The 288,358-nt window shown below is 44.7% G+C and overlaps 14 protein-coding genes across 39 annotated transcripts in view; 10 read left to right on the top strand and 4 right to left on the bottom strand.

Moving 5' to 3' along the window:
• The window catches only part of LOC110500852 (neuroligin-2-like), a 222,265-nt gene extending 165,500 nt beyond the window's left edge, over positions 1-56,765 (top strand). Inside the window, exons 5-9 of one of the 3 annotated variants that reach the window (XM_036957937.2) lie at positions 41,278-41,463; positions 47,951-48,216; positions 48,528-48,681; positions 49,327-49,693; positions 54,542-56,765. In XM_036957937.2, coding sequence (XP_036813832.1) covers positions 41,278-41,463; positions 47,951-48,216; positions 48,528-48,681; positions 49,327-49,693; positions 54,542-55,373 — 1,805 coding nt within the window. In that variant the 3' untranslated portion in view covers positions 55,374-56,765. Of the gene's footprint in view, positions 1-41,277; positions 41,479-45,013; positions 45,153-47,950; positions 48,217-48,527; positions 48,682-49,326; positions 49,694-54,541 lie in introns of those variants that run through there. The other 2 variants (XM_036957936.2, XM_090214613.1) reach the window with 2 other exon arrangements.
• An 8,553-nt stretch (positions 56,766-65,318) lies between these two features.
• On the top strand, positions 65,319-74,821 carry LOC110500526 (interferon-induced very large GTPase 1). Its single transcript, XM_021577933.3, has 7 exons — positions 65,319-65,636; positions 65,980-66,077; positions 67,393-67,484; positions 68,244-68,370; positions 68,732-68,989; positions 69,099-69,359; positions 69,460-74,821. The coding sequence occupies exons 1-7, from the start codon at positions 65,563-65,565 to the stop codon at positions 74,139-74,141; spliced, it is 5,592 nt and encodes a 1,863-aa protein (XP_021433608.3). The 5' UTR covers positions 65,319-65,562; the 3' UTR covers positions 74,142-74,821.
• Positions 74,822-81,242: 6,421 nt separating this feature from the next.
• Positions 81,243-107,088, bottom strand: LOC110500520 (perforin-1). 2 transcript variants are annotated; one of them, XM_021577926.3, is made up of 7 exons: positions 106,504-107,088; positions 85,172-85,539; positions 84,769-84,932; positions 83,348-83,537; positions 82,978-83,147; positions 82,417-82,840; positions 81,243-82,199 (listed from the first exon to the last, which is right to left on the bottom strand). In XM_021577926.3, exons 2-7 carry the CDS (start codon positions 85,433-85,435, stop codon positions 81,738-81,740), a joined length of 1,674 nt encoding a protein of 557 aa, XP_021433601.3. In that variant the 5' UTR covers positions 85,436-85,539; positions 106,504-107,088; the 3' UTR covers positions 81,243-81,737. The 2 variants fall into 2 exon arrangements, with proteins under 2 accessions (XP_021433601.3, XP_021433600.3); XM_021577925.3 differs by lacking the exon at positions 106,504-107,088 and adding an exon at positions 86,682-86,815.
• Positions 87,151-89,194, top strand: LOC149973226 (endonuclease domain-containing 1 protein-like). The gene is made up of 3 exons (XM_090214615.1): positions 87,151-87,614; positions 87,924-88,127; positions 88,434-89,194. Exons 1-3 carry the CDS (start codon positions 87,315-87,317, stop codon positions 88,836-88,838), a joined length of 909 nt encoding a protein of 302 aa, XP_090070741.1. The 5' UTR covers positions 87,151-87,314; the 3' UTR covers positions 88,839-89,194.
• Positions 89,283-91,167, top strand: LOC110500521 (endonuclease domain-containing 1 protein-like). The gene is made up of 2 exons (XM_021577928.3): positions 89,283-89,900; positions 90,441-91,167. Exons 1-2 carry the CDS (start codon positions 89,451-89,453, stop codon positions 91,020-91,022), a joined length of 1,032 nt encoding a protein of 343 aa, XP_021433603.3. The 5' UTR covers positions 89,283-89,450; the 3' UTR covers positions 91,023-91,167.
• Positions 92,033-94,392, top strand: LOC110500524 (endonuclease domain-containing 1 protein). The gene is made up of 4 exons (XM_036956513.2): positions 92,033-92,449; positions 92,924-93,124; positions 93,369-93,641; positions 93,919-94,392. The coding sequence occupies exons 1-4, from the start codon at positions 92,156-92,158 to the stop codon at positions 94,033-94,035; spliced, it is 885 nt and encodes a 294-aa protein (XP_036812408.2). The 5' UTR covers positions 92,033-92,155; the 3' UTR covers positions 94,036-94,392.
• Positions 98,790-101,735, top strand: si:dkey-85k7.10 (endonuclease domain-containing 1 protein). Its single transcript, XM_021577929.3, has 3 exons — positions 98,790-100,413; positions 100,867-101,073; positions 101,204-101,735. Exons 1-3 carry the CDS (start codon positions 100,087-100,089, stop codon positions 101,579-101,581), a joined length of 912 nt encoding a protein of 303 aa, XP_021433604.2. The 5' UTR covers positions 98,790-100,086; the 3' UTR covers positions 101,582-101,735.
• ufsp1 (UFM1-specific peptidase 1) lies at positions 104,752-106,269 on the bottom strand. Its single transcript, XM_021577931.3, has one exon. The coding sequence runs from the start codon at positions 105,884-105,886 to the stop codon at positions 105,119-105,121; it is 768 nt and encodes a 255-aa protein (XP_021433606.3). The 5' UTR covers positions 105,887-106,269; the 3' UTR covers positions 104,752-105,118.
• Positions 107,089-120,295: 13,207 nt separating the features above from the next.
• On the top strand, positions 120,296-131,382 carry epoa (erythropoietin a). Of its 2 annotated transcripts, none has more exons than XM_021577924.3 (5): positions 120,296-120,545; positions 128,521-128,651; positions 128,836-128,922; positions 129,094-129,258; positions 130,342-131,382. In XM_021577924.3, the coding sequence occupies exons 1-5, from the start codon at positions 120,530-120,532 to the stop codon at positions 130,495-130,497; spliced, it is 555 nt and encodes a 184-aa protein (XP_021433599.3). In that variant the 5' UTR covers positions 120,296-120,529; the 3' UTR covers positions 130,498-131,382. The 2 variants fall into 2 exon arrangements, with proteins under 2 accessions (XP_021433599.3, XP_021433597.3); XM_021577922.3 differs by having other exon boundaries at positions 120,508-121,016.
• Positions 131,383-132,562: 1,180 nt separating this feature from the next.
• On the bottom strand, positions 132,563-134,508 carry pop7 (POP7 homolog, ribonuclease P/MRP subunit). Of its 2 annotated transcripts, XM_036957935.2 has the most exons (2): positions 134,228-134,508; positions 132,563-133,859 (listed from the first exon to the last, which is right to left on the bottom strand). In XM_036957935.2, the coding sequence occupies exon 2, from the start codon at positions 133,839-133,841 to the stop codon at positions 133,434-133,436; it is 408 nt and encodes a 135-aa protein (XP_036813830.1). In that variant the 5' UTR covers positions 133,842-133,859; positions 134,228-134,508; the 3' UTR covers positions 132,563-133,433. The 2 variants fall into 2 exon arrangements, with proteins under 2 accessions (XP_036813830.1, XP_090070738.1); XM_090214612.1 differs by lacking the exon at positions 134,228-134,508 and having other exon boundaries at positions 132,563-133,901.
• A 335-nt stretch (positions 134,509-134,843) lies between these two features.
• Positions 134,844-181,604, top strand: LOC110500515 (GRB10-interacting GYF protein 1). Of its 17 annotated transcripts, none has more exons than XM_090214602.1 (27): positions 134,844-135,172; positions 141,423-141,982; positions 143,158-143,194; positions 143,741-143,804; positions 145,254-145,383; positions 149,893-149,988; positions 150,087-150,204; positions 150,608-150,719; positions 151,038-151,252; positions 151,339-151,553; positions 151,692-151,776; positions 151,940-152,161; positions 152,345-152,514; positions 152,714-152,873; positions 153,431-153,648; positions 154,393-154,502; positions 155,235-155,335; positions 155,480-155,553; positions 159,254-159,391; positions 159,623-159,820; positions 160,161-160,354; positions 160,689-160,855; positions 167,712-167,875; positions 170,991-171,038; positions 171,227-171,371; positions 171,662-175,571; positions 178,203-181,604. In XM_090214602.1, exons 4-26 carry the CDS (start codon positions 143,770-143,772, stop codon positions 171,727-171,729), a joined length of 3,183 nt encoding a protein of 1,060 aa, XP_090070728.1. In that variant the 5' UTR covers positions 134,844-135,172; positions 141,423-141,982; positions 143,158-143,194; positions 143,741-143,769; the 3' UTR covers positions 171,730-175,571; positions 178,203-181,604. The 17 variants fall into 17 exon arrangements, with proteins under 17 accessions (XP_090070728.1, XP_090070733.1, XP_090070726.1 ...); XM_090214607.1 differs by having other exon boundaries at positions 152,342-152,514; positions 153,431-153,597; XM_090214600.1 differs by having other exon boundaries at positions 152,342-152,514.
• Positions 181,605-181,961: 357 nt separating this feature from the next.
• On the bottom strand, positions 181,962-189,491 carry LOC110500517 (uncharacterized). The gene is made up of 2 exons (XM_021577920.3): positions 189,171-189,491; positions 181,962-184,891 (listed from the first exon to the last, which is right to left on the bottom strand). Exons 1-2 carry the CDS (start codon positions 189,337-189,339, stop codon positions 183,483-183,485), a joined length of 1,578 nt encoding a protein of 525 aa, XP_021433595.3. The 5' UTR covers positions 189,340-189,491; the 3' UTR covers positions 181,962-183,482.
• Positions 189,238-201,251, top strand: wrap53 (WD repeat containing, antisense to TP53). 5 transcript variants are annotated; one of them, XM_090214611.1, is made up of 11 exons: positions 189,238-189,732; positions 189,972-190,458; positions 190,685-190,883; positions 191,092-191,187; positions 191,287-191,395; positions 191,566-191,654; positions 197,803-198,026; positions 199,209-199,426; positions 199,858-199,961; positions 200,216-200,359; positions 200,545-201,251. In XM_090214611.1, the coding sequence occupies exons 2-11, from the start codon at positions 190,179-190,181 to the stop codon at positions 200,774-200,776; spliced, it is 1,695 nt and encodes a 564-aa protein (XP_090070737.1). In that variant the 5' UTR covers positions 189,238-189,732; positions 189,972-190,178; the 3' UTR covers positions 200,777-201,251. The 5 variants fall into 5 exon arrangements, 3 of the variants coding, with proteins under 3 accessions (XP_090070737.1, XP_036813829.2, XP_036813828.2); XR_016490324.1 differs by having other exon boundaries at positions 189,460-189,691; positions 197,010-198,026; XR_016490325.1 differs by having other exon boundaries at positions 189,460-189,732; positions 197,010-198,026.
• Positions 201,252-213,882: 12,631 nt separating this feature from the next.
• The window catches only part of LOC110500514 (ephrin-B3), a 108,592-nt gene continuing 34,116 nt past the window's right edge, over positions 213,883-288,358 (top strand). Inside the window, exons 1-2 of the mRNA XM_090214598.1 lie at positions 213,883-215,473; positions 260,587-260,882. Of these exons, the coding sequence (XP_090070724.1) occupies positions 215,325-215,473; positions 260,587-260,882 (445 nt within the window). The 5' untranslated portion in view covers positions 213,883-215,324. The remainder of the gene's footprint in view (positions 215,474-260,586; positions 260,883-288,358) is intronic.

Here is a 288,358-nt window from a genome sequence, read left to right as displayed (position 1 = left end):
TCCTTCCTCCCCCTCTCCTCTCGTCCATACTCTTCTCCTTCCTCCCCCACTCCTCTCGTCCACAATCATCTCCTTCCTTCCCCTCTCCTCTCGTCCACACTCTTCTCCTTCCTCCCCCACTCCTCTCGTCCACACTCTTCTCCTTTCTCCCCCACTCCTCTCGTCCACACTCTTCTCCTTCCTCCCCCTCTCCTCTCGTCCACACTCTTCTCCTTCCTCCCCCTCTCCTCTCGTCCACACTCTTCTCCTTCCTCCCCCTTTCCTCTCGTCCACACTCTTCTCCTTCCTCCCCCACTCCTCTCGTCCACACTCTTCTCCTTCCTCCCCCTCTCCTCTCGTCCACACTCTTCTCCTTCCTCCCCCTCTCCTAGCCTAGCCTAGCCTAGCCTAGCCTAACCTTCTCCTCCTATCAGCATGAGTGACCGAGCACTGGGGACGAAGAGGCTAGCGTACGCACGCACGCACGCACACACGCACACACACGTACCCATGCACGTTTGCGCCCACATAGACACACACACACGCATGCGATTTTCAATCTCTTTCACACACCCACGTGGAGACTGTTAAACAGACTCTACACACACACTCAAACACATACAAAACACATATTGCAAATGAGATTTAAATACAGACCCACGTGTGCAGGCCTCTACTCCCACTTTGACATGTAACCACACACACATACTTTATATTGCATACAGTACATTCATATTACTCACACGATGCACCACTACACCACATCTTATGTGTATTAGATTGCCCATCCCTCCGTGGCTAACCGCTCCACACACACACCGAATCGATGGTCCTTTCCTGTCTGTGTGTGTGGGGGGGGGGGGGGGGCGGTTCCCCTGATCCCTCCGACAAGCAAACACACACACCCAATGAGCTCCTTGTCTCTGGATCAATACCAGCGATGGAGCCCGGCCTGGCCCAGGCACATTGGAGGATGATGGGTGGAGGAAGGCATCTTTTAACCCCTGTTTCTGGCTCATGGTTTAGGCCCCTATGTTTACATGATATGTCTCTTGTCTTTACTGTGCGTCTGCTGTGCAGAGAGGGTACAAGGCCAATGAATACACAGCAGAAACCCCCTAACTTGTAAAGTTACTGGCTTATGCGCTAAGGCACACACGATGGTTGGATGGCTGAGGTGCAGGGAGAGAGGGATGGAGGGAGGAGAGAGAGAGAGGCGGACAGACAGAGCGAAGAAGAGTTGACGTGAGCGGAGGAGTCGACACATGACGGCGGGGCAGGGAGAGTGGGATGGTGCAGAGAGATGGAGGGAATGGTAGGGGGAGAGAGCGGGTTGATGGAGAGTGGACAGGACGGGTCAGGAGAGCGAGAGGGACACCAATCACAACCACCTGATTGCCTCTGGTGCCCCGGGGGAGACGATCGATCGGGGGAGGAGGGGGTGGGGGGGCAAGTCATCATCAAAGGAGGTGGGTTGACATACATCCTCACCTACCTAACACTGTCCCTCTTGTCGTTACCTAACACTGTCCCTCTTGTCGACACTTTACACCCCAAGTGTTGGGGGAGAGAGCTGAGACTAGTAGTACTGAAGTTGAAAGAGGAGTCCTGGTTAGGTTAACACCAGGTTGGTGTTTTGGCACAGGTAGACTGGGATCTTAGCATATAGGGTTTGACATCACCGTATGGTGCCTGATGGGGTAGTGGTATTTGTGGTGTGGGTTGATAGACAGTATGAATGAGTTGAAAGGTGTAAGGTAGTCTGTCCTCTAAAGACAGTAGATGTGAGGTTACGCTCCATAACTAGCCCCTATAGCAATACATGTCTACTGTCCTTGATCTGCTTTTGATCACATGGAACCTGGATTTTTGTATAACTACTAATTAGACTCTTATGAAAGCATGAAGATACAGAAACACAATCTGGCACACGTGAACATACCCAGGTAACACAAGTATTCCCTCTCTCTCGCTACCTCTCTCTCTCTCTCTCTCTCTCTCTCTCTCTCTCTCTCTCTATTTCTCTCTCTCTCTATTTCTCTCTCTCTCTCTCTACCTCTCTCTCTCGCTCTCGCACACACCCTCCAGTCATCCTGACCCCCTACTCCAGTACTCTCCAGTCATCCTGACCCCCTACTCCAGTACTCTCCAGTCATCCTGACCCCCTACTCCAGTACTCTCCAGTCATCCTGACCCCCTACTCCAGTACTCTCCAGTCATCCTGACCCCCCTACTCCAGACCCCCGCTATCCCAGTCTTAATGAATTATAATCACCACAGCGACGCAATCTGACAAGCACCCTCTCTATATGAGCCACATTCGCGTGAGGGGACCTGTACAGTGTTCTCAATGAATGTAGTCTCATCCCTTGTTCCCTTATTTTATCCCACTCGCTCTCTCCTTTATCCCACTCGCTCCGTCAGAGGGTCCACTTTTCAAGGTTGTTAATGAATAATGAATAGTTCATTTTGCAACTTGTGGTTATATCCCCTACATCCCTTCCAGTTCAACACATTATAATGTTTCAGGTTTCCCTACATACCAGTACATCTTCATTACATCTTCAATCTACCACAGGAGTGTGAAGGTTGCCTTTTAGTTTATGTGTGTGTGTGTGTGTGTGTGTGTGTGTGTGTGTGTGTGTGTGTGTGTGTGTGTGTGTGTGTGTGTGTGTGTGTGTGTGTGTGTGTGTGTGCATGTCTATGTTGTTCCCTTCTGTGCTGGTTGTTAGGACTCTGTTATGTTGGATGTTGACTGTCTGTGAGTAATAACAATGGGGGGGGGGGGTACCTAGTCAGTTGTACAACTGAATGTGTTCAACTGAAATGTGTCAACCGCACCAGAGAGGTGTGGGGAGCTGCCGTAATCAGCATCCACGTCTTCGGCGCCCAGGGAACAGTGGGATAACTGCCTTGCTCAGGGCCAGATTGACAGATTTTTACCTTGTCAGCTTGGGGATTCAATCCAGCAACCTTTCGGGCTCTGACCACTAGGCTACCTGGATGAGTGATGGAGTATGATTCATGCATCTCCAATGTAGAAAAACTGTTATTTTCTCCAGACTCTAGATTTTTCATCATTTCTTTATTTTTGGAGATGGGGGATTGTAGTGAAAAACATTTTCATTTTAGGAGAGAGGGTTGTGGTCAAGCAAGTACAATTTCTCCTTGATGTATTAGCAGGTGGTACCTTTAGCAGTGTGTGTGTGTGTGTGTGTGTGTGTGTGTGTGTGTGTGTGTGTGTGTGTGTGTGTGTGTGTGTGTGTGTGTGTGTGTGTGTGTGTGTGTGAACCTCATCAGCCAGTGTGTGCAGAATGCAGCCGTGCCGCTGAATGTTAATGAAAGGAGGGGCAGGGCCAAATGAAGGGCAAATAAAATGTCAACTCTTGTGTGCTCAGGAAGGTTAAGTGTTACCAGTGGAGGAAGAATGTGTGCCTTCATGCATCATACAATGTATGCAAGTCTCCTCTTCATTAGTGTGTGTTTGTCTAAATCCCCAATATTAATCGACCAACTATTAATCCCAGCCAATAACAGATGAGACGCATCGATAATCAATCGCAGGTCATGAGATGAAACACTCCCTGTGTTATTGTGTGACCTCTGGCGCATGTTAATGACCTCATCGAATGGATCGTATATCACAACAGTAAAAGACTGAGGTGACACTAAGGTGGCGCCTCCAATGGCACCCTATTCCCTATGAAGAGCACTACTTTTGACCAGGGCTCATAGGGCTCTGGTTAAAAGTAATGCACTATACACTCTTAGGAAAAAAAATGTTTTAAATGTGTTCCTAAAGGGGTCCAGGACCCAGAAGTCCAGGACCCAGTTGTACAGGGAGGGGTTCAGACCCAGGGCCCTATGGTGTTGAAGGCTGAGCTGTAGTAGATGAACAGTATTCTTATATAGGTATTCCTCTTGTCCAGGTGGGATAGGACAGTGTGTAGGGCGATGGCGATTGCCTCGTCCGTGGATCTGTTGGGGTGGTATGTTAATTGTAGTGGTTCTAGGGTGTTTGGCAAGGTGGAGGTGATACGATCCTTAACTAGCCTCTCAAAGCACTTCATGGTGACAGAAGTGAGTGGTATTAGGCGATAGTCATTTAGTTCAGTTACCTTCACTTTCTTGGGTAAAGAAACAGTGGTGGACATTTTGAAGCAGGTGGGGACAACAGACTGGGATATGAAGAGATGAATAGGTCTGTAAACACTCCAGTCAGCCGGTCTGGATGCAGTCTGGGCAAGGGTTAACACGCTTAAATGACTTACTCACATCGGCCACGGAGAACGAGAGCACACAGTCCTCGTGAGTGGCGGGAGACTGTGTCGGTGGCTCGATGTTGTTTTCCTCAAAGCGAGTGAAGAAGGTGTTTAGCTTGTCCGGGAGCGAGACGTCCGCGACGTCATCTGGCTTTCTTTTAGAATCCTTGATTGTCTGGAGTCCCTGACACATACCTCTTTTGTCATTCAGAATGACTGCCAGGGTTAGGAACACTGTGAGACTGCCTAAGACATTTCAACTTGAACAACCATTGCTGTAATTGGTGCAAAAAAAATGTTGCTAACTGATTCGATTACTTTAGATCTGTATTCATTTATCTTTGTGCAGCATAGGATTCATCAATCAATCAATGTACATGCAAAAACAAAGATATTAAGAACTATTCTAAAAAGTATACTTGCAGTAGAGCATGCTGGGAAATATGATCATGGTAATAATTATGGTACCAATATGCCTTTTTAGGGTACCACCACCTTATGGTGGGTACAAATATGTACTGTACCTTTCATCAGTACATAGCTTTTCTGCTGAGCAAAGGTACAAATCAGTACCATCAAGTTGAGGGTACACAATACGTTTGGAAACAGAAGTGTACTGTATGTTCTTCATACATTGAGAGTGTGATAATTGTACCTTTTTATATTCAAAATATTGGGTACAAAAATGTACCATCATACTCTTTATCCACACATGTACCCTAAAAGGTACGGACCAGTACCAAGTGGGATCACATGTGTACCTCTGAAGATACATTATGTGTATTTTGACATTTTGATACCCCAGGGAACAATGCCAAACCCTTATTCCTAAGAGTGTAAAGGGAATTGTGTATTTGAGACGCAGCCTAACAGCCATCTTTACAGTAAAGGGATAGACATGAATTAACACAGAGCAGTCAGAGCAGTCGGATCGGCTCATTAGACTTGCTAATTGATAAAGCCAATGTGTATGTAATACTAATGCAATACAAGGGGATCAGTCCTTATTTTGTGTGTGTGTGTGTGTGTGTGTGTGTGTGTGTGTGTGTGTGTGTGTGTGTGTGTGTGTGTGTGTGTGTGTGTGTGTGTGTGTGTGTGTGTGTGTGTGTGTGTGTGTGTGTGTGTGTGTGTGTGTGTGTGTGGATTTTTCTTCACGAGACCATACATATAAAAGAGGCTGGCTGTTTACAACCTGTTATGATGTCCCTAACCACAAGTGTCCTTGGGGTGTATCATGGGTTGATGTGTTGCTGGGGAAATATAACCCGTCTGGACACATATGAGCGAACATACATAAATCCACACACAAAAAATGCGTGTCCGGGCGTGTCCTTGGAACGGACACACACACTCTCACTTTTTAGCCTGTGAAACACGTCAAACAGCGGCGCAAGGGGGGAGCGCTAGTTGCCTAGGTCAGTGGCACGTAATAACAGACAAGTCTCAATAATAGATGTGATAATTGCCTTTGTCGACGTCTATGCACTCATACTAGTCAAAGTGTCGGAGTGTGTGTGTGTGTGTGTGTGTGGGTGGGTGGGTGGGTGGGTGGGTGGGTGGGTGTGTGAGGATGAGTGTGTGTGTGTGTGTGTGGGTGGGTGTGTGTGTGAGTATGAGTGTGTGTGTGAGTGGGTGGGTGGGTGGGTGTTAGGGAGCAGGCGATTGTCTGCACTTTTGTAGCTGGAGGACAATGTGTGAATGAAGTTGCCCCCACTCGAGAGAACAGAAAAGCAACAGCAGCAGCTAGCACAGTTAGCTAATGAGGGAAGGGGAAGACCTAAAGAATATGGAGGAGAGGAAGAAGGGCTTTTTGAAAAAAGTTTCAGAGGAGAGTGAAGTTTTTTTCCGACATCTCATTAAATGAGGTTATATAAGGGTCTTGGTGGAGCACAGAGGATGTGGCACTATTTAGATAACGCGCTATGTTGTTTTATGTCTTGACTAGTCAGTCTGTCATTTGCTTCTGATTGCTCTCAGCTTTCATACGTCAACAGGCCCTAACCATAGCCCTTTGGTATTAGGCCTAATTTCATTCTACACCTGTAATAAAAGGCGTTGCAAGTAAAGTATAGGCTTACATTTACGTTACCACTGGTTACAATATCTAACACCACAGCATTGTTGAATACTCGTTTCGGATTGGCTAGAAGCAGAGGTGTGGACTCGAGTCACAAATATGATGACTTGCAACTCGACTTTGACTTTAACACCAATGACTCGTGACTTGACTTGGACTTGAGCCTTTTGACTCGACCTGACTTGATACCCTCCCCAGGCCCAAATATTAAAAATGGTGCTATTTAAAACAGTGTGCAGTGCATCAACTCTTCATTTAACGGATTACAGTTTGAATCGGACAGCAGCCAATCAAATTGTGCCAGCTGAGAAAAAGTTGCACATGCAGAGGAACATCGACGGGTGAATTCAGATGGAGCCCTTGGAAAGATGATACCCAAAATGATTCCTTTCGGATATTGCATCTTTAAAATATGCAGGAAGAAAATGACAGATGGAGGCGCAACAACTTCCAACTTTGTTCGACATTTGAAGCTGCACAAAGAATAGTAAGTCGTGGCTCATATAGCCGACAGCCATATCACTCAGAACTTTGCTAGTGTAGCATGTTAACTAACGTAACGTTACATCAATGAGCCTCCACAATAATGTTATTTATACTGGTAAATCTGTGCTTTAGTACTGTTTTCTTTGACAACTGTGGGATAAACGCAGACATTCCATACATTACCTTGGAAAAATGAACTCCGCAAAGGGACTCTTCTCTGTCTCGTCCCGCTGCGTCGTCCATTATTTCCAAGGTAATGTACAGAATGTTGGCATTTATCTCTTACATATACCATGTGGGACACCATTGGAAAATTTTGAACAAAATCTGACAATCAATACTTTGACCAACCCCGGTCCTTAAAGCTAGAATCCTTAGTTGCAACATCCATTTAGGAATTAATGATATATACCCATTTTGATTATTGTAGAACTTATAAATGCCTCATGAGCTTAGTTCAACTGTCATCCCCCATCAGAAACCAAAATGTAAGCTTTTTTTACATTACATTTTAATCAATTTAACCTTTATTTAACTAGGCAAGTCAGTTAAGAACAAATTCTTATTTACAATGACGCCCTACATCTGCCAAACCCGGACGACACTGGCACAATTGTGCGCCGCCCTATGGGACTCCCAATCACAGCCGGTTGTGATACGGCCTGGATTTGAACCAGGGTGTCTGTAGTGACACCTCAAGCACTGAGATGCCGTGCCTTAGACCACTGCGCCAATCGGGAGCCTAGTGTTTTCTAAACAACATAAATGTAAACAAACACTGTATAGCCTCAAAACATGGTTAAACTATACAACTGATGCCATGGATGGTCAGTCCTTGCATCAATAACTCTTGTCTATGGATTTGAGAGTGGTTACATTTCTCCAGCTCCATCCCCTAGCTTTTTAGCTGAACAGGGGCGGGGAAAACACTTTATTATTGTTTCAATTAAGGGTTCTAGCTTTAAGGTAACTTCTTCTGTATGACAAGGAATAGCAGTGTTAGAGAAGGGATATTCAAATCTGGACCTCATTCTTCCCCTCATGGACTGATTTAGACTTAGGACCAGGTTGGCGCAATTAATTATCAGGTAGAACAGAAAAAACAGCAGTAGTCCACAAACCTCCAGGATCCGGTTTTCAATACCTCTGGTATAGAGTAGCGTTACACCTAAGGTGACTTAAGGTGGTAGCGTAATGTCTCATGTGTGACTTCCATTGTCAAAGTGATGTTTTGACAAACAGACCTGGCGTTTCCCTACGTAGTCAGGACTACTCTTCTGATAGGGACAGTCGACTTGCGGTGTGGCAGACGGCTGCGATTGCCTTTAGTGATGAGGAGTGTGTCAGGAGAATTGAAGTGGAGGGAAAGGAAAGTACAGTGTTCACCTCAACCCTGCTGATTATGCCTTTTTTCACCCTCTCCCTACTTCACATAAACTAGTGCCCTCCCTCCCTCAGGTAGTGTAGTCTAGTTATTCGCAGACAAAAGAGCATGCTAGTGTACATCCAAAATGGCACCCTATTTCCTAGCCCATTAGTTTTGACCAAAGCCCATCGCCCTATAGGGAACAGGGTGCCATTTCAGACACCCAGATTTTTAGAGCGGGAAACTTGGATTGGCAATTGGTACATGTCAATCAGGAAGAGGAACAAGTGGATTAATGAATCGATATTCAGAACAGTGCAGGAGCAGGGTTGAGGGGCAACTGTTATCAGCAATATTATTATGAATGATAAAAATCATAACGTGGAAGGATAATTATAAAAACCGTACCCACACATTCTTAGAAAAAAAGGTTCCAAAAGGGTTGTTTAGCTGTCCCCATAGGAGAACCCCCACACATACTTGTTTTGGGTTCCATGTAGAATCCTCTTTGGAAAGGGTTCTACATGGAACCTAAATGGGTTCTACCTGGAACCGGAAAGGTTATTCCAGGAAACAAAAAGGGTTCTTCAAAGGGTTCTCCTTTTGGGACAACCAAATAACCCTTTTTAGGTTATAGATAGCACCTTTTTTCTAAGAGTGTATACACACCCACCCCCCTTGTTCCCCCCGGTAGCAACCTGGTGATTCTGTAGGCGAACAGGCGAATGAACAGACAGCGATGAGCCGTGTACCCTGATGCTCGTCATGGTAACTGGCCGTCGTAGGATCCGTAGCTCGCGCTCTCTTACTCGGGGCGGAGGGGATCGGAGGCTTCTCTCGCTCATCCGAGGAGAGATGAATAATTAATGGTGGTTATAATTGTGGCAACGAGAGCAGCAGAGAAAGGAGAGCAGGAAACGGCGGTAATGAGAGAATGGAGAGAATGTGGAGGAGAAAAACAGGAGACTATAGTTAGTTAGTGCTGCTCTCTTTACTGCTGCTAGGTTGGAATGAACAGGAATGACACACACACACACATGAACGCGCAAACATACACACACACACAAGCACACACACACAGGATTATCATGACAAAAGCCTGGTGGAAATAATCATTAGTATTTCATTGTGTTTTGGTGATAATAACCCCCACACACACACAACAGAAGAGCAGAAACATTACAGCATTGCTGTCGCTGTTGTAAATGAGAACTTGTTCTCAACTGGCCTACCTGGTTAAAGGAAGTTGAGATACATCAAATAAAAATAATCCATAGTAAATCATATATCTTGTACCATTCTAATCCCTTGAAAATCACCTGTATGTCTCTTGTCGTAGCTCTCTGTCACACACCACACACACACTGCTGTACAATCCCTGAACATGTATGTAAATAACATGTATTTACCGAGGAAAGAAATACAGCAACGTAGAGGCACTTCAAGGAAAGGTTCACCCATTTTGAATGTTATATTGTTTTTGTGCATCTTTGAGTGATGTTCTATCGATTCCCTCATTTCATGTTTTAATGTGTATCTGAGTTATTGACGTTCAAGCAGGCAGAAATCCGGCCAGTATGACATAGCACAGTGATAAAGTCGCTCTCACTCCACTGGAAGTTAATAGAAATACGTCTTTTAGATCGCAAAAACGTTTATCATACATGTCAGATTTCAATACTGGCTGATGTCATAACTCGGGAGGATGTCTTTTCTCGAATGAGCCGTTGATCATATTTTTGCAATATTCCTACCTCGAGAAATGTGTAATTTAACGGAGGGTCTAGCACATTTTTCTTATTTGTCTGCCTCTTTAGTCCAGGGTGCATCGCATGGTGCCGTTGCCAGAGATATTATAGAAAGGAGATAGGAATCCACTATGAAGGAACATATAACGTCCCACCCATCAGACTGTCGACCAATTGCGTTCACGTTGTCATGCTGCGTCACGTGGTTGCTAAGCTAATCGTAACGCAATCAAATCTAATCAAATAAAATGCCAATGCAAATAGTCCAGGTGGCCATTTGATGAGTTGGGTGACTGGAGACTTTGACAATTTTTTGGGCCTTCCTCTGACACCGCCTAGTATATCGGTCCTGGATGTCAGGAAGCTTGGCCCCAGTGATGTACTGGGCTGTACACAATACCCGCTGTAGTGCCTTACGGTTGGATGCTGAGCAGTTGCCATACCAGGTGGTGATGCAACCGGTCAGGATGCTCTCGATGATGCAGCTGTAGAATTTTTTGAGGATCTGCGGACCCATGCCAAGTTTTTTCAGTCTCCTGAGGGGGAAAAGGTGTTGTCGTGCCCTCTTCACGACTGTCCATGATGGTTTGTTTGATATGAACACTAAGGTTCTTGAAGCTCTCACCCTGCTCTACTATAGCCCCCTCGATGTGAATGGGGGCGTGTTTGGCCCACCTTTTCCTGTAGTCCATGATCATCTCCTTTGTCTTACTCACGTTGAGGGAGAGGTTGTAGTCCTAGCACCACACTGCCAGGTCTCTGACCTCCTCCCTATAGGCTGTCTCATCGTTTTCGGTGATCAGGCCTACCACCGTTGTGTCGTCAAACTTAATGATGGTGATGGAGTCCTGCTTGCCCAAGCAGTCGTGGGTGAACAGGGAGTACATGAGGGGACTAAGCACGCACCCCTGAGCGGCCCTTGTGTCGGGGATCAGCGTAGCAGAAGTGTTGTTGCTTACCCTCAAAGTCCGTGTATATGTTGAGGAACGTGCCTATTTTCCTCAAAAGTATATAATTTCACAATTCCAGCTCATAGAGGGAGCATTGCATTGTGGATTTTGTAGTCGAATTGAGCTGCAACAAATTTCCACCACGATTTTCCATGTTGCTACCAACCTCATTATAAAGCCAAAATGAAACATTTGATCACAAAAATATTGTTCTCGCATATTAGTGTTATTTAACACTGTAAATTAAAGAAATTAGTGGTTTTGGGTGGATTTTTTCTCTAAGGAGACTACCCGACCCACCCGCCTTCTTCTTCCGGCAGTGTGTGTGTTTGCGTGCATGTGTGTTCACGTATGAGACTGTAGTCCCCTAACAAAAGCCTTTGTCGAGCCATTGTTCCTGGTAACGTGCACAGGGTCTGTGTTTCGGGTGATAAGAGGAGAGAGAATAGCACATTCCATTAAATAATATCCCTCGACCTGACACACACGCACACCCCTTATTAGCGTTTATCAATGTCTTGATGCTAGCACCACTGCCGACTGCCCTTATTTTCCACAATGTGTCCGAGACAGCAGGTTTTCTTGTATCAGGCAGTTAAGATGTGCTCAAGATTTGCTTATCACCAAGATGGGAGACGGGGAGAGAAAAGCAAGACAAGATTACCAGGGGGGGAGTGGAGAGAGAGATGGGGAGAGAGGGAGGAGAGAGTGGGGGACAGAGAGAGAGAAAGAGAGTGTGATAGGGAAAGAGAAAGAGTGTTTAATCTGCCTTTAATTATCAGCTGCTGTTAATGTGGTGACATCAGCAAGCTGGCAGAGGGAGGGAGATTTATCCAAAGATTGCCTAAACGCCAACACCCACATACGAAAGCACACACACACACACCCCCATTAAGCTTTCTCTCAGATGTAGGCGAAATACACAATACATACTCACCACCACTGATAAACACACACACGCAAAACACACACTCCGAAACACACACTACAGACACACTCCTCTTCCACTATTGTTTTTCCTCATTACCTATGTTAATCCATAATAGAATCAACATTCCAATAACCCCTTCAGTCATTTCGTCTACCCATCAATTATCGACCCTAATCTCCAACACACACACACACACACACACACACACACACACACGATCACGTATATCTGTGTAACACAATTGACAATGGACAAACCCTGGATCCATATGATATCCACTCCCAGCAACATTAATTATAGAGTATGAATTAGAGATAGCTGCCAGCTCATTGCCATGTCTAGTCCTGTCCTGTTAGTCAAAGCCCTAGTGCTGGGCTCAAGGAGCAATGCACACACACACACACACGGTTAGATGGTTAGAGCACTGGGATAAGGGCCTGGGGTTGACAGATCACACATCGTTCTGAGTGCCCCTCATCTCATGAATATGGTTATGTTGGTAAGCTTCGCCAATGGGCTGGATAAGGGGATGGGGAAGATATCTCTGAATAAATGCACCAAGAGTTATGACAAGGTATACAATAACATCATCGCAAACCCACTATGGCCATTAAATCCCCCACACCCATTCACACGATGTATGTACAGTATTTATTTGAAGAGCAGCTATAGGAAGGACAAGGATGTTCCTTGAAGAATAATAATGACAATAATCCTATACGTGTTTTGCAGAATGGTTCTAGCTAATCAGATGTGTGTGGTACCGTATTGTAGCTAGATGTATTGGTGTATTCTGTCTATTGTAGCTACAGTATATGTAGCATATGCTCTGTATTGTAGCTACAGTAGATGTAGCATATGCTCTGTATTGTAGCTACAGTAGATGTAGCATATGCTCTGTATTGTAGCTACAGTAGATGTAGCATATGCTGTGTATTGTAGCTACAGTAGATGTAGTGTATGCTGTCTAATATAACTAGATGTAGATGTAGCATATGCTGTGTATTGTTTCTACAGTAGATGTAGCATATGCTCTGTATTGTAGCTACAGTAGATGTAGCATATGCTGTGTATTGTTGTTACAGTAGATGTAGCATATGCTCTGTATTGTAGCTACAGTAGATGTAGCATATGCTGTGTATTGTAGCTACAGTAGATGTAGCATACGCTGTGTATTGTTGTTACAGTAGATGTAGCATATGCTCTGTATTGTAGCTACAGTAGATGTAGCATATGCTCTGTATTGTAGCTACAGTAGATGTAGCATATGCTCTGTATTGTAGCTACAGTAGATGTAGCATATGCTGTGTATTGTAGCTACAGTAGATGTAGCATATGCTGTGTATTGTTGTTACAGTAGATGTAGCATATGCTCTGTATTATAGCTACAGTAGATGTAGCATATGCTCTGTATTGTAGCTACAGTAGATGTAGCATATGCTCTGTATTGTAGCTACAGTAGATGTAGCATATGCTCTGTATTGTAGCTACAGTAGATGTAGCATAAGCTGTGTATTGTTGTTACAGTAGATGTAGCATATGCTCTGTATTGTAGCTACAGTAGATGTAGTGTGTGCTGTATGTTGTAGCTAGATGTAGCATATGCTGTCTATTGTAGCTACAGTAGATGTAGCATATGCTGTCAATTGTAGCTACACTAGAAGTAGTTCATAAGCTGTGTATTGTAGCTACAGTGGATGTAGCGTATGCTGTCTATTGTAGCTACAATAGACGTAATAGCTACAGTAGATGCACCTTATGCTGTGTATTGTTGCTACAGTATGTGTAGCATATGCTCTCTATTGTAGCTACATTAGATGTAGCGTATGCTGTCTATTGTAGCTACAGTATATGTAGCATATGCAGTCCATTATCGCTACAGTAGATGCAGCGTGTGCTGGCTATTGTAGCTACAGTAGATGTAGTGTGTGCTGTCTATTGTAGCTACAGTAAATGTAGCGTGTGCTGTCTATTGTAGATGTAGCGTGTGCTGTCTATTGTAGCTACAGTAGATGTAGCGTGTGCTGTCTATTGTAGCTACAGTAGATGTAGCGTGTGCTGTCTATTGCAGCTAGATGTAGCTCTCTCTCTCAAGCTCTCTCTCGCTCTCTCTCGCTCTCTCTCGCTCTCTCTCGCTCTCTCTCTCTCGCTCTCTCTCGCTCTCTCTCTCTGCAGAAGAGAAATCCAAGGTTTTTGGTCATCTAATATTTCAGTAGCAGGTTGACACAGTAGACCAGTAGAGTCGTTGCTGTATTAGTTAGCTCTGAGAATATCTAATTTTCCCCAAAAATTAAATCAGGCCCAGAATCTAACGAACAACTTATGATATGAGCATAAACCATAGATAAGGGATTGATTGGGGAAAAGAAGAGAGAAAGAGAGAAAAGAAGAGAGAGATAATTGTAGTTTTCTTAGCCTCACACACAGAAACACATTGATTGACTAACTGCACATTAGATACATTCACGTAATAGACTGGATCCAGTCAGTTTACCAGTGTTTTCCACAAGCACATGGAGAAGCCAGCCAAACAGTTGCCCTCCTGGTTAAGACATTTTTGCCGAACATGCTTTGTTTTGTGGCCTCTGGCACATTCTAATGCTAGATTGTATTTTCAACCAGCAACTATCAAAGAAATAACACTGATCCCATTTTTTCGCACTTTTACAGTCTTCGTTTCATCATCTGTTGTACAATATGATATAAAACACAGGACATTTTTTATTTTCACTGCACTGGGCCTTTAAGACATCATGTAAGAATCTGCTGGCTTCCATGGGCTTCAAGCATCCTTTTAAGAGTCATTTTCTCAGCTATCTGTAATACAGGTATGAATGAAGAATGAAGCAGGTTTTAATCATGGTCTTTGCTACACAGAAAGCAGCAGTTGACTACTCTGTTGTCAACACTTTGATTAAATCAGTAGGCCTAGATCAATATCTTTGAAAATACCTTATAAGGATCATTCGCTTTTAATACAATTGAAACTGATTTACACTATATATACATACACAAAAGTATGTGGACAGCCCTACAAATTAGTGGATTCGGCAATTTCAGCCACACCTGTTGCCGATAGGCGTATAAACTCCAGCACACAGCCATGCAATCTCAATAGACGAGAATGGCCTTACTGAAGAGCTCAGTGACTTTCAACGTGGCACCGTCATAGGATGCCACCTTTTCAACAAGTCAGTTTGTCAAATTTCTGCCCTGCTAGAGCTTCCCCGGTCAACTGTAAGTGCTGTTATTGTGATGTGGAAACGTCTAGGAGCAACAACGGCTCAGCCGGGAAGTGGTAGGACACACAAGCACATGGAACGGGACCGCCGAGTGCTGAATTTCCAAACTACCTCTAGAAGCAACGTCAGCACAAGAACTGTTTGTCGGGGCGACTTGTTGTATTGTTCTGTTGTTTGTCTAGATATGATTCTGGATAGATCCTCAACTAAAGCATCATTGACTAAGTCAGCCAAATGCACTCCATCATTTATGAAAGACTTAAATTTGAAAGACATATGGAGACAGCTCCACCCCCAAGATAGGGATAACTCATTCTACTTGTGCCCGCAACTCTCATATCCAGATTGGTTATTTTCTCCTATCAGCACAGGTAACCCATAGAGTTGTGGAAACTGAGTATCAGATCATTCTCCCCTCACACTTTCTGTTTGGATGCCAGATGAAGTTTAAAGGGACTTATACAGTCAATGGCACCTAAACTCAACTCTTTTGAAACAGGCAGAATTTTGTCAATTTATCAGAGACCAAATTATGTTTTTCTGTGAAACAAACTGTCCATCCTCTCCCAATAGTTTTGTACTCTGGGATACATTAAAGGCCTTTCTTAGAGGTCAAATCATTTCCTATACCAAAGGTCTTAAAAATAAATACACTGCTGAATTGAATGAATTCGAGAATGAAATCCTATTTCGTACAAAAAGAACACCAAAAATGTGTCTCTAAAGAAACACACCGCTCATTGGTGAATAAAAAACAAAACAATAATACCTTAAGTTCTTACAAAACTGAAAAGGCTATTCTTAGAACTAGGCAAAGATATTATGAGTTGGGGGAGAAAACACAACGTCTTGACCTGGCAGATGCTGAGAGATGCTGTTGAAACACAGAACAGTCAAGTGTCTCACAACCCGGAAGAGATTAATGATTAATTTAAACAATACTATTCTACGTTATACACTTCTGGTGGAGTGGAACCAGCAATGAGAGACACATTTCTGTCTACTATTGAACTGCCGCACCTCACACAGGAAGACCAAAATGAACTAGATCGGCCTTTTACAAAAACAGATATCAAAAAGGCACTCCTAGTATAGCAGCATCCTAGTATAGCAGCATCCTAGTATAGCAGTATCCTAGTATAGCAGTATCCTAGTATAGCAGTATCCTAGTATAGCAGTATCTCTAGACACTGAAAAGGCCTTTGATAGGCTGGAGTTGCCACACCTATTCAAGGTACTTGCTAAATTTAACCTTGGTCCTTCATTTGTCAACTGGGTTAAGACTTTATACTATAAACCGCAAGGCAAAATCACCGCTAATGGCAAGATGTCAGCCACATTCCAACTCTTTAGAGGTAGTAGACGGGGCTGTTCACTTTCCCCGCTCCTTTTTGTGCCATAGAACCGCTGGCGTAGGCCATGAGAACAGATCCTGGCATAAAGGGCTTTCAGGTGGGCCAGATAACGCATAAGATCTCATTGTTCGCAGACAGCATTATTTTGTTCCTCTCTGATCCCGACCGGATCCCTCTCAAAACTACAGGCGCTTTTGGGCACATACAGCTCTATGTCAGGTTGCGTAGTCAACATGGACAAAAGTGAAATACTTCCACTGACTCGCTTTGACTATAGCGTCTGTGAACGAACGGGTCGCCACAGGGGTTCAAATATCTAGGAATCACAGTTGATTATGACTTAAGATATTTGTACACGCTTAACTACTCTGTCTTGGTTCAGAAGGCGGTGGATGACTTGAATAGATGGATAGATCTGCCTCTCACATTATTTGGGAGAATTAGCTGTATTACGATGAACGTTCTGCCTAAAATTATGTGCCTGTTCCAATCTTTACCCATATCCCTACCCGAGAGTTTCTTTAAGTCCTTTAACATAAGAGAACTTGTATGGAACCGTAAAACCCCAAGGGTGAGCCTGGGCAAATTAACCTGGGATTATAGTCTAGGAGGTCTCCACCTACCAAATTTGAACACGTATTAGTGGGCAGCGCAAATGAGATTAATTTAATTCCTATTTGAAACTGAACCAGCCCCTTCTTGGAAATGTTTGCTCTTAATGAAGAGGTTGGGAGTAATATTATCTACAAATGGAACCCCAAGACAAGATCAACAAAAACAAGCAATCCTTGTACCATCAATTAGGTAAGATCTTGCTATGAAATTCATACGTTATTTGGTCTGAAACAAGACTTGTCACCCAAAACAGCCCTGTGGCAAAACAGACTCCTGCCAATGATCTTGGATGGCAACATTTTTCCACATTGGCATGAGAAGGGAACAACACATTTAGAACATTGTAATGTAGATGGGGTACTTATGTCATGTAGAACATTGTTATATAGATGGGGTACTTATGTCATTTAGAACATAGTTATATAGATGGGGTACTTATGTCATGTAGAACATTGTTATATAGATGGGGTACTTATGTCATGTAGAACATTGTTATATAGATGGGGTACTTATGTCATTTAGAACATAGTTATATAGATGGGGTACTTATGTCATTTAGAACATAGTTATATAGATGGGGTACTTATGTCATGTAGAACATTGTTATATAGATGGGGTACTTATGTCATTTGAGCAACTAAAAGAGAAGTACCAGTTATCCAATAACCATTTATTCTGTCATTTACAGTTAAGAAACTTTCTCAGAAGCACTCTTGAAGATATGATTTTACCAAACCTATCAACTATTGAACAACTACTCCATGACAACCACGACTCATATAGATTTATATCCACAGTGTACTCATTGCTAATACAATAATCCCCAAACCAGATATTCATAAGTCAATAGAGCGATGGGAATTCGATTTGAATAATACAATTGATGGGGGGCTATGGTCAGACCTGTGCCAAGATAGTGTGTCAGCAACCATCCACTCTAGATACATACTTCTACATTAGAACTTCCTCCACCAACTCCATCTGACACCTCCGAGGTTACATAGATATGACCCTGAAATATCAGAAGTGTGTTTTAAGACGTGGAACAACAGAAGGCACTTTTCTGCATTCTACTTGGCAGTGTACTAAATGACAAGCCTTCTGGCGTGATGTTTGTGATACTCTGACCTTTATTATGGAGATCCCCTTTCCTACTTGACCCTGAAATATGCATTCTGGGTAACTTCCCAAATGTGAATTTGAGGAATAACTTCAAAGTCAAATGTACGGAAATCGCCCTTGCCTCTGCAGGAAAATGTGTTGCGTTGACATGGAAATCAGATTCCCCTCTCCCAATTACAAGATGGCTCTCTCGAAATGAATAAGTGTATTCCTATGGAGAAGATGACCTCGGCTTTAAGAAATCAATTCAACTACTTTGTGAAAATATGGCAACCCAACTATGTGGAAAAAAACTTCTATTGAGGTTGTTGGACGTGAGCTTGTAGATCGAAGTAGATTGATGTAGCTATTGTCACTCAGTCATTTACTGTTTCCATTGCTTTGTGTATATGTTGGTATCTCTTGTCATTTGTCTTATTTAGTCAGTAGTATTATTACTAATAATGTGTCGCCAATCACTGCCCTGGGGCATTGGGATATTTTTTTTTAGACCAGAGGAAAGAGTGTCTCCTACTGACTCTCCAACACCACTTCCAGCAGCATCTGGTCTCCCATCCAGGGACTGACCAGCACCAACCCTGCTTAGCTTCAAAAGCAAGCCAGCAGTGGTATGCAGGGTGGTATGCTGCTGGCAAATAATTTTGGAATGAGATATTCGACAAGCAGGTGTCCACATACTTTTGGTCATGTAGTGTGTTTTATCAAATTTTGGACCAGAGTGAGGCTCGCTCCACTAGCCTACCTTAAGAGTTAATTCATGTGCCAGAAAACAATAGGCCAAGTGGATTTCGACTCATTGTTACCACATTATATGGGACATGCAAATTCATGCACTCCCTCCTTGTAAATAAATTAGACTGCAACCTCAGCGCACACAACACACACACCCAAGTACCGAGAGACTGTCAAACGAGCAGTGTTTCCCTGTCATCGCTGACTTTGTGACTGACAGGCGCCTGTCCTCCTATCAACAGATGGCTAGAAGATGCATCTCGTTCATTCTAGCGGGGGATAGCTCGGGAATACTTTTTTCTGACTAGCGAATTGAAAAGTAGCCTCGTTCATTTAAGTGGAAAAAGTACCCGGCTGAAAATTAGTGTGTAGTGGAAAACACTACCATACTTTACTAATCGGCTGTATAGCCGGCGCTAGTGGAAAACACTGCCATACTTTACTAATCGGCTGTATAGCCGGCGCTAGTGGAAAACACTGCCATACTTTACTAATCGGCTGTATAGCCGGCGCTAGTGGAAAACACTGCCATACTTTACTAATCGGCTGTATAGCCGGCGCTAGTGGAAAACACTGCCATACTTTACTAATCGGCTGTATAGCCGGCGCTAGTGTAAAACACTGCCATACTTTACTAATCGGCTGTATAGCCGGCGCTAGTGAAAAACACTGCCATACTTTACTAATCGTCTGTATAGCCGGCGCTAGTGTAAAACACTGCCATACTTTACTAATCGGCTGTATAGCCGGCGCTAGTGGAAAACACTACCATACTTTACTAATCGGCTGTATAGCCGGCGCTAGTGGAAAACACTACCATACTTTACTAATCGGCTGTATAGCCGGCGCTAGTGGAAAACACTGCCATACTTTACTAATCGGCTGTATAGCCGGCGCTAGTGTAAAACACTGCCATACTTTACTAATCGGCTGTATAGCCGGAGCTAGTGTTAAACACTGCCATACTTTACTAATCGGCTGTATAGCCGGCGCTAGTGGAAAACACTGCCATACTTTACTAATCGTCTGTATAGCCGGCGCTAGTGTAATACACTGCCATACTTTACTAATCGGCTGTATAGCCGGCGCTAGTGGAAAACACTGCCATACTTTACTAATCGGCTGTATAGCCAGCGCTAGTGTAAAACACTGCCATACTTTACTAATCGGCTGTATAGCCGGCGCTAGTGGAAAAAACTGCCATACTTTACTAATCGGCTGTATAGCCGGCGCTAGTGGAAAACACTACCATACTTTACTAATCGGCTGTATAGCCGGCGCTAGTGGAAAACACTACCATACTTTACTAATCGGCTGTATAGCCGGCGCTAGTGGAAAACACTGCCATACTTTACTAATCGGCTGTATAGCCGGCGCTAGTGGAAAACACTACCATACTTTACTAATCGGCTGTATAGCCGGCGCTAGTGGAAAACACTGCCATACTTTACTAATCGGCTGTATAGCCGGCGCTAGTGGAAAACACTACCATACTTTACTAATCGGCTGTATAGCCGGCGCTAGTGGAAAACACTGCCATACTTTACTAATCGGCTGTATAGCCGGAGCTAGTGTTAAACACTGCCATACTTTACTAATCGGCTGTATAGCCGGCGCTAGTGGAAAACACTGCCATACTTTACTAATCGGCTGTATAGCCGGCGCTAGTGGAAAACACTGCCATACTTTACTAATCGTCTGTATAGCCGGCGCTAGTGGAAAACACTGCCATACTTTACTAATCGGCTGTATAGCCGGCGCTAGTGGAAAACACTGCCATACTTTACTAATCGGCTGTATAGCCGGCGCTAGTGGAAAACACTGCCATACTTTACTAATCGTCTGTATAGCCGGCGCTAGTGGAAAACACTGCCATACTTTACTAATCGGCTGTATAGCCGGCGCTAGTGGAAAACACTGCCATACTTTACTAATCGGCTGTATAGCCGGCGCTAGTGGAAAACACTGCCATACTTTACTAATCGGCTGTATAGCCGGCGCTAGTGGAAAACACTGCCATACTTTACTAATAGGCTGTATAGCCGGCGCTAGTGGAAAACACTGCCATACTTTACTAATCGGCTGTATAGCCGGCGCTAGTGGAAAACACTGCCATACTTTACTAATCGGCTGTATAGCCGGCGCTAGTGGAAAAAACTGCCATACTTTACTAATCGGCTGTATAGCCGGCGCTAGTGGAAAACACTAACATACTTTACTAATCGGCTGTATAGCCGGCGCTAGTGGAAAACACTACCATACTTTACTAATCGGCTGTATAGCCGGCGCTAGTGGAAAACACTGCCATACTTTACTAATCGGCTGTATAGCCGGCGCTAGTGGAAAACACTACCATACTTTACTAATCGGCTGTATAGCCGGCGCTAGTGGAAAACACTGCCATACTTTACTAATCGGCTGTATAGCCGGCGCTAGTGGAAAACACTACCATACTTTACTAATCGGCTGTATAGCCGGCGCTAGTGGAAAACACTGCCATACTTTACTAATCGGCTGTATAGCCGGAGCTAGTGTTAAACACTGCCATACTTTACTAATCGGCTGTATAGCCGGCGCTAGTGGAAAACACTGCCATACTTTACTAATCGGCTGTATAGCCGGCGCTAGTGGAAAACACTGCCATACTTTACTAATCGTCTGTATAGCCGGCGCTAGTGTAAAACACTGCCATACTTTACTAATCGGCTGTATAGCCGGCGCTAGTGGAAAACACTGCCATACTTTACTAATCGGCTGTATAGCCGGCGCTAGTGGAAAACACTGCCATACTTTACTAATCGTCTGTATAGCCGGCGCTAGTGGAAAACACTGCCATACTTTACTAATCGGTTGTATAGCCGGCGCTAGTGGAAAACACTGCCATACTTTACTAATCGGCTGTATAGCCGGCGCTAGTGGAAAACACTGCCATACTTTACTAATCGGCTGTATAGCCGGCGCTAGTGGAAAACACTGCCATACTTTACTAATCGGCTGTATAGCCGGCGCTAGTGGAAAACACTGCCATACTTTACTAATCGGCTGTATAGCCGGCGCTAGTGGAAAACACTGCCATACTTTACTAATCGGCTGTATAGCCGGCGCTAGTGTAATACACTGCCATACTTTACTAATCGGCTGTATAGCCGGCGCTAGTGTAAAACACTGCCATACTTTACTAATAGGCTGTATAGCCGGCCCCCCCCCCCCCCCCCCCCCTCGCCTCTCTCTTTCTCTCTCTCTCTCTTTCACTCTCTCTCTTCTCCCTCTCTCTCTCTTTTCTCTCTTTCTCTCTCTCTCTCTCTCTCTCTCTTCTCTCTGTCTGTCTCCTTCTCTTTCGCTCTCTGTCTCTTTCTCTCTCTCTCTCTCTCTCTCTCTGTTTCTTTCCCTGTCTCTTACACTCTCTCTCACTCTCTCTCTCTCTCTCTCATTCTCTCTCTCTCTCTCTCTCTAGCTTTAGCTTCTGTCCACACAATGTCTCTCTTTATTCCTCTTTCTCTTTCTCAATTGTTCATTCCGTCTCTATTATTTTCACTCTCTTTCTCATTCCCTCTTCTCCTTTCTCTTTCTCATTCCCTCACTTCTCCTTTCTCTTTCTTTCTCTTTTTTCTCATCCCCTCTGTCTATTTCTCTCTTTCTCATTCCCCAACTCTTACTCGCCCATTCATTCTTCTACCCCTCTCCATACATCTCTCTCCGCCCCTTCATCCCTCTCTCTTTCTGCCAGTTCCCTCTCCGTTGCCTGGCCCTACTAACGCTTGTTGAATATTCATAGAGGTGCTGCCTAGCTGACAAACTGCAGGCCTCAGCGCTAACAGCTGCACACACGCCACACACACACACTCCGTGTAGAACACAGAGCTCCATCTGAACAATGCCCAGAGGTATGGGGGGAGACCCTAAATCAAATAAATGGGAGAAATACCAGAATTCCTGACAATTATAAGCAGAAAGAAACAGACAACCAACCCCCTCTGAAACCCACATACAGTACAGTACGCCCACTTACATATTCAGCCCACCTCATCCACGACCAACCCACATACAGTACAGTACGCCCACTTACATATTCAGCCCACCTCATCCACGACCAACCCACATACAGTACAGTACGCCCACTTACATATTCAGCCCACCTCATCCACGACCAACCCACATACAGTACAGTACGCCCACTTACATATTCAGCCCACCTCATCCACGACCAACCCACATACAGTACAGTACGCCCACTTACATATTCAGCCCACCTCATCCACGACCAACCCACATACAGTACAGTACGCCCACTTACATATTCAGCCCACCTCATCCACGACCAACCCACATACAGTACAGTACGCCCACTTACATATTCAGCCCACCTCATCCACGACCAACCCACATACAGTACAGTACGCCCACTTACATATTCAGCCCACCTCATCCACGACCAACCCACATACAGTACAGTACGCCCACTTACATATTCAGCCCACCTCATCCACGACCAACCCACATACAGTACAGTACGCCCACTTACATATTCAGCCCACCTCATCCACGACCAACCCACATACAGTACAGTACGCCCACTTACATATTCAGCCCACCTCATCCACGACCAACCCACATACAGTACAGTACGCCCACTTACATATTCAGCCCACCTCATCCACGACCAACCCACATACAGTACAGTACGCCCACTTACATATTCAGCCCACCTCATCCACGACCAACCCACATACAGTACAGTACGCCCACTTACATATTCAGCCCACCTTATGAGTGTGTGATGTGCGGCCCAAACAGGGCCATGGCACTGAGGTTTAATACCCTCCACAGACACAGACTCCCTTCATAGATGATAAGAAATATTCTTATATGAAAGGAGCTGAGAGATGGAGAGAGGGAGAAGGTGGAATAGAGAGAAGGAGAGAGAGAGGAGGAAGAGAGAGATGGTGGAAGTGTGAGATAATGAAGGAGACCAGTAGACCATGCTTCATCGAAAATAGAAGTGATGAGGGAGGAGAAGAACTGGAATGCTACAGTGATGATGGAATCAAGACTGCAAGGGAGAGTGAGAAAAATGGACAGAAAGATTGACAGACAGGTAGACAGAGATGATAAAAATAGAGAGAGAACCAGAGAGAGCTGTGGAGGAAGTCACAAATTGATTGAAAGGTGAGACAACAGATGGGCGGACAGACGGACGGACAGACACCAATATACAGACATACCAATATACAGACAGGCAGGCAGTCAGGCAGGCCAACAGACAGGCAGACAGACAGACCAATAGACAGACAGACAGACAGACCAAAATACTGTACCGACAGACAGACAGACAGACAGACAGACAGACAGACAGAGACAGACGGACAGGCAGGCAGGCAGGCAGACATACATACAGACCAACAGACAGACCAATATACAGGCAGACAGACAGACCAACAGACAGGACAGACATACATACAGACGAACAGAAGGAAAGACAGACAGACACAGTTTCTCCTCCACTTCATCTCCAGTTATATGGTAGTCGGTAGCTTTGGCTGGTTGCCAGGTAACAGAGGAGCACGCCGGCAGCCCCAGTTGCTGATAGAGGTGAGCTGACCCCCAGCCGCAAGGGAGTCTGGTTAGAAGCCCCAGTACCACAGCCCGTATCAGAAGTCAACCCAGCTACGTGTGTGTGTGTGTGTGTGTGTAGAGATGTGAAGACCTTCCCAAAAACCTTCTCAATTGAATGTTAACTACAAAGTAGCCTATGCCTACCTGGCAGAATAATACAGTGCCTTGCGAAAGTATTCGGCCCCCTTGAACTTTGCAACCTTTTGCCACATTTCAGGCTTCAAACATAAAGATATAAAACTGTATTTTTTTGTGAAGAATCAACAACAAGTGGGACACAATCATGAAGTGGAATAACATTTATTGGATATTTCAAACTTTTTTAACAAATCAAAAACTGAAGAATTGGGCGTGTTTGAAGCCTGAAATGTGGCAAAAGGTCGCAAAGTTCAAGGGGGCCGAATACTTTCGCAAGGCACTGTATCATGATTATTTGCATCAATCCAGTGGCCATTTGTTTTGCAAACTCTGCAATAACAGAAATGTCTCCAACCCCAAAAAACTATTGCTACATCCAAAAATCGAAATGTATTAGATTTTTCCCACACCTCAAATGGTTTCCTGGTGTGGTTTAAGAATTTTTGTGGACTTAAAACAACCAATTGTGTTGTTTATCAACAGCAACAAAAAGGTGTGATTTTGAGAGTGAAAACGGGGAAAAACTAAAACCTGAAAAAAAAACCCAGAGAAAATTTGGGAACAGAAAAAAAATGCCATCCCCACAATGAAGCATGATGGTGGCAGCATCATGCTGCGGGGAAGTCTTTCATCAGCAGAGACTGGGAAACTGGTCAGAATTGAAGGAATGATAGCTGCCGCTAAATACAAATAAATTCTTGAGGGGAACTTGTTTTAGTTTTCCAGAGATTTGAGACTGTGACGGAGGTTCACCTTCCAGCAGGACAATGACATTAAGCATACTGCTAAAGCAACACTTGAGTGGTTTAAGGAGAAACATTTAAATGTCTTGGAATGGCCTAGTCAAAGCCCAGACCTCAATCCAATTGAGAATCTGTGGTATGACTTAAAGATTGCTGTACACAAGCAGAACCCATCCAACTTCAAGGAGGTGGAACAGTTTTGCCTTGAAGAATGGGCAAAAATCCCAGTGGCTAGATGTGTCAAGCTTATAGAGACATACCACAAGAGACTTGAAGCTGTAATTGCTGAAAAAGGTGGCTCTACATGTCACGGTTTTCTGTATGTGAAGGAGAGTCGGACCAAAATGCGGCGTGTAGATTGCGATCCATGTTTATTTAAACTAACGTAAAACACGAATCGATACAAACACTACAAAACAATAAACGTAACGAAAACCGAAACAGCCTAATACTGGTGCACATACACACAGAACAAGGACATCAAGACACTAAGGACAATCACCCACAAACACACAGTGAAACCCAGGCTATCTAAATATGGTTCCCAATGACTAACACCTGCCTCTGATTGAGAACCATATCAGGCCAGACATAGAAATAGACAAACAAGACATCCAACATAGAATTCCCACCCAGCTCACGTCCTGACCAACACTAAAACAAGGAAAACACACACGAACGATGGTCAGAACGTGACAGTACCCCCCCTCCAAGGTGCGGATTCCGGACGCACAACCTAAACCTATAGGGGAGGGTGTGGGTGGGCATCTCTCCGCCGTGGCGGCTCTGGTGCTGGACGTGGACCCCACTCCATAATAGTCTTAGTCCACCTCCTTAGCGTCCCTAGATAGGTTACCCTCCTTAATGACAGCTCGGGACAGAGGGGCAGCTCGGGACAGAGGTAGCTCGGGACTGAGGGGTAGCTCAGCACTGAGAGGAAGCTCATCACTGAGAGGAAGCTCATCACTGAGAGGAAGCTCAGCACTGAGAGGAAGCCCAGCACTGAGAGGAAGCCCAGGCAGGTAGTTGGATCCAGCAGATCCTGGCTGACTGGCAGATCTGGAAGAGTCTGGTTGACTGGCAGATCTGGAAGAGTCTGGTTGACTGGCAGATCTGGAAGAGTCTGGTTGACTGGCAGATCTGGAAGAGTCTGGCTGACTGGCAGATCTGGAAGAGTCTGGCTGACTGGCAGATCTGGAAGAGTCTGGCTGACTGGCAGATGTGGAAGAGTCTGGCTGACTGGCAGTTCTGGCTGCTCCATGCTGACTGGCTGCTCTGGCTGCTCCATGCTGACTGGCTGCTCCATGCTGACTGGCAGCTCTGGTTGCTCCATGGTGACTGGCTGCTCCATGCTGACTGGCGGCCCCGGCTGCTCCATGCTGACTGGCGGCCCTGGCTGCTCCATGCTGACTGGCGGCCCTGGCTGCTCCATGCTGACTGGCGGCCCTGGCTGCTCCATGCTGACTGGCGGCCCTGGCTGCTCCATGCTGACTGGCGGCCCTGGCTGCTCCATGCTGACTGGCGGCCGGAGACACCGTGCGCAAGGCTGGTGCCATGTAAGCCGGCCCAAGGAGACGCACTGGGGACCAGATGCGTAGAGCCGGCTTCATGGCACTTGGCTCGACGCTCACTCTAGCCCGGCCGATACGCGGAGCTGGAATATACCGCACCGGGCTATGCACCCGCACTGGAGACACCGTGCGCACCACAGCATAACACGGTGCCTGCCCGGTCTCTCTAGCCCCCCGGTAAGCACAGGGAGTTGGCCCAGGTCTCCTACCTGGCGTAGCCATACTCCCTGTTAGCCCCCCCCCCCAATACATTTTTGGGGCTGACTCTCGGGCTTCCATCCGCTTCGCCGTGCTGCCTCCTCATACCTGCGCCTCTCAGCTTTCGCCGCCTCCAGTTCTTCTTTGGGGCGGCGATATTCTCCAGGCTGAGCCCAGGATCCTTCACCGTCCAGTTTGTCCTCCCATGTCCATTCCCTCTCTTGCTGCACCTTGGGGCGGCTACACTCCCCTGGTTTAGCCCAGGGTCCTCTCCCGTTGAGGATTTCCTCCCAAGTCCAGAAATTCTTGTCACGCTGCTCCTGCTGCTGTTGTTGCCTGTTACCACGCCGCTTGGTCCTGTTGAGGTGGGTGATTCTGTCACGGTTTTCTGTATGTGAAGGAGAGTCGGACCAAAATGCGGCGTGTAGATTGCGATCCATGTTTATTTAAACTAACGTAAAAAACATGGTTCCGAGACAATGACTAACACCTGCCTCTGATTGAGAACCATATCAGGCCAGACATAGAAATAGACAAACAAGACATCCAACATAGAATGCCCACCCAGCTCACGTCCTGACCAACACTAAAACAAGGAAAACACACACGAACGATGGTCAGAACGTGACACTACTAAGTATTGACTTAGAGTTACGTATGCTCAAGTGTTCTGCTTTTTTGTCTTATTTCTTGTTTGTTTCACAATAAAAATATTTTGCATCTTCAAAGTGGTAGGCAGGTTGTGTAAATCAAATGATTCAAACCACCAAAAAATCTATTTGAATTCCAGGTTGTAAGGCAACGAAAAAGGAAAACTGCCAAGGGGGATGAAGACTTACGCAAGCCACTGTATGTATTGGCAACCACTCTGCTCTCTTCTTATCTAGCCCTGTAAGTTGCTTAGCCAACACAGTAATAATGCAGACCTGGCCCAGCTCACACCTGCAGCCTAATACCTCACTAAGACACACACACACACACACACACACACACACACACACACACACACACACACACACACACACACACACACACACAGCATTCATCAAGACAGCACCATATGAACATTACACAGTTGGCAAGCATATCATAGCCTCTTGCTGTAGATCTCCACACTAAAACCTCATAAACCTGAACCAACAACTGAGAGGAACATTCAATTACATTTATTGTATTTCGTCTCCAACCAAAACAGCTTGTTCCTCCCTTGTCTGTCCGTCCGTCCGTCTGGCCATCTAGCTGTCTATCGTGTTAGCAGCAGTGTGTGTGTCAGGCAACAGGAATTAACAGGAAGTATTTTGTGATGCCTCAATGCTCATGTTTAAGAGAGCGTGGCGTGGATAAGGTTGCACTGATGAGCCATCACTCACAACACTCTGCTGGATGTGTGTGTGTGTATACTTGTGTAATAAGCCCTCCAGTCCTGCAGTCCACCTGTGTGTGTGTGTGTGTGTGTGTGTGTGTGTGCGTGTGTGTGTGTGCGTGTGTGTGTGTGTGTGTGTGTGTGTGTGTGTGTGTGTGTGTGTGTGTGTGTCATTAATCAGTGTATCATGGGCCCGCCAGCGTTTTAGGCCGCCCACTCTGTTACTACGCTGCCGCTACTTATTAATCAACCCATCAGACAGACGGTGGCACTGCTCTGCGCCTGCCAAATAGGGAGCAGCAGGCCTCTCTAAGATAACTCCAACACTAGACCACTGCCCTGCACCTGCCAAATAGGGAGCAGCAGGCCTCTCTAAGATAACTCCAACACTAGACCACTGCCCTGTACCTGCCAAATAACATTGTTGCACTGTGAGAAGGGGATAGCAGGAAGGCAAAATATAGCGCGCACACACACTTACACACACACACACACACACACACACATACACACACACGTGCGGGGAAATGGGGGAAACAAAGAGAGAATGGAAAACAAAGAGCATCCATCTTCCTTTGTGTAGAGAAGGATGAAATTACCCTTGACGCTGATCTAAGGTTGGTTTTGCATTTCTCCCCTCTAATGGTTAAGGTTAGGTTAGGGTTAGCGGATCTTAGATCTGTGCCACATCCTCTTCGATGGAAGCTAGTTGTGAGTCGTGGCCGAGGAAATATGAAAGGCTGACCCAGATTGATGATATAGAAAGAGAGTTGGGGCGTTAACACGCACACAGAGAGAAAGAGAGTTGGGTCGTCAACACACACAGAGAAAGAGAGTTTGGTCATTAACACACACACACGCACACAGAGATAGAGAAAGAGAGTTGGGTCGTTAACACACACACACAGAGAAAGAGAGTTGGGTCATTAACACACACACGCACATAGAGACAAAGTGAAAGAGAGTTGGGTTGTTAACACACACACAGAGAGAAAGAGAGTTGGGTCATTAACACACACACACACGCACACAGAGACAAAGAGAAAGAGAGTTGGGTCGTTAACACACACAGAGAGAAAGAGAGTTGGGTCATTAACACACGCACACAGAGAGAGAAAGAGAGTTGGGTCGTTAATACACACACAGAGAGAAAGAGAGATGGGTCGTTAATACACACAGAAAGAAAGAGAGTTTGTCATTAACACACACACGCACACAGAGACAAAGAGAAAGAGAGTTGGGTCGTTAATACACACACAGAGAGAAAGAGAGATGGGTCGTTAACACACACAGAAAGAAAGAGAGTTTGTCGTTAACACACACCGAGAGAAAAAGTTGGGTTGCTAACACACACAGAGAGAAAGAGAGTTTGTCGTTAACACACACCGAGAGAAAAAGTTAGGTCGCTAACACACACACACAGAGAAGTTGGGTCACTAACACACATAGAGAGAAAGAGAGTTGGGTCACTAACACACACACAGAGAAAGAGAGTAGGGTCACTAACACACACAGAGAGAAAGAGAGTTGGGTCACTAACACACACAGAGAGAAAGAGAGTTGGGTCACTAACACACACAGAGAGAAAGAGAGTTGGGTCACTAACACACACAGAGAGAAAGAGAGTTGGGTCACTAACACACACAGAGAGAAAGAGAGTTGGGTCACTAACACACACAGAGAGAAAGAGAGTTGGGTCACTAACACACACAGAGAGAAAGAGAGTTGGGTCACTAACACACAGAGAGAGAAAGAGAGTTGGGTCACTAACACACACAGAGAGAAAGAGAGTTGGGTCACTAACACACACAGAGAGAAAGAGAGTTGGGTCACTAACACACACAGAGAGAAAGAGAGTTGGGTCACTAACACACACAGAGAGAAAGAGAGTTGGGTCACTAACACACACAGAGAGAAAGAGAGTTGGGTCACTAACACACACAGAGAGAAAGAGAGTTGGGTCACTAACACACACAGAGAGAAAGAGAGTTGGGTCACTAACACACACAGAGAGAAAGAGAGTTGGGTCACTAACACACACAGAGAGAAAGAGAGTTGGGTCACTAACACACACAGAGAGAAAGAGAGTTGGGTCACTAACACACACAGAGAGAAAGAGAGTTGGGTCACTAACACACACAGAGAGAAAGAGAGTTGGGTCACTAACCCACACAGAGAGAAAGAGAGTTGGGTCACTAACACACAGAGAGAGAAAGAGAGTTGGGTCACTAACACACACAGAGAGAAAGAGAGTTGGGTCACTAACACACACAGAGAGAAAGAGAGTTGGGTCACTAACACACACAGAGAGAAAGAGAGTTGGGTCACTAACACACACAGAGAGAAAGAGAGTTGGGTCACTAACACACACAGAGAGAAAGAGAGTTGGGTCACTAACACACACAGAGAGAAAGAGAGTTGGGTCACTAACACACACAGAGAGAAAGAGAGTTGGTCAGAATGAATAGCTATTTATTTACCTTGTTCATTCATTCGTGTTACCAGATGAATTATGCATCAGGGTCATGAACAGCTCTTAGGGTATTGAACATTTCTCTCTCTCTTTCTCTCCCTTTAGCCATCTCTTTTATTTAACTCTTGGAAAGAGCACTCTGTTAATCTCTCTCTATTATAAAAAGTAGGGGATTACATTTCCTGGACAACAACAGGAGCGGAGAGAGAGAATGTGAGAGAGAAAGGGGGTAGAGAAGAGGGAGATGGACAGTTAGACTGCGAGAGAGGAGAAAGAGAGGGAGATACAGAGAGAGAGAGAGACATAAAGAGAAATCACTAGAGTGCTGTTGTCAGCTTCCACGAGGCTGGGGATCATCTGTCAGGGTACTGGACTGTACCGCTGTACAGCATAGTGTGTCGTCCCGGAGATACATACATACACGGTACATCCTGTCCCTCACACAGACACCTACACTCAGAAAAAAAGGTACCGAATTGTACTTAAAGGGGTTTAAATGCTGTCGCTGTAGTGGTAACCTGTAAGGTATGTACAAACAATTACTTGTCGGGATATAATTGCAACCTTGCAGTTCGTACCTTAAGAGCCAAAATGTACAGATTAGCATTTTTAGGGTACCGGCACAGTGACAAAGCCATTTGTAAGTGGCAAAAAATGTACCTCTTCTCTATACCAAGAGCCTCACTTGTACACACCATCCCACTTCTGACACCAATGTAGCAAATTCAAGGGGTGGCCCCGACCGTGCCTTGAACCTGGGTCCAGCAACTGTCAAGCCGAAACCTTAACCATTACACCAATAGGTCCATACCCCTGATCTATTTCACTCAGTGTTGTTTTAAGATCGCTGTACTATTAGTTACGGCTCTTTCTTGTCACCTGATCTTATGTAAGCCTTTAAAGATGTCAGAACTGGCAGTGGACATGCTCAAACTTCAATTAACATAACCGTATACTATTTAAACTGATGCAACACTTCCACTCACCGGTGGCCAAAAATAACTAACTGAAAGCCACACCATAACGAAGCCATGCCTCCAGTGATTGTACCTTTATATTCACAATTTTGGGTACAAAAATGTACCATCATACTCTTTATCCACACATGTACCCTAAAAGGTACCGAACAGTACCATGTGAGATCATATGTGTACCCCAAGGAACAATACCGTACCCTAAACAAAACCCTTTTTTCAGTCTACTCAACTAATGAGTGGCACAGCAGTCTAAGACCCTGCATCTCAGTGCAAGAGGCGTCACTAGAGTCCCTGGTTCAAATCCAGGCTGTATCACATCCGGCTGTGATTGGGAGTCCCGTAGGGTGGCGCACAATTGGCCCAGAGTCGTCTGGGTTTGGCTGGGGTCATTGTAAATAAGAATGTGTTCTTAACTGACTTGCCTGGTTAAAATGACATGTAAAAACAGAAGAGAGATAGAGGGAAGGATTAAGAAAGAGTTGGAATGACATTTTACCCACCCACACTACCCCCTATGTGAACTGTCATTAATACAGATATGCATGTTAAGTGCACACAAAGCATGCACCTTCCTCGCTGTGTGTAATTCATGTATGTGAAGTGACTCTCATCAGTAGACTGCAGTAGAGAGCTACGGAACAGCCAGTGGTGCGAGGAGGCAGTCATCCAGAAGTCAGATGTGTGTGTAGAAATGAGATAAGCCAACAATTCCCTTTGTCATTAGTTTCCTATCCTACCCACTCCTCACTGCACCGCTATCGATGCCAATGGGCCTTATCTGACAAACACTATTCAAATATTCACTGAGCTCTGCATAACTGCCACAGTCATCACTGAGATTAAATGCGTTTTATCATATCATTTGCATATTTTAATTACATTGACGGAGGGGGGGGGGGGAAGCGGAGATTTTTGCGTGTGTGTTTGAGATGAACATAGCAAGTCTAATTTCTCTCTGAGCTGGCTGAGCTGGAGAGGTTGTGTGCGTGTATGTGTGTTTATGTGAGTGTGTTTATGTGTGTGTGTGTGTGTGTGTGTGTGTGTGTGTGTGTGTGTGTGTGTGTGTGTGTGTGTGTGTGTGTGTGTGTGCGTGTGATATGGGGAATGTCGTGACTTCAGTGTGTGGTTCGTGTGTGAGTCTTGAGTGGTGGAGTGATGGTTGAGTTGGATTGACATCCTAACGGCATCATCCTCACATTATAACGATAGTTTCAAAACCAGAGAGTGGGCCACAACACAAGTTTACAGACGAGTCCAATATAATTGAACAAAGTTGCATATAGAATGAATCTGAATAGAATGCATCTGTGTAGTTTCCCTGTGATCAAGACGTGGCGCTGCTCACTATTCTATGTTATTTAAGGGTAGGACACACACACACACACACACACACACACACACACACACACACACATACACACACACACACACACACACACACACACACACACACACACACACACACACACCATTCGGTCTGTCAATATGCATGGTGCAGGCTTTCTGTGGGACGTTTTCAGTAGAACACCATTCTGTGGGACGTTTTCAGTAGAACACCATTCTGTGGGACGTTTTCAGTAGAACACCATTCTCCGGCAGGTAAACGCAGGGTATTTTCATGAATCATTATTGTTATTACATTTAAAAATGTATCGGTGCACAGCTGTTCCCGAGCGAGGGATAGAGGAGAGGGATAGAGGAGAGGGATAGAGGAGAGGGATGGAGGAGAGGGATGGACGACCGATTGCACTTAATTGGTCGCTCTTTTTCAGGTTAAATTTCTTTCTCTCCCCCTCATCACCTCTTTCCTTAATTAAGAGGTAGAGGAAGAGGGAGGGAACAAGAAGAGGTAGAGGAGGAGGGAGGGAACAAGAAGAGGTAGAGGAGAAGGGAGGGAACAAGAAGAGGTAGAGGAGGAGGGAGGGAACAAGAAGAGGTAGAGGAGAAGGGAGGGAACAAGAAGAGGTAGAGGAGGAGGGAGGGAACAAGAAGAGGTAGAGGAGAAGGGAGGGAACAAGAAGAGGTAGAAGAGGAGGGAGGGAACAAGAAGAGGTAGAGGAGGAGGGAGGGAACAAGAAGAGGTAGAGGAGGAGGGAGGGAACAAGAAGAGGTAGAGGAGGAGGGAGGGACTGTGGGAGAGTAACCATCTTGGGAACACACACTGCCTTGGATCAGTGTGTGTGATCAAACTTCTCCACAGTGAGGTATTGTTCCTCAGGCCTATAAAAGTGTTCACAAGACAACAAACTGGAATCGATGGACACACACCAGCACTCTATAAAAACTATTGTAACGCAGAGGTGAGACTCTCTGCGAATGGCTACACACACCTCTCACAGTCAGTTACTCACCTTTGACGGACAGTCTCCTTTCCTTCTCCTTTCTCTGCCCCCCCCCCCCCCCCTCCTCTCTGAGCAGAGAGTGTGTGTGCAAGAGTGTGTGTGTGCGTGGCAGCGTGTGCGCGTGTGTGTGACTCTCCTCCCAGGTCCCTGTGGCACAGTTGGAATCACCCTGATGAAAGCTGAGTGCAATCAATCCTCATTACAAACATGCTGAGATATACCGCACACACACACACACACATTAACAATTCATGCTTGTGGTAACATCCGCATATTTGTGCACATTAAGGAACAAAGAGGCACACACAGCCAATATGATAGCTAGGGGGAATGCTGCAGACAGAGAGCTGCAGGGAAGCTCTCTGTCACACAGTCATACTCAGCTGGGAGCTGGCCTGGTTTCTGTCTCACAAGCACATACTGTTCACACACAGCCATATGTCGCTGAAACATAACTCCGATAGAGATACCGAATGCAGGGGGTTTAACGAGAGCGGGAAAGTACAAACTGATCAAGAAACCGACAGAGAAAGTACTTTTTAAAGAGAAAGGGAAGTGTGGGCGAGTGGGTCGATATGACGAAAGTAAGAGAGGGAAACGAGGAAGGAGAGAGGCGGAAGCCTGCCTTTGGCGCCCACCATGGTTCTTCTCTTTTTGTCTGTTTGTTCAAATCCTTGTTTTTCAGGGGGAATAGACTGCTGCTGTTCTGAGTGGAGAGGGGGATCCTTATCTGTACCCCCCCCCTCTACACACAAACACACACACACCACTCAAACACGCGCACACTTTACATATACACACACACACGTCCTCCCTGCTGAGGGTCTCGCCCGGGGTGACAGCAACTGAATCACAAAATGGGAATAATTTAGAACCTCACATGGTGCGCAGGAATAATTGCAACGACAGAAATACTAACAACGAATGTATTTGAATACGATATTAGAATAGTTCCAACAACAAACGAGGGAGGGAGGAATGGAGGGAGGGAGAGGGAGAGAGAGAGAGAGAGAGGACAGAAGAGGGAACAAACTACACAAGGCCACAGACTAACCAATCGTTAAACTTTGAGTTGTGAAAATGCTTCCCCAATCAAAAGCCCTGGATTAACAGCGAGGTTGGTGCTAAACTAAAGAGCAGAGCTACCTCACACAGAGCTATCGCAGACAACCCTGAGACTGCGGCTGAGGACAGGAACAAGTACAAGTAGTCCCACTATGACCTCCACAGAGTCATCAAACAAGAATAAGGACAATATAGGGATAAGGTGAAATCGTATTACACAGGCGCCGATGTGGCCGGGGCTACAGTCCATTAGGGATTACAGAAGAAGACCCAGCCGTGATCTGCCCAACGATGCCACTGTACTAGATGAACTCAATGCATTTTATGGAAGCTTTGACAACAACAACATCGTGCCGGGTGTGAGGGCCTGTCACCGACCCAGAAGATTGGGTGATCTCGCTCTCTGAGGCCCACGTGAGAAAGGTCTTTATTCAGGACAACACCTGCAAGGCCAGACAGTATTCCAGGGCGCGTTCTCAGATTATGTGCAGAACAGCTGGCACACATATTCACAGTCATTTTCAACCTCTCCTTGTCCCAGTGTTTGTATACCGCCCCAACAGATCTATAGGTGATGCCATCTCAATTTCTCTCCACACTGCCATCACCCACTTAGAAAAGAGGAATACCTATGCTGTTCATTGACTACTTCTCAGCGTTCAACCCAATTGTCCCCTCCGAGCTCGTCACCAAGCTTAGAACTTTGGGTCTGAACACCTCCCTCTGCAACTGGATCCTGGACTTCCTGACGGGCTGACCCTAGGTGGTGAGGTTAGGCAACATCACCTCCGCCACGCTGACCCTCAACACAGGGATCCCACAGGTGTGTGTGCTTAGTCCCTTCCTGTACTCCCTGTTCACCGACAACTGTGCGGCCACTTACGACTCCCACACCGTCATCAAGTTTGCTGACAACACGACGGTGGTAGGCCCAATCATTGGCGACGGTGAGTCAGCCTACAGGGAGGAGGTCAGTAACCTGGCAGCGTCACTAGGACCAAGCACGCCCCCATCCACATAGACGGGGCTGCGGTAGAGCAGATTGAGAGCATCAAATTCCTCGGTGTCCAAATCACTAAAAACTTCAAATGGTCCAAACACACACGCACACTCATGAAGAAGACACGACAGCTCCTCTTCCCCCTCCGAAGGTTGAAAAAGTTTGTCATAGACCCTCAAATCCTCAAACTGTTCTAAAGCTGTACCACTGAGAGTGTTTTGACTGGCTGCATCACGTCCTGGTATGGCAACAGCACCGCCCTCGTTCGCATGGTGCTACAGATGGTGGCGTTCACAGCCCAGTTCAACACTGGGGCGGAGCTCCCGGCCATCCAGGACATCTATGTCAGGCGGTGTGGTAGGAAGACCCGGAAAATCGTTAAAGACTCCAACTACCCAAGTCAAAGACCATTCTCTCTGCTTCCGCACGGCAAGCACTAGTCTGGCACCAACAGGCTCTTGAACAGCTTCTATCCCCAAACAATAAGACAGATGAGTAGCTAACAAAATAGCTACATGGACTATTTGAGTTAACCTTGTATCGTTATTGACCTTTGCACTGTCTTTATGCTCACTCACACACACACACCATCATTTGCTCACACACACACATTACGCACATACATTTATACTGACTCTACACACACACACACACACACACACACACACACACACACACACACACACACACACACACACACACACACACACACACACACACACACACACACACACACACACTCACATACAATCATCATATACACTGCTGCTACTTTGTTTATCAAATATCCTGATGCCTAGTCACCTTACCCCTACACACATCTACCTCTATCGATCCAGTATCCCTGTAAATATGGTACTGGAACTGACCATGTATATACAATTAGTATGCTTCTTACTTATTATTTTCTGCATATTCATTTTTATTTTTATTTGTTATTTTTTTTCTAGTATAACATTTATATTAATTCATGCAGTTGGCTTTTGAGTTTGCAAGAAAGGCATTTCACAGTACTTGTCCATGTGACATTCAAAACTTGAAACTTGGTGTTCTTAGTGTAAGAGGTCTCTTCATCTCCCCTCTCTGTCTCTTTCCAATACTACTGTATGTGTAGTTGACCCTGTTAAATAGCTTGCCATTTACAGCTGCTGTAAGGAGTAGTGGCAGGAGAGACCGAATGAGACAGAATGACAGGTTGGGTCTCGCTGTGACAGCGGCGTAAGGCAGGAGAGTATCGTGTGGCAGTTGTAATGACGTATTTAGGCTGCGGTGTGGGGTTGGTAACAGGCTGACTGTTGGGGCCTTCCTGCCGGTCTTCCTGCCTGTCTTCCTTCCTGCCTGTCTTCCCGCCTGTCTTCCTTCCTGCCTGTCTTCCCGCCTGTCTTCCTTCCTGCCTGTCTTCCCGCCTGTCTTCCTTCCTGTCTGTCTTCCTAGTAGATGTCTGAATAAAGGAGAGGCAACTGAAAATAATCCTTACAAAGATCATGTTAAATAATGCACCCGCTTATATAGACCATCGCTTTCTGAAAATAAATCAAACACATTCCTTAACTGCATTAACCTGAGCACAGTAAATGGACTTCACTATGGAAAACAACATTAACTCTGTACAGTTCTTAGATGTACTTGTTACAAAGAAGGGACCATCTCTAAGTACTACAGTTACAGCTGATCGTTACCATTCTAAAAAATAGGTTTTTACCAGTCAGCCAACCTCATAGACCGCGTCGCGTCTGTGACACAGAGGAAGAATATGATAGACAATCGTACTCTCTCCTTGAGCGTTTCCGCTCGAGAGGATACCCCCGATACCTGGCAGGAAAAAGCTCCAAAACAAGTTAAAAGCTTTGAACAGGAGCCAGTTACTTCATAAATCCCAAGAAACCGTTTTCTGTACACTAGCGACTCACTTTCAATGACAGCCGTAATGGAATCAGGTCTTTTCCCAATAAGCACTGGCAAATACTGTCATCAGACTCGTCCTTTACATTCTGCCTTCTAGAGGCATCTTTATTCACCTTTAACGATCAAGAAATCTATGGAACGTATTAGTTCCATCAGATGTGGCCAGAGAGAGAAAGGAGGCCTTCCGAAAAGGATGTTCCCCTGTAGATCATGTACGCCCTCATAGGACCTATGAGAGGAAGTGATGTCTAACTTGCGCCTCTAAAGGCGCTATTTAGATGTTCTTGCCATTGGCTTCATATTGGATGAACATCCTTTGAAAGTCATTCTTGGGGACGATGAATCCGCTATCGGATGTCAACATATCACCTCGCCAGTTTGCGAGACATTTTATAGAGCGAATGAAAAGAGGTGATTGCGACAACAAATGACTCCAAAGAGATGTGTCAATGAAATTCCGTATCCCCACATGGTTTAAACGATGAACTGGATTCCCCCTCCTGCCTATAGGCCAAATGTAGACTGTTATACAAGAACACTGTCCGTATCAGATTTGACACATAATTTATGACTTCGCCCCACTTATTTATGAAGGGCCGGGCCTGATCAAATGAAATTGTATTTATTTTATTTGATGTCCTATGTGGTAAGTTATCTCATTAATTGATATAATGCATCCAAGTGAGTGGACACCTAAGGCAATTGATGTACAGGTAGACCAGAGAAGATTCATCCCTGATTGGCAGGTAAGTTGGCAACCCTGATTAGAAGCACCTGCTGCTCATCGGTTATTCGCCTGGGTTTCCTGCAAATGCTGTTTTGAATGAAAAAGATTTGTACCTACACACTGAAGTAGACCAAAAAGCCGAAACGCCTGTGTACGCTATCCCTGATGCAGTGAAAATAGGTCTTGTTTAAATGAAGTAAACTTCATTGTTTGAGTTATATTTATCTGAATTCATACCAACCAAACGTCCGGGAGAGTGTGATGGTCCTCTTTTGATTTGACACCTTGCTGCAAATGGAAGGATTGGAGAAGTGTGTAGTGTGCATGTGTGTGTTGATACATGTGTTTATTCCAACACTCCTACAAAGCCGTGTGTGTGTGTGTGTGTGTGTGTGTGTGTGTACTGTAGATGTGTGTGTAAATATTGGAAGCAGTATCCAGCATGATTATTCAGAGCCAGGCAGACACAGCTGTTCCCTTCACACACACACACACACACACACACACACACACACACACACACACACACACACACACACACTGCACCTATGGACACACACACAGGAGTCACACTGGCAGCCCTGGCATTACTGGCAGGCAACACCCTACAGAATGAATGCACACTGGGTATAGACAGGGCGAGGGTGATCCAACAGTCAGGGACACACTAAAGAGACAGGGGAAGCACGTACCCCCGTGCACACAGGCATGCGTGAGCACACACAAACACGCACATGCACCATCACCCTCACACACATACCAAACCAATGTATCACATGTGTGTGTGTCCATATGTTTATTCATTGTCCACCTGATTCAATAAGAGGCATGAAGGTGTGTGTTAAAGGGAGACAATCCCAGCGTGTGTGTGTTTATATGTGTGTGTGAATGTGTGTCTCTCTCGCTCTGTCTCTGTGTGTGTGTGTGTGTGAGAGAGAGAGAGAGAGAGTCTTCTCTGTAGTGTCAGCTCTTTGATCAGCCTCCCCCTGCTCGGGAACCAACCTCTGGTGTCTTGGAGGCAGATGAAACGCACACACATACACACACACACACACACACACACACGAAACCCTGTGCCTCTCTCTCTCTTTGTCTCTCTCTCTATCCGGGGCCGCCTCATAGCCACAGAACACCCACTATCAATCCTCTCTTCTCCCTTCCCCTTAACAAGCGCTCCTTACCCCAGCTATTTTAAAGGCTATTGATATGGAGCTGAGGCTTTCATCTGGTATTGCACCAGTTTATTTATTAACAGCCCTTGGTTTTATTTTATACCCCCATTTATCTAAATATGTGAGAGGATGGGTGACTGGAGAATACGTGGGTAAACCCTGAAGGGTGGTTGACAAGGGTAAGGGTATGTAAATATGTGAGAGGATAGGTGACTGGAGAATACGTGGGTAAACCCTGAAGGGTGGTTGACAAGGGTAAGGGTATGTAAATATATGAGAGGATAGGTGACTGGAGAATACGTGGGTAAACCCTGAAGGGTGGTTGACAAGGGTAACGGTATGTAAATATGTGAGAGGATAGGTGACTGGAGAATACGTGGGTAAACCCTGAAGGGTGGTTGACAAGGGTAACGGTTTGTAAATATTGGAGAGAGGGGAGTTTGGAGCTTTAAAAAGCCGGTGGTTCCTTTAGCTGCGTACCGTACCTAAACAGTGTCAGGAAAGTAATGACGGGCCAAGTCTTCATTCCGGGTTATTGTTGCTGACGTCCTCCCTTCCTCCTTCCCACTCTTTTCTGCTGTGTCTAGTGACCCAATTCGCTTCTATTCAAAAGCTGATTTACCGGCCAGACGGCAGAATATTTGACATTATTGTAAAAATAAACGTTCTATTGACACCTTAATATCTCCTCTCTCTCTCTTTCTCTCTCTCTCTCTCTCTCTCTCTCTCTCTTTCCCTACCTTCTGCCTTTCCTCGGTCCCTCTCTCTTCTCTCTACCTACTTCCCCTTTCCTTCCTCCTCCTGCTCTCCACCTCTCCCTCTCTCTTCTCTCTACCTACCTCCCATTTCCTTCCTCCTCCTGCTCTCCACCTCTCCCCCTCTCTTCTCTCTACCTACTTCCCATTTCCTTCCTCCTCCTGCTCTCCACCTCTCCCCCTCTCTTCTCTCTACCTACCTCCCATTTCCTTCCTCCTCCTGCTCTCCACCTCTCCCCCTCTCTTCTCTCTACCTACCTCCCCTTTCCGTCCTCCTCCTGCTCTCCACCTCTCCCTCTCTCTTCTCTCTACCTACTTCCCCTTTCCTTCCTCCTCCTGCTCTCCACCTCTCCCCCTCTCTTCTCTCCAGGCTTCCTGAGTACAGGCGACCAGTCAGCCAAGGGGAACTACGGTCTGTTGGACCAGATCCAGGCCCTGCGTTGGCTCAATGAGAACATTGGCCATTTTGGGGGCGACCCCGAGCGCATCACCATCTTCGGCTCCGGGGCGGGGGCGTCCTGCGTCAACCTGCTCATCCTCTCGCACCACTCCGAGGGTAAGGGGCACACTGGTGGGTCACATTCTTACTTGATTTGATTTGATTTACTTCTCAGTCTACTTAACCCTTGCCTGGTAGAATAAGGATCATTCAATGAACTGTGTGGTTACTTAAAAGGATAGGTTGGTTGAAAGTGAGTTCCCAAGGTACCATTAGTGTCACGCCCTGACCTTAAAGATCCTTTATTCTCTATTTTGGGTTAGGTCGGGGTGTGACTAGGGTGGGCATTCTAGTTTCTTTATTTCTATGTTGGCCTGGTATGGTTCCCAATCAGAGGCAGCTGTCTATCGTTGTCTCTGATTGGGGATCATATTTAAGCAGCCTTTTCCCAGCTGTTTGTTGTGGGATCTTGTTTTTGTGTAGTGCCTGTGAGCACTGCATTGACTTCACTCACATGTGGAACTCTACGTACGCTGCACCTTGGTCCATTTAACGATTGTGACAAACTGTGTCTCCTCATATATAATCAACTATACTACAATATAATTTCAGTATTCTTAACCTGGTAGAGTAAGAGAAAATGTACTATGTTGCTATTCACTGGAAGAGTAGAGGGTAGATTGGTCTGGTCATTCTATGGAAAAGTTAGGCGTATCCAATTGTCTTGTGGGTAGATTGTACCATCACTGAAAAGTAAATTACATTTTCATTCATACTCTCTGTCTACGTACCTGGTTGAATCATAGTAAATGTGAAATTGTGAGTGTACGATGTGGGTACTCACTCAAGAGGAGTAGGAGGGATAGACTGGTTCAAAGTGAGCTCAGACTGTGTGACACCTTATTCCACATAGAGTATCTGAGCAAAAAGTAGTGGACTACTTAAGGAATAGAGTGCAATTTGAGGGAGAGACTCAAAGTTTAAATTGGGAGCAATGTGGTCCAATGACCTGCAAGGAAACCTCGACACACACTCTCATGCTTTCATCACAGCTATTACACTACCAGGTATACTCTGATAGAGAGAGGGAGAGAGAGATAAAAGGAGAAGAGAGATAAAAGGTGAAGAGAGATAAAAGATGGAGCGAGGGAGAGAAAGAGAAAAGGAGAAGAGAGGGGGAGAGAGAGGGAGAGAGAGATAAAAGGAGAGAGGGAGAGAGATAAAAGGAGGAGAGAACGAGAGAGGCGGAGAGAGAGACAAATAAAAGGAGGAGAGAACGAGAGGGAGGGGGAGAGAAAAGGAGAGAATGAGAGAGATAAAAGGAGGAGAGAACGAGAGAGGCGGAGAGAGAGACAAATAAAAGGAGGAGAGAACGAGAGGGAGGGGGAGAGAAAAGGAGAGAACGAGAGAGATAAAAGGAGGAGAGAACGAGAGAGATAAAAGGAGGAGAGAACGAGAGAGGCGGAGAGAGAGACAAATAAAAGGAGGAGAGAACGAGAGGGAGGGGGAGAGAAAAGGAGAGAACGAGAGAGATAAAAGGAGGAGAGAACGAGAGAGGCGGAGAGAGAGACAAATAAAAGGAGGAGAGAACGAGAGGGAGGGGGAGAGAAAAGGAGAGAACGAGAGAGATAAAAGGGGGAGAGAACGAGAGGGACGGAGAGATAAAAGGAGGAGAGAATTAGAGAGACTAAGCGGGAGAGAGATAAAGGAGGAGAGAGAGGGAGAGAGATTAAAGGAGGAGATAATTAGAGAGACTAAGAGGGAGAGAGATAAAGGAGGAGAGAGGGAGAGAGGGAGAGAGATAAAAGGAGAGAACAAGAGAGGCGGAGAGAGAGGGAGAGAGATAAGAAGAGAGAACGAGAGAGACCGAGAGAGTTAAAAGCAGGAGAGAGAGATATGAGTGTGTATTGTGAGTGTTTCAATTATCACGCTGTGTGTCTCTGTGTTTGAAGATCAACCTGACCGCCATACAGTAATAACTCACATTTGTGTGTGTGTGTGTGTGTGTGTGTGTGTGTGTGTGTGTGTGTGTGTGTGTGTGTGTGTGAGCATGTGTGTGTGAGCATGTGTGTGTGAGCATGTGTGTGTGAGCATGTGTGTGCGTGTGAGTGCACACGTGTGTACATGCATGTTTTTCTGCGTGTGGGTGCATGCAGGTGTGTGTGTGTGTGCATGAGACTGTTAGTAAACAACCATGTACAGTATGCATGTTCTCTCCTCCCCTCACACCCTAACCTTCATGTTCTCTCCACCCCTCACACCCTAACCTTCATGTTCTCTCCTCCCCTCACACCCTAACCTTCATGTTCTCTCCTCCCCTCACACCCTAACCTTCATGTTCTCTCCACCCCTCACACCCTAACCTTCATGTTCTCTCCTCCCCTCACACCCTAACCTTCATGTTCTCTCCTCCCCTCACACCCTAACCTTCATGTTCTCTCCACCCCTCACACCCTAACCTTCATGTTCTCTCCACCCCTCACACCCTAACCTTCATGTTCTCTCCACCCCTCACACCCTAACCTTCATGTTCTCTCTTCCCCTCACACCCTAACCTTCATGTTCTCTCCACCGCTCACACCCTAACCTTCATGTTCTCTCCTCCCCTCACACCCTAACCTTCATGTTCTCTCCACCCCTCACACCCTAACCTTCATGTTCTCTCCACCCCTCACACCCTAACCTTCATGTTCTCTCCTCCCCTCACACCCTAACCTTCATGTTCTCTCCTCCCCTCACACCCTAACCTTCATGTTCCCTCCACCCCTCACACCCTAACCTTCATGTTCTCTCCTCCTCTCACACCCTAACCTTCATGTTCTCTCCTCCCCTCACACCCTAACCTTCATGTTCTCTTCACCCCTCACACCCTCACCTTCATGTTCTCTCCTCCCCTCACACCCTAACCTTCATGTTCTCTCCACCCCTCACACCCTAACCTTCATGTTCTCTCCTCCCCTCACACCCTAACCTTCATGTTCTCTCCACCCCTCACACCCTAACCTTCATGTTCTCTCCACCCCTCTCACCCTAACCTTCATGTTCTCTCCTCCCCTCACACCCTAACCTTCATGTTCTCTCCTCCCCTCACACCCTAACCTTCATGTTCTCTCCTCCCCTCACACCCTAACCTTCATGTTCTCTCCACCCCTCACACCCTCACCTTCATGTTCTCTCCTCCCCTCACACCCTAACCTTCATGTTCTCTCCACCCCTCACACCCTAACCTTCATGTTCTCTCCACCCCTCACACCCTAACCTTCATGTTCTCTCCTCCCCTCACACCCTAACCTTCATGTTCTCTCCACCCCTCACACCCTAACCTTCATGTTCTCTCCACCCCTCACACCCTAACCTTCATGTTCTCTCCTCCCCTCACACCCTAACCTTCATGTTCTCTCCACCCCTCACACCCTAACCTTCATGTTCTCTCCACCCCTCACACCCTTCATGTTCTCTCCACCCCTCACACCCTAACCTTCATGTTCTCTCCACCCCTCACACCCTAACCTTCATGTTCTCTCCACCCCTCACACCCTAACCTTCATGTTCTCTCCACCCCTCACACCCTTCATGTTCTCTCCACCCCTCACACCCTAACCTTCATGTTCTCTCCACCCCTCACACCCTAACCTTCATGTCCTCCGTCATATCTTGTCTTGCCATTGACTCGTCTCCTCTGCTGCCACTCACCAATACATTGCAACCTGACCTTTCTGCTGTCAAACCCATCTTCATCATCATCGTCATCTAACCCCAGCCCTCCAGACTCCTCCACCTGTCACTCAAAGCCCCCGGGCCGCCAGGTAAGGAACATTCCCGCTCCCCTCGAAGAACGGCAATCACGTCATCGCACCAGTCAGCAAATGAACTGTGCCATGATATACATGAGTTTAAGGAGGAGAGGTGAATGGGGGAGGTGGGGAGGGGAAGGGGAGATACAGATTGTTATGATGAGAGAGGCGGAGGGGGGAGTGAGGAGAGGTAGAGGAAGGGAATATGAGAGGGGGATAGAGTAAGGAAATACATTGATTGTTAGGATTTAGGATGAAATATATACAGTGCCTTCGGAAAGTATTCAGAACCCTTGACTTCTTCCACATTTTGTTGCATTCCTTATTCTGAAAAGGATTAAATTAAACATCCTTAGCAATCTACAGACAATACCCCATAACGACAAAGCGAAAACAGGTTTTTAGACATTTTTGCAAATTAATACAAAATGAAAAACAGACATACCTTATTTACATACATATTCAGACCCTTTTCTATGAGACTCGAATTTGAGCTCAGGTGCATCCTGTTTCCGTTGATCATCCTTGAGATGTTTATACAACTTTATTGTAGTCCACCTGTGGTAAATTAAATTGATTGGACATGATTTGGAAAGTCACATAGCTGTCTATATAAGGTCCCACAGTTGACAGTGCATGTCAGAGCAAAAACCAAACCATGAGGTCGAAGGAATTGTCCATAGAGCTCCGAGACAGGATTGTGTCGAGGCACAGATCTGGGGAAGGGTATCAAAAAATGTCTGCAGCATTGAAGGTCCCCAACAACACAGTGATCTCCATCATTCTTAAATAGAAGAAGTTTGGAAACACCAAGACTCTTCCTAGAGCTGGCCGCCCGGCCAAACTGAGCAATCGGGGGAGAAGGGTCTTGGTCTGGGAGGTGACCAAGAACCCGATGGTCACTCTGACAGAGCTCCAGAGTTCCCCTGTGGAGATGGGAGAACCTTCCAGAAGGACAACCATGCTGCACTCCACCAATCAGGCCTTTATGGTAGAGTGGCCAGATTGAAGCCACTCTTCAGTAAAAGGCACATGACAGCTCGCTTGGAGTTTGCCAAAAGGCACCTAAAGACTCTCAGATCATGACAAACAAGATTCTCTGGTCTGATGAAACCTAGATTGAACTCTTTGGCCTGAATTCCAAGTGTCACGTTTGGAGGAAACTTGGCACCATCATTACGGTGAAGCATGGGGGTGGCAGCATCATGCTGTGGGGATGTTTTTCAGCTGCAGGGACTGGGAGACTAGTCAGGATTGAGGCAAAGATGAATGGAGAAAACTATAGCGAGATCCTTGATGAAAACCTGCTCCAGAGCGCTCAGGACCTTGACTGGGGCAAAGGTTCACCTTCCAACAGGACAACGACCCTAAGCACAGAGCCAAGGCAACACAGGAGTGGCTTCGGGACAAGTCTCTGAATGTCCTTGAGTAGCCCAGCCAGAGCCTGGACTTGAACCCGATCGAACATCTCTGGAGAGACCTGAAAATAGCTGTGCAGCAACGCTCCCCATCCAACCTGACAGAGCTTGAGAGGAACTGTAGAGAAAATACAGGTGTGCCAAGCTTGTAGCGTCGTACCCAAGAAGACTCAAGGCTGTAATCACTGCCAAAGGTGCTTCAAGAAAGTACTGAGTGAAGGTTCTGAATACTTAAGTGAATGTGATATTTCATTTTTTTTTCATTTATAAATTAACAAACATTTATAAAAACCTGTTTTTGCTTTGTCATTATGAGGTATTGTGTGTAGATTGATGAGGGGGAAAAAACAACATTTTAGAATAAGGCTGTAACCTAAAATGTGGAAAAAGTCAAGGGGTCTGAATACTTTCCGAAGGCACTGCACGAGCCCTTTTGTCAATCGTATATCTCAGCCTTTTATCGCCCTCATTCTTTTTCTTACTCTATCACTTCTTACAAACTTTCTCACCCCACTCTTCAACTCCCTCTCCTTCTCTCCCCCCGCCCACCCTTTCTCTCTTCCTCTCTCGCTCTTTCTCTGTCTCTCTTTCTCTGTCTCTCTCTTCTATGAGGAGAAATGCTGAGGTAGCAGGTAGGGCTAGCTCGTGTCTGAGTCATACACTTCATAATAAACTCCCTGGGAAATAGAGGCTCTGCTCTGCGTCGGTGCTTAATAATTCACCAGGAATCTACAGAAGAGGAAAGGAGTGCGGAGGAAGAGAGCGAGACGAAGGAGGAACAGTAGGGAGGGATGAGAGCCCCCTCCTGTTACGAGGCACAGGACCGACGGAGAGAAATAGAAAAGAGAGAGAGCGAGAGAGAGAGAGAGAGAGAGAGAGAGAGAAATCTGTGGAAGATAGGAAGGAAAAGTCTCTTTTAGAAGCAGACTGTGTAGTCCCCCATCGATTTCCCAAGTCTGAGATTGTTGGAGTTAGAAGCACATGCCTTTCTCTCTGATTTGTTACAGTGAGTAAGATGTAGGGAAAAGCAAAGACAAATCTGTGGAGGGTAAAAGGAACAAACTTTCACAACCTAAGTATTCTCAATCCCTTCCCCAAGTCTGAACTTTTCAGATTGTTCAAAGAACAGTATTAACTTCTCTCTTCCCGGAGAGAAAGGAGGCAATGAGAGGATTCCACGTTAGACTATTGAGATGCACCCATGGCTGCTACTCTAGTGACCTAACATGTGTAGCACACTTTGACGAAACAAAGTGAATGTCCGCTCACCTTTTCCAGACGTATATAGGATATTTTTTTTGTCCAGATGATATTACGTTGGACGGTGATGAAACTGCCCCCTTACAGATGCAGTTGTATAACTTCTCCTTCCACTCTCTCTCTCTCCTCCAGGGTTGTTCCAGAGGGCCATAGCCCAGAGTGGCTCAGCCATCTCCAGCTGGTCGGTCAACTACCAGCCCCTCAAGTACACTAAGATCCTGGCCCGGAAAGTGGGCTGCAGCCACTCAGAGACGGCAGAATTAGTGGACTGCCTGAGGAAGAAGAACTTCAGGGAGCTGGTGGATCAGGACATTCAGCCGGCCCGCTACCACATCGCCTTCGGACCCGTAGTGGACGGAGACGTCGTGCCGGACGACCCTGAGATACTCATGCAGCAGGTGTGTGTGGGCGGGCGTGTATATTAGTCACAGCTCTCTGACTGCAGAGACAGAGGTACTTCATTGGTTGTGATGAAACCCCAAGCCGAGATTTACCAAGGGTAAAATGTAAAAAGATAAAGATTATGATAAGACATTACTGTAATGGTTCAGTGTAATTGAAGACAGTTTCATATTTGAGGCTTTTTGGTGTTTAATGCTCTTTTTAAGGTGCCCAAAGTGCTTCAAATTTTATGGGGCAGCACCACTCATCTCATCCACGTCTAATGCATTTATGGACCTAACGTGTCCTTCTCTTTTTCTGCCACTAGGGGGAGTTCCTGAACTATGACATCCTGATAGGAGTGAACCAGGGAGAGGGGCTCAAGTTTGTAGATGACAGTGAAGACAACGATGGGATCTCAGCTGCAGCGTTCGACTACACTATATCTAACTTTGTGGACAATCTCTACGGCTATCCTGAGGGTAAGGGTCTCTGTGTACCTACCTATTCATGTACCGCTTTTCAGAAAGTATTGTGTGACAATATGAGTCAATATGAGTCTTCTTGGGTAAGTCTCATCAGAGCTTTCCACACCTGTATTGCGCAATAGTTCCCCATTATTCTTTCTATTAGGTGCTGAGGATCATGGCTAGATAGCCATTTTCAAGTCTTGCCACAAATTTAAGTCAAAACTGTGTAACTTGGCCACTCAGGAACATTCACTGTCTTCTTGGTAAGCGACTCCAGTGTAGATTTGGCTTTGTGTTGTAGGTTGTTGTTCTGCTGAAAGGTGAATTCCTCTCCCAGTCTCTGGTGTAAAGCAGACTAAACTACGTTTTTCTCTGGAATCTTGTCTGTTCTTGTCAGGCATACCCATAACATGATGCTGCGCCACCATGCTTGAAAATAAGGAGGCAGTTAGTCAGTGTTGTATTGTTGGATTTGCACCAAAGTTCAAGGACGTGTAGACTTTCTATAGGCACTGTATATAACCACTAGAGAGGAACAGTGTTTCCCAAAGCCAAGTTAAGTGGTTTACTGTTTGGTAAAATATTCTATTCAAACTTCAATTCACTAACATTTGCCATTTTCTCTGACTCCTCCCTTACTTTTCTCCTCCCATCTAGGTAAGGACATCCTAAGGGAGACCATTAAGTTCATGTACACCGACTGGGCCGACCGTGACAACGGAGACATGAGGAGAAAAACCCTCCTCGCCTTATTCACGGACCACCAGTGGGTGGCGCCGGCGGTGGCCACGGCCAAACTGCACGCCGAGTTCCAGTCTCCCGTTTACTTTTACACCTTCTACCACCACTGTCAGACGGAGACGCGACCGGAGTGGGCAGACGCAGCCCACGGGGATGAGATCCCCTACGTGTTCGGGGTGCCCATGATCGGAGCCACCGACCTCTTCCCCTGCAACTTCTCTAAGAATGATGTCATGCTCAGTGCTGTAGTCATGACATATTGGACTAACTTCGCTAAGACGGGGTAGGTGGCTGATGGGTAGGTGTTAGGTGGGTAAATGGTAGGTGTGTAGGTGATAGGTGGTTGATGGGTAGGTGGTTGATGGGTAGGTGGTAGCTGAGTAGGTGGTAGCTGAGTAGGTGGTAGGTGGGTAGGTGGTTGAGTGGTAGGTGGGTAAGTGGAAGGTGGTTGGTGGGTAGGTGTTTGGTGGGAAGGTGATTGGTTTGGTAGGTGGGTAAGTGGTTGGTGGGACGGTGGATTGGTGGGACGGTGGTTGGTGGGACGGTGGTTGGTGGGACGGTGGTTGGTGGGACGGTGGTATGTGGGAAGGTGGTATGTGGGTAGGTGGTTGGTGGGAAGGTGGATAGGTGGTAGAGGGATAGGTTATTGGTTGGTGAGAAGGTGGGTAGGTGGTTGGTTGGTAAGTGGTTTGTGATAGGTGGTTTGTGTGACGGTGGTTGGTGGGAAAGTGGGTATGTGGAACAGTGGTTGGTGGGATAGTGGTAGGTGGGTAGGTGGTTGGTTGGTAAGTGGTTTGTGGGACGGTGGTTAGTGGGGCAGTGGTTGGTGGGTAGTGGTTGGTGGGAAGGTAGGTAGGTGGTTGGTTGGTAAGTGGTTTGTGGGACGGTGGTTGATGGGAAGCTGGGTAGATGGAATGTGGTTGGTGGGAAGGTGGTTGGTGAAATGGTGGTTGGTGGGTAGTGGTTGGTGGGAAGGTAGGTAGGTGGTTGGTTGGTAAGTGGTGGTTGATGGGAAGCTGGGTAGATGGAATGTGGTTGATGGGAAGGTGATTGGTTTGGTAGGTGGTTGGTTGGTAAGTGGTTTGTGGGATGGTGGTGTGTGGGACGGTGGTTGATGGGAAGCTGGGTAGATGGAAGGTGGTTGGTGAAACGGTGGTTGGTGGGTAGGAAGGACAGCGGTAGGTGGGACAGTGGTAGGTGGGACGGTGGTAGGTGGGTAGGTGGTTGGTTGGTATGTAGTTTGTGGGACGGTGGTTGGTGGGTCGGTGGTTGGTGGGAAGGTAGGTAGGTAGGTAGGTAGGTAGGTAGGTAGGTAGGTAGGTAGGTAGGTAGGTAGGTAGGTAGGTAGGTAGGTAGGTAGGTAGGTAGGTAGGTAGGTAGGTGGTTGGTGGGACAGTGGTAGGTGGGTAGGTTGTTGATGGGTAGGTGGTAGCTGAGTAGGTGGTTGTGGGTAGGTGGTTGGTGGTAGGTGGGTAGGTGGCTGGTGGTAGGTGGGTGGGTAAGTGGAAGGTGGTTGGTGGGTAGGTGGGAAGGTGATTGGTTTGGTAGGTGGTTGGTTGGTAAGTGGTTTGTGGGACGGTGGTTGGTGGGAACGTGGTTGGTGGGAAAGTGGGTAGGTGGTTGGTGGGAAAGTGGGAAGGTGGGTAGGTGTTTGGTTGGTAAGTGGTGTGTGGGACGGTGGGACGGTGGTTGATGGAAGGTGGTTGGTGGGTAGATGGTTGGTAGGACAGCGGTAGGTGGTGGGTAGGTGGTTGGTTGGTAGGACAGCAGTAGGTGGGACAATGGTAGGTGGGTAGGTGGTGGGTAGGTAGGTGGTTGGTGGGACAGTGGTATGTGTGTTCTCCCTCCTCTTGAGGACTATTTAATTTAGGGCTCTATTCAGCCCTTAGTGCTGAAGATCCACTTTATAGCGCGATTGACAGTTAATGGCACTGTTCCCGCTGTCGCTGTAGCTGCGTTCAGGGTAAACACTGTTTGTCGGTTCAATCGGAAATGACCTTACCATTTTTATGCAGATCTTCCGTGATACAGTACTTTGGCTATCCAGACCACCATGTCTATGATTTGCAGCCCTAAAAAGAGTATCATACTGTATGTAAAAAGCTAAATGAAATGTCTTCTGATTTTGAATGTATAAATAGTTTTAATGTTGGTTTGTATCAAATTCATCAGGTTGTTTAACAGTGAAGTATACACTGAGTATACCAAACATTAAGAGCACCCCCCTGAGTGTACCAAACATTAAAGCACCCCCCTTAGTGTACCAAACATTAAGAGCACCCCCCTGAGTGTACCAAACATTAAGAGCACCCCCCTGAGTATACCAAACATTAAGAGCACCCCCCCTGAGTGTACCAAACATTAAGAGCACCCCCCCTGAGTGTACCAAACATTAAAGCACCCCCCTTAGTGTACCAAACATTAAGAGCACCCCCCTGAGTATACCAAACATTAAGAGCACCCCCCTGAGTATACCAAACATTAAGAGCACCCCCCTGAGTATACCAAACATTAAGAGCACCCCCCTGAGTATACCAAACATTAAGAGCACCCCCCTGAGTATACCAAACATTAAGAGAACCCGCCTGAGTGTACCAAACATTAAGAGCACCCCCCTGAGTGTACCAAACATTAAGAAAACCCCCTGAGTGTACCAAACATTAAGAGCACCCCCCTGAGTATACCAAACATTAAGAGCACCCCCCTGAGTATACCAAACATTAAGAGCACCCCCCTGAGTATACCAAACATTAAGAGCGCCCCCCTGAGTATACCAAACATTAAGAGCACCCGCCTGAGTGTACCAAACATTAAGAGCACCCCCCTGAGTGTACCAAACATTAAGAGCACCCGCCTGAGTGTACCAAACATTAAGAGCACCCCCCTGAGTGTACCAAACATTAAGAGCACCCCCCTGAGTGTACCAAACATTAAGAGCACCCCCCTGAGTATACCAAACATTAAGAGCACCCGCCTGAGTGTACCAAACATTAGGAGCACCCCCCTGAGTATACCAAACATTAAGAGAACCCCCTGAGTGTACCAAACATTAAGAGCACCCCCCTGAGTGTACCAAACATTAAGAGCACCCCCCTGAGTGTACCAAACATTAAGAGCACCCCCCTGAGCGTACCAAACATTAAGAGCACCCCCCTGAGTGTACCAAACATTAAAGCACCCCCCTTAGTGTACCAAACATTAAGAGCACCCCCCTGAGTGTACCAAACATTAAGAAAACCCCCTGAGTGTACCAAACATTACGAGCACCCCCCTGAGTGTACCAAACATTAAGAGCACCCCCCTGAGTATACCAAACATTAAGAGCACCCGCCTGAGTGTACCAAACATTAGGAGCACCCCCCTGAGTATACCAAACATTAAGAGAACCCCCTGAGTGTACCAAACATTAAGAGCACCCCCCTGAGTGTACCAAACATTAAGAGCACCCCCCTGAGTGTACCAAACATTAAGAGCACCCCCCTGAGTGTACCAAACATTAAGAGCACCCCCCTGAGTGTACCAAACATTAAAGCACCCCCCTTAGTGTACCAAACATTAAGAGCACCCCCCCGAGTGTACCAAACATTAAGAGCACCCCCCTGAGTGTACCAAACATTAAGAAAACCCCCTGAGTGTACCAAACATTACGAGCACCCCCCTGAGTGTACCAAACATTAAGAGCACCCCCCTGAGTGTACCAAACATTAAGAGCACCCCCCCCCCCCCCCCGAGTGTACCAAACATTAAGAGCACACCCCTGAGTGTACCAAACATTAAGAGCACCCCCCTGAGTGTACCAAACATTAAGAGCACCCCCTGAGTATACCAAACATTAAGAGCACCCCCCTGAGTGTACCAAACATTAAGAGCACCCGCCTGAGTGTACCAAACATTAAGAGCACCCCCCTGAGTGTACCAAACATTAAGAGCACCCCCCTGAGCGTACCAAACATTAAGAGCACCCCCCTGAGTGTACCAAACATTAAAGCACCCCCCTTAGTGTACCAAACATTAAGAGCACCCCCCTGAGTGTACCAAACATTAAGAAAACCCCCTGAGTGTACCAAACATTACGAGCACCCCCCTGAGTGTACCAAACATTAAGAGCACCCCCCTGAGTATACCAAACATTAAGAGCACCCGCCTGAGTGTACCAAACATTAGGAGCACCCCCCTGAGTATACCAAACATTAAGAGAACCCCCTGAGTGTACCAAACATTAAGAGCACCCCCCTGAGTGTACCAAACATTAAGAGCACCCCCCTGAGTGTACCAAACATTAAGAGCACCCCCCTGAGTGTACCAAACATTAAGAGCACCCCCCTGAGTGTACCAAACATTAAAGCACCCCCCTTAGTGTACCAAACATTAAGAGCACCCCCCCGAGTGTACCAAACATTAAGAGCACCCCCCTGAGTGTACCAAACATTAAGAAAACCCCCTGAGTGTACCAAACATTACGAGCACCCCCCTGAGTGTACCAAACATTAAGAGCACCCCCCTGAGTGTACCAAACATTAAGAGCACCCCCCCCCCCCCCCCCGAGTGTACCAAACATTAAGAGCACACCCCTGAGTGTACCAAACATTAAGAGCACCCCCCTGAGTGTACCAAACATTAAGAGCACCCCCTGAGTATACCAAACATTAAGAGCACCCCCCTGAGTGTACCAAACATTAAAGCACCCCCCTTAGTGTACCAAACATTAAGAGCACCCCCCTGAGTGTACCAAACATTAAGAGCACCCCCCTGAGTGTACCAAACATTAAGAAAACCCCCTGAGTATACCAAACATTACGAGCACCCCCCTGAGTGTACCAAACATTAAGAGCACCCCCCTGAGTGTACCAAACATTAAGAGCACCCCCCTGAGTGTACCAAACATTAAGAGCACACCCCTGAGTGTACCAAACATTAAGAGCACCCCCCTGAGTGTACCAAACATTAAGAGCACCCCCCTGAGTGTAGCAAACATTAAGAGAACCCCCTGAGTATACCAAACATTAAGAGCACCCCCCTGAGTGTACCAAACATTAAGAGAACCCCCTGAGTATACCAAACATTAAGAACTTTGGAATATCTAAAGTTGATTGAAATCACCTGAGTGAGATTCATCCTCTTTCCCCTCCAGGGACCCCAATCTGCCAGTGCCTCAGGACACCAAGTTCATCCACACCAAGCCCAACCGCTTCGAGGAGGTCATCTGGACCAAGTTCAACTCCAAGGACAAGCAGTACCTCCACATCGGCCTGAAGCCCCGCGTCAGGGACAACTACCGAGCCAACAAGGTGGCCTTCTGGCTGGAGCTGGTCCCTCATTTACACTCCCTCCATGAAGTCCTGAACCCCACTACCACCAGGCTACCTCCAGGCAGCACTCGCCCCCCCGGGGGCCCCTGGAAGCCCAAACCCCGCACCACGGGCCACCCCTACCCCACCTTCCCCGACCCCGTGGAGCCCTACGGATCAGAGCGGCCCAGACTGGACCTCTTCCCCGGTGACACGCGGGATTATTCCACAGAGCTGTCGGTGACCGTGGCAGTGGGGGCGTCGCTGCTCTTCCTCAACATCCTGGCGTTTGCTGCGCTCTACTACAAGCGGGACAAGCGTCAGGAGATGCGGCGCCACCGGCTGTCTCCGCAGCGCCACGGCGGGCCTGCCAACGACCTGGCGCACAGCCAGGAGGAAGAGATCATGTCCCTGCAGATGAAGCACTCGGAGCACGACTCGCACCACGACATGGAGCCCCTCCGGCCCCACGACATCCTGCGGCCCTCCTGTCCGCCCGACTACACCCTGGCCCTGCGGAGGGCCCCGGACGACGTGCCCCTCATGACCCCCAACACCATCACCATGATCCCCAGCACCATCACCGGCATGCAGCCCCTCCACCCCTTCAACACCTACCCCAGCACCGGCCACAACAACACCCTGCCCCACCCCCACTCCACCACACGTGTATAGTAGAGCTACAGCTCCCCCTGGGGGACCGGAGGACCAGCTACACACTCTGGTTTATCACTATTGGATCGCTATGGATATCTCTCTCTCTCTCTCTCTCTCTCTCTCTCTCTTACTCTCTGTTTTTCCAACCGTCAGCCTGCTGCCCTGATGCTGTGTCTTTCCTACAGCGCAACCTTGCTGGGGTTAAGTGGAAGTGCAGCTGAACTGCAGGGGAAACAGGTGTTATTGAGGGTGTTGAGATATTTTGAGAGGGTCTCGTATTCTCTGATCCTGACAGCCCCCAAACCTGCCCACAGGATGATCCTCTGCCTCTAACTGTGCATTTCATTTAGTTGTTTTTTTTCATCCCATGTTTTCTCGGTTTCTGTCCTGTAATAGGGTTGGGGACAGAGGAGGCTGGTGGGGGGAGCTATAGGAGGACAGGGTCATTGTTATGGCTGGAATGGAATGAATGGAACAGAGTCAAATATGTGGTTTCCATATGCTTGATGTGTTTGACACCGTTACATTCATTCCACTCCAGACTTTACAATGAGCCCGTCCTATAGCTCCTCCCAGCAGCCTCCACTGGTTGGGGATCGTTTTTTTGGATTGTGAGGTAAAGCGTTTGGTTCCTTTTCCTTCTGTTATATTGGAAAACCTCTATCTCTCTACTCATCTCATCTGCTTACTTGAGTCTCTTCTCTTTTCCACATCCCTCTCTTTCCCTCCTCTGTAGTTCTAAAACAACCTTTTTTATACAAAGGAGTACAGTACATACAGTAAGTATATATCATGAAAATATTGGTATTCTGATATCGTCTTTCTACCAGCATTCTTGGTGCCAAGTACTGTGTTGTTTTCCCATAGGAGGGGAACTGAGAGAGAATCAAGAGTGTTGAGCTGTATCAAGATCAAGGCTACTTACTGTGTGTTCATGAAAAGTGCCAAACTGGCCTATCTTGTGCTTTTTTCGTTATCTTTTTTCAACGTTTGTTTGTTTGATTGATTGATTGATTGATTGATTGATTGTTGCTTTCGGTTCTTATTTTTTGTGGAAAGATTTTTAAATATATAGACATATATATATATAGTTATATATAAATGTGTACAAACAAGAAAATATCGAAATGGTTTTCTCAGTGGGGATCTATGCATGAATTATTTTTAAAAACAATGATGGGGAAAGGACACTGGATAGTCAATATTCACACACACACATCTCCTGTTTTAAACTCTTTCTATCTCAATTCCATATGCTTTTTCTTCATATTTTCTTTTCTGCAAGAAAAAAAAACCTGGTGGCACGTCATAAAACCCCTGCAGCGGTGCTTCTTTCATTCATGAACATTATCCTTTACAACAACGAAAAACCTGACTGGACCAAACATGAATAAAAACAATTCTTATACACATTGATTATACAACACATTGCTTATGTTGATCACCTCCCACCCTTATTGCTTACTGTCTACTATTGCACAACCGACTGCATGCTACCCCAAACAAATCAACTACCCTAGTAAATCAATTCAACCTTTATTTACACAACACATTTCATAAAAGTGTGTGCAAGACAACATTTCGATCACATAAAGACCCCTTTCTCTGTCTCGCATCCTCCTCCTGCTCTGCTATCATCCAGCCAGGGCCCCTGAGGGCCCCTCTTACGTAATGTGAGTTATTGGTGCCACTGCAGCAGCTCTGTATTTTTCTCGTAATAACCAGGCCATCCACTGAGCCTTGGGCCCCTGTCTCTCCGTGACTCATTATGGCAGGCGTAGAAGCCATAGACTGCCACTGAAATGGTATCCAGTTCCCTATGTAGTGCACTACTGTGGGCCAGTCAGGCCAAAAGTAGTGCACTATGTAGGGAATAGGATGCCATTTTGGACACAAACCTAGAGGTATTGGTGTCCATTATGCTCTGGCCAAAAAGGGAATAGGGTGTAGGGAATAGGGTGCCCTAGCGGTATTGAGGCTGCAGGTAGACCTATCGTTTATCAAGGTGAACCTGCCAGGGTTCTCAGTGGTCCTGGGTGGGAAGGTACATACATAAGTCTCGGGTCCTCGTATAACGTCACTTTTTCCTCATAATGTTACAACGAAGGAGAGAAAAGGGACAGTCCCTCCATCTCCCTCTTTCTTTTACACACTCTCCCCTTCTCTCCGCCCGTCTCCGCCTTCGATTTCTGGCCCGTACAAATGCTGTTTGATGAACGCCTGTGTGCGCGCGCGAGTGTCAGCTCAGCTTCCCAGGGCCAGGGGTAACTAGAGGGCAGAGAGAATGATGGAGGAAGATGGAATGTGTGTGAGGAAAGAGACAGGCAGGCATCTCGTATCAGAGGCGCCTCCCCGTGGTGCGAGACCCCCGTAACAACTGCTTACACACACACTCCTCCATTCTTCCTCTCACTCTACTTTCCCCGTCCCTTTCTCCTTTCCTCCACCAGTAAACACCCGTCTGATTCAGGACTGCTGCACATGCAATTTCAACTAACTCTCTTTGTGGAAAGTTGAGAGCAGAAATCGCCGGCGTTTCAACTAACTTCCCTGTGTGTCGTCGTTGAACCCTGCATCTCCTGACCCTTCCCCCCTGACACATGTCCCTGCTGACTCTGTTGCTCTCACGTCCCCTTCGCTCCACTGCTGTACATTGAACTCTAAGCACACGGAGGAAAGACTGGTGGTCTATCAGACAGGCCAGGGTCTGGGATAACAGAGCTGGGAAGAGGACTTGGGAGTAAGAGGTCCTTAGACCAAGGGACAATAAAGTGATCAGCTGTTTTTACTCTTTCCTTTTTTTTGAACAGGGAGGTGCACGTAAAAGTCAAGGGAAAGCCTGTTGACAACACCTCCGTCCGTAATGCTATGACATGGCCAGCAGAGGGGGCTGATGGGTGAATAGGATTAATCCAACTGAACTGTAGCGCTGTGTGTGAACCCACAGTGCGCTGTAGTATCCTCAGTTAGAAACCGCTAGCGACAGTGTTGTTTCTGCTTGTGTTTAGCTTTAGACGTTTCTTTGGTACCTATTTCATTACTGCTTGAAGGTGGGTGGGGGGGGGGGGGGGGGGTGAGAACACAGGTTGGTGTTGTCAGATACTCTGTGTTGGCCAACTGAGAGAGACAGTGTGTGGTGGGGAAACACAGGAGATGATCCGCTGTACAATATACTGTAACAAGGACCAGACTGGGGTTGTTTATGTGGAATCAGAGGGAGTCAGTGGACTTATATGCTGGAACTTTTCTCTCCGCTACAGAGATGGATTTACTATAAAATGTGCTATTGGACTAGAATATGAAACCTGGGAGAGAGCCCCAAAGCCTCCAAGTCATCATCACAGCCTTAAACAAAGGGGAAAGGGTGTGAGATGTGACCGGGACAGTGGACAGACTAGGGCACCGACATCTTATTTCAGGTGTGGGAATGATCAGATTCATCTGTCCTATCAAGTCTTTGTGCCATTAGATCCTGAACTTTTTTATCCTGTGAATAAGAGGGCAACGGGAGAGTCGCAGAGGAAACTAGTACTACTACAAATACAACACAACAAAACTTCAACCAATCGAAGAGTGACAGATGCGATTTCCTTTGTTTCCTGTTCTTTTCCTTGTCTATTTTATACGCTTACACACTAGAGGGCGCCATGGAGACACAATCGCCATAACAACCTACTGTTCCTCTGAACATTCTGAATGTGGAGGAATTCAGCGTTTTGCGACAGAGAGAGACGTCAAAAAAAGAGGAGCAAAACTGTACATTTTTAAGTGTAAGAACAAACAGTCAAAAATATTTGTAAATATTACGTTTCTTGTTTTGTTTTTTTCGAGTGAATGAATGAAATGACTTTGTGACGACAACAGAGACAACAGGTGCAAGTTGAAAAGGGGTCTCCAGCTAGTATTGTATGTTAACCGTACGCCATTTAAATGTATTCGCCACGGAACTTTTCCGAGAGATTCAGGAAAGTGGGATTCTCGTTCTGTCAGCTCTTTCCGTGCATGTCACTAACAAAGTTGTTCAGAAGTGGATAGACAATGGACATTCAGAACAAAGTCATCATGTGTTGTCTACGTAGCATCTTGACTACTCAACCTGTGTAAGCACTAAGCGAACACCGTAGCAGGGATACTGACCCATTCTCATTCTCTGCTGTTGGTTATAGGGTCTCTCCCACGTTCAAAATGGGCCCTGCATAACTGCAGGCCTGTATTAGCTGTGTACCACACCAGCCATACTGGATGATGATACAGCACATCTTAAAGGTGGAATCGGTCACTTCCACCACCCATGTGGCAACGACAAACATGGCCAAGAAGCAAAAAATGAAATCAAATGAATGCACCTTTAAAAACATCCTTGTGGCTTTTGGAATGTGTATATTCCCAACCCTGTTGACTCTCCCACCGTTGTGTAGCCCCGGAACCACAGGGAGACCGAGAAACGATGGCTTTTTGTAACCTAAGTTGCCTCTGATCTAGCCTATTCCCAGATCGGTTTGTGCCGTCTTGCCAACTCCTACGGTCATTGTCGCGACCAGGAGTTGACAAGACGGCACAAACAGATCTGGGACCAGGCTACGTCTTAGCCTTATCGGGAATCACGTACTGCGGGTGGGACACATGTCCCCCTGAATACACTGTGTTACGTACAATATGTGTCCTGTTCATGTAGGTTGTGCTACCTGTATACAGTGACCTCATCATAAGCTATCGGTACCGCTAAGCTTGCCTTCCAAGTGGAACGGTGAGGTGGGAATTGAGCTGCTTAGTGGGCAGATGGTTGAACTGCATGACAAGGCATGTACATAGGTACAGACCAGGAAGTGTGAGTGTGTACATGTGAGAGTATGTGTTAGGATAGCTCATTTGGTGTGTAAGCATAGGTGTGTACTCCATTTTGTTGTAGCATTAGTTAGGACTAATGCAGAGGGAGTTGATATCTATAGTGTTAGTTTAGTAGGACTTTAAAACGATTGACACGACCCCCCCAAAAAAATCCATATTGGATTTTAATGTATTATCTCCCGCACATAAAGAAAGTCATACTTTTTGGTGCAAAACCAATTTTGTTAAGTGTTCAATGATTAACACCATCTGTTGTTATGAAGCAGCTAACACTGTTTTATAGATTTGCCAGAGTGATGCTCTGTTAAACACCTGTTCTGAACTAAAGAGGTAGACCGTAACAATGTTTCATGTAGGTGAATTTCCTGCCTTGCTCGTGACCACATGTCATGGTTGACCTTCAAAACAGAGAAAGGTTCGTCTATGTTAAGGTCAAGGCACCTGAGAGACCAGTTGTACTGAAGCACATGACAAATAACCCTGGGAAACATTCTGAGCTGGGTGTCAGTTCGGGCCTGCATAGTCAAATTTGCACCTGTTGTCTTGTTTTTATTTTCTTTGTAGAATTCCGAAACCCAAGACTTGAGATGACGAAAACATGTTAATAATGGATTTTAAAAACATATTATAATTCTAAAAAAATGAAAGTAAAACTATATAAATAAGGTGATGATATTTGTTTACTTTAGAAGTTATGATACACTGTGTGCTGGGATTCTGATGTGGGGAACATTAAAGACATTCATAGCCAGACTGTCGACTACGCCTCTTCATTGGCCTACTGCACCCCGTTCCACTCCATTTAGAACACAGCGTTTTCCATTACAAACAATGTGATTATTGGAATACATCAGTGCAATACCAATACCTTGCCAATATGTTGCATCAAGAAACTGTTTTTATACTGCTTTGAGGTAATAAGACTAGTAAATATTCAGCTAATATTCATAAGTACGGTTTTCTTACAGAGAAGCAAACAGACAAGCAAACTTGAATAAGTTTCTTTTAATTTCTAACTTTTGTTGTGTTTTGTGTTTATGTACATTACAATGAGAGGGAACATTGCCCCTTTTGAAAAATGATGCTTTTCGACGCTTGACTGAATGACATCAGTATCAGTCATTTGGTATTAAAAACAAAGCGTGGTTTGATCCAACGTAACAAAATGACATTCAAATGAAATGTTAACCCTACTCACCACATGAGAGCCAAAACAAAATAAAAACAAATGTGTCAAGAAAACATTTATTTAAAAAATATGACCATTTGGATTCAACAAAATGAATAAGGCATGAATAAAATGCAGTAACTTTTAAACTTTGTTTATTTACAGAATTTGAATTATTGAACATTGAAAGCATTAAAAAAAATGATTTAGCATCAGACCCTAGTACCCTAGGTAGACTTATTCATGCTCAGTTCAAGGAATAAGTCTTCTGTAAATTGCTTTTAAGCAATGCAAATAACACCCACAATGCTGTTTGGCCAGTAGCTAAGGTCAAGTGCAAGTACCATTCCACAGAGTGCCTATTCTGCTTATAGTCTTGGGGCAGATTTCAAGGGCCCATATCTCGACTGTGAGGTCGCAGAGGAAACTAGTAGTTGTCAAAGTTGAATCCTGACAGCAGTTCCTTCAGGATAGAGTACTGGAAAAATCACAGAGAGCTGAATTGAAAGGCATTCTGTCCTGTCAGCATTTCATCAACAATTTCTGGACCCAGAGAGTTGGAGACAGGTTTCTACTTCAGGTCTGAGACAAGGTTGGTGAACTCTGCAGCTATCTTCTGGCACTGATCTTGTCCACTGAGTCTGCCAAGTACAGTATGTATGTGCATTTTTGATACTCACTCCCATTAATAAAGTAAAACCTTTATAATGATTATAGTATTACCATATTCATTGGATTGTACAACCCAGAATGAAGGGTTTGAAATTATGAAGTGTCTTCGGTTTTTTTCTGTGTTGATTTCCATTGGTTTAATAGGAGTATAGGATATGTTGATATAGAAGCTAAAATCTAAATGCTTACATTAAAATGTAAGGATTATTATCACACAAGTGAGGATGGAGGATGAGGATGGAATTTAATGGAATTTTAATGTTTGTGCTTTTCTTATAACTAATTTCTGTGTTCTATTCATGTGCTGACTGTACAAATCCTCACTATCAGTCACTGGAATTTGACAGTACGCCCAGGCCTCGTGAGGTATTTGTCTGTCACATGTTATGAACCAGTATTGGTCAGTCACATGAATGAAACAAAACGGTAAGGATTCATGAATTATGCTAAATCATGCAAATATAACTTGTCTGTGTATAGCTGTATATAAGACAACTGCTGGGACTGCCCCAGCAGAGCTTCTGACAGACGTTCACTATGGTGCATTAAGTTTGTTGGAACCTCTCCAGCACTCGGACAATAAACAATGCTTCATTTAAGATTGACTTTGAGTGTCCCTGTGTAAGAATTCCACGACAGCCTTTCAAATAATTTCCAATCAATTGAATTTACCACAGGTGGACTCCAATAAAGTTGTAGAAACATCTCAAGGATGATCAACGGAAACAGGATGCACCTGAGCTCAAGTCTCGAGTCTCATAGCAAAGGGTCTGAATACTTATGTAAATAAGGTATTTCTGTTTTTAATTTAATAAAATGTAAACCTGTTTTTGCTTTGTCATTATGCGGTATTGTGTGTAGATTGATGAGGGAAAACAATTTTATAAATTTTAGAATGAGGCTGTAATATAACAAAATGTGGAAAAACTCAAGGGGCCTGAATACTTTCCGAATGCACTGTAGCTGTCATCCAGCTGTGCCAGCCCTGACGGCTTCAGCCCTTCCGTGTCGATGATTACAACGAAGTTGCAGTTCTGTTTCTTTTTGAAGACGTCTTTGACACCTGCCACTACTGACTACAAACTGCCCTCCAAACATTGTGTTCAGTAGAGTGGACTTTCCCGTGCTCTGAACACCTAGAACGGTTACCACCGGGATCTTGCTCTTTGGTTGCACCAAGACATTGAGCTGATGCAGCACATCGCTCAGCCATCTCAGAGGTACAGTGCCTTGCGAAAGTATTCGGCCCCCTTGAACTTTGCGACCTTTTGCCACATTTCAGGCTTCAAACATAAAGATATAAAACTGTATTTTTTGGTGAAGAATCAACAACAAGTGGGACACAATCATGAAGTGGAACGACATTTATTGGATATTTCAAACTTTTTTAACAAATCAAAAACTGAAAAATTGGGCGTGCAAAATTATTCAGCCCCCTTAAGTTAATACTTTGTAGCGCCACCTTTTGCTGCGATTACAGCTGTAAGTCGCTTGGGGTATGTCTCTATCAGTTTTGCACATCGAGAGACTGACATTTTTTCCCATTCCTCCTTGCAAAACAGCTCGAGCTCAGTGAGGTTGGATGGAGAGCATTTGTGAACAGCAGTTTTCAGTTCTTTCCACAGATTCTCGATTGGATTCAGGTCTGGACTTTGACTTGGCCATTCTAACACCTGGATATGTTTATTTTTGAACCATTCCATTGTAGATTTTGCTTTATGTTTTGGATCATTGTCTTGTTGGAAGACAAATCTCCGTCCCAGTCTCAGGTCTTTTGCAGACTCCATCAGGTTTTCTTCCAGAATGGTCCTGTATTTGGCTCCATCCATCTTCCCATCAATTTTAACCATCTTCCCTGTCCCTGCTGAAGAAAAGCAGGCCCAAACCATGATGCTGCCACCACCATGTTTGACAGTGGGGATGGTGTGTTCAGGGTGATGAGCTGTGTTGCTTTTACGCCAAACATAACGTTTTGCATTGTTGCCAAAAAGTTCAATTTTGGTTTCATCTGACCAGAGCACCTTCTTCCACATGTTTGGTGTGTCTCCCAGGTGGCTTGTGGCTAACTTTAAACAACACTTTTTATGGATATCTTTATGAAATGGCTTTCTTCTTGCCACTCTTCCATAAAGGCCAGATTTGTGCAATATACGACTGATTGTTGTCCTATGGACAGAGTCTCCCACCTCAGCTGTAGATCTCTGCAGTTCATCCAGAGTGATCATGGGCCTCTTGGCTGCATCTCTGATCAGTCTTCTCCTTGTATGAGCTGAAAGTTTAGAGGGACGGCCAGGTCTTGGTAGATTTGCAGTGGTCTGATACTCCTTCCATTTCAATATTATCGCTTGCACAGTGCTCCTTGGGATGTTTAAAGATTGGGAAATCTTTTTGTATCCAAATCCGGCTTTAAACTTCTTCACAACAGTATCTCGGACCTGCCTGGTGTGTTCCTTGTTCTTCATGATGCTCTCTGCGCTTTTAACGGACCTCTGAGACTATCACAGTGCAGGTGCATTTATACGGAGACTTGATTACACACAGGTGGATTGTATTTATCATCATTAGTCATTTAGGTCAACATTGGATCATTCAGAGATCCTCACTGAACTTCTGGAGAGAGTTTGCTGCACTGAAAGTAAAGGGGCTGAATAATTTTGCACGCCCAATTTTTCAGTTTTTTATTTGTTAAAAAAGTTTGAAATATCCAATAAATGTCGTTCCACTTCATGATTGTGTCCCACTTGTTGTTGATTCTTCACAAAAAAATACAGTTTTATATCTTTATGTTCGAAGCCTGAAATGTGGCAAAAGGTCGCAAAGTTCAAGGGGGCCGAATAGTTTCGCAAGGCACTGTATAAGACTACTGAACAGCTAATCAAATGGCTACCAGGACTACTTGCGTTGACCCCTCCCTCCCCCATTTTTATGCTGCTGCTACTCTCTGTTTATTATCTATGCATAGTCACTTTACCTGTACCTACATATACATGTTACCTCAACTAACCTGTGCCCTCGCACATTGACTCTGTACCTGTACCCCTCTATATAGCCTTGTTACTGTTATTTTATTTTTGCTCTTTAATTATTTGTTATTTGTTATTTTTCTATTTTCTTCTTCTTCTTTTTTTTTTTACTTCAGTTTCTTTTAATAATACTTTCTTAACACTTATTTTTCTTAACTGCATTGTTGGTTTAGGGCTTGTAAGTAAGCATTTCACGGTAAGGTATTCGGCGCATGTAACAAATACAATTTGATTTGATTTTGAATCTATGCCACTGAAAACTTTTTCCAGTCTCCTCCTCCTCGACTGCCTCTCCCTCGACTAGGCTATTATTCCCTTACTTTCCCATTTCAAGGAAATGAAACTGAAAGATAAGCATAGATGGCCTGAACCAAATTACGATATAAAAAAAGATTTCACGTTAATTACATCCTAATAAAACGTAGGCTAATACAGTAAAGGTCTGAAAATGTTTCAAATATGATGGCATGAATGTTGTCATGCACGATAAAACAGGATGTCGTTCATGCACATGGTTCATCCCACTCGAACGTTTGATTATCCGACATTGAGCTGCGGAGTGATCAGGAGGTGAGTCGTGTATCATCAAACTTTGCTAATCAAACTCTTTAATGGTCTAAATCACATGGTAACGTTTTTAAAAATCTTTATTACAAAAATGGAATGTTATACAACACGTAAGCCTAAGAAATTGTACGTGTAATATCACAGTAACGGTAGCTGATTATGAACTAAGCTACTTGTAGACTAATATACTTTTTGTGAATGCAAACATGTGATATGTTTTTTTCAACATTCTCATGATCCGATTATACGGCATTCATCATTTTTTGTATTAATTATATGGGGTGCCTAAATCACTACAACATTTCACTTTACTGCTATGCACATTATTGATGTTTTTCTGTGGCAGACATTTTCGGAAAATGGAGTGTATTCGATGTCCCACGCTTTGTGAGGAGGGACAGCGGTTTTGCTTGAGATGTAAAGCAATCGTCGAGGAAGAGGGAGGTAGGTAGCCTCGGGACTTTTTATTTAAAGTCCTGAAGTCATATTTCGACTTTATTTTTCTCAGCTATTCTTAAAAATACACTACAAAATATAACACGCTATTAATAAAAACAAAACAATATATTCACAAGTACATTGAATACGTTTACAAATAAAATAAAATACTGCGGTCATTTTGGTATTCCTCCCCATTGAAAAAAATATTTGGGAAGGAGAGAAATGCATTTATTAACGTCTCCATTCGTTTTGTATATTCTGTTACAGACACCGTAATTTATTATTTTAAATTATGTGAACTAAACATAAACATACCTTAAAGTATAGATTTTCTGAAGTACTTAATGTTAAGTCCCCAATTCAACAAAGAAATACTAAAATACCATTATTCCTATGGAAGACCAATATGGCGACTGGTAGTTTCAAAGCCGCTATTTGGCCAATACATACCATTAGCAATCCAGGGTTTATATATACATCATTGCCAAAAAAAAATCCTTGCAAAGTGTATAGGCCCTGTCCACAGTTGCCCAGGGATTTTTATGTTCGGTAACTGATAAACTACACTGAGTGTACAAACATTAGGAGCACCTTATAGGACCACCAAGTAGCCTAGTGGTTAGAGCGTTGGGCCAGTAACCGAAAGGTTGCTGGATAGAATCCCTGAGCTGAGGCGCAGGCAAACCTATTCTAACCCTGTGTGGGGGGAAACTAATCTGACCTGGATCAGTGTCAAGGGATGGTCCTCTGTAGCTTAGTTCAGGGTTCCCAAACTTTTTCACTCAGGCCCCCCTTCCAGCATTGGGGAACATCCTGCGCACCCCCCCTGCACGCTGTGCGAGTGCCACGTCTATTTCTACGGGTACTAGCACTGTTCACGACACAAACTGTTAACACCCCTCTTGTTGGCAGAGAAAGGATTTTGCAGTTTTAAAGCTAATTTCCTGTACTTATACACAGTTTGTCATGGATTGCAGACATTGCCGTATTAAAGCTAATTCCTACAATTCTACACATTTTACCATTTGTTATGTGTGTTCATGTGATATTTGAGGGACTCAAACATTAGAACAAAATATATGGGCTAAACAACCTAGCTAAAGTGTGCCCCCCCCCCCCCCCCCCCCCCGGCAGCCAGGACCACTGTAAGTCGCTTTGGATAAATGCCATAATTATCAATATTACAGGTAGTGCTTTTTCTCTTTGGTGAGATATAATGGAAAATAATGCATCTGATAATGCTTCACCAACTTTTTGATGTGCTGCAACATGTATTTGATTGGCATTGTAACACTCTATTACCCCAAACGTATTTCAGAGCCATGCAGTCTAAAAGATGTGACCTTTGACCGGGTTAGGAGTGGGGCGACTGAAGACACCCCGCCAATGGATAGCTCCTCAGATGAAGAGGTAGGGTGTGCTGTTGCTCTTTCACACAGAGGTTTTTTGCAGATAGAAATGTGTTGCTGGCTTGCCTCTGAAGCTAAGCAGGGTTGGTCCTGTTCGGTCCCTGGATAGGAGACCAGCTGCTGCTGGAAGTTTTTTTGTGGGGTCAGTAGGAGGCACTCTTTCCTCTGGTCTAAATAATATCCCAATGCCCCAGAGAAGTGATTGGGGACATTGCCAAAATAATGGGTAACTGGGCATTTTTCTAAATGAATACCCGAAGCATGATGGGATGTTATTTGCGTAATTAACTCAGGAACCACACCTGCTTTTAATACACTTTGGCCGCGTTTAAACAAACAGGCAGCCCAATTATGATGTTTTTTTTTTGTGTCTTTTTCTCAATCAGATCTTCTCACATCAAATCTTCTTCAGAGTTGATCTGATTGGTCAAAAGACCAATTAGGGGAAAAAAGATCAGAATTGGGCTGCCTGCGTAAATGCATCCTTTGTATCCCTCATTTCCTTCTTTTTGTCAGTTACCTGTATATATGAATAGTTTATTTCCAAAATGCATATCTATTTTCAGAAATGTTGGTAAATTAGCTTTTATTGTTTAAAGAACGGTGTGTTTTTTTTCACCATCTAATCATGGCATGGGGTTGTTCAATGACAGCCATAACAATGTACACTCTTTTATCAAGTACTTTGCAGTTTGTTCTAAATTTTTATTCAATTTTTTTCATTCAATTGACTGTAGATGTTTTCCTTTTTGAATTGAAGGACTTTCAAGATGCAAGTGATCTATTCCTTGACTTATATCTTGGGAAAGATGAGGACACATCACAGAGAGTACAAGCTGACAGTCTGGAGGCAGAGCCATCTCAACAGATGGATGCTGCTGTAGCAGGTACTTCAATAATATAAGAGGAATTATACCGTATCTCAGAATTTTTGACAACCGTATGTATACTTTATAATTGAATAAAATCATTACCAGTTGCTTTCCATTCACAAACACTGCACGTATGCTTATTTGCATTGAACATTTAAGGAACGTTACTTTATTCGCTGTGAATGGCGATCAGCGCTGTTTAAAAATAATCTTTCACTCGTTTTTCACTTTTTATCACTATTTCACTACTGTTATTATTTTACTAATATTATTGTCATTATAATAGCATAACAACAGTAGGGATGATGCAGTATAATAGCATGTATTTATAAATGTTTCATGCCTTCATTCAAACATTTTTTGCTCTCTTCCACAGAGCTCTCCTCCCCCGGAGAGATAACAGTTCATTATGTTGGCAGTGACTCTGTTTCTCTGAGCTGGCGCCCTTCTGACCCAGCACGGAGGTACGAGTTGACCTACTCCTGCAACACCCAGAGAGAGATCCGTTCCATCCAAGGGTCCAACAGCGCTGATGTGGAAGGCCTTTTTCCAGGGACGGAGTACACATTCAGCGTCACATCGGTCACAGAAGATGGGAATATGAGCCCGGTGATCACAATGTCCATGTATACAAGTAAGTGCAATGATTCAAACATTTCCCCTTGCATTACAGGAAGAATTGTTTGACTTGTTTTCATTCTTCAAGTTGTAATTGAATTGGGCCCTTTTTGTCCTTTTTGTAGAACCTCTGCCACCTGAAAAAGTCAAGATTGACCAAGTCAGCAGTGAATCAGTGTCTCTGGGTTGGGACAAACCAATTGGTGTCACTGAGGCATGTCTCGTGACCTGTTCCTGTGATGGGGAGGAAGTCCAGAAGATAACAACGGAGTCCAACACCCTGACGTTCTCCAGTCTGAGTCCAGGTGTCAAGTACTCCTTTCACGTCTCTACGGTGCTGAAGAACGGGACCCAAAGCAAGTCGGTGGTGACATATGGCCGCACAAGTGAGTGTGTTGAAACGTGTGACGGGAGGATGTTTTACAATCGGTTGATTGACAACCAAGGAGGTCAGATCTGAAAACGTTATTTTCTTTCCCGACACAGAAACCCACCTGGAGAGTTTGCTGCTGGACCTGGGGTTGGAGCAACACTACACAGAGAAGCTCGACCTTAGCACCGTGCTGCAGATTGATGAGAAGACTGTCACCGATGAACCTGCTCAGACTCTCTCAGCCCTGCCATGGATTTTCCTAAAGAGGTTGATGATGGTGAATGTGACTGCTAGGAGTGTGAAATGTACCTCATTAGAAGGCGAGGCAAGTTGTGATGCTTCATTTTGCAACATAGATCTAGATCTGGAGAGTCTGGTTGATAACCTGGACTCTAGTAATGTTGTAAACCCCTTAGACATTGTGACTGCTCTCTTTCTGTGTTCCAATGGTTTTCTCCAGCAAGAGATGGTTTTGAAAATGTCAATGTGTCAGTTTTCAGTGCCCCTGCTTCTCCCCAATTGTGACACAGAAGAGTGTACGCTAATGCTCTGGGCCATGAGAGACATTGTCAAGAAGTTCAGACCGCATTCATTGGCAGATTCCAGAGGGTTTGTTGAAGACAGGATTGTTCTCTCTGACCTCCCTATGGTCTCTTTTGTCAGATTGGGCGAGTGCTCTCTGTCCAAGTCTCAGATTCTAAACAAGCTGCTGAGTAATCCTCAACAGTATCACGACACGTTTGTCCACCACGACATGGAATGTGGCGATAGCCCAAGGAGAATATCCAACGGATTGGTTGAGATAAGCTGGTACCTCCCAAGCGGGAAAAAAAACATTGATATTTTTGGTGAAGCTATTGCTGTATCCAATCTTAGAGGGGACATCAGTTCTTTTGAAACACAATATTCCTTTCTTTGCCAGACCTCTGCAGCAGTCTTTGTGTTCTTTGACAACCTGGACACCAAGTACAAGCTACTGACCAGCCAACACACCAAGGCTCAGCTGTTTCTAGTGGGTAACACACAGAGCAAGAGCTTCAGCATTGATGCTTTGAAGAGAACAGCAGCAGAGTTGAACTTGAAAAAAAGCAGCATCATCCTGAAGACCAAACAGATGAATGATGCAGACTTTGTGAAGAACCTGCGAAACACAGTTGGTGAGTTGATTAAGAATTCAAAGTCCAGAATGCCATTGGAGCAGATGGCTGAAGTGGCGCATGAGCTTGGAATACTGGTTGATGAGGACTACAAAGAATGTCAGAGTGCCAAGCTAAATGCTGTCGCAATCACGTCAAAGATTTATGACACACCACAGTATAAGGAAAGTCAGCTTCCCTTGCAAGGACAGATTTGGAAGGAGCTGGCACGTCTGGAGAAGGAGGAATGCAGACTGCGGAAAGCTGGGAACCAGAATCTAGAGATGTACAAAAGTGAACTCCAAACAGACAAGAGACAACTTAGGGAACAGCAAAGGAGATATGACATTTCAGAGGCAATGACCTGCTTCATAAATGCAATATCAAGCGCAGGGCTAGAAAGGACCTATTTCTTGAAATGGATGAGAATGAACCTGGACAATATGTCTCGTAAAAACCTTTCTGGCCTTAGAGAGCTGTACAAAGAAAAGTCTCAGAATTCATCTGAAAACAAAGATGAAATTGCAGACCTTGACAGACAGATTTCAAACAGTTCTTTGGGAACTGAGCATTTCCTACGTGAAATGGGTCAACTGTATGAATCTGCAGTCTTACTGGAAGAAGCTGAAGAGTCTAGGCAACAACTGAAGCACCTGCCCAGACTATGTGCTGAGTTGCTTCTGGATGGGTTTCCTCTGGAGCTTGTGGATGGAGACGCATCTAACATACCTCTGAGATGGGTGAGTGATGTGCTGCATCAACTCAATGTCTTGGTGCATCCGAAGAGCAAGATCCTGGTGGTAACTGTTCTAGGTGTTCAGAGCACGGGAAAGTCCACTCTACTGAACACAATGTTTGGAGTGCAGTTCGCAGTCAGTAGCGGCAGATGCACAAGAGGGGCCTTTATGCTGCTCATCAAAGTCAAAGACGACTTCAAAAAAGAGCTGAACTGCGACTTCTTAGTGATCATCGACACAGAAGGGCTGAAGTCGCCAGAGCTGGCACAGCATGATGACAGCTACGAGCATGACAACGAGCTAGCCACACTTGTTGTCGGCCTGAGTGATGTCACTATAATCAATATTGCCATGGAGAACTCGACCGAGATGAAGGACATCCTGCAGATCGTGGTCCACGCTTTTCTCCGGATGAAAGAGGTGGGAAAGAAACCCAAGTGTCAGTTTGTCCACCAGAACGTGGCAGATGTCTCGGCACATGATAAGAACATGAGAGACCGGAAAATGCTGCTGGAGCAGTTAAACGAGATGACCCAGGCAGCAGCCAGAATGGAAAACAAGGAGGAGAACAAGAGCTTCACTGATGTGATGGAGTACAACCCAGAGACTGGTAACTGGTACATTCCTGGACTTTGGCACGGCAACCCCCCAATGGCACCCGTCAACGCCGGTTACAGCGAGTCTGTATACGAGTTCAAAAAGAACATGATCGAGGTCTTCCAGAACTGTGAAGCCTCTGGGAACAACATCATGGACTTTCTGGAGTGGACAAAAAGCCTGTGGAATGCTGTGAAGTATGAAAACTTCATCTTCAGCTTCAGAAACAGCCTGGTGGCTGATGCCTACATGAAGCTGTGTGTTGAGTTCAGTAAGTGGGAATGGTCATTCAGAAAGCACATGCACACATGGATGACAAATGCTGAAACAAGGATTTCCAACTTCGGAACCATAGCAATGAAATATCAAACAGAAGACGTGAGGGATTTTCTCCATCATTTGAAAAGTGAAGCCTCAATAGAACTTGTCCAATGGGAGAAGAACCTTCTTGACAACCTGACCAAGTACTATGAACAGGCAGATGGTCATGTCTACTTGGTGGAGAGATACAGAGAGGATTTCTCAAACAGCATCAAAAGTCTAAAAAGGGAGATAGAAAACTCTGTTTTGAGTAAACTGGTCGCTGATGTTGAGATTCAACAAGGAATGAACAAGCTTGCCACAATCAAGAAGAACTACACCGCGGTGATGGAGGAAAAGGTGCTGAAGTTGGTTGAGAACTGCAGAAAGGACAAATGTCAGAGGCCAGATCAGGAGCTTGACAGAGAATTTGAAAAGGTGTGGGAGGAAACTGTGCAGGAGCTCTCTTTTACAGGATTGAAGAAAATAGACATTGTGAGCCATGTTTTAAGCCAGCTCCGGTCTAACATGATGCAGAAGGCAGTGAATGAAAAGTTGAACAATGTGAAACTTGAAGATCATGGAACAAAACCCTTCATAGTCTCTCCAGGGGGGTTCTTAAAGAAGTTAGTGAATAGCATTTACATGAATGAGAACACAAGAAAAACCCAGGCCATGGCAGACAACCTCATAGACAAATGCAATGAATTTGTGAGAGAGACTGTTCAAAATAAGACAAACTACCATGACACATACATTCAAGAGATCCTGCACATGATTGAAGAGAAGTTGGAAGCCAACAAAAATCTTGGGACAAGCAATAAATTTGAACTCTCCATTAAATTGTACGTTTGTGGGTTTGCATCCAGGGCTTTCCAAGCAATGCATGAACAGTTCATATGTGCAAACAATCCTCATTGGTGCCTTGAACAGTTCAAAGGTAAATACCTGGCAGACTTCAAAGACTTGTTCAGTGGACAAGATCAGTGTCAGAAGAAAGCTGCAGAGTTCACCAACCTGTGTCTCAGACCTGCAGTAGAAGCCTGTGTCACCAATTCTCTGGGTCTAGAAATTGTTGACGTAATGCTGACGGGGCAGAATGCCTTTCAATTCAGCTCTCGGACATTTTTCCAGTACTCTATCCTGAAGCAACTGCTGTCAGAATTCAACTTTGACAACTATGTGAGCTACATTTGTCACTATGAAGCTTTTGTCAAGAATTGGATTTTGAATGAAATCGTGAAACACTTTTCACAAGGGAACAAAATGTTTGAATTGGAGAAGTATCAACTCAATGGGATTATCAAAGTAATCAATGAGGCAATCTCAAAGGCACAGACTAATGAGAACGACAACATAAAGGAATTCCTTCAGGACATATGCAGGGAACTTGGAGAGAAGCTGGTCATTCCCCAAGATGCGTTGGAAGCCACTATGATCCTCAACAATTCCAAACAGGAACAGTTTTCCCACTGGCTCAAAACATCTGTGGTGGAGATGGAACAGTCTCTGACAGAAGAATTCCAAAAAGCAGAGGATGTGAAACAGAAATTGAAAAGACAGAAAATCAAGCCTCAGAACGAGCTGTTCACAAGAGTGTTTGGCTGCGGGAAGCAATGTCCATTCTGCGGGGCACCATGTGAGGCGGGAGGGGAGGCCCACAATGAGCACTGTGCCTCAATACACAGACCACAGGGACTTGGTCGGTTCAGGTTTAATGACTCAAGGAAACTCTGCACTGACATCTGCTCCTCTGCAGTGTTTAGTGAGGGTTCTTTCAAATGCTACGAGACAAATGAAGAATTTCAGCCTTTAAAAAAGTACAGAGACATTTTTCCCAACTGGCATATCCCGGCAGATCCCAGCATACAGGCCTCAGACTACTGGAAATATGTGATGGCAAAATTCAACAAGGAATTTGCCAAAGAGTATGTCTCACACCCTGGAGATATCCCCCCTTCCTGGAAACGGATCACAAAGGAACAGGCAGAAAACAGCCTTAGAGAGTCTTTTAACATTAATTGAGAGCCTCTTCATCATCTTGAAGAAGAGTGGCATCTTGAAGAGTAATGAAGTGTCAGGCCACAGTCAAACAAAATTGTTAGATGTAATAGTAAACAAAGAACATGACTTAATAATACAAGACATCAGCTTCATCACTAAGCAGAAGAGTCTGGTGGCTGGAATGATAAACTGTCATACACTTTGCCTCGTTTATTTTGCTGTCCCAGAAATAATCATTTATTTTTGCATATAATCAAAGTTTAGCAACCATTGACACTTAATGATGTGTTGATAGTTTTTTTTATGTATATTTTGAGAATCTGCATTGGAATAATGGTCATAATTCAAGAGATGTTTTCTTGTCACATTTAGTTTTTATTTGTGCTAGCATTCACTACATGTGTTGGTTGGTTCTTATGTGGTGAATGGGTTCATTTTGCTCTAACACTGGGTAAAGTCAAGCATTGTTCTGGCATTCTTTACTTACATTTATTCAGGAAAGTGTTGAAACCATTGAATTAGAAAATTACATTATTCTGAGACTAATACTTCTGAACTCTTCACTTTCCAAAGACACTTTGATATGAAATAATCTATTGTGTGTTTTTCTCCCATGTGAAATATCAGTAGCTATTTGTATAAGCTGAATATTGTTATTAGATTGTGTTTAATACTTATAAATCGGAAGACGTACACACACACAAGCATCCTGATGCTTCTTACTGCATAAGTATTTCACACCAATTGTATTCCATATCATTCATCACTTTCTTGTATATTATATCAATGGCAAATTATCTTAACAATGAGCCTTTGAGGTGCAGTCAACACTGGATATGAATGTCTTTAAACAAAGTAGGCTACACCAACTGAGGTAAATGCTTCTATGTAAACTTTTGTATTAAAGGGAAAATGGCTTGCTTTGAACACCCCCAAAAAAGCAGCATTCATTTTCAAGTGAGGATATACTGTAGCGTTAGATTTCCCTTCACTGGAACTAAGGGGCCTAGCCATTATTCCTCCTCCACCAAACTTTACAGTTGGCACTATGCATTGCAGCTTTATAACACTCCAGCCGACGCTTGGCATTGTGCATGGTGATCTTAGGCTTGTGTGCTGTAGCCAGCCAATTAATATAAGGCTATTTATATATTTATAATATGAATATGAATTCGGAAGGCAGAAATGATTAAATATTAAAGCATTAGCATTAAAGCATTAGACCTCTCACTAAAGGCATCAGTCATACAAACGTTATACTTAAATCCGAAATGGTTATCTAGTAAATTACTAAGAATGTCTCACCCCATGTTCAAGAATGGCCTTTTCACTTTATTCAGATTACAACCTCTCACTTTCAGTTATTTGCAGCATCATGTTGTTGTGGTGCTTTTGCTGCAGGAGGGACTGGTGCACTTCGCAAAATAGATGGCATCATGAGGTAGGAAAATTATGTGGATATATATTGAAGCAACATCTCAAGACATCAGTCAGGAAGTTAAACTTGGTCGCAAATGGGTCTTCCAAATGGACAATGACACCAAGCATACTCCCAAAGTTGTGGCAAAATGGCTTAAGGACAACAAAGTCAAGGTATTGGAGTGGCCGTCACAAAGCCCTGACCTCAATCCCATAGAAAATTTGTGGGCAGAACTGAAAAAACGTGTGCGAGCAAGAAGGCCTACAAACCTCAGTTACACCAGCTCTGTCAGGAGGAATGGGCCAAAATTCACCCAACTTACTGTGTGAAGCTTGTGGAAGGCTACCCGAAACATTTGACCCAAGTTGAACAATTTAAAGACAATGCTACCAAATACTAATTGAGTGTATGTAAACTTTTGACCCACTGGGAATGTGATGAAAGAAATTAAAACTGAAATAAATCACTCTATTATTCTGACATTTCACATTCTTAAAATAAAGTGGTGATCCTAACATACCTAAGACAGGGAATTTTTACTAGGATTAAATGTCAAGAATTGTGAAAAACTCAGTTTAAATGTATTTGGCTAAGGCGTATGTAAACTTCCGACTTCAACGATATACAGTGGGGCAAAAAAGTATTTAGTCAGCCACCAATTGTGCAAGTTCTCCCACTTAAAAAGATGAGAGGCCTGTAAGTTTCATCATAGGTACACTTCAACTATGACAGACAAAATGAGAGAAAAAAAATCCAGAAAATCACATTGTAGGATTTTTTATGAATTTATTTGCAAATTATGGTGGAAAATAGGTATTTGGTCACCTACAAACAAGCAAGATTTCTGGCTCTCACAGACCTGTAACTTATTCTTTACGAGGCCCCTCTGTCCTCCACTCGTTACTTGTATTAATGGCACCTGTTTAAAGACACCTGTCCACAACCTCAAACAGTCACACTCCAAACTCCACTATGGCCAAGACCAAAGAGCTGTCAAAGGACACCAGAAACAAAATTGTAGACCTGCACCAGGCTGGGAAGACTGAATCTGCAATAGGTAAGCAGCTTGGTTTGAAGAAATCAACTGAGGGAGCAATTATTAGGAAATGGAAGACATACAAGACCACTGATAATCTCCCTCGATCTGGGGCTCCACGCAAGATCTCAACCCGTGGGGTCAAAATTATCACAAGAACGGTGAGCAAAAATCCCAGAACCTCACGGGGGGACCTAGTGAATGACCTGCAGAGAGCTGGGACCAAAGTAACAAAGCCTACCATCAGTAACACACTACGCCGCCAGGGACTCAAATCCTGTAGTGCCAGACGTGTCCCCCTGCTTAAGCCAGTACATGTCCAGGCCCGTCTGATGTTTGCTAGAGAGCATTTGGATGATCCAGAAGAAGATTGGGAGAATGTCATATGGTCAGATGAAACCAAAGTAGAACTTTTTGGTAAAAACTCAACTCAAACTCAACTATTTGGAGGACAAAGAATGCTGAGTTGCATCCAAAGAACACCATACCTACTGTGAAGCATGGGGGTGGAAACATCATGCTTTGAGGCTGTTTTTCTGCAAAGGGACCTGGACGACTGATACATGTAAAGGAAAGAATGAATGGGGCCATGTATCGTGAGATTTTGAGTGAAAACCTCCTTCCATCAGCAAGGGCATTGAAGACGAAACGTGGCTGGGTCTTTCAGCATGAGAATGATCCCAAACACATCGCCCGAGCAATGAGGAGTGGCTTCGTAAGAAGCATTTCAAGGTCCTGGAGTGGCCTAGCCAGTCTCCAGATCCCAACCCCATAGAAAATCTTTGGAGGGAGTTGAAAGTCCGTGTTGCCCAGCAACAGCCCCAAAACATCACTGCTCTAGAGGAGATTCGCATGGAGAAAATGGACCAAAATAACAGCAACAGTGTGTGAACCTTGTGAAGACTTACAGAAAACATTTGAACTCTGTCATTGCCAACAAAGTATATAACAAAGTATTGAGATAAGCTTTTGTTATTGACCAAATACTTATTTTCCACCATAATTTGCAAATAAATTCATTTAAAAATCCTACAATGAGATTTTCTGGATTTTTTTTCTCATTTTGTCTGTCATAGTTGAAGTGTACCTATGATGAAAATTACAGGCCTCTCATCTTTTTAAGTGGGAGAACTTGCACAATTGGTGGCTGACTAAATACTTTTTTGCCCCACTGTATATACCCCACAAATGTATGGGGGGGATTAGAAATGATGCAGACAATTACATTGATAGAAGTGACAATCTATCCGCAATATTAAAGCTGATCCACCCCCTAGGATTTTTTTTTATTAATAAAAATGAAATAACATCAGATGAGTTAACGTTAGTACCCTAACCAATTCGCTTTAATATTAACTGCTTAACATCTAAACATTGCACTTGGGGAAAGATATCTTAAAATAGAATGAAAGGAACAGGCATTCTATTTTTGCTCTATTATAGTGGCCACTTAGTAGACATGGATCAAGTGCAACAAGGCTACATGTGTGCAAAAATAACGTTCACTGAGTAAAACATGTAATAATCCCCCCTCACTGACACACATACTGTCAAGTTCAACACAACAAAATCAATATCGTTGGGCTACCCCGCACATTATTACATTGTACACTTTCTGCCTGTGGACATTGTTATACAATGTGCCAGCATGATACCCTTTGTTGACATAATTGATTTCTTTCAGTCAGAGAGCACACCTGGCACACCCCTTTTTATCCACTGTATTGAAAGAGGGAATGTGTGTGGTGTTCCTTTCACCTCTATAGTGGCATCCAGCTTAAACTCACTTACACCTAATTCTCTCATAACCACATACTGTAGAGGGAAAACATTAGTTCACAGATAGTTTGTTAGCTAGTTAACTAGATAACATTTCACACAGATTTCCAGGGTCCAGTAAGCAACTAACACGTTATATCTTGAAGAACGGCAAGGAGTTAAAATTCTTCAGGATCGGTGGGTCCCCCACGGGACGGTTGAGCTAACGTAGGCTAATGCGATTAGCATGAGGTTGTAAGTAACAAGAAAGTTTCCCAGGACATAGACATATCTGATATTGGCAGAAAGTTTAAATTCTTGTTCATCTAACTGCACTGTAGCTATTACAGTGAAATAATACCATGCTATTGTTTGAGGAGAGTGCACAATTATGAACTTAAAGTTATTAATAAACCAATTAGGCACATTTGGGCAGTCGTGATACATTTTTAACAGATATGCAATAGTTCATTGGATCAGTCTAAAACTTTGCATATACAGCAGCAGTGCTGTTTTCTCCAGCATCTTCACAAGGTCTTTCGCTGCTGTTCCGGGATTGATTTGCACTTTTCGCACCAAAGTACGTTCATCTCTAGGAGACAGAACGCGTCTCCTTCCTGAGCAGTATGACGGCTGCGTGGTCCCATGGTGTTTATACTTGCATACTTTTGTTTGTACAAATGAACGTGGTATCTTCAGGCGTTTGGAAATTGCTCTCAATGATGAACCAGTCTTGTGGAGGTCTACAATTGTTTTTCTGTGGTCTTGGCTGATTTACTTTGATTTCCCATGATGTCAAGCAAAGAGGCACTGAGTTTGAAGGTAGGCCTTGAAATACATCCACAGGTACACCTCCAATTGGCTCAAATGATGTCAATTAGCCTTTCAGAAGCTTTTAAAGCCATGACATAATTTTCTGGAATTTTCCAAGCTGTTTAAAGGCACAGTCAATTTAGTGTATGTAAACTTCTGACCGACTGGAATTGTGATACATTGAATTTTAAGTGAAATAATCTGTCTGTAAATAATTGTTGGAAAAATGAATTGTGTCATGCACAAAGTAGATGCCGTAACCGACTTGCCAAAACTATAGTTTGTTAACAAGAAATTTGTGGAGTGGTTGGAAAACAAGTTTTAATGACTCCAACCTAAGTGTATGTACAGTGCCTTGCGAAAGTATTCGGCCCCCTTGAACTTTGCGACCTTTTGCCACATTTCAGGCTTCAAACATAAAGATATAAAACTGTATTTTTTGTGAAGAATCAACAACAAGTGGGACACAATCATGAAGTGGAACGACATTTATTGGATGTTTCAAACTTTTTTAACAAATCAAAAACTGAAAAATTGGGCGTGCAAAATTATTCAGCCCCTTTACTTTCATTGCAGCAAACTCTCTCCAGAAGTTCAGTGAGGATCTCTGAATGATCCAATGTTGACCTAAATGACTAATGATGATAAATACAATCCACCTGTGTGTAATCAAGTCTCCGTATAAATGCACCTGCACTGTGATAGTCTCAGAGGTCCGTTAAAAGCGCAGAGAGCATCATGAAGAACAAGGAACACACCAGGCAGGTCCGAGATACTGTTGTGAAGAAGTTTAAAGCCGGATTTGGATACAAAAAGATTTCCCAAGCTTTAAACATCCCAAGGAGCACTGTGCAAGCGATAATATTGAAATGGAAGGAGTATCAGACCACTGCAAATCTACCAAGACCTGGCCGTCCCTCTAAACTTTCAACTCATACAAGGAGAAGACTGATCAGAGATGCAGCCAAGAGGCCCATGATCACTCTGGATGAACTGCAGAGATCTACAGCTGAGGTGGGAGACTCTGTCCATAGGACAGTATATTGCACAAATCTGGAATTTATGGAAGAGTGGCAAGAAGAAAGCCATTTCTTAAAGATATCCATAAAAAGTGTCGTTTAAAGTTTGCCACAAGCCACCTGGGAGACACACCAAACATGTGGAAGAAGGTGCTCTGGTCAGATGAAACCAAAATTGAACTTTTTGGCAACAATGCAAAACGTTATGTTTGGCGTAAAAGCAACACAGCTGAACACACCATCCCCACTGTCAAACATGGTGGTGGCAGCATCATGGTTTGGGCCTGCTTTTCTTCAGCAGGGACAGGGAAGATGGTTAAAATTGATGGGAAGATGGATGGAGCCAAATACAGGACCATTCTGGAAGAAAACCTGATGGAGTCTGCAAAAGACCTGAGACTGGGACGGAGATTTGTCTTCCAACAAGACAATGATCCAAAACATAAAGCAAAATCTACAATGGAATGGTTCAAAAATAAACATATCCAGGTGTTAGAATGGCCAAGTCAAAGTCCAGACCTGAATCCAATCGAGAATCTGTGGAAAGAACTGAAAACTGCTGTTCACAAATGCTCTCCATCCAACCTCACTGAGCTCGAGCTGTTTTGCAAGGAGGAATGGGAAAAAATGTCAGTCTCTCGATGTGCAAAACTGATAGAGACATACCCCAAGCGACTTACAGCTGTAATCTCAGCAAAAGGTGGCGCTACAAAGTATTAACTTAAGGGGGCTGAATAATTTTGCACGCCCAATTTTTCAGTTTTTGATTTGTTAAAAAAGTTTGAAATATCCAATAAATGTCATTCCACTTCATGATTATGTCCCACTTGTTGTTGATTCTTCACAAAAAAATACAGTTATATATATATATGTTTGAAGCCTGAAATGTGGCAAAAGGTCGCAAAGTTCAAGGGGGCCGAATACTTTCGCAAGGCACTGTAAACATGTCAAATCAATTGAATTACCGCAGGTGGACTCCAAGTCGTAGAAACATCTCAAGGATGATCAATGGAAACAGGATGCAGCTGAGCAATTTTGAGTCTCATAGTAAAGGGTCTCAGTACTAATGTAAATACGGTGTTTCTGTTTTTTATTTAATACATTTGCAAACATTTCAAAAAACCTGTTTTTGCTTTGTCATTATGGGGTAGTGTGTGTAGATTGCTGAGATGTTTTTATTTAATACATTTTAGAATAACGTAACGTAACAACATTTGGAAAAAGTGGAAAGGTCTGAATACTTTACGAAGGCATGTATGTCAGTGTGTCATATGCATGTTGAACACACTATCTTTAAACTAGCCTAGTGGTTAGAGTGTTGGGCCAGTAACGAAAGGTTGCTGGATCGAATCCCAGAGCTGACAAGGTAAAAATCTGTCGTTCTGCCCCTGAACAAGATAGTCAACCCACTGTTCCCCGGTAGGCCGCCATTTTAAATAAGAATTTGTTCTTAACTGACTTGCCTAGTTAAATAAAGGTTACATTTATATTTTTTTAAAGAACAAGTGATTAGAAATGGTATGCATTAAGGTTAGATAGGCAGACTAAGGTTTACAGGGCATATATTTTGATCACGGCTCACTGAGGGCAGGGTGATCATTATCCCTCTGCTTCACCAAGAAGGTCAACGGGTCTCCTAGGGGCTGGCCCATCCGGATGTGAGCCAGCAGTTCCTGAGTCATGTTCAGGGCGTTGCGGGAGGTATAGAGGTAAGAGAGGTCAGAGTTCATCCCGGAAGGGGCGTACTCCCCACAGGTGTGGCCCCGAAGCCCTGGGGCGCAGTCGACCTTGTAGGAGTAGAACAGGCTGCCGTGACTCATGGGACACATATCGTCGTGAATCCCAGCTTTGACGGGCTGGACTTTGCATTCCCCCAGGAGTTCGTTCGACCAATTGTCTTCATCGTATACAGTGAACTTGAGCTCGCTGGCCAGGGAGAGCTTGACTGTCCCAAATTTGAAGACCTCCTTCCACATGGGGTTGTCGTTGTTATGGATCACCCTGGTCTGCTTGACGTCTTTTCCCATGAGCACCTTGACGAAGCAAACCAAATCAAACTTTATTGAAAGCTACAGTATGTGATTAGAAAAACGACAAAACGAGGTCCTCGTCACTTGTTTTAGTATGCAGCTCGGGTATGGGGCTAGGGAGATGTAACCCTTGTCAAATCCTAGACTGTAGCTTTAAAGTGCACTTGAAAACAAACTTCATAGTCGATTAAAATTCTAAAATAAAAGAGATGAATAATACCTTGACAAAGCCGTCGGTCTGGGAGGTGGTGTCTCCCCAGAGGTCCCTGGCTTTCTTCACGGTGACGGTAAGGTGAGCCAAGCCCTTCTCCTGCGGGCAGCATTGGCTGGTCATCTCCTTACTGGTCTGGCACACACACTGACAGGAGTCATGGGTACTGGACCTGGAGCTTCCCTTGCACTTCCCAGAGCAGTGCTTGAACAGGGCGTGTTTCAGGATGTAGTCCTCCACGGCCTTCTTCAGCCCCGCCCTCTTGCTGGCCTTTTTCACCAATAGGTGGAGAGGATGGAGAGAGTAGTTGATGATATCAGGTATGGTTTTCAGGCTACTTGCCCAATCAGCAAAGGCCTTGGAGTTTTCACCAATCTTGGAGAAGAGCAGGTCTGGCGTTCCGTCCGTCTGTCCCCCCACCACCTCGGTAAACCTGTTTGTTTGTTGTTTATCGTCAGTCATGTTTTGCCTTACATGAGGACATTATTGGAAATGTGTGTTTTTTATAAGTCTTGTATAATGCCCATTAATCCCACCAAAAATCGCTAACGTTTCTGAAATCGATCAAACCTCTCGTTGAAGGTACTGCTGAAGGTGTCACTGGTGTTCCGTTTTTTGAGGTCACTCTTGCAGAACTTTGTCTCTGCATTGGCTTCGGCTGTTCCGCAGTTGGTGGCGACAGAGGCCTCGGCCTCCAGGCAGTCCTTGACCTCGTTCTCGTTGTAACCATTGACGGCCGCCTAGGTTTGGGTTTATTAAAACATCTTGGTACATATGCAGACTCTTAAATCAAATGTGATGTCATACAATCAAATTAAAAACAACTATATATAATCTGCCTAAATACATGAACGCATCTTCATTAAGTTGTACACCACAAATAGGCATACCACTATCAATAATAAGGAGAATGTCATTTGCAGAGTTTGAGAAGTCTTACCTTGCACACGCGTAGTGAGGTGACGCCCTTCACCCGCCCCCCCAGTTTAACCTTCCGGATATAGTGGGTACCGAAGGTCGCGAGGAAACGATTGTAGTCAGCCTTGGTCTGGTCGGTGTAGAGGGGGGGCAGGATGCTCAGGGAGCGAGAGAACTCGGGGTGCAGGGGAGGGTCCTCTATCAGGCGGTAACTGAGGAAGAAACCCAAGATAGAGAATAGACTACTTTGTTATCTTTCTGTAAATGGTTTTGTTATTTTGTGGCCTTTTTGAGGGGTACATCAAAGTCCCTGCCTAAAAGTAGACCTATCTATGGGGATAGAAGTTTGACTATTTTCAAGAAGTCTAATTCAATACATTATGTAGTTACAATTGAAACAGGATATTCTATCGCAAAATAACTATTCTTTAACACCCCAGAGTGTGTGGGGTTATATCCTTCCTGTTTGGCCCTGTCCGGGGGTGTCCTCGGATGGGGCCACAGTGTCTCCTGACCCCTCCTGTCTCAGCCTCCAGTATTTATGCTGCAGTAGTTTATGTGTCGGGGGGCTAGGGTCAGTTTGTTATATCTGGAGTACTTCTCCTGTCCTATTCGGTGTCCTGTGTGAATCTAAGTGTGCGTTCTCTAATTCTCTCCTTCTCTCTCTCGGAGGACCTGAGCCCTAGGACCATGCCCCAGGACTACCTGACATGATGACTCCTTGCTGTCCCCAGTCCACCTGGCTGTGCTGCTGCTCCAGTTTCAACTGTTCTGCCTTATTATTATTCGACCATGCTGGTCATTTATGAACATTTGAACATCTTGGCCATGTTCTGTTATAATCTCCACCCGGCACAGCCAGAAGAGGACTGGCCATCCCACATATGCTCTCTCTAATTCTCTCTTTCTTTCTCTCTCTCGGAGGACCTGAGCCATAGGACCATGCCCCAGGAATACCTGACATGATGACTCCTTGCTGTCCCCAGTCCACCTGACTGTGCTGCTGCTCCAGTTTCAACTATTCTGCCTTATTATTATTCGACCATGCTGGTCATTTATGAACATTTGAACATCTTGACCATGTTTTGTTATAATCTCCACCCGGCACAGCCAGAAGAGGACTGGCCACCCCACATAGCCTGGTTCCTCTCTAGGTTTCTTCCTAGGTTTTGGCCTTTCTAGGGAGTTTTTCCTAGCCACCGTGCTTCTACACCTGCATTGCTTGCTGTTTGGGGTTTTAGGCTGGGTTTCTGTACAGCACTTTGAGATATCAGCTGATGTACGAAGGGCTATATAAATAAATTTGATTTGATTTGATTTGACAACTATTATAATCTAGTGTATACCTTACTATAGCCTATAGAGGGCAGTGTTGGCTATATAAAGGAAGGTGAACTTTCTAATACAAGTGAAGTTATTATATTCATAGAAGTAATAGGTAACCTGTAATAGGAGCAGTGTATATCCTGTTTGATGAAGCTGTACTTGTCCTTCTTGGACTGGCTCATCACCGTCTTGGCAGCTCTGGAGTGGGTACCCCCAACCATGGCCGACCCATTAGCTTTGGGGATATTAACGTCCAGACCAATCTGCCAACTGCCGTCCACCTATATATATACACATTGGTGGTGGATTAAGTGAGTTTACCCCATAATGGGATTCTTATTTCTATTAGTAGTATTATACATTTGATTAATATTTCTATATATTATTAGTCTTATTATAAAATGCTTAATATATCAATTATTATTTTCAGTAGTAGTAGTTATAATTATAGTAGTAGTTGTTATAGTAGTAGATGTAGTATTAGAAGTAGTAGCCGTATTAGTAGTAGCTGTAGTATTACATCTGTCTGGCTGCTGCTCACAAACGACTCGCTGGAGTCGAAGACAATGCTGGACAACTTCATGTGACACTGATGCAAGGGACGCCAGTCCACCACAGCTGCGGGCAGCCTCTGAGTCTGGCCCTCCATGAAAGGGTTAACACAGAGGGTACAGGCTCCATTTGGGCTCTTCCAGTTGTCCACATCAACAACATAGGCCTGCTTGCGCTCCATGGTGACAATGTTGAAACCCTCGCCCGCCAGGTTGGTACCAGGAGCTGACATGGCAGCCTTGCACCTTGCTGGCTGGCCCGTGGTGCACGAGGGCAGAACGGGGGTCAGCCACCATCCCCACAGCCATAGCAGGGTCACCAGAGTAGTCTGTATGCCTGGAGAGGAGGAGGAGGTAGAAAATTCAATTCAATAGAGTGTTCTTTAATATTCAACCAAAATCTAAAGTTGTCAGACATTTTCAGACTTCAAAAGTAGTCTAGTGTTAAGATATTGTGGTGCTATTTTGACTGAAACACATAATAGTGTTACTGTATGTGCCAGAGATTTGTATCGCGAAAGCTCAGTTAATTCAAGAGTCCATATGCCTCCGTGAGAGACCGGCGTTCGCTACCGGAGTCGACTTCTTCAACTGCACATCTCTTATCTGTCTCCCTACTCACTTCATCTCTGCAATAATCTCCATTAAACAATACAAGGCGTAGGGTGATTGGACTGCTGTTCCCCTAAAAAAAGTTAGGAAAGGGAAAAACCGACAAAAGAAAGGAAAGTATTGTTTTCTTTTGGAATGACTATAGAGCGGGGACCCCCACCCAGGCCAACCGCTGACCCAGGGACCCCCACCCAGGCAAACCACTGACCCAGGGACACCCACCATGGTATTATCAGCTGAATAGCAATAAGTAATCAACATTTAAAAATGAATAGATTTGATTTCTTTGTATTATTTGGACCTACTCACATTATAATTGGAAGTGTAAAATACATAGTCTACTAGCTAAAAAGGTAACTACAAACACATTTTCACTACTATCAGCTGGTTAAATAAAGGTTAGCCATGTGTTTTGGTAAAAATGATTCAATCTGTATTGCTGAAGTGCTACAGGTTGTGTGATAGAAATGTAAAGGTCATTTCCCATTGAGCCGATATATGTAGCGTTTACCGTGAATGCAGTCTCCGCTAACGCGGCACCATTGCCTTTGCACTTGCAGCGACTAGTATTAACGGGTGCTTTTTCATAGCCTATGTCAGATACTTTGACTATCATTTCTCTGTAATTAGCTCCAATTAGTGCAATTTGCTCAATATTAGGGTTTGAGAAATAAAGTTGACATCATTAGAAAGAATATATTATCATAGTTTCTACTGTATGTATGTAATTCAAAATGTGTTTATTCTGTTGTTGCTAGCGATATTCATAATTTTTTTTTTTAAATTTTAGAAAAAAAATGTGCGGACCCCCTGCAGTATCTCCACGGAACCCCGGTTGAATACACCTGATATAGAGTAACCTCTTACCTGACATATCAATCACAATCTCTTGGTAATGATGAGGTTGATGAAAATCAACACCTAGAACAATGGAGCGTCCTGACCTGTCTGTGTCTGTGTGATGTCTGTGTGATGACTGTGTGATGACTGACTAACTGACTGAAGGAATCACTATGTGGGATGTATTTTTGTTGTTGCGGTCAAGGCTTTGTTTATATAGACGGGGCCTGTAGTTTTCTTTGGCTATACACAGCATACCACCACAAGCTGTTGCAATGTGTGTTGGTGTGAAAGTGGATGTTTACTTACGAGAAACCCTTCGCAGACAGATGGATGAATGTCTCATGGCACTAGAAAACAAGATTAGGCCCAGAAGTTTCATTCCACTTAACACTAGACTACTTTTGAAGTCCTCTCACCCATGTGCTCCTGCTCTCCATGATTAGCCAACCACGCATCCAATCAAATCAGTCCTATGCATAGCCACTTTGCATACAGAGCCATTTCCTTGCTTTGGCAGTCAACCTCCCTCTGTGCTGTGTGGACTGCATCTGGTGTTGAACCCTACAGTATTCTACTCCTGGATGTATAAACAGCCTTCCCTATTCCTCCTAGTACTGCCACCGCCCTCTCCGTTGTAGGGTCTGTACCCAGGCTAAGATGCGTCCATTGCGGGTCTACCTGCTGGCCCTCCTCCTGTTGGCAGGGATCTGGCTGTCTGGTGCCAGTGTATCCGACAGCTTTAGAGACTGCAGACAGTTTTTCTACATGAGGGCAGCACCAACAGGCATCGACGGGACCAGGGACAGCCTCAAGAGGATCTGCCAGCGCTACGGGGACAAGGCGCGCTACGCCACCCTGTACGACGGCAGCCGTCGCCTGCCCCTCTACTCAGCCTACACCTTTAAGAAGAACGACGGGAAGAAGAGGATGGACACGCCCTGGATGTACGAGCCACAGGTAGAGAGATCTGTTATCGTGTCACATCATCACAGCAGGTAGAGAGAGATCTTCAGCAGCAACGTACTGTGATACTCTCATGCAATACCGCAGTATTCTCCTACAATAACAGTCCCATCTTAATGACTTAAGAGCCAATGCATTGGGGGTCCTGTCTTTGTCATGAGGGCTTGCTTTTTCTCCACCTAAACGAATGATTGTCATCTAACCACTCTTACTATCTAAATTCAACTTTTCAAAAACCTCAGTTTGTAAAAATAATATTACCTGTCATTAAATCATCACCCCCCCCCCCCAATCACTCCACAGCTGGTGTCTGGGAATGAGGGTGGGAACATGAAGGTGCTGCCCCCTAGTGATGACCCGGAGCCTCTGATCCAGGAGAGCCAGGCGGTGCTAGAGGACTACTCAGACGCCGTGGAGTACTCCCGAGGCCTGCTCAACCCAGACCAGCACCAGGCTGACCCAGACGATAAGGCCTCCACCTACACCCTGACCAACGTGGTACCCCAGGTCAGCCATTTTGTTATCAAATACGTTTTTTGAATGGTTTTGGGACGTTATAAACCATGTTATAATTAAGCAAGAAGGCCCGAGAGGGTGTGGTATATTGGCCATATACCACAAACCCCTGAGGTTCCTTTTTGCTATTAAAAACTGGTTACCAACATAATTAGAGCAGTAAAAATAAATGTTTTGTCAATCGGTCTGATATACCACGGCTGTCAGCCAATCAGCATTCAGGGCTCGAACCACCCAGTTTATAATCCTATTTAGAATTGAATGTTATGTTAATGTTAGCTAATGTCCTGGTACCAGATCACAGACTTCCTGGAAGAGACCTGGAGCTCCTATTTGGATACCGTGCGCCACCGCCTCAATAACTTCTGCCGCGGAAAGCAGTCCTACGTGGTAACCGGGGTGACAGTCTCCGGGGCGACCATACGTCGGGGGAACGAGGACCGCATGGGGATCCCCAAACACGTGTGGTTGGCTTACTGTTGCCCACGGTTCGACCGTAACTCTCCCTACGAGGTGCGTTTCATGTTCCCTAGCTATGGTGCCTATGCACTGAATGAACAGGAGGACCATGGAGTCATGGAGGTGCCTTTAAAGACACTGGAGAGCTTTCTGAAGAAACAAACGGACATGGATAGTAATCTGGCTATCTTCTACGAGGACTGTGTGTCAGAGAACACCTTCAAAAAGAAGAGGAAGAGATAGGCCTCTGTGTGTGTGTCTGTTTTCGTTTTTTTTACTGTAATGGGAGTGTAAATTGACCAATTGAAGGACGTTTTTATTTTATTCACATTTTATACTCTTACAAAGTAACTGTCAATAATTGGCATGCACAATCAATCAACTGAACTAAAAATACAACAAAAAGCTCTCGTCTGTCTCAAACGTGTGAGAAACCACATCATGAAGCAACACTTTTCTTCACACCTCATAGAAACGCTCTGAACAAAGTGTGCTGCATGCAATTTAAACCGACAGGACTACAGTATACTGCTTCAATGAAAGTACCATAGTAAGCTACAGCTGTAATGTTGTAACGTAATAAAAAAGATTCTGTTCAATGTAGTTTCACAGCCAATATTTGCATGGAATATGGGACATACGCGGTGCAGTGTAAAAACAATGGTGGCGGCATGGTGCATGAGTCGACTAGGACTCACTGCAGCTAACCACACGTCCATGGTAACCCAATGCTTGCACACAGATAGCGCTGGCTGAATGAGAGTCACTTCTTTGCATACTATCAGTGGGTTTATGGTTCTCACCAGTTCTATTCTACAGTTCTAAAACACTGTTCTCAGACCTGCTGAAGAAATCATGACATCACCTACTCTGGAAGCCCTTCCTTCATCTCACCTCCTACCCTCCATCCTTCCTTCCCTCCCTATTCCCTCCTCCCATTCTCCTTCTCTCGTCCATAGCCACACTAACCGTCCGGTGCAGGTACAGACAGACAGGATAATGTATCCACACCTCACTATGTTGCTGTCCTGTGTGCTCCTGGCCCTGCTTCCTCTACCTCCCCCAGTAAACCCCAGCGTGGACTCCTCCTTCAGGGAATGCAGCCAGTTCCTGTACAGGGGCCTGGCCCCAAGGGGCCTCCAGGGGACTCAGGGCCTCCAGAAGGTTTGCCAGCATTACGGGGACAAGGCGCGCTATGCCACCCTGTACGACCCAGCAGGCAGGATCCCCCTCTTCTCCGCCTACACCTTTAAACGCTCCAATGGTGAGAGCAGGGAAGGTCTGCCCTGGATGTACGAACCACAGGTAATGGCCTAGACTTTTTTGGTTTGTTACTAACTATACTGATAGGTCTCTCTGGTGGAGATCAAGCATCTCCATGGTCTACACAGACAAAGTCATAGAGACACAATGGTCTGTTCTATTGAAGTCTGTGGTCAAATCAAACTGAAGAAGAGGAGTCGGTGAGTCGTTCAAAGAATAGACCGTCTGCTACAGTGGGGACAATAGGGCTTTAAGGCGATACGTAGACAGTAGAGCACATTAAAACATTCCCTCTAGTGCTCTGACCTGCTGGTTTACTAGTCTTGATAAGCATGACGCACAATGAAATTGCCCTCACAATGAACAGCTTTCCCTGTGACAAAGTCTAGGTAGTAGATACACATTGTTACATAGTATTAAAACGATATTCCTGTTCACATTTTCTATCTGAAATGATTTGTTGCACTCTACCCCTCTCTCGCTCTCCTCTTGGCTCATATACTGTGTTGTACCTATTTTCTGTCTGTGTAATCACACGCTGACATTGCTCTAACCCTCTTCATCTCCTCCTTTCTCCTCCAGCTGTCCAGTGGCTCTGGGACGGGTAACATGCAGCCCTTCCCCGGTTCTCCCTCCAGCCTCCTGGCCCTAGAGGAGAGCCAGGCGGTGCTGGCCGACTACTCCGACGCAGTCGTCTACGAGCGTGGCCAGCTGAATCCCGACCAGCACCAGGCCAGTCCTGGGGACAAGGCCTCGACCTACACCCTGACCAACGTGGTTCCCCAGGCTAAGGAGTTCCTCCACCACCACTGGCTACCCTACCTGGAGGGCATCCGCAAACGCCTCAACAACTATTGTCGTGGAACGGCTTACATCATCAGTGGCGTCACCACCACTGGGAACACCATCCGGAGAGGTAACGTTCACCGGGTGGGGGTACCCAAACATCTGTGGACAGCCTACTGCTGTCCTGATTTTGATCTCAGTGCGCCGTATGAGCTCCGGTACAAGTTCCCTACTTATGCAGCCTACGGGCTTAATGACGTGGTAGATAACGCGGTCACGGAGACGTCGACGAAGAGCGTGGAGGCGTTGGTGAATCAAGAGATGGCTGTGGATCAGGACTTTCAGCTGTTCAATGGAAACTGTGTCCCTGAAGTGTGAACGGTTATGAGAGTGAATGTCAAGAGACGATCTTTAAAAGAGAGAGAGATCGAGGGAGATGTTCCTGCCACTGAAAATATGAATGATATGGTGATATTTGTGAAATTACTAACCAATAAAGCTATCATTATACATTTACGTTTAATTAATTGTTTGTCTTCATTTAATCCATGACAATATTAATACCACAAAACACCAAATTAGCCCACATATCAAGAGAGTTTTCATTCACCAATCATTTGATCCTATGCCCAATACACACATGTGCAGACAAATACACTTCAATTACCTTTACTAACAAACGGGTCGTTGACAGACGCATTCAAAGTAATTCACTCATGTCATTGAGGTACAGGACCTTCGTTTCCGCTTTAAAGGGAAATACGAATTTGCTGCAAGGGCTCTTTGATTTCCCAACAAGTCACTGCCTGAGTCCCACATGTCGCCAACACGTTACATGTCACGCAGCATAACAAGACCATCATCTATGAGTCCAGTAACCAGAGTCTGCTAGGATGAGATTGAACCTACCACATGCTGTATAACCACAAACACAGAGGAACTTGTCACCTCAGAGCGAGCTCAGCTGAGTGTGGTTTCTGTTCTAATTCTCTAGTACTCTTCAGAAAAAAAAACACTTGATAGGAACCACTCCTTCTGGAGTGACAGTCTTCTGTCATCAGTCACTAGAAGTTTCAAGCCAGCGGAGTCCAGCCATACCACCAGGGCCACCAATAGCAAAACCCATCAGGTTTTGGCAATAGCCTAGCCTGGTCCCAGGTCTCTTTGTGCTGTATTGCCAACTTCTATAGTTGTTGTCATGCCAAAGACGATAAGGATTGGCAATACGGCACAAAGACATCTGGAACCAAGCTAGCAATGATATCTTTATTTCAATAGAACTCAGGTTGTCAATGATAGGCGGCTAAAGTCAGCTGATAGAAGGTGTGCATGGCTTTGCATAATGAGCCCAGATTAGGGAGCGCTAATGCTGACACACAGGTGTACCTCTCATTCAGAACTGTCGGCACCAAGAACTCAGGGCAGGTACAGAAACACACACAAGTACTGAGAGGGACAGAAAGACTGAGGGGGAACCAAGAGAGACAGAAAGACAGACTAGCTAAGTCACCATGGCCCCACTCTGGGCACAGGCCTTCCTCCTGGTCACCATGGCGATGACGGATGTCCAGGGAACGGTGGAGAAGGAGCTCTCTCCAGAGTGCAGGGAGTTCCTGTACATGGGGACGCCACCCGTGGGCCTGGAGGACCACTCGCTCCAGAAGATCTGCCAGCGCTACAACAACAAGCCGCGCTACGTCACGCTGTACGACACGGCCAACCACGTCCCCATCTACTCCGCCTACACCTTCAAACGCTCCGACGGGGAGAAAAGGGTGGACGTGCCCTGGATGTACGAGCCACAGGTAACCTGGAGACATTTCAAGTCAATAGGTGCATCCCAAAAGGCTACCTATCCCCTATTTAGTCCACTACTTTTGACAAAGGTAGTGCACTACATAGGGAATAGGGTGCCATTTGCGGTGCAGGCACTGTAATGCCAGTCCAGTGGATTCATGCGTATTGATTGGCTCTCACTAGTATATCATAAGGTATGTTTTTGCCATCGCTTTTGAAAGAATGTAGCGCTAGCTTCACTCTTTATATCATTTAAATGTAATTCAATAACACAAAGCCAATACTCTATGGTCATCATGAAAATTACAGACTGCTGCACATCCTTTCATAGGCTAATATTTGAATGATCATAAAGTTTCCTTTTTACAGCGAGCAAGCGTTTCAAAACGTAGCCTATTCATTAATCTCATAATCCATATCTACGACACTATTTATCACTCCTTCATGCTCTCTCATTGTTTGTTTGCTTGTCTCCCACCCAGCTGTCCACAGTTTCTGACACCAGGGAGATGCAGCCGTTCCCGCGCGGCTACATGCACAGGAACTTTGAGGACGCCCAGGCCATCCTGGACGACTACACCAACGCCGTCCTCTACGAGCGTGGCCACCTCAATCCTGACGAGCACCAAGCCGACCCAGACGACAAGGCCTCCACCTACACTCTGACCAACGTGGTGCCCCAGGTCCGCCATTTTGTTTTCAAGTTCTTCACTTAAAATTGTACTGTCACATTATGTATTGAACAAAAAAATAACAGTGGGGTAATGGACTGAGATACTTTACTAAATACTGAGATACATTTTTTTTTAAATAAATGAAATTAAAATCCCAGTCAGAAATAATTTCATACCAAAGTAAAATACCGACACCAGCTTTTAGCAACCAATAAACAGAGGCACCTATGTATGAAGTAACACTGCCTTTAAGGTCAGAGAGTTCAGCGCGGGCACCTGGAAAGAGCAGGAGCACGTGATCCGTAAGCGCCTCAACAACTACTGCCACGGCACCGCCTACGTTGTCACCGGAATCACCACCTCAGGGAACATGATCCGGCGCCATAACATTGACCGCGTGGCGGTCCCGACGTACCTGTGGTCGGCCTACTGCTGTACCGACTACGACCACAACGCGCCGTACGATGAGCGCTACAAGTTTCCGGCGTTCGCCCACTACGCCCTCAATGAGAAGGAAAACAACCAGGTAAATCTAGAATAACTATAGATGTATTTTATATAGTGCCTTTCATTACAAAGAGAATCTCAAAGACGCTGTAAAAACAAACAAAACTAATGTAGCAATCTGGCAGGTCTTGGGCGATGGCTTAGTGTCGTCTACTCTCATATACTGTTATATCACATACAATAACCCCGCAAGAGATGGGTCCCGAAAGGGGACTTGACACGTAAATAGAAATATGAATTTGTTTGTTCATTTATTCATTCATCACTTTTGTTCCGTTCGTTCATTCATCCAACAGGTCCTGGAGCTGTCCATCAAGAAACTGGAGGAGTTCCTCCAGAGGTCCACCTTCGTGGACAAGAACTTCCAGATCTTTGTGGACGACTGTGTCCCGCCTGCCTTTGCTCTGCATTAGGTCCCCTGGTCTCTCAGTGGACTTGCCTCCCCAAACCCCAAGACCTTACATTTAATTTACACTTCCTGCAATGGAAACAAGTAGTCAACAATATAGCAGTCTTCTTCAATTGCTGTTATTGATAGATTGATTCATGTTTTTTTCCCCCTCTCCAAATACTTTCTGCAAAGATCACGTTGGCCAAAATGATGTTTCCATCTGTGTCTGGTTACATAAAGTTCACCCACCTTATGACCTATAACGTGGCATTAGCAAGGTTCTTATTCAGAGCAACATTCAGTTTGTGCGTGGGAGGGGTGTCATGTGACCTGTGAAGAAAATAACATAACAGCTCAAATAAAGTACAACATGACAATAGAGGTTGTGGTTTAGTCCTATGGTTGGTTGTGCTCTACTCTAGAATATGAGATATGAGAATGTGGTTGACATCCCCACAGGCAGATGTTTTAACACCTTCCACTACCCTCCTGTGGTTTTCAACAGGAAATGTGTAAAACAACTGTTCAAACAGGTCTTACAAATAGCAAAAGTCGCTGCTACTTGTGTCACTGAAGTTCCTGGATGGAATGTTGTTTTCCTATACGTCCACAGCACAGGAAGCTGCTGAGGGGAGGACGGCTCATAATAATGTCTGGGACGGAGCAAATGGAATGGCATCCAACACATGGAAACCATGCGTTTGATTTATTTGATACCATTCCACTAATTCCGCTCCAGCCATTACCACGAGCCCATCCTCCCCAATTAAGATGCCACCAACCTCCTGTGATCCACAATCTTATTTACTGGAAGCCTACTAACTCAAGTGACAATCCAGCCTGTGAAGTAAAATCCTCATGGCACAGCTAGGTTTCCAGACTTCACCTACTACGCCTTCAACGAGGTAAATCTAGTTATTTGACTATTATATTACATACAGAATATTACTTTTGTGAAAATGTGTCAAATAATCCTGTAAGGGATGGGTTGCTAACAACGAATTGACGCGCAAATAAAAAATATAGTTCCTTCACTCACTCGTTCATTCATCCATCTCTTCCTCTGTTCGTTCACTCATCCACCAGGTCCTGGAGTTGACCATAAAGAAGCTGGAGGAGTTCCAGAGATTTTCTATCTGAAGGTTCCAGAACTTAATGCCCTGCCAAACACACCTCTGCTCTCACTGTGGGCCTTTGCCTCCCCAAAACTCCTTACATTTTATTTACACTTCCTGCAATGGAAACAAGTTAACTCTAGTAGTCTTCTTAAATTGCTGCTCTTGATTGACAAAACTCATGGTTGGATTTATGTTTTTTTCCTCCTCAAAGATCATGTAAATCATGCTGGATAATGTTCCTACAGTGTCTTCAGAAATTATTCATAGCCTTTGACTTATTTCCTAAACAAAGACTGCTAAATAATATGTATTAAATACTGCCAGAGTTAGATACATAACATGCGGTATGTTAAAATATAACTATGCTTAACAGAACATATCCATAAAATCCCAGCCTGTGCTTTTCAAAAAAAGACAGGAATTTCAACAATTTCACCAAAATACCCCCATTGTGAAAAGAAAGGAAACAATAATTTTAACAAACAACTGAGAGGCTAAACATGTCCTCAGTAGCTTCGTATTTGCTTGAAATCCTGTCTGCTGGAGAAACTCACTGTATGTCTATAGCTTCAGATGTGATTTACAGTGCCTTCAGAATGGATTCATAACCCCTTGACTTATTCCAAATTTTGTTGTGTTACAGCCTGAATTCCAAATGGATTACATCGCTGTTTTTTCTCACCCATCTACACGCAACACCCCATAATGACAAAGTGAAAACATGTTTTTTAGAAATGTTAGCAAATGTATTCAAAATGAAATACAGATACAGTGGGGCAAAAAAGTATTTAGTCAGCCACCAATTGTGCAAGTTCTCCCACTTAAAAAGATGAGAGAGGCCTGTAATTTTCATCATAGGTACACTTCAACTATGACAGACAAAATGAGAAAAGAAATCCAGAAAATCACATTGTAGGATTTTTAATGAATTTGTTTGCAAATTATGGTGGAAAATAGGTATTTGGTCACCTACAAACATGCAAGATTTCTGGCTCTCACAGACCTGTAACTTCTTTAAGAGGCTCCTCTGTCCTCCACTCGTTGCCTGTATTAATGGCACCTGTTTGAACTTGTTATCAGTATAAAAGACACCTGTCCACAACCTCAAACAGTCACACTCCAAACTCCACTATGGCCAATACCAAAGAGCTGTCAAAGGACACCAGAAACAAAATTGTTGACCTGCACCAGGCTGGGAAGACTGAATCTGCAATAGGTAAGCAGCTTGGTTTGAAGAAATCAACTGTGGGAGCAATTATTAGGAAATGGAAGACATACAAGACCACTGATAATCTCCCTCGATCTGGGGCTCCACGCAAGATCTCACCCCGTGGGGTCAAAATGATCACAAGAACGGTGAGCAAAAATCCCAGAACCACACGGGGGGACCTAGTGAATGACCTGCAGAGAGCTGGGACCAAAGTAACAAAGCCTACCATCAGTAACACACTACGCCGCCAGGGACTCAAATCCTGCAGTGCCAGACGTGTCCCCCTGCTTAAGCCAGTACATGTCCAGGCCCGTCTGAAGTTTGCTAGAGAGCATTTGGATGATCCAGAAGAAGATTGGGAGAATGTCATATGGTCAGATGAAACCAAAATATAACTTTTTGGTAAAAACTCAACTCGTCGTATTTGGAGGACAAATAATGCTGAGTTGCAGCCAAAGAACACCATACCTACTGTGAAGCATGGGGGTGGAAACATCATGCTTTGGGGCTGTTTTTCTGCAACGGGACCAGGACGACTGATCCGTGTAAAGGAAAGAATGAATGGGGCCATGTATCGTGAGATTTTGAGTGAAAACCTCCTTCCATCAGGAAGGGCATTGAAGATGAAACGTGGCTGGGTCTTTCAGCATGACAATGATCCCAAACACACCGACCGGGCAACGAAGGAGTGGCTTCGTAAGAAGCATTTCAAGGTCCTGGAGTGGCCTAGCCAGTCTCCAGATCTCAACCCCATAGAAAATCTTTGGAGGGAGTTGAAAGTCCATTGTTGCCCAGCAACAGCCCCAAAACATCACTGCTCTAGAGGAGATCTGCATGGAGGAATGGAATACCAGCAACAGTGTTTGAAAACCTTGTGAAGACTTGCAGAAAACGTTTGACCTCTGTCATTTTCTGGATTTTTTTTCTTCTCATTTTGTCTGTCATAGTGGAAGTGTACCTATGATGAAAATTACAGGCCTCTCTCATCTTTTTAAGTGGGAGAACTTGCACAATTGGTGGCTGACTAAATACTTTTTTGCCCCACTGTATCTCATTTACATAAGTTTTCACACCCCTGAGTCAATACTTTGTAGAAGCACCTATTGGCAGCTATTACAGCTGTGAGTCTTTTTGGGTAAGTCCCTAAGAGCTTTCCATGCCTGGAATGTGCAGCATTTGCCCATGATTCTTTTCAAAACTTTTCAAACTCTGTCAAATTAGTTGTTTATCATTGCTAGAACACCTTTTTCAGGTCTTTCCATAGATTTTCAAGTCAAAACTATAACTCTGCCACTCAGGAACATTTACTCTCTTCTTGGTAAGCAACTCCAGGGAAATGTAGATTTGGCCTTGTGTTTTAGGTTATTGTCCTGCTGAATGGTGTATTCATCTCCCAATGTCTGGTGGAAAGCAGACAGAAGCAGGTTTTCCTCTAGGAGTTTGCCTGTGCTTAACTCCATTCAGTTTATTTTTTAACCTGAAAAACTCCCTAGTCAATTACAAGCATACCCATAACATGATGCAGCCATCACTACGCTTGAAAATATGGAGAGTGGTACACAGTAATGTGTTGTATTCAGGACAAAAAGTGAATTACTTTGCCACATTTTTTGCAGTTTTACTTTAGTGCCTTGTTGCAAACAGAATGCATGTTTTGGAATATTTTTTTATTCTGTAGAGGCTTCCTTATTTTCACTCTGCCAATTAGGTTATTATTGTGGAGTAACTACAATGTTGTTGATCTATCCTCAGTTTTCTCCTATCACAGCCATTAAACTCTGTAACTGTTTTAAGGTCACCATTGGCCTCATGGTGAAATTCCTGAGCAGTTTTTTTCCTCTCCGGCAACTGAGTTGGGAAGGACACTTGTATCTTTGTAGTGACTCGGTGTATTGATACACCATCCAAAGTGTAATTAATACCTCCACCATGCTTAAAGGGATATTTAATGTCGGCTTATTTTTTTTACCCATCTACCAATAGGTGCCCTTCTTTACGAGGCATTGGAAAACCTCCCTGGTCTTTGTGGTTGAATCTGTGTTCGAAATTCACTGCTTGACTGAGGCACCTTAAAGATAATGGTATGTGTGGAGAGCGGCAGGTAGCCTAGTTAGAGACTTGGACGAGTAACAGGAAGGTTGCAAGATCGAATCCCTGAGCTGACAAGGTAAAAATCTGTCGTTCTGCCCCTGAACAAGGCAGTTAACCCACTGTTCCTAGGCCATCATTGAAAATAAGAATTTGTTCTTCACTGACTTGCCTATAAAGGTAAAATAAATTTTTAAAAACAGAGATGAGGTAGTCATTCAAAAATTATGTTAAACACTATTACTGCACAGAGTGAGTCCATGTAACTTACTATGTGACTGTTAAGAAAATGTTTACTCCTGAACGTATTTAGGCTTGCCATAACTTATTGACTCAAGACATTTTAGCTTTTAATTTTTTTATATATATTTTTTTGAAATGTCAAAAAACAAAACCACTTTGACTGTATGGGGTATTGTGTATAGGCCAGTGACACAAAATCTCAATTTAAACCATTTTAAATTCAGCCTGTAACACAAACAAATGTGGTAAAAGTCAAGGGGTCTGAATATTTTCTGAAGGCACTGTACGTCTGATTGAAAAGTTCACCGAACAGTTGGATGACTCACTTCTTCTGACATACAACAGATGTACTATATATAAACGCGTGCTATGATATGACTAACACATTAGCAACGCTTTTTATTCAGCGCAATATTCAGCTGCTGTGCGGAAGGGGTGTCATGCGACCTCTGGGTGTTAAACAACTCCCATATTCAACAGAAACTGAGTGAAACAGTAACTATTCAGACAGGTTCCACCAATAATAATGAGTAGAAATAAAAACAAAGTCGTTGCTACTGATTTCACTGAAATTCCTGGATGGAATGTTGTTTTTCTGTACCTCCACATACTTCTTCACTGGAAACCCATCATACTCATTCCAGTGAAAATCAATGAATCCACAAGAAGTCTGAAGGGAAATTGCCACGGCACAGCTAGGCCTCCATTTTGTTTCAGAGCCTTCCTGAAGTTTCATTTCCAATCTACCTCTGCACAAAGCCTTATTCTGCTCACACCTCAGTCTTTACATGAGAGGATAAGCAGATAAGACTAGCCACAGATCTACACACACACACACACTTTGCATCTCTCCACTTCAGAGGATGAGAGGCAGTCTACAGTGGAGAGATCACAATCAGCTCCGACTACGTTCTGCACTGATGGACACAGGTGACCTTGGGTCCCTTTTTACAGAGAAAACAGCATGAGATACATAACAAAAAACACAGCCTTTCAGGACCTAACAGAGCCTGTGTTTTCATATTACCAAGTATAAGACATCTATCCAATGCGTCATGCTTTAGCTGGGACTATTCCTGGGTAATCTAAGAAAGTTGAACATTGATAACATTAACTGAGGCTCTTCACTTTGCTACGGCCGCCTCGCCACTTTGAATATATGGAAATAGACTTGACAATGGGAAGTCGAGATGGGTCGACCCACTGAGTATCCCTTCATGAGAGAGTTGAGACTGTACAGAGAGTTATAGACTACCACGGGAAAGAGTGAAGGGAGAGACAGGAATCTCACGCACGAAGTAGCAACAGTAGTGTGTGAAGGGCAGAGGGAGCGAGGGGAACACATGCCGACACAGAGGGAGGCAAACAAGACAACTAAACAAGATCAGTTCGAGAGCGAGACTGAGTAGCTAACATGGTCACCGTGAAACACTTATCCATCTACTCTTCTCTGTCCCTGGCGGTCCTGCTGATACTGGGCTGTGTGCGAGAGTCCCAGGCCGGGGTGGTGGAGGACTTTAACCATGTGGAGCGCTGTAAGGACTCCCTGTACATGGGAACCCCACCTCGGGGCTACCTCCTCGGTAACTCCCTGAAGAAGCTCTGCCAGCGCTACGAGGACAAGCCCCGCTTCGTCACCCTCTACGACCCCCACAAACACATCCCTGTCTACTCGGCCTATACCTTCAAGAAGTCCGATGGCGAGAAGAGGGTAGACTTCCCCTGGATGTTTGAGCCACAGGTAGAATATTGTGTGTGTATGTAGTGTGTGTGTGTTGGATTTCACCTTTGAACATAGGCCAGAAATGTTTATATGCTCCAATATAGCGAGTCAGCATCCCCATTATGTAATTTCAAAACATGTTTTGATAAAGGTTCTCTCATGGATGCAGATGACTGACATCCATACACTAGTAGGTAAAGCTTGCCGAGCTGTGAGGACAATATTGCTGCTCTAGGCAAAATTAGGAGTTTAATATTAGCTGCATCACGGGCTGTGTGAATTGGTGTTACAATAGGACATTGTTGTAATCTGTTCATGTAGGCAGCAGTATTGTGCATATGCAAATTAAATTCATCATAATTTCTTCATCAAAATTCCCTCTCCCCCTCTGGCTCTATTCCCCCCCCCCCTTCTCCGTCCGTCTGTATCCTCTACCCCCTCACTCCCCCGCCACCCTCCGTCCGTCCTTAGTTGGCATCAGAGAAGGGCAGTAGCAACATGGAGCCGTTCCCCCAGTCCTCCTCCCACATGCACATGAACTTTGAGGACAGCCAGGCGGTGCTGGAGGACTATGCTGACGTGGTCCAGTACGAGAGAGGGCATCTCAACCCCGACGAGCACCAGGCTGATCCCCTGGACAAGGCCTCCACCTACACACTGACCAACGTGGTGCCCCAGGTAAGTTGGTTCAGTCTGCACATATAATAGTTAGTTTGGTGTGTCTACCTTACACTGTTTAAGCGTAGGGGAGGGTGGAAGAAGAAGAAGTATGGGGAAATAACAGGAATGATCTTTCTTTTTGCCCCAGATCCGTGAGTTCAATATCGGGCCCTGGGCCGAGCACGAGGACCTCATCCGTAAGCGCCTCAACAACTACTGCCGCGGCAAAGCTTACGTGATCACCGGGGTCACAACCTCTGGGAACATGATCCGCCGTGACAACCTGGACCGCGTGGCCATTCCCGAGTACATGTGGTCGGCCTACTGCTGCACCGACTACGACCAGAACGCGCCCTACTTCCTGCGGTACAAGTTCCCGGCGTTCGGGGCCTACGGGCTGAATGACCGTGTCAACAACCACCTGGTGGAGGTTCCGGTGAAGAACCTGGAGAAGTTCCTCAGGGGAAGGATGGACGTGGACAAGAACTTCCAGATCTTCTACAACGACTGTGTGCCTGACTCATAGTGAGCAACCTTGTGATAGTGATTGCAATCATGCCAGCCTCAATGTCACCTCTACATTGTCATCTACTTTCTGTATCGAGTAGATTCTGAAAATATGAATGTAGCCTGTGGGTGAGTTGTTGCTTACAAGCAATAAAGATGATCTTTCAAACCTTGTTCCGCCTACATTGTCCATTCAATTTATAACAACTATTGTGAAGTGTAGGCCTAACCCCTAGTTCAAGAAACAGCTTTTTGTAAGAAAACTAATCTCACTTTCATGCAGACACTGCTCCTAAAATGTGCAGTCAGACTCAGAGCCTTTTGAGATTATAGACATAACAGCATTTGGGTGGTAAAACCCTTCTCCATGTAAAATAATCATGTCCTATTTAAAACCCAATGTCTGCTCTTTGATCAGAAGCTTCATTTGCATGTTGGCCTCTGGGTAACAAGAACAAGTCAGAGTGATTTGAATCAAGGAGAACTTGCCGGGCTTATATTCTCTACTGCAGAGACAGACTGCACTGAACATTATAGAAGGATGTTGATTATCTGGTACGAGATGAAGTGAATCCATAAGAATTCATGTTGGATAATTACTGTGTTCACATTCCGGAATTATATTCACCAGGCTTGTAGTCATCTTTTAAAGGTTTATTTACTGCCACAGAACTAGGGTTGCAAAATTCCCTGGAACGTAAAAATGATAATATTGGTTTTCCAGAAATCCCGGTTGGAGGATCCCTGATTTCCTGCTTATTCCATCCTGATTCCGGGGACTGGGATTTCGGGAAAACCAGGGAATTTATTGAAAGTTCCAGGGGCCTCATTTATCACTATTACGTACACACTATTCTCAAATGCTACTTACGAATTAAATTGACCATTTTAGTTGGCAAAGAAAAAGTGTGATTTATCAAACAATCCTACGAGCCTCATATGCACACCAGTAGGAGATAACCATTGATAAATACCAATTGTTCTCAGACTCAGTGATCGTGCATGACGTTGGCTATTTGCATTTTGAAACGCCCCTAATTAACCATATATGGTCAAAATCATCCTTTTAAAGCCTGTGGGGACTATACAACGTCATACTATGAAATACAACAGTGCAACCCATAAAAGCTACGAAAATAAAAAAATTCAAACTGAAGTTCAATTTCAATAGGCGAACAACAATACTTACTCACAAGATCATTGCTAAGAATAATGCAAATGAGGGCCTCCCGGGTGACGCAGTGGTTAAGGGCACTGTACTGCAGCGCCAGCTGTGCCATCAGAGACTCTGGGTTTGCGCCCAGGCTCTGTCATAACCGGCCGCGACCGGGAGGTCCGTGGGGCGACGCACAATTGGCCTAGCGTTGTCCGGGTTAGGGAAGGCTTGGCCGGTAGGGATGTCCTTGTCTCACCAGCGACTCCTGTGGCGGGCCGAGGACAGTGCGCCAAGGTTGCCAGGTGTTTCCTCCGACACATTGGTACGTCTGGCTTCATTCATTCACTCTGTTGACTGTGCCTTTAAACAGCTTGGATAATTCCAGAAAATTATGTCATGGCTTTAAATGCTTCTGATAATTGACATGAGTCAATTGGAGGTGTACCTGTAGATGTATTTCAAGGCCTACCTTCAAACTCAGTGCTTGACATCATGGGAAAATCAAAAGAAATCAGCCAAGACCTCAGAAAAAAATGTAGACCTCCACAAGTCTGGGTTATCCTTGGGAGCAATTTCCAAACACCTGAAGGTACCACGTTCATCTGTACAAACAATAGTGTGCAAGTACCACGCAGCCGTCATATCGCTCAGGAAGGAGATGTGTTCTGTCTCCTAGAGATGAACGTACTTGCGAAAAGTGCAAATCAATCACAGAACACCAGCAAAGGACCTTGTGAAGATGGAGGAAACAGGTACAAAAGTATCTATATCCACAGTAAAACAAGTCCTATATCGACATAACCTGAAAGGCTGCTCAGCAAGGAAGAGGACTCCAAAACCGCCATAAAACTGGGGACAAAGATCGTACTTTTTGGAGAAATGTCTGATAAAACAAAAATAGAACTGTTTAGCCATAATGACCATCGTTATGTTTGGAGGGTAAAGGGGGAGGCTTGCAAGCCGAAGAACACCATCCCAACCGTGAAACACAGGGGTGGCAGCATCATGTTGTGGGGGGTTTGCTGCAGGAGGGACTGGTACACTTAACAAAATAGATGGCATCATGAGGTAGGAAAATTATGTGGATATATTAAAGCAACATCTCAAACATCTCTCAGGAAGATAAAGCTTGGTCGCAAATGGGTCTTCCAAATGGACAATGACACCAAGCATACTTCCAAAGTTGTGGCAAAATGGCTTAAGGACAACAAAGTCAAGGTATTGGAGTGGCCATCACAAAGCCCTGACCTCAATCCTGTAGAAAATTTGTGGGCAGAACTGAAAAGCATGTGCGAGCAAGGAGGCCTACAAACCTCAGTTACACCAGCTGTCAGGAGGAATGGGACAAAATTCACCCAACTTATTATGGGAAGCTTGTGGAAGGCTACCCAAGACATTTGACCCAAGTTAAACAATTTAAATGCAATGCTACCAAATACGAATTGAGTGTATGTAAACTTCTGACCCACTGGGGATGTGATGAAAGAAATGAAAGCTGAAATAAATCACTCTTTACTATTATTCTGACATTTTACATTCTTAAAATAAAGTGGTGATCCTAAACGACCTAAAACAGGGAATTTTTACTAGGATTAAATGTCAGGAATTGTGAAAAACTGAGTTTAAATGTATTTGGCTAAGGTGTATGTAAACTTCCGACTTCAACTGTATATCATGCATCCCTAGTTGATGCTCCTTTCCAAAAAATATTGAGAATCTTATTCTGGTGAAATGATGATCAATGCTTGATTGATGTTTGACAAATACAATATTCTCTCTCTTATCCATAATAATCTCATGTAGACTAGACAACCCTCACAGTCTACCTGCACTGTATATGTGAGCTGTTGGCTAGAGAGTACATGCCAAGACCAGAGTAGGCACATTTGCTACGTAATGTAACACAACAGTTTGTGACAGAAGTTTCGGTAGAGTTGAGCACACTCTGAAGGAAACATTCATATTGATTAATCACACTTGGGTTTACGCACAGATTTGCACGTATGCACGATTGATAAATGAGGCCCCAGGAATTTTGCAACCCTACACAGAACTAGTGATTTTTTTTCTATGGTAATGTCCTCACACCATATGAAGTCTGCATTTATCCACAAGAGGGCAATAGCGTTATACTCATACACTACCAGTCCCTACTGCTGTACAGGACAGTAGAAATATATTTAACATATCTTTATTTGTGGATCATAACAGATGTTCTCTTTCAAATACGTATTATTTTTAAAATATTTTCTCAGATAATTAGACATTTAATAAAGCGATTATCCAATTAAGTCTTTACAAGAATTCTATCTGGCTGCAATTAGTGGAAAAAAAGATCAGAATTGGGCTGCCTGAGTTTACGAAAACGCTTCTTTTCCCACTGATCTGTCCTTGTCCGTTTCATTTCCGGGAAGTCTGAGGCAGACACAAGTTATAGAAAGAGCTATGATCCAGTGACCCTACTTTTTTCCACGACACCCACCCCAGCCCCTGCACCGACGTCATCTCCAGTCTGGGCCCATAGTAGTGAGGGTCCATCACCAGCAGGTAGCTCCCCTGGCCCCCAGGCCGAGTGCACACACCCAGGATCCCCTTGGAGGAGTTGTCCCGGTCGCCTCCCATCATGACAGGAGACCCCTGGCTCTGGAAGTGCTGGTGGAGCTCCTCAGCAGCTCTCTCTAGTTCTACCCCTCCACCCCGCACGTGGACAACCTTACAGGGGACGTCATAGTAGTAGTCCAGGACCAGGGCCGCCTCAAACGTCCCTATCCACTCGCGAGAGCCAGCGAACATGGCAAGCTTGTCCCCCATTGCGACCAGGGCGTGCTGGATTTCGGGGAGGCTGGGTGGGGGTCTGCATTTGCCCTTAGGTGGTGGTGGGGCCCAACTCTGGCACAGCCAAGAGGCCATGGTCTGTAAGGTGCGGTAGCCACAGCCCCAGCCCCTGTCGTCCTGACCATCACACCCATAGTGGAAGTAGAGACACTCCCCAGATATTAGGGAGCATTTGACAACATCTGGTGCTGGGCTAGGAAGTCCAATGTGTGCATTATTCAGCAGAGTCCCTGTCCAATCTGCATTACGCTCTGTGCCTTTGTGTTTTTCTCCCACCACTGCCTTTTCACCCCAGTCAATCCGCTCAGAAATGTTTTCCTCTAGATTAGCCATGTGTCTTCAATCCTTGAGACCCCTTGTCAATGTGGAAATTCTGCTGTCATTCCATGATGCACGCCATTTTCTTCTTCAATCTAAACCTTAAAAATCCAGGTAGAAGTGCAATTTTGTTACTCGGTTTTCCTGTTTCATTTACCTTGAATATTATTCGATGTACAGGGAAAAACATACGTGGAGTTTTTTAGTCTGGTCAGAACTGCGACTCAGTTCTTCGCTGAAATAGTTCCCTCTATCCGCAAAAATTTACGAATGAGTTCCTATCTGGGCTTGGTGGGAAACATTTTCTGAAGCGGCGTAGGCGCTTGTTATTGGTCACTATTTTATGGATTACACATTCTCAATATTTTAAACATATATTGTCCCCCTTCCCTAACACCTCCCCCTTCTTTTGCATCACGCGCACAGTCGGGCACCTGTACATGATTGATTGACAGCTGGCTGTCAGTGATCCTGCCTGGATGATCAATCTAGTCTGTACCACATAAACTGTCAAATTCCGTATGATATTACGCATTGCAGTAATTAACACTTCTCAGTCTTACCGTTTTCACAGTCGACCAGATGTTTTTGTTACTAAAAATGACATTGTTCTTTGATGGTGATCTCCCTACCTTGTGCGCGTGTGGAGAAGATAATGACTGACGATGACCTCAAAAAAAAAAATATATATATTCCAACGGTCGTCTCGAGATTCCTCCCTCTACCAATACATTTTGTTGTTGGGTCAGCTTTTCTTTGAAACAGAATATGTCTCAATTTTGTATCCGAAGTCCTCTAAAATCAGAAATACATTGGGATATAGACTGGCTAAAAGTACAATTATATGAAATGAAGGTGCCAAAGGAAAAATTAGGATACAGTGAATAGATCATTCTTCGAAAAGAGAGAGGCATTGTTTTCGCAACCTCACATTCTTCTGTGGTATATTTGCGATCGCAAATGTGCATCCTGCCATCTACGATGCGTGATGGAAACAGAAAATAACGGAACTACCAAAAATAAATCAAACATCTGATCCCTACACAGGCTCAAGGGGAACCTGTGGGGTGGGTCTTCCCTTACCATTACCCCTTGCAAGTCTTCAGATGTAAAATCCCTGAGTCCCAAAAACGTTTCTGCCGCAGCCACAAGAATGTCCAGTTTCTTCGACTTCTCCGAGACTTGCTGTACAGTTTATAACTGTGGCAAGGAACGCAACAAAAGCCACCTTTTTAATGCACGTGGTATATTTGTCTTGCAGTAAACATTTACTACTGGCTGTGGTACATCCACTACCATATCTTCACTGGCATCACTTGTTTTCTCAATTATTTTAATGGCCTCCGCATAGGAGATTCGATTGACCACTCTAACCTCAATTTCATTCACCCTTACAGGGCACTCCAGGAACTAAGGATCACGATCCCCACCACAATTGGAACATTTGACCCTCACATTTGTCCTGTGCACCCGTTTCATTAGATGGCGTCGACATCTGAATTGGTCTGGCCAGGGTTTCCCGAAAAGTATCCTAGCACTAAAATAGTCTTAATTCTATTGAAACGAAAGAGGATTTTAGTGCTATGATGCTTTTGGAAAACCCAGCCCAGGACTGTGGCAGTGAGTCCAGATTAAGTAGCCTAGTGTAGCAATGAAAAAACAAAAATAACACATTAAATATTGTCAGCTTTTATATGAGAAAGTTTGGTCTGTCTCACTATTCTTTTGGCTGTCTTTAATGGTCAATGACAAATACGTTTCTGTCTGTATGTAGGCAATTTAAGTGACAATGCATTCTTTAAATTGTCAAAACATATGAAGTTATAGGATGTTGTAGGCCTTTAGCCAATGCTTCTTCACCCCCTGCAGGTAAATGGGGTATGGCTGATGTACTCCAACAAACTGGTGTTCTCTATTGGCATGTGTTCTCTCCCCACCGTCAGTGGCAGCCTGATAGTCAGAAGGGTTAAAACCGTCATACCCATCGAGTGCCACTATAAGAAGTGAGTCCTGAGTGGCATGAATGTAGTGAATTATATATTTTTGGGTACATTCTATTTGAGAAAATGGCACACATAGCAAACCACAGAAAAAAACATGACTTTTATAGTCCACTTTGTAGCCCACTCTCAGATGGTCATTAAGGAGACAAATATTTATTATGTTTCACAGCTTTTGTTTCTTAGGAAACAACGTGAGTGGGGAGCCACTGATTCAACATGGCTGCCTATGACCTCCACCATCAGTGCCATGGGGCTGCTACACTTCTCTCTACGCATCATGAATGGTGAAACTTACTAAGTGCTAGGATATGAGCTCACAACCAATGACACCATAGCACAAACCTAATTTATTTTCGCTATTTTACAGTTGAAGATGGAATTATGAATCTACACCACGTATTACCACTTCATAAAATTACCATGTCATTTATATTTAGGACCAAACAACTGAGAGTCTGAAATATGTCTCGCCAACTACTTACTAAAACTGCATACTGTGTTCTAATCGTACTACATACTACTGATAACGTACTGTTTAAGAAAATAGAATGACGTAAGCAACAAAAATCAACATACTAGGCTCATCCATACCGATAATTCATAAATCTAATGCGCAATTTCGTTGATTCCCGACATTCGTTAATTTTGGTACAACGCGTCACCATATGTAATTTTCTGTTGTTGTCAAACACACGTGGGTCTCGAATGACGATTTTCTTCCTGAATTGAGTCGTAGAAGATTGTCGATTGGTCGCTCTAAAAATGAAAATACGTCAACGGAGGCAGTCGGGAAGAGGCAAGATCAGGTGGGACCATTCTAGCCAATGAAAGTGCAGATACGCGTGTGAACAACATGCGCACACAATCCGATATAAAGTGGTTTTTCTCAAAGTTGACGGGATGTCACTTGTTCTACTTGTATCAGTACACTCGTAACAACATAAGCATTACGAAACGTATATTCTATCAAATAAGCCTTACGGAGCAAATAAGCCATTACATTTTTGACATACCCAAAATGTCTACCATTTAGAAGGCAAGAATGGGTATTCAGACAAGGCCATTGACTCCTCTCGACAACAGGTGAATGGAGCTCGCCCGCACCTCCACTATGTACCAGCAGGGGGAGCCAGTGTTGTTGGAGGCCAGGGTGTAAGGCCCGCTGCATCCCTCTGACGGTCTTAGTGGACTACGAACTCTGACCCTCTCTCTGTGCCCAGCTACAAATGCATTGGAAAGCATGGGCCAGTGTCTCACAGAGAGGAACAAGCCTGTGTTTGAATAGACAACAGTGGGCATAACTTCCTGTATGTGTGAATGTACTACTATGTACAGTGCATTTGGAAAGTACACTTTCAGACCCCTTCTCTTTTTCCACATTTTGTTACATTGCAGCCTTATTCTAAAATGGATTAAATACATGTTTTCTTCATCAATCTACACACAATACCCCATAATGACAACACAAAAACAGGTTTTTAGAAATGTGTTCTAATGCTATATATAATAAACACAAATACCTTATTAACATAAGTATTCACACCCTTTACTCAGTACTTTGATGAAGCACCTTTGGCAGTGATTACGGCCTTGAGTCTTCCTGTGTATGATTTTACAATCTTGGCACACCTGTATTTGGGGAAATTCTCCCATTTTTCTCTGCAGATCCTCTCAAGATCTGTCAGGTTGGATGGGGAGGGTCGCTGCACAGCTATTTTCAGGTCTTTCCAGAGATGTTAGATCAGGTTCAAGTTCAGGCTCTGGGTGGGCCACTAAAGGACATTCAGAGACTTGTCCCAGAAGCCACTCCTGCATTGTCTTGGCTGTGTGCTTAGGTCCGTTGCCCTGTTGGAAGTTGAACTTTCATCCCAGTCTGAGGTCCTGAGCGCTCTGGAGCAGGTTTTCATCAAGGATCTCTGTTCTTTGCTCCGTTCATCTTTCCCTCAATCCTGACTAGTATCCCAGTCCTTGCAGCTGAAAAACATCCCCACAGCATGATGCTGCCACCACCATGCTTCACCGTAGGAATGGTGCCAGGTTGCCTCCAGATGTGATTCTTGGCGTTCACAGCAAATTGTTCAATCTTGGGGAACTCTGGAGCTCTGTCATAGTGACCATCGGGTTCTTGGTCACTTCCCTGACTAAGGCCCTTCTCCCCCGATTGCTCATTTTGGCAGGGCGGGCCAACTATAGGAAGAGTCTTGGTTGTTCCAAACTTCTTTCATTTAAGAATGATGGAGGCCACTGTGTTCTTGGGGACCTTCGATGCTGCTGAAATGTTTTGGTACCTTTCCCCAGATCTGTGCCTCGACACAATAATGTCTCGAAGCTCTACGGACAATTCCTTCAACCTCATGGCTTGGTTTTTGCTCTGACATGCACTGCCAACTGTGGGACCTTAGAAAACTGGCCCGGCACATCCCTGCTGCAAATAGTTTACTTTCCTCTTTTAAACTCACAGCTTCACATACTGTATGTTAACAAGACTGAGAGGCTAGATCAAGGTGACATAATATCAACAAATTATATTCACTAGTTGGATAGGCTATTAATGGTTATCCTCCTTGGGGTGATTAGTGAATGACATGCTGGCATGGCTGGTGTTCACTGCATAGTAATGACAATTACTGTTTCCTTACACCACAATGTGGCCACTACAGACTCTACCCAACCCCATTGAAGGGGTCACCTTTCTATCGCTGGACAGCCTTCCAAAGATTAGAGCTTGAGTTACTTCAGGTGTCAAGCTAAGATAATGCAATCAAAATGCAGTGATAAAATAACCTATGTGATAAGAATATGTCGGGATGATGAATAATCATTCCTGAAAGCATGTGGTGAACTATACTGTGGTTAGATGGATCAGGCAGTTTGACTATTTCCATGGTTGTGGTGTGGTGGGGAAACGCCCTCTTAGGTCACACTTCTATTTTATTCCTATTTTATTCCTAAATAAAGACTGTTAAATAATATGTATTAAGTACTGCCAGAGTTATGTTTTAACATAGTGCATGTTATGTATCTAACTATGCTTAACTGAACATATCCATAAAATCCCAGCCTGTGCTTTCCGGAAAAAGCCAGGAATTTCAACGAGCACCAAAATACCCCCATTGTGAAAAGAAAGGAAAACAGTCATGTTACCAAACAACTGAGAGGCTAAACATGTCCTCCGTAGCTTCGTATTTGCTTTAAATCCTGTCTGCTGGAGAAACTCACTGTTTGTCTATAGCTTCAGATGTGATTTACAGTGCCTTCAGAATGGATTCATAACCCCTTGACTTATTCCACATATTGTTGTGTTACAGCCTGAATTCCAAATGGATTACATCGCCTTTTTTTTCTCACCCATCTACACACAACACCCCATAATGACAAAGTGAAAACATTTTTGCAAACCGGATGCATGTTTTGGATTTTTTTTAATTCTGTACAGACTTCCTTATTTTCACTCTGTCAATTAGGTTAGCATTGTGGCGCAACCACAATGTTGTTGATCCATCCTCAGTTTTCTCCTTTTACTATTTTAAAGTCACCATTGGCCTCATGGTGAAATCCATGAGCGGTTTCTTTCCTCTCCAGCAACTGAGTTAGGAAGAACACCTGTATCTTTGTAGTGACTGGGTGCATTGACACACCATCCAAAGTGTAATTAATCATTTCACCATGATCAAAGGGATATTCAATGTCAGCTTATTTTTTCCCCCCATCTACCAATAGGTGCCCTCCTGTACAAGGCATTGGAAAACCTCCCTGGTCTTTGTGGTTGAATCTATGTTTGAAATTCACTACTTGACTGAGGGACCTTATGTGTACAGAGATGAGGAAGTCATTAAAAAAAATCATGTTAAACTACTATTTCACACAGTGAGTCCATGGAACTTATTATGTGACTTGTTAATCAAATCTTTACTCCTGAACTTACTCATTTTATTGTCATAATGGTCTCATCCATAACCATCGGTTACACAATAATACAGTAATTGTCTGAGCCCTATGCAATGGGATTTTTTTTTACAAAGAATAAGCGACTACACCACATTAGATAATCACATGGCCTTATCTGTGACTTTTCATTACAGCATGAAGCCTTCCCAACCCGATATGATCAGACTTGGTGATCTTATCGTAGTTTGGATGATAGAGCCAAATCCAACCATGAAATCCTTAAAGTAGTTAGAAAGCTCAGGGTTCAGTCAATGAACCGGGGCCTCAATGTCACTATAGATAAAAGATTATTCAGATAGGGAACTCTGTGGCCCCATAGCTAAGGAGAGCATCAAGCGTGTCCAACCACTGAACCACAGCTCCTGAAGAAATTATCCATTCATTTTTGTTAGTTTGTGACACTTGTTGGATTTGTTCCGTTGATCAATTGAATAGTGTTGCCTGCATGCCTCAAGTGCCACACGTGTTTGTGTGTTTGTCTTTCTTGACCAACTACACCCTGTTAAAGGAATTAAGGGAATTGGCACTGGACTAGCAGATGAAACAGCTGTGTTGTATTGGGTCATTTAGACTGGAGTGTGTTTTCTATTATGCCATGTTAGGCTATGAGATCGGGGCTTCTGGGAAGTTTGAACAGCTGTGCGAGCCCTCAGCCCTGTACTGCTTACAGTCATAGGGATTTCATCTCTCTTTTGGCACAGTTCGGGACCTAAGTAGACTTGGCTCATTTCCAAACCCTAGGATGATACTAAAAGTAGGCTCCCCCGTACAGGAGCAGACAGTAATATAACAGTCTATTATTTATTCATATTATTATTACAGAAAAGGTCTATGGAGGAGTGACAGAGTTAAATACCAAACATACTGTATCTCTGCTGTGTTTCCTGCCAGAGTAAAAAGGCTATACTAGCGATGTGGAACCTGTCTCCGACCAAGTTGTTGTTTATGAGTAGATGAGGCTCTTTTCAGTCTATTAAAATCCTCTTGCTGAAGAGCCGCCAGGTATTTATAGCTGTGTGTGTGTGGGGGGGTTCTTCCATAAACAATCAACAGGGGTGGCTCGAGGTCAGGGTGGTTGGCTAGGCCACAGGGAAAGGCGGTGTGTAGAGACTGCCAAACAGCAGGTCAGATTTCCTCTTTTGGCCGATGGTCCCTTATTGTGGCGTTAAGCACGAGCCTCACCTCCTCGACCATCGCCATGACGCCCTGGGCTGCAGGTCAGGGTGAGACCAAGGCAGCCAGGCCATAGAATACGTGAGAGAGAGTTATATCATGTAGAGGAATCAAAGCGTGCCGGGCCGGAACCAGCACGAACAAGCCTTGTTGGTTCTTGTTTGTTTTTCATTTTCCATGGAACTAGAAACAAGACTTGGTAAAAATGTTTTTAAGTATTGAAGGCGGGAGTGCTGGTGGAGTTATCCGGGCTATTTTGTGTCATCCTTTTCATTTTTTGTTCGTGGGCGGTAATGGAGACTGAACAGAATAGAGGAGAGATGGACAAATATACAACTTATCATCACGCGAGAAGAGGATCGCTGTAGCCGGTTGAAAGACCAGCTTATGCATCTAAATAAATGCGTGGAGGGAACTGTGAGATTGTCACATACAATGCAGTTGAAGTGTGTCTGGCATCCACAAAATGACTTATAGAGTGGGGAGGTAGTTGTGATAGTTATCAGAAGCATTGTTTACATCCAAAAGGTCAGTGTCCTCCCGTTCCTCATGGCCCATAGGTATTGAATTAAGGTCATTGAATAAGGAAGTTCATCAAATGTATTAAATAACTACTTGCTACTGTTATTACAAGCAGGACACAGTACGGCTCTTGTGGTGACGAACTTCGGGGCTTCCTGTCCCAGAAAATCCCTATTGGAGAGGTCATGACATAAGTGGAACCTGTCCCAGGCCAGACCCGACTGGAAGATTACTCTTCGACTGCGGACAGACGCCTGTGTTGGTCCGAAAACAATAACTTCCGACAGGCTTACTGTCCCTGACCTGGCTCCTGCCTCTATGGTCCCCCATTCTTTCCTGTGAGTTTCCTGTCTTGTGTCGCGCCAGTGGACTGACTTGCAGAAGGCAGACCTTTCTGGCTGTCTTCCTGTCGGCAGGGAGAAAGACTGCCGCCATGCACTTTCACGGCTGCTGTTTACTATGTTGTGGATTCTCTCTCCCTCTGACTCTCTCGCTCTCTTTCCCTGACTCCTGGCTGTCTTTGTTTATTGACAACAAGGGGAGGTGGGTGTCCTTGGGCTCGTCCCTCTTTCCCTTTTAAATCATTCCTAATGCCACGGCAACGTAGGTCCCAGCCATGGAGTCACTAAGACGGGGACACCCCCCGAGCCCTCCGCCCTGACACATGGCTCGCAGCACGTACCTTGTCTCTCTCTCTCCCCCCTCTCTCATTTTGGCTCAGGCATAAGCAAACAGCCCAGAGTTTGATTTGAGCAAACAGTTCAGCGAGCCATGGACCCAGTCCAGACTGAGATCCATGATAATGTTAAGAGACATTGAGACTGCACACAGCCAGTCACCTGGGTGATCTTTGATGCCTCACTGCATGCCCATGTGAAGGTGTGCTTTGTAAACCACCTGTCTTTTGTAGCCTGTAATATCCAAGCCCACAAGCTGTTTGCTATGCAACATTGTACACTAATAGTGGGTGAGAAATTCACACCTTGGGCCTTCCATTGTTTTGAAGCAATATTTATAGAAAGTCTGAAATTATGCCAAAATCAAATGGCCCAATGGCGTTAATGAATTGTGACAGGAATTACATACAGTAGTTTGAATTTGTGATAAGATGGTCTATACAGTCTACTTCACTATTGAACCCTGTTTCCTGTCTCGAAGTTTCCTTTGAATTTGATCATTTAAAATAATGTGTTCCTAACTTGTGCTGCTACCATGTTGTGTTGATACCATGCTGTTGTCATGTGGTGTTGCTTCCATGCTGTGTTGTCATGTGTTGCTGCCATGCTATGTTGTTGTCTTAGGTCTCTCTTTATGTAGGGTTGTGGTGTCTCTCTTGTCATGATGTGTATTTTGTCTTATATATATATATATTTTTTTATTCCAGCCCCTGTCCCCGCCAGAGGCCTTTTTGCCTTTTGGTAGTCTGTCATTGTAAATAAGAATTTGTTCTTAACTGACTTGTCTAGTTAAATAAAATACAAATAAATAAAAGACCCAGCCCCAATCTCTTGGCACAAAGCCCCAGCACATAGACCCTGCCCCCAGCCCTGGGCACATAGACCGAGCCCTGGGCACATAGACCCAGCCCCCAGCCCTGGGCACATAGACCCAGCCCCCAGCCCTGGGCACATAGACCGAGCCCTGGGCACATAGACCCAGCCCCCAGCCCTGGGCACATAGACCGAGCCCTGGGCACATAGACCCAGCCCCCAGCCCTGGGCACATAGACCCAGCCCCCAGCCCTGGGCACATAGACCCAGCCCCAATCTCTTGGCACAAAGCCCCAGCACATAGACCCCGCCCCCAGCCCTGGGCACATAGACCGAGCCCTGGGCACATAGACCCAGCCCCCAGCCCTGGGCACATAGACCGAGCCCTGGGCACATAGACCCAGCCCCCAGCCCTGGGCACATAGACCTAGCCCCCAGCCCTGGGCACATAGACCGAGCCCTGGGCACATAGACCCAGCCCCCAGCCCTGGGCACATAGACCCAGCCCCCAGCCCTGGGCACATAGACCGAGCCCTGGGCACATAGACCCAGCCCCCAGCCCTGGGCACATAGACCCAGCCCCCAGCCCTGGGCACATAGACCCAGCCCCCAGCCCTGGGCACATAGACCCAGCCCCCAGCCCTGGGCACATAGACCGAGCCCTGGGCACATAGACCCAGCCCCCAGCCCTGGGCACATAGACCTAGCCCCCAGCCCTGGGCACATAGACCCAGGCCTGGGCACATAGACCCAGCCCCCAGCCCTGGGCACATAGACCCAGCCCCCAGCCCTGGGCACATAGACCTAGCCCCCAGCCCTGGGCACATAGACCCAGACCCCCAGCCCTGGGCACATAGACCCAGGCCTGGGCACATAGACCCAGCCCCCAGCCCTGGGCACATAGACCTAGCCCCCAGCCCTGGGCACATAGACCCAGCCCCCAGCCATGGGCACATAGACCTAGCCCCCAGCCCTGGGCACATAGACCCAGCCCCCAGCCCTGGGCACATAGACCCAGCCCCCAGCCCTGGGCACATAGACCCAGCCCCCAGCCCTGGGCACATAGACCCAGCCCCCATCCCTGGGCACATAGACCTAGCCCCTAGTTAAATAAAGTTTAAATAAATAAATACTTCTTAATGAATCCTCTTCATACCCAGAATAATATTAAAGATTGGCACTTTAATTACGGAGGACGGGCTCGTGGTAATGGCTGGAGCGGAATCAGTGGAACTGTATCAAATACATCAAGCACATGGTTTTCATGTGTTTGATGCCATTTCATTTCATTTGCTCCATTCCAGCCATTATTGTGAGTTGTCCTCCCCTCGGCAGCCTCCTGTGATTTCCAACACTGCCGGTCTTGGTGCCAGTCTTTAATCAATAGGATTTGGACCTAACATCAGTATCACTTTTAATGAACCATGTGGGTGTAATGTAGTCCAAGTATATTTTAAGGTATTTTTAAAGGCTTTTTATAAGAAACCATGAGCTGTTATGAATGCTTATAGCAAGTGTTATAATGCTCTATTGGTGTGATAGATGGTGCCCATTACACATGGGTGGTACATTGAAAGTGCTCCAAAGGCATCTTTACCGGAGCTAATTAACACTGTGTTCTGTTGGTGTTTAACTGGGGCCCCATATGGGGCCTGTCCTCAATCCACCCTTTTATTAAAACCCACTGGGACCTAAGTACAGGAACTTTCCAGCAAAGTCCTCCTGTAAGTCATGAGTTACACGCCATTAAGGGACTATGAGAGCCTTTTATGTTGCAGAGGAAGTAGTGGCATGTTTGAATGTGCGCTATCAGGTGTCACTCTCTGATTGCTTAGGGGATCCTACTGCTTTACTAAAACAAATACAGGGAAACAAGATACACTAGACACATACATGTTCACGTGCAAATATACTGTAAGTGCACACACCCCCAAACATGCACGCACAACCACAGCGACAATTATGCTCGGGCCCCACAGGCCAGCTGATAGCGAGGGGATCTCCAGAATCAGCTCAGTCTATTGAGAAACATCCTCTGGGCAAATTCCACAAACTAGCATAGTCATTTAAATTAGTAATCCTACTAAACAGAGCTACTAGTGCATACAGTGGGCAAAAAAGTATTTAGTCAGCCACCAATTGTGCAAGTTCTCCCACTTAAAAAGATGAGAGAGGCCTGTATTTTTCATCATAGGTACACTTCAACTATGACAGACAAAATGAGAAAAAAAATCCAGAAAATCACATTGTAGGATTTTTAATGAATTTATTTGCAAATTATGGTGGTAAATAAGTATTTGGTCACCTACAAACAAGTAAGATTTCTGGCTCTCACAGACCTGTAACTTCTTCTTTAAGAGGCTCCTCTGTCCTCCACTCGTTACCTGTATTAATGGCACCTGTTTGAACTTGATATCAGTATAAAAGACACCTGTCCACAACCTCAAACAGTCACACTCCAAACTCCACTATGGTCAAGACCAAAGAGCTGTCAAAGGACACCAGAAACAAAATTGTAGACCTGCACCAGGCTGGGAAGACTGAATCTGCAATAGGTAAGCAGCTTGGTTTGAAGAAATCAACTGTGGGAGCAATTATTAGGAAATGGAAGACATACAAGACCACTGATAATCTCCCTCGATCTGGGGCTCCACGCAAGATCTCACCCCGTGGGGTCAAAATGATCACAAGAACGGTGAGCAAAAATCCCAGAACCACACGGGGGGACCTAGTGAATGACCTGCAGAGAGCTGGGACCAAAGTAACAAAGCCTATCATCAGTAACACACTACGCCGCCAGGGACTCAAATCCTGCAGTGCCAGACGTGTCCCCCTGCTTAAGCCAGTACATGTCCAGGCCCGTCTGAAGTTTGCTAGAGAGCATTTGGATGATCCAGAAGAAGATTGGGAGAATGTCATATGGTCAGATGAAACCAAAATAGAACTTTTTGGTAAAAACTCAACTCGTCGTGTTTGGAGAACAAAGAATGCTGAGTTGCATCCAAAGAACACCATACCTACTGTGAAGCATGGGGGTGGAAACATCATGCTTTGGGGCTGTTTTTCTGCAAAGGGACCAGGACGACTGATCCGTGTAAAGGAAAGAATGAATGGGGCCATGTATCGTGAGATTTTGAGTGAAAACCTCCTTCCATCAGCAAGGGCATTGAAGATGAAACGTGGCCTGGTCTTTCAGCATGACAATGATCCCAAACACACCACCCGGGCAACGAAGGAGTTGCTTCGTAAGAAGCATTTCAAGGTCCTGGAGTGGCCTAGCCAGTCTCCAGATCTCAACCCCATAGAAAATCTTTGGAGGGAGTTGAAAGTCCGTGTTGTCCAGCAACAGTCCCAAAACATCACCGCTCTAGAGGAGATCTGCAGCAATACCAGCAACAGTCTGTGAAAGACTTACAGAAAACGTTTGACCTCTGTCATTGCCAACAAAGGGTATATAACAAAGTATTGAGATAAACTTTTGTTATTGACCAAATACTTATTTTCCACCATAATTTGCAAATAAATAAATTAAAAATCCTACAATGTGATTTTCTGGATTTTTTTTCTCTCATTTTGTCTGTCATAGTTGAAGTGTACCTATGATGAACATTACAGGCCTCTCTCATATTTTTAAGTGGGAGAACTTGCATAATTGGTGGCTGACTAAATACTTTTTTGCCCCACTGTATTACGTGTTTGATTGTAACACAAGGGAACTATATCAGCAGGAAACATTTCTAAGAATGCTGTCTGCAAACTTGCGGAGTGGACTCTCGGCCTCCCATTGAACTTGATCAGATTCCTTGAAAGTGTCTCATTATCTTCCTGAGACATGGATTCTATTTCGGTGTTGGCATGGACACTGCTTGTAACTACAAGTAGTTACTGGGCTACTGTTGCTATGTAACGTTATTATCATTGTATCACGTTTCACATTTTTTTACCAAAATTAACTTTGTTCCCAAATGATTCATACAGATACTGAGTACCTGAACCTAGTTAATTTGGATGTGAGCCAAGTACTATATGTCAACGTATGTCAACAGTTATCGGTTTCCTTCTGAGCAACAATCTAAATGTCATTACAGAGTCTTAATAAAACTCCTTAAATGATAATAGCCTTATTAATCAGGGTTTAGGAACAAGGATGTATTGAATAACTGAAGTTCAAACCAGGAATAAACTATTTGGACCTCCTTATGTGATTGTCTGGGTATCAAATCAGGGTCATCGCCTATATGCAACTGAAAACAACGTTAGCCCACTGAGTTGAAGCCTTTAATTTAGGGGAGCCAACACAAGTCCACATGTTTATTCATCATGTGACTGTTGGTGAAATTATTAAATGGTGCACACAATTATTTTACAGTGCACACAATCCACTGGGCACCCGACATCAGTTCAACCTATAGTTTTGATTTACATTTGGCTGATAGTCAACTAACGTGAATTTAACATGAAATCAACACAAAAAAAAATCAGAAATTTAGGTGAAAGGTTTGGTAAAAAAATAGCTGAATTCCTTTAAATTGATGAATTTTTGCAAATCCAATCAGTATTCCATGTTGATTGAACGTCGTATTTTTTGTTATTGAAATGACGTGAAAATAACGTGGATTTAAAAAAAAATTATGTTGTTGATGTTGACCATGTCCATGTTGATTGACTGAAGAGGGGGTAATCTACATCTCAGAGCAAAGACATTGGTTCCCATTGTGCTGATGTGTCACCTGATGCTGCTGCTGCTGTGAACGTGCAGGAAGGACAGTGACCAACATCTTTGGACAGGAACCTCGGAGGGCTCCAGGAAAGCCTCCCCACCCCCGCCACGCGTGGCTGTGTCTCCCAGACATCAGGCTACAACCCGGGGAGACGACCGCTGCGTCAACAAAACTGGGTGGGGGTTGTCGGCGTCTAAACAAAGTTTAAAGATGTTGACACAAAAAGCCTCTGAGAAATTCCATCAACAGGCAAATAACGGAATTACTGACATAAAACTCTAGGACAAGGTTATTACTTTTGTGACGCTCTGGTCTGTGAGCGCACCATGGCACACCGGCACTTCTGGTACACTTGCATACCAGGATTACAAAGGATGTCACTGTGTCCAATGAATTAAAAATGTAATTTCTGTAGAAATTGTTGTCAGCCAAGTGGAAAGCGTGTACAGGGGATTATTCATAGATAATGGGTGAATGGGAAGTCCCTCCTTGCTTTTTTTGAGACATGATTTAGGCTACATTTGGGGACTATTGTTTGAAAACATGGATATTATTTGGATAACAATCAAATAAAAAAATGGACCCATAACAGCGGAAGTCGTTCAGATAGTCATCACAGGACAATGCAACTTTATTTTCATTGTCATCAATAACAAAAATCTAACGGATCAGTTGTAGAAACAACTACCGGATAAGTGCAATCAAATCCAGCGACAAATCCATAAAAGAGCTTCGGTTGCAATTAATGGTGTATATAGACGAAACAGCGAGGATCCTGTGAGGGACTATGCGGATTCCGATATGGAGTTACCACCCAGTGAGTAACTAGTAATGCTTTAGTTTTATTCTCCTGGGGTTGAATATTTTCATGGTTTGGCAAAGGACGACCTGAGTTGATGGTTTAATGCTCTTGTCTGTGTTGGTGCGTAAAGAGTGTTTGCGCATCCCTATCGGCTGTATTGTCTTTTCGCATTGCGGATGGGAGGTAAATACACGTTTTAGCAGGTTGCCAAAATCAGTGATGCAAACAAAGCCTGATATATTCTTGCTCCGATGAGGAGCCGGAGGCTACTGCATTTGGCTCTGACTGGGAGATGCACGCAGCACTAAACTCTCCACATGCAGCGTCTGGAGAATGCGGACAAGTGCTCTGGGCATGGTTTGGATTAAATGGACGGATGTCCTTTGCAATACCTGTTGAGGAGTGTGTGAACATATTTTATCATTTCGCGCGATGTGTTTAAACGATGCCGCACTGCTTTGCAAATGTTCCACAATTCAAGTAGAGGTAAGACCGTTTTATAATTACTTGGTATATTATAACCTAAATAAGATATTATATCCACATTTTCGGAAAAATAATTAGCTATGTAGCCCAAGTAATGTGTACGTGTTTTGTGTAAGTGTTTTGTGAGCATTTCGATGTCCACATGATGTGAGTAGTGAGCTAGTGGAAGTTAATTACAGTAAAAGTTTATTTTCACACAGAGGTTTTGACACAGCGAAGAGCTCAACTGAGCTAGCCTACATGCGTAAAGTCTCCGAATTAATAGCCTAATGAGGCGAAGCATGGAGGAGCTTTATCCCCACGGTTCCAGCTCAGTGGAGAGAATTACGCACGGGTCTCCCTGAGCCACGCACGTTTCAGTATTGGATTTGAAGCTGCATGCTGGTACAATTACCATGTTGCACTTGATTGGGGATCACTAAGAAAACGAATTCCAAATCATATTTAAAACTATGAAATAACACAGAATCATGTAGTAACCAAAAAAGTGTCAAACAAATCCAATTATATTTTATATTTGAGATTCTTCAAAGTAGCCACCCATTGCCTTGATGACAGTTTTGCACACTCTTGGCATTCTCTCAACCAGCTTCACCTGGAATGCTTTTTCAACTGTCTTGAAGAAGTTCACACATATTCTGAGCACTTGTTGGCTGCTTTTCCTTCACTCTGCAGTCCAACTCATCCCAAACCATCTCAATTGGGTTGAGGTCGGGTGATTGTGGAGGCCAGGTCATGTGATGCAGCACTCCATCACTCTCCTTCTTGGTCAAATAGCCCTTACACAGTGTAGAAAATAGTAAAAAATAAAGAAAAACTAATGAATGAGTAGGTGTGCCCAAACTTTTGACTGGTAATATAAGTGACAAAAATAATATTGTCCAACTCATTGGGTATCTCACCGAACCTCATAGGCTATGCCATGTCTTGAAATATGCAGATAGGCAGATAAAAAGTACATTTACATTGTAAAACTTCTGACAGCCATCATTCTAACTCAGCCCATGACATTTGGACTTTATAGCACTCGGAGAAGGTATTCATTATTGAGTCATTGTTAGTTTTACACTTAAGACACGACTCTGCTAGTGTGCTGTAGAATTTGTGAAATTTGCCAATTGTATGATGCGTTCTATACGTGAGTTTATACTGGATTAAAAATGTTGCTAACTGTAATTTTGTTCCAATAGTTTAGAAATAGATTTTAAGAGGTATAAGCCACGTCATTCCAAAGATGGTTTATTCTACCTGTAAGGTTTATGCTGAGATTCTTCCATTTAGATCTGCTTTCATGTTGTTGAGTAACAGGATTAGGCTATCTTTATAGATTTGTTGTTTGTTGTCACTTATCAAGCATCCTATTTCATGTTTTTGTGGTCCACTTAAGGGATTGCTGTAGCTCATGCGTTATTATGTTTCCTTTTCCTGAGATTTTTGAGTGTTACGCAAATCTTTTTAACAAGGGGGCATTAAAGTTTTTAATATTAGTCAGGTATATCAGGAGATCGTCATGAATATAAACTAAAATAAGTTTAGTTTGTATTCATTTTTACCAATACCGATACCTGTTACATTTGGGTTCTGTCTAATTATTTCTGCATGCGGTTCAATTGCCAGTGCAAACAGGAGGGGAGAGTGAGGACATCCCTGTCTCATGGCCCTTTCTAAAGCAATTTTATTAGATAATGTATTATTTGTGTATTTTTTGCTTTAGGATATTTACATAATATTTTTATGAATTCTATTATTTCAGATGGAAAGTTGAATGCTTCCAAAGTTTTGAATAGAAAAGACCCACTCATTGATCAAAAGCCTCATGGTTAACAAATTCAAATGTGAGTACTTTTTTACCCTTCACCATACCATGAGTACCAACCAACTCGGTAGCCTTATGGTTACCGTTTCCTCTCTGAGATTGGAAGGTTGAGCTGATGGATTGGGGGTAAGGCCCTGCCCTGCGATATACTGACGTCCTGTCCAGGGGGTGTGCTTGTACATCAAGATGCCTCACGCTAACAGGAGAGTGAGGCTCCTGTCCTATGTGCCGTTCTGGCTCTGACAAGGCTATTTACTTACCATGGAAAAGGAAATGGATGTGTTTCCTGTTAGTTAACTAGTTAACATGACTCTGCAATGTTGAGGCAGCGAGGAAGTCAGGCTTCTAGTTAATGCTGATTCATGTTAGAATGCGATGACTTTACATTTCTCAAAGGATCATTTAGCAGAAAATTGATTTCCACAGAGGAAGTTCAGGATTCCACCCTTTGACATTGCATTACATTGGGATTCCTCACAGGAAATTATGTCATATCAGTGTGACCTGCTTGCTGATTACTCAAAACTTTTCACATTCATTTACAAGTTAAAAAACACATTTCAGTAATTTTGCAGATGCTCTTATCCAGAGTGACTTCCAGTTAGTGCATTCATCTTAGACTAAGAGTCTAAGAGAAAAGGCTGCCAGTGTAGTTTGTCATTATACATAATTTCTCTGTCACTCTTCCCATTTGGATTGAAGTGCTGAGTTCGCCTTGAGAATAAACCAAGGTCATGTAGAAGTCATTTGATTGATTAAACGTCAAGCCTCGATTGGATTTGGAATCAAAGTCCTCTCATAAGAGAGCATCAGTGACAGCTAGGTGACCTTTGGGAGAATAATCTGCCACACTCTAAGTCTGGTGCTTGCCAAGGTGCATAATCAGTGCACAGCACAGAACTAGACCATTGAAAGGTAAAAAATAGAAGTCAAATCTTGGCATTTGGTGCTTTTGCCACTGGTCCTGTTACCTTTACGTTTGTCCAACTTCCGGGACTCAGAGTCCCGGTGCTCAGCTCGTGGCTGGCAGACATGCAGCGTAGACTATTGGTCAGTATTGCAGAGTCACCCAGTGAGGAAGTCTGAGAGTGAGTGAGTAAGTGAGTGCACACACTCTCCTTCACCTTCACACGTAGGCCATGGCAAAGGTCACTCTGTCAACTTGTTGTACACGCACACACACACACACACAAACACACACACACACACACACCTGCTGCTGGCTTAAATGCTTATCAGTCCAAATCCACGTCCGCACATCAATGTTCTAGAACAGGGGTCTTCAACCATTTCTTGCCCAGGGACCCCCACCCAGGGAACCCAATCATATGTCAGCAAAAGTTTGTCATTATTTTGACCTACCCACATTTTAATTGGAAGGGGAAGTGGACTCAGAGCTGCGTAGCTATGTCACAATGGATCGCAGGACTATCGTCTCTGTGGCTTTGGACATTGGACTGAATAAAGGTTTAGTTTCTCATCTCCACAGGGCCGGTGTGAGGTTCCAGTAGATGGTGAGGGGGTGGATGGAGTCAAATAGAGAGCCGACGCAGATAAGCCAGTACTTATAGCTGGCTCAATTCTAGCACAGTGGGACAACACAGACAGACAATATAAAGAGGTTCTTTGAGAAGCCCCCAGGCTTGGTAGCCTACGAGGCGGGCGTGGTCTGGTGCTGTACACCCAAACACATCCTACGTGTCAGGGTGAAGCATCCTACGTGTCAGGGTGAAGCATCCTACGTGTCAGGTTGCAAGAGGGGGTAAAATTGTTACCTCTTTGAATCCCGGTCTCTTAATTCAAAGGGGCTTCAGCCGTCCCACAGCCAAAATGGAGTCAATATGAATCAATAAAGAAGCATCATCTGGTGGAACGCAGGTCATTTATACTCACAAAACAGATATCTTCCTTGATAAGCCAACTCTTTATGTATAAACTGCCTAAACTCAAATAATTGGCTAAAATTGGGCTAAAAACCACAACAAAATGGTTCCTGGGAAACAGCAGCGGAGGCTTCCAGTGTCTGACCTGGCATGAGGCAGACTTGGAGGGCTGTCTGTAATCCGTAGCATCTCACTCCGTCACACAGTCAGGCTGCAGTGAAAGAGCTCATTCAACGGGATGCCCAAATGACCTGCAGCAGTGTGGAACAACTCCATAGAGCTGTCAGTGTAACCCATAAGGGTTACCACTATTAATATGGAACAGTTTGCACTAGGAGAAGTGCCCTGCAGACTGAATGTATGGAAAGGCCTGCTGAGCCCATTTTTACCAGGCTGTCACTAGAAATACCACACGTCTCCCACACTAAGAACACGCATGACCCCATTATGCGTGACGTTCAGTAATACATAGACCGCAGATTTCCACAAAAGCACTGCTATGTGCTGTGTACAGTAGCATGGTGCTGCCCGATTGACATGGACCCTCATGGAATGCGAGCCACTCCGTGTGTGTCCAGGGCCACATCTGATCTCATGTTCTGGATGACGGAGGCCAAACAGGCGAGACCCATTGCCTTGCTTGCAAGTCAGGTGTACCAAGTAACTCCCAATTCAAAGCGTTATTCTTCTACAGTGTGAATTAAATTGACTGAATGGAACAGTAGTAGTTTGTCTGGAGAAGCAAGCTGTGGAGAGCATAGAACAGTGTCCAGTCTGTGGCACAGCATTACGGCCAGAGCAGGAAAGAACAGTTCAGATGTCGAAGGATTCGGCTGACTGAGGACTAACCTGTGTGACTGGTTTGTGTGTTATTCATAGGTTCAGAGATTCAGAGGGGTTCGCAAAGGACTAGGAGATGGGCTCAGAATGTGGGGCACGGAGATGGAGGAGGGGATGCTACAGACGATGGGGGACAGGGAAAATGACTTGACTTGGGATAAAGGGATGTGAACAGAATTATGAGAGACGAATCGAGCCAGAGTGGGCTGGGTAGAGAGAGGATGACCCTCACATGCATTGGCCGGCATAGCTCCAAGTAAATGGCATTTATTTCATGATAATGTAGTTTAAACAGTAGAGGTGCGAGGGTAAAATCACTGGGGAAGCCAAGCCAGGAAAAAAAGCCATATTGCAAGATACATGTTGTAATAATTACGTTGTTTGTTCTATAACCTGCTAGTTCATATGCCTCGCGACCGTGATATCTATAGGCCTAAGGCCTAGACAATACGAATACACAGTGGCAGAATCAATTGAACCACACCTTTGTTTCATCACAAAACCGGAGAGCAACCTCTGTCATGCATGTTACATGACCTACAGCATGGTCAAGCAAGTTAATGTTTCCCAACATTTCCGGACCACTAAACAGCTACTGATTTAGAACCACGGAGAGTTACCGCAAGTCGCAACGAAAACAGGAACTGCCTCCGCTATTCCGGCACCATTTCAACTTCAACATTTCAACATCATCAAATCACCAATGCTTAGTCTAATACAGTGACAACTAAAATATATATGAAAAATATTTAGTCCAATCAACATAAACTAAATATAATCTGGCTGTCCATGGTTCTGATTTGTGTTTGTGGGTGTGTGCGTTTGTGCAAGTAGAAAAAAACATGTTGACTCACCCTACTTGCAGAGAAATGCCAATGACATCGTCATGTTGATGAAATGGTCTATTACTCTGTAAAAGTATACACTTTTGTTTTTAGTTGTCCTAGGCTACCTGGCTAAAATGCTTGCTCGCTAGCCTAACTTCCTTTCATGGGCAACATTAGCTTCTCCCATTCTTCTCTGCAGACCTTCTCAAGCTCTGCCAGGTTGGATGGGGAGCGTCGCTGCACAGCTATTTTCAGGTCTCATTAGAGATGTTCGATCGGGTTCAACTCCGGGCTCTGGCTAGTCCACTCAAGGACATTCAGAGACTGGTGCTGAAGCATTGTCTTGGCTTAGGGTCGTTGTCCTGTTGGAAGGTGAACCTTCGTCCCAGTCTGAGGTCCTGAGCGCTCTGGAGCAGGTTTTCATCAAGGATCTCTCTGTACTTTCTCCATTCATCTTTCCCTCGATCCTGACTAGTCTCCCAGTCCCTGCCGCTGAAAAACATCCCCACAGTATGATGCTGTCACCACATGCTTCACCATAGGATGGTACCAGGTTTCCTCCAGACGTGACGCTTGGCATTCAGGCTAAAGAGTTCAATCTTGGTTTCATCAGACCAGAGAATATTGTTTCTCATGGTCTGAGAGTCTTTAGGTGCCTTTTGGCAAACTCTAAGTGGGCTGTCATGTGCCTTTTACTGAGGAGTGGATTTGTCTGGCCACTCTACCATAAAGGCCTGATTGGAGGAGTGCTGCGGAGATGGTCGTCCTTCTGGAAGGTTCTCTCATCTCCCCAGAGGAATTCTGGAGCTCTGTAAGAGTGACCATTGGGTTCTTGGTCACCTCCCTGACCAAGGCCCTTCTCCCCCGATCACCTCCCTGACCAAGGCCCTTCTCCTGCTCAGTTTGGCCGGGCGGCCAGCTCTAGGAAGGGTCTTGGTGGTTCCAAACTTCTTCCATTTAAGAATGAAGGAGGCCACTGTGTTCTTGGGGACCTTCAATGCTGCAGAAATGTTTTGGTACCCTTCCCCAGATCTGTGCCTCGACACAATCCTATCTTGAAGCTCTACGGACAATTCCTTGAACCTCATGGCTTGGTTTTTGTTCTGACATGCACTGTCAACTGTGGGATCTTATATAGACAGGGTTGTGCCTTTCCAAATCATGTCCAATCAATTGAATTTACCACAGGTGGATTTCAATCAAGTTGTATAAACATCTCAAGGATGATCAATGGAAACACGATGCACCTGAGCTGAATTTCGATTCTCATAGCAAAGGGTCTGAATACTTATGGAAATAGGGTATTTCTGTTTTTTTGTTTTTAAAACATTTGCAAAAATGTCTAAAAACGTGTTTCCGCTTGGTCAGTATGGGGTGTTGTGTATAGATTGATGGGGGGAAAAAATATTTTATACATTTTAGAATAAGGCTGTAACTTCACAAAATGTGGAAAAAGTCAAGGGGTCTGAATACTTTCCGATTGCACTGTACATCTCGCTACATATTGAAGGTCTATCCTCTCAGTCCAGGGGCACAATGTTCATACATTCCTATTCATGAATTCCTATTTATGGTTGGATCAGAATCACCGTTATAATCCTTGGCCAGTACGGAGAATTGAGTAAAACCTCAAGTCCAAATCCCTATCTCCTTCCATGGCTAATTTAGGAAATGGCCAATTTTAGCTAGCTAGCTAGCCACCGTTTCGCTCGCTTGGATGATTTCTCCGGTGAATATGTGGCATTCTTTGCACCAGCACAAGTAGTTGGAGCTCCTTGTGTTAAGGATACGACATCCGAGTCCCGCTTGTGGCCAACACTTGTGCCAGTTCAGAATTGCATTTGACCCACCAAGTTTATACAGACCTATGCAGTCTATACCTAGTTAGTCGCCCAAGCTCAAATCCACCCTTAGCCCCTAACCCTTCGATAACGTTTTCCCTATTGTGTATGGGTGTTACACTACATATTGTTTCTAATTGGTTATGGGTGGTAATGGTAGGGAGTGTTGAGAGTGTGTTTGCTGAAGCTCCTGTGTGTGTGTGTGTGTGTGTGTGTGTGTGTGTGTGTGTGTGTGTGTGTGTGTGTGTGTGTGTGTGTGTGTGTGTGTGTGTGTGTGTGTGTGTGGTGTGTGTGTAGGACTCTTTGCCTTTCTGCTGATGCTGTTGGAGTGGACCAAACCAGGGCTATCTAACCCCCTGCGTCCGATCTGTGACCTGCGGGTCCTAAAACACTTCATTGAAGAGGCCAGAGATGCTGAGGCAGCCATGGTGAGACATTACACACCACATCCACGTCTGGTCTGGCCTCTTGATGGCCATGAGCTGGTGCTATTTACAGAGATAGTCAGAGTAATAGTCATATTTCATCTCACATTTCTCCATCCGTCTTCTAATCTTTCCATGTTTCCTTGCCCCGTTTCTCTTCTCCATCCACCTCTGATCCCTCTCTCAGCTGGCATGTAAAGAAGGACGTGGTCTTGCAGAGCCCGTCACTGTTCCCCAAACCAAAGTAGACTTTAACGTCTGGGAGAGGAAAACTGTGAGTAAATAGTCTCACCCTCTCTCTCTCTCTCTCTCTCTCTCTCTCTAAGAATCAATCCTGTTATGCCATTGTAGAGTCATAGAAAGAGAGAGTTTGGCCATTGAGGTTTCAACCTAAATCACATGGCTCTGGTCAACTGGTGAACTATGTCTGTGTGTGATTCTGTAGGCACTGGAGCAAGCTCAGGAGGTTCAGTCTGGCCTGTGGCTGTTAAACCAGGCCATCGGCTCGCTACGAACGTCCGTCACCAACACAGTGCTCCACAGTCACATAGACAACAGCCTCAGAAACATCTTCAGCATCGGACAGGTGCTGCGCAGCCTCAACATCCAGGTGAGCTAGGTCACAGAGGTCAGGGTTCAAAGGGCAAAGGTCAATGGCAGAGTGAGGTTGTGGCATGAGGACGGAGTGGTGAATATTGAGGTAAAATAACTGTCAGGCAAACAGGTGAACAGGTAATCAATCAGTGCTGTAATTCCCACCATTTCATTGTAGTTATTATTGAATGACTTATCGATGTTGCTATTGGAGACAAGAATTGGAATGTTCGCTATCTTTAGTTCACTTAGGGCCCTGTCCAGGCAGATGCATTCCTACAGACACGCAACGTTTAATCTGAATGACTCAGTTCCTACTATTCCCACACTGTAGAGCTTGCTAGTGGAGGGAAGGGGGGAAGAGGGGAAGAGGGGAAGGGGGGCTGTATGGTTGTGTCATACGGACTGTAAAGAACTGTCATGTCTGAGAAATTCGAAGAAATCCCTCGCCAGTGGGGCTGGTTCTTAGATAGTAGCAGAAATTCCAACAACCACAATCGCTTACACCAGTGAGGTCACTGACAGGCAGGCAGAGTTCACTGGGTACACGCCAAGGCCATGGAAAGACAAACGGAGCTCCAGTCACTCCATCTGTACATTCAGGCTCAAGGGCCACTGAGAGGTTTCTTAGTAGAGACATCAAACAAACATCGCCCAAGGCTTGTACCCTGGTGAAATAGACCTACTGCTGATATGCACTATCAGGGTTAGGTAGTAATGGCTTACACAAATTAAGGGATTAAGAAGTAACTATAAAAATGATGGTAATCAGACCCCTGGATCGTCTGGATCTTTGTGTCAAATTAAATTTTGGATTAGTCAACTCATCTCCAGCCTGTTCACTTCCCAAGTACTAGGACATGGGTATTCAACTCTTACCCTACGAGGTCCAGGGCCTGCTTTTTTTCTGTTGTACCCGATAATGACTTACACCCACCTGGTATCCCAAGTCTAAATCAGTGCCCGATTAAAGGGGAACAATTTTTTTAAAAGCAGTGGAACTTGCCTCGAGGTCCAGAGTTGAGTTTGAGGGCACTAGGATAACATGAATATTTCTCTTGGATCCTTCACATCGCTGTGTTTTTCTTCTTCCTGTCAGGAGTACACCCCTCCAGCAGGGGGAGTGGCTGGAGGTGAGGAGACATGGCGGGTGTCGTCTGCTTCAGAGCTCCTCCAGGTCCACGTTAACTTCCTGCGAGGCAAGGTGCACCTCTTGCTGTCCAACGCACCCATCTGCCACCAGGGTAGCAGCTGATTGGGGCTCTCCAAGGCAGGGCTGAACTGATTGGAGCTCCCTCTGGCAGGGGGGGCGGGCTCTTACACTATTGACCCTGCTTGTTGCCAGGTAGAAGTCTAAAAGAGGAGAGTGTGTGAACCAGATCCTCTCAGAGGAGAATGAAGCTATGTGGACAGAATAGTTCCTATTGGACCTTTAAAAGAACAAGAGCAGGTAGCACCTTGTGAATATTGACATGAGGGAGGAATGTGGTGAAGAAGTCAACAACGAATGGGGCCAATATAATGTACCGCTCTACGGCTCTTCAGTACTGTGTGTGTGTGTGTGTGTGTGTGTGTGTGTGTGTGTGTGTGTGTGTGTGTGTGTGTGTGTGTGTGTGTGTGTGTGTGTGTGTGTGTGTGTGTGTGTGTGTGTGTGTTTTAGCATGGACTGTGAGTTCTCACCGCCAAGCACTGGACAACCCACGTGGATTGCACCTGATGACACCTTGTTGGAGTTGTTCTGCACTGTACCTGACTGACAGCATTGACAGCCTGTCAAAGTCCAGGAGGAGGAGGCCTAGCCTATACCACAAACTCTTCAAACTTCACCGCCCACCTCATTCTTAACACACAACACTTTTCCAACTGCTGTTTATTGGTGTCCTTAAATGAATTTTATATTGCTCTTTGTAATTACTTATTTATAGTTCTACATTTAAGCTCGACTCACTGTCATGGCGAAAGTATTCTGAGAGACATACTGTAACTATGAATTAGAGGCCGCCGTTGGGCTCCATCGGTTAATCATAATCACTATATAACGCCACTGAACCATGTTGTAAAGATATTTGTATACGTCAATATCCAACTGTTCACTCCTGTCTGTTACCCTTCATAGAATAAATGATCTGTGTGTTTGTATGTACTGTATGTATGTGCGAGAAAATATCTGTGTGAATGACAGTTTTATACAACTCTTATAACCCTATTGAACGGACTAGAGGTGGGAGAGACAGAAGCGGAGGTTCAGTCGGGTTGAAGGAGGAAACGATTGAGAGGAAGGGCTTACGTGAGAACTCTGAAGCTATGCTCTGATTATCAGTGTGTCTGGCTAATGCAGACCAGTGCTCAACTAGAGCTTCGACGCAGATAGCAAGACTGCCAGGACAAATATTGATTGGTTCTTATGATGAACATCCTGCATGCCTGTTTTGTCTCTCTTATACCTTCCTTCAACCAGCAGCCAATCAACCCGAATCCTGGGAACCTTTGGAGTCGCTGACGTGGTGGATGCTTTCACTTTTGGGATTAGATTTGTTCTCCTGGGTAGTTTTGCTTCTCGTTTGAACGTTTTACAGTCACAGTGCAGATGTTTGTACAGGTTTTTGTCCTGTTTGTATCAGTTGTTTTGCCCCCTCTATCATAGTGCCATTTGGTTTTTAAATACAAAATATCATTATTTAATTTAAAAAAGGATAGATGAAAAAAAGGCAAGAGGAAGTTTGTTTGTCTGTGTGATAATTGCATCACTTTTGTTGTCCTGTCCCCTGGAGATATATCTGTGGTTTGGAAAGAAAGCCATAGGCGTAACACTTTATTTGGATAGTCCATCTGTAAATGCTCTACAGACTACAAGTAACATTTCAACTAACTATCTACTAACCCTAGCTCTAACCCTAAACTTAACCATTACCCGTATTCTAAACCTAACCTAAGCAAGCAGTTGCTTATCAACATATAAACTGAGTGTAAAAAAATAAGTAAAGAATAACTTCTTAATATGCAGGTAGCCTAGTGGTTAGAGCGTTGGACTACTAACCAAAAGGTTGCAAGATCAAATCCTGAGCTGACAAGGTAAAAATCAGTCGTTCTGCTCCTGAACAAGGCAGTTGACCCTCTGTTCCTAGGCAGTCATTGAACATAAGAATTTGTTCTTAACTGACTTGCCTAGTTAAATAAAGGTAAAAAAAGATATGAGTAGTGTAAGCAGTGCATGAAAGAAGCATTCAAATGACACCTAGTGGAGATTCACTGTTACTAACTGCAAAAATGACTGGATGATTGTCAGTTTTACACTTAATGTTTCATGAAAAAAACTTCTGTACTTTCCTTATTTTATTACACATGTACAATAAATACTGTATATACATTCAAATACTGAAGCTAAAAACATACATTTGTATGATGTAAAAAAAACTAACATTTACTGACTTGACAGAATTTGTATGTCAAATGTTTGGCATTGTTAGGTAAAATGCATAATTGCATATATAGTTGGTAAACTTAAATCTGACCAGCAAATTACAAAAAAATATGACTTAATTCCCATAGTCAACTAATATTCAGTGATTACACTTTTAAAAAATCTACAAGGTTTTATGTAAGCTTTAAATCCACATCCTTTTCAGAGCATGTATTCCCATGTGGAACAGGAGTATTGTAGCTCGCATGAGTTAGGCTGCATTTACAAAAGGTAGCCCAACGCTGATATTCTTTCCCCACTAAGATCAGTTCTTAAAAGAGCTCATGTGAAAAGATCTGATTTGATTGGTCAAAAGACCCATTAGTGGAAAAAATATCAGAATTGGGCTGCCTGTGTAAATGCAGCCTTAGTGTGGTCTGTCCCATTTCCTATGGGAGTTATTTTTTTCAGGCAGTGAGGGATTGGAAATGATGGCATGAAACATCACATCTTGATACTAACAAATACACTTCTCTGACTGACATGCATAACAAAATGACAAAGCTGAGAAAGAGCTTCCAAAAGCTCTGAAATCAGCTCAGTTCATAGACACTTCTCATTATTTCCCACATCTGGATAACAGCCACCGCAGAGGGTTAGGATATCCGGCAGGATTAACCAGGTGAGATACGAGTGAGGTATGACTAGCCTCCATTACTATATTACAGACACCATGACAATGGAGGTAGCTAGCCATATCCGAGCTAGGACTGATGGTGATGCGTTTCGGGTCACTGTGGGTCTGGGTAGAACACTTTGATATGAATAGCCGAATTATTCCGAGTGCGTGTCATGGGTTCCCCCGCCTCGTCCGGGTCCTCAGGCTCCAGATCGTCCACCAGCTCCACTGTAGACGTGTTGGCCGCCAGCTGTAGTGCGCCCTGGCTGCTGGCCTGGAGCTGCAGGGCGATGTTGATGGCCCTATTGATGGCCAGGCCCAGACCATGGACGCAGATCTCCCTGTGGCCTCCTCCCTCCAGCAGCTTCTGGCAGCGGGCCAGCTGGGCCCGGAAGTCTGTCTTCATGTTGACGTACACGTCATTGCGGCGCTTGGGCAGCTTCCTGGGGAGACGCTTGCGGAGGGTGTACTCCACAGGGTCCATCTCCACCGCTGTGCCACTGCCGTCGGCCGGGGGCATGATGATGCCTGGGGTTGTCTGGGGGACGGAGGCAGAGATAGGGCTGTGTGGTTCTGTCATCACGATTGAGTCAGTCAGAAACAGGGAAGTAATGGAATGGAGCACTGCAGTAATAGGTGGCAAAAACAACAGGAAAGGAAATGTCAATGACAAGAACGGAAGATCAACACAATCATCTTTCAGGCAGCAAATATACTGCTTAGCCAATTTACTGAAGGTTCTGAAATACTCAAAATACCAGAGAGGTCGACTGGTAGCTAGCTAACGTTATCTAGATTGGAACGTAATGTAATTTAACCGTTACACTCTGTGCTAAAATGTGTCACTCCAAACAAAGGTAGTTAACGTTAAGACAAAATAAGAACGTGAAAGCAATCAGACTGTACCTTCAATCACGGTTTGCAACCAAATTATTCAAATTTTGACTCTATCGTGCTGGGGAACTCAGAACCTGAGAGGTTTGTGAACTTCTGGAAACACAGAGGTGCCCCGGAAGTAATCAATACGAAAACGTTCTCCTCCATCAGTTAATATTATGAAAATACATATCAAATACAGTGCTGCGCCACCCTCTGATTACTGGTTAAATAAAAACGTATATTTGCAGTCGTACCAAGCTACATTTGAAATATAATGGTTAAATTGAATATCCGCGATAATAGTATATGGGGCGTATTCATTACGGAAACAGTGTACTGTTTAGAAACAAAACGGAAACAGCGCAAACGGAACGAACTGAATTTGACCAATATAAACTGTCGTTTACGTTTTCCGTTTGGAGTAAACGGGTTGCAACATAATCTGCATAACGATTACACCCCTGTTGTTACAACGCCCACCCCCTGTAAACAACCCAAGTGAAGTGCAGTGTTGACGTGTGTGGCTCGATTACGGATATACCACGACAACCGCTTGCGAGCACGCTAAAATGCATTAGATTCAGCCTAATTGCAAATCATTATATTATTATAAGTTATACATGCTGTGCAAGCGTGGGATGGTTGGTCTGAAAATAGCATAACATTAGCAAACAACGCGTAACACAAGTCAATGTTACGTCACGTGGTGTGAGTAGGGCGGCCATCTTTCTCTGAAAACACAAACAACAAGAGTAAGGAGCAGACTTCTCGACTGGACATCAACACGCAGCGACCGTAGGAGAGGGGGTAAACAAATCAAACATTGAACACGACTTCATGAGAGTATCAGTACCATTCTGTTGGAGGAGGATGTTTACAGAAAGAGAAAGGAAACCAATGCATATGAATTAAAACCGAAGATTGTACACAACAAAACGTATTTAAAAAGAAATAAACTACATTAATTCAAAGGTAAGCTATGGTTCTTTGAGCATTTTTGGGAATGGTTGACACGGTCATCTATAACGTTACATAGTTAGCAAATCACTTTAATCTGAGAGGGCCCATACAAACGCGAGTCAGGTGCCTAAATTCTCTCTAATGAAATGATTGGTGTTTCAGAAGATGGGGCTCTGAGCGAGCCGTAGAACGACGGCATTATTGGTTACCATTTCTGTTTTATTGGTTTGTTTTGCTCGGGTTGTGGAAGGCCATAGTAAGCAGCGGGGTAGAGTTGTAGGGGCGGCGGATTGACAAGGGAAGGGAGTGCGTTGATTCACACACGCGGACACTCCGCCCCCTTCGCCATATCTTGTGTCATTTGAACCTTGCATGGAAATCGAATGTCTTACACGGCCAGATACTGATTGTTAATGTTATGTCATTGAAATATTATTAGCTGGGTAAACAATTGTTCATTGATAAGCAACAATCTGAATACAATTATTTAACATTTTATCTCAAGCGATTGTCCCGTGCCTTTTCTGATAGAGGTGTTTGATGCTCGAGTCTTGTCGGCGTTGCTTACTAACGTTACATGGCCCAATGGTGGCTGCTACTAAATTCCAAACGAGCAAGATTCTTTAGTAAATCAATGAATTGCCACAATGGTTTAAGGAAAACCTATATTTATCAGTTATCTGGCATGAAAGACCGCAACAAGTACATAGTATGTATGACTTTATTTTGCTGAAAATAACACCTGAATCATACTATACATTACTAGCTAGCTGTATTTCCTAAACCGACCCATGGTACACCGGTTGGACATGGTGTTTACTGTCATTGTTGCTTGCTAATATTACAGATACACAAGACGAGGCGTGATTTAACGTGACCACGCCCCGAGTAGGGTACAGCCGTAGGGTACTTCCTTACTCCCATGTAATTAGCCTAACTTTTGGTGGCATCCTAAGCAAACTACTGACATTTTTTTTGTTGTCGTTTCAATAAAGGTTTTCAGCAGGCTCACAAGTCGTTATTAACATACTTGGCTGTCACAACAACAAATTATTTGGATGATATTTATTTTGCCAAACTAATTTGTTACCGGGCCTGCTGACACTGACTGTAAAGCTGTCCCATCATACTTACATCACTGTTTGTTTACCCCTAACTTTTTGCGGGTTAGCTGGCTGGCTAGTGAGAAGTTAATCTTGATCTAATTTGTTAGTATTAGATATGTTGCGTAACTACTTCCAGTCTTTGCCTGCCCTTGATTGGTCTAGGTATTTTTTTTAAAGTTGAGTGGACCACCGAGTGCTGAAGCACATAGTGCATAAAATCACCTGTCCTCTGTTGCAACACTCACTATCAAGTTCCAAACTGCCTCTGGAAGCAACGTCAGCACAAGAACGGTTCGTTGTGAGCTTCATGAAATAGGTTTCCATGGCCGAGCAGTCACACACAAGCAAGCCTAAGATCATCATGCGCAATGCCAAGTGTCAGCTGGAGGGGTGTAGCCGAGTGGTTAGAGTGTTGGGCCAATAACCAAAAGGTTGCTGGATCAAATCCCGAGCTGACAAGGTAAACATCTGGCGTTCTGCCCCTGAACAAGGAAGGTAACCCACGGTTCCCTGGTAGGCCGTCATTGTAAATAAGAATTTGTTCTTACCTGACTTGCCTAGTTAAATAAAGGATCAATTTAACAACAAAAAACAAAGCCTGTGGACCTTGGAGCAGTGGAAACATGTTCTCTGGAGTGATGAATCACGCTTCGCCATCTGGCAGTCCAAAGAACGAATCTGTCCAGGAGAACGTTACCTTGCAGAGTGCATCGTGCCAACTGTGAAGTTTTGGTAGAGGAGGAGTATGGTCTGGGGCTGTTTTTCATGGTTTTGCCCCATAAGTTTCAGTGAAGGGAAATTTTAACCCTACAGCGTACAATGACATTCTAGACGATTCTGTGCATTCCAACTTTGTGGCAACAGTTTGGTGTGAAGGCCCTTTCCTGTTTCAGCATGACAATTGCCCCCATGCACAAAGCGAGGTCCATACAGAAATGTTTTGTCAAGATTGGTGTGGAAAAACTTGACTGGCCTGCACAGAGCCCTGACCTGAACCCCATCAAACACCTTTGGGATGAATTGGAACGCTGACTACAAGCCAGGCCTAATTGCCCAACATCTGTGCCCCAGCTCACTAATGCTCTTGTGGCTGAATGGAAGCAAGTCCCTGCAGCAATGTTCCAACATCTAGTGGAAAGCCTTCCCAGAAGAGTGGAGGCTGTTATAGTAGCAAGGGTGGGGCCAGAATATACAGTGTTTGGAAAGTATTCAGACCCCTTCCCTTTTTTCACATTTTGTTTCGTTACAGCCTTAATCTAAAATTGATGAGGAAAATTGTTTATTTAATCAATCGACACACAATACCCCATAATGACAATGCAAAAACAGGTTTTTAGAAATGTATATTAAAAAAACCTACCTTATTTACATAAGTATTCAGACCCTTTGCTATGAGACTTGAAATTGAGCTAACGTGCATCCTGTTTCCATTGATCATCCTTGAGATATTTCTACAACTTGGGAGTCCACCTATGGTCAATTCAAGTGATTGGGGTTGAAAGAATTGTCCGTAGAGCTCCGAGACAGGATTGTGTCGGGGCACAGATGTGGGGAAGTGTACCAATTTATGTTTGCAACATTGAAAGTCCCCAAGGACACCGTAGCCTCCATCATTCTTAAATGGAAGAAGTTTGGAGCCACCAAGACTCTTCCTAGAGCTGGTCGCCCGGCCAAACTGAGAAATCCGGGGAGTAGGGTCTTGGTCAGGGAGGTGACCAAGAACCAGATGATCACTCTGACAGAGCTCCAGAGTTCCTCTGTGGAGATAGGAGAATCTTCCAGAAGGACAACCATCTCTGCAGCACTCCTCCAATCAGGCCTTTATGGTAGAGTGGCCGGAAGGAAGCCACTCCTCAGTAAAAGGCACATGACAGCCCACTTGGAGTTTGCCAAAAGGCACCTAAAGACTCTTAGACAATGAGAAACAAGCTTCTCTGGTCTGATGAAATGAAGATTGAACTCTATGGCCTGAATACCAAGCATCGCGTATGGAGGCAACCTGGCACCATTCCTACGGTGAAGCATGGTGGTGGCAGCATCATGATGTGCGGTGTTTTTCAGCATCAGGGACTGGGAGGCCATCTTTGAGAGAAAGATGAACAGCGAAAAGTACAGAGATCTGCTCAGGACCTCAGACTGGGACGAAGGTTCACCTTACAACACGACAACGACCCTAAGCACACAGTAAGAGAACGCAGGAGTGGCTTCGGGACAGATCTCAATGTCCTTGAGTGGCCCAGCCAGATCCTGGACTTCATCCCGTGTGTACTTTTTCCCCCCAATTTCATGATATCTAATTGGTAGTTAGTCTTGTCCCATCACTGCAACTCCCCTACGGACTCAGGAGAGGCGAAGGTCGAGAGCCATGCATCCTCTGAAACACAACCCTGCCAAGCTGCACTGCGTCTTGACACACTGCTTGCTTAACCCGGAGGCCAGCCGCATGAATGAGTCAGAGGAAACAATGTAGAACTGCATGCGCCTGGCCCGCCACAGGTGTCACTAGAGCGCGATGGGATAAGGACATCCTCCCCCAACCCGGACGATGCTGGACCAATTGTTCACCGCCTCATGGGTCTTCCGGTCGCGGATGGCTGCGACACACCCTGACAGAGCTTTAGAGAATCTGCAGAGAAGAATGTGATAAACTCCCCAAATACTGGTGTGTCAAGCTTGTAGCATCATACCCAAGAAGACTTGAGGCTGTAATCGCTGCCAAAAGTGCTTCAACAAAGTACTGAGTAAAGGGTCTGAATATTTATGTAAATGTGATATTTAAAAATGTATAAAAAACTGTTTTTGCTTTGTCATTATGGGGTATTGTGTGTAGATGAGGGGAGGGACATTTTTAATCCATTTTAGAATAAGGCTGTAATGTAACAAAATTCTGAATGTTAGGGAGTCTTAATACTTTCCGAATGAACTGTATGTGGAAGTAGAGAACACACACGTAATGTGTTGTGAAAGATGTTAAATGTAATGTAATATTTTAAATTGTATATAACTGCATTACTCTTCCTAGGGTCCAGCAACATTATCTGTTGCATTGGAAGAAACTGATGAGAATCCTTGATAAATACAAACAATCAAAAATATTAAAATGAATATCTCAAAAGTACCCTTGTTGATTTAGTTAATTTTAACACATGGTTTGGCACAATATACTCTTCAAGTTCATTACATTTCCAGAGTGGGCTCTCTGCTAATTTTGAAGTTATGAGCAACACCAACACAGTGCGTGGGAACATGGATTCAAAGGGAACTCTGCTGATGATTTGCTTCATGTGCTATCCTGATTGGTTAATGACATATAATGGCAATATCTATGTATAAAATGGGTCATCTTCCCAAGTACTAGAGATCTTACTCTGGAAAGCTGACTTGTTTGAAGATGTATATTGTTCCAAACAAAAAATTAAAAGGTTACTTTTGAGATTTTCATATTTTTAATGTTGAATAAATTAATGTGAACATTTTTTAATTTCAGAATCTAGACATACTCTATATTTTAGAGCACACTGAAAATATTATAAAAAAATATTCAACTTTATCTAGGATTTTTTTGTGTTTTGTTGTTTGCTTCATTCTGCTTATTGTTAATATGCTGTTTTGTGTAGGTAGGGGCCTTTTTCTGTGTCAACACCCTTTTTATAGATGAATTATGTATGGATGTAAGATTCACTGATATGAATCAGTTCCCGCTCAAGTGTTGTGTTTTGTTTTATTCCGGAAAAAAAACCTCATCTGTTGTGACTGATGCTTCCTCTCCTTCAGTTCAGTAGCCTATCCTATATAACTTTTATGCATGTGACTCTCAGAATAACAGCTGTGCACGCGGTGAGGGAGATGGGCCTACCTATCGTTGGCACGAGCAAATCTATCTCTGTTCTAATAGGCTATTTGGACATCTGCATGGCACCTTCAGCATTCAGATGCTGATTACAAACGGTTTTAACCATCTGTTTTTCAGACGGCGGTAAAATCCAAAGCTGCATTATATTAATTGGCTAAATGCCATGATAATTTCTAAAGATAAATATTGTCATAGTACTAGCTCACAACAATTTTATCTGTGAAAATGACCAGTTAATCAGTGGTTGATGGTGATTTCAGATAAAAAAAAAAAAGTGGGAATTGCCCCCACCCCTAATCTGATAGTGGGGTGGTAGCTGCTCTGTCTGCACTATGGCAAAGGTACCTACATACATGGACACTAACAAATAGCCAGTCAGTTTAGAGAAGTTATCGCAGACAGATCCAGCTCCGAGAGGCCCAGCCCCTGAGCTCTCGTCAGCAGCAGACACTATTTTAACATGGAAAATGTTAGTGCATCGAGCCGAATTGCATTCATTTGTGCCTCCTAATCAAACCGACTCTTACTGAATAGTTTCGAACTAAAACATATCGGTCCTGTATCTTATCGGCGCCACTGTTTCTAAATGCATATCGAATCGTTCATGAAAGGAGACATGCACATCCCTGGAATGATTTAATTAGCTGCTAGTCCACCTATTCTTAGCTGTGCATCTCAAGAAGAGGAGAAGCCATAGAATTACAATCACCTGACAAGATTTCTATAGTGTGAGGGGCTTTTCAAACTCTATGGGAGCAGCAATGCAGGCTCATAGGTGTCTGTCTGTTGGGTGTCTGTTTTTACTGCAAAGCCTGGGGGTGGCATTCTGTTGCTTGGATATTGTTGTTGCCATGACGTTTGCAGGTGCCATCTCCAACCAGGTGCATTTTTTTTGCAAAAGGGTGTCATCACTATTGTATTAGTCACTGGGGGCGCACATTCTGTAAACATGGAAAGTTGTTGACTAAGTTAATTATTATTGATGGCAAAGCTCTTGCGATGTTGATTATTAATTTGCATCAAATGGACATGAATAAACCCAAACGTTCTCAGTGGAAGGCTACTGTAGCCATCTTATTCTACGGAAAAATACATGTGAAAAAATGTTAAATGCTTAAACAAGTTGACTCTATCAACACTCTTTCTAAGCAGTCCAAACTGCATTAAAAATGTGTCGTTCCAACACAAAAATTCAAGTACATAGATTTCCTGTCTGCCAAGCTGTGACTGGGTGTGTTTGTTTCTCTCTGTTTCTCTCTACTTGCTATCGCTCACTCTCTTTCTCTTTTCTTGTTGTTTACAGCAGTTTGAAGGGAGGTGGACAGGAATCAAAGGTGTCGTCACCTAGAGGGTCAGTCAAGCCACGTTTCAGTCGGAGAGGAAACGACAGGAGAGAAAAGTGGGAGAGAAGGAGGGAGAGAGTCGCGTCTGCTCCTAGCAGCTGTTCCAGCAGCCTGTTCTGTTTTCCCCTGCGTTTTGATTTAAATCGAGATTAATCTTCTTTTTTTTTCATGTCAAATGTGATATTACTGCTGTTGTCGTAATCATTATTGTTACTATCGAGTATTTTATTTAGTTTGTTTCGTCAACTCGTTTTTGGATTATTCCAGTTTCTTGTTTTTCTTTTTACGACTTTTTTCCCCCAGTTGTGAGCAGAGGCTTCTTCCAAACTGTCCTCATATCCATACCAGTACTCTATCCCCTATACACACCTGAAACAGGCAGCTATTCTCTATCTCTGTGTGTGTTGGGGAGCTCTGTTACCACAGCTGTGTAAGCACCACTCAGCCTTCTCACTCAGCCTTCTAAGCCAGTCCTAGCCTGGTCCAGCGAAGTCCAGCCTGGTCCACTCTTCTGGACAGGGTAAGAGCTGTGTGTGTTTGTGCGCGAGCATGGCATTTGTTAGTTGGTGTGTGTCAGGGTTTCCGTCAGGAAAATGTGGCACTGGACATTTGACCTGCAGCATTTTTAATTTACCAGACATTTGAGAACTTTACAGGACCCATATGCATTGGGTGCGTAACCTGATTAGGCCGTCCACCCACGGTGCTCACAATGACAGATTAGGCTAATTCTACAGAACATGTAAGTTGAGGATGCAATGATGTAGGGCTGTCCCTGACTACAAGTAATCTTGGTCAACTGAAAGTCCTCTGTTCGAAAGTGTATTTTTCCATATAGACACACCCTATGTGTGTTTTCAATCAAATCCGCTATATGTGTTGAGCTTGTCTGACGCTTGAAGCTCCCTGTTTGATGAAATGACACACAAATGACTTAAGAGGGAGATCAAGATAATAAGAAAAACAACGTAACCTGTCCCGTCCATCCTCTTCCCTCTCCTACTGGCTTTCCCAGATTCTGCCGCTACCTGAAGTTCCCGATAACAGGCTAAACGAGGAGTCTGTAAACTTTCTCACGTGGAATGCCAATTTATCTTCCCATATATACGGTTCTGCGTGCCAGTTATTATGGTTTTCATTTTAGCGGAACAGTTTCATTTCGTGTTATAGTAACATCTTTGTATCTCGATCATTGTCATGTAAAAATATCCATTTGAAATTTAGAAAGAGGGGAGATCTAGTATGCAACAACTAGCATGGGTTGCTTGTTTGTTTAGCAACAAAACCAACGCGTGCACAACTAGGGGGCAAAACAGACGGGATAAATACGTTTGCACAATGAGTACTTGTCTCTCAAATACGTTGTTACAGTCGTTGGTTAGCTAGTGAATTTTAGCCATATTAGCATTGACATGAAATCAGTCAAAACACCTCGAAACAAGACATGGTATCGAGAACAAGATGAAAGGAGCTAAAACAAGCCACTTACGATTTCCCACATGGCGGTTTCTTGACATTCTTGCTAGCAATCTGGCCATCCAGAGTCACAACAGCATGCTGACTTCTGCCTCATGGAAGCGCGCCCATCGTTTTAGTGATCTTGTCAGCTAACCCATCTATCTATATGACTAGGATTGTGCATTTGGCTACTGGACAATGAAAGAAAGTTTATATTTAAAATAGTTTCCTCCACAGATATGGTCTGATGTTGGCTAGGCTACTTTGAAGCAAGGTAAGACATGCTTCATAATATGTAGTAATACGTTCCGGTTTCAAACTATTTTAAGTATACCTTTTCAAAATGCATACTGCCTCCAGCTCATTGCAAAGAGATGTGTGACGTGCTGACGAAGCCGGCTTTCCGTTGCCTATGCATTTGCTGTTTGAGATGCTGTAGCAGCAGCTCTCGCGCTGCCTGACAGATTTTCAGTTCAAGCGCTCTGTATGCTGTACGCGTGCGATGAATAAATCAAATGCATAACGAATATACTGTACACGCGGCAATTTAATTCCACTAAATTATGCAAATGACCTTATAGATTGATAAGCATGACCAGTCAAATGTATTTCCATCAATTAATAGGTTAAAAGGCTTTATTTCACAATGTGATTTTTTTTTTAAATGTAGTTTCTCTTCCGGACAATTGGCCAGCGGCAATTTCATTTATCGGCTTTTGACATTTCTTTTTATCGGCCAAAAGCCGGCAATTACCGGCTAACGGAAACCACGGTGTGTGTGTCACTCACAGATGAATCCTTTTCTTGCTCCTGTTTCCAGATACTCAGCTCTGTAAAGACGTGAGGAATATGACTGCTGAGACACTTAACTTCGGCCCAGAATGGTAACTCGTCTTTTTGTTCTTGAACACTTCTGTCCATCTACCTCTCTTCCTCTCTTGCTGCTCTGTTCTTACCACTTTCTACTCCGTACTGAACAGGCTTTAAAAAATCCATTCCTTCCCTTACCCTCTTGCTCCTCTTCTCCTATTCTGTCCATTTCCTCCTCCTCTCCTGGCTGCTGAGCCCTCAGTAAATGTTTGTGTGGAGATTCATTTGAGGGGAGGCGTAGGCCTTGGTTTGGTAGCAGGCCAGTGGTTGGACACCTTTTTAATAGACTGTGACTTCTGGATGGCTGCTGTGCCGTGTGCATTTTAGGGCTCCACCAACCAACATGGACCGTATCCACAAAGAGTCTCAAAGTAGACGTGCTGATCTTGGATCAGTTTTGTATTTTTGATCGTAACGAATAACATTGGACTATATGGAATGGATAGATCCTAGCATTCCTACTCTGAGACACTTTGTGGATACGGGCCCAGATCACTCCTCAGACCTCGCTTTCCGTGTGGCAACACACACACGTCCATACCCTCTTCCTTCCCTTTTTCTTCAAAAGTACCTTCTGTCGTAGTGGCTTTAGCCCTATCTGCACGGGACTACTATTACTATAGAACGTTGCTTATGTAATTATTACTCCAGCGTGTCCGTTTTTTCCAGTGGACGATTCGGACTGGATTAGTTTGACCAAACTGCCCCGTTAATGATTTATTTTCGATATTTAAAAATGGGACCGGTATGACCGCTCTTCTAGGCGTGAAGGTATTTGAAGTGTCTAGGGATAGCCTAATGTTGACCTAATGGCCTTCAGTTCAGAGAAAGTCTAAATAATAATGCGTGAACCATGACCTGTAACCTATGCAGACATTTAATTAACTGACATTTGGCAATTTATCAGTTCATCGGCACAATATCGTCCACTTAATCTTTTAAGAGAGAAGCACGGCACTAGGAAAGTTGATATGTAACAAAACAGATCTTTCATCTCTAGTCTATGTGCATAGCGCTTTGTTTTAAGCGTCAATTTGGTCCCATGTTCTTACCCCAACTGGGTGCAGCACCTGTTAAACTCTGTAATATCCCTCAAAACACAGCGATGACGATTCGCACGGGATAAGTATTATAAGAGGACCTGGGAGTTTGCTGAAAACACTAGGTTTTTAGGGCTGGGATAACAACCTTCCTGCCAAGTAAAAATGACTGCCATGGAAGATTCGGACAAGACAAAAATGATGGATGTGGTGATTTATGCTCGTGCACATGATTACATTACCTGAGCTCCCCCAGTAAAACTTATCCCGTCCGAATAGGGCTTTTGTCAAATGTCTGTACAATAGTGCTATTGCTTGCGTCACGACATGTCTTGGTATTTAGCCCATTTCATCGTGTGTGTGTGTGTGTTGACTTTGTTCTCTTCCCTCCTGTGCCCCTTATCCTCCTCCTTCCTCCCCCAGGCTCCGTGCACTATCCAGTGGGGGGAGTGTGACGTCCCCCCCTCCTTCCCCCGCGATGCCAAAGTACAAGCTGGCCGAGTATCGCTACGGCAGAGAGGAGATGTTAGCACTTTATATCAAAGAGAACAAGGTGAGGAGGAGGATGCCACACGGTGCTCAGTCTTATGAAATGGGTGGTTGCAAATGACCAAGATGAAGTCTCATCACTACTACACCACTACTACTAATACTACACCACTACTAATACTACACCGCTACTACTACTACACCACTACTACTACTGATGCTAATATTACACCACTATTACTACTACTACACCACTACTACTACTACTACACCGCTACTACTACACCACTTCTACTACTACACCACTACTACTACTGATGCTAATATTACACCAATATTACTACTACTACACCACTACTACTACTAATACTACACCGCTGCTACTACTACACCACTACTACTACTGATGCTAATATTACACCACTATTACTACTACTACACCACTACTACTACTAATACTACACCGCTACTACTACACCACTACTACACCACTGCTACTACTACACCACTACTAATACTACACCGATACTACTACACCACTACTACTACTACAACACTACTACTACTGATGCTAATATTACACCACTATTACTACTACTACTACCACTACACCACTACTACTACTGATGCTACTACTACACCACTACTACTACTGATGCTACTACTACACCACTACTACTACGATGCTAATATTACACCCCTACTACTACTACCACTACACCACCACTACTACTACTGATGCTACTACTACACCACTACTACTACTACGACTACACCACTACTACTACTGATGCTAATATTACACCGTTATTACTACTACTACTACTACTACTACACCACTACTACTACTACTGATGCTACTACTACACCACTACTACTACCACTGATGCTACTACTACACCACTACTACTACCACTGATGCTACTACTACACCACTACTACTACCACTGATGCTACTACTACACCACTACTACTACCACTGATGCTACTACTACACCACTACTACTAGCACTGATGCTACTACTACACCACTACTACTAGCACTGATGCTACTATTACACTACTACTACCACTGATGCTACTATTACACCACTACTACCACTGATGCTACTACTACTACACCACTACTACTACTGATGCTACTACTACACCACTACCACACACACACTTCCACTTCAACTAATACACTACTGCTGCTATTGCTACTACTACTATTATACCACTACTACTACTATTACACCACTACTACTACTACTACTATTACACTGCTACTACTATTACACCGCTACTGCTATTACACTACTGCTATTACACCGCTGCTACTATTACTACTACTATTACACCGCTGCTACTACTACTACTACTACTACTACTATTACACCGCTACTACTACTACTACTACAATTACACTGCTACTACTACTACTACTACTATTACACCGCTACTACTACTACTACTACTACTATTACACCGCTACTACTACTACTACTACTATTACACCGCTACTACTACTATTACACCGCTACTACTACTATTACACCGCTACTACTACTACTACTACTACTACTACTATTACGCCGCTACTACTACTATTACACCGCTACTACTACTACTACTACTACTATTACACCGCTACTACTACTATTACACCGCTACTACTACTACTACTACTACTACTATTACACCGCTACTACTACTGATGTTACTACTACACCACTACTACTAGTACACCACTACTACTACTGATGCTAATATTACACCGCTATTACTACTACACCACTACTACTACTGATGCTACTACTACTACACCACTACTACTACTACTGATGCTACTACTACACCACTACTACTACCACGGATGCTACTATTACACCACTACTACTACCACTGATGCTACTATTACACCACTACTACTACCACTGATGCTACTATTACACCACTACTACTACCACTGATGCTACTATTACACCACTACTACCACTGATGCTACTATTACACCACTACTACCACTGATGCTAATATTACACCGCTACTACTACTACTACTACTATTACACCGCTACTACTACTGATGTTACTACTACACCACTACTACTACTACTACTGATGCTACTACTACACCATTACTATGACTACACCACTACTACTACTGATGCCAATATTGCACCGCTATTACTACTACTGATGCTACTACTACACCACTACTACTAGTACACCACTACTACTACTGATGCTACTACTACACCACTACTACTAGTACACCACTACTACTACTGATGCTAATATTACACCGCTATTACTACTACACCACTACTACTACTATTACACCGCTACTACTACTGATGTTACTACTACACCACTACTACTAGTACACCACTACTACTACTGATGCTAATATTACACCGCTATTACTACTACACCACTACTACTACTGATGCTGCTACTACTACTACACCACTACTACTACTACTGATGCTACTACTACACCACTACTACTACCACGGATGCTACTATTACACCACTACTACTACCACTGATGCTACTATTACACCACTACTACTACCACTGATGCTACTATTACACCACTACTACTACCACTGATGCTACTATTACACCACTACTACCACTGATGCTACTATCACACCACTACTACCACTGATGCTAATATTACACCACTACAACTACTACTGATGCTACTACTACTACTACTACACTACTACTGATGCTACTACTACACCACTACCACACACACACACACACACACACACTTCTACTTCAACTAATACACTACTGCTGCTATTGCTGCTACTACTACTACTGCTATTACACCGCTACTGCTACTATTACACCGCTACTGCTACTATTACACCGCTACTATTACTACTATTACACCGCTACTGCTACTACTATTACACCGCTACTACTACTACTATTACACCACTACTATTACACCGCTACTATTACTACTATTACACCGCTACTATTACTACTATTACACCACTACTATTACACCGCTACTATTACTACTATTACACCGCTACTATTACTACTATTACACCACTACTATTACACCGCTACTATTACTACTATTACACCGCTACTATTACTACTATTACACCGCTACTATTACTACTACTATTACACCGCTACTATTACTACTATTACACTGCTACTATTACTACTATTATACCGCTACTGCTACTATTACACCGCTACTACTACTACTACTACTACTACTACAGTACTACTGCTACTATTACACCACTACTACTACTACTACTACTACTACTACTACTATTACACTGCTACTGCTACTATTACACCGCTACTACTACTATTACAACGCTACTACTACTACTATTACAACGCTACTACTACTACTACTGCTACTATTACACCGCTACTACTACTATTACAACGCTACTACTACTACTATTACAACGCTACTACTACTACTACTACTGCTACTATTACACCGCTACTACTACTATTACACCGCTACTGCTACTACTACTACTACACCGCTACTACTACTATTACACCGCTACTACTACTACTATTACAACGCTACTACTACTACTATTACACCGCTACTACTACTATTACAACGCTACTACTACTACTATTACACCGCTACTACTACTATTACAACGCTACTACTACTACTATTACAACGCTACTACTACTACTACTACTGCTACTATTACACCGCTACTACTACTATTACACCGCTACTGCTACTACTACTACTACACCGCTACTACTACTATTACAACGCTACTACTACTACTATTACAACGCTACTACTACTACTACTACTGCTACTATTACACCGCTACTACTACTATTACACCGCTACTACTACTATTACACCGCTACTGCTACTACTACACCGCTACTGCTACTACTACACCGCTACTACTACTATTACACCGCTACTACTACTACTATTACACCGCTACTACTACTACTATTACAACGCTACTACTACTACTATTACAACGCTACTACTACTACTATTACACCGCTACTACTATTACACCGCTACTACTACTACTATTACATCGCTACTACTACTACTATTACACCGCTACTACTATTACACCGCTACTACTACTACTATTACATCGCTACTGCTACTACTACTACTACACCGCTACTACTACTACTACTATTACATCGCTACTGCTACTACTACTACTATTACATCGCTACTACTACCACTACTATTACACCGCTGCTACTACTACTACTATTACACCACTACTACTATTACACCGCTACTACTATTACTACTATTACACCGCTACTACTATTACTACTGTTACACCGCTACTACTACTACTACTATTACACCGCTACCACTACTACACCACTTCTGCTTCTACTACCACATAGTCCAGGAGTAGGCTAAATCTGGGTCAGTGCAACCTGCCCTAATTGTGAAACGTGGCCTGTTGTGACTTGCCAGTGTGAGAGTCTATGCTACAATTGTATAGTTGAGTGTTGGATCATTCCAATCCCATAGGAAGTCATGTTTGTTTACATTGTGTTCTGTTCTTTGTTGTGTCCAGGCCCCAGAGGACATGCAGGATAAGGAGTTTGCTGCTATTCTGCAAGATGAGCCCATGCAGCCGCTGGCACTGGAGCCTCTCACTGAGGAGGAGCAGGTCAGTCACACACTTACACACTCACACTCACACACACACACACATACTTGTTCCCACCCAACTGGTATTCTGTACATTCCTCCGTTCTCTTCTACCAGAGGAACTTCTCCATGTCTGTGAACAGCGTTGCTGTGATGAGGCTCATGGGTAAAGGAGGTGGAGTCGCCCCTGCGGGCATGGCCCGAGGCAGAGGCACCACACGAGGAGGAGGCCGAGGTGAGAAGAAACGCATATGTGTTGTTGCCCTCAAGACACTGATCTAAGATAACCATTTGTGGGGGGGGGGAACAAATAGTAACTTTAGGATTTAGGGAGGGTCAGCTGATCCCAGATCTGTGCCTCTGGGTGAATTCTAAAACAATGAAAGGTGCACTGAGCTCAAGCCATAACAACACAAAAGGTAAACAGTTTATTTAAGCCAGACTTGCTTTTATGTGTTTAGCTTTTGTGATCTCATCTGACGTCTGTGATTCCTTTTGGCCCTGTCTAAAGTCCCCGTCTTACCGCCTGGCTTATGTACTCCCTTTGCTTGCACAGCGTTGTTTGCATATGAATCTCAAGTGTGTCCGGTCTGGTACAGTGAAGGAAATGGCGTGTCTCTGTGTGGCTCTTGTTCTAGGGCGAGGCCGAGGAGAGAGTGGAGGATTCTACCAAAGAAGTATTGAGGAGGGAGAGGTGGGCTTCGGCCGCGGAGCCAGAGAGATCTATCGCAGCCAGAGCTGGGATGACAGGTAAACACTCACTTCCTCTGTCACTACCCTGTCTCTCTCTACTGTTTCACTCCTTCCCCATTTGCCTTGAAATTTGAAATTGTTAGTCATTTTAGGATGTGAATGAGAAGCTTATTGGTTACTAAGTAACTGGAGGAGCGATTTATAAAAAATATATGTATTTTTTACAAATATTTTTTTATATTTAATTGAAATTGTTGAAGGTGTCCTTAATCCAAGTGACTCATCTTTCAGAAATGACCTTCCCGGTTCAGATAAAGGTAAGGCTTAAAATGTAAGAGTAACTTCTATTTCCCAAGTTTTCCCATCTTCCTCCAGGGGCGAGAGGCGTTTTGAGAAGCCTGCGCGTGCCAGGGAGGGGGTACGTGTTGGATTAGAGGAGGTGACGGGTGTACCTGTGCCGGGGGTGCCGAGGAAGGACTACACACGGTCTGACAGTGAGAACTGGCGTACCCTCAGAGAGGAGCAGGAGGAAGAGGAAGGGGCCGACCCAGGAGGCAGCTGGAGACTGGCCGGAGCACGTAGATTAGATGGTAGCGCACACACACACTATTCTGGAGACGTACACACAGCACAGAGGGATGTCACCTTATCTTTCCCTTCCCTCTAACTCTTTCAGACGGAGGCCCAAGGTCTGCAGGCTGGCGGGAGCACGACGGTCCGGTTGAGGGGCGTCGCAGGAAGTTTGAGTTTGACTTCGGCGGAGGTCGCAGGCGGGCCGGGAGCGAAGGGTTAGATGACGACAGAGACGGACTGCCTGAGTGGTGCACTGATGAAGAGGACGGAGAAATGGGCACCTTCGACGCATCCGGCGCTTTCCTTCCTCTATCCAAGGTTGGTGTGTTAGTGTGCATGTGTGCAAGGAGGTAGTCTACAAATATGCCTGTCTTTCTGTGTCTAGTTATTCTGTGAATTCAGTTGGTGGGTGACAGTAATACATTTTTCAGCTAATTGTGTCTGTCTCTGTCAAAGGATGAGGAGTTTGACTTCCAGGGGATAGAGGAGGAGGAAGAGAGCCTGTCTGGCATGGAGAGGATCATGAATGGAGGACAGAGAGGTAAGGGAGCTGCACTCTTTCTTACCTTTAGTTACTTTTTAATTGATATCTTTATCTCAAAGGTTTATGGGTGTTTTTTAACTCAATCTCTCCTAATTAAAAAATAATTTTAACAAATGTTTTATTTTCTGGCCTTTTTTCCCCCTCACCCTCCCCTCTCTAGTTGACGTCAAAGAATCAGCCAGTGACGGGGAGGTGAAGAACAGAACCAGTCCCCCCTCCTCCTCTGCCCCTCCAGCCCTGGGCCTCAACCCCCCCATGCCCCAGCTCTCCCTCACAGTGGCTGAGCTGGAGGCCTCTCAGATGGCCGACAGCCACCCTCTTCCTGCTCCTGCTCCTCTCGCTGTTCCTGTCCCTGCCAAGGCCAGCAAGATGCCAAGTGAAGGTACGAGTGTTCTGTGTTACTCTTTCTTTCTCTCTCTAATGAAGTTTAAATGATTTGAATTTCAAAGACATGTGAAAAAGAGACACCATTTATAGATAGAAATTGTGTGAACACTAGCCATGTTCTCTCTGTGTTTTAACTTCCACTCCTCCCCACTGACTTATTGCTCTGTTGTTGTAGTAGTTCCTGAAGGATCACCAGCAGAGGACTCCACCACCCAGCAGAGCCCCAGCACCTCCTCCAGTCTGCCTTCCCCCCCTCCCTCCGCCTCCTCCTCCTCTGCTGCTACCCACCTCCCCCTGCCACCAGGGGGTGACACCGAGGATGACGATGGCATGAAGCACCTGCAACAGGTAGGAACTCTACTAGTCTGGGGACGGGTTTCCTGAACATATATGAAACCCTGGACTGTAAGGACCTGTAAGACGGATTGTCCGAAACAACACTCTCAGTATGTAGTAACATTACAGGGGAAACATTGGTAAGAGTACAGCCCAGATAAGTGATGTAGTGTTTTATGAACCCCACCTGTCTGTCTTCCTCTGTGTGCAGGAGGCAGAGAAGATGGTGGCATCCCTGCAGGACACCTCTCTAGAGGAGGAGTGTTTTACCCAGACGCTGCAGGAGAGCAGAAACACAGCCTCTGCCCTGCCCCTCTCCCACGACGCTGCCATGAAGTGGTTCTACAAGGACCCCCAGGCAGAGATCCAGGGTACACACACACAGTCGCAACATACACACACACACAGTCGCAACACACACACACACTTTCACAACACACACACACTTTCACAACACACACACACAGTCGCAACACACACACACACACACACTTTCACAACACACACACACAGTCACAACATACACACACACACACACACACACAGTCGCAACACACACACACACACACACACACACACACACACACACACAGTCGCAACACACACACACACACACACACACACAGTCGCAACACACAGTCGCAACACACACACACACACACAGTCGCAACACACGCACACGCACACAGTCGACGCACACGCACACAGTCGCAACCCACACACACACGCCACAGTCGCAACATGCGCGCGCGCACAGTCGCAACATGCACGCACAGTCGCAACATGCGCACGCACACAGTCGCAACATGCGCGTGCACAGTCGCAACATGCGCGCACACGTACACAGTCGCAGCATGCACGCACAGTCGCAACATACATGCGCACACACAGTCGCAATTTTTGTGTCACTACTCTCCCTCCCCCGTAGGTCCGTTCACCACCCTGGAGATGTACGAGTGGTTCCAGGCGGGCTACTTCTCCATGTCTCTGCTGGTGAAGAGGGGCTGCGACGAGGGCTTCCAGCCGCTGGGTGACGTCATCAAGATGTGGGGGCGCGTGCCTTTCGCCCCCGGGCCCTCCCCACCGCCCCTGCTGGTGAGACCTCCACCACCGCGCCCGCAGCCGCTGCCACCCCGGGGTCCTGCTGTGAGTGAGGCAGCCTGGGGGTGGGGTGGGGTGGGGTGGGGGGGGTTGTGGTATGTGGAGTTTGCTGGAGGGGAAAACAAACGTAGTAGTATTCTGTGTTGATGGCGTGGGGGTGTGTGGAATGTAGAGGAGTCCAGATGTATTGTATGCCGCTGGGTTTTTGTTCTACGACTACTGTCGAGAGTAGTGTTCAATGCTATAGCCTCTACTTATTTATAGTGTAGTCATCTATTGTTGTGTTTGTACAATGGAAGTTGATTCATAAAGCCCTTTTTACATCAGTAAGATGTCACAAAGTGCTTATACAGATACAGATACCCAGCCTAAAACCCCAAACAGCAAGCAAAGCAGCAGGTCCGGGACAAGGTAGAACGTCCGGTAAACAGGTCAGGGTTCCATAGCAGCAGGCAGAACAGTTAACTGGAGCAGCAGCACAACCGAGGAGGACTGTGGGCAGCCAGGAGTCATCAGGCCAGGTAGTCCTGAGGCATGGTCCTAGGGCTCAGGTCCTCTTAGAGGGAGCATACTTAAATTCACATAGGACACTAGATATAACAGACTGACCCCCCCAGACTGACCCCCCCCCCCCCAGCATAGATATTGGAGGCTGAGAATTTTGGGGTTTGCTCTTGCTGTGTTTTATGAGATTTGTGTGTGTGTGTGGACATTGGGCTGTGCATGTAGCCTGTATGTTTCTCCTGTGTGTGTGACTGTTCCTGTATTTATCCTGTGTGTTCCTCTCAGGGTAACATGGATCAGGACCGTCTGAAGAAGCAGCAGCAACAGGACTTGGCAGCAGCTGCTCTCTATCAGCAGCTCCAGCAGCAGCAGCAGCTATTCCAGCTCATCAACAGGTACGTCATAGGGAAAAATGACACATTAAGTTTTGTGGAAAATGGAATTGGAACTAAGCAAAGTGGAGCCACTTATCAAGTAAAGGTGTAACAAAATGAAAAGGCTATATCAAAAGAATAATCTTGCAGCTGATATCGGGTTGGAACTAAATTTATTTTCCAATCGTTTCATTCTGAATTAGGCCCACAGATTATACCTACGGAGGAGCGGCTTCTACGAATTAACTTTGAATGTTTGAACCTCAGAGAGTTGGCTTAATGTTGGACCAGCTAGCTAGCTAACAAGCTTGCAGAGCAGCACCAGAATTTAAATAACACGTCTTTTTGTAGTTAATAAATCCAATGTAAAACATAACTGGCATTGAAAAGTTTAATCCATTCTTCTCTAATAAAACATTTCTCTCCCTTATTTTGGAGTCACACTTGTAACGTCAGTAGGCTTCTAGACTATGCTTTGAAAGGAGAGGGACAAGTTGCCTACGCACACACACTAGCAATGCTTTTTGTGGGACTGAAGAAAAAATGCCCAGAACCTAAAATACGTTATTAATCTGTTCCCATTCTTTTAAAATAACGGTTCTGTTCTGGAACAGTACAGATCACTTTCGTTCCCTGTTCTGATTCTGTTCCTCAAAAAATGTCAGTCTTTTCCGGTTCCCGGTTCCAACCCGTTTGGTAAGCATTTCCCTTACAGTTTCCATGTTTTACAAGTCTCTCGCTTTTTTGTCCTAGGTGTGGAGAACAGGGTATGATGCCTTCAGTGAACAGGTCGATGTCAGTGCCAGATACAGGGTCCATGTGGGACATGCATACCTCAGCTTCACAGCAATCAGGTACACAGACGCTGTGTGCATACGTATACATTCATCAATCAATGTCAGTGCTTGTGAATTTTTTGCTCACTGCCACAGTATAGAGTGGGATGACTTTCCAACACTCTCTTATCCCCCTCCCCTCTCTCTCTTCTGTCCATGCAGGCGGTGAAGCCAGTTTATGGGACTTAACAATGAATTCTTCAACTCAGGGTCCAACACTCGAACAGCTTCAGAAGGTGAGTGCTGGCGCCCTCTGGCTGTGGGAACCTAGTAACACACCGTTGTAGATTTCCACATAAATTTATGTGACTGACCGCCTGGATTCGGTTTTATGTAGCAACATTTGAAATTGTGTTTTTCATATTGGATAAAAGAGACAGACAGAAAATGGTACATCATCCACTGCAGTTGGGGAACAATGGGAATGTAATTCTGCTTTGAAAGTTGCTAAACTTGTAACCCCGCTTTTGAGAGAATGGCCCTTGAATATTTTGGTACACCTACTGAAGAGCTCTTTGTCTTCACTCATTCAGCATCGTTTACACGCTCTAAAGCCTTAGCCCCACCCATCTCTTTAAGGATTCCCATATGAGGCCATGTGCTAAACAGAGGGAGTAGTGTAGTTAACAGCCAAAGATATCAAGACTAAAACTGTTTAAAAAAAAAAAAAAAGTAGCCAGGTGAAAATGCACTATCTAATCCTTGGCCTATATCCTAATCTGATTTTGGTGCAAGTCATGCTGTTCACATTACCGTTTCTGGTAAACACACACTATTTCAAATCAAGTCTAAGTTTATTTGTCACATGTACAAGACACAGAAGGTGTAAACGGTACAGTGAAATGGTTACTTACATAGTAGCAATATCAAAAACAGTGTCTAGATAAAAATGATTTGTATAAATATTATTACATTATTATTACTATTATTATTATTATTATTATTATTACATGACGCCATCCCACACTCAATTGTCTAAATTGACGGGTCATGTGAAAGAAATGCTATAACCACCCCAAAACAACATCTAGATAAGTGGATGGGTCACTTGTCACGTTCATAAAATACAATAGATGGCTGTAATCACACCTGGCTAACTTGATGAGTAATGTAATCATCTGTCGAAGTGGAGTCTTTGTTTAGACACGTAGCTAGCTAAACAATGACCCGGCATAATCCCAACTCATACTACTACCAATACAAACATTGTCCTCGCTGCAGTATGAATCTGCAGGTAACTTAAGCTAACCAACTAGGTTCAATGTTAGCAAGCTAAAATTAGGCTATAACTAGCGATAAAAATGGATTTCTGATTCAAATAATATTACTACACAGATCATACACGTAACGTTAGCTAGCGAGCCAGCCAGCTAACGTTCACTAGCTTGCTAACAGTACGCTTTTAACTTGCAGCTAGACTCTTACCCGTGTACATGGATGAACGCTTCATGGTAGACTGGAACCATTTAACTCAGTTTTGTTTGGCCAGCGTTGTGTCAAGTCACTCCGGTTCACACTGCAGAAAGTAGCCCATCACTTTTTTTCCTACTGATCTGTATATAGCACCTGCTAAGTTCAGGGGCATTAACGTTGTTGAGAAAAGTAGCACAACTTTTATAGTTCTTGATGGCTAAAGTTATATCTTTCAAAAACGCTGCAGTAGAAAGGACTATCAACATACACTGAGCAGCTCACGTTATAGACAGAAGCATGCTACATGGAAGACCAATCGAAACTCATCTCCCGGGAAGGTCCAGCCCAGCCATTATCTCAGCCAATCATGGCTAGCGGGAAGATTCCCGTCTTTCCTCGGCTACACCAACTGAGCTTGTAATGAAACAATTGTATTTACAGATGGAATTCATTTTTGTTATGAGGACACATGCATTTTCACATGTTCCAGAAGGCATTTCTGCCCCCAAAAAACAAATTTTTCTAAAAAAAAATAAAGACGTTCAAATGCCTCTCCTGTGAAGTAGTGACATCCGACATACGCCTAGCTTCCTGAAATGGGTCACATACAGTACTAGTCAAAAGTTTGGTCACACCTACTCATCCAAGTCTTTCTTTTGACTATTTTCTACATTGTAGAGTAATAGTGACGACATCAAAACTATCAAATAACACACATGGAATCATGTAGTAACCCAAAAAGTGTTCAACAAATCAAAATACGTTTTATATTAGAGATTCTTCAAAGTAGCCACTCTTTGCCTTGATGACAACTTTGCACACTCTTGGCATTCTCTCAACCAGCTTCATGTCACCTTTACCTGTCATCAACGCAAAGGGTGGCTACTTTGAAGAATCTCAAATATAAAATATATTTTGAGTTGTTTAACACTTTGGTACTATGTAGAAAATAGTAAAAAATAAAGAAAAACCCTTGAATGAGTAGGTGTGTCCAAACCTTTGACTGGTACTGTACATCAAAATGAGGATATCTTGGAACCAAGAGTCTTTCAGTCTCTGAATTCAGCTGGCATGTCTACACTGGATTCTGAAACTATAAAAGACCCCATCCCATTTTCCACATTTAGCTATGTTACAGCCTTTAATTCTGAAATGGATTACATAAAACAAATTCCTCAACAATTTACACACAACAACCCATCATGACAAAGTGAAAACAGGTTTTTAGACATTTTTGCAAATTTATTTACAAATAAATAACTGAAATACCTTAGGTTTGAAAAACCTTTGCTATGAGACTCAAAATTGAGCTTATGTATGTCCTGTTGATCCTCCTTGAGATGTTTCTACAACTTGATTGGAGTCCACCTGTGGTAAATTCAGTTGATTGGACATGATTTGGAGATTCTCTGGTCTGATGAAACTGATGAGACTGAATGCCAAGTGACACGTCTGGAGGAAACCTGGCACCATCCTTACGGTGAAGCATGGTGGTGGCAGTATCATGCTGTGGGGATGTTTTTCAGCGGCAGGGACTGGGAGACTACTCAGGATTAAGGGAAGGATGAACGGAGCAAAGTACAGAGATCCTTGATGAAAACCTGCTCCAGAGCCCTCAGGACCTCCAACTGGGACGAAGGTTCACCTTCTAACAGGACAACAACTCTAAGCACAAAGCCAAGACCCACAGGAGTGGCTTCGGGACAAGTCTCTGAATGTCCTTTAGTGGCCCAGCCAGAGCCTGGACTTGAACCTGATCTAACATCTCTGGAGAGACCTGATATAGCTGTGCAGCAACCCTCCTCATCTGACCTGACAGATCTTGAGAGGATCTGCAGAGAAAAATGGGAGAATTTCCCCAAATACAGGCGGGCCAGGGTTGCAGCGTCGTACCCAATAAGACTATGCTGCTCTGTACCATCACTCATTCATATATCCTTATGTACATATTCTTTATCCCCTTACACTGTGTACAAGACAGTAGTTTTGGAATTGTTAGTTAGATTACTTGTTGGTTATTACTGCATTGTCGGAACTAGAAGCACAAGCATTTCGCTACACTCGCATTAACATCTGCTAACCATGTGTATGTGACAAATACAATTTGATTTGATGATTTGATTTGATTTGACTCAAGGCCGTAATCACTGCCAAAGGTGCTTCAATGAAGTACTGAGTAAATGGTCTGAATACTTATGTAAATGTGATTTATGTTTTAGTTTATTTGTAAATAAAACCTGTTTTTACTTTGTCATTATGGGGTATCGTGTGTGTGGATTGATGAGGGGGAAAAAAGCCAGATTGAATCCATTTTAGAATAAGGCTGTAACGTATCAAAATGTGGAAAAGTCAAGGGGTCTGAATACTTTCCAAACACTGTATATTCTGGCCCTTTTTTCTAAAACATTTTTCGATTAGGGGTATTTTTCCCATGGAAAAACCTAACAAGCAAAAATGTGTTGAAATAGCTCAGTCTGTATTGACCTAGTGGTCTTCCACATTGACCTCTGACCCCTATGGCAGCTCCAGCAGGAGAGGAGGGAGGCTGAACTCAGGACGAAGCGCGAAGAGGAGGAGCAGCGCAAGAGGAGAGAGGAGAAAAGGAGGCAGCAGGAGGAGCAGAAGAGGAGGGAGGAGGAGGAGATCTTCAGACGCAAACAGGTGAGTACAATGTTAGAGCTGATGAAATCGGAAGATTTTACCTGAACTGTTTCAGAGGGTGTTGAGTACTTTGACATGTTTTTTTTATTTTAATTGTATTTTTCTCGATCGTGTCTTGATAGTGTGTGGGGGGAGGCTATAATGCATGTCTATCTATCTTTGGATTTCCATCCTATCTTGTACATAAAGTACCCTCACGCTGTGTGTGTGTGTTTCTCCCCTCCCCTCCAGTGTCGCCAGCAGCAGGAGCTGATCATGAAGCTGCTCCAGCAGGCCCCTCAGCAGGGCTCAGGCTCCGGGGTGGGGTCTGGCTGGGGAACTGGGGGCCTCAACAAGCCAGGGGCCAAGGGCCTCAGTCTGCTGGACATGCAGGAAGCCGAGAGGCTTCTCAAACAGCAGCAGAGAGCCCAGCAGCAACAGAGGGAACGCGTGAGTAGTTACTAAAACACACACACAGATATGACCGCAAAGTAGTATAATAGCATATGCGCACATGTGTACAGTGTTCTTCAGAGTTTCTGGGATTCACTCGGCTTGAGAAAGACCACTCGAATAGGAAGCCACAGACTGTGCAAGTACAAACATGTCATCCAAAGAATGGGAAGAATGAGACCGAGTGCTGACACTCCCACATACAGCACTCACAATGAGAGGCTGTGGAAATGCTTGTAGGCACGGTACAATGCATTAGTATGACATTGGATGCTTTCTGTTGGTTCCTTGTCCACTCTGGTCTAATATTGTTGTTCCATCTCCTCTCTCTCCTCAGCATCAAGGCATGTCCATGGGTCAGTGGGGGGACGGAGGTGCTGTCCCAGGGGGCCTGTGGGGAGGCGGAGGGGGGATGGAGGGTAAGGCTGGAGGCGGAGGGGCCATGGGTCTGTGGGAGGAGGCGGTGAAGAACCAGTCCAGAGGTGGCAGCATGCAGGGTCTGAAGAACAGCCGCAGCAGCCCCTCACTCAGGTAGATGAGAACAACACCTCTCAGTAGAGCTCTCGCTATACATGCACCCGAAAGCCTTGATCTCACTCTCCGTCTCTCCCTCTTTCTCTCTCCCTGTCTGTCCTATTTGCTCCCTTGTCGTCGTCCCCCCCCCCCCGAACTTTCTCCAACTCAATCTATATTCAAACGCTCACTGAGTTTTTGTGTGCGCTTTATTGTCTCTCCTTGGGTGCCGTGTGTATTTAAATACCCCCTCACTCTGTCCTTGTGAGCAGTAAATGGTTTATGTGACTGTCGGTATGTTTGCGTGTGTATTTAACCCACCCCCCCACCCCCACCCTCTCCCTCCCTGTAGTGAGCAGTATATGTTAAGTCGTAGGAAGCAGCGTACGGATGAGGAGGACAAGCTGCTGAAGCTGCTGCAGGGCATCAAGACGCCTCAGGACGGGTTCACCACCTGGTGTGAACAGATGCTGCATGCCCTCAACACCCAAGCCAACAACACCTCTTCCCCACTGGACGGTAAGAACCTTGACCTCTTTCTGTTACTCCCCCCACCACCTCCTAATCCTCAACACCACCTACACTGGACGGTAAGAACCTTGACCTCTTTCTGTTACTCCCCCCACCACCTCCTAATCCTCAACACCACCTACACTGGACAGTAAGAACCTTGACCTCTTTCTGTTACTCCCCCCACCACCTCCTAATCCTCAACACCACCTACACTGGACGGTAAGAACCTTGACCTCTTTCTGTTACTCCCCCCACCACCTCCTAATCCTCAACACCACCTACACTGGACGGTAAGAACCTTGACCTCTTTCTGTTACTCCCCCCACCACCTCCTAATCCTCAACACCACCTACACTGGACGGTAAGAACCTTGACCTCTTTCTGTTACTCCCCCCACCACCTCCTAACCCTCAACACCACCTACACTGGACGGTAAGAACCTTGACCTCTTTCTGTTACTCCCCCCACCACCTCCTAATCCTCAACACCACCTACACTGGACGGTAAGAACCTTGACCTCTTTCTGTTACTCCCCCCACCACCTCCTAATCCTCAACACCACCTACACTGGACGTTAAGAACCTTGACCTCTTTCTGTTACTCCCCCCACCACCTCCTAATCCTCAACACCACCTACACTGGACGGTAAGAACCTTGACCTCTTTCTGTTACTCCCCCCACCACCTCCTAATCCTCAACACCACCTACACTGGACGGTAAGAACCTTGACCTCTTTCTGTTACTCCCCCCACCACCTCCTAATCCTCAACACCACCTACACTGGACGGTAAGAACCTTGACCTCTTTCTGTTACTCCCCCCACCACCTCCTAATCCTCAACACCACCTACACTGGACGGTAAGAACCTTGACCTCTTTCTGTTACTCCCCCCACCACCTCCTAATCCTCAACACCACCTACACTGGACGGTAAGAACCTTGACCTCTTTCTGTTACTCCCCCCACCACCTCCTAATCCTCAACACCACCTACACTGGACGGTAAGAACCTTGACCTCTTTCTGTTACTCCCCCCACCACCTCCTAATCCTCAACACCACCTACACTGGACGGTAAGAACCTTGACCTCTTTCTGTTACTCCCCCCACCACCTCCTAATCCTCAACACCACCTACACTGGACGGTAAGAACCTTGACCTCTTTCTGTTACTCCCCCCACCACCTCCTAATCCTCAACACCACCTACACTGGACGTTAAGAACCTTGACCTCTTTCTGTTACTCCCCCCACCACCTCCTAATCCTCAACACCACCTACACTGGACGTTAAGAACCTTGACCTCTTTCTGTTACTCCCCCCACCACCTCCTAATCCTCAACACCACCTACACTGGACGGTAAGAACCTTGACCTCTTTCTGTTACTCCCCCCACCACCTCCTAATCCTCAACACCACCTACACTGGACGGTAAGAACCTTGACCTCTTTCTGTTACTCCCCCCACCACCTCCTAATCCTCAACACCACCTACACTGGACGGTAAGAACCTTGACCTCTTTCTGTTACTCCCCCCACCACCTCCTAATCCTCAACACCACCTACACTGGACGGTAAGAACCTTGACCTCTTTCTGTTACTCCCCCCACCACCTCCTAATCCTCAACACCACCTACACTGGACGGTAAGAACCTTGACCTCTTTCTGTTACTCCCCCCACCACCTCCTAATCCTCAACACCACCTACACTGGACGGTAAGAACCTTGACCTCTTTCTGTTACTCCCCCCACCACCTCCTAATCCTCAACACCACCTACACTGGACGGTAAGAACCTTGACCTCTTTCTGTTACTCCCCCCACCACCTCCTAATCCTCAACACCACCTACACTGGACGGTAAGAACCTTGACCTCTTTCTGTTACTCCCCCCACCACCTCCTAATCCTCAACACCACCTACACTGGACGGTAAGAACCTTGACCTCTTTCTGTTACTCCCCCCACCACCTCCTAACCCTCAACACCACCTACACTGGACGTTAAGAACCTTGACCTCTTTCTGTTACTCCCCCCACCACCTCCTAATCCTCAACACCACCTACACTGGACGGTAAGAACCTTGACCTCTTTCTGTTACTCCCCCCACCACCTCCTAATCCTCAACACCACCTACACTGGACGTTAAGAGACAGTTACCTCCCTCCGTCACTCCCTTCACCTCCTAACACCCAAGCCTACAACTCCTCCTCCCAACAGGACGGTAAAACACACCTTCTGTAACTCCTTAGCTCTTCCTATGATGTCACAACTCCTCCTCCCAACAGGACGGTAAAACACACCTTCTGTAACTCCTTAGCTCTTCCTATGATGTCACAACTCCTCCCAACAGGACGGTAAAACACACCTTCTGTAACTCCTTAGCTCTTCCTATGATGTCACAACTCCTCCCAACGGGACGGTAAAACACACCTTCTGTAACTCCTTAGCTCTTCCTATGATGTCACAACTCCTCCCAACGGGACGGTAAAACACACCTTCTGTAACTCCTTAGCTCTTCCTATGATGTCACAACTCCTCCCAACGGGACGGTAAAACACACCTTCTGTAACTCCTTAGCTCTTCCTATGATGTCACAACTCCTCCCAACGGGACGGTAAAACACACCTTCTGTAACTCCTTAGCTCTTCCTATGATGTCACAACTCCTCCCAACGGGACGGTAAAACACACCTTCTGTAACTCCTTAGCTCTTCCTATGATGTCACAACTCCTCCTCCCAACGGGACGGTAAAACACACCTTCTGTAACTCCTTAGCTCTTCCTATGATGTCACAACTCCTCCCAACGGGACGGTAAAACACACCTTCTGTAACTCCTTAGCTCTTCCTATGATGTCACAACTCCTCCCAACGGGACGGTAAAACACACCTGTAACTCCTTAGCTCTTCCTATGATGTCACAACTCCTCCTCCCAACGGGACGGTAAAACACACCTTCTGTAACTCCTTAGCTCTTCCTATGATGTCACAACTCCTCCTCCCAACGGGACGGTAAAACACACCTTCTGTAACTCCTTAGCTCTTCCTATGATGTCACAACTCCTCCTCCCAACGGGACGGTAAAACACACCTTCTGTAACTCCTTAGCTCTTCCTATGATGTCACAACTCCTCCTCCCAACGGGACGGTAAAACACACCTTCTGTAACTCCTTAGCTCTTCCTATGATGTCACAACTCCTCCCAACGGGACGGTAAAACACACCTTCTGTAACTCCTTAGCTCTTCCTATGATGTCACAACTCCTCCCAACGGGACGGTAAAACACACCTTCTGTAACTCCTTAGCTCTTCCTATGATGTCACAACTCCTCCCAACGGGATGGTAAAACACACCTTCTGTAACTCCTTAGCTCTTCCTATGATGTCACAACTCCTCCTCCCAACGGGACGGTAAAACACACCTTCTGTAACTCCTTAGCTCTTCCTATGATGTCACAACTCCTCCCAACGGGACGGTAAAACACACCTTCTGTAACTCCTTAGCTCTTCCTATGATGTCACAACTCCTCCCAACGGGATGGTAAAACACACCTTCTGTAACTCCTTAGCTCTTCCTATGATGTCACAACTCCTCCCAACGGGACGGTAAAACACACCTTCTGTAACTCCTTAGCTCTTCCTATGATGTCACAACTCCTCCCAACGGGACGGTAAAACACACCTTCTGTAACTCCTTAGCTCTTCCTATGATGTCACAACTCCTCCCAACGGGACGGTAAAACACACCTTCTGTAACTCCTTAGCTCTTCCTATGATGTCACAACTCCTCCCAACGGGATGGTAAAACACACCTTCTGTAACTCCTTAGCTCTTCCTATGATGTCACAACTCCTCCCAACGGGACGGTAAAACACACCTTCTGTAACTCCTTAGCTCTTCCTATGATGTCACAACTCCTCCTCCCAACGGGACGGTAAAACACACCTTCTGTAACTCCTTAGCTCTTCCTATGATGTCACAACTCCTCCCAACGGGACGGTAAAACACACCTTCTGTAACTCCTTAGCTCTTCCTATGATGTCACAACTCCTCCTCTCCTCTGGACTTGGAACTCTTCCACCGTTCCCCTCCTTTTCCCCTGAGACCGTCACCACCTAACCCGAACGGTCGTCCTCTTCGCTGGATGGGAAACACTCGCAACCCTGCTGTCTATGCTTTCACCTCTCCTCTCCCTCACTCTCTAAATCCCCCGAACTCTTATCTACATGACTTTTGCCTTTTGTCCATAATACATTTTGGGAACACTTTACTTGACACCCAGTGTCATAACACATAATGACAGTCATAACCATGTCAAAACAGTTGTCATAACCTGTTATAACACTGCCATGGCACATATATTTAGACCTGTAGTTATTTTATGCCTGTTTATGACACCTACATAAATGTCAATACCTACCACGCTGGTTATTTTATGGCTGGTTATGACACCTACATAAATGTCATTACCTACCACGCTAGTTATTTTATGGCTGGTTATGACACCTACATAAATGTAATTACCTACTACGCTAGTTATTTTATGGCTGGTTATGACACCTACATAAATGTCAATACCTACCACGCTGGTTATTTTATGGCTGGTTATGACACCTACATAAATGTCATTACCTACCACGCTAGTTATTTTATGGCTGGTTATGACACCTACATAAATGTAATTACCTACCACGCTAGTTATTTTATGGCTGGTTATGACACCTACATAAATGTCATTACCTACCACGCTGGTTATTTTATGGCTGGTTATGACACCTACATAAATGTAATTACCTACCACGCTATTTATTTTATGGCTGGTTATGACACCTACATAAATGTCATTACCTACCACGCTGGTTATTTTATGGCTGGTTATGACACCTACATAAATGTCAATACCTACCACGCTAGTTATTTTATGGCTGGTTATGACACCTACATAAATGTCATTACCTACCACGCTGGTTATTTTATGGTTGGTTATGACACCTACATAAATGTCAATACCTACCACGCTGGTTATTTTATGGCTGGTTATGACACCTACATAAATGTCATTACCTACCACGCTGGTTATTTTATGGCTGGTTATGACACCTACATAAATGTCAATACCTACCACGCTAGTTATTTTATGGCTGGTTATGACACCTACATAAATGTCAATACCTACCACGCTAGTTATTTTATGGCTGGTTATGACACCTACATAAATGTCATTACCTACCACGCTAGTTATTTTATGGCTGGTTATGACACCTACATAAATGTCAATACCTACCACGCTGGTTATTTTATGGCTGGTTATGACACCTACATAAATGTCAATACCTACCACGCTGGTTATTTTATGGCTGGTTATGACACCTACATAAATGTCATTACCTACCACGCTAGTTATTTTATGGCTGGTTATGACACCTACATAAATGTCATTACCTACCACGCTGGTTATTTTATGGCTGGTTATGACACCTAGATAAATGTCATTACCTACCACGCTGGTTATTTTATGGCTGGTTATGACACCTACATAAATGTCATTACCTACCACGCTAGTTATTTTATGGCTGGTTATGACACCTACATAAATGTCATTACCTACCACGCTAGTTATTTTATGGCTGGTTATGACACCTACATAAATGTCATTACCTACCACGCTAGTTATTTTATGGCTGGTTATGACACCTACATAAATGTCATTACCTACCACGCTAGTTATTTTATGGCTGGTTATGACACCTACATAAATGTCATTACCTACCACGCTGGTTATTTTATGGCTGGTTATGACACCTACATAAATGTCATTACCTACCACGCTAGTTATTTTATGGCTGGTTATGACACCTACATAAATGTCATTACCTACCACGCTAGTTATTTTATGGCTGGTTATGACACCTACATAAATGTCATTACCTACCACGCTTGTTATTTTATGGCTGGTTATGACACCTACATAAATGTCATTACCTACCACGCTAGTTATTTTATGGCTGGTTATGACACCTACATAAATGTCATTACCTACCACGCTGGTTATTTTATGGCTGGTTATGACACGGACTTAAGTGTCAATACCTACCAAACCTACCACACAAGACAAAACATTCCATCACACCATAGCCTACATGTCAACAGTATGTTTGTTTATATATAAAAAATAAATACAAATTCACCATATTAAATTATCATTCTAATTGCGCACACGTTGATGTCAGACATGCACCCACCCCAGTGCTCTGTTGCTGATGACTGGGATGAATGCAGGAGCGAGTTTCAGGAGCAGGACAAGACTCTGTTTGACTGATGACTGATATAAGGGCCTGTCCGTGACCATCACAATATGGTTGTGATGGTCACAATGCTTCTTGACAGTGTCGTAAAGGTGTGTTTTCTTTGTCCAAGGTAACAGACACAGGATGGTCACAATGCTTCTTGACAGTGTCGTAAAGGTGTGTTTTCTTTGTCCAAGGTAACAGACACAGGATGGTCACAATGCTTCTTGACAGTGTCGTAAAGGTGTGTTTTCGACAGGTCATTTAAAATATGATGGAGAACAAAAACGTGACTAAATAATTCATTACAACAACAAAGGATTTAAGAAATGAACTTTCAAACGAAAGGAAACTTCTTGGCAGGGGGAAAACTAATTAGAATGAATGTGGGTTTTGCCACTATGAAGGTGTTATAACCAGCCATAAAATAATGCAATATGTCACAACAGGTACAAATATATGGGTCATGAGTGTTGTGACAAGTTATGTCATATTGTGACATGGTTATGACCGCTACTTTTCTCTCTCACATCTGTTCTAATCTGTGTCAATCGTGTGTGTGTGTGTGTGTTTGTGTCTATAGTGTCCACCATCGTGGCGTACCTGAAGGAGGTAGAGTCTCCCTACGAGGTGTTGGACTTTATCTGCTCCTACCTGGGAGACACCATGGAAGCCAAAGAGTTCGCCAAGCAGTTCCTGGAGCGCCGTGCCAAACAGAAACAGAACCAGAAGAGGCAGCAGGAGCAGGTGTGTGGTTGTCTGTCTGTCTGCCTCCGATGAAGTGTTATGATGATGGAAGTGTGTCCGTGGTTCAAGTATATTAGTGTGTGTGATGACTAGAGGTCGACTGATTATGGTTTTTCAACACCAATACCGATTTTATTGGAGGACCAAAGAAAGCCGATACCGATTAATCGGCCGAATTGTCTTCTTTCTTTTTTTTATTACATTTTTTTAAAATATTTTTTTTATATATATATATACAGTGCCTTGCGAAAGTATTCGGCCCCCTTGAACTTTGCGACCTTTTGCCACATTTCAGGCTTCAAACATAAAGATATAAAACTGTATTTTTTTGTGAAGAATCAACAACACGTGGGACACAATCATGAAGTGGAACGACATTTATTGGATATTTCAAACTTTTTTAACAAATCAAAAACGGAAAAATTGGGCGTGCAAAATTATTCAGCCCCTTTACTTTCAGTGCAGCAAACTCTCTCCAGAAGTTCAGTGAGGATCTCTGAATGATCCAATGTTGACCTAAATGACTAATGATGATAAATACAATCCACCTGTGTGTAATCAAGTCTCCGTATAAATGCACCTGCACTGTGATAGTCTCAGAGGTCCGTCAAAAGCGCAGAGAGCATCATGAAGAACAAGGAACACACCAGGCAGGTCCGAGATACTGTTGTGAAGAAGTTTAAAGCCGGATTTGGATACAAAAAGATTTCCCAAGCTTTAAACATCCCAAGGAGCACTGTGCAAGCGATAATATTGAAATGGAAGGAGTATCAGACCACTGCAAATCTACCAAGACCTGGCCGTCCCTCTAAACTTTCAGCTCATACAAGGAGAAGACTGATCAGAGATGCAGCCAAGAGGCCCATAATCACTCTGGATGAACTGCAGAGATCTACAGCTGAGGTGGGAGACTCTGTCCATAGGACAACAATCAGTCGTATATTGCACAAATCTGGCCTTTATGGAAGAGTGGCAAGAAGAAAGCCATTTCTTAAAGATATCCATAAAAAGTGTTGTTTAAAGTTTGCCACAAGCCACCTGGGAGACACACCAAACATGTGGAAGAAGGTGCTCTGGTCAGATGAAACCAAAATTGAACTTTTTGGCAACAATGCAAAACGTTATGTTTGGCGTAAAAGCAACACAGCTGAACACACCATCCCCACTGTCAAACATGGTGGTGGCAGCATCATGGTTTGGGCCTGCTTTTCTTCAGCAGGGACAGGGAAGATGGTTAAAATTGATGGAGCCAAATACAGGACCATTCTGGAAGAAAACCTGATGGAGTCTGCAAAAGACCTGAGACTGGGACAGAGATTTGTCTTCCAACAAGACAATGATCCAAAACATAAAGCAAAATCTACAATGGAATGGTTCAAAAATAAACATATCCAGGTGTTAGAATGGCCAAGTCAAAGTCCAGACCTGAATCCAATCGAGAATCTGTGGAAAGAACTGAAAACTGCTGTTCACAAATGCTCTCCATCCAACCTCACTGAGCTCGAGCTGTTTTGCAAGGAGGAATGGGAAAAAATGTCAGTCTCTCAATGTGCAAAACTGATAGAGACATACCCCAACAGCTGTAATCGCAGCAAAAGGTGGTGCTACAAAGTATTACCTTAAGGGGGCTGAATAATTTTGCACGCCCAATTTTTCAGTTTTTGATTTGTTAAAAAAGTTTGAAATATCCAATAAATGTCGTTCCACTTCATGATTGTGTCCCACTTGTTGTTGATTCTTCACAAAAAATACAGTTTTATATCTTTATGTTTGAAGCCTGAAATGTGGCAAAAGGTCGCAAAGTTCAAGGGGGCCGAATACTTTCGCAAGGCACTGTGTGTATATATATATATATATATATGACAATTACAACAATACTGAATGAACAATGAACACTTTTATTTTAACTTAATATAATACATAAATGAAATAAAAATTAATTTAGTCTCGAATAAAAAATATGAATTATGACGCGTCAAATATTTCTCTCTATACATTTGTATTTCATATACCTTTGACTACTGGATGTTCTTATAGGAACTATAGTATTGCCAGCCTAATCTCGGGAGTTGATAGGCTTGAAGTCATAAACAGCGCTGTGCTTCAAGCATTACGAAGAGCTGCTGGCAAATGCAGTGAAGTGCTGTTTGAATGAATGCTTACGAGCCTGCTGCTGCCTTCCACCACTCAGTCAGATATCAAATCATAGACTTAATTATAGTATAATTAACACACAGAAATACGAGCCTTTGGTCCTTAATATGGCCAAACCCGGAAACTATCATTTTGAAAACAAAATGTTTATTCTTTCAGTGAAATACGTAACCGTTCCGTATTTTATCGAACGGGTGGCAACCCTAAGTCTACATATTGAGGTTACATTGCACAACCTTCAATGTTATGTCATAATTATGTCAAATTCTGGCAAATGAATTACGGTCTTTGTTAGGAAGACATGGTCTTCACACAGTTCGCAACGAGCCAGGCGGCACAAACTGCTGCATATACCCTGACTCATGCAAGAGAAGTGACACAATTTACCTAGTTAATATTGCCTGCAACATGCCTTTCTTTTAACTAAATATGCAGGTATAAAAAAATATACTTCTGTGTATTGATTTTAAGAAAGACATTGATGTTTATGGTTAGGTACATTTGTGCAACGATTGTGCTTTTGTTAAATCATCACCCGTTTGGTGTAGTTGAAGTAGGCTGTGATTCGATGATAAATTAACAGGCACCTCTTTTTGATTATATGCAACGCAGGACAAGCTAGTTAACTACACATGGTTGATGGTTGATATTACTAGGTTAACTAGTGATTATGTGAAGATTGATTGCTTTTTATGAGAAGTTTAATGCTAGCTAGCAACTTGCCTAGGCGCCTTGCAGCCACAAGGTCCTTTTGATGCTGCACTCGCGTAACAGGTGGTCAGCCTGCCACGCAGTCTCCTCATGGATTGCAATGTAACCGTCCATAATCGCCGTCCAAAAAGGCTGACTACCGATTGTTATCGGTCGACCTCTAGTGATGACGTCTGTATGTTTCCTGCCCTGTCTCAGTGCATAGCATATTGTATTCGTTTTGATCTCCTACCGTCCTGTCTCCACTTAGCTATCAAAGGAAGTAGCAGGGCTGACCATGAACAACTTCCCTCTGCAGGTAAGACCTTTCTCTCTATTACGACTGGGCACAGTGGATACAAATCTAAAACATGTCCTTGATTCCTCATGTCCTCTCACCTCTTTCTCAGAGAAGAGGTGGGAACAAGGAGAGAGGATGTAAGGAATCAAGGAAAGACTCCCAGTGTGTCTTTCCTCTCTGTACCTCATTGGATTCCTCTTCTCCAGGACTCCATGCGGGGCGTGAACCCCAGCGCACTGCAGTCTATGTTCCAGGCGGCCCACATGGCTAAGGGAGGGATGTACGATGCCCAGGGGGGCATGAAGAAGAAGAAACAGCCCGTGATGCTGCAGTCTGACCCCAGCATCCTAGGTAAGACATGTCCTCCTCAACTCATTCACACTTACGACTTATTGCACACTTGTTACAAACGTATCACTTCACAATGTATCACCTCAGTATGATCTGTCACCACCCAGCTCTGGAGAAATCGGCAAACCTGCCTGGTGGATGTTCTCTTCGGCTGCTCATAGATCTGGGTCATAACTGATTGAGTTGCTCGATGCCTTCTCTAAATTGCTCTCCTCCCGCATCCACCTGTGCCGCCTCCTTTTCCCTTTCTCTCCCCCATTTCTTTCTTTTGTTCTCCCCCTCCTCTCCAGGCTACTCGTTCCACAACGCGGGCGAGCGTCTGAGCCTAAATGAGATGGAGATGGTGGAGGATTACTGATCCAGATCTGATCAGCAGCGGCAATAGCTACTACCTGAGGCCTTCTGTCTACTAATCAGACAAACCTGATGACGAATGTGCACTGCTAGGGGATGGGGGTGGGGGGGGTCGTATGGGGACAGGAAGGAGAGGATTGTTTCACTGCCCCCCCCCCCCCAACAAAAAAAAGAGTAGGGCTCCTCTTCTTAAATCGTTCACTTGAGTGGGTGGATGAGGTGAAAGGGGGTGTGATGGGTATCCCTTGGCACTTGTAAGACTAAGCACCTTAAACTGAACTAATGCACTTTATTATTAAGTTTGAATCATTTTTTTTTATGAATACAGAATCGGTGTGTGTGTGTGTGTGTGTGTGTGTTGAATCTACACGCAATGCCGTATGTATACACGTGAAAATCTGAACTGGAAGGGTGAGGTGAATGGTTGGTGGGATAGGCTCACTGGGAGGGGAACTCAAAGGTAGAGGGGACCTTTTTATTTTGAAACCTTATCAGAAAAACCAATCTTTTCTTCAAAGACAAACACTGTTGTTTTTTTTGTTTTTTTTTAAGACAATACATTTATATAAAAAGTAAAGCTATTACAAAAAAATGGATACAAAGAAAACTTGAAGATTTGCACTTGTGTTAAAAAAGATAAAATAAAAAAACAAATGAGGTTAGGTATAGAGATTTAATATTTTGTGTGTGTGTGTGTGTGTGAGGGCTGCTGTGTATCAGAAACATACTAGTCTGCACAATGTATATATTTTTTCCGTTGCTTACCAAGATGTACGTCATTTGGTTCAAATTATATACATTTTTTATTTTTCTTTCATGAGTAGAACGTCTGTCCTCTTGTACAGAGGGACTTTCTTTGAATACTTGTGTGTGAGACCGAGAGTGAGAGGGCAATCCCACAACACATTCTTCCTCTCACCAGCTCGTCATCCCCAGATAGACGTAGTGGAAACACATACATTTGTAGAGGAGGATTATGGCTTTATGTTGTTGACCACCACTTGTTTTTTTTCTGTGTGATTTTGGAGTATGGGCTATACCCCTCCCCTGCGGTCTTCTCTCAGCCACGGTCTCTCAGCCTCTGTGAGGTTTCAAACAGACAGTGGTAAGGATCTTTAGTGTGTGTGTGTGTACGCCTGTGTCTTTACTAATCATAGGAAAGAAGTGATCCCTACAGGTACTTATCTGTATGTGTGTGTGTGTGTGTGTGTGTATATGCATGCACATTTTTGCCTTAGAACTCTGAAAGGGTGAATGGGAGGGAATGTTCAATGACCATTGAGACATGAACTACTTTTGAGTGTACTGTGATAAGTTAAAGGAGAATTTAACTATTTTTAGGGACCTAATCTTTATTTTTCATGTAAATGGCATGTTATTAGAAAGGGTCCAGACGACATATTTTTTTGCAATTTCATTTGGTTTTGAGAAACTTACCCAGAAGCGATCGACTTCCTGGGCCTCATTCTGGAGTTCCAGGACATCCAAAAACATGAAAAACGGCAGAGCGTTTCTGTTTGTAAAAGGATATTTTTGGAGCCTTTTCATGTTTTTTGGATGCCCCGGAACTCCAGGCTCGAGAAGTCAATCCCTGCCGGGGTACATTTTTCAAAACCAAGTGAAATTGCAAAAAGAAGGGTCTGTAAACTTTGTATAACATTCCATTTACATCCAAAATAAATATGAGGTTCTTAATGAAATTATCTTAAGCGCTCTGCACAGTCAATGTGCATGTCAGTCATGTATCCTAATATTTCTAGTATAGCCTGGGGATGAAGATGACTCTTCTTCTTTGTAAGGTTAGTCCGGTTTAGTTTTCCTGGGACGTGATCACGTTGCCTTGTCGGCTTTCTTTAACTTGCGTGTGAAAGGTGTTGAGTTTCAGATTCTGCTCAAAACAATTGTCATCAAACTGTCTGTGTACAGGGCGGGATGTTAGCATATTCGTGTTACTTATTGTTGTTGCTATTGATCATGATGGTGGTGACTTTTTTCTGAATATAAATGAACATTTTATATATGAATATATATACAAAGAAAAAAAAAAAGATTTGGACTAAGATTATGATAAGCACTTGGGGCTGCTTTTTTTTTCTTCATTTGTTTTTGTTTCATTACCGCCATGTGAAGTGCGTTTTGTTATTTCTTTCTTAAGAAAACTTTGAATGTATTCCCCCCCTCCCCCCCAAAAAAGACAAAATGTGATGATACCGGATATAATTTCAACAACAACAACAAAACTCAGATTGAAGATGTCTTTCACCTTTTCTGTTTTACTCCGAGGAAGAACTCGGGATGGCTACAGTTGATCCCACTGCCTCTGCAATCCTGTTCTTACAAAAACAATATTACTATGAGAAATAAAATAGACTATTTTCTATTCCTGACTGGATTTTTGGTTGTTTACAAAACACAGATTTCTGTGGGTGCAGTTTTTTTGTGTAGGGGTGGGGTTTTGCGAGTGTGCTTCTGCAATATGGACATTCATTGGCGTACATTGTTTTTGGCGGGAGAAGGAGGGACATCACAATGTGACGGACAAGATCCTTGCCCTTTGACCCTTTAGTGGGCATGGCTCTTTGGAATTGACTGATCCTCAAGGAAAGAATTCAACAACAAAGTTAGTCTGTTTTTTTTGGTTTTGGGGGAGTTCATTATTAGTGTGTCTTCCGGTTTCATTTAGTTACTTTGTTGTTGTTGAACTGCCTATCTTAACTAGACAAGTACTGAAAGAAGAATAAAGCTTAAACAAAAAGCAGGGCACAGCAGAGGTGTTTTTGGTACTTCGACCAGGAATAAAGGAAACAACAATATCATCGCTTTAATAGGAGAGAAAAAATGCCCTGGAGTGAAATTGTGGAGTTTTATTTTTTATCCACCAACGTAAAAGAGACAGATGGACAAACCTTTGAGGGGTGGATGAGAATAAAGGACATTTGAAGATTTTGTAAAACTGTACATACATGATGTTGACCTCAAATCTACCATTGCATTTGATTGGACTGTGTCAGCAGCATATCTTACTTTTTATCATTATACTTTTTTAAGGGGGCTCAGGGTGTGCAGTGGTAGTGTATTAACCCTGCAATGAGGGGAAATTAAAGGGTACCAGTACTGATCCCTGGGGGACACCCCTCGACACTCACACCCTGCCCTGACACTCACTATGCACTTTCTAACTGTGAGGTTCCATTACATTTGGGACGGGAGCACAGAAATATTATAGTACAAAGGGAGGGTTGGAAAATGTAACTTTTTGAGTTTTTAGTTAGTACCGTCTCACTGAAAACAAAAGATTCAAACCGAAACGAAAGACTTAGGAACACACCTTCCTCCTCCTGTACATAAACATATTTTTATATTACCTTTTTTTAGAAAATCACTTGGACAAAACCACAAGGCTTGATATAAAAACAAACAGATGAAAGAAATTCAAGACAGATTGAGGAACAGAGTGAATGTTCCTCAAGGAAACATGTTTTTTGTTGTTGTTGAAAATACTGAGGTAAATTAACTACCTGGAAGTTCCCTTGACTTTGCCAGTGGCCCTGTCTATCATCAGGAATGGCGATAGAAAGGACTTAACGTGGATGGAGCTGCGGACTGCAGCGACTCCCAAGACTGACTGGTGATCATAGTCTGTCATCAAAAAGGACTCCGCTGCAGAGCCCAGCCCAGGGTGTTTGAACAACAGTCACCAACCAATGGAGAAGGCAGGGGAAGAGACAACACAAACAATGGATGTACCGGGAGACCTTCTGCCCAGATGCCCCCCCGCCTTCTGCCACCTAGCCACTGGCTGGAGATCAACTACAAGGTGACTGCAAGAAGAGAACCATCATATAGGTAAGGGTCTATTTATATTTATACAACGGGTGGGTCTAATACTGAATGCTGATTTGGTTAAAACCGCATTCCAGCCGGTGTCTATTCCACAAGTTACCACCGGCTAAATCTATGATGTTAAAATGCCTATTTACTCTTTTCCATCTGACTGCGCAATCCACTGTCTCATCAGCCCAGCCAGGCAATTTATAAACTTGATCTCCACTATAAAAATCATCTAGACATTTTCTCCCATTTCTTTTAGGCTAACATTTGGTTTTCAACAGCAGAGTTTTGTATAAGCCTTGCTGTCTGTCTCTCCGACATTTGCAACATTGCTTCAATATTCAAATTCAATCTCCAGCTGTCCCATAGTAATGAATGTGTCAGGATGAGACGGACAGCTTTTCTCAGCCAGTCAATAATGAACCAGCTGACATAATTTGGATATATACAAAGACATGTCAAAACAGGTCAAATGAAATTAAATGCAGTTAGTTTGCAGGTTTTCCAGCTTCAGTTTGAAGTGATTGTGTTAGCTGTGTTGTTGGTTCTGAACTACAGTGTCCTGACGAGAGAGCATATTTTCTATGCCAGGCGAAATCGCGCATCATTAGCTCATTTGTTATAGATGTATCCAAATGTCGGTAGAAAACAGCTACTTTGCTGTTATTCTGGCTGCACTGTTTGATGTGCCTGAAAGATTAGTTGTAGTTGGCTAGATAGCAAGCAAGGGATAAGAACATTGTCGCGTCCATAGATATAGAACAAAAAGACTTTAACGACTGGGTCGCGTCTCTTGCAACCTAATAGATAGAATGAACGACCAGCCAGCTTGGGTAGCAAACTTAGATCTGTGTCGGGACTGTATCTCGTGGAAGGATGAACTAGTATGAATACATTTATCAAAATAATGTTTTTCATAAACATACAGTACCAGTCAGAAGTTGACACCTACTCCTTTTGACTATTTTCTACACGGTAGAATAGTGAAGACAACAAAACTATGAAATAACACATATGGAAACATGTAGTAACCAAAAAAGTGTTAAACAAATCCAAATATATTTAATATTTGAGATTCTTCAAAATAGCCACCCTTTGCCTTGATCACAGCTTTGCACACTCTTGGCATTCTCTCAACCAGCTTCATGAGGTAGTCACCTGGAATGCATTTCAATTAACAGGTGTGCCTTGTTTAAAAGTACATTTGTGGAATTTCTTTCCTTAATGCGTTTGAGCCAATCAGTTGTGTTGGTATGCAGAAGATAGCCCTATTTGGTAAAAGAAGAAGTCCATATTATGGCAAGAACAGCTCAAATAAGCAAAGAGAAAGGACAGTCAATCATTACTTTAAGACATGAAGGTCAATCAATCCGGAAAAGTAAATAACTTTGAAAGTTTCTTCAAGTGCAGTTGCAAAAACCATCAAGCGCTATGATGAAACTGGCTCTCATGAGGACTGCCACAGGAATGGAAGACCCAGAGTTACCTCTGCTGCAGAGGATAAGTTAATTCAAGTTACCAGCCTCAGAAATTGCAGTCCAAATAACTGCTTCCCAGATGTCAAGTAACAGACACATCTCAACATCAACTGTTCAGAGGAGACTGTGTGAATCATGCCTTCATGGTCAAATTGCTGCAAAGAAACCACTACTAAAGGACACCAATTATAAGAAGAGACTTGCTTGGGCCAAGAAACACGAGCAATGGACATTAGACCAGTGGAAATCTGTCCTTTGGTCCGAGTCTAAATTTGAGATTTTTGCTTCCAACCGCCGTGTCTTTGTGAGATGCAGAGTAGGTGAACGGATGATCTCTGCATTTGTGGTTTCCACCGTGAAGCATGGAGGTGGTGGTGTGGGGGTGCTTTGCTGGTGACAATGTCAGTGATTTATTTAGACTTCAAGGCACACTTAACCAGCATGGCTACCACAGCATTCTGCAGCGATACGCCATCCCATCTGGTTTGTGCTTAGTGGGACTATCATTTGTTTTTCAACAGGACAATGACCCAAAACATACCTTCAGGTTGTGTAAGGACTAGTTGACCAAGAAGGAGAGTGATGGTGCTGCATCAGATGACTTGGCCTCCACAATCACCTGACCTAACCCAATTGAGATGGTTTGAGATGAGTTAGACCGTAGAGTGAAGGAAAAGAAGCCCACAAGTGCTCAGCATATGTGGGAACTCCTTCAAGACTGTGCAAAGCTGTCAAGGCAAAGGGTGGCTACTTTTGAAGAACACTTCTTTTGGTTATTACATGATTCCATATGTGGTATTTCATAGTTTGTCTTCTATTATTCTACAATGTAGAAAATAGTAAACATAAAGAATGAGTAGGTGTCCAAACTTTTGATTGGTACTGTTTGTCGATCAGTATTGTAATATGTTGGTAACCCGTTGTATAAAAGTGCCCTCGAAGCCGGTGTTTGGAGGATATGGTAGCACAGTTTGCCGGCCATCAACGCACACCCGTGCCAATATATCCTCCAAACATCGGCTTCTCTGGCATTATCACTTAACTATTTAATGTTTATACTTTTTCTTCCTTCGTGAATCTACTGTATAATGTTGGTAGCTATGTTGTCCTTATCGCAGTTCTGTTTTCAGTGTTGTCTAATGAAGATCTTCTTTCTCTCTTTCCACAGGATTCTAACTGTTCCTAGCTGCCCTCTGTTGGAAAGGAGATGGAGCGTACTGTATCTTCAAACCTTTCTTTTCCTCTTCTCTCTGCCCCCTGGTGGTAAAAGTGCCAAGCAGAAACCACAGCAGCCGAAGAAGCAGAGGAACTTGAACGGTGGACTACAGCTTTACTCATGTGTACAGTACACGCAGCTGGATTCTGGTAAAAGAATTGCAAGCACACATTCTCAAAAAGACTTGCTCTTTTCTAGAACCACATTCACACACACAACTAATAGAGCCTGTCATTACACCAGCGTTTCCCAAACTCGGTCCTGGAGACCCCAAGGGGTGAACTACACAGCTGATTCAAATAATCAACTAATCATCAAGCGCTGGTTATTCGAATCAGCTGTGTAGTGCTAGGGCATAAACAAAAACGTGCACCCCTTGGGGTTCTCAGGACCGAGTTTGGGAAACACTGCATGACACATTCATGCACACACACACAAGCGGAAAGGCTCAATACTACACACTTGAGTTCAAACTGCTATGTAAATAACGTGAAAGTATTTTGTTTTCGTCTAATTGTTTTTATTTTCTCTCTGTTCAACATGCCTTAACTGTACAGATCTGCCTTGTATGGCAAACTCTAAATATTCAATAAACAGTAAGAGAACATAAGGACAATAGCATTTGAAGGGAGGTCTGTTCTACTTACTGGACAGGACTGTCTTATTGGTTAACAATACTGTTGTATGTTACGTTATTTCTGTCCAGCATCTATCGCACGTTAGCATGAAAGTAGAACTGTAGAAAACCCCTTACGACAATGATGATGATGGTGGTTTGCCTTTTTTGAAAGCAAGAGTGTTTCTTTTCAGATATCCAGTTTTAAATGCCTATACATTTAGTTGGTGTAGGGTGAGGAATGAGAAGTCTGGAGTATAGTGTGGAGCTGAGCTGACTTGGAAGGGTATGTTAAAGGCCCAGTGCACCCAAAAAAACGACTTTATATATATAGTATATTTCCACACTGAGGTTTGAATAATACTGTAAAACTGTGAAAATGTTAATGCTCTTTTAGTTTAAGAGCTATTTGAAAATACTATTTTGGTGGGATGGAGTATTTGCCTGCATGGTGACATAGACCAATAAGAAAAAGCGTTCCAAACCTCTCTGCCAATAACAGCTAGTTTAGTTTCCCTCCCCACGCAGACCACTCCCAGACAGTCCTTGCTAAATTCTTGCTTGATAAATTGGTCTTTGCTAAGAAGCTGGTTTTGTGAGACTTGATTTGAAACATGTTCAACTGTTTTATCTTGGTGCTTACCACACCTTAAAATGGAGGATATATTTATTCTTGGCGTTCTCGGAGTAGCCTAAATTGTCCCTAAACATTTGACTACTGACCATTTGTAATGACTTATGTCCCTGTATATTAGAAGCGACTACCGTAGCTAATGGTATTGAATGGCTGTATACGAGTCAAGGTTTACGCAACAGATTGAGTGGCTATGATACTTGTTGCTATATGTATACCATTATACAGTTGATAATGGGTTTGTCTCTCTTCTACTGAAGGTGCTTGGAACAGTTCTGAAACTTGTTAGTTTGTTTTTCGTATGGAGAAACCCAATACTTCCCCTGTCAGTTAGGTTGAATGGATTCATTCTTTTGAACGTGTTTTCCTATTTAGAATCAGTTCTGGTTGGTCCGACAAACAAGTATTAACTTCCGTTGTAGGATATGGCTGTGGTTCAGGTTTTTCCATATATGTTAGCTTTGGCTTTCTACCCAGCTAGCACATTTGGTTCCTTGGAAGTTGTGGGAACGTCGTGTTTTTTTGTTTCCCATTGGTTGTGGGAAGAAGCCATACCTTTCCTAACTGGTAAAACAGAATTAAAAAAATGTACGTTCTGTGTACGTTCTGAGAACAGCAGTGAAAACTTTGCCTGTTCTGGGAATGTTTATTTTTAGGTTGCAGGGAGGTTCATACAACGTTTTACTCTGGTTCCTTTGAAGTTCCCCTCTGAGGTTTTATTAAACACTGAGAACGGAAATTCTATGTACTTGAAGTTTTTTTTAAATAACTTCCTTAACTTTCACTGAAAGTTTCAAGAACACCGCTAGCTTATTTGGGGTTAACTGTTTAAACTCCAAGCACAGATCAGACACATGGAAATTCATGCAAACATAAAAAAAATTGTGACATGGCATCTGTGAGATTCGAACCTATAATCTTCTGGAATTAGTCTACGGTGCCATCAGGATGGAGCTAGTGTGCCATTGTTTGTTTTACACATACAAATCTGTTCCTTTGAGTCTATTCAAACAGACCACATTTTTAAAGGAAACAGCACTCAAGCACAGGTGTGGCCAATTAGTGGGTGCGGCCACCACACCCAAACACACTTAACAAGAGTGTTTTGGTGATGCTGAGAACAGAATGTATGTTTTGAAATAACGCTCTCTGAACATTAAAGTTTTTATAGGAAGTTTTAAACAATGAGAACTTTAAATAGAACCATGAGGAAACGTTATGCTGAAGTACTGAAATTCCCACAGAAGAATGTTGTTTAACGTTCTCTGAACTATGAGAACATTCCCGATGTCAAACCAGTTGGAGAATGTTCTTAAAACATTACCAAAACTGAACTTAAATGTAACCATGTTTGAACTTTTAGGAAACATTCTGTTAAAAGTAGTTACATTTTTTTTTCTTCAAGTTACTTAAAAGTGCTGAGAATGTTCCAAAGTCAAGCAACTATCCTGCAACATTCCCAGAAAGTTGTGGAAAGGTCATATGCAAAATCAACACAACCAGACTCTCACCAAACTAATAAACATATGGTTCTCAGAAAGTTACGTTTTAGCTGGGTCGGTTTTGAATACACTCTATTCAGTCCATTTGGTTCAGTTGATGTATTGGTTAGTGCAGATTGGGGAATATCTAAAATGTCACTGAAGTACTTTGTGAAGACAGAGAGAGCAGGGTATTGTCATTATTTCAAATTCCATCGGTCAGATAAGGATGCCAGTGGCATGCTGGTTTGCAGGGAGCTGTGTTTCAAATGTAGCCATCAATTATTCTAGTCTGCTGTTGAATGACTGGTGGTTATGATATGTTAGTCTGTCAAGTCTCCAGCTGTTGACATTTTTCTGATTTTCTGTTAATCCTTGAAGTTCAAAAGTGATTGATGTTTTGGCATTGTGATGCCCCTGGGGGAGATGATTAATTTACCAATTTATCAAATGATATTTTCCCTTTTTTCACCCAGTCAGCTCAATTCCATCACTTAAACTTTTTGAATGAGTTTAGTAACATAAATGCATTCAGAAAAAGAACCTAAAGAATTGTAAATAGTTTGGTTTTTGTTTGTTTGAAGAGAACCAAAAGTGATTAAATAAAATGCATTTGATGGGTATGACTATGAATGTTATTTCTGTTTTTCCCTATTCTTACCATAAATTGTCATTCCTTTTGCTCAGACAAACGTATGAAATGGAACACTTTAAAACGTACATTTCTCTCCACCATCAAGAGGGTAAACCATTTTGCCCTGGATGTAGCAGTTAATTAGAGCCTCTGATTGCCATTTCGAACCAAGCAGGCTCCAGAGTGAAGTGCTATCCCCAACACGCACTAAGATATGTTTGGAGTTTGCCTAATTATAGGAAATGTGTGTTTGTTTGTGTTGGATTTCATTGCTTGACTCAAAACATATGAAATACCTCCCAAATGATAAGTTTAACTGTTAAGAGTATTGCTAGTCAATTGTTCATTTGAATTTCATGTGCATTTTATTATTAAAATATGGAACATGAATCGCATCATTCAAGTCACTAGTGTGTCCCGAAGTCGAAGGGTTTATTGATCCCCTTGCCACTCGATGGAAGTCATCCTCGTTAGTTTCGTCAGCAACACGTGACAACGGAGGAGGTAGCGGCAAGGGGCTGGTTTGGGATTCACCGAAATGCGCTCATATGAAATGAGACTACCCTTCTCCACTCGCGCTACAGGGGTAGAATCCCAAATTAAATGTGTAAAGTGATCAAAACAAAATTTAGCTGGATGTGCAAGACATTTTATGGATAAAAGGATAAGTAGTGTATCGTTTTAAAACGGGTGCATGTTTTTCTCCTTTGAGAAAACAGACCATTCAAAGGGGGTGTGGCATATTCTGAAAGAATGCCGCGCTAGCTGCTGAAAGGGTACTTATGGGAAGATCTCAAATGGCATACTCCTTGTCTCCTTCTCAAAACCCATTGGAGGAGAAGGTAATTGGAGCGGGACCTCTGGCTTTCTCATCTAATGGGTTTTGGATGACACTTCTCTCCGTCCGACAACTAACAAATGACGTATCAGTTTCCGGTTCACGGAGAGGAGGACAGGAGTCGAGGACAGACTTTTTTCCAAAGGAGACTCTCCCAAGGAGCTATGACCTCTGCCATTTTGGATTTTCATTCATTTTGGAAGTTTGAACCATACAAATCTTTAAAAATCTTCCTATGAACCACGTCCGATTAACTCAAAACAGAAGTTAAGAACTCCTATGTGAAAAGCTAAGAATTTAATCAAAAGATGATGGAGAAAGTGTCAATTTTGTAAAAACAAAACGACATGTCCACACCAAACCCAGCTTAACCCAAACTACTCAACTTCTCTTTGATCCATCCAACAACTTAGTACTGATTGAGTCCCATAGGGCGGTGCACAATTGGCCTCGAGTTGTCCAGGTTAAGGGAGGGTTTGGCCATCATTGTAGGCCATCATTGTAAATAAGAATTTATTCTTAACTGACTTGCCTCGAGGGGCTTAAGGACACCACAAGGAAGGTCTACTACGAAGCACGTGTCGGTATCTCCAAAAACAGAATGCAATTCAGTTGTGAACGTCAAACTGTTAACAAATCTTCTCAACTGCGAGTACGTTTCAGTAACTAAATTTGCATTGGGGGGAGGGGGTGGAGTTATTGGTTAAAAAGCCTTGATTTTTGCGGCATTGTCACTCCTTCTCCAGGCAGTATCAAAACCAAGTGGCAAAGTATCTTGCTCAAAAGGTTCACTAACAGAATGCTCTAATTAAAATTCAAGAAATATTGTGGCCAGGAGCCTTCGTGGCTGCTTGCAGCTGTATTTGTCCTCCCGGTTTCTTTCTTTGAGGACATTATTAACATGCTTCAGCAGATGAGCCGTAACAAATGTTCTGTCACAGACTGAGCAGTCATGTTGTTTAACTCCTGGGTGAGTCTGGATATGTTCAGTTAGGCGTCTTTTCTGATAGATTTCCACAGTCCCCACAGCTACAATGATTTCACTGTGTGAGTCAATAAATGCTTCTTTAGGGCCCCATTCTGACTGAATCTTTTCCCACAGTCTCCACAGTGAAATGGCTTCTCTCCAGTGTGAGTCAGTGTGTGCGTCTTTAGGGCCGACTTCTGCCTGAAGCTTTTCCCGCAGTCTCCACAGCTAAATGGTTTCTCACCTGTGTGAGTCAGTATATGCTTACCTAGGTCTCCCTTCAGATAGAAGCCTTTCCCGCAGTCTCCACATATAAATGGTTTCACACCTGTGTGAGTCTGTATATGCATCTTTAGGGACCCCTTCAGAATGAAGCTCTTCCCACAGTCTCCACAGCTAAATGATTTCACTCCCGTGTGAGTCAGTTTATGCGTATTTAAGGTCCCTTTCTGCCTGAAGCTTTTCCCACAGTCTCCACAGCTAAACGGTTTCTCTCCTGTGTGAGTCAGTGTATGGTTCCCTAGGTGTTCCTTCTGACTGAAGCTTTTCCCACAGTCGCCACATATAAATGGTTTCTCTCCTGTGTGAGTCTGAATGTGTCTGTTTAGAGTAATCTTGTGATAAAACCTTTTCCCACAGTCACCACAGATAAACGGTTTCTCTCCTGAGTGAGTCTGAATGTGTCGGTTTAGAGTAATCTTGTGATAAAACCTTTTCCCACAGTCACCACAGCTAAACGGTTTCTCCCCAGTGTGAGTCCGTATATGCGCAGTTAGTTCCTGGCTCTGATAGAAGCTTTTCCCGCAGTCACCACAACTAAATGGTTTCTTTCCAGTGTGAGCCAGTTTGTGCACAGTTAGGTTCCCCTTGACAGTGAAGCTTTTCCCGCAGTCACCACAGCTAAACGGTTTCTCCCCTGTGTGAATGCGTACATGGTTCCCTAGGTGTTCCTTTTGACTGAAGCTTTTCCCACAGTCACCACAGCTAAACAGTTTCTCCCCTGTGTGAGCCAGTTTGTGCACAATTAGATCCAATGGGGGGCTGCTGTTAAGTCCTACTTGGTCGCTGCTTGTAGCAGAGCTGTGACTGGAGGCATTGTTTTGATTATCTGGAGGGTCAAAGGGAATGTCGAGACCCTTCAGGTGGGTCACAGTCCCAAAAGGTTTGAGATCAACTGGTTTAGAGTCACTCTCTCTGTTCTCCATAGTCTGTTCAGTCACGGACTGAAGTGGGTCCTCCTGATCACATTCATTTTTCACACAGGTAGGAGGGAATTTGAACTCTGTGATGTCAGCCTCCAACCCTTGAAACCGCTCTTCCTCTTGACTGATCCGGAGTTCCTCCTGTTCCTCTTTGATCTGTGTGGGCTCTGGGTCCTCCTGCCCCAGACTGGAGCTCCACTCCTGCTCACAGTGCTGCTGTTCAGGGGGAACCTTCTCTTCAGAGACAGCAAGAGAAAACTGCAGGGAGTCTGGAGGGAAGGAGAGGAGAAGCAGAGGTTACATTTATAGTCTTTGGATATGCCTGAGTGCACAATGCCATTTCAAAATGCGTGTTGTGATACAGACACTTATTTAATCACATATATCAATTGTTTATAAGTTCAATTCATTTTGTAGGCTATACATTCACAGTGGAAATTAGCTTTTGACTAAACCTGGCACATTTACATGGATGTTGTAATATTGATGTTGATTAATGTGCATTGTCCCCTATAAATAAATAAATCCGAACAGAGAATCTCGTTTCTCATGGTCTGAGAGTCTTTAGGTGCCTTTTGGCAAACTCCAAGCGGGCTGTCATGTGCCTTTTACTGAGGAGTGGCTTTGTCTGGCCACTCTACCATAAAGGCCTGATTGGTGGAGTGCTGCAGAGATGGTTGTCCTTCTGTTAGGTTCTCCCATCTCCACAGAGGATCTCTGGAGCTCTGTCAGAGTGACCATTGGGTTCTTGGTCACCTCCCTGAACCAAGGCCCTTCTCCCCCGATTGCTCAGTTTGGCTGGGCGGCCAGCTCTAGGAAGAGTCTTGGTGGTTCCAAACTTCTTCAATTTAAGAATGGTGGAGGCCACTGTGTTCTTGGGGACCTTCAATGCTGCAGACATGTTTTAGTACCCTTCCCCAGATCTGTGCCTTGACAAAATCCTGTCTCGGAGCTCTATGGACAATTCCTTGATTTTTGCTCTGACATGTACTGTCAACTGTGGGACCTTATATAGGTCTTATACAGGTCTTTCCAAATAATTTCCAATCAATTTAAATGACCACAGTTTTAGAAACAACTCAAGGGTGATCAATGGAAACACGATGCACCTGAGCTCAATTTCAAGTCTCAAAGCAAAGGGCCTGAATATTTATGTAAATAAGGTATCTTTTTTTTGTTTTTTGTATTTTTGTATTGACACCAGCAGTCATGAAAAAAAATGCCCACATGACCATTGAGTGACAATCTCCTTTTATACACTCTGGCAGCCTGGTCTCATAGACTAGACATAACACAGTAAATGTAAATCCAGAAACTAAAATTAGTATGATATGTTTTGTTTGGTATTGTTACATAAGACAGATGGTTACGCAAACTTCTAGCAAGAAATTGTTGCGAGTTCAAATCTCATCACGGAGGACTTTAGCATTTTACCTAATAAGCAGCTTTTCAACTACTTACTACTTTTTAGCTACTTTGCATGTTACCTAACCCTTTTAGCTAACCTTAACCCTTTAACCTCACTCATGACCCAAACCACTAGCCTAGCTAACGTTAGCCAGCTAGCGAACATTATTAGCCACATTTTATTTCAAATTCATAACATTTTGTACATTTTGCAAATTCTTATCATAGCATACGAATTGTAATTTGTAAATGGAGTGTCTCGGATTTACATACAGAATAATACAAAATGCTCTGAGACCAGGTTGCAGCAACTCTGGACATGTGTTGGTAGTACCCAACTTGCTAACAACCATCAGGTCACTGATAGCCTATTCCTCAGGGTTCTATTGTCCCTCTAACCGCTCTGACATCAATGCGCAACGTTCACTGGGAACATGACGACTCCCCCACATTCTAAAATAGAATTTTTGTCCCCCCCAGTTTTATAATCGCACTCTGATAATAAAAAAAACACAGCTCCGGTGTGCTTTAGGACCATGTGGATGCCTCAGAGCAGTTGGGTAGGCTGTTTCAGACAGCTGGATTTAGGACTGTATGGGACACCACAGAGCATGCGGACAGGCTGTGTGAAGGCAAAGCTTCTGAAAGGCTGGCGTATAGTACTAGCACGGGAGAGATGATCAGGGGCAGCTGCTGTCTGTGTTGCACTTTTTTTCCCTGAGTTGTAAAAGCAAACAGAGCAGAAACTGGCTACTCTTTAGTTGACTGATCTAGCTGGCAAGGTAACTGCTGTTTGACAGAAAAAAAAGATCATATTTATTCCCAGTGCTGAGGTAGTAGTGTAACTGACATGTTACGTTAGCCAGTATTTCACCCCCTCTCGACTGAAGTGAATGAACTAACATTACTAGCAGCCAATTCGGCTCTAGCTAGCCTCTAGCTATCTGTCAGGTAGCAGTATCTAACAGCTGTTGTGAGTATGGAAATGTATTGTAGCCTTTTTTTTGTCCCGTTTCAACAGAAGTCAATTTTATGATGTACCATTAGCTAGAGCTAGCCAAACGTTAGCTAGCTAGCTAGCTTATCAACTTTAGCTATTATTTTTGCCTCAAATCACTAGACCTGACTCAAACGATTTAACCAGAGGCTAAACGATTGAAGACCGATATATTCTGACGTTTCTTCAACGTAATGTGAGTTTTTATTAGTCAGTATAGCAACGTAACGTTGATCTGTCAAGTTTCCCTAGTTAATTTCCTACTTTTCACACCGACACAAACAGCACTACAGGCTTCAATGTCATGGTGCACAGTCAGTACACAACACTATGCTCATCATGTCTTAGCAGAATCAGATGGTGACAGGTGTCCCAGCAGAGTCAGACAGCCAGGGAAGACCAGTCTACGGAGCTCAACTGAATTTTGCATTATAACAATCAGTAAATGGATACAATATCCCATCTTGAGTTGATGGGTAGGCAACAGTCTGGGATCTGGGAATAATGATCATTTCAATTATTGAACCGTTATATTGTTCAAGAATAGAATCAATGAATAAATGTACACCAAGGTAATTCTTTGTCAAGCCTCATCGGAGAAGGAGCAGATGGTGACAGGGGTCTCATCAGGGTCAGGCAGCCAGGGAAGACCAGTCTGTGACGGCACAGAGGTGAACTCTTGCAGATACAACACTTTATTCTCTCAGTGCGGCAAACACTGGACAAGCAAGAAGCTTCAAAAGATTGAAACTATTTTAAGGCAGTCTGACCAATCTCTGAAGTTGTTTTCCAAACTGTATCAAGGGTTGATAATGGCTTTCGCCGATGACACTGAAACATGTAAAACAAAAATGTGAGGAAGACCTGGGAAACACTATTGATGATGAATGGATAGAGATGTTAGAATGCCCAGTCATGTTCATATAATCTCAAACATAAATAACTGCAGTGTAAGACCACATACTATATTTATTTTATTGTTCTGTTATTTTACCAGGTAAGTTGACTGAGAACACGTTCTCATTTACAGCAACGACCTGGGGAATAGTTACAGGGGATGAATGAGCCAATTGTAAGGTGGGAATTATTAGGTGACCATGATGGTTTAAGGGACAGATTGGGAATTTAGCCAGGATACCGGGGTTAACACAAGTGCCATGGGATCTTCAATGCTCTCAGAGAGTCATGTTTAATGTCCCATCCAAAAGACAGCACCCTAAACAGGACAGTGTCCCCAATCACTTTGGGCATTAGGATATTTTATTTTTGACCAGAGGATAGAGTGCCTCCTACTGGCCCTCCAACACCACACCAGCATCTGGTCTCCCATCCAGGGACTGACCAGGACCAACCCTGCTTAGCTTCAGAAGCAAGGTGGTATGCTGCTGGCTCTTCTATATGCCAGTGAAACTGAACATCATGCAGTCAGAAATGTCATTCCTCTGCTGGAGGTGTAAAACACAAAAGGGGACATATGTTATGGTCTTGTGTTGGATGGCTTAATTCTGGCAGAGTGTTTTTTTTTTCATCTCGGTATATCTACAGATTCTCCCTTAAACATATTTAATAACGGTATCTTACATAGCTTGATGACTGTTGTCATTCTTGCTTACTTTTTGTTGTTCTAAATAGAGACGGCTAGAAGGGTCATGGGTCATATTAGATTGTGTCGAAATTCAGGAAATTAGCGTTTAGATACTCCACAAAGTGGGATTACCCTCAGACCCCCCGCCAAGTTATGTCCCTAACACTTCTAAAACCAAAAGGTGCCCCCTGCATGTTGCATCAATGCAAATGCAATAGAAAATCACATCAAACACTTGTCCTCAAAACAGTATCGTGATTTTAAAACTCACCTCACTGTGATTATTCAAATTTAAAAACTGTTTAACAACAGGTTGAAACGAAGTGGAAAACATGGTCGTTGTGGATGTTGTTTGATAGCCTAAAACGAAATGCACAGCGCGTTCAATCTAAGCATCATATATAGAAGGGTTTTCATTATCTATCTGGCCCTTAACCCCGTGGATATCGACATGCCACAAAAGCATGCACCATTGGCAGAATCGATATCCGTGCTTTTAAACCAGGATCGCTAAAATAATACAAATGAGTGTTTACAAACCAAAAAAATACATACGAACCTATTCTACATAGTTGTATCTCTGGTGTGAACCGCAGCAGTCTCCGTAGCCGATCATTCTCCTCCTGGTACTCCGCTACCGCTTTCTCAACTGCTTCGAAAATCTCCACAGCAGCAGACTCCGTTAAACGCTCATTTAAAAATAAACGCAACAACTGTAGTTTAGACATTTTTTCAGTGGATCAGGTTGGGTAGCCTATGCCGTATGTAAATTATCTTTGGTTCAGTCAGTGTGTCTTTCTTTTGTCCACACAAGGAATGCAAAATCGTAAAAAAAAGTCGCCCCCTACTTCCGAGGAAGGGCTATGTTTAGCTTGAAGTCTCGCGATAGTTCTGGTGAACGTAACATGGCGGTGTCTTGTGTTTACGAATTCGCAGCATGACTTCGTGACTGCTGCTATCCAAGTCCAGTGTGCTGCTACGTTGTTCTCGTTCGAATACTCAATTTCAGTAAAGAAGAGTTTCGCCTTTGCCGAAGAGGCTTTGAAACCTAATAGAAAAACCGTAAGGCCGACCAAAGAGGTAGCTAGCTAACATTAGTTAGCATCGCTAGTTGTCCATCTGTAACTAATGTTTTATAGTAGCTAGTTAGCTAATTGCTAAACTAGCCGTCATTTAACCAACCCTCGCATTGAATATCATTCTAACAACACTAATGGCGTAATTTTGTCGATATTGTGATGTAGTGCTGAATGATTGGTGATATGTTTGTTAGCTACCTAGATGGGTTTTATTTGACGTGTACCCATGATGTAGTGTGTTCGCATTCAATTTCTCCTTGCCAACCCCTCTACCCCTCCAGTGTCCCGTGCCGTGGGTGCTGTGATGACCTCAACCAAACTGAGACATCCACAGTGCAGGAAGAAGCACCCTAGTAGCACCTACCACACTAACGTCTGACACAGGCAGACCACCAGGGAGGCAGGATATACAACTCAGCACTGTGACGCCGGGGGAAAGAAGATTTGAGAGGAAGCACTGAAGGATAGGACGAAATAGTGATCGAGAGATGTCTGGTCCGGTAGAGGGGGGTGAAAGTGGGGATGTGGCAGGAGTTTGGCGGGAGGCAGAGGTGGAAAGTGATCCTCCTCAATCAGCTCCACCTCTATCCCAGGGTGAGGGCTTGGAGAATAAAGAAGAAGAGGCCCCTCCAGCGGCTAAGCAGCCTAGGCTCAGTGGAGATGGGTTGGAGCTGAGTCTCAGCCTGGACCCCCCTGATGCACATGGAGGACCCATAGAACAGGCAGGATTGAGGCAGGAAGACTTGGCTGTACTGACCCATAATGGAGGTAAAGTTGTTACCAGTTGTTGTATTTCAGGAATAGCTTCCTTCACTGGTGTGCATCTCTCTAAATATTCTAAGTCAATGCTTATCATATGTTTGATTCACATTCCTTGTAAAAAAAAAAAAAGACGTTTTTTTTTTAAAGATAGAAGATGGGGAACATAGCCTCTAGCCTCTTGACTTAATGCAATAATAGTATTTAACTCATAATGTTTATCCATATCTGTTAGAGGCCAACCAGCCAAGTGTGATGGAAGGAGGAGAAGAAGATACGGCAGCTGAAGAAGTAGAATGCCATGAGAATGGAGGTCCTTGTGAGGCTCATGGCACGAGAGAGGGAGGAGAGGAGAAGGTGGAAGAGGGGGAACAGGAGAAGGTGGAAGAGGGGGAACAGGAAAGCTCAGCTGAAAGCACCAGCGAAGGACAAAAGTATGTGAAGAATTTTAGGATTATTCTAGGTAAATAATTTAGAAGCTAAAAAATTAAGCACACAGAGATTCGAGGTTTGAAGAGACATTTCTGCGGTGATATTTGGGTGTCCAAACCTTTAAATGATCCATCCACTGTTTTGTTTGTCCTCATCTATGTATTTCTCATGTACTGCGGCCTACTCTTATCCCCTCTCTCCTATCTGCAGCCTGGGTCTCGATTTCAGCCAGAACCCCCAGATGCTGACTGGTTCCTGGGCTGAGTACTCCAGCCTCCCTGAGAACTACCTCAAGGGCTGCAAATGGTAACTCCCTCTTAAAATATTGTTCCTTGGTTGATTACGTGGCTTTAGGATCCATTTAGCTTTACAGGCTATCTGAAGAAGTAACTGTTAATTCTCCAGGGCCCCAGATGGCTTGTGCATCCTGACCAACAGTGCAGACAACGTGCTGCGTGTCTACAACCTCCCCCCAGAGATCTACAGCTACAACTGGGACCTGCTCACTGAGATGGTGAGGCTCCAGAGATTTAATTCACTAAAAAGCCAACAAAACAGAGAGGGATCAACCTTGAAAACGTATTGCGTAATGAATACACCACAGGGTAACTGACTAAAACGGCTAGATTCCCCTTGGAGATCAACACAGTATTTATCTCGTGTCTCTCCTTCCCTCCCCTGCAGAGTCCAGTGCTGAAGATGGCAGAGGGGGACACCATCTATGACTACTGCTGGTACCCCAAGATGAGCTCCCTGGACCCTGACTCCTGCTTGTGAGTTCAATCAATCAAACGTTATTTATGAAGCCATTTTTTTTGTTGTCAACAGTTGTCACAAAGTACTTTAAAGATGGAATCCGCAGTAGGGTTAGCAGTTCCACTGTTTTTGTTTTTTGCTGGGGAACGTCACGCACCGCAGTCCCCCCAAAAATCATTACATATTCAGCTGTTCTATCACGCCTGCAATGAGGTTCTAAGGGGGTGGAAAAAACAGTTCTTTGTTTGAAATAACGTCTTTGTTGTTCTAATCTCGATAACGGACATGGCAGTTTCACTGCTATGGATTCCAGCTTGAATGATTCCAGCTTTAAAGGGAGACTTCAAAATGGTTCAACTTTGTATTAATCATCTCCAGCACCACCTCAACATAAGTGAAAATGGTGCGTTTCTATCTTTTATTGTTAAACGATAGAGGAAGATAAGTGTTTCCGATGACTTCATCGGTGTGATTTTGATCAATTATGAGTAGGCATTGCCTACTAATTGGTTAATGATGTCATTGGAAACACTTAATCGATCTATCTTTTTTACTACAAAACATAGAAATGTGCCATTTTCACACATGTTGATGTTAGGGTGGTGCTGGAGATTATTCATATGTTTTTTTAAAATTTCCCTTTAAGCTACAGTGCCTTCAGAATGTATTCGTACCCATTGACTTATTCCACATTTTGTTGTTACAGCCTGAATTCAAAATGGATGAAATAGATTTCTCACCCATCTACACACAATACCCAACATGTTTTTAGAAATCTATTGAAAATTAAATACACAAGTATTCACACCCCTGAGTCAATACATGTTAGAATCAACTTTAGCAGCGATTACAGCTGTGAGTCTTTCTGGGTAAATCTCTAAGAGCTTTGCACAACTGGATAGTACAATAATTGCACATTTATTCTGTAAGAAATTCTTCAAGCTCTGTCAAGGTGGTTGTTGATCATTGCTATACAGCCGTTTTCAAGTCTTGCCATAGATTTTCAAGCCTGAAACTAGGCCACTCAGGAACTAGGCCATTCAGGAACTAGGCCATTCAGGAACTAGGCCACTCAGGAACATTCAATGTCGTCTTGGCAAGCAACTCCACTGTGTATTTGTCCTTGTTTTAAGTTCTTGTCTTGCTGAATGGTGAATTTGTCTCCCTAATGTCTGTTGGAAAGCAGACTGATCCCAGGTTATCCTCTAGGATTTTGCCTGTGCTTAGCTCTATTCTGTTTATTTTTATCCCCAAAAAACTCCCTAGTCCTTGCTGATGAAAAGCATGCCCATAACATGATGCAGCTACCACTAGGGCTGTGGTGGTCATGAAATTTTGTCAACCGGTTATTGTCACGCAAAAGACTGCCGGTCTCACAGTAATTGACCATTAATGAACATAAACGCGTTCATCTCCAGGCCTCCGCTCATGCAAGCTGCGGATGCCACTTTTGGAACATCTACATTTTAAAGAAAGTATAATAAATCAATTTAATTTAAAAGTAAATCCATTATTTATTTTAGCCATGTCTAAAGAAACATTATTATATGACGGAAAAGTATTTGAGAAGAACAGAATATGAGTTGGCCTACTGTGTTATCTGGCAATGCGCCGAACCGTAGGCCTTTTCATTTAGCAGACAAGATATGCTTATAAGTCCCCTGCCATTTATTTGATATTCTGTAATTTTATCGTGAGAAGAATATACTTGTACTTAGGTGAATAAAATAGAAAGGATATTTTTCCCATTCCAGAACGAGAGTACGCGAGTGAAGTGGCAATGTTCAGTGTCAGTGATAATTTGAAACGGGTCCTATACACTAGATTTAGAGTTATTTGGCAACTTTAGTTGTGAATGATACAAACCTTAGGATGTCTTAGAAATCAGAACATACATCGGCTGCATGGTTCAATGAGGCACTCTTGCTCAGATATCGGTAAGTGGACTGGAGGCAGGGCATGAAAGGGATAACGAATCCAGTTGTTTTCGCTGCCCATATCATTGCATAGTGCAGAAAATACACGAGAGTTCAGGGGCCTTGCTTTAACAAAGTTAACCATTTTCACTGTAGTGTCCAAAACGTCTTTCAAGCTGTCAGGCATTCCCTTGGCAGCAAGAGCCTCCCAGTGAATGCTGCAGTGTACCCACGTGGCGTCGGGAGAAACTGCATAGCCCCGTTGGAAAATCTTTATGGACTCTTTGAAAATGTGAATCACATTTTTTTTATATATCTCGTACCCCCGACGGCATTGCGCGAGTCCCATAGGGCGGCGCACAATTGGCCCAGCGTCGTCCGGGTTTGGCCAGGGCAGGTCGTCATTGTAAATAAGAATTTGTTCTTAGCTGAGTTGCTTAGTTAACTAAAAAAAGGGTAAAGATTCGGACCCTTTACTCAAATCAAATTGTATTTGTCACATGCGCCGAATACAACAGTGAAATGCTTACTTACAAGCCCTTAACCAAAAATGCAGTTTTAAGAAAATACCCCCAAAAAAGTAAGAGCTAAGAATAACAAATAATTAAAGAGCAGCAGTAAATAACAATAGTGGGCCTATATACAGGGGGTACCAGTACAGAGTCGATGTGCGGGGACACTGGTGTTGAGGTAATTGAAGTGATATGTACATGTAGGTAGAGTTATTGAAGTGACTATGCATAGATAACTCAGTGCTTTGTAGAAGCACCTTTGACAGCGATTACAGCCTCGAGTCTTCTTGGGTATGACGCTACAAGCTTGGCACACCTATATTTGGGGATTTTCTCACATTCTCAGCAGATCCTCTCAAGCTCTGTCAGGTTGGATGGGGAGCGTCGCTGCACAGCTATTTTCAGGTCTCTCCAGAGATGTTCAAGTCCGGGCTCTGGCTGGGCCACTCAAGGACATTCAGAGACTTGTCCTGAAGCCATTCCTGTTGGAAGGAGAACCTTCGTCCCAGTCTGAGGTCTTTAGAGCTGTGGAGCAGGTTTTCATCAAGTATCTCTCTGTACTTTGTTCTGTTCATCTTTCCCTCGATCCTGACTAGTGTCCCTGCCCCTGAAAAACTTCCCCATAGCATTATACTGCCATCACCATTCTTCACCATAGGGATGGTGCCAGGTTTCCTCCAGACGTGACGCTTGGCATTCATGACAGAGTTCAATCTTGGTTTCATCAGACCAGAGAATCTTGTTTCTCATGGTCAGAGTTCTTTAGGTGCCTTTTGGCAAACTCCAAGCGGGCTGCCCTGTGCCTTTTACTTAGGATTGGCCTCTGTCTGGCCACTCTAACATAAAGCCCTGATTGGTGGAGTGCTGCAGAGATGCTTGTCCTTCTGGAAGGTTCTCCCATCTCCACAGAGGACTTCTGGAGCTCTGACAGAGTGACCATTGGGTTCTTGGTTACCTCCCTAACCAAGGCCCTTCTCCCACGATTGCTCAGTTTAGCCGGGCGACCAGCTCTAAGAACAGTCTTGGTGGTTCCAAACTTCTTCCATTTAAGAATGATGGAGGCCACTGTGGTCTTGGATTTCTAAAGCTGCATATATTTTTTTGGTACCCTTCCCCAGATCTGTACCTCTACTGACAATTCCTTCATTCATTTCCTTCATTTCGTATTCTTCTGTACATAAATCGGAGACACTCCATTTAGTATAATGTTTTGGTATGTATTAAAATTGTTTGCCCATGACCCAATTTTGTAGGATATGTTACGAATTACAATTCTTATTATGCGAATTTGCAAAAGGTATGGTATGTTAGGAATTCTGTCTAGCTGGCTAATGTTAGCTAGGGGTTAGGTTAAAGGGTAATACATATGCATAAGAGGAGATAACCATGACTCAACGGTCAATTTTTACTGCCGTCATTTCTTATTTAACTAGGTAAGTTAAGAACAAATTCTTATTTACAATGACGGCCTACAGAGGCCAAACCCGGACAATGCTGGGCCAATTGTGCGCCACTCTATGCGACTCCCTATCACAAATGGTTATGATACAGCCTGGAATCGACCCAGGGTCTGTAGTGACACACCTAGCACTGAGATGCTGTGCCTTAGACCGCTGTGCCACTCGGGAGCCTGAGTGACTCATGACTGCCAGTGTGGTGGTAATACAGTCACTACAACAGCCACCACCATCCTTCAATATATCAAGAGTGGTACTCAGTGTTGTGTTGGATTTGCCCCAAACATAATGCTTTGTATTCATGACATAAAGTTCATTTCTTTGCCACATTTTTTGACGTTTTAATTCAATCCCAGAGAAGTTTCCTTCCTCTCCAGCAACTGAGTTAGGAAAAACGCCTGTATCTTAGTAATGACTGGGTGTATTGATACACCATCCAAAGTGTAATTCATAACTTCACCATGCTCAAAGGGGTATTCAATGTCTGCTTTTATTTTCACCCGTCTACCAATACTGTAGGTGCCCCCCTTTGCGAGGCATGTTTGAATAGTGTTTGAATACTTATTGGCTATTTGTTTGGGGCTCTCAAAAAGTGACATATTGCAGCTTTAACAGAACTGATTGTTTTTAAAGGGCCTTAGTAAAGCACTGTAATTATTATGACTCCGTCTGTGCCGTGGCAAGCTGAGATCAATGTTGCCCAGCCGTTACCGTGGAGAATGCCATTGTTACGGGCCGCTAACGAGGCCTCCTTACCAACACCGCTTAACCCCCCCCCCCTCACACTGCCTCCGATGGTTCCTCTCTGATCAGTGCCCAGCGTGGGTTGTGGTCCACCGCACGAAGCGAGGAAAGCAACATATCCTCTAGACTAGAAGAAGGAGGGGGAATGAGAGAGAGAGCGGGGTCATTGGGTGGAAGGGGGACAGTACACAAGGAGTGAAGGATCAAACCATAAACAACACGGAACGGAAAACATTTCTTCACAGCGAGAAGAAGTGGAGAGAATGAGAAAAAAGGAAAGCGAGTTGACGAAAGAGAAGGGCGAGTGGAGATGATTGTCTCAGGGAAGGACCCTGAGAGGAGCCAGGGTAACGGGGACGAGGATGCTAGTCGGAGCTGACCCACCATGTGAACTCCGTCTGTGTGTTCAGACAGCATGATGTTTTGTCTGGTGTTGTTGAGGGTTACGGAGTGGAGTCAGTCAGGTGGGATGACGTGGCCCTAACGTTTCCTAAACATTTGTTCGGGGAGTCAAATGAACCGTATGTTTAGAAGACATCATTGCGTCATGCTCACAGGTGGACGAGGCGTACTCCTGTTTGGGTGTCTGGGGAATGTACTAAGATCTGATTGGTAGAGATAGTAAAAACATGACATCATTTGCAAGCATGTGGTGAGGGTCTGTGAGTGGCAGTGGGGTTCTTGGCTGTTTTTGTCATATTTCTCCCTCCTTTTTTTGTGTGTTTCTCTCTCTCTCTCTCCAGCTTTCCCTCCTCTCTCATGCTCTACCTACCCCTTTCCCTCCCTCTCTCTCTCATGCTCTCCCTCCCTCTTTCCCTCCTCCCTCTTTCCTGCTCTCCCTCCCTCTTGCCCTCCCTCTCTCTGCCCAAAGCCATGTGGTGTACCCTCCTGTGGAGTGTAGAATGGTCACTGGTGTTCCTCCTTTGAATTGCTTTCTGGGCTGGCGTCCAGGCTAGCTGTGGTGTACCATTATAATGAGGGGATTCCCAACAGACAGAACAAAGACACAGTGCCATAAGAGCACTGAGCCGCCCAGGCTAATTTCCTCTTGGCTAATTGAGCCTCAGTTCAGACAGTGATATTTAAGCGTTTATGTTGGGCTGTTAGGTTCCCCCCCGTAGTTCTGTTAGTTGAAAAGCCATACAGTATGTCTGTCTGTTGATGGCTCGTTTTTTTTTTGTCCATTCTAAAACAACAAACTGTTAGTGAATAGATAAGAGGGGCTGAATGAAATTCAAGCTGAAATAGTGACTGGGGAGTGAAGTACTGAAATGTCCTCTCTGATGGATCTGGCACAAAGCAGTGTGTCTGTTTTTCAAGTGAGATGAAAAAATGACTCTTCCTTTGTCCTGTTGTGACCCACACTTTCCTTTCTACCTCCATCATTTCCCTCAACCTCTTCTCTCTCCACCCCTTTTTTTCATCCATCCTTAAACTCCCTCCATGACCAATCTCTTCCTCTTCAACCATCCTTCTCCATCCCTTTTCCTTCTCTCCATCCATCCATCCTTTCCTCCATCTCTCTCCCCCCCCTAGTATAGCCAGCAGCAGTCGTGATAACCCGGTCCATATCTGGGATGCGTTCTACGGGGACCTGCGTGCCAGCTTCAGACCCTACAACCATCTGGATGAGCTGACCGCAGCCCACTCCCTCTGCTTCTCCCCAGACGGATCACAGCTCTACTGCGGCTTCGACAAGACAGTCAGGGTGTTCTACACAGACAGGCCTGGAAGAGATTGTGAGGAAAGGCCCACTGTAGGTTAGTAGACTAGATCGGGGTTTCCCGAACTCGGCCCTGGGCCGGGGGCACGTTTTTGTTTTTTTGCCCTAGCACTATATATCGGATTTACAATAACCAACTCATTATCAAGCTTTGATTATTTGAATCAGCTGTGTAGTGCTAGGCCAAAAACCAGAACGTGCACCCCGGGGACGGACGGACGGGCGGGGAGGGGGGGGTTGGGGAACGTATTGGTGATGTACATTACCAGTTACGGATTGGTAGTGGTGTTAATTGCACAGTATTTGTATTTGGGTGCCCAAATGTTATTTGCTCAATCATTCTCTACAGTGTAGACAGAGTAATATCCGTTATAATTTGCAATGTCAGCTATAAATGGGGCGGCAGGTAGCCTAGTGGTTAGTGCTTTGGGCCAGTAACCGAAAGGTTGCCAGATCGAATCCCCGAGCTGACAAGGTAAAAAATTGGTTGTTCTGTCCCTGAACAAGGAACACTGTTCCTAGGCCGTCATTGTAAATAAGAATTTGTTCTTAACTGACTTGCCTAGTTAAATCAAATAAAATAAACACAGGGGATCCTGGTAAGTGCAGTATTTTTCTTTCAAGTGATCAAATAATTCCAACGCAGCTGCATCAAATGATCTGATGTGCATACCACCCTGCACCATCCTGCATCCCACTGCTGGCTTGCCTCTGAAGCTAAGCAGGGTCGGTCCTGGTCGGTCCATGGATGGGAGACCAGAGGCTGCTGGAAGAGGTGTTAGAGAGCCAGTAGGAGGCAGTATTTCCTTTGGTCTAAAAAAAAAAACCTGTATATATCCCAATGCCCCAGGGCAGTGGTTAGGGACATTGCCCTGTATAAGGTGCCGTCTTTCGGGATGGATGTTAAATGGGTGTCCTGACTCTCTGTGGTCACTGAAGATCCCATGGTACTTATGTTAAGAGTAGGGGTGTTAACCCCGGTGTCCTGGCTAATCATCCGTAATTATCCTCAGCTTCCAACTGGCTCATTCATCCCCTGTAACTATTCCCCAGGTCATTGCTATGAATGCGAATGTGTTCTCAGTCGACTTACCTGGTAAAATAAAACGTGTTTTCCTAGATTTCTAACCCATTAGTTATACCAGCAGCGCAAACTCAAATGGTCCTTAATATGTTGATCTGAACCCATGTGGACGCTGAGCGTGTGTTCCCTCCCCAGTGAAGAAGCAGGGTCAGGGTCAGAGTGGCATCATCTCCTGCATGGCGTTCAGCCCGTGCCAGTCTGTGTACGCCTGTGGCTCGTACTCCCGCACCGCAGGCCTCTACTCCTGCCAGGACGGCTCTCAGCTGGCCCTGCTGCCGCCCAGGCACCACGGGGGCATCACACACCTCGCCTTCTCACCCGACGGACACTACCTGTACACTGGGGGTCGCAAGGTGACCGAACGCAAACACAACCTCAAAGGGAGACATGGGGCTTAAAAGAGTTGTCCTTTATAAAACGGACCACTCAGAGAGATTTGGGTAGGAGGAGCACAGTGGAGAACGGGGTGGTTCTCTAAAACACATACTGTATTTACGCACTCATACCCACATTCTCTATCAGTGTTATTATTTAACTTGGAAGTCTTGAGGTGTGTGTGTGTGTGTGTTTGTTTAACTATTCTTGTGGGGACTTCTGGTCCCCACAAGAATAGTTAAACACACACAAATTTCATCAACTGGGAACATTTTGTTGGTCCCCATAAGGTCAAATGCTATTTCGTAGAGGTTAGGAAAAATAGGATTTTGAGTCCCGACAAGGTTAGCTGTACAAGAGTGTGTGTGTGTGTGTGTGTGTGTGTGTGTGTGTGTGTGTGTGTGTGTAGGACCCAGAGATTCTGTGCTGGGACCTGAGGGACCCGGGAAAGATTCTATTCTCTCTGAAAAGGAATGTGGCCACCAACCAGCGGATCTACTTCGACCTGGACCCGTAAGTCCATACCCTGGATCTTGTCTTCCTGCTACTCTCACAGCTAACCGCAGTCCGCCAATGCCCCCTGTCCCCGTTCCACCATTTGAGAAACCCTTGACTTAGCACCTAATACCCTTGCACCCTTAACTACTCTTCATATTATGCTCTTCACAACTTCAGAGATTATACTCTTCACAACTGCTCTTCATATTATACCATCTCTCGGTCTGTCTCTGTGTGTGTAGTTGTTAATGCTGACCGTGTGTGTGTAGGTCTGGCCGGTACTTGTTGAGTGGTGACACAGAGGGGGTGGTGTCAGTGTGGGACACCCTCACAGCTCCCCCCGATGGTAACCAGGAGCTACTGCAGCCTCAGCTCCACTTCCAGGCCCATAGGGACTGCACCAACGGCATCAGGTAGGCTTTACCAGGGTTTTATTAGCATTGTTTGACTGCTGTATCTATTTAATATACTAAATATGTAGATTTTTAGAAGTGGTCTCCCACTTGCTGTTTGGGGGCAGCAGCGTATGTGTCATTTCAATATCGCTCTTATTTTCTGTCAATGTCCCGTCTCTCTCGTCCCTCCAATCTCCCCCTAGTGTCCACCCCTTCATGCCGTTGCTGGTGTCGTCCAGCGGGCAGCGCCAGTTCCTCTCCCCGGGGGACAGTAGTGATGGAGACTCCTCGGGCTCTGAGGGAGATGTCGTGATGTTATCACCTACCCCAGAGGTCAGACAGGACAACGCTCTGACTGTGTGGTGGGCCGGACCACTTAGCCCAGCCAACGAGGGGGCGCAGGAGGAACCACCGCCAGTGGTGGTGATTGATTGATTGTGGAGTAGCCCATCTCAACCCCCCCCCCCCCCTCTGGACTGAACCAAATGTCAAACTGCCAATATGAGAAAATGTAGTAGTACTTATTCTGTTTTAAAAGTATGGCAATCAATATATTGTCCCTTGGATTCAGCGAATTACAGTTTCCCCAGTCTCGAAGCCAAGGTACAAACTATTGTGAATGCTAACATGCTATTACAATTGAAAGGTAATGTGCTACAATGCTAGCAGGGAGCTTACCAATTCCAAACCTCTCAGGTTCAGATGACCACCACAGCCAGACCAGGCCCTGTGTGTTGGATGAGCACAGTGTTGTGTTGAATGTACATCAATCTACCTTCCAATCATATGTTGCTCTAGGGGAGTGTTCTGTTTACCTCGTGTTAGTCTTTTTTTTTATTGTTGCAAGTGCCAAGCTGGTGCCATGGCATCGCTATACATGCATCAGTAAATGTATATTTTTGTAAAGCCATGGTGAATATTGTAGTTTCTGAATGTATTAAAATCGGTAAGCAGTTAGCATAATTGCTGGGGGGGGGTAAGTGATTAGCAATATTTGTATAGGAAGAACGGTTGTTTTTGCAAGTTCTCCATTGCTGGTTGCGGTGTAGCCTGTCTGCAAATCCAGGGAAACCACTAGAGGGCAAACTAACTGCTACAGGTGGATTATCGGTTTCACACAGAAACCACCTCATGCTGCAGCTGAATTAATGTGTTGTATTTTGTCTCTATATTTAGTTGTTGTAGAATAAGCTATTCTAACAAGCCCAGGGGACTATATATATTTGTTTTCTGAGAAGGATCTGTCATATACCTTTCAAGCACACCCTCAAAACAAATGCACACAGACGCACGTTGTAGAACCACGAGTATAAGTAGAGCTAAGTGCCGAGTTGGAGAGCGACACTGTTGTGTTGTGAAAGTTGCTAAGCGACCGTCTTAGAATAAGTGAAGGGCCTCGGGAGGGTGACGTGGGGTACAAGACGGAGAAAGAGTGGGTGATGGAGCGTTTGTGCCGAAAGGGGGAGAACTTGTTAGTGCTGAATCAGTGGTGTGATCTTCACACAGACGAACAGTGAGCTGTGCTTTATCTAACTAGCCGAGAGTCTTCTTTTAGGAGTCTGGGGGTATTTTTAGGAGTCAAACAGAGAATAGGGAGAGTGTAATCCTCATCTATCCAGCCTAGGCTCGTTAGTAAGAAGGGTGTGTGATCTTCTGTTACCAGTCTAGGGGTGTCTGTTAAGGGTTGAGAGCATGTCTGACATGGGGCTTCTACAGAGGATGCTGAACAAGACCAGCCTCTACACATGCTCTCCCACACACATCCTGGGTTAGACTCAACAATGCAACACTCAAGCCACGCTTTGTGTACGCAACTTCCACTAACAATGGAATGTAGAGTAAGGTTCTTCTTCCTTCTGCTTTCTGTTTCTTCTCTTCCCCCCCCCCCCCCCCCCCCCACCCACTTCTAGACAGCCTCCATAAAAACTGCAAACAACATGAGGCGTGTAGCTATGTCGTAATTCTACCTTCGTTCCAAGACACCTTTATAAACGTTATTGTGTTTTCTTGAGTGTTATTTACTTACAATGGCACAGAGTATTTGGTTCCATTTCTGATGAATGGTTTCTCGCCCCCGCTCTCTGCCTGCCTCCACGCTCTATAGTCGGTCAGAAATGATTTTCCTCCAAGTGGGGGATATCAAGCAAGTAGCTATATAAAATAATGGCATTTTGACATTTTGAAAGACATTTGTAAACAATTATTCAAATGACCGTCCGCTGTTAGAGCAGTAATCCGAGGGAGAAAGCACTCAGAGAACAAACACACACATCAGTTTGACAAGGGGTAATTCAGCATGGAGAAAGAGGATGACATCTCTGGAGGGAGAATTGTAAATGTCTGTGTAAGCTGGTGTGTGGTGTTTCATGTTACTCTGCTCTCTAGCTGCTCCACTCTTAAAGGAAGGAACATGTTTTCAGGGCATGGGTGGAAGGAAATGGAGGGAATAGAGCCACTGAGGGCTTGTGTCATCAATGTCACACTTAAGTTGTTTCCCTCAGAATGAAAATATGATGGTTCAGTATAAATATGTGGTTCAGTGGCAGGGGTGGGATAAAGGGTCTTGCGGGGCTGCAATGTGCACAGGCTTAGTGTGCTAATGCTGCGCTGGAACAAAACCCTGCACTAATAACTGCACTCCAGGACCAGAGTTAGCTGACCTTGTTCTGTGTTGGCTGTTGGTTCTAACAGTTCAGGGAGAGCAGTTTCTCTCTCCTTCCACCTCTACCTCCACAAGCCCCAGCCAGGACTCGGGGCTGGCTTCTCTCTCCCCCCATTTGGAGCAGACTAAGGTGGGGTCCACACAGAGGGAGCCCCCCCCCCCTCCCAGATGGAGGTATTTCTGCAGAAGGCGGAGGAGGATAAAGCAAACACCCTAAATCAACAGGAGGTGGTAGATCGCACACTAAGACAAATCATGGATGGAACATTTATATTTCAATGATCAAATCAAGTTAACACCTTTAATAGCCCGTCAACTCATTATTCAGGAAGAGAAGTTGTTTCCTCGCTCTTCCCTTTTCCAAAGGCTTTAGAATTGATTGACAGACACATTTCCTCCTGCTTACACTAGAGGTGAAGGTAATTGGCATGTGTTTGTTCTATATCCAGCTGTACACACATCAACTACTCTGATCTCACCTCATTCAATCCAGATGTGTTGGATTTCCACGTGAAATACTGACCTTGATTGACGCATTGACAGATGTACAGTAGCATATCACTAACCCACACATTATATACATTACGCTATACATTATACACACTGAGACAAGGATCCTACCTTGATTTTACATTTCCAATATGTTCTACTACATAAAGAATATGTACTTTAGCACCCTTCGCTTCCTCTCACTCTCCCTCTTTCCCCCCCCCCCCCACACTCTCTCTCCGTACCTCCTCCCTCTCTAGTCCCTCTGGCGGTAGATATATAGTTATGATGAACACGCCCTATTGAAGTGGCTGTTGAGTCTCTTTTCCTCTCACTCCACCCCCCCCCCCCCCTCTCTCTGTACCTCCTCCCTCTCTAGTCCCTCTGGCGGTAGATATATAGTTATGATGAACACGCCCTATTGATGTGGCTGTTGAGTCTCCTGGCAGATAGGATGTATTATGGCTGGGAGTTTAGAGCCCTAGCTGGAATAATGGCTTCTATAATTGCACTCTAGGGAAAGGTACAGCAGCTAGCCCTAAGATTTCACTCTTCCTCACCAGCCCTGAGGCTGACTACCACAAACCACTGAGAACAGTGCCAATTCTAACCACCCATCGCTCTTTCTTTCCCTCTCTCCATCCCTCCTTCTGTTCCTCCTTCCTTTCATCTTTGCTTCCCTCTCTCCTTACCTCCCTTTGGACCTCTATCGCTTTCTTTCCCTCCTTCCCTTCCTGCTGGACAGGGAGAGGCTGGAGGCCGAGCAGGGACAGGGGGAGCGGGTAGAGCAGCAGGCCCAGTTTGAGGAGTGCTTTGTGGGGCTGAGGGAGGAGATGGAGATGAAACTGGTAGTGAAGGAGGAAACACGTGGGAAGGATATGGGCTGAGATACAGAGAGGTGATGGAGGAGGAAACACGCGGGAAGGATATGGGCTGAGATACAGAGAGAGGTGATGGAGGAGGAAACACGCGGGAACGATATGGGCTGAGCTACAGAGAGAGGTGATGGAGGAGGAAACGCGCGGGAAGGATATGGGCTGAGATACAGAGAGAGGTGATGGAGGAGGAAACACGCGGGAAGGATATGGGCTGAGATACAGAGAGAGGTGATGGAGGAGGAAACACGCGGGAAGGATATGGGCTGAGATACAGAGAGAGGTGATGGAGGAGGAAACACGCGGGAAGGATATGGGCTGAGATACAGAGAGAGGTGATGGAGGAGGAAACACGCGGGAAGGATATGGGCTGAGATACAGAGAGAGGTGATGGAGGAGGAAACACGCGGGAAGGATATGGGCTGAGATACAGAGAGAGGTGATGGAGGAGGAAACACGCGGGAAGGATATGGGCTGAGATACCGAGAGAGGTGGTGGAGGAGGAAACACGCGGGAAGGATATGGGCTGAGATACAGAGAGAGGTGATGGAGGAGGAAACGCGCGGGAAGGATATGTGCTGAGATACAGAGAGAGGTGATGGAGGAGGAAACGCGCGGGAAGGATATGGGCTGAGATACAGAGAGAGGTGATGGAGGAGGAAACACGCGGGAAGGATATGGGCTGAGATACAGAGAGAGGTGATGGAGGAGGAAACGCGCGGGAAGGATATGGGCTGAGATACAGAGAGAGGTGATGGAGGAGGAAACACGCGGGAAGGATATGGGCTGAGATACAGAGAGAGGTGGTGGAGGAGGAAACACGCGGGAAGGATATGGGCTGAGATACAGAGAGAGGTGGTGGAGGAGGAAACACGTGGGAAGGATATGTGCTGAGATACAGAGAGAGGTGGTGGAGGAGGAAACACGCGGGAAGGATATGGGCTGAGATACAGAGAGAGGTGGTGGAGGAGGAAACGCGCGGGAAGGATATGGGCTGAGATACAGAGAGAGGTGATGGAGGAGGAAACGCGCGGGAAGGATATGGGCTGAGATACAGAGAGAGGTGATGGAGGAGGAAACGCGCGGGAAGGATATGGGCTGAGATACAGAGAGAGGTGGTGGAGGAGGAAACACGCGGGAAGGATATGGGCTGAGATACAGAGAGAGGTGGTGGAGGAGGAAACACGCGGGAAGGATATGGGCTGAGATACAGAGAGAGGTGGTGGAGGAGGAAACACGTGGGAAGGATATGGGCTGAGATACAGAGAGAGGTGGTGGAGGAGGAAACGCGCGGGAAGGATATGGGCTGAGATACAGAGAGAGGTGATGGAGGAGGAAACACGCGGGAAGGATATGGGCTGAGATACAGAGAGAGGTGGTGGAGGAGGAAACACGCGGGAAGGATATGGGCTGAGATACAGAGAGAGGTGGTGGAGGAGCGACTGAGAGAAGCAAAGGCCATGGAGGCTAAAGCCCAGGTGGGACAGATCTAAACGTGTGTGTGTGTTCCACAGCTTGTACAGACCCCTGTCTGATTCCACTCGCACTTCACCCCTCCTCGCTCTCAATTCAGGGCTTTATTGGCATGGAACACATGTTTACACTGCCAAAGCAAGTGGAATAGATCATAAATAAAAGTGAAATAATCAGAAATGAACAGTAAACACTACACTCTCAAAAGTTTCAAAAGAATAGAGACATTTCAAATGTCATATTATTGGTTATGTACATTGTTGTAAAAATGTGCAAATAGTTGAAGTACGACTTCTACATTTTCTCTCTCTCTCTCTCTCTCTCTCTCTCTCTCTCTCTCTCTCTCTCTCTCTCAGGAGGACATGAAGAGGTGTGTTAGGGAGCCAGAGGCACAGAATGACCAACAGACTCCCCAGGACAGACTCTTCAGGATGGAATTCTCTCAAATGCAAAACAGGCAAGAATGTCTCCACATGCATATATGCACAGCACACCCAGATGCTCAGAAATGTCTCGTCTTTTATCACGATCTCTCTGCTCTGCATTACTCTCCGTCCTGTATACCTGCCTATATGAATACTTCTCTGTCATTCTGTATAGTGTGAAGGGAGAGTATTGAGGAGAATGGGTCATTTGAGCCAAAGGGGTAAGTTGAGCCACCCTTGCTTTAAAGAAATCGTTCACAAAATGTATAGTTTGGCCAAATATTTAGGAAGAGGTCATTTCATGGAGTCTGTGAAGGAAGAAACCACATGGAAAAAGTGGTAAGCAAGTTAGGTCCAGAAAACAGATTTTCACCCAGTCAAATGAATTTGTTTAATGGTTTCATGATTCTTGACTCTAAACCAAAGTACTGTGAATCATTTTAAGATTGGTCTCTATAAGATTCTATATGAGGTGCTAAACCTAGCATGAAAGTGCATCCTTGTAGCTGTGTGGGCTAATATAGTCAAACTGTTTACCTTGGGGTAAGTTGACCCAATGGTTGAGCCACTGGCAAGTTGAGAAAATGTAAGTGTTTTCTTCCCAGGCATAATGCAAGGAATTATTGCTGCGATTTGAGGTAACACATGGCCTGGCATTAAAAGTGCAACAAAAAAAATACTAAGTGTTTTAGGTAATGATTAAAAGACCAAAAGCGATTGTGTTTGGGAAATAAAGATTGACAGGATTTTAAAAAGGTAGTGGTTATATTTCATTTAGCACAGAAATGTGTAGGCGGCTTAACCGACCCTGTCCCACAGCTCAACTTAACTCACCCTGTCCCACAGCTCAACTTAACTTACCCTGTCCCGCAGCTCAACTTAACTTACCCTGTCCCACAGCTCAACTTAACTTACCCTGTCCCGCAGCTCAACTTAACTTACCCTGTCCCACAGCTCAACTTAACTTACCCTGTCCCACAGCTCAACTTAACTTACCCTGTCCCTCAGCTCAACTTAACTTACCCTGTCCCGCAGCTCAACTTAACTTACCCTGTCCCACAGCTCAACTTAACTTACCCTGTCCCGCAGCTCAACTTAACTTACCCTGTCCCACAGCTCAACTTAACTTACCCTGTCCCACAGCTCAACTTAATTTACCCTGTCCCGCAGCTCAACTTAACTTACCCTGTCCCGCAGCTCAACTTAACTTACCCTGTCCCACAGCTCAACTTAATTTACCCTGTCCCGCAGCTCAACTTAACTTACCCTGTCCCGCAGCTCAACTTAACTTACCCTGTCCCGCAGCTCAACTTAACTTACCCTGTCCCGTAGCTCAACTTCCATACCTGGGGTAAGTTGAGCCAATAGACCACTTTTTGGACAAGCTTTGTTTTCAAAACTGTAATGTTTACATGAATTCTAGTTATTCCAGGGATACATCCTGAAATATATGTAGATATCTTTGTTGGAAAGAAACTATATTTCCCTTGACAGAGTGATGCTGAATGTAAAACTAGATGATCATTGTACACGAAGTACAATAGATGGGACTTGCTTTAACTCTTTACAAGTATATTTGTGGTAGTGAAGAACTACATAGAACAGGGTTGTATGTATACCTAGTGATAGCTGGCTGTAGTTCTATCTGATAAATGAACTCTCTAGGCTCACCGTAATCACTGAAAATAACATTTCCTGAAGAAAATGTGGTGCGCTTAATAGCTTGTTTTAAAGTATGTATGGTTTTGAGATAAGTTATAGTTGTGGTAGTGTCTGCAGTAGTAATGGTGGTGACTGGTTATAGTTGAAAAAGTAGGTAGGTGAAGATTGGTTGATATGATGGGAAATGCCTGAACATGTGAAAGTTGGTTCGGTGTCTCTAGCTTGAACGGTTCAAGAGTTAAAATGATTGTTGGTGGGTATTTTATGCTCATTTATGGACATTTATGTAGTTATAATTTATAGTGCAGACTAGAGCTAGTGCGAACCAGAGCTAACTAGCTATGCCCACACTCTAAAATGAGAAGGTTCCTGGAGATTCCTCTAGGGGTTCTTCTGATTGAAGAACATTTTGAACCTTTTGGGGTTCATTTTTTAACTACCCCCCTTATTATTATGATTAATATTAATAATAATACGCATAATAATAACACAATATTTTAGTTCTCCGTGTTTATTATGATTTTAGTGGCAAAGCAGAAGTTTAAAAGAATCGAAATAAGGTAAACTCTCAGCAGAGCCCCAAGTCCAATGGACACATCCTCTGGCATGTTGATGTTAATGTGCTGATGTTCTCCTTGTCCACAGCCAGAATGATTTTGCAGTGCATGGTGATCGAACAGGTTTCCTGTTATATTCATCAGAGGTGTAGGGAGGGTGAAGTCTGTGAAACCAAAACATGTTTGATTATACAGATGATTAACAGAACATGCACAAGACAGAATTCATAACTTGGTTTTCGTGGTGAATGTGAATGGAAAAAAAACTGTTTTGTTAATAGTTTTCATTCGCACACCTTGTCCATAATGTAGAGGCCTATGGGAAATTCATTGACGAGGTGAGGGAGGAGGATGGTAAGTGTGAACAGAATAACATACCAATGCAATTTTACATACCTTTGTATGCCTCCTCTGTATAACTGCAGACACAAAAGTGAGCAGTTCAGTCATCTGCACGCTATACAGCTAGCCTTCAACATATTCTTATAGCCTACATACAGTATTCTTACCTCTTTGTTGATTGATATCCATTGAAGGGTGTCCATTTTCTGTTTTAGAAAGATTTGCACAAATATGAAAAGATAGATGGTATCGTTATAAAACAATATCAATTTAGATCATACAAGGGACAAACCTTAAATTGAGATCTTTACATTTTTCAGTTAGGTGCCTGCATATGCTGTCCGTTCAAATCCAAATGTTTCCGTTGGGCAGTTAGGTTCCTGCAAGAACCCCCACCCACTAAGGAGGTTCCTCGATGAACCCCACCTCCTATGGGGTCCTTGGAAAAACCTTTTTGGGGCCATTTTCAATGCCAAGAACCCTAAGGTTCTTCGAAAAACACTTGTTGAACCCCTCATTTTTAGAGTGCAGGACCAGAGCTAGACCAGTAGTTGTGTGAGCAGTAGTTGTGTGGTTGTGGTCAGTAGTTGTGTGGTTGTGGTCAGTAGTTGTGTGGTTGTTGCAGGTTCTTTGGGCCCTACAGAATGGACATGGTCCGTAGTTGTGGCCAGTACTACTTTTGGTTAGTCGTTTTGGTAAATATTTGCGTGGTTCAGTAGTTGTGGTCAGTAGTTGTGTGGTTGTGGTCAGTAGTTGTGTAGTTCAGTAGTTTTGTGGTCAGTAGTTTTCGTGAGTAGGTGTTGTGGTTCGGTAGTTGTGGTCAGTAGTTGTGTGGTTGTGGTCAGTAGTTGTGTAGTTCAGTAGTTGTGTGGTCAGTAGTTGTGGTCAGTAGTTTTCGTGAGTAGGTGCTGTGGTTCAGTAGTTGTGTAACCTAACATAGCAGGCGTAAAACAGACGCTTGAAACCAAGATCCCCTACGTACCGGTCCTGACGAGAATTTTAAAAACGGTCCTCTACTACACTGTTCAACCAATCTAACGTGGAGTAGGAGTTAAAATAGAGTGTTGCCTTGTTATTGTCCAAAAGGGGAAGTTGCATCACAGGCTGTGCTATCTGGGATCATTGGGACGTCCCTACCCTAGCCCTTATGGTAACCTTAACTATAACCCTTACCTAACCTTAACCCCTAACCATGATAAATGGCAACTTCAATTGGGTAGGGGCCTCCCAAGGATCCCGGATAGCACAGACCCTTTTGCATTCCCCCTGAAAACGAGAACATCCAGTTGTTGGGGACTCGGCAGAGGCTAGTAGTTGTGTGGTTGTGGTCAGTTGTGTGGTTGTGGTCCGCAGTTGTGGCCAGTGTCTAAACGACAGTTGCTACGTGTGAAAACTGAAATATATGTGCGATGAGAAGTGATCGGGTGAAATATATGAAGCGAGTGACCGGAGAAGGCTTCGCTCTATCCATTCAGAGCAGCGGGATCAACGTCCAGCCCGCCCTTCTCTTTACAGACAGGAAAACTAGCCAGTTGAGTTTAGAGCACGGGCCACGATCCTGAGAAAGAGTACACTGTTGCCTTGGCTGCCTCCTTGTTCTCAATTCAATCACCCTCTTCACCCGCCTCATTATTTTTGCCTGCGCTGCCACATGTGCTTCTCTGCATGTGGGAGTATCCATAGCAACGGCTCCATTATGGCTGCTCAAATGATGAGACATGAGAGAGCTGTTAGCTACAGTGACTTCAGAAAGTTTTCACACCACTTGACTTTTTCCACAGCCAACACTGTGCTTGAAAATATGGAGATTGGTAGTGTTGTATTGGATTCGCCCCAACATAACACTTTGTATTCAGGACAAAAAAGTGAATTGCTTTGCCACATTTTTCAGTATTACTTAAAAGTGCCTTGTTGCAAACAGAATGCATGTTTTGGAATATTTTCACTCTGTCATTTATGTTAGTATTGTGGAGTAACTACAATGTTGTTGATCCATCCTCAGTTTTCTCCTATCACAGGCATTAAACTCTGTAACTGTTTTAGAGTCACCATTGGCCTCGGTGAAATCCCTGAGAGGTTTCCTTCCTCTCCGTCAACTGAGTTAGGAAGAACGCTTATAGCTTTGGTAGTGACTGGGTGTATTGATACACCATCCAAAATGTAATTAATAACTCCACCATGCTTAAAGGGATATTCAATGTCTGTTTTTTTTATTTTTACCCATCTACCAATAGCTGCTCATCTTTGAGAGGCATTGGAAAATCTCCCTGGTCTTTGTGGTTGAATCTGTGTTTGAAAGTCACTACTCAACTGATGGACCTTACAGATACTTGTATGTGTGGGGTACAGAGATGAGGTAGTTATTCAAAAATCATGTTAAAAACACTATCGTACACAGAGTGAGTCCATGCAAATTACTAAGTGACTTGTTAAGCAAATTTGGACTCCTGAACTAAAATACAAATAATATTTTGAACTCCTTGCACACAGAACATCCATCTTGTGATGGTGATAACTGAGTAGGACAGTCCTTCTACTCCAGGCGGACACTTATTTAGGCTTGCCGTAACTAAAGGGGTTACTCCGATCAGGTAGTGCAGCCGTGCCATCTGATCCAAAACATTGTCCAACACTCGCTCACCTGCTGCCCGATACGCCTCCGAGGGTATATGCCCACCCGGACCCTCCCCTATAGGTTCAGGTTTGCGGCCAGAGTCCGCACCTTAGGGGGGGACTCCTTTTAATTCTCTATTTTGGTTAGATCGGGGTGTGACAAGGGTGGGCAATCTAGTTTTCATATTTCTTTGTTTGGCCTGGTATGGTTCCCAATCAGAGGCACCTGTCTATCTATGTCTCTGATTGGGGATCATACTTAGGCAGCCTTTTTTCCCACCTAGGTTTGTGGGATCTTGATTTTGTATAACTTTACGTTAGTTTGGTATTTTGTTGTTTTTCGGTGTTCATTTTAATAAACGTAAGATGTTCGCCTACCACGCTGCACCTTGGTCTCCTCATTCAAACCACGAGCGTAACACAAAGTGGGCAAAGTAGCTGATTTGTGTCAAAAGTTGCATTATTGGTTGCATTTACAGTTTATGGAATGTTGGAAGTCATGATATCACAATGGGACCCTTTATAATGTTGAGGAAATCCCATTAAAGACAAAAAAATGTAGAAAAGATATCAAAAAGTTGTATGTAACCACACTGGTCCTGACTAGTCTACACATCTTCAGGTTTGAACGGCGTTTCCACAGTAGCTGAAACGGTGTAAGAGGAATAGAATAAAAAGGCAGAAGTATGATTACGATTTAGTCCTGATTTTTGCTTTGCAAGACCCACCTAAAAATGGCTCAACTTACCCCGTTCTCCCCTACTATGCCCTTTCTCGCTCTCTCCTCACGCATTGTGTGTTTCTCATGCCGTGTGTGTGTGTGTAACTGTGTGTCATTGGGGCGGGGGGGGGGAGAGGCATGCCCTTGTATGTCATGCCTTGCAGTGTGTCTGCATCATGTTTTTGGCAATCTCTCTCTCTCTCTGTGCGTCTGTCTCTGTGCACTCCCTCTCATGTTTTTTGGCTGTGTGTCTCTGTCTCTGTGTGTGGTGTTAGGCAGTGGCAGCTGGAGCAGGGTCTGGCTAGAGTCACAGGGGAGAGGATGCAGTACGAGACAGAGTTTAAGGTCAGCACCCTTAATGAGGTCATGAATAAATGAACACCGCTAAACTATGGCGCACACACACATTCATCACAGGCCCACGTGAGCTAGCTGCAGCCCCTTCCTCTTTCTTTTCTCTCTTTCTCTCGCTCCTCTCTCTCCATCCATAATAGGCCCATGTGAGTCGCAGCCTTCTTCCTGGCCCTCCCTCTCCCATCCCTCTCTCTGAGACAGCGGATAAGGCTCAACCTTCTGTTTCTTTCTTTTCTCTTTCCCCCCCCCCCCCCACTTACTCACCCACTCACTAACAGAGGTTACAGTGTAGCTACAGACAGTTTGAGGATCTGACCGAGTCCTCCCTCCACTCTGACTGCCTGTTGAAGCTCTGTCGCCTGGGCAAGGAGCCCGTATACACAGACGTGGGCATCCAGACTGATGTCATCAACACGTGACACCTCGCAGATGCACAGACACCTCCCGGCTGCTCAGGGTGCAGGTACTGAAAATGCACAGATCTAGGATCAGCTCATTCTTCCCGGTCTTGAGGTAAAACGTAACACTGATCTTAGATCAGCACATAGGAACTTCACCATTCTACTTAGGCCTACCATTTGAGCTCACAGATGCCTCTGCCCTGTCATCATCTGGAATGTGCCCATATAGGGAATGAAACTAATGTCACGGTGTAGAGCAATAAACCTAAGTTTAATATGTTGTCTTATTTTATCATCTTAGTTTCATCTGCGCTGAAAATATATTACGAAATCATTTCAGAACCAGGACATCAAGGGTTACGTTTTTTTAAAGATATCAAACCATGTAAATACACAGTAAAGACGTTCAGATGATACGTTGCACTTCCATGGCTAACCACAGGGTGGAAGTGCAGGCAAGGTTTTGGTCTCTACTTGACAGTCAGATGGCATTTGGCCCCGTCTGTTCTCTTGGCGAGCGCGGCTCCACTGTAAGCAATAGTGTGTGGCCTGTCGTCCGCGATGCCCTGCACATCGTCAAATCAAACGGCTCTTTCAACTGTTGGTATTGGAAGTTATTGCTTAGACTATACTTCCCAAACAATGTCAAAGCACAGAGAGAAAAATCTTGTTGGGAGTCTGGGTAATAGCCTTGGGATGTATGTCATCATTAGAATGACATTCATTCTGTCTTTATACACGTTTCAGGATTGTCAAATAAACGTTATTATATGTTAGTAATGAGAGAGTAGAGACCTATCATTTTCTTTCAGAAAATCACATAAGTGGGCTACCACGTTTGTGAACATGAAGAAATACACACTGGGGGCGCTCGAGCCCTTTCACAAACTCTCTCACCCCAAAAAAATCGCAGCATTTGTCATGCATGATAGTGTGAATGAGCGACTGTTTGTTGGAGTCTGCGAACAGATGAAGTAGAGGGAGGGAGAGGGTGGGTCGCTTTTGCGTGTTTGAAAAGGACAGAAAATATCGACAGCTATCATAACACTGTACATAGCCATAATATGACATTTGAAATGTCTATTCCTTTGAAATGTGAGTGTAATGTTTACTGTTCATTTCTGATTGATTATTTCACTTTTTGTTTTATTTATTTAATTTGCTTTGTCAATGTAAACATATGTTTCCCATGCCAATAAAGCCCGTTGAATTGAGTTTAAACCTGAGTTTACCCCACAGGTGGAGGAGGGGTTATATGTAAATTGAGGGAGGGCTAAAAACCGACTCGACCAGAAGAAAAAAATGCTGAAAGAGAATTCCAATCCATTAGTGCGCCTGCCTGCTATTCGGAAGATGGGGATTTTTTTCATTCGAACATACACCTCCCCTTTCCCAAACAAGCAGTCAGTCTGTCAATGTGCTCCGAGCGTTAGGCAAGTCAAACGAGTGGGATTTTGAACTAGTGAGACGGGGGACATATCGAATGGAAACCATTGGAAGCCATCCAGATTCCAAATGACTCGCCACATCAGACAGGCGAGTCTATAACATACGAAGATGAGTTAAAGTTCGATGTATTATTCAAAGTTTTATTCTGCTCTTGTTCGTCTGGTAAGGGCTGAAGTTGAATAGGCTGGAGATCTTCTAGCCTTCAGTTCTCGTTCTAGTCCAGTGTTTTGATGTGTTATGTGATAAATTGATTGCTGGATTTGTCAACACCACCTGAGTTTGTTTGTTTGAATTGCCAGTCTCATTTGCAAATCGTTTGGGAAAGGATATTGATTTACTCACTGGAAGAGAAGAGAAAGGACGCGCAGTGTGGATCAAACCGTGCAATGACAAATCCACCGACCAGCGAGCATCAACACGTCCTTCTGATGGAGCTACTGTTCTAAACCGGGGGAAAAGCCTCTTCTATTTTTAAACACAGCATTTGCGCTCATGTCTCGAATCTTCTGAAACTACAATTTATTTATCGGAGTAAAAAACTCAAAAGAAAATAAGAAGTAGAAAGGAATGGGAGAGAAACCGAAGAGAATCGGCGCAGAGAACAAGGGAACATTGTTTGGAAAACACAATTATAGGAAACACCAACACGCAACAGAAAATAGCTCTCCTCGAGCGCATATCAAATCCGGATAGAAATCGATTCAACGGGAGTTATTGTTTTGTGGAAGAAGGGGAGTGGTGCTCAAGCCATTGAACACAGCTAGAGCAACTTTCTCTGCCGTAGTTGTCAATTACTACGTTGTGTGCTCTATTATTCGTTTTATATCCATGCGGTTGCCCAAGGCACGATATTTCCTCCTCACGCATTGAGTGACTCACCTATAGCTTACACGGCCATAGCCTTTGTTTGGACAGCACCCCATCTACATCCTCATAGAAAATATACCATTTATTTTTAAAATGGGGTTAAATCATAGGGGCTGTGGAGTTGCAATGGCGTGTCGGAGAAGTGGGAGTAAACTGGGATTTGTGCTGATATTCTTACTGGATTTACTGGGAACGGCGGTGAGCAACATGGAGCCTATCTACTGGAATTCATTGAACAAAAGGTATGTCGGAAGTAAAGTTGTGCAGCCTATGGGATTACTTTGCAGTCGTTTGTAAACGATAATTATAGGCCTATCTTTATAATGTGGAGAAAGCTCTCAATGAAGTTTGTAGAGGGAGGGTGTGTAATAACGACTTCAGCTCTCTCTCCATTGTCGAGTTATCCAAGGCTAAAGGCGGCGTGGGCTTTTACGTGGCCCAGACTCGTAAATGCCCGTTTGTATTGAGTGTGTGTGTTGAGGGATTTTAAGACAATATTTCGAAGAAAACGCGTTTTCCTTTCGATGCTTATCGAATGGCCTGCATTTGTATCATTCCCAAATGTTTCTCCCATATAGCACATCAATTGCAACCACCCATTGAAATCAATATTGTTCAAAGTGACAATTTTCATCTAGTTGTTACATTGTAATTAATTTAGATAGGACTACATAAACGTTTGGCTATTGTCATGCAAACCATTTATGGGTAGGGTTGAGTTGAACCTACAGGCAGCAGGGTTCCCCAACTGGCGGCCCGCCTGTTGTTGCATTTATTATATAAAATACTTAAAAACACCAGGAAATAAGCTCCAAGTGATTAGAAGTGATCTGTTCCCAAGTATTCCCACGCATAATAGAGACCCGTGATGTATGCAAATGTTACCAAGGTTAAAACATTTTAGTTTTAGTCAAATATTATATCTGTTTGGGGTTCTTGCTGTCAATTTGCAGTCTACAAATTATTTGTAAATATGTTCCTGCACCCGACCATCCCCTAAGAAAAAAATCGGCCCGTGGCTAAATCTATTTCAGGGATGGGCAACTTTGATTGGGGTAGGGGACACAACAACTCTGAATTTATCATGAGGGGGCTCGAGTTGCTTCCAGTCTGCATACCCACCACATGTGCAGTTTTAAGAGCTCAATTCTACTCATTTTGCCATGGGGCATAGAGAAAATATTGCAGTTTTTAAGCAAGTTTGCTGTAATTCTACTCATTTTTCCATGGGCGGAGAGGAAAATTAAGTGTTTTTAATATGATCTCTGAGTGATAAAACAATATTCATCTTAGTAGCCTAATCTAGACACTGTGTAGCCTTGTAGACCAAGTTGGCACTGATTAACAATAAAGAGACTGCCTGCCCATAACACATTCAACTCATTTGCAATTTTCCTGTGTAAAAAGGAAAGTCCGTTGTAGGTGAGAAATGTCATTTAAAACACCTCCCATTTCCCACTCTGACTAACGACCGAGACCACCTTACCTCCATTTCCTCACACCTCCACCAATTTCCATGCGTCTGAATTGACACCTGGTGGCGATGGTGTGTGTGGTAGGTAACCTACTCCAAACATTGAGACTCCATAGCCGGTCTGGAACGGAATGTAGGTTATGCGCAGCAGTGCAGCTATTGGGCCGGGCTACAGATGCCGAGGGCTGTTTTAAGACGAATAGGCTTTTAATGCCTCCATGTGGTCGTTGGCTACTCCGGGGCCTATCTTCATTGGACAGATGCTGCAACAAGGGGATCTAATTCTGCGCGGCTCTGCCATTGTAGCTCTTGGCATAAGCCTCTAATGAGGGCCTAAGTCCCAAATGGCACCCTATTCCCTTTGTATAGGGAATAGGGTGCAATTTGAGACGCACAGGGGTCTTTGTCAGTGGTGGGCGTCGTAATCTGATGGGTGCCTCTGCCGTGGACACGGGAGGGTAGTTTTCACTGAAGGAGTGTAGGCCGTGTACTTTGTGAGTGGGCCTAATGCTCTGTTGATAGGGTGTCGTGTGATTTGATTCTAATTTAATAGACTTGCCACTTTACTTGTTAGTTCTGTTACCTCCATTTGTGAGGTAAGTAAGTCCTATGCCTCGGCCTAGAGCTAATTGATAACCGCGGTGACTTTCACACTAGCTACTTCACACTAGTTACTGTTTCACACTTTCACATTTTCCCCTGTGCCCACTCAGGTCATGGAAAGGGACAATCTTAGGCGAAGTAGACACAAAGTTTCCGCACAAAATTATTGCCTTGTAATTTTCCTCAGTTAAATCATGGAAGGCATGTTCTTACATGGTTAATACAATGTGATTTACACAAGTTGTTACAAGTTAACAAGTGTTTACGGGAATAATCATCCCCCCCACACACACATACGCACGCGCACACTATATTTCTTGTATTCTGTCAAAATGATCACGCCCTGGTATCTAAAGCCAGGACAAATCAGTAAATTCATGCTGAAGTGCATGCATGGTTCACATTTTGGGTTTGGAGCAAATGCACTGGCAACTGTAGTTTAGGGTGTCCAACTGCACCTTCTCCTTCCTCGCCCTCTGCCCTTCTCTCCCTCTCTCCGCTTGTCAGTGTCTTCTTCAAGTCACATTTTTCTGTTGCTTCCTGGACGTTCTCGCTGCCTCGTTCGTTCTCCCATTGCACCTATCGCTCTCGTTCTCTCTCATTTTATGCCGCTTTTTCTTTCTTTAATAGCTCAGACACGCCGATATGATTGTCAAACGTACTGCTGACAGTACTTAGCACATCTGAATCAGTGTTGGCAGTCAATTTCTTTTGTGTTCACACAGCAAAGACCTTGAAGTCGTGAGCTACTCAGCCTTGTTAAATGAAAATACTCCAAATCAGAAGGTGGCAGTAGTGTTGTTTGGGCAAAACATGTCCTTGTGTGTTTCTTAGTTTAAGGCAGGGTTGGAACGAAAAATATTTTGCAATCGTTTTGTTCTGAATAGAACCATTATTATTTTCTTTCCGTTCTGTTCCGATCAACAAAATATTAGTTCTGAAGCCGTTCGAACCCCCCAAAAAGTAAGGGTTTATTGTTCCTTTTTTTAAACCTCTGAAATATATATATATATATATTTTTACATTGAGCTCGACAGTAAATGACTTCACCAATCAGTGCGGATAGAGAAGCTTGCTATGGAGAGGACAAGCTATAGTTGTTTACATGCATTGATTGGACAGACAAGTGTAGGGCGCGAGATGCGACTGACATTTTGCTGGTGGGGAGAGGGTGAGAAAGTGTGGAGGCAGAGAGGAGACTTGGCTTGAAGCGCTGGACATCTTCTTATGACACGCCTTATCTGAATTATAGCTCGGAAGAGCGGCTTCTATGATGGAACTTTGAATGTGCTTGAACTTCTGAGAGTTGCCTTAACGTTGAACCACAGCTAGCTAGCTAACAAGCTTGTGTGCAGACCTGCACCAGAATTCAAATAAAAACACGGCTTGCCTTTTTTGTAGTTAATAAATCCAATGTGAAGCGTGACAACTATAGTATCCTTAACTAGCATTGAAACGTTAATCCATTCTTATAAAATCTCTCTCTCTAATTTCTGATTCATGCTTGTAATGTCGGTAGACTACAGGGCTCCCGAGGGGTGTGGTGGTCTAAGACACTGCATCTCAGTGCAAGAGGTGTCAATGCAGTACCTGGTTTGAATCAAGCTGCATCACATCCGGCTGTGATTGGGAGTCCCATAGGGCTGCGCACAATTGGCCCAACGTAGTTCACGTTTGGCCGGTGTAGGCCGTCATTGTTAAGAATTTGTTTTTAACTGACTTGCCTAGTTAAATAAAGGTTAAATAAAAAAAATATATTAACAAAAAAAATACAGTAGCTTATGCCTCAGAGGGGGAGGGGCAAAGATGTTCAGCTAACAGTCGTGCTGAGGGTTTAACAAGTGTTGGTTATTTTCTGTTTTTTAAACAACTCATTGACCAACGTCGGTTCAATTATTTGATTTCCATTTCGTTTTTTTTCTTTCTGTGGGCTCAATGTGAACATTGCACTGTTCTCTAGAGATACATCGGATCAAGCCCGAACTGTGCGATGTAATTGTCCTTTCCATCAGGCCAATATTCTACATAGTTTAGCACAGAAAATGTGGTAATTAACTACAATGACCGTAGTCCATTGCGTGCCTACTTGTCTGGTCTGTGTGTTTCTTTTACGCCTGCTACGTAAGAGAGACAGAAGAATGTAGAGCGACGGAGAGAAGTTGCTTCACAAGGTATCTCAACCTGAAAATACATTATCTAAGTGATTGATAGTTGGTATTCAGCAGTCATAAAACTATGCCTTATTTACTCTGAAGAACTACTAAAATAGAGATTTTGTCAGACAGCAGCAGCTCTATAGAGATGAGATGACTTGGAATTAAATAATAAAGTCATCAAATAAAACAAATGAAATATGTTTGTAAAGTCATGTGAACACATTTGAGTCATTTAGCAAACACTCTTATCCAGAGCAACTCACACTAGTGAGTGCATACATTTTCAAATCAAATTTGTCACATCCACATGTTGAGCAGATCTTATTGCGGGTGTAGCGAAATGCTTGTGTTTCTATCTCCAACAGTGCAGTAATATCTAACAAGTAATATCTAGTAATAGGCACAATCAAAGTAAAGGAATATACAGTTGAAGTCTGAAGTTTACATGCACCTTAGCCAAATACAATTTTAAAAAATCTGTTTTTCATTTGATCTTAAACCCCCCCCTTACCGGACCTCACTAAAACTCTAAAACTCTGGACCTGGTTACAGCGCTGCTCCATCTCTTCCTGTCATTTTCCATCGGCCCTCTCTTTCTGCCAGTCCTCTCAGAGCCCGGTGGCCAGACGTGGCAAATTAAAAACGTGTCCCATTCAGACGCTGATTATACAGCTACACAGCAGGGGACACTGTGACTAAAGGTAGGATAGAGAAAGGAGGGAGGAGAGACAGATGGGGGGGGGGGGTAGAGAGGAGAGTGAGGTAAGGCTGGATTTATTAAAAGGGGTGGAATGGCTGGAACATAAGGAAATGTATGTGAAAAAAAAGGAGGAAGGGAGCGAGAGTGAGGAAAGGGAAAGAGGGGTTGGATAGATAGGGAGAAAAAAAGCCGGGTGAGGTAGAGTGGGAGATAGTGAAGGAGAGAGATGGTGAAGTCTAGGAGGAGTAAGGGTGGAATCGATATGAGTTAAGACAAGTGCCAATACACGTTATACTTAAATGAACAGGAATTGAACCAGAACAATCGCCGTGGGAGAATCTCCCCGAGACATACAGTGCCTTCAGAAAGTATTCGTACCCCTGGACTTATTCCACATTTTGTTGTTACAGCCTGAATTCAAAATGGATTCAATAGATTTCTCACCCATCTACACACAATACCCCATAATGACAAAGTGAAAATCATGTTTTTAGAAATTGTAGCACCCCTGTGTCAATACATTTACGAATCCTCTTTGGCAGTGAATACAGCTGTGAGTCTTTCTGGACAAGTCTAAGAGCTTTCCACACTGACGCTACATTGCTTTGTGCACGGGGATTTTGTCATGCTGAAACAGGAAAGGGCCTTCCCCAAACTGTTGCCAAAAGTTGGAAGCACGGAATTATCTAGAATGTCATTGTATTCTGTAGCGTTAAAATTTCCCTTCACTGGAACTAAAGGGCCTCAAACCATGAAAAACAGCCCCATATCATCATTTATCATCAATCAAACTTTACAGTTGACACTATGCATTGGGGCAGGTAGCGTTCTCCTGGCATCCGCCAAACCCAAATTTGTCTGTCGGACAACCAGACGGTGAAGCGTGATTCATCACTCCAGAGAACGCGTTTTCACTGCTCCAGAGTCCAATGGTGGCGAGCCTTACACCACTCCAGCCGACGCTTGGCATTGCGCATGGTGATCTTAGGCTTGTGTGTGGCTCCTCGGCCATGGAAACCTATTTCATGAAGCTCCCGACGAACAGTTATTGTGCTGACGTTGCTTCCAGAAATAGTTTGGAATTCGGTAGTGAGTGTAGAAGTTGAGCACAGATCATTTTCAGCACTCGGCAGTCCTGTTCTGTGAGCTTGTGTGGCCTACCACTTCGCGGCTGAGCCGTTGTTGCTCGTAGGTGTTTCTCCTTCACAATAACAGCACTTACAGTCGACCTGGCCAGCTGTAGCAGGGCAGAAATTGGACAAACTGACTTGTTGGAATGGTGTAATCCTATGATGGTGCCACGTTGAAAGTCACTGAGCTGTTCAGTAAGGCCATTCTACTGCCAATGTTTGTCTATGGAGAATCTATTACTGTGTGCTAGATTTTATACACCTGTCAGCAACGGGTGTGGCTGAAGTAGCTGAATCTACTCATTTGAAGGGGCGTCCACAGACCCCGCAGCAATGTTCCAAGATCTAGTGGAAAGCCTTCCCAGAAGAGTGGAGGCTGTTATATCAGCAAAAGGGGAACCAACTCCATGTTAATGCCCTTGATTTTGGAATGAGATGTTCAATGAGCCACATACTTTTGGTCATGTAGAGTGTGTTGTACAACGTTTGTACATTATTAGGGCTTCAAGGTTGTTCCCGGTTGTGTTTCTTCTGGTTCACTATTAGGATTCTTATTATACCGGTTCTTCTAGCGAGGAAGATTAACATGCACATTCCCGTGAGATGGTATGGCCGAGGAGGGTGCAACTTCACATGATGTTAACGGCTCATCGCCCACACCTTATGCAATGCCATGCCAATTGGCCTCAAAGTGGCTCTATAACAGGTGATTGACATAGCAAACTTTGAACGGTCATGCCCCTCACCCCATCTGACATAGAGTCCTGAAATTCGTAGCGAAGGACCCTCCTCTCACCATAAGGTCCGCCACGATGGATTTTCGGCCATTTTAGAATTTTGTGAAAAACCGGAACTACTGGAACTACTGGGGCGGTCTGGATGAACCTTCATATATGGAATCTATGGACCAAGGTCTCTAAACGCAATACTTTCCAGACTAATACAGGACGTCAAACAACATACCAACTTACCAATAAACATTCATGTGGCCGTGGTCTGGTTCATTAATGCATATAAATCAGACAGAGATATTTGCGTTGTAACCAAACTTGGTACACATGTTCCAAACACTCGCTCCACATATGTGAGCATATTCAGATGGACCACACGGCGGTGCCATAACAGGCACATGGTTATCTCTTGATCTGTTTGACTCAGAGTGATGACATTTGGCACAAATGATAAGGGATATCAGTCATAAGGTTCGCCATGATGGGTATTCTGCCATTAAGAATGTTTTGTGACAAACACTTAACCTACATCTCATCCGGAACTGGGCTGATCTAAATTAACCTTGATAAATGGCATCTACGGACTAAGGCCTCTCAATGCAAGATTTCCCAGAGCAGTATGTCAAACAACATGGCCGCTACTGACAATAAACATTCACGTGGGTGTGGTCTGGCACATGAATGCATATAAATCCGACACGGATATCCGTACAGTAAATAAGCTTGGCACGCATGTTCCAAACACTGTCAAGACTCAACATATGCAGGCACATTCAGATCAACCACATTGTAGTGCTATAACGGTCACATGTTTTTATATATTTTGATCTAATAATGATAAGGGATATGAGTGTAGCTAATCTGTAAAGTATGGTTCAGTTTGGCCACGTGGGGGATGCTGTAGGACATTGGCTTATTGTGGCCATATTGTTTGAGTACGACTTGAAGATGTACATCCATAGACGCTATACACCAAAGTTTGTGCCGATCGGACTAGCGGTTCTGGAGAAGACGTTTACTGTAGTCAACATCATTACAAATCGTCCAAAATGTGCATATTGCATGATCTGTTACATTTTATGTTGCGATATTTGGCAAGTGTGGTAAAGAGTACAGAAGTATCTCATGGCAGGATGTTGTGTCCTATTTGTCCTGATGGTGGAACAGTGGCCCCACAGCTTGAACCCCAGAATTCCTGCCAGCAGATATATTTTATTTTGTATTATTCAACCTTGGTCAAGTTGGTTGTCGATCATTGCTAGATAGCCATTTTGCTAGACAGATTGGCGGTTCTAGTGCTAAGAGCTTTGCACACCTCGATTGTACAATATTTACACATGATTCTTTTAAATTCTTCAAGCTTATTGAACATTGCTAGACAGCCATTTTCAAGTCTTGACATAGTTTTTACATAAAATCGGCTTGAAGATCTGTAACTAGGCCACTCAGAAAAATTCTGTTGTATATTTGGCCTTGTGTTTTAGGTTGTTGTCTTGCTGAAAAATTAATGCTTCCTAGCGCCTGTTGGAAATCAGACTGGAACAGGTTTTCCTCTAGGATTTTCCCTGTGCTTAGCTCTATTCCATTTATTTTTATCCCCAAAAACTCCCTTGCCGATGATAAACATACCCATAACATGGTGCAGCCACCAACATGCTTGAAAATATGAGTAGTACGAGTGATGTGTTGGATATTCCCCAATCAAAACTTTATATCCTGAATATAAAGCGTTAATTTCTTTGCCACATTTTTTGCAGTAATTGCAAACAGGATGCATGTTTTGGAATATTTTTATTCTGTACAGGCTTCCTTCTTTTCACTTGCTAATTTAGGTTAGTATTGTGGAGTAACTACATTGTTCTTGATCCATCCTCAGTTTTTTCAGCCATTAAACTCTAACTGTTTTAAAGTCACCTTTGGCCTCATGATGAAGTCCCTGAGCGGTTTCCTTCCTCTATGGCAACTGGGTTAGGAAGGACGCCTCTATCTTTGTAGTGACTGGACGTATTGATACACCATCCAATTAAGTGATAATGCCAGAGAAGCCGGTGTTAAGGAGGATATATTGGCATGGGTGTTGTTAGGCCCGAGACGAAGTCAAGCCTTGCCAATATATCCTCCAAACACTGGCTTCGGGGGCAATATCACTTTTATACAACGGGTTACCAACATATTAAAATAATAATTGACATATTTTCATAAACATTATGTTGATGCATTTATTCATACTATTTCATCCTTCCACAAGATATTGTCCTGACACATCTAGGGTTGCTACCTAAGCCGGCGGGTTGTTCGTTCTATTGGATCAGTTGCCAGAGACGTGACCCAGTCGTTCAGTCTTTCGGTTCTGTATCTATGGACATTCGTTTTAAGTGCCACACTGGCTGGCAATGTTCTTATCCTTTGTTTGCTAGCTAGCCAACTACGGCTAACTTACAGTCACGTCAAACCGTGCAGACAAAACAACAACAGTAGCTGCGTTTGTTTAAGCTGTTTTCTAGTGACATTTATTTGCATACTTCCATAACAATGAGCTGCGATTTTTTTTAAACATTTTTATCTGGCATAGAAAATGTGCTCTCTCGTCAGGACACTGTAGTTCAGAGCCAACAACACAGCTAACACAATCAAGCTGGAAAGACTGCAAACTAGCTGCACGTTGATTCGTTTGACCTTTTTTCAATTGACATTTCTTTGTGTATATCCATAAAAAGGATGCCAGCTGATTCATGATTTCGACTAGCTGAGAAGCGCTGCCTGCCTGCCTGTCTGTCTCATCCTGACTCCCGACCCCTAAACATTCATTACTATGGGACAGCTGGAGATCGAATTTGAATATTGAAACAGTGTTGCAAATGTCAGCGAGACAGACAGCAAGATTTATACAAATCTCCGCTGTTGAAAACTAAATGTTAGCCTAAAAGAAATGTGAGAATTTCTTGATGATTTTTATAGTGGAGATCAAGTTTATAACTTCCCTGTCAGGGCTGATGAGACAGTGGATTGCGTAGTCAGGTGGAACAGAGTTAATAGCCATTTTAACGTCATAGATTTAGCTGGTGGTAACTTGTGGAATAGACACCGGCTGTAATGCGCGTTTAACCAATCAGCATTCAGGATTAGACCCACCCATTGTATAAAGTGTAATTAATAACTTCACCATGCTGAACTGGATATTCAATGTCTGCTTTTTTTATATTTTACCCATCTACCAATAGGTGCCCTTCTTTGCGAGGCATTGAAAAACCTCCCTGGTCTTTGTGGTTGAATCTGTGTTTGAAAGTCACTGCTCGACTAAGAGACCTTATACATAATGGTATGTGTGGGGTACAGAGATGAGGAGGTCATTCAAAAATCATGTTAAACACTATTTTTGCACACAGAGTCCATTGTTAAGCAAATGTTTACTCCTGAACTTATTTAAGCTTGCCATAACAATGGGGTTGAATACTTATTGACACATTTTTAATTAATTTGTAAAAACATAATTCCACTTTGATATTAAGGGGTATTGTGTGTTGGCCCGTGACACAAAATCTCAATTGAATTCATTTAAAATTAGGTGTGAATACTTTCTGAAGGCACTATACATTACCCTTATCCTAGAACACACACACATCCTTTATCCTTATCCCAGCATCTCCCATTATCAACTACACACTGGGCTAATGAAAGATCGAATCTGTTATTACTCTCTGTTAGGAGGGGAAGTGGAAGGAGCGCTGGTCGCTAATGCTGTTCCAACACGAAAACACATCAGGTAGATGGTGTTGGGTAACATTGGCTGGGTCTCTGCACACACACCAACACACACGCGGTACAAGATAAATGGCTTTATTAGATGTGATGGGATTTTAGCTTATGCTGGGGTTTTTTGGATGCTCCAGTGTGTACAATCGGATTGGGAGTTGTTAAAGGGTTTGGGGCTGTTCGATCAGCCTTAATTGGTCGTCTCTCTACCTCTCTACCTCTCTTACCTCCCCCTCTCTCTCTACTGTGGTAGATGATGGTAAACACCGGTGTGAGTGGGCGTCTCCCCTAAACTGCTCGCGGTGACTTGTACTACAACGATTCCCTCTCAAACACACATTAAAAATTAATCCCCCTTCCAGATTCTCAATAATTAATTAATCGTCTGCTAATTGGCGCGGGATAAAAGGCTGGTTAACTAGGCTAAGCGTTGCAAGTACAAAAAAAAAACGGAACACAGCAGGGTCTCCGAAAATGTTTGAAATCTATTTGGGAGGGGGAGGGAGAGGAATACAGAAGAGGAGGAGAAAAAAGTTACTATAGGTCTTATGAAAACAGTTATTTGTTTGTGTGGGGAATTAGCGCTTATTTAAAATTGGTAGAATCAAACCTAGTTCCAACCATAAATCCACCCTTAGGTTTCCCTGTACTGTACATGAATGATGTATTTTCCATGAAGGGTATTTTCTGTTGTGTGTATATGAAAAGCAGTAAGCTTAGTTAGACAGATCCTTAGGCAAAATGATTAGAGAATATCTACTGTAAGTTTCAGGGTTATAAAAGAGACAAGAGTAGGGGTTTTGGAGTGCACTGTACGGAGGAGGGAGATGGGACGAGAGGGGGAGGACTCGATGTGAGAGAGAGGGAGAGAGGGAGTGAGCGAGTGAGAGGGAGAAAATGAAGAAAAGTGAGGAGAGAAAGAAAGCGGGCAGAATAGGAGAGAGAGAGTGTATGGGGATCTGCTAGTCTCCAAGCGGCATGTTAAAATATCTCTAGCAGCAGGCCCTTTTCATTTTGCTCCTCTAACTGCCGTGCGGTTAAAAAAAAGCCAAGTTCTGTGTGATGGAGAGAGTTTACGAGCTGAGAGCAACAGGAGCTGTGAAAAGAGCTTTCAGCTGATGTGGCAAAAAAAAGAACAGGCTGGCCACTGCACCACACAGCCGGCTCACTGAGAGGGAAACCAGTAAGGCGGCAGCCAGTCAGAGAGGGCAGGGATGGCAGACAGACCGGGCAGGCAGGGAGTAGGCTTGGGCAGTATCCAGATTGTCATCCCTTCATTCCGACCTTGTGTAATACCGGGATATTTGGTCATATCGGAACTGAACACAAGGGGCGCTGTTTACAAACCCCACTGATACTCTGTAATGCAAAGGTTAGCAATACTAACATGTAAATGTAAAATCCCATAGGGCATGCAAAGGAGGGCATTGCAAACATTTTGCACAGTTTCTGACCTAAACTATACAACTATTCAAGTAACAAAAACATGCTACTCACAGTTTGCCAGAGATTTGTATTGGGTATTATTTAATGAAGCTGCCAGTTGAGGACTTGTGAGGCGTCTGTTTCTCGAACTAGACACTCTAATGTACTTGTCCTCTTGCTCAGTTGTGCACTGGAGTCTCCCGCTCCTCTTTCTATTCTGGTTAGAGCCAGTTTGCACGGTTCTGTGAAGGGAGTAGTACACAGCTTTTTGTATGAGATCTTCAATTTCTTGGCAATTTCTCGCATGGAATAGTCTTAATTTCTCAGAACAAAAATAGACTGACAGGTTTCAGAAGAAAGCTCTTTGTTTCTGGCCATTTTGAGCCTGTAATCGAACCCACGAATGCTGATGCTCCAGGTACTCATCTAGTCTAAAGAAGGCCAGTTTTATTGCTTCTTTAATCAGGACAACAGTTTTCAGCTGTGCTAACATAATTGCAAAAGGGTTTTCTAATGATCAATTAGCCTTATAAAATGATACACTTGGATGAGCTAACACAACGTGCCATTGGAACACAGAAGTGATGGTTGCTGATAATGGGCCTCTCTAAGCCTATGTAGATTTTCCATTTGAAAAAATATGCTGTTTCCAGCTACAGTAGTAATTTACAACATTAGCAATGTCTACACTGTATTTCAGTACAATACACTGTATTTCAGTGTAGACATGTGTCAATACACTGTATTGATGTTATTTTAATGGACAGAAAATGTGCTTTTCTTTCAAAAACAAGGATATTTCTAAGTGACCCCAAACCTTTGAACAGTAGTGTATTTGTGTGTATTTATATGTATATATGTATGTGTATACCTTGGCGGCAGGTAGCCTAGTGGTTAAGAGCGTTTGGCCAGTAACCGAAAGGTTGATGGTTTGAATCCCTGAGCCGAATAGGTGAAAAATCTGTCAGTGTGCCCTTGAGAAGACACTCAACCCTAATTGCTCCTTTAAGACAATCAGGATAACAGCGTCTGCTAAATGACTCATGTAAATCTGGTCTCACTCCCATCATTGCCCATATAAAACTATTTTTCAACCAAATAATAACTGTCACACCCTATAGGGTCCTGATTTATACCTGGTTAGGTTACCAGATTAGGAAAAGCTCCGGGCCCCAGGGGAAATAATTTGCCCCACTACGCTGGGACCTGGTGTGTCACCTCTGCATCAGGGCATCATCGGTCCCAAAAATCCTGGCATTCGGTTTCAAAGACTATGGTAGTGGGGGAAAACAGGGATTCAGTTTGTAAAACGTATGGCTCCAAAATCACTGATGCATTGCGATGAAATTGGCATAAAACACTTAACCATTGACTTGAGAACTCAAAACCCCAAATGAGGGACTTGTGGCTTGACTTGACCTGAGCTGTGGAACTTAGGACTTTACTTGAGACTTGCCCATTCTTACTTGGGACTAGTCTCGAGACTCGAAGGTAAAGACTTGAGACTTGTCCATTCTTACTTGGGACTAGTCTCGAGACTCGAAGGTTAAGACTTGAGACTTGCCCGTTCTTACTTGGGACTAGTCTCGAGGCTCGAAGGTTAGGACTTGAGACTTGCCCATTCTTACTTGGGACTAGTCTCGAGGCTCGAAGGTTAGGACTTGAGACTTGCCCATTCTTACTTGGGACTAGTCTCGAGGCTCGAAGGTTAAGACTTGAGACTTGTTTAGAACTTGTAAAATTGTGACTTGGTCCCATCTCTGCAGTTTGCCACATACACAAAACAAATATTAGTCTCTCGTAGTTGTGTGCTTGTAAACAAACACCACGTTACTGGGGAATACCGTAAGCTTTATAATAACGTGACAGGTGAAATGAAGAACGCAATGTTCTTTATCTCCTAACGTATTGCACAAGTTGACTGTGGGTATACACTTCAAGTAGCTCCAAATATTCAAATGTATTAACAAACTTTTTATTGACAAACAAAGAAATGGTTTCAATGGTATTGACGGTACTGGAAAAACCATCCCGTGGCTTTTTCCAAATACCCCGGTATACAGTATATACGGTATACTGCCCAAGCCTAGCAGTGAGGGCAGTGGTGGGAGTTGTTTTCTGTCTCTGTTCCCAGGGGTATGAGGTCAAGCATACCCTCACACACGGATGCACACACACTCACCTATGCATGCATAGACAGACACACACGGACATGATCTCTCTTGCGCGCATTCACACACACACACTGTAAATTACACAGAATCTTCAGAAGAGGTGACCTGCCCTACCTACCACTATGCTGCATGTGTGGGCTTCATATAATATAGTCACTGTGTTGTGTGTAAAGTCCAACACACTCCATCCTCAACAGCATGTCAGAAGCCCAGACACACAGAAACCACATGAGGTTTGAGGAATGAAAGGAAGTCGGATCTTGTTCGAGTCCTTTAGGCCCACCAGTTGTATATGTTTCAGTCCCGGGGTATTTAAACTGAGCAAATGTCACAATATGAGAAGAGCCTCACCTGTAACACCAGATGTTAGGAACAGGCTGTCAGAGTGGCCTCTCTAAAGCTATAGGGCCCACGAACAGCCCACTGAGATTTGTGGTCCTCATCCTCCTGATCCACTGGTTAAACATAGCTAATCAGCATTGGCCTGGGGAGGGAGGGAGGTTGAGGGTGAGGAGAGGGGAGAGAGGGGTGGCGCCCCCAAATCCCCCAGGTCTCCTCTGATCTAGGATCAGCTCTCAGCGCATGGCCCCTCCGGTCGACCCCCCCCCTCGGTTGTCTCTTAAGCTAATGAAATGTCTCCCCGCGGCTTGGATCGACCACACAGGACAATCCTCCTACCTCCTCCCCTTACCTCCATGTGTTTGATGTCATTCCAGTTGCTCCGTTCCAGCCATTATTGTGAGCCGACCTCCCCTCAGCAGCCTCAACTGCCTTGTGGGAATCCTGAAGTCCTCACAAGGATAGTAAAGCGAGGAAAATTCAGACGAGTGGGGGTGACTTTTTTAGCTTCAGGGGTTAGGTTTAGGGTTAGAATTAGAATTGGAATTAGGTTTAAGAGGTAGTGTTTGGGGTTCAGGATTAGGTTAGGGAAAATAGGATTTTGAATGGGAATCAATTGTTTCATCCCCACAAGGATAGTAAAACAAACAGGTGTGTGTCTCAGAGAGAGGGTTTGGAATGTTTATCCTGACCGAGCCAGCAGAATCGTGTCACAGAAACACAGTAAATGTCATAGTCCTGGCTGACTCTTTGAGGGAGGGAGAGAGAGAGAGAGAGATGCGCTGACTGGAGGTCTGACGCTGACAGAGTGGGGGAAGGAGAGCGAGGGCGGGAGGAAGGAAGGAAGAGAGAAAGAAAGGGAGGGAGGAAGAGAGGAAGAACAAGCGAAAGGGAGGGAGGCACTTGGGGGTGAATGAGAGGAGGGAGGGATGAGAGAAAGTAGGAGCAGAGGAGAGAGAGTAGAGTCGTGACAGGGCTGTGGTCTGATGTGACGTGACCCAGATAGTGAGTGATGGCCAGTAGATCATCACCCTGAGAGCTTCTTCCTGTGAGCCATTAACACTGCTGCAGACACATTCCTCAGCAGCAGAAATGGACTATGCTAACCCCCAGTCGCTTTATTACCCTCTTAATAACCCCAATCAACCCTGATACTACCCAGACTCCTATAATTAGGCTCCCCTCCCAGCATTCCTCTTTTACTCCCACCCATGACACCGATAGAGGAGTTGGCTATGACACGTAGAGTATAGGAAGATGCTATGATACTACATTGCCACAGTACTCCAACCTCCTCCTTCTTCCTACTTTTTATTTCGTTTCACCTTTTTATCCCACTTCTTCTTTTTTTTACGCAGTAATATTACTATGACATTACTTTTCATCCTTCAAACGACCACTTAACCACTTCTTCATAACCTTCACGTGACTTATTCTCTGATACTTCATGCATACTTAATACTACTTCATTGTACTCGGTGTGTATGTTGCTAGACACAACTGGCAGGCGTAGGAACAGCCTGTATGGATTCAGTTCCTTTCCGTCCATCTGGCCGGTTGGTTATCCCACCTTTTTAAAGCAGGCTGAAGGGAAACCATGAGCTTGTCTAGTTTATAGCTAGCCTATTTCTCAAAGCTCAGACTACACAAGCTCCACTCGGCTCTCGTGTAGGGTTGTGTTCATTAGACATCAATTGGACTGAAACAGGGAGGGACTACCTGTCCAATAAGTAACTCTTGTTTTTGTTTCCCATTGCAAATGTTTTGATTCGGTGTGCACTAATGAATACGACCCTGGATACAAGTTATTGTAGGGAACGAGGAAAAAAGAAAAAACCCATGCACGTGCTGTTGTTGTTAGCTGAGACCTGTTAGTCGGCTAAGAAGATATTGGATAGTTGCAGCCCTAGAGAGGTTAGGAGTGAAAGGGGGATGGAATGGCCAAAGGACAGTGGTCCTGTGTGGCTCAGTTGGTAGATCATGGCACTTGCAATGGCAGGGTTGTGGGTTCGATTCCCACTTGGTACCAGTGCAGGGGAAAGTTAAAAAAATGACGTACTCACTACTGTAAGTCGCTCTGGAGCGTCTGCTAAATGACAAAATTGTAAATGGTTCGCGACTCCGCATCGTACCTCCAGTAACCAGGATGTAAGGTTTCTGTGTACCACGTCCGAATGGGAGAGAAACACAGACAGTGAACACATTTTTTGTTGTCCACAACAACTCCATAACAAGATATGTCTTGTATAAAGGTCACGCCAACAACAGGATTAAATCTGATACTCTGGCTGCGTGCTTACACACACACACACACACACACATGCAGACACACTCTGATGCACGCACGCAGGCACTCACACACACACATCCACATCTTAGTATTCATGCCTTGAGGTATGGAACGTGCAGGTTTAATTTTTTTTGCCATTTTCCCCAATCATTCTCTTTGTCCGCCTGTCTTGTGGTAAGTACTAACGTGCAGACACGCACACACGTTTTCTTATTGCTCCCAGTGCTGGCCCGAAGACCAACTGGAGGAGTTAAATTTCCTTCAAGGCGCACTCCCTCTCCTTCAGTAGCATATCGCTCACTACTTTTTCTACCTCTCCCTCTCTCCTTTCTTCCCCCTCTCCTCCCCATGAACAAAAGAGCTCCCCTCCCAGTGCCTTACTGAAAGGCCTCAAACACACGCTTGCTTACATACTTTGTCTCACTAACACACACATTCTTACATTCCCCCCCCCCACCCCTCTGCAAAATGAGTCCACCTCTCCTTACTAATCCCCCCCCCCCTCTCCTTCTTTCTCTCTCTTCCCTTCCTCCACCACACCGGGCCAGTGTCAATGTCCATCTTTCCATTTCCTCCCCTCTATCACATTACGCCAAGTTGGAATCCGGCACAGTTTATACATTTAAAATTGCTCGGTTTTTTTTGCTCGTCTTTCCCTCTTGCGCTTTGTGGGTGCTTTAACACTAGAACCGCCAACGGCCACTGACGTTTGATTTTTGTCAATTTAAAAAAATCTGCTTCCCCAAAAAATGCTATACCCTGCTCCTTCCATGACTTTTCCTAAATGTTTGTATTTTACACTGCTCATTTGTCAGAAGCAATCACAAACAGAAGAGTATTTCCAAATTTAACCGGCCAAGACAATGTGCCAAGACCATGTGCTGCAGGACGTTGGTACCCAGCCAGGCGCTAATGCCTCTCGCTCCTCACTGAATGAATGACAAGTTAATGAATGGGTGATAATTGTGCACCTTACTTCACAATTGAATTTAAATTAGGCCTAACGGAATGATAAGGAGGGTGAAGAGGTTGATTTAATTTAGAAAGACAACAGTGTGATGATGAGTTTGTGTTATGGCTATTTTCAGTAGCAAATCATTTGACCGCGCGCCTTGGGGGTTGATACCATTCTCTCTTACATTTTACTTGGTAGAAATGAGCTGTTATGGGACTGTTTTGTTTACTTTAACTCTATTACTAATCAAATGTGTTGTAAGGGAAAAGAAAACATGTTACATGTTGCAGTAGTCCTTTAGAATAATGCAAAATATATATTTGTCCCCTATCCAACTTAATGAGCGATGCCAGTAAGCCTGCACAGCCGGCCCGTTGAAAATACTACGAATTTCACACACAATAAGAGTTAGCTTACAGACAAGGGTATGCCGCCACACCTGTGGCAGGTGCCCATGAAAACTATGTGCAGTGCAACCGATTTGTTTGTGGGGCTTACTCACACAAAGCCCCCGAAGCTGTGTGCCGACTGTGGACCACAAGCAAAGAGAAGACGATATTGATAAATGCGTAAAGGCACGCGTATAAGGCCACAATACAGTGTCCGATACAATCAACAAATTGCTGTTTTTCTATCTTGTCATGAATATATTTCCACAAATATTTATTTATGCGATTCCTCCTTTACAATTGTTCATGCGCTGGTGCTTTTGTTAAGGAATATAGAAAATAATTCTACATATGTACCTGGCTGGTTATATTATCTTTTTAGTTGGTACTTTGTCAAAAGAAGCTGTAACTGGACTGTAACTATAACTATTATTAATCGTATCAACAAATCAAGTTGATCAAATGGATTTGACTGTCGTTTTTTTACTGTAAGGGAAACGAAAATAGGCTATTAGGCTTACGTTTATTCTAGGACTTGATATATTTCCACAAATATTACCTTAATGCAATGAATCCTTTATAGTAGTTTATGCACTATTTATCAAGCGTTGGGGCTTATGTTTGCCGCACTATGCGGGTTGATATGCATCCGATGCGCTTGCTAAAGGGGATGCCCGGCAACGCTGTCTGACGGGTACTTATAGGCCGAAAGGCCAGGCAGTTCCAGTGTTAAATGGTTCTGTGCCAATCTCTCTCTCTTTCCCCCCACCCTCTGGTAAACAATTCAAATGTCAAAAGGCAGGATGAATAGTCATGATTGCCTATCAAAATGGTGTCAAAAGCAATTTAGGACTTCCTGTGAATGAGAGAGACCATAACCTGTCCTTCCTCTCGGGCTATGGGAAGCCACACATACAGACACACACACAACATCCACACTCATACCGTCTTTACCCCCCCCTTCTCTCCTCATTCTCTCTCTCTCTCTCTATACCCCACCTCACACTGTCTTTTGCTCCCTCTCTAACCCTCCCTCCCTCCTCTCCCTCCCTCACTCCCTCCTCTCCCTCCACTGGAGCCCAGCTGTAGTGCAGGGGCGCATGGGAGAGAAGAAAAAAAACAGATGGAGTGGTTTATTTTTTTTCTCTTTCGTTCGTTCCCTTCTTCTCCGCAAAGAAAAGAGGGCCAGAAGAATGCTCGTCAGAGGGGCGAAGGAGGACAAAAGACCCCCCTTCCTGTACTACTTCAACCGTGCAGCCCCCCCCTCTCCATCTCGGGAGCTTTTTGAGAACGTTCACTTGATGGATGTGTGTGCTGTGTGCTACTGTGCGTGTGGGATTGTGTGTGTGTGTGTGTGTGTGATGCATGTATATGGATCTTGCAGTTATTGATTGTACACTGAAACCCCTCTAGATGTGTGGTCTGTAATGTCGGTGCTGGTTTGTGCGTCCGTGCGTGTACACAGCCCAACAGTGCACATGCGTTCGGAGATCTAGAGTTGTGTGCTTATTTTGACTCTGGTACTCTGTGACTCAGAATTCCAAATGTAATCTAATTTGATCTGAACTAGAAGTAACTCGCTGATAAAGGCACTGACAACTGCAGTACTGTAAATATGTGCAGTAATTCAATTGGATTCCAACTTTATCTCGTTGATACAAATCTTTAGTTTATATTCACATGAAATCCCTCACAATTCAATCACCCGTCATTCATGGGACAGAGTCCACTGCATTTACAGTTGACACTGCAGGGTCACGGTACTGACACTGCAGGGTCACGGTACTGACACTGCAGGGTCACGGTACTGACACTGCAGGGTCACAGTACTGACACTGCAGGGTCACGGTACTGACACTGCAGGGTCACGGTACTGACACTGCAGGGTCACGGTACTGACAATACAAACAATTGTTTCTCTTTTTTTATTTTTCACAGTCTGAGTGCTGTGTTCTTTCTTTAGTTAAAATCTCTCCCATCAGAAGGGGAAAATGGGGATCCTAATGAAATACTACTGTCATGCGTCCTTGCCTCCCTGCTTTCTGCCCAGATTTACCCATGGCATATTCAGCATTATTAGCAAAACAAGAAAAACAAGACAAAGAACATTCTCTCGGGGAGTGTGGAAGAGAGTTTAGAAAGCAGAAAATAGCCTGTACCACTTGACCTAGTCTGACCTCCTCTCTCTCTTTCCTTTTTTTCTCTTCAACTTCTATGTTCCTCTCTCTCGCTCTCCTCACTCTCTCTACATCTCTCTCTCCTCTCATCTTTTCTTTCTTTCATCTCTTTCCTCTTTCTTTCATCTCGCTCTTTCCTCTTTCTCTATATATCGCTCTCTTTTCTCTATATATATCTCTTTCCTCTTTCCTCTCTCCATATCTCTCTTTCCTCTCTTTCCTCTTTCTCTATATATCGCTCTCTTTTCTCTATATATATCTCTTTCCTCTCTCCATATCTCTCTTTCCTCTCTTTCCTCTTTCTCTATATATCGCTCTCTTTTCTCTATATATATCTCTTTCCTCTCTCCATATCTCTCTTTCCTCTCTTTCCTCTTTCTCTAGTTGTTTGTTTCTCTCTCATCCACACTTTATATCTATGTCTCTTTCATGTTTCTCTAGCTCTGATTCTTTACCCACTTAACTCTTCTTTCTCCCCCTCTTACTTTCCTACATTCTCTCCCCGTCTCTTCTCCATCTTCTTTCCACCTTCTCTTCATTCTCCATCAAAGTTCAGACTTTTCTTATTTGTCCTTTCTTGTCTTTTGCTCCTCTGTCTCCGGAAAGCTCCGTTGTACCCCCCCCCCCCCCCCCCCCCCCTGCCCCATACCTCTTCCTTCCTTTTTAGCCCTCTGTAAGTCCTGTTTCCTCTTTCGTGTCTCTAAACCCTGCTCTCTCTCTATCTCTCCATCCCACCTGTGTGATCTCTGCTTCCTGGAGGAGAGTTATTTTGTGTGTGTGTGTGTGTGTGTGTGTGTGTGTGTGTGTGTGTTTGGCTCATCCCGTCCCCCAGTGAGCGATGCCATGGCGCCAGTGACAGGTGTCAGACATTGTCACACTGAGAGAGAGCAGCCAAGACTTGTCCCTGTAGCATCCCTGTAGCATCCAGAGATACATACATACATACATACATACATACATACATACATACATACATACATACATACATACATACATGCATGCATGCATGCATGCATGCATGCATACGTACATACAGTGGGGCAAAAAAGTATGGGGACCTACAATTGATTTCCATTCAAAATCCTGTTTTCCCTAACCTTAACTCCTAACCTTAACTCCTAACCCTTAACCTAACCACAATTCTAACCCTAACCTTAACTCCTAACCTAACCACAATTCTAACCCTAACCCTTAACCTAACCACAATTCTAACCCTAACCTTAACTCCTAACCCTTAACCTAACCACAATTCTAACCCTAACCCTAACCCTTAACCTAACCACAATTCTAACCCTAACCTTAACTCCTAACCCTTAACCTAACCACAATTCTAACCCTAACCCTAACCTTAACTCCTAACCCTTAACCTAACCACAATTCTAACCCTAACCCTAACCTTAACTCCTAACCCTTAACCTAACCACAATTCTAACCCTAACCCTAACCTTAACTCCTAACCCTTAACCTAACCACAATTCTAACCCTAACCCTAACCTTAACTCCTAACCCTTAACCTAACCACAATTCTAACCCTAACCCTAACCTTAACTCCTAAACCTTAACCTAACCACAATTCTAACCCTAACCTTAACTCCTAACCCTTAACCTAACCACAATTCTAACCCTAACCTTAACTCCTAACCCTTAACCTAACCACAATACTAACCCTAACCTTAACTCCTAACCCTTAACCTAACCACAATTCTAACCCTAACCCTAACCTTAACTCCTAACCCTTAACCTAACCACAATTCTAACCCTAACCCTAACCTTAACTCCTAACCCTTAACCTAACCACAATTCTAACCCTAACCTTAACTCCTAACCCTTAACCTAACCACAATTCTAACCCTAACCTTAACTCCTAACCCTTAACCTAACCACAATACTAACCCTAACCCTAACCTTAACTCCTAACCCTTAACCTAACCACAATTCTAACCCTAACCCTAACCTTAACTCCTAACCCTTAACCTAACCACAATTCTAACCCTAACCCCTAAACCTAAAATAGCCTTTGTCCTCATGGGGACCTGGGAAATGTTCCTTGTTTTACTATCCTTGTGGAGACTTTTGGGGATTTCCAGTCCCCACGAGGATAGTAAAACACACACACACACACACACACACACAGATTAACAAACATACCCACAGCTACATGTTTATTAAAATCATTTTAAAAGATGTGATAGACAAGACACTGATCGATCATGCCATCCTCTTAATTGGCTCAGTGTGTTAAGCGAATAGACGGACTGTTGTTCCACTGAGTCATACAGTGACACCTACAGACATGAGCTTCTAACCCCGGCCCTCCTTTTCCATCCTTCTCAATTAAGAGGACCCTATCTTCATCTACCCTTCTGCCTATCCCTCCTTTCCTCTGACCAGTCATCTCCCTCTTCTGCCAGTGCACTCTGTAACCACGCCCCACCTCTCCTAACTGGTGCCCCCACCTCTCCTAACTGGTGCCCCCACCTCTCCTAACTGGTGCCCCCACCTCTCCTAACTGGTGCCCCCACCTCTCCTAACTGGTGCCCCCACCTCTCCTAACTGGTGCCCCACCTCTCCTAACTGGTGCCCCACCTCTCCTGCTCCTCCCCCTGTCCGTCATTCATGTGAAATGTTCATGTCTGAGTGTGTGCTAGTGCGTGCGTGCACATGCTAAATTGCCCAAATGTGAATGTGTGTATGTGCACGTCCGCGTGTGGCCGTGTCTGGGTGGGTCGCTTCTTCTTCTCCCGGTGGCTAACTGGTAATCTGCTCCAATCCCTGGGAGTAGTCTACAGAGTTAATCTCATCTGACTGGCAGTCTGGGAACACCGACCGGAACAATCTGACTGTTAATGGATGGAGAGAGGGGGGGAGAGTCGGAGACGGGGGCAGGTGGATGGTGATTGAACGCGCTTGACAAGTATCTTGTCAACGCCCACACTAGGTTTTTACCAAATGAATTATCTTGTATATTGCATATTGGATTTATTCGGATTCTTCTCCCGTCTGCTCCAAGATTGATGTACTGATTAAACACATTCATGGGCAGATGAGGGAGAGCTGGAGTGACTGGAAAGGAGTAGGCGAGAGATGGAGAGAAGGGGGGGAGTGGAAAGTAGAGAGAGAAAGAGAAAGGTGGAGAGAGTTGGGAGAGAAAGAGGGGGAGAGATGGAAAGTGGAGAAAGAGAAAGGTGGATAGAGGGGGGGAGACAGAGAAAGAGGAGAGAGGGAGAGAAAGGTGGAGAGAGAGGGAGAGAAAGGTGGAGTGTCTTTTTTCTCATTATAGCGTTGCTGTCTGGTTCCAGTAACTGTAATTGTCATTGTCAACCTTCCCCACAGCATTCCCTCCATCTCATACCTCTATCTATACACAGCTCTCTCATATATTCCCCTTTCTTACAAATATCTCTCTCCCTCTCTATATCTCTATACACCTCTCTATACACCTCTCTATACACCTCTCTATACACCTCTCTCTATACACCTCTCTCTATACACCTCTCTCTATACACCTCTCTATACACACCTCTCTCTATACACCTCTCTATACACCTCTCTCTATACACCTCTCTCTATACACCTCTCTCTATACACCTCCCTATATACACCTCCCTATATACACCTCCCTATATACACCTCCCTATATACACCTCCCTATATACACCTCCCTATATACACCTCCCTATATACACCTCCCTATATACACCTCCCTATATACACCTCCCTATATACACCTCCCTATATACACCTCCCTATATACACCTCCCTATATACACCTCCCTATATACACCTCCCTATATACACCTCTCTATATACACCTCTCTATACACCTCTCTATACACCTCTCTATACACCTCTCTATACACCTCTCTATACACCTCCCTATATACACCTCCCTATATACACCTCCCTATATACACCTCCCTATATACACCTCCCTATATACACCTCCCTATATACACCTCCCTATATACACCTCCCTATATACACCTCCCTATATACACCTCCCTATATACACCTCCCTATATACACCTCCCTATATACACCTCCCTATATACACCTCCCTATATACACCTCCCTATATACACCTCTCTATACACCTCTCTATACACCTCTCTATACACCTCCCTATATACACCTCCCTATATACACCTCTCTATATACACCTCCCTATACAACTCTCTATATACACCTCCCTATATACACCTCTCTATACACCTCTCTATACATCTCCCTATATACAACTCTCTCTATACACCTCTCTATACACCTCTCTATACACCTCTCTATACACCTCTCTATACACCTCTCTATACACCTCCCTATATACACCTCTCTCTATACATCTCTCTTACACATGCTCTTACTTTTTTCTCACTCCCTCTCCATACACCTCTCCATACACGCTATTTTTTTCTCACTCCCTCTGCCAAGTCCTTCAGGACCATACAAACTGATCCAACCAGTGTGTGTCCAGTGGGATAGTACTCAGTTTGGTCAACTCTACGCTTCTCTGTAGCTTGGCCCCCAACACTTCTTATCCACCATGAACGAGGGAACGATAAAGGATGAGGAAAATGGAGGGAGATAGAGGGGATAAGGAGGACTGAAAAGGAATTGGGAGTTTTATCATATTAATTTTTTTTCCAGAAAGAAGGGAAGAATCCCATTCAATCCGCTACACCGCTGTTCCATAGTCCGAGACACAATGTCACAATGGAGAGGGGAGAGAAAGGGAGAGATTATCCATCTTGCGGGAAAACCACGTCGTTAACCGTTTCATAGCGCCGCTGCCACGTCACTTCGCCGGCTGTGTGTCTTTGTGCAGCCCCCCCCCCCCCCCCCCCCCCATCTACCTCTCCATGGGCATTCTTCCTAATCCCTGAACAGTCCTCTAGACCTAGACTATAATCAACCTGCCCAGCTCACACCAACCCATGTCTCGTGTGTGTGTGTGTGTGTGTTTCAGCTGTATGTTTGTGGTTGGCAGCTCACACCAACCCATGTCTCGTATGTGTGTGTGTGTGTGTGTGTGTTTCAGCTGTATGTTTGTGGTTGGCAGCTCACACCAACCCATGTCTCGTATGTGTGTGTGTGTGTGTGTGTTTCAGCTGTATGTTTGTGGTTGGCAGCTCGGTCTGCTGTTGTTGGCTGAATATCTTCTGGTTCAAAGAGAAGACGGAGAGAGTCCCACAGAGAGGGATTACACACACACACACACACACACACACACACACAGAGAAATGTGCACACTGAGAAACGACAATGTATTGCCAAACACCATCATGTACTGAGAGGTCTTTGTTCTCAGACGTGGTGTGACTTTGTGTGCGTGCCTGCAGGGTGACAGTGGGTCTCTCCTGTCCCTCTAGCCCTGTTGATTGACATGTGAGAGTGACCAGTAGTACCCTTAGAAATCCAACATGGAACTCTGGCCACACACGCACACACACACACACACACACACCACAGATAGAAACCTAATTCTGTCTTTTCTGTCTTTCCCCCTTTCAAAAACCGACCAATTACAGCCACTTCATTCTCCACCTCCCTCCCTCCCTGTCGCGCCGTCCCTCTTTTCCTAACAAGCAATCTCGTTAACGTCAGAACACCTCTCCCTCCGTCCCTCCCTCGCTCGCTCGCTCTCTCTCTCTCTCTCTCTCTCTCTTCTCCCCCCAACCCTCACCCTGCTCAGGTTTTTGGAATAAGGGTGGTCATTCAGGCTTTTTCCTGAGAGAGAGAGAGAAGGAGACTAGACCAAAAAGTGAGCGAGAGAAAGAAATAATGAATTCAGATAGAGGGAGGGAATAGGGGGCGGCAGAGAAAAAGACAGAATACGTAATAATAGACCGACAAGTGACTGAGATTACTGCCCTGGTTGCAGGGGGGGACGTCATTACGTGGCGAGCAGGCTGTCAGGATGAATGAGGAGTGAGGGTGGTATTTAGTGATGCACCAGTGGCAGATTGTTGAGGCGAGTGTGTGGGATGACTAAATATCTACTGTTGCCACGGAAGCATCCACGTGTGTGTGTGTGTGTGTGTGTGTGTGTGTGTGTGTGTGTGTGTGTGTGTTGAGTAATTTTCTGCCATTGGATATTCTGAATTATTCAGAGGCTTCGTGCTTTGAAGCAATAATAAATCCACGTCTGCGTGTGAACAATCTTCTCCCTCGCCGTTCTGCCACAGGAGGCTATCGGCTGAGGAAAATGCGCTACAAAAGTTCTACAAGACTCACGCTATTTATTGTAAGCGTTCACATACACCAGCAACAACAACAAAAAATACAAACGAAAAGTTCACGACGAGACACACACGTCAGGTGTGTGTGTGTGTGTGACGGGGTGGAGAGGACTAGCTTGGCTCTGTAAGTTAGGACTGAGTTGATGTGTTAATTGATGCGGTCACTAACGGACATGCTGTGTAGATTTGCAGGGAACTAATGACGAGTGGCGCTTCATAACGGAACACGGCTTCAGTTTGCAGAGCTGGAAACACGGGTCACACGGTCGTTGTGTTTGGACTTCACAATATCACAGGGAGAAGTGGAGAGAGAGGAGTTTGTTTGGGGAGTTGTGTGTGTGAGTGTGTGTGTGTGTCAGTGAATGAAGGTGTTAGAGTGGGTTTAACGCTCTTTGTCTGACAGGACACACTGTCAGCACTCAACCCTGACCTCTAACCCCTGACCTTTACGGAGGGACCCTAGCCCAAGCATCATGGCTGTTTAGGTCTATTTCCTAAACACAAAGAGGAGATAGGAGAGAGAGGGTGACCTCATCATGGAGAGAGAGAGAGAGAGAGAGAGGAGCGAGTCTGTTCTGAACTCTCTGACTCGTTATTTCTTTACACTCTCTCTCTCGCTCTCTCTCTCTCTCTCTCTCTCTCTCTCTCTCTCTCTCTCTCTCTTTCTCTCTCTCTCTCTCTGCTCTCTCTCTGCTCTCTCTCTCTCTCGCTGCTCTCTCTTTCTCTCTCTCTCTCTCTGCTCTCTCTCTCGTCCAGTGAACCAACTGATGGCGAGATAAGTAGCCATTGTCATCTGAAAGAGGTGTTGGAAAATGCATTTCTTTGCCGCTCTCTCTCTCTTTGTCTTCCTCTCAGTTGAAGGAGGATGAAGAAGGATGACAAAAGACCATTTCATGCCCTCAGTCGACCCCCGATAGCCCTCTCCTCTCCTCCCCTCAACCCTGCCTCTCCCGCATCCTCCCTTTCTCCTCACCACTCTCACTTTCAACCTTTGTCCATCTCACTGCTCCTCTTTCTTTTCTTCTCTCTCTCTCTCTCTGGGCAAGTGCTGTCACCTATTTTCTTCTCTCTCTCTCTCACCTCAGCCTTCCCTCTCTCTTCGTTTCTCCCTTTCACAGCTTCTCTCTGTCACCTTCCTGGTACTGTACCTCTCTTTCTCCTTCCCTCTATATTTCACTCTCCTTCCCATTCTTCTCTCACCTCTCTTCTCGCACCCTCTCTCTCCACTCCCTTTCACCCGACTCACTCTCCCTTTCTCTCTCTCCCTCTATTCACCTGCCACTCTCCTCTCCTGGGGGTCTGCCTTTTCCTGCACCCCCCCCCCCCACACACACACAGACTTCTCTCCCCTGTGACACACTGATACAGACACCTGGCTTAAGCAGGACATCACTCACTCCATCTCTCTGCCCTGTACTGTCTGCTTTTGTTGTCCTCCTCTCAGTATTTACCGATCTATCCTCTTTCTTTCTGTCTTTCTTTCTTTCTGTGTGTCTCTCTCTCTCTCGGTCTGACTGTCTATGTATCTCTCTGTTTCTCTCTCTCTCTCTCTTTGTCCCTATTTCCCCTCTGTCTCTCTTCTCCCCTGTCAATCAACAAGTCAGCAGTCAGTCTGTTCTGTTGGTGAGAACTTCTTATTCTCTCAGTTTGAAAGGAATGAATGATAATCAGTCAAACATCTGTCCCCGGAGAATAGAGAGAACGAGAGAGAGAGAGAGAGAAAGAGAGAGATGGAAGGGGAATGGAAAAGAGGCTGAGGGGAAAAGAGTGAGAATTGAGGGAGGGGAGGAGGGAGGGAGAATCTATTTTTCTCTCTCTCTCTGTATATATATTTATCAAATCTCTCTACAGTACATTCTCTGTATGAGTAGTCTCTACTGAGTTCTCCTAAACAAAGGAGGGGAAAGAACAATATTTTTCGACCCTTTCATAACTCATTAACATAATGATTTGGGCTTTGTAGAATCTTTTCATGTATATTTAAACGTGTGTGTGTATGGGGGGGTTACTCTGTTGTGTTTACCACCCTCCTGGGAATCACAGGTTTACAATCGAAGCGCTCTCTCACACACACTCACACAATCACATATAGTACACACACCCTCAATGGTCATGCCTCCTGTCTGTTGTTCCTCGATTCATATGGTTTTTATTTATTTCACATGGCTCCTATTGCAAATAAGAGTGTGTGTGTGCGTGTATCCGTGCTTGTGTGTGCGCGCGTGCGTGTGCACGTGTGTGTGTCTGTCAATCGGGCGTGTGTTACCTTTGGGACTGTGTAGTGGGCCCAGTGAGTAATGGAGCCCAGGTCCTTATCTGTCACCAGAGAGCCTCCCTGCCTCTCAGCCAGCTGTCAATCAAATTGGCTCTGGAGAGAAGAGTCAGCATCAAACACACACAGAGCGAGGGGGGTGGAGAGCAAGGGGGAGAGTGGAGGAGAGAGATGGAGGAGAGAGATGGAGGAGGAGAGAGATGGAGGAGGAGGGAGGAGAGAGATGGAGGAGGAGAGAGATGGAGGAGGAGGAGAGAGATGGAGGAGGAGAGAGATGGAGGAGGAGAGAGATGGAGGAGGAGAGCGAGGGAGGAGGAGAGCGAGGGAGGAGGAGAGCGAGGGAAGAGGAGAGCGAGGGAAGAGGAGAGCGAGGGAAGAGGAGAGCGAGGGAAGAGGAGAGCGAGGGAAGAGGAGAGAGTAAAAGAGAGAGAGAAGACCAAGAGAAGGGAAACAGGGGTTTGTGAGAGAGAAAGGGATAAACAGGGAGTGAGGAGGGAGATGCAGAGCGAGAGAGAGCGAGAAATGGGGGAGATGCAGAGAGAGAGAGAGAGAGCGAGAAAAGAGAGACTGGGAAAGAGGAATGCGGGAGAGGGAGAGAGAGAGAGCGAGGTAGAGTACAGGCAGGGAGGGTTTATGAAAAGGTTTTCTGTCTCTGTGCCCTCCAGGCAAGAGGAAAATGGAAGAGTAAAACACTTAACCTCCAATGAATTAGGTACCTAAAAATATATTTTAGCTTTTTTATATAAAGAAACTCTTTTGCTCTGATGGGGAAGAAAATATAATGGGTTTGGTGCATGGTGGAGGTAGACACGCAGCTGCTACAACGCACAGACACACTCATTCTGGCAAGCTATCGAGGCTGAAATTGGCATGACACACTTCAATATCCTGACAGGAGTGAATAGGTTCTTGGAGGTAGGAGCGAGGCTGTGTGTGTGGATATATATTCAGTCGTATAGTCAGCCCAGCCTGCCTGTCCTACTTTCTTACAATACACTCTCTCCCTCCCTCCAACTGTTGATTTTACAGCGGGGCTCCTCAACCCCAGGGTCCTTCTGGGACCGCAACCTGACCACACTCTCCTAAGCCCTGTTCTACCCCACTTTTAAACTCCAGCTTCCCAAGTCCTCCCCAGTCCTTCTCCCCAAGCATCTTGAAGCGATTTGGGGCTCTCTCTCTGGCTGTCTCCCGCCCCCTCCTCACCCCTGGAGGCGAGGGAGGAGGGTTAAGGGCTTAGGAGAGTGTGGTCAGGTTGCGGTTCCAGAAGGACCCAGGGGTTGAGGAGCCCCGTGGTAAAATCAACAGTTAGAGGGCGAGAGAGAGGGAGGGAGGAACGAAAGAAAGAAAGGAGAGGAGAGAAGGAGAGGAGAGAAGGAGAGGGTTACGTGGCTGGCTTTGTGCCTTGGGGTAGGAATGGAAGCTGGTCTGAAATCCAGACCCCACTATTAATAGCTGTACCAGAAGCAGATATACACTGACTATAGCCTTTTAGGATCATAGTCTAGGGGCCCCACATATACTGTGGCCCTATAGTCAGAGACCTCATATACTGTGGCCAAGGGTCAGAGACCTCTTTAGACACTGTGGTCTTTTAGTACTAAGGTTTCGGGCCCCTCAGATTTCACGGCCCCTCAAAGTACAAAGTTTAGGCTTCGTACACACACCGGGGCCCTGAAAGTCATAGGTCAGGGACTGGGAAGACTTTGGGCAGAGCTCTATTCCCCGTATACTGTAGTGAACCGTTTTTGACTCTTACCACCCACACCCCATTGAGTGCACTACGTTGAACCATACTGTGATGGCTCTGGTCAAAAGTAGTGCACTAAATGACTAGGAGGGTATCATTTTGAGACTGGCAGACTGTGTGGGCCTTTTGGAGGCCCTCTCTGTGGCCCCTGTGTCCCAGGACAGGTGACCCAGACTATGATAGGTGAGGCGGGTCAGCCCCTATACTTCTCTACCTCTCCATCCCTCCACCTCTCCATCCCTCCACCTCTCCTCTAGGGATGGGTACCGTTATTAGAATATTTGCAGTATTCGATTATATGAGAGAGTGAAGGCTTTGTCTGAAAGTAAATATAACGATTTATGTGACATGGCTACTTAAGGACCCAGGCCGTTACTTTCAACATTTTTAATAAAACAATTGTTTTATGACAGTTTTGAGGAGTGCTCCCCATTTTTAAAATGTGTATTTATTTATTTTATAAAGATGTGCCGGTCGCCTGCATACATTTCACACCTGCAGCTGGTTGTTATTGTGAAGTGGGAGATTTCTAATCAATTCAAAATGGAGTTAGAGTGATGGATTTAAGTTGGCTAAATGACAAGGAGCAGGCTACAATGATCAACCGACACGTAGGCTCTTGATTCCTATGAATGGAGTTGTTTTAGACAAGGACGCCTCAAAATAGCCTCAAGTAACCTAGCTACTTCAGCTAGCTGGCTAACGTAGCTGGCTACTGTAGCTAGATAGCTTCTTTACAACGATGCAGTCAGGACAGGCACTACTAGATGATATAAGAGATGGCAAGTTTCACAAGTTTCACTAACTAGTACAAGTCATTTTGGCTGCTTTCTCTCCCTCCGTGCCACACACAGACTGTCACACACACTGGCCCCTGACCCCACCATTCTGCTGAAACAAGCAGAGCGCAGCGCACTGGCTCTCTTGAGTCACGCGAGCATGTATTTTGTATTTTGACTATCCGGATATATCCTGATATTATGATTAGTATTTGAATCGTGAAATCATTTCAAATGCCCATCCCTACTCTCCACCCTTCCATCAGGGACATCTATGGTGTCTGCCCTCATTCCTCCCGAGCCTTCAGTCACCTAATTGAATTACTGAGTTGGTTTGAGAGAATGAGTTTAACCACACACACACACACACACACACACACACACACTGAGTGAGAAATAAACACCAGCTGGAGCTCTAAAAGCCTAGTTGGAAAACACACACACACACACACACACACACACTGGGGGGCCCTCCGGCTCTGGCCTGTCCAGAACCTGGGTTCTCCATCAGCCCACACCTCCTATAGACGTTCTTAATGAGGCCAATTTAGCCAGCTGCAAATCATTCCAACTTACACTGGACTACATACTGAGAGAGAGGAGGTGGAGAGAGAGGAGGTGTGAATAGGAGGGGAGATTAAATCTATAATCGGCTTCCTATTTCGCAACAAAGCCTCCTTCACTCATGCTGCCAAACATACCCTCGTAAAACTGACCATCCTACCAATCCTCGACTTCGGCGATGTCATTTACAAAATAGCCTCCAACACTATACTCAGCAAACTGGATGTAATCTATCACAGTGCCATCCGTTTTATCACCAAGCCCCATATACTACCCACCACTGCGACCTGTATGCTCTCGTTGGCTGGTCCTCACTACATATCTGTCGCCAAACCCACTGGCTCCAGGTCATCTATAAGTCTTTGCTAGGTAAAGCCCTGCCTTATCTCTCTGGTCACCATAGCAACACCCACCCGTAGCAAGAGCTCCAGCAGGTATATTTCACTGGTCATCCCCAAAGCCATCACTTACCTTGGCCACCTTTCCTTCCAGTTCTCTGCTGCCAATGACTGGAACGAATTGCAAAAATCACTGAAGCTGGAGACTCATATCTCCCTCTCTAACTTTAAGCATCAGTTGTCAGAGCAGCTTACCAATAATTGCACCTGTACACAGCCCATCTGTAAATAGCCCACCCAACTACCTCATCCCCATATTGTTTTTGATTTTTTGCTCTTTTGCACCCCAGTATCTCTACTTGCACATCATCATCTGCACATCTATCACTCCAATGTTAATGCTAAATTGTAATTATTTTGCCTCTATGGCCTATTTATTACCTTACTTTCTAATCTTACTACATTTGCACACACTGTATATATATTTTTCTATTGTGTTATTGACTGTGTGTTTGTTTATCCCACTGCTTTGCTTTATCTTGGCCAGGTTGCAGCTGTAAATGAGAAATGTTCTCAACTGGCCTACCTGGTTATATAAAGGTGAAACAAAAGAGGAGGTGGGGAGCGAGAGAAGAGGTGGGGAGCGAGAGAAGAGGTGGGGAGCGAGAGAAGAGGTGGGGAGCGAGAGAAGAGGTGGGGAGCGAGAGAAGAGGTGGGGAGCGAGAGAAGAGGTGGGGAGCGAGAGAAGAGGTGGGGAGCGAGAGAAGAGGTGGGGAGCGAGAGAAGAGGTGGGGAGCGAGAGAAGAGGTGGGGAGCGAGAGAAGAGGTGGGGAGCGAGAGAAGAGGTGGGGAGCGAGAGAAGAGGTGGGGAGCGAGAGAAGAGGTGGGGAGCGAGAGAAGAGGTGGGGAGCGAGAGAAGAGGTGGGGAGCGAGAGAAGAGGTGGGGAGCGAGAGAAGAGGTGGGGAGCGAGAGAAGAGGTGGGGAGCGAGAGAAGAGGTGGGGAGCGAGAGAAGAGGTGGGGAGCGAGAGAAGAGGTGGGGAGCGAGAGAAGAGGTGGGGAGCGAGAGAAGAGGTGGGGAGCGAGAGAAGAGGTGGGGAGCGAGAGAAGAGGTGGGGAGCGAGAGAAGAGGTGGGGAGCGAGAGAAGAGGTGGGGAGCGAGAGAAGAGGTGGGGAGCGAGAGAAGAGGTGGGGAGCGAGAGAAGAGGTGGGGAGCGAGAGAAGAGGTGGGGAGCGAGAGAAGAGGTGGGGAGCGAGAGAAGAGGTGGGGAGCGAGAGAAGAGGTGGGGAGCGAGAGAAGAGGTGGGGAGCGAGAGAAGAGGTGGGGAGCGAGAGAAGAGGTGGGGAGCGAGAGGAGAGGGGGAGAGGAGAGGGGGAGAGAGAGAAGAGGAAAGGGAGGGAGGGGAGAGGGAGGCCTTAGGGAGAGAGAGGTGGGGGAGAGGGAGGGGGAGAGAGAGAGAGAGGAGGGAGGGGGAGAGAGAGGAGGGGGAGGGAGAGGTGGAGGAGTGGGAGGGAGAGGTGGAGTGGGAGAGGAGGGGGAGGGAGAGGTGGAGGAGTGGGAGAGGAGGGGGAGAGGGAGAGAGAGAGAGAGATGGAAGAGTGTAAAGGGAGGGAGGGAGGGAGAGAGAGATGGAAGAGTGTAAAGAGAGAGAGATGGAAGAGTGTAAAGAGAGGGAGCGAGGGAGGGAGAGAGAGAGACATGGAAGAGTGTAAAGAGAGGGAGGGAGGGAGGAAGAGAGAGAGTTGGAAGAGTGTAAAGAGAGAGATGGAAGAGTGTAAAGGGAGGGAGAGAGAGAGAGACATGGAAGAGTGTAAAGAGAGGGAGGGAGGGAGGAAGAGAGAGAGTTGGAAGAGTGTAAAGAGAGAGATGGAAGAGTGTAAAGGGAGGGAGAGAGAGAGAGACGGAAGAGTGTAATGAGAGAGAGATGGAAGAGTGTAATGAGAGGTGGGTGGGAGAGAGATGGAAGAGTGTAATGAGAGGGAGGGAGAGATGGAAGAGTGTAATGAGAGGGAGGAGAGAGAGAGATGGAATAGGAATAGTGTAAAGGGAGGGAGAGAGAGAGAGATGGAAGAGTGTAATGAGAGGGAGGGAGGAGAGAGATGGAAGAGTGTAAAGGGAGGGAGGGAGAGAGAGATGGAAGAGTGTAAAGGGAGGGAGGAGAGAGAGATGGAGAGTGTAAAGATAGGGAGGGAGAGAGAGATGGAAGAGTGTAAAGAGAGAGAGAGAGGAAGAGTGTAAAGAGAGGGAGCGAGGGAGAGAGACATGGAAGAGTGTAAAGAGAGGGAGGGAGGGAGGAAGAGAGAGTTGGAAGAGTGTAAAGAGAGAGATGGAAGAGTGTAAAGGGAGGGAGAGAGAGAGAGACGGAAGAGTGTAATGAGAGGGAGGGAGAAGAGAGATGGAAGAGTGTAAAGGGAGGGAGGGAGGGAGAGAGAGATGGAAGAGTGTAAAGGGAGGGAGGGAGAGAGAGAGAGGGGTGAACTATGTAGTTTTCTGCCCTGGCACTAACACAGCTGATCAAAGCTTCATTTTTACTTGATTATTTGAATCAGCTGTGTAGTGTAGGGCAACAAAAACAAATCATACCCTCCTTGGGTTTGGAGTTAGGAAAGAGCAGGATCATGATAGAAGAGTGTAATGAGTGGGAGGGAGAGAGAGAGATGGAAGAGTGTAATTAGAGGGAGGGAGAGAGAGATTGAAGAGTGTAATTAGAGGGAGGGAGAGAGAGAGATGGAAGAGTATAATGAGAGGGAGGGAGAGAGATGGAAGAGTGTAATGAGAGGGAGGGAGAGAGAGATGGAAGAGTGTAATGAGAGGGAGAGAGAGAGATGGAAGAGTGTAATGAGAGGGAGAGAGAGAGATGGAAGAGTGTAATGAGAAGGAGGGAGAGAGAGAGAGATGGAAGAGTGTAATGAGAGGGAGGGAGAGAGAGATGGAAGAGTGTAATGAGAGGGAGGGAGAGAGAGAGAGATGGCAGAGTGTAAAGAGAGGGAGGGAGAGAGAGAGATGGAAGAGTGTAATGGAGGGAGGGAGAGAGAGATGGAAGAGTGTAAAGAGAGGGAGGGAGAGAGAGAGATGGAACAGTGTAATGAGAGTGAGGGAGAGAGAGGGAGATGGAAGAGTGTAATGGAGGAGAGAGAGATGGAAGAGTGTAATGAGAGGGAGGAGAGAGAGAGATGGAAGAGTGTAATGAGAGGGAGGAAGAGAGAGAGTTGGAAGAGTGTAAAGAGAGAGAGAGAGATGGAATAGTGTAAAGAGGGGGAGGGAGGGAGTTGGAAGAGTGTAAAGAGGGAGAGAGAGATGGAGGAGTGTAATGAGAGGAAGGGAGAGATAGTGTAAAGAGAGGGATGGAGAGAGATGGAAGAGTGTAATGAGAGGGAAGGAGAGAGAGATGGAAGAGTGTAATGGGAGAGAGAGAGATGGAAGAGTGTAAAGAGAGGGAGGGAGAGAGCGATGGAAGAGTGTAATGAGAGGGAGGGAGAGAGCGATGGAAGAGTGTAATGAGAGGGAGGGAGAGAGCGATGGAAGAGCGTAATGAGAGAGGGAGGGAGAGAGAGATGGAAGAGTGTAAAGAGAGGGAGGGAGAGAGATGGAAGAGTGTAAAGAGAGGGAGGGAGAGAGATGGAAGAGTGTAAAGAGAGGGAGCGAGGGAGGGAGAGAGAGAGACATGGAAGAGTGTAAAGAGAGGGAGGGAGGGAGGAAGAGAGAGAGTTGGAAGGTAAAGAGAGAGAGAGATGGAAGAGTGTAAAGGGAGGGAGAGAGAGATGGAAGAGTGTAATGAGAGGGAGGGAGAGAGAGATGGAAGAGTGTAAAGGGAGGGAGGGAGAGAGAGATGGAAGAGTGTAAAGGGAGGGAGGGAGAGAGAGGGGTGAACTATGTAGTTTTCTGCCCTGGCACTACACAGCTGATCAAAGCTTCATTTTTACTTGATTATTTGAATCAGCTGTGTAGTGCCAGGCAGCAAAAACAAATCATACCCCTCCTTGGTTTGGAGTTTCAGGAAAGAGCAGGATCATGATAGAAGAGTGTAATGAGTGGGAGGGAGAGAGAGAGATGGAAGAGTGTAATTAGAGGGAGGGAGAGAGAGATTGAAGAGTGTAATTAGAGGGAGGGAGAAAGAGAGAGATGGAAGAGTATAATGAGAGGGAGGGAGAGAGAGATGGAAGAGTGTAAGGAGAGGGAGGGAGAGAGAGAGAGATGGAAGAGTGTAATGAGAAGGAGGGAGAGAGAGATGGAAGAGTGTAATTGGAGGGAAGGAAGGCTGGAAGAGTGTAATGAGAGGGAGGAGAGAGAGATGGAAGAGTGTAAAGAGAGGGAGGGAGAGAGAGAGATGGAACAGTGTAATGAGAGTGAGGGAGAGAGAAATGAGGAAGAGTGTAATGAGAGGGAGGGAGGGAATGGAAGAGTGTAATGAGAGGGAGGGAGAGAGAGAGAGATGGAAGAGTGTAATGAGAGGGAGGAAGAGAGAGAGTTGGAAGAGTGTAAAGAGAGAGAGAGAGAGATGGAATAGTGTAAAGAGGGGGAGGGAGGGAGAGAGTTGGACGAGTGTAAAGAGGGAGAGAGAGATGGAGTGTAATGAGAGGAAGGGAGAGATAGTGTAAAGAGAGGGATGGAGAGAGAGATGGAAGAGTGTAATGAGAGGGAAGGAGAGAGAGATGGAAGAGTGTAATGGGAGAGAGAGAGATGGAAGAGTGTAAAGAGAGGGAGGGAGAGAGCGATGGAAGAGTGTAATGAGAGGGAGGGAGAGAGCGATGGAAGAGTTTAATGAGAGGGGAGAGAGATGGAAGAGTGTAAAGAGGGAGGGAGAGAGATAGGAAGAGTGTAAAGAGAGGGAGGGAGAGAGATGGAAGAGTGTAAAGAGAGGGAGGGAGAGAGATGGAAGAGTGTAAAGAGAGAGGGAGAGAGCGATGGAAGAGTGTAATGAGAGGAAGGGAGAGAGTGTAAAAGTGGGAGGGAGAGAGAGATGGAAGAGTGTAATGAGAGGGAGGGAGAGAGATGGAAGAGTGTAATGAGAGGGAGGGAGAGAGCGATGGAAGAGTGTAAAGGGAGGGAGGGAGGGAGAGAGATGGAAGAGTGTAAAGATAGGGAGGGAGAGAGATGGAAGAGTGTAATGAGAGGGAGGAGGAGAGGAGAAGGAAGAGTGTAATGAGAGGAAGGAGATCGAAGAGTGTAAAGGGAGGGAGGGAGAGATGGGAGAGTGTAAAGAGAGAGAGATGGGAGAGTGTAATGAGAGGGAGGGAGAGAGAGAGATGGAAGAGTGTAAAGGGAGGAGGAGGGAGGGAGAGAGATGGAAGAGTGTAATGAGAGGGAGGGAGAGAGAGATGGAAGAGTGTAATGAGAGGGAGAGAGAGATGGAAGAGTGTGGAGGGAGGGAGGGAGGGAGAGAGAGATGGAAGAGTGTAAAGATAGGGAGGGAGAGAGATGGAAGAGTGTAAAGAGAGAGAGATGGAAGAGTGTAAAGGGAGGGAGGGAGGGAGAGAGAGAGATGGAAGAGTGTAAAGGGAGGGAGGGAGAGAGAGAGTTGGAAGAGTGTAAGAGAGAGGGAGGGAGGGAGATGGAAGAGTGTAAAGGGAGGGAGGGAGAGAGAGATGGAAGAGTGTAAAGGGAGGGAGGGAGGGAGGGAGAGAGAGAGATGGAAGAGTGTAAAGAGAGGAAGGGAGGGAGAGAGGGATGGAAGGGTGTAAAGAAGGATCTGGCTGTGTGTTCTTTAAAGGCCAAGTCATCAGTGTGCCTGCATCCCATGTCTCTGTGGTTAGTCCCACGGTTACGGGGTGTGTGATGTGACACCAGCGCTGCGGCAATCCAGACTGCCTACTGGACAGATGGAAGGGAGGGTGTGTGTGTAGTGATCTGTGTGTGTGTGTGTGTGTGTGTGTGTGTGTGTGTGTGTGTGTGTGTGTGCTGATGAAGGATGCTGTGCACTGCAGTGACAAGGACACTCTTACCTCAGAGTCCCATGACGCCGGCTAACTATTCAAACACAAACTCAGCCCTACCTGCATCTCTCTCTCTCTCTTTCTCACTCGCTCTCTGCTCGCGCTCTCCTTCTCGCTCTCTCCCTCTCTCTCCCTCTCCTCCCTCTCTCTCCCTCCCTCCTCTCTCCCTCTCCCTCCCTCTTCTCTTTCTCTTTCTCTGTCCCTCTCCTCTTCTCTCTCTCCCTCTCCTCCCTCTCTCTCTGTCCCTCTCCTCTTCTCTCTCTCCCTCTCCTCCCTCTCTCTCTCTCTCTCCCTCTCCTCTCTCTCTCTCTCTCTCGCTCTCCCTATCCTCCCTCTCTCTCTATCTCCACCCTCTCTCTCTCTCCCCTCTCTCTCTCTCCCTCTCTCTCTCCTTCCCTCTCTCTCTCTCTCTCTCTCTCTCCCTCTCTCTCCCTCTCTCTCCCTCTCTCTCCCTCTCTCTCCCCTCTCTCTCCCTCTCTCTCCCTCTCCTCCCTCTCTCTCTCTCTCCTCCCTCTCTCTCTCTCTCCCTCTCTCTCTCTCTCTCCCTCTCTCTCCCTCTCTCTCCCTCTCTCTCCCTCTCTCTCTCTCTCCTCTCTCTCTCTCCCTCTCTCTCCCTCTCTCTCTCTCCCTCTCTCTCTCTCCCTCTCTCTCTCTCCCTCTCTCTCTCTCCCTTCCTCTCTCTCCCTCCCTCTCTCTCCTCCCTCTCTCTCTCTCCCCTCTCCTCTCTCTCTCTCTCTCTCCCTCTCTCTCTCTCCCTCTCTCCCTCTCTCTCTCTCTCCCTCTCCTCCCTTTCTCGGTGTCAGGAATAATAGTTTCCATATGGTTGCTCCTGTCGTTCTCTCTCACCACAGACATTCCATTACTCTTTTGTTAGTTACTATTTCTCCTTCTCCAGCTCCCTCTCTCCTTCTCTCTCTCCAGCTCCCTCTCTCCTTCTCTCTGGCCACCTCTCTCTTGCTCCTTTCCTCTGGCCACCTCTCGCTTCCTCCTTCTCTCCGGTCACCTCTCTCTTCCTCCCTCTCTCCTTCTCTCTCTCTTCCTCCCTCTCTCCTTCTCTCTGGCCACTTCTTCTCGGCCACCTCTCTCTTTCTCCCTCTCCTTCCCTACTGCTACTTCTCTACTGCTCCCTCTCTCCTTCCCTACTGCTCCCTCTCTCCTTCCCTACTGCTCCCTCTCTCCTTCCCTACTGCTACCTCTCTCCTTCCCTCTGCTCCCTCTCTCCTTCCTTCCCTACTGCTCCCTCTCTCCTTCCCTACTGCTCCCTCTCTCCTTCCCTACTGCTCCCTCTCTTCTTCCCTACTGCTCCCTCTCTCCTCTACTGCTCCCTCTCTCCTTCCCTACTGCTCCCTCTCTCCTTCCCTACTGCTCCCTCTCTCTCCTTCCCTACTGCTCCCTCTCTCCTTCTCTACTGCTCCCTCTCTCCTTCCCTACTGCTCCCTCTCTCCTTCCCTACTGCTCCCTCTCTCCTTCCCTCTGTTCCCTCTCTCCTTCCCTACTGCTCCCTCTCTCCTTCCCTACTGCTCCCTCTCTCCTTCCCCTACTGCTCCCTCTCTCCTTCTCTACTGCTCCCTCTCTCCTTCCCTACTGCTTCCTCTCTCCTTCCCTACTGCTCCCTCTCTCCTTCCCTACTGCTCCCTCTCTCCATCCCTACTGCTCCCTCTCCTTCTCTCTCTCTTCCTCCCTCTCCTTCTCTCTGGCCACTTCTCTCCGGCCACCTCTCTCTTCTCCCTCTCCTTCCCTACTGCTCCTTCTCTACTGCTCCCTCTCTCCTTCCCTACTGCTCCCTCTCTCCTTCCCTACTGCTCCCTCTCTCCTTCCCTACTGCTCCCTCTCTCCTTCCCTACTGCTCCCTCTCTCCTTCCCTACTGCTCCCTCTCTCCTTCTCTACTGCTCCCTCTCTCCTTCCCTCTGCTCCCTCTCTCCTTCCCTACTGCTCCCTCTCTCCTTCCCTACTGCTCCCTCTCCTTCCCTACTGCTCCCTCTCGCCAATGTTTTTGCTCTGTTTCTCTTTCTCACTCTGTCCCTCCATTCCATGTCCTTGCCATCTCTCTTTCTCACTGTCTTTCACCTCCCCATCACTTGCTTTTTCTTCTCACCCCGATGTGGAGATATCTTGGCCACGCCTCCGTATTGGAAATAGTCAAATCTGGCATCCCAAAACAGCAACCGGTTCCCTACACAGTGCACTACTTTTGACCAGGGCCCTATGATCAAAAGTATGAGAATAGGGTGTCACTTGGGACACAGTCAAAGTATGATCAGTGACTTTCTCTCGTCTGAAAACTCTCTCTCTGTCTCCTCTCAGTCAAAGAACTTCTCTGTGCTATAGAAATGCTCTTGAGATAGGTAACTAAAATAAAGTAAACCCCCAACATAAAGTGTCTTAAGAGGGTGTTGGACCCCCACGAGTTTAATAACTTAAAAACACAGCTCCAAAACCATAACAATAATCAAAACAAAGTGGGTACGAGGACCCGTCGCGCACCAGTACAAACAACACGCCCGAACAAGGAGAGGCATCGACTTTGGTTAGAAGTCGTGACAATTTCTCTGTCCTATTCCTACTCAAAGCTCTGATGAAGGTTGATTCATGATGAAAACGTAAGCCTATTGTCTTGTCTTGTCCCTTCAATAAATCTATGGGATGAACCCAGCAACAGACTGCTCCGTACTCTTCATTCTCCTGGATAGTCACTGGCTGAAGTGTCCTGGGGTAAGGAATGTTTTGGGTATTTTCAAGTCCCCCCCCCCCCCAGGCTGAAGCTCATTGGGGTATACCTTTTCTCCATGGATGTACTAACTTTGTCTCCTGAATGAGGTTTGCATTGATAATACGTACAGACGTGTGGACCGTTTTTGACACTTAAAATAATATATACATTAGGATGAAAGCAAATGAATGTACCTCTAGTACGTCGCATGGGGAGCACTTCTCTAAGCACAAACAGACACACTGTGGTTCCTGTAGTAGACAGCCGAGAGACGAGTGCCAGGTGTCGGCTCCAGCCAGTGTGTGTCTGCATCCTTGTGTGTGTAGCAGCGTGTGCACATTAGGGCCTGTCTGTGTGTCTACCATGAGATTAACCCAGACAGGTTTATGCATGGGTTCCATAAATCTACCAGAGTCCCGGTTTATTATTCAATAATGGGAAGGTACTTTGGGATTCTTAGTAACACATATGGTTGTGTTTAGTTTAATTGGACAAATCATAGAGATCTATTGGCGTGATGTAAGTCTCTCTTTCTTTTTATCTGGCTTGTCTGTGGGGGGATTTTAGGGCTTTTTCTCATGGGCTCAGACTCAAAAGCTCAATTCTCTCTCTCCTCTCTCTCTCTTCTCTCTCTCTCTCCCTCTCTCTCCTCTCTCTCCTCTCTCTCCTCTCTCCCTCTCTCTCCTCTCTCTCTCTCTCTCCTCTCTCTCTTCTCTCTCTCTCTCCTCTCTCTCCTCTCTCCCTCTCTCTCCTCTCTCTCCCTCTCTCCTCTCTCTCTCTCTTTCTTTATTTTTCTCTCTTTCTTTCTTTTTCTCTCTTTCTTTGTCTCTCTCTCTTTCTTTGTCTCTCTGTCTCTGTCTCTCTCTCTGTCTGTCTCTCTCTCTCTCTTCTCTCCTCTCCTCTCTCTTCTCTCTCTCTCTCTCTCTCCTCTCCTCTGTCTCTCTCTCCTCTCTCTCTTCTGTGCCGGATGGGTTGGTTTCACCCCGTATTCTCTCACACACAGGGATAGAGACACACACACACACACACGCGCGCGCACACACACACACACACACACACACATCCCTGTTGTCTTGCTGGCTGCACCTGTGTGCCCGGCTTTGGTTCGGACACGGCTCGAGTTGCCGCTGAGGAATCCGGGATATGCAGGGTGCAGAATACGCTATCTAACCAGCCACAGTCAGGTACATACACACTGCAGAGACGTGAGAGAGGGGGGGGGGGGGGGGGGGGAGAGCAGGGGTCAGGAGAGGAGGGAGACGAGTGTCAGAGAAACTAACACACCAGTCTTTTCTCTGGCCTTGAAGGTCGAGGCAGGGCAGTGACCAGGGTTGAGAAAATGATGTTTCTGCCCTCATGAAAGACCCGGAGAAGAAGAGGAGAGGAAAGTTCTCCACCTCTCCACCCCTCCACCCACTCCACCCTCCATCACCTCTGGCCCCTCTATCCCCGCTCCCTGTTGCAAAGTGTGGACACATGAATGGCACTATTGTCTGCCAGGGGAGAGCGAGGGAGTAGGAGAGAGGGAGATGTGGTCTGACAAAAGGGAGAGAGGCAGGGTGCTGAGGGCAAGTGAGTTGAGCTGCGTCTGTTCATTCCGTGTCTGGTCCAAGTGATTTATTGAGTTGTGAAGATGAACTCTGTGAAGTTGTGCGAAGTTCACTTCACTTTCTCTTTCTTGCTTCCACACCCAGTTATATGAGAGAGTTGTTCCTTTTGTTATAGCATTCGAGAATGTTGGAACCGAGGTCTGCTTTGTTATAGCATTTGAGAATGTTGGAACCGAGGTCTGCTTTGTTATAGCATTCGAGAATGTTGAACCGAGGTCTGCTTTGTTATAGCATTTTCGATCCAATTTCTTGTACCCTCCTGCGTGAACAAGACTGTTGAGATTTGTTGCTGGTACAGAACATGAATTGTAGGTTTGTGTGTGTGTGTGTGTGTCCAGGAAAGGTATGTACATGGTGATAAAGATTCTTGGTGAGCCTGCATAGCGCCATCACACGGGGTTAACTCAACAAGTAGGGCTACTGTTCGTCTCTCTACCGGTTTCTGTTTTTCAGTCTCCCTTTCTCTCTTGCTTTTCTCTTTTTATCTTTGCACATCTCTTTGTCTGTTTCTCCATTTTCTCTCTTTCAGTTCCTGAACAGACATCTGTATTTGAGATCTCTTTAGTTGATCTTTATCTCATGTTCTACCTGCCCTCTCTCCCTCTCTCCATTTTAAACATACCTTTTACTTCCTCCTCCCTCTGGTTTGACCATTACACCTGTCTGCACAGTAGCATTCTCTCTCTCTCTGTCTATTCCTCTCTCTCTCTCTCTCTCTCTCTCTCTCTCTCTCTCTCTCTCTCTCTCTCTCTCTCTCTGTCACTCTCTCTGTCACTCTCTCTGTCTATTCCTCTCTCTCTCACTCTCTCTCTGTCACTCTCTCTCTCTGTCTATTCCTCTCTCTCTCGCTCTCTCTCTCTCTTCTCTCTATGTCTATTCCCCCTCCCTCTCGCTCTCTCTCGCTTGCTCGCTCGCACGCTCAGGTCTACTGTGACAGGCTACAATCCACCATCAGATAACACACAAATGTGCCATGCAGGAAATAAGGCAGGTGTGAATGTGCCTTCAGGAAGGTGTTTGTATGGGTATGTGTTAGTATCTCCTGAGTGTGTTATTGTGTACACGGAAGCCCCTTAGCAACTGCCTATGTGACTGGAATGTATAGTAGACATTCTGTAAATGGTGTGTGTGTGTGTGTGGGGCCTAGCCCCCTACTGTGCTTTCCTGGTGCGGGGGTGTGTGTTGGTGGATGATATTTGCCTCTCCAGTGTAAGTGCTCAGTGATAACCTCCTGCTCCCGGTGATGAGAACAGGATTGCCAAGTTCCTCTGCTGCTGCAGGCCTCTACTACACTAGCGCTAGGATAGCTTCTCCACTACCATTTGCAGGGTCAAGGACGAAATTCTTAATTCATTTATGCTGCTAGCCAAACATTCTAACAGCTACTCAATTAGCATATTTCTGGTCACACAGCTTACATTTCCCATTCACTATGTGCTACTGCTGCACAAAAAAGTGCTAATGCTAACAGATAGCCTAACCGTGCTCTTGTGTTGTTAGCCGTACTAGCGTTGTGGTGTGCTGTTAGCCAAAGTGGCATTGTGTTCTGTGAATGAAAAAGTGGATGAGTCCGTAATGTCCCTCCTCTGCCTCTCTCTCTGTTCTGACTAAGTGTCGCCAAGATCCTGGGGTGGTCAACTCATCCTCTGTTGACTGGGTGTCCTCTGCTGCCTGGCGTCAGGTAGCCTAGTGGTTAAGAGCGTTGGGCAAGTAATTGAAAGGTCGCTGGTTCGAATCCCCGGACCGACTAGATGAAAAAATCTGCTCAATGTGAGCTCGAGCAAGGCACTTAACCCTAATTGCTCCTGTAAGTCTCTCTGGATAAGAGCGTCTGCTAAATGACTACAATGTAAATGTACCGTGGGATTTAACAGAGTCATTTCCAAGGACTGTTGGATGCGTTTTTGCGTGGCGAAAAAAAACTGCCTTCAACGAAAGGAGACGGAGAAACACTTACTATATAGGTTATGTTGATTAGTTTACACTAACCTCTCGTTTTAATTTCTACTTCTATCCTTCTCTCTCGCTTTCTCTCTCCTCCTCTCTCCTTCTCTCTCTACTTTTCTCTTCCTTCTCTCTCTCTCTTTCTCTCTACATCTCTCTCCTTCTCTCTTCCTTCTCTCTACTCTCTCCTTCTCTCTCCTTCTCTCTCCTTTCTCTCTACTTCTCTCTCTACTTCTCCCTCTACTTCTCTCTCATTCTCTCTCTTTCTCTCTCTACATCTCTCTCTACTTCTCTCTCCTTCTCTTTCTCCCTCCTCCTCTTTCTTTTTCTCTCTACTTCTCTCTCCTTCTCTCTCTTTCCCTCTACATCTCTCTCTACTTCTCTCTCCTTCTCTCTCCTTCTCTCTCCTTCTCTCTCCCTTCTCTCTCTCTCCTTTCTCTCTCTCCTTCTCTCTCTCCTTCTCTCTCTCCTTCTCTCTCTACTTCTCTCTCTACTTCTCTCTCTACTTCTCTCTCTACTTCTCTCTCTACTTCTCTCTACATCTCTCTCTACTTCTCTCTCCTTCTCTTTCTCCCTCTTCTTTCTCTCTACATCTCTCTCCTTCTCTCTCTTTCTCTCTCCTTCTCTCTCTACATATCTCTCCCTTCTCTCTCTACATCTCTCTCCTTCTCTCTCTCTTCTCTCTCCTTCTCTCTCTTTCTCTCTCCTTCTCTCTCTCTTTCTCTCTCCTTCTCTCTCGCTTTCTCTCTCCTTCTCTCCCTCTTTCTCCCTCCTCCTCTCTTGCTTTCTCTCTCCTTCTCTCTCTCTCGCTTTCTCTCTCCTTCTCTCCCTCTTTCTCCCTCCTCCTCTCTTGCTTTCTCTCTCCTTCTCTCTCTCGCTTTCTCTCTCCTTCTCTCCCTCTTTCTCTCCCTCTGTCTCCCTCTAGGTTTTTGGATGATAAGGGCTACGTCCTCTACCCTCAGATTGGGGATCGTCTGGATCTCATCTGTCCGTCGTCGGACCCCCCCAGCCAGCGGGCCCCCGCCGAGTACGAGTTCTACAAGCTGTACCTGGTGTCGTCACGTGAGCAGGCAGACAGGTGTGAGGTGACGGGCGCGCCCAACCTGCTGCTCACCTGTGACAAGCCCAACAATGACATGAGGTTCACCATCAAGTTCCAGGAGTACTCGCCTAACCTGTGGGGACACGAGTTCAAGACCAACGCTGACTACTACATCATTGGTGAGCGGGGAGGATTGTGGTGTGTGTGTGTGGGGGGGCGGTGTTTTTGCTTGCTGTCTGTATCTCCTCTGCTGCTGTTGATTTGGCCCGAGGTTATTGTTATTGTCAGACTTGCAGTGACCGGCGATCCAGCTAGTTCTTATGTTTTCATGTGGGCTTGTTTGAGGTTAGGACTCGTGAATACGTGACGAGGTCATCAATGCCAGCCAAGCCCAGCGTGTGTATCACGTAGAACAATCTCTTAAGGTCACGTCAAGCGAAACCTCCCTGGGGTTGTTTTCTTAAGCACACACAACACTGAGGGAGGAGAGAGAGTGGATTCAGGAGTCCAGGAGAAGTCTTAACACACAGTCATTCAGGCACACACACACACACACACACACACACACACACGGCCTTGCCAACCCAAACATGAGCTCTGTGTAAAACTCCTCAGGAAAGAGTAGACATTATTAGATTGCTGTACTGTAGATTCTCTCCTACGTCCTTTTGGGACCCCCATTCACTCAGGTGTATTAATGCTGTTTTCACTTCCTCTTCTCATGGGTGGGGGAGAGAAAGCCAAGAAGGAGTGCAAATGGCGACGGAGAGAGAGAGAACATTTGAGAGAGAATAGAGACCGTGAACTACAGACGAATCGACTCCATTCGCTTCCCTCGTACCGAGCTACTTGTGCTCTATATTTCCCTGCCAGTTTCTGTGCCACATAAGTATTCACGTGTGTTTGCGAGGCAGGGTGGAGAGAGCGTGCTCGTATCGGTATCCGAGTATGCACTCACTCACAATCAGCAGAGCTGCATTTTTTTCAGATGACATCTGCTTAGATGTGTTAACCCACTGCAACATTCACAATAGCCCACTGTGTGTGTGTGTGTGTGTTTACATACATGCATGCGTGCCTGTGTGTTTTGTGTTAAGAATATGAAGTGGGTTGAGGTGTGTGTGTGTGCTTGCCTGTGTGTTTGCCCACAACATCAGCCATTATAGTTTCTTGCTGTGGTATGAAGGGTTCCATAAGAACCGCTGGGGTTGCCAGATCTATTCTGCAGCCCCAATCTATGTCTAGCCAGACATGGCAACCGGGGTGTCCATAGCACGGACAGGAGCGTTTTATCTTCCCTCAGACAGACTGAGGGATCGATTGACAGCTCCAACCGTAATCAATGAGGGCTCAAACGCAAAGGTCACACACACACAGACAGTCAGACAGATACAGAGATGGAGAGAGACACGAGGTGCGTGTGGAAAATGGGGAGAAGATGGATGGTACAATGTTGATTTGGTGTGTGTGTGTGATTGTATAAGTGAAGTTGTTACATTGTGGGTTTCTGGGTCCATTATTTCACACGTTATTAATGTACTGTACATGTGTTTCTCTAGTGTTTACCTGATTGAGATTGTCATTATGATCATGTGTTTACCTGATTGTGTGTGCGTGTACATGCATTTAATCAAGATTGTTATGAGCCAGTAGTAGACGGTGTGTGTGTGTGTGTGTGTGTGTGTGTGTGTATGTGTGTGTAGTTCAGATGTATGTATGAGTCTTTCCCCTCAGGGAAATGTCTTGTAATTAACCTACCTTAGCATGTGTTAATTTATTCACAGTGGACTAAATGAGCTAGAACGTAGATGGATATGAGAGAGGGGAAATGTTAGACCGAACTGAAGTGAGGAAGAGATGGAGGAGGGATGTAGAGAAAGATAAGGAGAGACTGGGGGGGGGGGGGGGCTTGGCTTGGTTGTAAAAGAGTGACATCTCACTAAGCATTGACTCTCTCATCCCTGTTCTCTCTCTCTCATCCCCTGTTCTCTCTCTCTCATCCCTTTCTCCTCTTCACCATTCAAAGCTCTTCAGTGAGACACATACTCCTGATATCCGTAGCTCTTTGAAAGCACATGCCAGATCCCTGTCACACACACACCTCGTGGAGTGCCATCTCTCCTTGTGCCCATCAGAGACCGAGAGGAGTATATATGGCACAAGTTGTTTCCCTCTGTCTTTGTTGTCAGAGAGCGGAGGATGAAACCTCTTTCCATTCACTGATCTCAAGTCAGCCATCCTGCCTACAGCAGCAGCTTTTCTCAAATGAAATATTTTGTCTTTGACTGATCTGGAGTCAGTGATCCTGAAGAGTCAGCTTCTCAAAAGCATCTCATAAAATCAGCTTGGCTCACCACGTAGAAGAAAATACTGATGAGTGAGAGAACAGTGATGAGAGAGAGAGAGAGAAGGGATGAGAGAGAGAGAAGGGATAGAGAGAGAGAAGGGATGAGAGAGAGAGAAGGGATGAGAAGAGAGAAGGGATGAGAGAGAGAGAGAAGGGATGAGAGAGAGAGAAGGGATAGAGAGAGAGAAGGGATGAGAGAGAGAAGGGATGAGAGAGAGAAGGGATAGAGAGAGAAGGGATGAGAGAGAGAGAAGGGATGAGAGAGAGAAGGGATAGAGAGAGAGAGAAGGGATAGAGAGAGAGAGAAGGGATAGAGAGAGAGAGAAGGGATGAGAGAGAGAAGGGATAGAGAGAGAGAGAAGGGATGAGAGAGAGAGAGAAGGGATGAGAGAGAGAGAAGGGATGAGAGAGAGAGAAGGGATGAGAGAGAGAGAAGGGATGAGAGAGAGAGAGAAGGGATGAGAGAGAGAGAAGGGATGAGAGAGAGAAGGGATGAGAGAGAGAGAAGGGATGAGAGAGAGAGAGAAGGGATAGAGAGAGAGAAGGGATGAGAGAGAGAAGGGATGAGAGAGAGAGAAGGGATAGAGAGAGAGAGAGAGAAGGGATGAGAGAGAGAGAGAGAGAGAAGGGATAGAGAGAGAGAGAGAAGGGATGAGAGAGAGAGAGAGAGAAGGGATGAGAGAGAGAGAAGGGATAGAGAGAGAGAGAGAAGGGATAGAGAGAGAGAGAGAAGGGATGAGAGAGAGAGAAGGGATGAGAGAGAGAAGGAATGAGAGAGAGAAGGGATGAGAGAGAGAAGGGATGAGAGAGAGAGAAGGGATGAGAGAGAGAGGAATAAAAGAGGAGAGATGAGAGATGGAGAGGATGAAAGAAGGAGGTGGGATGGAGAGGATGAAAGAGAGGAGGGATGAGAGATGGAGAGGATGAAAGAGAGGAGGGATGAGAGATGGAGAGGATGAAAGAGGGGAGGGATGAGAGATGGAGAGGATGAAGAAGGAGGTGAGAGAGATGGAGAGGATGAAAGAGAGGAGGGATGAGAGATGGAGAGGATGAAAGAGAGGAGGGATGAGAGATGGAGAGGATGAAAGAGGAGGGATGAGAGATGGAGAGGATGAGAGATAGAAGGGATGAGAGAGAGAAGGGATGAGAGGGAGAGAAGGGAACAGGGATGAGAGGTGTAGAGAGAGAGAGGAGAAAAGCATTTATGTCAGAGAAACAGGAATGAATGATAGTGGGCCAGAGGGAGAGGAAGAGGGAATTCAATTAGTGAAAGGGGGAGGATATGTAGTTGAGTGAAAGGTTGAGGTTATGAAGGTGAGTGAAAGGGGGAGGATATAAGTAGCGACAGGGGGAGGTTATGTAGTTGAGTGACGGGGAGGTTATGTAGTTGTAGTTGAGTGAAAAGGGGAGGATATGTAGTTGAGTGGCAGGGAGGATGTAGTTGAGTGAAAGGTTGAGGTTATGAAGGTGAGTGACGGGGAGGTTATGTAGTTGAGTGAAAGGGGGAGGATATGTAGTTGAGTGAAAGGGGGAGGTTATGTAGTTGTAGTTGAGTGAAAGGGGGAGGATATGTAGTTGAGTGAAAAGGGGGAGGTTATGAAGTTGAGTGAAAGGGGGAGGATATGTAGTTGGTAATGGGGGAGGATATGTAGTTGAGTGAATGGGGGAGGATATGTAGTTGAGTGAAAGGGGGAGGATATGTAGTTGAGTGAAAGGGGGAGGATATGTAGTTGAGTGAAAGGGGGAGGATATGTAGTTGAGTGAAAGGGGGAGGATATGTAGTTGAGTGAAAGGGGGAGGTTATGTAGTTGTAGTTGAGTGAAAGGAGGAGAGGTATGTAGTTGAGTGAAAGGGGGAGGTTATGAAGTTGAGTGAAAGGGGGAGGATATGTAGTTGAGTGAAAGGGGGAGGATATGTAGTTGAGTGAATGGGGGAGGATGTGTAGTTGAGTGATAGGGGGAGGATATGTAGTTGAGTGAATGGGGGAGGGAGTATGTAGTTGAGTGAAAGGGGGAGGTTATGTAGTTGAGTGAAAGGGGGAGGATATGAAGTTGAGTGAAAGGGGGAGGATATGAAGTTGAGTGACGGGGAGGATATGAAGTTGAGTGAAAGGGGGAGGATATGAAGTTGAGTGAAAGGGGGAGGATATGTAGTTGAGTGACAGGGGGAGGATATGAAGTTAAGAGAAGTGACAGGGGGAGGATATGTAGTTGAGTGAAAGGGGGAGGTTATGTAGTTGTAGTTGAGTGAAAGGGGGAGGATATGAAGTTGAGTGACGGGGAGGTTATGTAGTTGAGTGACAGGGGGAGGTTATGTAGTTGTAGTTGAGTGAATGGGGGAGGATATGTAGTTGAGTGAAAGGGGGAGGATATGTAGTTGAGTGAAAGGGGGAGGTTATGTAGTTGTAGTTGAGTGAAAGGGGGAGGATATGTAGTTGAGTGAAAGGGGGAGGATATGTAGTTGAGTGAAAGGGGGAGGTTATGTAGTTGTAGTTGAGTGAATGGGGGAGGATATGTAGTTGAGTGAATGGGGGAGGATATGTAGTTGAGTGAAAGGGGGAGGTTATGTAGTTGTAGTTGAGTGAAAGGGGGAGGATATGTAGTTGAGTGAATGGGGGAGGTTATGTAGTTGAGTGAAGGGGGAGGTTATGTAGTTGTAGTTGAGTGAAAGGGGGAGGATATGTAGTTGAGTGAATTGGGGAGGATATGTAGTTGAGTGAATGGGGGAGGATATGTAGTTGAGTGAATGGGGGAGGATATGTAGTTGAGTGAAAGGGGGAGGATATGTAGTTGAGTGAATGGGGGAGGATCTGTAGTTGCGTGAATGGGGGAGGATATGTAGTTGAGTGAAAGGTGGGAGGTTATGTAGTTGTAGTTGAGTGAAAGGGGGAGGTTATGTAGTTGAGTGAAAGGGCAGGTTATGTAGTTGTAGTTGAGTGAAAGGGGGAGGATAGGTAGTTGAGTGAAAGGGGGAGGATATGTAGTTGAGTGAAAGGGGGAGGTTATGTAGTTGTAGTTGAGTGAATGGGGGAGGATATGTAGTTGAGTGAAAGGGGGAGGATATGTAGTTGAGTGAAAGGGGGAGGATATGTAGTTGAGTGAAAGGGGGAGGATATGTAGTTGAGTGAAAGGGGGAGGATATGTAGTTGAGTGAAAGGGGGAGGTTATGTAGTTGTAGTTGAGTGAATGGGGGAGGGTATGTAGTTGAGTGAATGGGGGAGGATATGTAGTTGAGTGAAAAGGGGGAGGTTATGTAGTTGTAGTTGAGTGAAAGGGGGAGGATATGTAGTTGAGTGAAGAGGTGGGAAGGTGTATGTGGTTGAGTGAAAAGGGGGAGGTTATGTAGTTGTAGTTGAGTGAAAGGGGGAGGATATGTAGTTGAGTGAATGGGGGAGGATATGTAGTTGAGTGAATTGGGGAGGATATGTAGTTGAGTGAATGGGGCAGGATATGTAGTTGAGTGAATGGGGGAGGATATGTAGTTGAGTGAATGGGGAGGATATGTAGTTGAGTGAAAGGGGGAGGATATCTGGTGGTTGAAAGGGGCAGGTTATGTAGTTGTAGTTGAGTGAAAGGGGAGGATAGGTAGTTGAGTGAAAGGGGGAGGATATGTAGTTGAGTGAAAGGGGCAGGTTATGTAGTTGAGTGAAAGGGGCAGGTTATGTAGTTGAGTGAAAGGGGCAGGTTATGTAGTTGTAGTTGAGTGAAAGGGGAGGATAGGTAGTTGAGTGAAAGGGGGAGGATATGTAGTTGAGTGAAAGGGGGAGGTTATGTAGTTGTAGTTGAGTGAAAGGGGGAGGTTATGTAGTTGAGTGAAAGGGGCAGGTTATGTAGTTGTAGTTGAGTGAAAGGGGAGGATAGGTAGTTGAGTGAAAAGGGGGAGGATATGTAGTTGAGTGAAAGGGGGAGGTTATGTAGTTGTAGTTGAGTGAAAGGGGGAGAAGTATGTAGTTGAGTGAAAGGGGGAGGTTATGTAGTTGAGTGAAAGGGGGAGGTTATGTAGTTGTAGTTGAGTGAAAGGGGGAGGATATGTAGTTGAGTGAAAGGGGGAGGTTATGAAGTTGAGTGAAAGGGGGAGGTTATGAAGTTGAGTGAAAAGGGGGAGGATATGTAGTTGAGTGAAAGGGGGAGGATATAGTTGTAGTTGAGTGAAAGGGGGAGGATATGTAGTTGAGTGAAAGGGGGAGGTTATGTAGTTGAGTGAAAGGGGGAGGTTATGTAGTTGTAGAGTCGTGAAAGGGGGAGGATATGTAGTTGAGTGAAAGGGGGAGGATATGAAGTTGAGTGACAGGGGGAGGATATGTAGTTGAGTGAAAGGGGGAGGATATGTAGTTGAGTGAAAGGGGGAGGTTATGTCATTGTAGTTGAGTGAAAGGGGGAGGATATGTAGTTGAGTGAAAGGGGGAGGATATGTAGTTGAGTGAAAGGGGGAGGTTATGTAGTTGAGTGAAAGGGGGAGGTTATGTAGTTGAGTGAAAGGGGGAGGATATGTAGTTGAGTGAAAAGGGGAGGATATGTAGTTGAGAGAAGGGGGAGGATATGTAGTTGAGTGAAAGGGGGCGGATATGTAGTTGAGTGAAAAGGGGGAGGTTATGTAGTTGTAGTTGAGTGAATGGGGGAGGATATGTAGTTGAGTGAAAAGGGGGAGGTTATGTAGTTGTAGTTGAGTGAATGGGGGAGGATATGTAGTTGAGTGAATGGGGGAGGATATGTAGTTGAGTGAAAGGGGGAGGTTATGTAGTTGTAGTTGAGTGAAAGGGGGAGGATATGTAGTTGAGTGAATGGGGGAGGATATGTAGTTGAGTGAATGGGGGAGGATATGAAGTTGAGTGAAAGGGGGAGGATATGAAGTTGAGTGACAGGGGGAGGATATGTAGTTGAGTGAAAGGGGGAGGTTATGTAGTCTAGTTGAGTGAATGGGGGAGGATATGTAGTTGAGTGAATGGGGGAGGATATGTAGTTGAGTGAATGGGGGAGGATATGTAGTTGAGTGAAAGGGGGAGGATATGTAGTTGAGTGAATGGGGGAGGATATGTAGTTGCGTGAATGGGGGAGGATATGTAGTTGAGTGAATGGGGGAGGATATGAAGTTGAGTGAAAGGGGGAGGATATGAAGTTGAGTGAAAGGGGGAGGTTATGTAGTTGTAGTTGAGTGAAAGGGGCAGGTTATGTAGTTGTAGTTGAGTGAAAGGGGGAAGATAGGTAGTTGAGTGAAAGGGGGATATGTAGTTGTATAGTGAAAGGGGGAGGATATGTGGTTGGGAGTGGGAGGTTATGTAGTTGAGTGAAAGGGGGAGGTTATGTAGTTGTAGTTGAGTGAAAGGGGGAGGATATGTAGTTGAGTGAAAGGTTGAGGTTATGAAGGTGAGTGAAAGGGGGAGGTTATGTAGTTGTAGTTGAGTGAAAGGGGAGGGAGTCTAGTAGTAAAGGGGGAGGTTATGTAGTTGAGTGAAAGGGGGATATGTAGTTGTAGTTGAGTGAAAGGGGGAGGATATGTAGTTGAGTGAAAGGGGGAGGTTATGTAGTTGAGTGAAAGGGGGAGGTTATGCATCTAAGTGAAAGGGGGAGGATATGTAGTTGAGTGAAGGGGGAGGATATGTAGTTGAGTGAAAGGGGGAGGTTATGTAGTTGAGTGAAAGGGGGAGGTTATGTAGTTGAGTGAAAGGGGGAGGATATGTAGTTGAGTGAAAGGGGGAGGTTATGAAGTTGAGTGAAAGGGGGAGGATATGTAGTTGAGTGAAAGGGGGAGGATATGTAGTTGAGTGAAAGGGGGAGGTTATGTAGTTGAGTGAAAGGGGGAGGTTATGAAGCTGAGTGAAAAGGGGGAGGTTATGAAGCTGAGTGAAAGGGGGAGGTTATGAAGTTGAGTGAAAGGGGGAGGTTATGTAGTTGAGTGAAAGGGTTAGGATATGTAGTTGAGTGAAAGGGTTAGGATATGTAGTTGAGTGAAAGGGGGAGGATATGTAGTTGAGTGAAAGGGGGAGGATATGTAGTTGAGTGAAAGGGGGAGGATATGTAGTTGAGTGAAAGGGGGAGGATATGTAGTTGAGTGACAGGGGGAGGTCATGTAGTTGAGTGACAGGGGGAGGTTATGTAGTTGTAGTTGAGTGAAAGGGGGAGGATATGTAGTTGAGTGAAAGGAGGAGGTTATGTAGTTGAGTGAAGGGGGAGGATCTAGTCGTGAAAGGGGGAGGATATGTAGTTGAGTGAAAGGGGGCGGATATGTAGTTGAGTGAAAGGGGGAGGTTATGTAGTTGTAGTTGAGTGAATGGGGGAGGATATGTAGTTGAGTGAAAGGGGGAGGTTATGTAGTTGTAGTTGAGTGAATGGGGGAGGATATCTAGTCATGAATGGGGAGGATATGTAGTTGAGTGAAAGGGGGAGGTTATGTAGTTGTAGTTGAGTGAAAGGGGGAGGATATGTAGTTGAGTGAATGGGGGAGGTTATGTAGTTGAGTGAAAGGGGAGGTTATGTAGTTGTAGTTGAGTGAAAGGGGGAGGATATGTAGTTGAGTGAAAGGGGGAGGATATGTAGTTGAGTGAAAGGGGGAGGTTATGTAGTTGTAGTTGAGTGAATGGGGGAGGATATGTAGTTGAGTGAAAGGGGGAGGATATGTAGTTGAGTGAAGGGGGAGGTTATGTAGTTGTAGTTGAGTGAATGGGGGAGGATATGTAGTTGAGTGAATGGGGGAGGATATGTAGTTGAGTGAAAGGGGGAGGATATGTAGTTGAGTGAAAGGGGGATTGATATGTATGTTGAGTGAATGGGGGAGGATATGTAGTTGAGTGAATGGGAATATGAAGTTGAGTGACAGGGGGAGGATATGTAGTTGAGTGAAAGGGGGAGGTTATGTAGTTGTAGTTGAGTGAAAGGGGGAGGTTATGTAGTTGAGTGAAAGGGGCAGGTTATGTAGTTGAGTGAAAGGGGATATGTAGTTGTAGTTGAGTGAAAGGGGGAGGATATGTCGTTGAGTGAAAGGAGGAGGTTATGTAGTTGTAGTTGAGTGAAAGGGGGAGGATATGTAGTTGAGTGAAAGGTTGAGGTTATGAAGGTGAGTGAAAGGGGGAGGTTATGTAGTTGTAGTTGAGTGAAAGGGGGAGGATATGTAGTTGAGTGAAAGGGTTATGAAGTTGAGTGAAGGGGGATATGTAGTTGTAGTTGAGTGAAAGGGGGAGGATATGTAGTTGAGTGAAGGGGGAGGTTATGTAGTTGAGTGAAAGGGGGAGGTTATGAAGTTGAGTGAAAGGGGAATATGTAGTTGTAGTTGAGTGAAAGGGGGAGGATATGTAGTTGAGTGAAAGGGGGAGGTTATGTAGTTGAGTGAAAGGGGGAGGTTATGTAGTTGAGTGAAAGGGGGAGGATATGTAGTTGAGTGAAAGGGGAGGATATGTAGTTGAGTGAAAGGGGGAGGTTATGTAGTTGAGTGAAAGGGGGAGGTTATGTAGTTGAGTGAAAGGGGGAGGTTATGTAGTTGAGTGAAAGGGGGAGGTTATGTAGTTGAGTGAAAGGGGGAGGATATGTAGTTGAGTGAAGGGGGAGGTTATGAAGTTGAGTGAAAGGGGGAGATATGTAGTTGAGTGAAAGGGGAGGATATGTAGTTGAGTGAAAGGGGGAGGATATGTAGTTGAGTGAAAGGGGGAGGTTATGAAGTTGAGTGAAGGGGGAGGATATGTAGTTGAGTGAATGGGGGAGGATATGTAGGTGAGTGAATGGGGAGGATATGTAGTGAGTGAAAGGGGGAGGATATGTATTTGATTGAATGGGGGATGATATGTAGTTGCGTGAATGGGGGAGGATATGTAGTTGAGTGAATGGGGGAGGATATGTAGTTGAGTGAAAGGGGGAGGATATGTAGTTGAGTGAAAGGGGGAGGTTATGTAGTTGTAGTTGAGTGAAAGGGGGAGGTTATGTAGTTGAGTGAAAGGGGCAGGTTATGTAGTTGTAGTTGAGTGAAAGGGGGAGGATAGGTAGTTGAGTGAAAGGGGAGGATATGTATTTGATTGAATGGGGGATGATATGTAGTTGCGTGAATGGGGGAGGATATGTAGTTGAGTGAATGGGGGAGTATATGTAGTTGAGTGAAAGGGGGAGGTTATGTAGTTGAGTGTGAAAGGTGGAGGATATGTAGTTGAGTGAAAGGGGGAGGTTATGAAGTTGAGTGAAAGGGGGAGGATATGTAGTTGAGTGAAAGGGGGAGGATATGTAGTGACTGAAAGGGGGAGGATATGTAGTTGAGTGAATGGGGGATGATATGTAGTTGAGTGAATGGGGGAGGATATGTAGTTGAGTGAATGGGGGAGGATATGAAGTTGAGTGACAGGGGGAGGATATGTAGTTGAGTGAAAGGGGGAGGTTATGTAGTTGTAGTTGAGTGAAAGGGGCAGGTTATGTAGTTGAGTGAAAGGGGGATATGTAGTTGTAGTTGAGTGAAAGGGGGAGGATATGTCGTTGAGTGAAAGGAGGAGGTTATGTAGTTGAGTGAAAGGGGGAGGTTATGTAGTTGTAGTTGATTGAAAGGGGGAGGATATGAAGTTGAGTGAAAGGGGGAGGATATGTAGTTGAGTGAAAGGTTGAGGTTATGAAGGTGAGTGAAAGGGGGAGGTTATGTAGTGTAGTTGAGTGAAAGGGGAGGATATGTAGTTGAGTGAAAGGGGGAGGTTATGAAGTTGAGTGAAAGGGGGAGGATATGTAGTTGAGTTGAAAGGGGAATATGTAGTTGTAGTTGAGTGAAAGGGGGAGGATATGTAGTTGAGTGAAAGGGGAATATGTAGTTGTAGTTGAGTGAAAGGGGGAGGATATGTAGTTGAGTGAAAGGGGGAGGTTATGTAGTGAGTGAAAGGGGAGGTTATGTAGTTGAGTGAAAGGGGGAGGATATGTAGTTGAGTGAAAGGGGGAGGATATGTAGTTGAGTGAAAGGGGGAGGTTATGTAGTTGAGTGAAAGGGGGAGGTTATGTAGTTGAGTGAAAGGGGGAGGTTATGTAGTTGAGTGAAAGGGGGGGTTATGTAGTTGAGTGAAAGGGGGAGGATATGTAGTTGAGTGAAAGGGGGAGGTTATGAAGTTGAGTGAAGGGGGAGGATATGTAGTTGAGTGAAAGGGGGAGGATAAGTAGTTGAGTGAAACGGGGAGGATATGTAGTTGAGTGAAAGGGGGAGGATATGTAGTTGAGTGAATGGGGGAGGATATGTAGTTGAGTGAATGGGGGAGGATATGTAGTTGAGTGAAAGGGGGAGGATATGTATTTGAGTGAATGGGGGATGATATGTAGTTGCGTGAATGGGGGAGGATATGTAGTTGAGTGAAAGGGGGAGGATATGTAGATGAGTGAAAGGGGAGGTTATGTAGTTGTAGTTGAGTGAAAGGGGGGGTTATGTAGTTGAGTGAAAGGGGCAGGTTTATGTAGTTGTAGTTGAGAGAAAGGGGGAGGATAGGTAGTTGAGTGAAAGGGGGATATGTAGTTGTAGTTGAGTGAAAGGGGGAGGATATGTAGTTGAGTGAAAGGGGGATATGTAGTTGTAGTTGAGTGAAAGGGGGAGGATATGTAGTTGAGTGAAAGGGGGAGGTTATGTAGTTGAGTGAAAGGGGAGGTTATGTAGTTGTAGTTGAGTGAAAGGGGGAGGATATGAAGTTGAGTGAAAGGGGGAGGTTATGTAGTTGAGTGAAAGGGGGAGGATATGTAGTTGAGTGAAAGGGGGAGGATATGTAGTTGAGTGAAAGGGGGAGGTTATGTAGTTGAGTGAAAGGGAGAGGATATGTAGTTGAGTGAAAGGGGGAGGATATGTAGTTGAGTGAAAGGGGGAGGTTATGAAGTTGAGTGAAAGGGGGAGGATATGTAGTTGAGTGAAAGGGGGAGGTTATGTAGTTGAGTGAAAGGGGGAGGTTATGTAGTTGAGTGAAAGGGGGAGGTTATGTAGTTGAGTGAAAGGGAGAGGATATGTAGTTGAGTGAAAGGGGGAGGATATGTAGTTGAGTGAAAGGGGGAGGTTATGAAGTTGAGTGAAAGGGGGAGGATATGTAGTTGAGTGAAAGGGGGAGGATATGTAGTTGAGTGAAAGGGGGAGGTTATGTAGTTGAGTGAAAGGGAGAGGATATGTAGTTCATTGAAAGGGGGAGGTTATGTAGTTGAGTGAAAGGGGGAGGTTATGTAGTTGAGTGAAAGGGAGAGGATATGTAGTTGAGTGAAAGGGGGAGGATATGTAGTTGAGTGAAAGGGGGAGGTTATGAAGTTGAGTGAAAGGGGGATATGTAGTTGTAGTTGAGTGAAAGGGGGAGGATATGTAGTTGAGTGAAAGGGGGAGGATATGTAGTTGAGTGAAAGGGGGAGGATATGTAGTTGAGTGAAAGGGGGAGGATATGTAGTTGAGTGAAAGGGGGAGGTTATGTAGTTGAGTGAAAGGGGGAGGTTATGTAGTTGAGTGAAAGGGGGAGGTTATGTAGTTGAGTGAAAGGGGGAGGTTATGTAGTTGAGTGAAAGGGGGAGGTTATGTAGTTGAGTGAAAGGGGGAGGATATGTAGTTGAGTGAAAGGGGGAGGTTAGGAAGTTGAGTGAAAGGGGGAGGATATGTAGTTGAGTGAAAGGGGGAGGATATGTAGTTGAGTGAAAGGGGGAGGTTATGAAGTTGAGTGAAAGGGGGAGGATATGTAGTTGAGTGAATGGGGGAGGATATGTAGTTGAGTGAATGGGGGAGGATATGTAGTTGAGTGAAAGGGGGAGGATATGTATTTGATTGAATGGGGGATGATATGTAGTTGCGTGAATGGGGGAGGATATGTAGTTGAGTGAATGGGGAGGATATGTAGTTGAGTGAAAGGGGGAGGATATGTAGTTGAGTGAAAGGGGGAGGTTATGTAGTTGTAGTTGAGTGAAAGGGGGAGGTTATGTAGTTGAGTGAAAGGGGCAGGTTATGTAGTTGTAGTTGAGTGAAAGGGGGAGGATAGGTAGTTGAGTGAAAGGGGGAGGATATGTAGTTGAGTGAAAGGGGGATATGTAGTTGTAGTTGAGTGAAAGGGGGAGGATATGTAGTTGAGTGAAAGGGGGAGGTTATGTAGTTGAGTGAAAGGGGGAGGTTATGTAGTTGTAGTTGAGTGAAAGGGGGAGGATATGAAGTTGAGTGAAAGGGGGAGGATATGTAGTTGAGTGAAAGGGGGAGGTTATGTAGTTGTAGTTGAGTGAAAGGGGGAGGATATGTAGTTGAGTGAAAGGGGGAGGTTATGTAGTTGAGTGAAAGGGGGAGGTTATGTAGTTGAGTGAAAGGGGGAGGATATGTAGTTGAGTGAAAGGGGGAGGATATGTAGTTGAGTGAAAGGGGGAGGTTATGTAGTTGAGTGAAAGGGGGAGGTTATGTAGTTGAGTGAAAGGGGGAGGTTATGTAGTTGAGTGGAAGGGGGAGGATATGTAGTTGAGTGAAAGGGGGAGGTTATGAAGTTGAGTGAAAGGGGGAGGATATGTAGTTGAGTGAAAGGGGGAGGATATGTAGTTGAGTGAAAGGGGGAGGTTATGTAGTTGAGTGAAAGGGAGAGGATATGTAGTTGAGTGAAAGGGGGAGGTTATGTAGTTGAGTGAAAGGGGGAGGTTATGTAGTTGAGTGAAAGGGAGAGGATATGTAGTTGAGTGAAAGGGGGAGGATATGTAGTTGAGTGAAAGGGGGAGGATATGTAGTTGAGTGAAAGGGGGAGGTTATGAAGTTGAGTGAAAGGGGGATATGTAGTTGTAGTTGAGTGAAAGGGGGAGGATATGTAGTTGAGTGAAAGGGGGAGGATATGTAGTTGAGTGAAAGGGGGAGGATATGTAGTTGAGTGAAAGGGGGAGGTTATGTAGTTGAGTGAAAGGGGGAGGTTATGTAGTTGAGTGAAAGGGGGAGGATATGTAGTTGAGTGAAAGGGGGAGGATATGTAGTTGAGTGAAAGGGGGAGGTTATGAAGTTGAGTGAAAGGGGGAAGATATGTAGTTGAGTGAAAGGGGGAAGATATGTAGTTGAGTGAAAGGGGGAGGATATGTAGTTGAGTGAAAGGGGGAGGATATGTAGTTGAGTGAAAGGGGGAGGATATGTAGTTGAGTGAAAGGGGGAGGATATGTAGTTGCGTGAAAGGGGGAGGATATGTAGTTGAGTGAAAGGGGGAGGTTATGAAGTTGAGTGAAAGGGGGAGGATATGTAGTTGAGTGAAAGGGGGAGGTTATGAAGTTGAGTGAAAGGGGGAGGATATGAAGATGAGTGAAAGGGGGAGGTTATGAAGTTGAGTGAAAGGGGGAGGATATGTAGTTGAGTGAAAGGGGGAGGATATGTAGTTGAGTGAAAGGGGGAGGTTATGAAGTTGAGTGAAAGGGGGAGGATATGAAGTTGAGTGAAAGGGGGAGGTTATCTTGTCTGCAATCACTTTCAATCATATACACACACACCACAGACATACACACACACCACAGACATACACACGCACACACAGACATACACACGCACACACAGACATACACACAGACACACACACACTAGTCGATTCACACACACACACACAAGTGGGCACGTACACTCTTGGCACACACGCTAACATATGTATGCTCACACACGTACACACAACCATTCTGTGAAATATATGCACAGAGAAGCCCGGAGAGCCCATCTCTGGGACACACACAGACACAATGGCGGACAGATAAACCACCATCCAGCCCAGTATGAATAATAGAGAAGCTGAGTGCAAAATGTCCACCTGAGAGAGCGTTACGCTCCATTCAACCCGTATCACTGAAGTTCAGCTCTATAGCCTGGTTTTAAATGTATAGGCAGTGTTCTGCATTCACTGTAAATGCTGCATACGTCGGCTCATTCGGAAATTCCCTTTAAATTTCAAGCACGCTATTTTGTTTTACCTTTATTTAACCAGGCAAGTCAGTTAAGAACAAATTCTTATTTACAATGACGGCCTAGGAACAGCGGGTTAACTTGTCAGATCGGCGATTCTTGCAACCTTCGGTTACTAGTCCAACACTCTAATCACTAGACTACCTGACGCGCTATAGTGCTGAACTTCGGCGAAATGAGTTTAATCGAGCCCTTAGACTAAGTTGGTGTGTTCATGTTCTACCCCCAGCTCGCTCGCTCTCTCTCTCTCTGTCTCTCTCTGTCCGTCTGTCTCTCTCTGTCTCTCTCTGTCCATCTCTCTGTCTCTCTGTCTCTCTCTGTCCATCTCTCTCTCTGTCCATCTCTCTGTCCATCTCTCTCTCTCTCTGTCCATCTCTCTCTGTCCATCTCTCTGTCTCTCTGTCTCTCTCTGTCCATCTCTCTCTCTGTCCATCTCTCTCTGTCCATCTCTCTCTCTCTCTGTCCATCTCTCTCTGTCCATCTCTCTCTCTCTCTCTCTCTCTCTCTCTGTCCATCTCTCTCTGGACGTCTCTCTCTCTCTCTCTGTCTCTCTCTGTCAATCTCTCTCTGTCCATCTCTCTCTCTCTCTCTGTCTCTCTCTGCCCATCTCTCTCTGTCCATCTCTCTCTCTCTCTCTCTCTGTCTCTCTCTGTCCATCTCTCTCTGGACGTCTCTGTCTCTCTCTCTCTCTCTCTCTCTCTCTCTCTGTCCATCTCTCTCTGTCCATCTCTCTCTGGACGTTTCTGTGTCTCTCTCTCTCTCTCTCTCTCTCTGTCTCTCTCTGTCCATCTCTCTCTGTCCGTCTCTCTCTCTCAATTCAATTCAAGGGCTTTATTGGCATGGGAAACGTGTTATCATTGCCAACACAAGTGAGGTAGATAATATACAAAAGTGAAATAAACAATAAAAATGAACAGTAAACATTACACATACAGTTTCAAAACAATAAAGACATTACAAATGTCATATTATGTAATAATAGTGTTGTAACCATCTCTCTCTCTCTGTCTGTCCGTCTGTCTGTCTCTGTCCGTCTCTCTGTCTCTCTCTCTGTCTGTCCGTCTGTCTGTCTCTGTCCGTCTCTCTGTCTCTCTCTCTGTCTGTCCGTCTGTCTGTCTCTGTCCGTCTCTCTGTCTCTCTCTCTGTCTGTCCGTCTGTCTGTCTCTCTGTCTCTCTCTCTCTCTGTCCGTCCATCTGTCCGTCTGCCTCTCTCTCTGTCTGTCCGTCTGTCTCTCTATGTCTTTCTCTCTATGTCTGTCTCTCTCTGTCTGTCTGTCTGTCTGTCTGTCTGTCTGTCTGTCTGTCTGTCTGTCTGTCTGTCTGTCTCTGTCTGTTTGTCTCTCCCTGTCCGTCCATCTGTCTCTCTCTCTCTGTCCGTCTGTGTCTCCTTCTCTCTGGCCGCCTGTCTCCCACTCTCTCTCTGGCCGTCTGTCTCTCTCTCACTATCTCTCTGTCCGTCTGTCTGTCTCTCACTCTATGGCCATCTATCGCTTTCTCTCTCTCTCTGTCCTGTCTGTCTCACTCTCTCTGTCCGTCTGTCTCTCTCACTCTCTCTGTCCGTCTGTCTCTCTCTCCCTCTCTGGCCGTCTGCCTCTCTCTCTGTCTCTCCCTCTCTGGCCATCTGTCTCTCTCTCACTTTCTGTCTGTCTCTCTCTCTCTCTCTCTGTCCGTCTGTCTCTCTCTCACTCTCTCTGTCCGTCTGTCTCTCTCTCCCTCTCTTGCCGTCTGTCTCCCTCTCCCTCTCTGGCCGTCTGCCTCTCTCTCTGTCTCTCCCTCTCTGGCCATCTGTCTCTCTCTCACTTTCTCTGTCTGTCTCTCTCTCTCTCTCTCTGTCCGTCTGTCTCTCTCTCACTCTCTCTGTCCGTCTGTCTCCCTCTCCCTCTCTTGCTGTCTGTCTCCCTCTCCCTCTCTGGCCGTCTGTCTCTCTCTCTCCCTCTCTGGCCGTCTGTCTCCCTCTCCCTCTCTGTCCGTCTGTCTCTCTCTCCCTCTCTTGCCGTCTGTCTCTCTCTCCCTCTCTGGCCGTCTGTCTCTCTCTCCCTCTCTGGCCGTCTGTCTCCCTCTCTGGCCCTAGCTGGCTGGACACAGTGCCACTGTTTCTGTTTACAGTAGTGAGGATGTTTTTAATAATGCAGCGAGAGCCACACACTGGTTTATTCATCAGGGTTAAGCTGGAATAAACGACAGAGAATAGAAAGAGGGGAAATGAGAGAGAGAATACAGAGGAGGGAGAGAGGGAGAATACCGAGGAGAGTGCTGCACTGCAGCCTAAATGAACTCCATATTCATGAGTTTACGATCAGTGTGTGTGTGTGTGTGTGTGCGTTTATAGTTGTGTGTGTACGTTTTATTGTGTGTGTGCATTTGTGTGTTTGCGTAATTGTCTCTCCAATGACTTTAGAGAGAGTGAGGAAAAGGATGGAGGGAGGTGCAGACGGGTTGAAGAGGTGAGGGAACGAGGGACTGAGAGAGATCTATATCTGATGAATATTTGAAGACGTTAAATCCAGCAGATTTGAGTTTCCCACTCATCAGCACAGAGGTTAGCTACCACAACCATGGGGGAGACGATGGGAGAACAGAACAGGGGGAGCGTTGGAGGGAACAAGGGATAGTAAGGATGAGAGAAGTGAAGAGTTTATCGACTTGAAATGGAATACAATTTCAATATTAAGTAGGAATGATTAATTAGCTAACCATAGCTAAATATTACAGGCGGAACTCATTCTAATTCTCACGTTATTCTTATTGGTTCAAAAAGCAACATAGGTCAATGAATGAACTGATTTACGATCAGCTCAGGCATCTGTTTCCATCACCTCTAACATTATAAACTAAACAACAATACTGTACCCAAACCAGTTCTAGAAAGACCACTAACACGCATTAGAACACAGCATAACCTATAGTAAGTGTTTCGCCCTTTCCCATGCCCAATTTTGTGTGCAGACATATGAAGGCTATTGTGTTTGTTTAGGATGTACTGAAAACTATTTCAGTAATGCAATTTGCGACTGTGATATGTGGCTGTCTTACCTATCTTAGTTAAATGCACTGACTGTAGGCCTAAATCGCTCTGGAAAATAGCGTTATTCTATGTGGCTTTAAATGTAGATGGATTAAGCTGGAGGACTTAGACCCAGCAGGATGGTCTGGTCAGCACAGCACGGACGTAAAACTGGAGCCCACAACTGAGCACTGCGCACATATGAACTTTTGCGACTCAAGGCCGCTTGTCCCGGTCTCCGGTTGGTAGCCTATTTGATTAAACCGCAGCATTTTTTTTTTACAAGCCATGTACTCGGTTCCTTCAATGTCAAAAGACAACTCCATCAAATGTAGCGTTAATGATGGGTCCTTGGCTGCAACAAGACGTTGCAATTCCTCATTTAGTGTACTGACGTAGATTGGCATCGGAGGTAGCCTAGTGGCTGGCTACAACTGGAGCGAGGCGTGAGAATGAGCCGACGGAAGGTGAGGGGGAATAACTATTTTTAACCTTTCTGATCTCCCCATCCCGGATCCGGGATCGTGAATACAGACTCAAGCTCATTACCATAACGCAACGTTAACTATTCATGAAAATCGCAAATGAAATGAAATAAATATGCTAGCTCTCAAGCTTAGCCTTTTGTTAACAACACTGTCATCTCAGATTTTCAAAATATGCTTCTCAACCATTGCAAAACAAGCATTTGTGTAACAGTATTGATGGCTAACGTAGCATTTAGCATTAGCATTCAGCTGGCAACATTTACACAAAAAAACAGAAAAGCTTTCAAATAAAATCATTTACCTTTGAAGAACTTCAGATGTTTTCAATGAGGAGACTCTCAGATAGCAAATGTTCAGTTTTTCCTGAAATAATATTTGTTTAGGACAAATTGCTCCGTTTTCTGCGTCACGTTTAGCTATGAAAAAACCCCTGTATCCAGGATTGTGTAAATCTATCAGCAAGCTCATTAGCATAACACAACGTTAACTATTTATGAAAATCGCAAATGAAATGAAATAAATATGCCATCTCTCAAGCTTAGCCTTTTGTAAACAACACTGTCATCTCAGATTTTCAAAATATGCTTCTCAACCATAGGAAAACAATCATTTGTGTAAAAGTAGCTAGCTAGTGTTAGCATTTCGCGTTAGCATTTAGCGTTAGCATTAGCGTTAGCATCCAGCACGCAACATTAACAAAAACATAAAAGCCTTCAAATAAAATCATTTACCTTTGAAGAACTTCTGATGTTTTCAATGAGGATACTCTCAGTTAGATAGCAGATGCTCAGTTTTTCCAAAAAGATTCCTTGTGTATTAGAAATAGCTCCGTTTTATACATCACATTTGGCTACCAAAAAAAATCCGAAAATTCAGTCCTCAAAACGCGAACTTTTTTCCAAATTAACTCCATAATATCGACTGAAAACATGGCAAACGTTGTTTAGAATCAATCATCAAGGTGTTTTTCACATATCTCTTCATTGATACATCGTTCTTGGACACATGCTTTCTCCCCTGAATCAAATGGTAAAGTAGAAGCAGCTGGCAATTGCGCACCGAATTCGACGCAGGACACCAGGCGGACACTTGGAAAATGTAGTCTCTTATGGTCAATCTTCCAATGATATGCCTACAAATACGTCACAATGCTGCTAAGACCTTGGGCGAACGACAGAAAGTGTAGGCTCATTCGTTGCGCAATCACAGCCATATAAGGAGAGAATGGAAAACAGAGCTTCAGAAATTCTGCTAATTCCTGGGTGATGCATCATCTTGGTTTCGCCTGTAGAATGAGTTCTGGGGCACTTACAGACAAAATCTGTGAAGAACTGTGAAGAATATGCATAGTCGAGCATCTTTTCGTGACAAAATATCGCGCTTAAAACGGGAACGTTTTTTATCCAAAAATGAAATAGCGCCCCTAGAGCTCTAACAGGTTAAAGAAATGTTTATTAAGTCAACTATTTTAGGCCTAGCCTACACAGTTTTTTTATTTTTATGAAATGCTCCACACATGACATATTTCCGGCCCAAAAAACGATATGTATAACTATTCCTGTGCTGTCATGTCCCGAACTCTCTAGAATTTGACTCCCATTCCTGGACTCTCAAGACCCAGGAGTTCTGTTCCCGTGTTAACCTCTAGTCAGGGTTTCAACTCACTGTTGAGAGTTAGAATAGTAGAATACAGGTGCAATTTAGAAAATGTGTTTGTGCATCAGCACAAGTTAGCCAAGCCAGCTATCTAAACTTGTAGTAATCATGGGCCCCCAATGATTTTGTGAGTCACTCTCACTCAGAAATCATATAAAAAATAAAAATTCTCTGCACCTTGGAAAAATGTGTAGAAAAACAGGAAATGAACACAAAATATATACCTACACCTACTCATTCCAGGGGTTTTCTTTATTTTCACTATTTTCTACATTGTAGAATAAGAGTGAAGACATCAAAACTATGAAATAACACATGGAATCATGTAGTAACCCAAAAAGTGTTCAACAAATGAAAATAGATTTTATATGTGAGATTCTTAGTTAGTTTTGATCTCTTCACTATTATTCTACAATGAGGAATATAGTAAAAATAAGAACCCTTGAATGAGTAGGTGTTCTAAAACTTTTGACCGTGTGTGTGTGTGTGTGTGTGTGTGTGTGTGTGTACTATATATATCTATACAGTGCCTTGTGAAAGTATTCGGCCCCCTTGAACTTTGCGACCTTTTGCCACATTTCAGGCTTCAAACATAAAGATATAAAACTGTATTTTTTTGTGAAGAATCAACAACAAGTGGGACACAATCATGAAGTGGAACGACATTTATTGGATATTTCAACCTTTTTTAACAAATCAAAAACTGAAAAATTGGGCGTGCAAAATTATTCAGCCCCCTTAAGTTAATACTTTGTAGCGCCACCTTTTGCTGCGATTACAGCTGTAAGTCGCTTGGGGTATGTCTCTATCAGTTTTGCACATCAAGAGACTGACATTTTTTCCCATTCCTCCTTGCAAAACAGCTCGAGCTCAGTGAGGTTGGATGGAGAGCATTTGTGAACAGCAGTTTTCAGTTCTTTCCACAGATTCTCGATTGGATTCAGGTCTGGACTTTGACTTGGCCATTCTAACACCTGGATATGTTTATTTTTGAACCATTCCATTGTAGATTTTGCTTTATGTTTTGGATCATTGTCTTGTTGGAAGACAAATCTCCGTCCCAGTCTCAGGTCTTTTGCAGACTCCATCAGGTTTTCTTCCAGAATGGTCCTGTATTTGGCTCCATCAATTTTAACCATCTTCCCTGTCCCTGCTGAAGAAAAGCAGGCCCAAACCATGATGCTGCCACCACCATGTTTGACAGTGGGGATGGTGTGTTCAGCTGTGTTGCTTTTACGCCAAACATAACGTTTTGCATTGTTGCCAAAAAGTTACATTTTGGTTTCATCTGACCAGAGCACCTTCTTCCACATGTTTGGTGTGTCTCCCAGGTGGCTTGTGGCAAACTTTAAACAACACTTTTTATGGATATCTTTAAGAAATGGCTTTCTTCTTGCCACTCTTCCATAAAGGCCAGATTTGTGCAATATATGACTGGTTGTTGTCCTATGGACAGAGTCTCCCACCTCAGCTGTAGATCTCTGCGGTTCATCCAGAGTGATCATGGGCCTCTTGGCTGCATCTCTGATCAGTCTTCTCCTTGTATGAGCTGAAAGTTTAGAGGGACGGCCAGGTCTTGGTAGATTTGCAGTGGTCTGATACTCCTTCCATTTCAATATTATCGCTTGCACAGTGCTCCTTGGGAGCTTGGGAAAGCTTGGGAAATCATTTTGTATCCAAATTTAAAACCTCAGACTATCACAGTGCAGGTGCATTTATACGGAGACTTGATTACACACAGGTGGATTGTATTTATCATCATTAGTCATTTAGGTCAACATTGGATCATTCAGAGATCCTCACTGAACTTCTGGAGAGAGTTTGCTGCACTGAAAGTAAAGGGGCTGAATAATTTTGCACGCCCAATTTTTCAGTTTTTGATTTGTTAAAAAAGTTTGAAATATCCAATAAATGTAGTTCCACTTCATGATTGTGTCCCACTTGTTGTTGATTCTTCACAAAAAAATACAGTTTTATATCTTTATGTTTGAAGCCTGAAATGTGGCAAAAGGTCGCAAAGTTCAAGGGGGCCGAATACTTTCGCAAGGCACTGTATATATATTATCTCCGCTGCCAAGAGAGGGCCCGCTGAAGTATTGCCCGTCCCTAATCTAAAGCCATTGAAACACTTAACTAGCATGTGATGTACTAGGCTTAAATAGCCGTGGGGCTTATCTAAACATGACATTGATGAGAGACAGAGTGACACACACACACAAGGACACAGAGGTGTTAAGATGCTAGATTAGTTATCACTGTCGTTGTCCTTAAAAGTCCTGCACAGCTACTGACACAACTGACAGGCATGTTCAACATGCCTAAAATAAATCCTCTGACAAACGCATGTTCAACATGTCTAAAATAAATCCTCTGACAAACGCATGTTCAACATGTCTAAAATAAATCCTCTGACAAACGCATGTTCAACATGCCTAAAATAAATCCTCTGACAAACGCATGTTCAACATGTCTAAAATAAATCCTCTGACAAACGCATGTTCAACATGCCTAAAATAAATCCCCTGACAAACGCATGTTCAACATGTCTAAAATAAATCCTCTGACAAACGCATGTTCAACATGTTTAAAATAAATCCTCTGACAAACGCATGTTCAACATGTCTAAAATAAATCCCCTGACAAACGCATGTTCAACATGTCTAAAATAACTCCTCTGACAAACGCATGTTCAACATGTCTAAAATAACTCCTCTGACAAACGCATGTTCAACATGTCTAAAATAAATCCTCTGACAAACGCATGTTCAACATGTCTAAAATAAATCCTCTGACAAACGCATGTTCAACATGCCTAAAATAAATCCTCTGACAAACGCATGTTCAACATGTCTAAAATAACTCCTCTGACAAACGCATGTTCAACATGTCTAAAATAAATCCCCTGACAAACGCATGTTCAACATGTCTAAAATAACTCCTCTGACAAACGCATGTTCAACATGCCTAAAATAAATCCTCTGACAAACGCATGTTCAACATGTCTAAAATAACTCCTCTGACAAACGCATGTTCAACATGTCTAAAATAAATCCCCTGACAAACGCATGTTCAACATGCCTAAAATAAATCCTCTGACAAACGCATGTTCAACATGTCTAAAATAAATCCTCTGACAAACGCATGTTCAACATGTCTAAAATAACTCCTCTGACAAACGCATGTTCAACATGTCTAAAATAAATCCTCTGACAAACGCATGTTCAACATGTCTAAAATAAATCCCCTGACAAACGCATGTTCAACATGTCTAAAATAAATCCTCTGACAAACGCATGTTCAACATGTCTAAAATAAATCCTCTGACAAATGCATGTTCAACATGTCTAAAATAACTCCTCTGACAAACGCATGTTAGACATGCCTAAAATAACTCCTCTGACAAATGCATGTTCAACATGTCTAAAATAACTCAACTGACAGACGCACAGACACTATTAGAGCCAGCATATCTACTATATCTATTTTGATCGATGTATTCAAAGGCTACTATTTCATCCCTCAACTCAAATATAGGCTCTGCTTGCACTGAACGCACGAGAAGTGACACTAAATAAATTCATGTTAGCAGGCAATATTAACTAAATATGCAGTTTTAAAAGTATGTGTATTGATTTTTTTTTACCCCGTTTTCTCCCCAATTTCGTGGTGTCCAATTGTTTTAGTAGCTACTATCTTATCTTATCTCTTAACTCCCGTACGGGCTCAGGAGAGACGAAGGTTGAAAGTCATGCGATACACAACCCAACCAAGCCACACTGCTTCTTAACACAGCGCGCATCCAACCCGGAAGCCAGCCGCACCAATGTGTCGTAGGAAACACCGTGCACCTGGCAACCTTGGTTAGCGAGCACTGCACAGGAGTCGCTGGTGCGTGATGAGACAAGGACATCCCTACCGGCCAACCCCTCCCTAACCTGGGCGACGCTAGGCCAATTGTGCGTCTCCCCACGGACCTCCTGGTCGCAGCCGGTTACGACAGAGCCTGGGCGCGAACCCAGAGTCTCTGATGGCACAGCTGGCGCTGCAGTACAGCGCCCTTAACCACTGCGCCACCCGGTGAGGCCCCTCTTGTGTATTGATTTGAAGAAGGGCATTGATGTTTATGGTTAGGTACATATTGGTGCATTTTTCGCGAATGCGCTTGTTAAATTACCCGTTTGGCGAAGTAGGCTGTGATTCAATGATAAATGAACAGGCACTTCATCGATTATATGCAACGCAGGACAAGCTAGATAAACTAGTAATATCATCAACCATGTGTAGTTAACTAGTGATTATGTTAAGATTGATTGTTTTTTAAAAGATAAGTTTAATGCTAGCTAGCAACTTACCTTGGCTCCTTGCTCAACTCGCAAAACAGGTGGTCAGCCTGCCACGCAGTCTCCTCATGGAGTGCAAAGTAATCGGCCATAATCGGTGTCCAGAAATACCGATTGTTATGAAAACTTGATATCGGCCCTAATTAATCGGCCATTCCGATTAATCGGTCGACCTCTAGTACAACTCCTCATTGTTGCAAAACAAATGTTAGTCTACAGGCAAGGGGAAATAATTATTTTTACAGTGGAGATCAAGTTAATGAATTGGCTGGCTGAGCTGAAGGGACACTGGCTGATCAGGGATTTGTCAGATGAAACAGAAAACAAGATGCCCATTTTTGTGTCATAGGCTTCCCCATGCTAAACAGGTTTTTTAGTATGGCTTAGAACACGTCTCAACCAATCACAATAATACTTTTGGCCAATACCAGCGTGAATACTTGGGTACCCTCCATTAGCGAGACGAAACGATTTGGAGTGAAAACGGAAAAGGGAGCGACGTAGGGAGGAATGAAAGGAGGAGTGTTACAGTATTTTGGGGAAGAGGAAGAGCATTGGGTTTGTTACAAAATTGCGTTGCGAGACATGAACAGAGGGAGGGAGAGCGAGAAGGGGAGAGAGAGATGTGGTGAGTGTGAATAAAAGAGATTGACAGGTCTTCTCGATTTAGGTCAGCAGTCAAAGCAGCACTGCTGTCTGTGAGATAGTGTTGGCTGTGTGTGTGTGTGTGTGTGTCGCTCTGTCTGTCACTGTGTGCGAAGACGTGTGTGTGTGTGTGTGTGTGTTCTTCTTAATTGGATTGGGACTGGTTAACATTGTTTAACCTCCCCACACTGTCTCTCACACACACACTGTTTGTGTCCCTCGCCACTTCTTCTTTTATACTCCCGCCGCAGTGCAGACAAAGCCACCATTGTCCAGCCTTCTGCCTAGGAACCACTTGTGGAGGGATGTGTATCCCAGGAATGGAGGGGGGATTTTATCCCGTAGCGTACCTCTCCATTGACCTCTGGGCCTTCTGGCAGGGCTGCTAATGCATTAGCACGCTAACATGGCTTTGATTTAGTGGAGCAGGTTCAGGCAAACAAGACCCGTAATGACATAATGAACACATTCACACACAGCGGACACTCCACAACACCACACAAAGCTACACACAGCAGACACACTATAAACCAGCAATCAGTCTTCTTTCCAACACACACAAACGCACAGTGTGGGTTTTGGGGGTAAGCTTGTCTTTAAACAGACAGGCAGTGTAAGATGTATGCTGTCTGAATGGGGAGAGAGATTATAGTGTTCCAGGGGGATTGGAGCATCACTCCTCCAGCTGTTCACTAGGAGGAATAGAAGGTGACGGAGATGAGGAGGGAGCATGAGAGAGGGAGTGAGACGGAGAGTTATCGAACAAGAGAGGATGATAGAAGAAATCAAGAGAGAAGGAGAGAAAGCGGGATGGGCAATGTAGCAGAATGTCATAAGACAGATGGTAAGAAGAGAAAGGGTGGATGACAGACTGATTAGAAAGAGAAGGTCCATTGAAAGACGTTACAGGAATAAATAAAAAAACAGTCACTACTAAACCCTTTAATGGCCATTATAAACAGCTTTAATTAGTCCAAATGTCCATAAACCCCATCATTCTCACTGTGTCCACTTCCCTATTGAAGACTTAGCTGTCAACAGTGTCTAGTTGTTCTGGGCTTGTATTCATAAAGGAGTGCTGATCTAGGATCTGTTTTTGATTCATGTTGTTTGGACAGGAGGGAACTGATTCTAGATGACACTGTATAAATATGAGCCCATCTGTTGTGGTGTCACTAACTCAGTTTTATAGGTATTTTTGGTACATTTTCACAAACACAAGAAGCCATTTTTACAGCCTGTCCCCATATCCCATTTTCCTCCCCTCCCTACTCCCTCCATCCCTCCTCTCTTTCCTCCCTCTAACTCCCTTTCTTTCAATGGTCTGTTTTTTGGGCGTCATAAACTAAAAAGTATGTGGACACCAGCTCGTCGAACATCTCATTCCAAAATCATGGGCTACTCAGCTGGCAATGAGCGCTCTGCAGGCAGGCTGTCCTCCAAAGTCAGGGCGTAGTGGCCACGAGATGCTTTCCATCCGATCCGGCAACCTCTGATTTTGCCTGCTCTGGACTCCAGGGAAGTGACATGATAGGTCTGTATCCCAGTTAACATTGGCTGCTAACATGAATGCCTTTCAGCTCCAAATCCCAGGTGTGAAACGCAGTTTATTCCTGAAAGCCTATCTTGCGTTTCGAAAATGCATCACCATGTATGGTTGTAATGACAGGCTACATTTGATTGGCGCATGTGCGCGCGCCGCAATTTTACGACTTATTTTTTGGGGTTCGCAGGTCAAAAAGTTTGAAAACCGCTGGGACAGTGTCAACAAATGGAGTTGGGTCGGCTATAGTAATCATGTATTCAGTCATATGCTATTCAGTAGGGACGTGGATCAGAAAACCAGTCCGTATCTGGTGTGACCACCATTTGCCTCATGCAGCGTGACACATCTCCTTCGCATAGAAGTTGATCAGGCTGTTGATTGTGGCCTGTTGAATGTTGTCCAACTCCTCTTTAATCGCTATGTGAAGTTTCTTGATATCGGCAGGAACTGGAACGCGCTGTCGTACACGTTTGGGATGCACTGGATTGACATGCTCAATGGGTGACATGTCTGGGGAGTATGCAGGACATGGAAGATCTGGGACATTTTCAGCTTCCAGGAATTGTGTACAGATCCTTGCGTCAAGAGGCCGTGCATTATCATGCTGAAACACGACAATGGGCCTCAGGATCTCGTCAAGGTATCTCTGTGCGTTCAAATCGCCACCGACAAAATGCAGTTGGGTTCGTTGTCCGTAGCTTATGCCTGCCCATACCTACCCATACCGGGGGGCACTCAGTTTACAATGTTGACATCAGCAAACTGCTCGCCCTC

Source organism: Oncorhynchus mykiss, chromosome 21 (genome assembly GCF_057628025.1).
Source record: "Oncorhynchus mykiss isolate SJ-2025 chromosome 21, ASM5762802v1, whole genome shotgun sequence".
Classification (NCBI taxonomy): domain Eukaryota; kingdom Metazoa; phylum Chordata; class Actinopteri; order Salmoniformes; family Salmonidae; genus Oncorhynchus; species Oncorhynchus mykiss.
The sequence above is the reverse complement of the archived record's forward strand: the minus strand, read 5'-3'. Positions and strand labels throughout refer to the sequence as shown.

Coding starts and splice junctions, on each gene's coding strand:
- LOC110500526 (XM_021577933.3), top strand. CDS start 65,563: ATGTCGTTCATGCACATGGTTCATCCCACTCGAACGTTTGATTATCCG. Junction 66,078..67,392: donor AATCGTCGAGGAAGAGGGAG/GTAGGTAGCCTC, acceptor AACGTATTTCAG/AGCCATGCAGTCTAAAAGAT. Junction 68,990..69,098: donor CACAATGTCCATGTATACAA/GTAAGTGCAATG, acceptor TCCTTTTTGTAG/AACCTCTGCCACCTGAAAAA.
- LOC110500520 (XM_021577925.3), bottom strand. Junction 83,538..84,768: donor ATACACTGCTCCTATTACAG/GTTACCTATTAC, acceptor TTTCTTCCTCAG/TTACCGCCTGATAGAGGACC. Junction 82,200..82,416: donor AGACCGACGGCTTTGTCAAG/GTATTATTCATC, acceptor TGCTTCGTCAAG/GTGCTCATGGGAAAAGACGT.
- LOC149973226 (XM_090214615.1), top strand. CDS start 87,315: ATGCGTCCATTGCGGGTCTACCTGCTGGCCCTCCTCCTGTTGGCAGGG. Junction 87,615..87,923: donor CCTGGATGTACGAGCCACAG/GTAGAGAGATCT, acceptor ATCACTCCACAG/CTGGTGTCTGGGAATGAGGG. Junction 88,128..88,433: donor TGACCAACGTGGTACCCCAG/GTCAGCCATTTT, acceptor TCCTGGTACCAG/ATCACAGACTTCCTGGAAGA.
- LOC110500521 (XM_021577928.3), top strand. CDS start 89,451: ATGACATCACCTACTCTGGAAGCCCTTCCTTCATCTCACCTCCTACCC. Junction 89,901..90,440: donor CCTGGATGTACGAACCACAG/GTAATGGCCTAG, acceptor TTTCTCCTCCAG/CTGTCCAGTGGCTCTGGGAC.
- LOC110500524 (XM_036956513.2), top strand. CDS start 92,156: ATGGCCCCACTCTGGGCACAGGCCTTCCTCCTGGTCACCATGGCGATG. Junction 92,450..92,923: donor CCTGGATGTACGAGCCACAG/GTAACCTGGAGA, acceptor TCTCCCACCCAG/CTGTCCACAGTTTCTGACAC. Junction 93,642..93,918: donor ATGAGAAGGAAAACAACCAG/GTAAATCTAGAA, acceptor TTCATCCAACAG/GTCCTGGAGCTGTCCATCAA.
- si:dkey-85k7.10 (XM_021577929.3), top strand. CDS start 100,087: ATGGTCACCGTGAAACACTTATCCATCTACTCTTCTCTGTCCCTGGCG. Junction 100,414..100,866: donor CCTGGATGTTTGAGCCACAG/GTAGAATATTGT, acceptor GTCCGTCCTTAG/TTGGCATCAGAGAAGGGCAG. Junction 101,074..101,203: donor TGACCAACGTGGTGCCCCAG/GTAAGTTGGTTC, acceptor TTTTTGCCCCAG/ATCCGTGAGTTCAATATCGG.
- ufsp1 (XM_021577931.3), bottom strand. CDS start 105,886: ATGGCTAATCTAGAGGAAAACATTTCTGAGCGGATTGACTGGGGTGAA.
- epoa (XM_021577922.3), top strand. CDS start 120,995: ATGTTCCACAATTCAAGTAGAG. Junction 121,017..128,520: donor GTTCCACAATTCAAGTAGAG/GTAAGACCGTTT, acceptor GTGTGTGTGTAG/GACTCTTTGCCTTTCTGCTG. Junction 129,259..130,341: donor TGCGCAGCCTCAACATCCAG/GTGAGCTAGGTC, acceptor TCTTCCTGTCAG/GAGTACACCCCTCCAGCAGG.
- pop7 (XM_090214612.1), bottom strand. CDS start 133,901: ATGACAGAACCACACAGCCCTATCTCTGCCTCCGTCCCCCAGACAACC.
- LOC110500515 (XM_036957926.2), top strand. CDS start 143,770: ATGACTGCTGAGACACTTAACTTCGGCCCAGAATG. Junction 145,384..149,892: donor TTTATATCAAAGAGAACAAG/GTGAGGAGGAGG, acceptor TGTTGTGTCCAG/GCCCCAGAGGACATGCAGGA. Junction 151,253..151,338: donor CGGAGCACGTAGATTAGATG/GTAGCGCACACA, acceptor TAACTCTTTCAG/ACGGAGGCCCAAGGTCTGCA.
- LOC110500517 (XM_021577920.3), bottom strand. CDS start 189,339: ATGTCTAAACTACAGTTGTTGCGTTTATTTTTAAATGAGCGTTTAACG. Junction 184,892..189,170: donor GATACAACTATGTAGAATAG/GTTCGTATGTAT, acceptor CCTTCCCTCCAG/ACTCCCTGCAGTTTTCTCTT.
- wrap53 (XM_090214611.1), top strand. CDS start 190,179: ATGTCTGGTCCGGTAGAGGGGGGTGAAAGTGGGGATGTGGCAGGAGTT. Junction 199,962..200,215: donor ATCTACTTCGACCTGGACCC/GTAAGTCCATAC, acceptor GTGTGTGTGTAG/GTCTGGCCGGTACTTGTTGA. Junction 200,360..200,544: donor GACTGCACCAACGGCATCAG/GTAGGCTTTACC, acceptor ATCTCCCCCTAG/TGTCCACCCCTTCATGCCGT.